The 241,092-nt window shown below is 45.4% G+C and overlaps 5 protein-coding genes, 1 long non-coding RNA gene and 1 other non-coding gene across 18 annotated transcripts; 4 read left to right on the top strand and 3 right to left on the bottom strand.

Annotated features, from left to right (window-relative positions):
* The first annotated feature begins 31,842 nt into the window (after positions 1 to 31,842).
* On the top strand, positions 31,843 to 32,691 carry LOC131492825 (ubiquitin-fold modifier 1-like). Its single transcript, XM_058696648.1, has one exon. It carries the CDS (start codon positions 31,894 to 31,896, stop codon positions 32,149 to 32,151), a length of 258 nt encoding a protein of 85 aa, XP_058552631.1. The 5' UTR covers positions 31,843 to 31,893; the 3' UTR covers positions 32,152 to 32,691.
* A 4,548-nt stretch (positions 32,692 to 37,239) lies between these two features.
* DDIT4 (DNA damage inducible transcript 4) lies at positions 37,240 to 39,472 on the bottom strand. Of its 2 annotated transcripts, none has more exons than XM_058696643.1 (3): positions 39,335 to 39,472; positions 38,949 to 39,210; positions 37,240 to 38,649 (listed from the first exon to the last, which is right to left on the bottom strand). In XM_058696643.1, the coding sequence occupies exons 2-3, from the start codon at positions 39,148 to 39,150 to the stop codon at positions 38,156 to 38,158; spliced, it is 696 nt and encodes a 231-aa protein (XP_058552626.1). In that variant the 5' UTR covers positions 39,151 to 39,210; positions 39,335 to 39,472; the 3' UTR covers positions 37,240 to 38,155. The 2 variants fall into 2 exon arrangements, with proteins under 2 accessions (XP_058552626.1, XP_058552627.1); XM_058696644.1 differs by having other exon boundaries at positions 38,949 to 39,186; positions 39,335 to 39,470.
* Positions 39,473 to 39,828: 356 nt separating this feature from the next.
* LOC131492824 (uncharacterized) lies at positions 39,829 to 52,261 on the top strand. The gene is made up of 3 exons (XR_009252307.1): positions 39,829 to 39,913; positions 41,376 to 44,787; positions 51,249 to 52,261. It is a non-coding gene; the product is annotated as an uncharacterized LOC131492824 (long non-coding RNA).
* Positions 52,262 to 67,283: 15,022 nt separating this feature from the next.
* Positions 67,284 to 80,384, bottom strand: ANAPC16 (anaphase promoting complex subunit 16). 3 transcript variants are annotated; one of them, XM_058696645.1, is made up of 4 exons: positions 80,270 to 80,384; positions 74,843 to 75,011; positions 68,906 to 68,980; positions 67,284 to 68,116 (listed from the first exon to the last, which is right to left on the bottom strand). In XM_058696645.1, the coding sequence occupies exons 2-4, from the start codon at positions 74,982 to 74,984 to the stop codon at positions 68,001 to 68,003; spliced, it is 333 nt and encodes a 110-aa protein (XP_058552628.1). In that variant the 5' UTR covers positions 74,985 to 75,011; positions 80,270 to 80,384; the 3' UTR covers positions 67,284 to 68,000. The 3 variants fall into 3 exon arrangements, with proteins under 3 accessions (XP_058552628.1, XP_058552629.1, XP_058552630.1); XM_058696646.1 differs by lacking the exon at positions 80,270 to 80,384 and adding an exon at positions 79,129 to 79,147; XM_058696647.1 differs by lacking the exons at positions 74,843 to 75,011; positions 80,270 to 80,384 and adding an exon at positions 74,260 to 74,481.
* ASCC1 (activating signal cointegrator 1 complex subunit 1) lies at positions 79,501 to 188,110 on the top strand. Of its 9 annotated transcripts, none has more exons than XM_058696636.1 (11): positions 80,094 to 80,203; positions 82,187 to 82,331; positions 83,641 to 83,740; positions 89,671 to 89,768; positions 95,533 to 95,711; positions 127,412 to 127,548; positions 135,232 to 135,351; positions 155,732 to 155,856; positions 161,428 to 161,513; positions 184,040 to 184,198; positions 186,125 to 186,308. In XM_058696636.1, the coding sequence occupies exons 2-10, from the start codon at positions 82,220 to 82,222 to the stop codon at positions 184,154 to 184,156; spliced, it is 1,074 nt and encodes a 357-aa protein (XP_058552619.1). In that variant the 5' UTR covers positions 80,094 to 80,203; positions 82,187 to 82,219; the 3' UTR covers positions 184,157 to 184,198; positions 186,125 to 186,308. The 9 variants fall into 9 exon arrangements, with proteins under 9 accessions (XP_058552618.1, XP_058552619.1, XP_058552620.1 ...); XM_058696637.1 differs by lacking the exon at positions 186,125 to 186,308 and adding an exon at positions 186,085 to 186,101; XM_058696642.1 differs by lacking the exon at positions 80,094 to 80,203 and adding an exon at positions 80,294 to 80,406.
* Positions 156,014 to 156,120, bottom strand: LOC131494225 (U6 spliceosomal RNA). The gene has a single exon (XR_009253270.1). It is a non-coding gene; the product is annotated as a U6 spliceosomal RNA (small nuclear RNA).
* A 4,891-nt stretch (positions 188,111 to 193,001) lies between the features above and the next one.
* SPOCK2 (SPARC (osteonectin), cwcv and kazal like domains proteoglycan 2) lies at positions 193,002 to 219,174 on the top strand. The gene is made up of 11 exons (XM_058696633.1): positions 193,002 to 193,488; positions 207,078 to 207,086; positions 207,428 to 207,473; positions 207,716 to 207,830; positions 209,133 to 209,247; positions 211,019 to 211,133; positions 211,479 to 211,595; positions 212,067 to 212,285; positions 213,637 to 213,699; positions 215,098 to 215,235; positions 215,363 to 219,174. The coding sequence occupies exons 1-11, from the start codon at positions 193,300 to 193,302 to the stop codon at positions 215,506 to 215,508; spliced, it is 1,272 nt and encodes a 423-aa protein (XP_058552616.1). The 5' UTR covers positions 193,002 to 193,299; the 3' UTR covers positions 215,509 to 219,174.
* The last annotated feature ends 21,918 nt before the right edge of the window (positions 219,175 to 241,092 follow it).

The following is a 241,092-nucleotide window of genomic DNA, read 5'->3' as shown; positions in this document are numbered from 1 at the left end:
GCGGGGGGGCGGCTGCCCAGGTGTGTCTGCGGGTTGGCACCAGGATCTCGTGCGTGGGTCAGTGCAGTACAAGCGCGTAGGTACGAGCTCAGAACAGAACGCCCGTGGCCCCGGGGACAATGAGCCAGGGCGCCTGGGCGGCTGGGGGACTTGGGGCAAGCCTGCCTGGCTGGGCACAGCGAGCCTGCAGCGCGGTGTCCTCCCCGGAAACCCAACCCGGGGGAGGGGGTTAACCGCTGCGGGCGGGCGGGCCGGCCGGCGCCCTTCTCCAACACCTGGCCCAGCGCCGGCGGATGGGCCCCGCTGCACGTTGCCGGCGATTGCCCCATCCGGACGGCCGGGCCGCAGCGCTCTGCGTCCTGCACGTTGCGCACATCGCGCACCGAGCCGCCCCGCCCCCCCTCCCCCCCCCCGCCGCCCCACACCGGGCCCGCTCCCCTGCAGCGGGCGGAGACCCGGCCAGACTGAGTCCCCAGCGGCCCATTAACCCAGCGGCGGTGGCAGCCTCGTCCCAGACACCTTTGATGGCTGCCCTTTGCTCCGTCTGCTTTGAGAGGACAAATGAGGGAAATTGAGTAACCCAGCTCGGCGAGGCAGGAAACTCCGGGCCCCTTTGTTACTCACGATTTTACAGCAACGTTTGGGGGGGAGGGGCGACTGGGGAGGGGACTGCTGGGAGAATTTCTGGCGTCAAGGAGATTGGGGGCTAATGCAGTGTGAGCCTGCGAGCACGTTCCCGGCTGGTCTTACTGTCTCCACCTCCCAGGGCAGGCTCAGTGCTTCACACTCCTAGGTGCTCCGCAGATTCTTGTTCAAATGCATCTCCTTGCCCTCCTCCTGCTTTGAGTCGGCCGGCGGGCAGGTGAAAGGGGATGGGTTTCTGGCTCGAGCCAAAGGCTGACATTTGGGGCCTTAGGTTTTGCCTTTAGCACAGGTGTGCAGTTTTACTTGGGCAAATCCCTTGACCTCTCTGGGCTGCATTTCAGGGCGGGGGCTTGAGGGCGATCAGTAATAAGGTAACTTGCCTGGCGCTGGGGCTCGGGACAGGCTTTGAACACCTAGCAAGCAGGAGAAAGAACCTTCCGTTTAAAGCTGAGATTTCCTCTTGAACACATTTCCTGGCTGGAGGCACAGCATTCTGTGTCTACACTGAGTGGCAGGAGTGAGTGGCTCTCTGTTGCCTATTGAATCGAGTCCAAATTTCTTGGCTTGGCACTTAAGGCTTTCTCACATTGAGCCTATGGTACCAGCTGCACCCCAACACTGTACCCTGAGGAGGAATCTCAGACTTCCCCCCACCCCCCGCCCCCCAAACGAGACACAACATTAATGTTCACACTTCTATGCCCTTGCCCCAGGAGGTTCTTCCCTACACTCCTCAGTGATTGGCTCCTCAAACAGATCTCCACTTAAATGTTACCACCCTGGAGAGATCTTTCCCTAGTACCCAGTCTAGAGCAGGGGCCCTGTTATCCCCTCTCTGAGCTTCCTGTCCCATCCCTCCTCAGCTCTTCCTGTCCCTTGGGATTAGAAGCTTGTCTCTCCACTGGTCTGAAAGGTCTATGAGGGAGAGACCCTCATAGAGGGAGAGATCGTGTCCGTTTCTTCACCTCCATATACCCAGCACTCACCCAGGAGCCTGGCACATAGTAACAGCTTGATAAATGTTTATGGGAAGGAAGAAAGGATGGATGGTTGATTAGCAAAAACATTGAGAATCGCCAAAATGCTCACCGGTAGGAGGCCAGTGTTGTAAACGACGGACAGCCGGATGGGACACTAGGCAGCTGCTAGGCAGGTACACACCTCCACGGAAGAGTGTTCCCGATACTGTGAGAAATGGAGAAAGAAAGTCCCTTTCTGATGAACCAAAAAAGGGGATGGTGGGGGATGGGGACCATGTGTATAGACAAAGGCATAGATATGTCTGTAAACATAAGAAAAGTCGAGATGCTACACACCAAACTACCCCTGAGGAGTAGAATAGAGACATCGTCGTGGTTTCCCGTGCACCTGAAACCTGGCTTAGACGTCATCCCCTCGGGAAGTCTTCTCTGCTCCTGCCCTCTCTGCTCCTGCACTCGACATGCAGCCAGGTGCTCCAGAGCAAGGCCTGGCGCTGCCTCCTCAGAGTGCGGCCCAGAGGCGATGAGTGTGAGGGCAGCCGGAAGGAGGACAGCAGCTCCTCTGGGGGCGTGAGTTTGTCCGCTTTGTGCCGGTGAAAGCAGCACTGGGGAAGACAATGATGACGGCAGGTAGCCTACCTCCACCTGCCAGGTGACCTCACTGCAGGTTGCCTTGGGCCATCAGCAGAGCCGAAATGTGACAGGAAGCCTGGCCTCAGCGCAAGCGGGGCTTAGCTGGCTGGCTTCCACATCCGGGCCCCTCGGTCCTGGTTGTGGGAGGCGCCCAGGGCAGCGTCTCACTGCCCTCGCGGTGCCGGGAGTCGGGAGTCGAGGAGGGACAGACACAACTTGGCGTGAACCAAAGGCCTCCTGTCCGCCTCCCCACTTGCCTGCTGTCTGTAGCACAGTGGCTCCCATGAGATCTGGAACAGTACAATTCAGACCAGCCAGGCCAGGGCAGAGGAAGGAAGAGCGGCAAAGGGCTCAGGGTCAGATGTCTGAGCTTCTATTCCCACGGGTGCTTCTCATTATGCTCGTCAGGAAGCAGAAAAGAGGCCAGCCCTTTGCCTTCATTTTAAGTTTCCCATCTCACCCGGCCTCTCTTCCCCTGCCTGTCTCAAAACCGGCTCTCCAACTGGAAAATCATGGGGTGGTGCAGGGATACATTCTCCATCTGGAGTCACTCAGTGTCCAGTAGTCTCGTGTCCACACCTACCAGCCGGGTGTCCCCGGGCGATTGGCTTTGCCCCTCTGTGCCTCAGTTTCCTTAGTAGACTAGTTAATGCATGGCAAATGTTTGGCAGTAGGCCCCATACATGTCAGTGTATCTGTGACCTGTATGAATTAGCTACTATCTGTGTGGCTAGGAGAGTAACTGCACCTACTTCACTGAGCTATTGTGAGCATTAAATTAGATAATGTGTGTTGAGTGCTTGGCTGTGTTAATTACGCGTTTACTTGGCTTATAAAGATAGTAAGATGAGGGTATAGATCTTGGTCCCCCAGACATGGGGCATCAGCGTGGTAGCTGCTGATGGTTTCCTGGGAACAGAACGTAGGGCTTTCAGTGGCCCAGGCAGCCATGCTGGTTCAGTGGTGTTGCTGAGCTGGCTGGTTAGTCGACTGCCTGCTCCCTCAAACCCATTTAAACCAGCTCCATCTGGCCTGGCTTTTCCAACATACCATCCTGGCAGCTGTCACAGGCTCAGAGTCCTGGGCAAAGTGTCAGGACTGCTGCAAAATACATTGGAACTTTATCTGACCCCTGGCTCCCGTCCCAACCAGAAATACATTGACTGGAACTTGCTCAAGCTTGGAGGCTGGAGGAGGAAGGCAGCCGGGGATCACAGACCAGATATTCCAACCCCCACCCCCATCCTTGTTGGCCCTCTTTACATTTGCACAGTTGTACTAATTAATGCTGTTCCTAACAATGAAACAGTTTTTTTTTTTTTTTTAACGTTTATTTATTTTTGAGACAGAGCACGAACGGGGGAGGGTCAGAGAGAGGGAGACACAGAATCTGAAACAGGCTCCAGGCTCTGAGCTGTCAGCACAGAGCCCGACGCGGGGCTCAAACTCACAGAGCGTGAAATCATGACCTGAGCCGAAGCCGGCCGCTTAACCGACTGAGCCACCCAGGCGCCCCAATGAAAAAGTTTTTAAAACTAAGGTTTAAGCCTCAGGTTTAAACCTGAACTCTGGATTTGCAGAGAAGAGAGAGAAAGGGGACCCTTTCCCTAAACTCAGGGAAGTTTACTGCAGAACTTTCCTCTTTTTCTTCCCTCAGTGTTGATTTGCAGCAGTGTTTTTGGAGGCCAGGACAATCCTCTGTGCCACCATCTGGAACTCCCCAGAAAGGGCCCATGACAACCATGGCAGTGGCAACCATGCCGGATTGGAACCCCGCCAGCTTTGGAGGGGGCAGAGCTCAGTCCCAGGGTCTCCACCCCAGTCCAGGGTGAGCCTCCCTCCAGGCCTACTCCCGGAAGCCACTCCCACAGGGAGATCCCAGGCAAACGGGTCTTCCTGCAGTTCTCCTTGAAAGGCCATCATCTTCAAATAAAAGGAACCCCAGGAGTGCGCCACCCCCAGCACATTTGAGCATTCAATAGAGACAGCTGGCCAGTGAAAGGAAAGGAGGAAATGAAATGCTAGATGTGTTGCCTAGAAGAGTTTTAGACATTGGGTCTAAATGTCAAGAGCTCCAAAATGTCCCATTACACAGGTAATATTGTTAAGACCCTAAGCCTCGCAGATGTGGAATTCATCAGATTCAGAATTTTTGGAAAATCAGCCTGGTCACCTGGAATATGGACTGGATACGAGCTGATACTATGGAGCTATTGCTGGTTTTCTCAGGTGAGAGAATCGAAATGAGATCATTTAGTCGAAACCGTAACGAAATAGCACCTCACACCTGTCAGAATGGCTAAACTAAAAAACACAAGAAGCAACAAACGTTGACGAGGATGTGGAGAAAAAGCAACCTTCGTGCACGGTTGGTGGGAATGCAAACTGGTGCAGCTACGGCAGAAAATGGTATGGAGGTTCCTCAAAAAATTAGAAATAGAACTACCATATGATCCAGTAATTGCAATACTGGGTATTTACCCAAAGAATACAAAAACACTAATTCAAAAAGGTATGTTCAATGAACCATTATTTGCAATAACCGAGATATGGAAGCAGCCTAAGTGTCCCCATCGGTAGATAAATGGGTAAAGAAGATGTGGTACCCATATATAGTGGAATATTACTCAGCCATAAAAAAGAATGAAATCTTGCCATTTGCAACAACATGGGGGGAGCTAGAGAGTATAACGCTCAGTGAAATAAGCCAGTCAGCGAAAGACAAATACCTATGATTTCACTCATACGTGGAATTTTTTTTCACATGTGGAATTTAAGAAAACAATCACAAAAAGAGACAAACCAAAAACCCAGACTCTTAAATATAAAGAACAAAGTGGAAGTTGCCAGAGGGAGGTGGGTGGGGGGATGGGTGAAATAGGTGAAGGGTATTAAGAGGACACTTATGAGGAACAACTGAGTAATGTATAGAATTGCTGAATCACTATATTGTACACCTGAAACTAACATGTTATATGTTAATATGCTAATTACACTGGAATTTGTTTTAATGCAATAAAGTTACTGTAAAAAAATGAGAACAGGGACACCCGGGTGGCTCAGTTGGTTAAGCATCTGACTTCGGTTCAGGTCATGATCTCATGGTTCGTGAGTTTGAGCCCCACATCGGGCTCAGTGCTGACAGCTCAGAACCTGGAGCCTGCTTCAGATTCTGTGTCTCTCTCTCTCTCAAAAATAAATACACATTAAAAAAAACAAATAAATAAAATAGAATAAAAACTTAAAAAAAAAAAAAGAGAACAGCTATTCCTAAGAAATTCATGTTGAAGTATTTAGAGGTGAAACATCATGAGGCCGCAACTTCTTTTCAAATGGTTCACCAAAAAAAAACTTGATATAGATAAAGCAAATATGTCAAAAAGTTAACAATAGTTGAATCTAGGGGCACTTGGCTTGCCCAGTCAGTTGAGCACACGACTCTTAATATCAGGGTTGTAAGTTTGAGCCCCACACTGGGTGTAGAGATTGCTTAAAAGTAAAATCTTTAAAAAAACAAAGCAAAACAAAAAAGTTAACAGTAGTTGAATCTAGCAAGAGGGTATCTAGGTGTTTATCGTGCCATTTTTGCAACTTTTCTATGTTTGAAGACTTTCACAGTAAAGCATTCAGGGAAACATATAAATAAAATAAGCTTATTCACATGCAAAACAAGACAGTACACAATTCATCTTGCACTAGCTGAATTTTACTTCTCTGAGGATAGAAATAGTAGAAACAAGATGGGATCCAGGAATATGGAGTTGAGCCAACCAAACAACCAATTATTTTTTTTTAATGTTTATTTATTTTTGAGAGAGAGAGAGACAGAGTGTGAGCAGGGGAGGAGCAGAGAGAGAGAGAGAGAGACATAGGATCCAAAGCAGGCTCCAGGCTCTGAGCTGTCAGCACAGAGCCCGACTCAGGGCTAGAACCCACGAACCGTGAGATCATGACCTGAGCCAAAGTCGGACACTTAACCGACTGAGCCACCCAGGTGCCCCATAGAACCAACGATTTTTAAAGAGTTTACTAAGTACTTGTTTGGAAACAGTACTGATCATTAAAAATCCTTTAAGTTCATGGCCAGAAGAGGACTCATCTTGAAATCTGGGAGATTCCAGCCCTTTTAGCTGCTTGGCACCAGATTTAACACTGGTCAAGAAACACATTTTGGGGGCACATGGGTGACTCAGTCGGTTCAGCATCTGACTCTTGATTTCAGCTCAGGTCATGATCTCACAGTCATGGGATTGAGCCCTATGGCCAGCTCCACGCTGAGTATGGAGTCTGCTTAGGATTGTCTCCCTCCCTCTCCCTCTCCTCTGCCCTTTTCCCACTTGTGTGTGCGTGCACACTCTCTCTTTCTTTCTCTCAAAGATAAAAATAAATAAACAGTCAAAAAAGGGAAACACATTTTGAAGACCTACAATGAGCAAACTTCACAAAAGGTGTCTTTCCCTCTGCCTATAATCTGATGTTGAGTACAAAGTAGCCTCAATTTTTTTTAAGTTTATTTATTTTTGAGAGAGAGAGAGAGAAAATGAGCAAGCATGAGCAGGGGAAGGGCAGAGAGAGAGAGAGAGGGGGACAGAAGATCTTAAGTGGACCCCATGCTGACATCAGAGAGCCCAACGCAGGGCTTGAACTTATGAACCATGAGATCATGACCTGAGGAAGCCAGCCGTTTAACCGACTGAGCCACCCAAGTACCCCTAGCCTCAGTTTTTTAAATTGTGGTTGTTAAGTTGAATTGTGTCACCTGAAACCCATATGTTGAAGTCCTGATCCTTATTGTGACCTTATTTGGGAACAGGCTCATTGTAGATGTCATTAGTTAAGGTGAGGTCAATAGAGTGGTGACCATACAAAAAGGGGACATTTGGACACACAGGGAGAAACATACACAGGAAGAACACCACGTGAAGACAAAGGAGATTAGAGTGAATCTCCTACAAGCTAAGGAACACCAAAGATCGCTAGAAAACCACCAGGAGTCGGAGAGAGGCATGCAACAGACCGTCCCCTCACGGCCCTCAGCAGGAACCAACCCTACTGATACTTTGATTTTGGACTTCCTGCCTCCAGGACTGTGAGACGACAAATTTCTGTTGTTGAGGCCGCCCGGTCTGTGGGAATTTGTTCTGGTAACCCTAGTAGACTAAGTGGTAAAGTACACATGCCATAAAATTTATGACTTTAACCATTTTTTAAAATGTTTATTTATTTTTGAGACAGAGAGAGACACAGAGTGCGAGTGGGGGAGGGGCAGAGAGAGAAGGAGACACAGAATCCTAAGCAGGCTCCAGGTTCTGAGCTGTCCAGGTTCTGAGCTGTCGGCACAGAGCCCGACGCGGGGCTCGAACTCATGAGCTGCGAGATCATGATCTGAGCTGAAGTCTGATGCTTAACCGACTGAGCCACCCAGGCGCCCCTTTTAACCATATTAAAAGTGTACAGTTCAGTGGTCTTAAGTGCGTTCACATTGACGCGCCCCCATTTTTTTTTTTTTTTTTTTTTTTTAGCTATGGCAACACCCAAGACTATGGGAAGGTTGGAAGACGTAGTTCCACATCTGCTTCTGCTTAGGTGAGTGATCTGTTTCATCGTGTGTGCAATGACGAGCCAGGGCAGACAACTTCATGTTCTGATGCTATCATTGCCCATGTGTGGAGAAATTATAATAGCAATAATAGCTCACAATTTATTGAGCAATTATGTTGCAGGACCATGCTAAGGGCTTTACAAGGGCTACCTCTTTTAATAATCACAATAACTTTATCAGGGAGGTATCATTTGTCCCATTTTACAGATGGGGAAGTTGAGACTCCAAGAGATTAAGTGTTCAATTTGGGCAGCCCTGGGATTTGAATGCGGCTCTTAACCACTGTGCATACTGCCTTCTAGATCTTTTGCCACATTGGCCTAGGAGAAAATAAAAAGCACAAGGTATTGATGAGATTAAAACATAGTTTGTGTTTGTACCAAGTCAGCCAACTAACCTAGAGCCCCCAAGGCACATGTGGTCACACTACCAGCCCGGCTCTCCCATATGTCCCCACCACATTCAGGGGAGGGACTCTGAAGAGTCCAAGAATTCTAAATTCAAACTTGACATTCCAGGTCATTCTGAGTGTATATTCATGGAGGTGGGAAAATCCACCATTTTATTTGACAGCTTACTCACTTGATTTATAAATGTTGGATATTTAGACATGGGGTATATAGGTTCCCATTTGTGCTCTTGCCCTGTGTCCACTTACCGTGGTTCTCCTAGGCCTCCCAGTGGTGGTCAGAGCAGGAAAATCTCTCGGAGTGATAGAGAGAAGCCACAAGCTCTGAGCAGCGACCAGGCCAGAAGCTGCCCTAGGGCAACTGCATGTAATTTCAGCAAGGGTCAGGCAGTAAGTTGGTACAGAGTGAGGAGAAGTTCGGATCTCCCGTATGGCCTGATGTGATGCTCGACCCACTATAGAACCGGAGTCTCCCACCTGCTCAGCCCAGATTGTTCTCGGTCCTCAAACCACATTTCTTTTCTTGTCCCTTCTGCATACACCTCTCTGTTTCCCAGAATAGGAAAGGCTAGAACGGGTGTGCTGACCAAGAGAAGGAAAGACAGGGTGGAAAGGACAAGACAGAAAGGGTCCTGGAGAAGGTGAAGGGGAGCACGGGGCAAGGGGGTGGGATCCCTCAGGCTCTGGGCAGAAGCAGGAAGCAGGAGACAGGTAAGGGTGGGGGGCTCAGCACACAGAGTGGTGCCAGGGAGAGCAGTTGTGCCCTACGGAGGCCTTGGTGGTTGGGCCAGTGGAGGCTCGGCGAGGCCCCCAGATGAGGCAGAGAGGGGCCAGCATGGCCTCTGGGGCGGATGGCAGACCCGCAAAGCTGAACTGGGGACATAGACTCTGGCTTGAGGATTGACCTCGGAGATGCAGGATGCTGGAAAGCAGCTCAAAATGTCCACGTTTGGCTGCTGCCCCATCCAGATCCCTTTCTTCCACAATGCCCTGTAGCAGTGGCCGGCATTGATAGTAACCTCTCCCCCCCCCCCCCCCCCCCCCCCCGCCACCCCAAGCCCGTCACAGCAGGTCTGTGGGCGTGGCCAGGCAGTCGTTACACCCTCTTCACCAGCAAGGGCATGAGAAGCGGACAGGTGGCGTGCTTCGCTCAAGGTCACAGCCAGGAAGGCGTGAACATGAGGTGAGGCTGCCAGCCAGGCGTGGGAAAGGAAACCCACTGGCCAGATTCCAGAGAGGATGCAACACTTGTCACCACGGCCACTAGAGCTCCTACTGATGGTGCACTCACTGAGTGCCTGACCCCAAAGCCTGCGGAAAGAGCCCAGAAGGCAATTATCCCCACCCTGCAGACGAGGCATCTGATGCCCAGAGAGGCTCACTCAGTTGCCCAAAGTCACACAATAGCAAGTGAGGAGATTGACAGCCCAGGGTGTGTGCTGGCCTGTGCACAAGTGTGAGCCTCCACCACGAGTCCCCATGAGAAAACCCCCCAGAGAACACGTGCGTGTGAGACGGAGGGCCCGATTCCAAGCAGCAGGGAACAGCTGCGCTGGCAGGAGGGGGCGAGAATGTGCGTGTGAGCACAGCTTTGACAGCAGCAAACAGCGCGTGGGAGTGTGTTGACGGCAGGGTGTGGGGTGCCAGTGCCATCACCGTGTGTGTTTCTGCTGGCAGCAGAATGTTCTGGTCTGTGTCGATAAACAATAGTTTGGGCAGGCGCGAGGCTGAGGCAGGGACGGGAGAGAAGCACTACAGGCAGGTGAAGGCAGGAGGGAAGGGCGAGCCCGGGGTCAATGGTGGCCAAGCCTGCGGCTCTGGGGACGAGGGGCAGCAGGGTGCCAGCTGTTGTTTTCTCAGCTGACCTCACTGGGTGCGCATGTCTGGGTGTGGATCCCTCTGCAAACCACCTGATGCCCATAAACATGAAAAACAGGAGCAGGGACACACTGTGAGGAAGAGAGTGTTCTTCCTGAGCTGCTAGTTGCGTGGACGGAGGTTTGATCAGCAGCCGAAGCCAGTGCAAACACATCAGGATTCCCGTGACTGGGCAGATTCCTCAAAAGTCGGCTTCTTGGAAGAGGCAGTACCCCTGAGACCATGCCGGTTCATGACTGTAACCGGAGCCCCTGAATCTCACCCTCGCCTCCTGGCAGATACAGGTGGAAGCCTGCAAGGACGTCTCAACCTAGAAGTCACCACGTGAGCCCCTTCCTGGGGCTTGGGTCCCACCCCATCTCTCCCCGACAGGCCTTCCCATCAGAATGCCCCTCTACCTGCTCCCTGTCCACTAGCTGAACTCTATGCTACCCCCAAGACCCTATGTGTTCCTCACCTCCTCCTAGAAGCCTTCCAAGCCAGTTCCAAGCTTAGAACTGCCTCCTCCAGAACTCCAACTGCTCTTGTTGCCAGGGCCCCTCACACAGGCCTCCCCGTGTGGACGCAGCCAGAATATATGCTCTGTGCAGGGCACTGAATTGCACAGTGGGGGTTATGAAGACCCCTGAAGGCTCAGTAGCTACCCTCAGGATCTTGTGGCTCAGCTGGGGTGCACAGAGGGCAAATACACAAATGGGGGTGATAGAGGCTGAGTGAGGGCACACGATAAACGTGGCGGGAGATTGTCTCCTGATTTGGAGACGAGGGGACAATAAACACACAGGGGCAAGGGGGTGGCCCTGCCCAGTTGGTTTCAGCTCTCCCACTTTAGGGAACTTTTGAAGCCAGCATGTGGTATCTGTTAAATCAATGCCTATGGTTTCTTGATTGAAAGTCTCCCAAGCACCCTCTGAAATCCTTGTTTGGGACCTGGAGGCTCCCCTGCCCTCCTGTCCTCCTGCCCTCCACACCCTGCCATTGGCCAGGGGTGGTTGCCGAGTATCTGACTTGCTGCTGGGTCCCGGCCCTTCTTGTCCACCAGGGTTCACCCCTGCTCACCCCAAAGGTCAGGGCCAGGGGGAAGCACCTTGGACCGAGGGTCCTGCTGGGTAATCACAGACACATCCCCCAGGGAGGGCTGGCTGGCCTCTCGCCTTCTTTGGCTCAGACTGATCTCTTGCAGAAGTTCAGCAAAGCTATACCCCTTGCTTCTCCTCACGAGTTCGTGACAGGAGACAGACCCACTTTCCTTCATACACTCAAGTGGAATTCTTGGCTGTCACTTTGTTTTATTATTACTTTAGAGAGAGAACGTGCACAAGCAAGAGGGAGGGACAGAGAGAGAGAGAATCTCAAGCAGCCTCCACGCTCAGTGTGGAGCCCGACTCGGGGTTCGATCCCACGCCCCTGGGATCACAACCCATCGACTGTCACATTTTAACAGGAACAACCTTACCACCCCACAGAGTGGCTGGTTGCCTCTGTGTTTCCACGTGAGCAATGTCAGAAGGCCCCTTGCCCCAAAACACCTTCCCCCCCAGCCCACTGAGGCATCTGAAGTTGCACTATTAACCCTATCCTCAGGAGGCCTTATAAAGTATGATTCATGGTTGAATCACTATATATGATTTAGGTAGATCTGCAACTAACACTACACTGTATGTTGGAATTAAAATAAAATAGGGGCACCTGGGTGGCTCAGTTGGTTAAGCATCTGCCTTTGGCTCAGGTCATGATCTCACAGTCTGTGAGTTCGAGCCCCGCATCGGGCTCTGTGCTGACAGCTCAGAGCCTGCTTCAGATCCTGTGTCTCCCTCCTCTCTGCCCCTCCCCTGCTTGTGCTCTGTCTCTCTCTCAAAAATAAACAAACATTAAAAATAAATAAATAAATGATTTGTGTGCACTCAAAAATGCTTAACATGATACATTTTAGGTTAGGTGTATTTTTACCATGAAAACAAACATTTTGGAAGAAGGATGTGCTCCAAAATGTCAACAGCATTGTATTTCTAGATGATTGAAACTTGGGTAATTTTACTTTCATTTTTATACTTTTCTATATTATTTGATTTTTCTTAAGCAATTGGGCATATATTATCTGTATAATCAGAAAGGAAGATAATGTTCTTTCTGCTTTGGCTTTCAATTTTGTTTTAAGTGTTTATTTATTTTTGAGAGAAAGACAGAGCACGAGCAGGGGACGCGCAGAGAGAGAGGGAGACACAGAATCCGAAACAGGCTCCAGGCTCCGAGCGCTCAGCCCAGAGCCCGACATGGGGCTGGAATTCACGAACCATGAGATCATGACCCGGGCCCACGTCGGTGGCTTAACCAACTGAGCCACCCAGGTGTCCCTAGAAACACCTTGACTTTCAAAAACAAATAACAGTTTGGCTCCTGGAGAAGCAACGTGTGTGTGTCAGTGTCTAACTTCCTAGCTCAGGGAATTTTGAAAAGAATCCCCAGCCAAGAGTGAAGAAATGCAGGTTCCCTGGCCCAGGTGGCCTCACAGCCCCAGTGATTCTCAAAACAGCCAGGTCTTCGAATCCCAGCCTAAGAGACCCTGGAGTGAAGCTCCCCACAGGTGGGAAGGAAATGGGGGCTCCTGCCACCCTGGCCAGCTGTCGATGATCCCTGCCTCCCAGGCGCGGGACCTAGACAACGGTTTTCCTAGTTCCTCTCCACTGGGGCCTTCACCAGGCCTTTCCTTGCTTCACAGATGCTTTGGGGAAATGGCGAGGATAGCCACCCTCATGGCAGGACTCGCCCAATCTTTGAGGCCTGGAGAGGTCATTCAGTCCATTCTTCTGTCTCCAGGCAGCACTGAAATTATCCCAGCTGGGCATGCCCTTATCTTGTTTTGAGGACTTCGGAAGCTGGGCATTCCACACCCTTCCTTGGTCAGCCATTCTCATGTCTAAACATTTCTAGCCAGGAAGTCCTTCCTCATCTTGAATCTAAACTTTCTACGCTAAGAGTTTCCATCCTGTGGCTCTTGTGGTTGGAGACAGGGAAATGCCCCTTTCTTCCCTGCCTTCATCCTAGGTCAGGAGCCAATGGAGCCTCAAATCAGGACTAAAGTCCTAAATCACTGCGAACCACAGACAAGTCACTACTCCTCCTTGAGCTTCAGTTTCCTCATCCATAAAATGAGGCCGATGACATCCACAGTGCAGGAATTGAGAGGGTCAAATGAGATACGAGTGTGTGGACGAGGCATAAAACTCGCCAGCAACGTGAGGCTGTAATTATCATTAACAAATAACAACCACCCATCCTGGCTGAACCATTGTATAAAAATGGTTTCCAAAAGCGTGGTACACAAGGCAATTTTAGGTGATACAAGAACAAGTATTTTAAATTAAAAATTTAATGTGTGGTAGGAAAAAAATAAAACTAGCACACCAAGTCCAGGATTTTATAAGTATTTTTTTGATCCCTCCCTCCCCATTTTATTTATTTTTTGAAGTTTATTTATTTTGAGGGGGGAGGGGCAGAGAGAGAGAGAGAGAGAGAGAGAGAGAGAGAATTCCAAGCAGGCTCTGCACTGTCAGTGCAGAACCCAAATGGGGCTTGACCTCATGAACCCGTGAGATCATGACCCAAGCTGAAACCAAGAGCCTGGTGCTCAACCAACTGAGCCACCCAGGCACCCCTCCCTCCCCATTTTATAAGTATTATTGCTTAGAAGAGAGGCATGTTAAGACAACAACAACAAAAACTTACCATTGTTTTACAGAAAAAATATTGAGTAAATGATACTCCAGGTAGCCTAAAGGTGAAGGCTGAAATTGTGAAGGTAGCTAGAGAAATGGCGGCTGAGAGGCACTGGCCAAGAACGAAGTGGGCCGGTCCCACAGAGTGGGCAAGAGTGGCTGAGTCAGGGGAGGAATGGGGAGTGAAGTCCCAGATGGGAGGAGACAACTGTCCCCAGATGCAGCCCTCTCTGGGTTCTGGAACAGTGTCCCCCCAGAGCCGGGCTGTTAACCAGCTCCAGCAAGGCTGGTGGGCAGGAAGGACTGGGATTTCATGTCTATCTTGTGGTCCCTAGGGCCCTGAGCCCCCTTTCATCCAGCTTTCCCCTGCCAGGGAGAATTAGACAAGCTACCCTTTTTTTTTTTTTAAGTTTATTTATTTTTGAGATAGAGAGAGATGGAGTGTGAGCAAGGGAGGTGCAGAAAGAGAGGGAGAAGACACAGAATCTGAAGCGGACTCCAGGCTCTGAGTTGTCAGCACAGAGCCCAACGCAGGGCTTGAACCCACGAGCTGTGAGATCATGACCTGAGCTGAAGTCAGATGCTCAACTGACTGAGCCACCCAGGCGCCCCTAGACAACCCTACTCTTGACTCCCTCCTGCAACATCACCCAGCTATGGTTTGTTAGCTTGTGCTGTGGAACTCACAACTTCCCAAACAGACCCCCATCCTCTACTCTCAGTGTGGGATTGGGCAAAGAGGCCTGGTAGAAAAGGTCATCTGAGGCCCTCTCTGTGCCAGGCCCCTTGCTGGGCACCAGAACACAGAATGAGAGGGTGAGGCCTCTGCTCTCCAGGAGCTCACAGCAGAGCCAGGGAAATCCGCCCCTTGTGGCCATCCCAGCTACGACAGAGCTGTGTCCACCACTCAGGCAGTGAGGGAAATGGTTCCCTCTGCCTGAGGGTCCTTGGCCTCCCGGGACTAGGCATCTTATCATTACCCTGTGCTCCAGGAAGGGGCTCCAGGCCCCTCATTTACCCTCTACGCCCAAACTCAGCAGTGAGCATTGTAATGCCTCTTCTTGAGCTGGAGTTTCTCGAACCCTGGTGTCTGAACACAAGTTCTCTGGAATTGGAGATGTCTCCGTGAGACTTTAAGATGCCTATGTTTTCATTTTGGAATAATCTTTAAAAAATCCATATAAACATATTCTACATCTTCCGGAAGCTTGGCTTACAGTCGATTATTCAGTCACAAAATGTTATTGTGTCTACACTTGCACTAATGATTATGGAAAGCAGTTAACTTGATTTTTGTTTTATTTTTTTAATTTTTAAGTAGACTCTACATGTGGAAAAATACACAAACCTTGAGTATATGGCTAGATGAATTTTCACGAAGAGAACACAGCTGTGAAACCAACACAGGAAACAGAATATTATTACTGCCTCCCCGGAGACCCTTCTCAAGGCCTTCTACACCCCTCAGTGGCAACCACTACCCTGACTTATATCATAGGTTTTGCCGCTTTTTGAACTTGATATCATTGGGTCATATAGAATGACTCCTTGGTCCCCTGGCTTCTTTCTCTCAACATAAGGCCCATGAGATTCACCCATGTTGTTGGCATGTGGCCATAATTGATAGTGGTTAGCTTCTAATCCAGTGCTTCTCAAAGTAGGATCCTCAGAAGTAGTTCTTAGGGTTCCATTCATCTACCAGCTGGAGAGCAGCAAATGTGGGTGCCTGAACCATTGTTCAGAAAGGGATTGAAAGCATCCCACTGCAGGGCACTCGGTCCTGTCCTGGGCATTCACTCTATAGCTTAGGTCCTGCCTCAGTCCCACTCCGGACTCCCAGACTTGTAGCTTCCCCAGTGCACTGTGCTCAGCCAGGCCTCTGGATCTTTGCAAATGCTGTTCCCTTTGCCTGGGATGCCCTCCCTTGTTTGTCTGCCTAGTCAAGTCTTATGTATTTTGTGTCACCTGAAAGGCTGCCTCCTCTGTGAGTCTCCGCTGGCTCCCCTGGGCACCCTTTCTTGTGCTTTACCCCTGTTACCCCTGCACCATTTACCATCCTGTGTGGTCGCTGCAGGTCTGTCTCCCCACCGGACTGTGGGCTTTGAGATCAGGGGTGTGGGACAACACTGGACTCACTCCCAGAGTGACTGAGGAAAGAGTCTTGCTGGTGGGGACCCAGGGCCATCAGAAGCAGGAGCAAGGTTCTCTGTCCTGGTTCACCAACCTCATTAAACATGGGGTTCGGCTGGCTCTGACATCCCTGCATCATCAGCTAAGGGGGACAGCATCAGAACTATGGCATGGGAGTCCTTGGCCAAGGCACTACACCAGGGAATTAAAGGCCTAGAGAGCCCTGCTTGGGCCAATGCCAGGACTTACTGCCTAAGGGTCAGATAATTTACCACACGGGCATCGGTTTCCTTATCTGTGAAATGGGAACAATGAACCTGGTCACCTTCCTCTTTCCTGGGAAGAGTATGAAGTTAATGAATGCCCAACACCGGATGTGACTATACCTAAGAGTACAAGCTGCCTGGAGGCAAGGGAATGGCCCAGGTGACCCTGGATTCTCTCCTCCTGCCCAGGACTGAAGGACAGTGTGAGACCCACAATTCAGCTGTAGCTGCTCATCTTGGTCCCCCACCCTGCCCTGGGTGGGTCTTGGCTTGGAAGCCCTAATCTGCTTGCTAAGCACCTACCCCACTTATTCCAACCTGAATTTGCCCAGCCCTGTGCCTTGCCCCCGCAGTGCTATTTCTAGTCCATTGCAGCAAATTGGGTTTCTTTGTCCCTTCTCACACAGCCCTATTCATAGTGCCCCTCCTCTAAGCAGCCTTCTCGTATTAACCTTGGGCACGATGGGTTCATCTGTTGGCATTTGTGAAGAGTTCACGTCCTAGCTGTCCCCCAACTTCCGACCCCCACTCTATCCTGAAGTAGAACTGGGATCATAGAATGTGGTTCTAGGAAAAGCGGGCTCCACCCAGTGGGGAAGATAGATGCAGCTGCCTGTTGCCATGGCAACCAAAAAGCGCGCGCGCACCCCTCTCTACCCCCGCGAGCTTCTTCATTGGCCACTGAGATCCTGATCCCACCTCCGATACTAGAAGGGACCAACTGAAGGCAAACAGAGGGAGACCCTGTTGGGGGATTCGTGGGGGCGATGCGCCTCGCTTCCTGTTCTTCCGCAGGGAAACCCACCCGCACGCGATCCCACCTCTCAGGGCCATTCTGGCTTCGTTGGAACCGTGTCCGAGAGGGGGCTGGGGTGTGAGCCTGTAGCAGGATGTGTCCTCGGGTGCTGCTGGGTAGAGGCAGACCTGGGTTGTTGGGCTGGGAAGGAAGCAGTTTTTCCAGCCCGCAATTCAGGCCGCCAGCTAGGGCAGAGGGTGGGGGGTGACTACTTGGGGCCACAGCGGAGAGGTCCCCAAGGGCCCCCAGGCGGAGGCGGAGGCGGTGGCAAAGGCGCTTGCGGGGGTGGGGGGAGTAGGCTGCGGCGGAGAAGGATTAGGGAAGGGGGTGGGGAGGATCCCGCTATCAAAAGTCGGCTGGGGCTCCTGGAAGAGGCAGGAGTCTGGGCTTGCAGTCAGATAGGACCCTGGTTCGAATCCCTGCTCAGCTCTTAGCAGTGTGACCTTACACACACACGTGCCTTCCTCTCTCTGTGTCGGAGGAGGGGTCAGATCACACTTTACTTTGTGCTGATCCCTGTGTTGAACACCCTAGGAGGTTTCTCTCCCAAATGCCTTCAACACGACGCTGAAGTAGATGGGGACTATCTTTATCTGCATTTTACAAGGGAGGAAACTGAGGCTCAAGGAGGCTACCTGAGAAAAGCCTCGGGTGAGCTCAATTCCCAAACCTGAGAAGGCTCTGGCCGGCTTGGCGGCGGTTGTCTGGGGGCAAAGGGGTGGTGCGTCCCCACCCCCACCCCCAGGCATCCTGGCCTGCCCGGAAGGAAGCGTCGTGCCAAGCCGTGAGACTTGCGTGGTTTCCTTTAGCAAAACTGCGTCAGACTCGTCTGGGGGTAAACCGCCACTAACTGGTGACAGCGCTTTGATTACAACAGATCAGAAGGGGAAACCAAGCCTTCTCTGCCTTCTCACTTCTCCGGAAAAGTTCCCTTTTCAGGAGACAACAGATTAAAGAAGATAGAGCCCGCCTTCACGGGGAGGGTGTTTGTAACTACTTTTGCACTATCAAAACCGCCCAAGATTACCTCTGGAAGCCTCTGTTTAACAATAACACTCATTTAACTAAGGCTGGTTGAGGTTGAGACTGGGTTTTAAAGAGCAACGGGATCAGACAGCACTGATGTGTTCCAAGGGAGGGGCTGAGCCAGCAGAGTGGACCCTGGATGTAGCATTAGACAGGACCTAATCTGTGAAATGGGCTTCTTGGAGTGTGAGGATTAGAAAAAATAACCATGACACTCACTAGAAACTTTCTTGTGCCATGTGTGCTCTGGGTGGGGCAGGCAGCCCTCCCTACACACACACACACACACACACACACACACACACCCCAGAACACAAAAACACCAGAACTTCCAAGGACCACACAGTCAGGGAGAGGCTTTTGCTCAGATACCCTTGCAGTTCAGTCCCAGGGGCCAGAGTCAGAATCAGTAACAAACACTTATGGAGCACCTAAAAATTGATGGTTTTTTTAAAAGAAAAATTTTAAGGGGCGCCTGGGTGGCGCAGTCGGTTAAGCGTCCGACTTCAGCCAGGTCATGATCTCGCGGTCCGTGAGTTCGAGCCCCACATCGGGCTCTGTGCTGACAGCTCGGAGCCTGGAGCCTGTTTCCGATTCTGTGTCTCCCTCTCTCTCTGCCCCTCCCCCGTTCATGCTCTGTCTCTCTCTGTCCCAAAAATAAATAAAAAACGTTGAAAAAAAAAATTTAAAAAAAAAAAAAGAAAAATTTTAAGTTTATTTATCTTAGCAAGAGAGAGAGCAGGGGAGGGCCAAAAAAGGGTGTGTGGGGGGGGGGGGGGGAAATCCCAAGCAGACTCCCCCCTGTCAGTGCAGAGTCTGACCTCAGGAACAGGGAGATCATGAGCCAAAATCAAGAGTAGGATGCTTAACTGACTGACCCACCGAAATCACCCCCAAATTGATGTTTTTGAGTGCCTAACATGTGTGAGGTTTTATATTGTGTTGAACCCTGATCAACTCTTTTAATCATTCCAGAACAACCCTTCTTTTCTCCTGAAAAATACTGTTAACAGTTATCCCCATGTTGCAGATGAGCAAACGGAAGTTTACAGAAAAGAAAGTTCACCATGTGAATTTCAGACTTTGATGCAAATAACAGAAAACTGGACTCAAACTGGTTTATGCTAAGAAGGGAATTTGCTAGCTCAGGAAACTGAAAAATCCAAGCATGACTTGATCTGGAGACTCCAAAATGTGATAAAGACAGAATCTCTCTGCCTTTGCCATCTTGGTGCTGTGTTTGGGCTCCATGGGTAGTCTTCTGCAACTCCAAGTTCACATCATCCTGAGTCCTAGTTCTGTAGAACTGTATAAAAGTCTCTTCTGTAGAAAAGAGGGTCTCAGTAATTGCGACCCAAGTCCCAGGATTTACTCTAATTACACATGCAGACGCTAGTTAGGGGTCATGTGACAAGGCTTACAAAAGGCACTGCCCAGAAAGATTCAGTGCTGATAGGCGGCCTGGCCACATGCAGCCTCTTCTGTACCAAGGGGCAGAAAGGAAAGGAGGGAGAAATGTTTCTCCCAAAGAGGAATGGAAAAGGTAGGGAATGGGTGCTAACATCTGGTTTGAACTGTGTCTTCCACGCTGAGGTCATAAGGTGACATGGTTGAGGAGAGTTAGGACAGGGATTGAGTCCTGGCATTCTGACTCCAATACCCACGACCTGACCTCCCCCACACCTTCTACTATAGGTGCCAGCCTCTTGCTAAGCACCTAGTAGAGAAAACAGATACGGAAGGTAAGGCCCTTGCCCTGGGAGAGAGCCCAGCCCTGCTTCTTTGGTCCCAGGTCAGTCCTTATCACATCTGGTACCCATCCCCACCTCCCACCCTGGCTGCTGTTGTTTCTGGAGGGTCCTAGGAGCCTTATCTGATAGCCGGTCACGGGCTATTGCCTGCCATGCTACAGAAGGCCTTCCACGTTTAGCTGGAGTTACGCATTGTCCTGGGGTCCAGTTGCTTCCTGGTTCTCCAAGCAGAAGAGAGATTCTTTGGGGACTAGGACTATGTTCTCCCTTCCCCAGTGTGTGGTCCCTCTGTGGGACCAGGCAGAATTTGTGCAGTAGGCAGCAGTGGTGACTTTGAGGGGCCCTACGAAGGCCCTTCTCTACCCCCTAGGGACCTTCTTTACTGTAAAAAAAAAATTCCAACAGTAGATGGGATTTCATCCCTTTAATTCCCCTTAAGATTCACATTCCCCTGAGAGAGGGAGCCTCGTAGGTCTTACCATTCATTCACACTTTAGTGAGAAGTTCACAGAATCTTTCCCGAGGGCAGTCTTTGTTATCAAGGCTGTTGACTAAGCGCCTAGTATATGATGGTCTGCTGATTCAAGAGCTTCTCTTGCATTCTCTTATTTAATCCTCACAACCTGTGAGGTGGGTACTCTTATTGAACCTGTTTTACAAGTGGGGAAACTGAGGCCCAGAGAGGTTAAGAATTTGCCCAACGTCTTCAAGTAGTGGAACAGGGATTTGAATCCATGAAGTCTGGTTCCAAAACCTACACTCTCCATCACTCCACTGAAATAATCCCTAACACCTTTCAGTTTACAAATATATTCCATATCGGGGGTGTCTGGGCGACTCAGTTGGTTAAGCATTCAACTCTTGGTTTCTGCTGAGGATATGATCTCATGGTTTGTGAGTTCAAGCCCTGCATTGGACTCTGGCTTACAGCGAGGAGCCTGCTTGGGATTCTCTCTCCCTCTCTAGCTCTTCTCCTTCCTGCTCTCTCTCTCACATGTGTTCACCTCTCTCTCTCTCTCCCCCGCTCTCTTTCAAAATAGATAAATAACCTTTAAAAAAAAAAACAAATATATTCAATTCATCTTTTGGACTTCCCTTCAGCAATGTTGTTAGTATAATCAGCCTCATTTTATAAAGGAGAATATTGAGGAGGTGAATTTCAGTCAATAGATGAGCGGCAGATCCAGGGTCTGAGCCCATATTCTCATTTGAGATCAAGTCTTTTCCCTGGACGCCGCATAGCACACAGTGAGAGGAGCCTTGGGTCAGCTCCCTGGTGTCCTGGGGACAGAGGGAGAGTGTGAGGGGCCATGGAAGCTGGGAGCTGCCAGAACAATCCTACTCCTTCTTCCCTTCCTCCCTTGCTTCCTCCCTCTAAATGAAGTGTCTAGCAGTGAGTTGGAGATTGGACAACAGAAGGAGTAAAGATGCTTCAGGGACTATCTGGCAATTGTGCAGATTTTTCATGAGAGGATTAATAAACTAAGAACTTTTATGTGTCTGGTTGTTTGAAAAAAAAAAAAATCCCTGTGACCTCCGAGGAGGGGTCTCCCCTTGACTATGTGGACTTGTCTGATTTCTCATTCAGAGGACAGACCTTCAACTGTATGAAGGCAGTTCTCACGCACACCCTCCAAGGAAGTTTGCTTTCACCCTACGTTTCCCACTTTTCCTTCATAACTTCTGGGTCTTTTCCTATGACCTGTGTCAAGGCAAGTTATCGTCCTCTTTGACAGTCTGATGGTCCCTTGACTTGTTTCCAGAGACCCCGTCCTATGTTTGTATCCAAGGATCTATACAGTGGAGGATTAGAATTTTCGATGAAATTTTGTAAAATTTGAAAAAAAAAAAAAAGTCCTTCTCTTTCTTCCCTCATTCCTCCCACTCATTCATTCAGCCACCTGAGCACCTACTAAGGGTGAGGGCTATGGGTAAGCAGTGACCAAAACAAGTGTTCCTTGTGTTCTCACAGGGTTGATAGTCTACCAAACAAATAGGGGTGACTGGCTGGCTCAGTTGGTGAAGCAACTTGATCATGAGTTCATGAGTTCAAGCCCCACGTTGGGTTTGGAGATTACTGAAAATAAAAATGAAAAACAGATGAACAGGTATCACTTGCTATTTTTTTTTTGTTTTAATTTTTTTGCTTTTTTTTTTTTTGACAGAGAGCGAGAGAGAGAGCGAGAGAGGGGCAGAGGGAGAGGGAGAGAGAGAATCTTTTTTTTGTTTGTTTTAACATTTATTCATTTTTAAGACAGAGAGAGACAGAGTGTGAGGGGTGGGGGGCAGAGCAAGGGAGACTCAGAATGTGAAGCTGCCTCCAGGCTCTGAGCTGTCAGCACAGAGCCCAATGCGGGCTCAAACCCTCGAACTGTGAGACCATGACCTGAGCTGAAATCCAACGCTTAACTGACTGAGCCACCAAGATGCCCCAAGAGAGAATCTTAAGCAGGCTCTGCACTGGGTGTGGGATCATGACCTGAGCCAAAGTCAGGAGTCAGATGCTTAACTGAGCCACCCAGGCGCCCCTACACTTGCTGTTTCTTGAGTGTTTATAGTGAGTAGGGCCCTGTGCTAGGTGCTGAACATGCATCATCCCCAGAGCTCACTTTCTCGGGCAGAAGACTGGGGCTTAGGAAGAGCTAAGTGCATTATTTCATTTAATATGACTCCAGGCTGACTCCAGAGTCCAAGCATCTCACCAGTGGAGTAGACTGCCTCCCTCTTGGGGTGTAGTGAGTATCCAGTAGATACTTACAGAGTGAGGAGTGTGTGTGTGTGTGTGTGTGTGTGTGCAGGTGCACGTGCGCACACACACACACACACACACACACACACAGAGCCCTGGCTCTGTGACTCCAGAGGCAGCCATTTCTGCTGTCTCCAGCACCCTCCTTCTCACCAAGCCTCACCCCAAACAGGAGCTGAGTAGGAAAAGGCCATCTCCCAGGGCAGGGATAGGCCAGCACTCCAGGACCTCTGAATGGAAACCCCCCAAGGAAATGGAATGAGAGTGATCTAACCAGAGGTTCTGGAAGAAGACCTCACTCATTCTCCCTGGGCAGCCTTTCAGCATGACTTGCTTGTGCCTTGGTTTCCTCTCTTGTAAGTTGACCTGCTCACAGGCTGTGTCAGAAGTATTATCCATCAGAAACTTCTAGAACCAGCTAGCTGCTTCATCCTCCTGCTTTCTTTCTTTTTCTTTTTTTTTTAATTTATTTGGAGAGAGACAGACAGAGAGACAGCAGGATAGGGACAGAGATAATGGGAGAAAGAATCCTAAGCAGGCCCCAAGCTGTCAGCACAGATCATGACTTGGGGCTCCGTCTCACAAACCGTGAGATCAGGACTTGAGGCAAAATCAAGAATCAGATGCTTTACCAGCTGAGCCACCCAGGTGCCCCCTCCCTGCTTTCTGACCTGGTACTGCTAGGTTCTTCATAGGGATTATGTTTCCCATTTTACAGATATGGAAATGAAGCTCAGAGAGGCTGGCCCACAGCCACCTAATGAGTGTTAGAAATGCAGGGGCGCCTGGGTGGCGCAGTCGGTTAAGCGTCCGACTTCAGCCAGGTCACGATCTTGCGGTCTGTGAGTTCGAGCCCCGCATCAGGCTCTGGGCTGATGGCTCGGAGCCTGGAGCCTGTTTCCGATTCTGTGTCTCCCTCTCTCTCTGCCCCTCCCCCGTTCGTGCTCTGTCTCTCTCTGTCCCAAAAATAAATAAAAAACGTTGAAAAAAAATTAAAAAAAAAAAAAAGAAATGCAGTGAAAACCCACCCAGGTTTTGAATCTGTTGCCCCAACAAGTATTTACTAAACACTCAACTGGATGCCAGAATCCGAGCTATGTCCAAGAGATATAGCAGGGAGCAAGGTGGGCTTGTCCTACCTCTAGGAGCTCCAGGTTCAGGAGAGGTGACAGACAAGAGAGGAAATATTAGAAATGTTGGCAGGGCAAGGTGACAGGAGCAAAAAGACTTCTGGCAGGACAGAGGACAGAGGTGCCCTTGGGGCCGTCTCAGCTCCCACATTTCGGAGGACCCAGCAGAGGAAAGGTTTTAGGGGCTGGGGAGCTGAAGTGGGAAAGGCTGGGGTCTGGGGTCAGCAGTCGTGGCTCAAGTGGGAAGAGGAGTTGGAACTGCCCCACCCCAAAATACTCAGGCTCCGCCTGCCTCGAGTTTCTACCCCAACAGTTTCCTTGTCTGGGGTGGTTTCCAGCCCCACCTGCTTTCCTGGAGTCCAGTTGATCTATCACTCCTGCCAGGTGTGTACCTGGTGCCTAGTGTCACTCTGAGTAATTCCAGAGACCCAGGTGTCCTCACCTGCTCCTGATTCAGTTTGACTCACCCTATTTCTGGAAGGTGGCTCTTGGCTGTTCTCACCTCATGCTTGGGGCACCTGGGACCTGTGGGAGCAGCAGATCCTCCTCCCCACTCCTGATTGTTAAACTGGTCGGTGCCATGCAGGGGAAATGGGGGAACCCTGAGGAGGGAGCCCTCACCCACCCAGGATTAATTCTCTCCCTCTACAGCCCAGTTCCGACATCTCCTTTCTAGTGATCACCAATGTTCTTCCTGTTCTTAACAGGGAAAGAACATTACCTAGGAAGAATAGCTCATGTCAAGTGATCATTTACTATGAGCTGGGCAATCTGTACACATCATTAGAGTCTCACAACACTCCATTATTGGTTTTTATTTTCCAGGATGAGGCAACCATAGCTCAGAGAGGGGACTCGTCTTGGCTAAGGTCACATAGCAAGGAATTGGCTGAAGTGGGATTGGAACCCAGGTATAGTTGACCTCTGAGTTATTTCACCAGGGCCACACACCTGACCCCCCCCCCCCCCCGCTTCCCCTGGAAGATGGAGATCATTCCACCTGCCAGGCTTGAACCTGCTCAGATCCAGCCTCATGCACCCCTAGGATCCTTTGTAGTGGTGCTGGGGTGGGGGTGGGGGGTGGATAGGAACTCTGAGAGGAGGCACCATTTGCTCAACCCAGGGAGCTGAGGGCCATCACTTCCTTGATGGGGAGAAGCCCAGACCTACAGAGCATCCATAGGACGCACCCCACCTTATGAGTGGGACAGGCCTGTGCTGCTTGGTGGAAGTCAAGGCCAGTCATCCCTCTTCATATAGATGGGCCCAGGCCGGCCACCTCAGTGTACCCTCCTCTTTCCCTCCCACAGCTGGTCACCAGGTGATTCCACATTCCTGCCCCTGGACCCACCCCCTTCCTACCTTCACACCAGATAAGGCCGTTCCGGGGCACCTGGGTGGCTCAGTCGGTTAAGCATCCGACTTCAGCTCAGGTCACGATCTCGCGGTCCGTGAGTTCGAGCCCCACGTAGGACTCTGGGATGACGGCTCAGAGCCTGGAGCCTGCTTCCGATTCTGTGTCTCCCTCTCTCTCTGCCCCTCCCACGTTCATGCTCTGTCTCTCTCTGTCTCAAAAATAAATAAACGTTAAAAAAAAATTAAAAAAAAAAAAAGATAAGGCCGTTCTGCTCAGAGCTGTGCTATCCAGTAGAGTGGCCACGAGCCCCACGTGGCTGTTGAGCACTTGAAATGTGACTGGTGCTGCCGAGGAACTGAATTTTAAATTTTATTTAATTTTAATCAAGTTACATTTAAATTTAAAAATTGATAACGGCGTTGGGGCGCCTGTCTGGCTCAGTTGGTAGAACACGTGACTCTTGATCTCAGGGTTGTAAGTTCAAGCCCCACAATGGGTGTAGGGATTAGTTAAAAATAAAATCTTTTTACAAAATGGATAATGTAGTTATTGGAAAACATTTAAATATGTGTGGAATACCTTGGGCATGTGAATCTACTTTTTCAAGCGCAAATTTTATAAAGTCTAAGTAGAGACCATTTTCTGATGAAAATTTAGCAAGTACTGTAAATATAAACTAGGCCCCAGATTTTGAACGCTTAGTAATATAAAATGTAAAAATATCTCATTAATATTTTTTGCACAGCATAGCAAATAAAATATATTATTAAAATTGATTTCACCCGATTCTTTTTTTCATGTAGCTACTAGAAAGTTTTTCAATTATTTATGTCACTCATATTCTATTCCTATCAGACAGTGCTAGCCTAGAGGTTAAATGTGTGGGTTCAAATCCTGGCTCTGTGTGTCCTTGAGCAACTTAACCAAACTCTCTGCGCTTCAGTTCCTTACCTAAAAGACAGGGATAACAGTAGCACCTCCTTCAGAAGAACACGCGAGATAATGTTCGTAAAGCACTTAGCCCAGTGCCTGGCAGACAGTAGTGCTCCGGGGAAAACAAAACAAAACATTGTAGGCTTCCTTTTATCATAACACTCCAAGTGTGGTTCAGTTAAACTCAGTCATATTTATTGAGGGCCTGCTACCTGCCAGGCTCTGGGGATTCCATGGAGAGCGAGCCCTCTGCTCTCCCAGAACCCGCCATCTAGGAGGGAGGCTGCTGCTTAAAAGAAATGGGGGTAAGGGCAGGTGGTGGTGAGTGCGGGGGGGTGGGTGAAGAAAATGGAACACAGAGATGTGCTAGAGAGAGACTCCGGCTGCTTCTGCAGAGGAGGCTGGGGAAGGCTGCAGGGGACATTTGAACTAAACCTGACTGACAAGGAGCCAATCAGGTGAAAGTGAGGAGAGGGTGTCCCCAGCAGAGTGAGCAGCTTCAGTGCAGAGGCCACAGCACGAGTGCCTGCGGCGGCTGTACAGACATTTCTGTATTGCACAATCTGTTTCACCAAATTTTCCATTTCTTGCATCCAACTCCCTCCTGGCTACGGCACTGTCCCTGTGTTCACGGCAACCTTTGTAAAGCTGGCCCACATCATCCCCTTCTCATCTCTTCTGTGCTCATCCGTCTGCCTGTGCAAACCTCCTCCCTCTCGCTCCAGCTCAGGGTTCGGGGTTCTCGGAGGTTTCCCCTGATGGTTCCTGTCCCCACCTTCCCGGCTCTCTCTCTGGTTCACTCTTCACTCTCTCTGGTTCACTACTTCACTCTATCCTGGTTATCACCCCCCCACCCCCTTCATCTTTTCTAGGGCAGTCATGCCTCTCCAGCAAACTTGCCCCTCTCTTGGGACAGACTCCAGAACCAGCTTTTTTACCTGCCTCCTAGTACTGAGCTGAGCTGTTCAGTAAGACCCATGGATTGCCAGATCCCCTCACTGGGGAAACCAGGAGGCATGTCTGCCCAGGCACAGTGGAAAATCCCCGGCAGGGGGAAGGGCTATGGAAATTTCTTCTTAACGTTCTCTTTCCACACTTGGACTCGCCCCAGCAAGCAGTCAAGCATTTGCCCAGCGACCTGCAAGGCAGTTCTGCTCTTCCTCTCGCCCTGCCCCCACCCTGGGCTTGAACCCAGAGAGCAGTGATGGGGCTTTGAGAAGCAGCCACTGGCAGCTGAGCTCAGCCTCAGAGAATGGCAGTTGACGTCCTCCAGTCCCACCCGCTTAGTTCAAAGATGAAGGAACAGGGATCGGTGGCAAATCATACTACACTGCTGATACCCCCACTCCCAGTCCAAGCGCCTCCAGTGCCCCACGTTCCTGTTTCCTCATCTGTAAAATGGGCATAATAGTAATAGTACTTACTTGACAGGATTGGTGATCTGTGAAGCGAGTTCAAGAGGTAGAACACGCTATGAATATGAGCGATGTATCCTCTCTGACCCTGAGCCTGTCCTTCCTTGTAGCCCCAGTGGTGGAGGGTGCCATTCCCATTCTGCCAGCGGCCCACCTCCAGGGACTTGAATGAAGCCTTGAAGTTGTCACCGGGGGCTGGCTGGTTCCAGTGGTGCCTGGCCCTGTATTGTCTATAGACTGTGTCCATAGCAGTCTTGCCCGTATTTGTCCTGATGCTTTTTTTTTTTTTAATTTTATTTTAGAGAGAGAGAACATGAGCAGGGTGGAGGGAGAGAGAATCTGAAGCAGGCTCCATGCTCAGCACAGAGCCCAATGCAGGGGTCTATGCAATGACCCTGGGATCGTGACCTGAGCTGAAATCAAGAGTCAGATGCTCAACTGACTCAGCCACCCAGGCGCCAGCCAGCTAGGAGCCCGATTATTTTTTTAAGTTTATTTATTTATTTATGAAGAAAGGAGAGAGGGAGAGAGAGAGAGAGAGAGAGCGAGCACCGAGGTTCCCCATCCTGCTGCTTTTTAAGTGTACATGAATGCAATTTTTGGTGAATAAAATACAAATTCACTTCACAGTGTTAGTGAAGTCACAGGTTTGTCTTATATTCAGTCAATCAGTGACGGCAAAAGTCAACTAAAATTTTTGAAGGTTCATAATGGATTGGGGGCTCCTGGACAGGTGCCCCAATCCTCAGCTCTTCTCCCCTGAGGGGCCCGTGTTCCTCTCCTGTCCCCTGAGATGTGCCAACCCAAATCAGCTCCACTACTCTGTCCCTGGCCCCCAGACTACCCCTGGAGAGGGCTCTGACAGGAATCTGAACGTGTGACAGAAAAGCCCAGGTGAGACCATGAAGACGGCACCCCTCACATCATCAGGGCGGAAGTCTCACCCTCCCTCCTCAGGAACCTGACTGACGGCCCTCTCTCCTCCCACTTCCTAGAACATACAGAATTCCCCAGATCCTGAGCCCTCACCCAGCCCTTGGCCACTTAACCTTGTAGGCATGGGTGTGGTGGGGCTTGCCTGTTGGGGTAATTTGGGCTTGGACTGGGATATGGAGAGGCGTAAAAGGGCTTGGAGGTGTTGTGTACTGTTGGTGGAAATGTAAAATGGTACAGCCCACTGCTGAAAACAGTATGGAAATTCCTCAAAAATTAAAAATAGAATCACCAGGGGCACCTGAGTGGCTCAGTCGGTTGATCGTCTGATTTCGGCTCAGGTCATGACCTCGCAGTTCATGAGTTCAAGTCCCACATCAGGCTCACTGCTATCAGTGCAGAGCCCGCTTCAGATCCTCTGTCCCCCTCTCTCGGCCCCTCCCCCCCTCGTGCTCTTTCAAAAATAAAAATAAAAAGCATAAAAAAAATAGAGTCACCATGTGATCTAGCAATTCCACTTCTGGGTATGTACCCAAAAGAATTGAAAGCAGAGTCTCAAAGAGGTATTTGTACACCCGTGGTCATAGCAACATTATTCACAGTAGCCCAAAGACGGAAGCAACCCAGGTGTCCATCAATGGATGAACGGATAAGCAAATGCGGCACCTACATACAATGGAGTATGATTCAGCCTTAAAAAGGAAGAAAATTCTGGCTACAGAAAATTTGCTACAACATGAATGAATCTTGAAGACATTGTGTTAAGTGAAGTAAGCCAGGCACAGTAAGACAAATACTGTGTGATTCCCCTTATATCACCTATCTAGAGAAGTCAAATTCATAGAGGCACAAGGTAGAATGGTGATTCCCAGGGGCTAGGAGGAAGGGGACATGTGATATTGTTATTTAATGGGTATAAAATCTCAGTTATGCAAGATGAAAGAGTTCTGGAGAACAGTTGCACAACAATGTAAATATATTTTTAACACTACCAAACTGTACACGTAAAAATGGTTCAGGGGCTAAAAGGCAACCGACGGAATGGGCGAAGATATTTGCAAATGACACATCAAATAAAGGTTAGTATCCAAAATCTATAAAGAACTTATCAAACTCAACACCCAAAAAACAAATAACCCAGTGAAGAAATGGGCAAAAGACATGCATAGACACTTCTCCAAAGAAGACATCCAGATGGCCAACCGACACATGAAAAAATGCTCGACACCACTCATCATCACGGAAATACAAATCAAAACCACAATGAGATACCACCTCACACCTGTCAGAATGGCTAACATTAACAATTCAGGCAACAACAGATGTTGGCGAGGATGTGGAGAAAGAGGATCTCTTTTGCATTGTTGGTGGGAATGCAAACTGGTGCAGCCACTCTGGAAAACAGTATGGAGATTCCTCTAAAAATTAAAAATAGAACTACCCTATGACCCAGCAATTGCACTACTAGGCATTTTTTTTTTAATTTTTTTTTCAACGTTTTTTATTTATTTTTGGGACAGAGAGAGACAGAGCATGAACGGGGGAGGGGCAGAGAGAGAGGGAGACACAGAATCGGAAACAGGCTCCAGCCTCCGAGCCATCAGCCCAGAGCCTGACGCGGGGCTCGAACTCACAGACCGTGAGATCGTGACCTGGCTGAAGTCGGATGCTTAACCGACTGCGCCACCCAGGCGCCCCTGCACTACTAGGCATTTATCCACGGGATACAGATGTGCTGTTTCAAAGGCACACATGCACCCCCATGTTTATAACAGCACTATCCACAATAGCCAAAGTATGGAAAGAGTCCAAATGTCCACTGATGGATGAATGGATAAAGAAGATGTGGTATATGTATATACATAATGGAGTATTACTCAGCAATCAAAAAGAATGAAATCTTGCCATTTGCAACTACGTGGATGGAACTGGAGGAGGGTATCATGCTAAGTGAAATTAGTCAGAGAAAGACAAAAATCATATGACTTCACTCATATGAGGACTTTAAGAGACAAAACAGATGAACGTAAGGGAAGGAAAGCAAAAATAATATAAAAACAGGGAGGGGGACAAAACATAAAAGACTCTTAAATATAGAGAACAAACAGAGGGTTGCTGGAGGGGTTGTGGGTGGGGGGAAGGGCTAAATGGGTAAGGGGCATTAATGAATCTACTCCTGAAATCATTGTTGCACTATATGCTAACTTGGATGTAAATTAAAAACTTAATCAATTAATTAAAAAATTTTTTAATACATTAAAAAAACTGGGGAAAAAATGGTTCAGGGGCTCCTGGGTGGCTCAGTCGGTTAAACATCTGACTCTTGGTTTTGGCTCAGGTCATGCATGATCTTGCGATTTGTGAGTTTGAGTCCTACATCCGGCTCTTTGCTGACAGCTCAGAGCCTGCTTGGGATTCTCTTTCTCTCTCTCCCTCAAAAATAAATAAGCAAAAATATTTTTAAAAATGGTTCCAATTTGGGGGGTACCTGGCTGGCTCACTTGGTAGGGCATGCAACTCTTGATCTTGAAGTCATGAGTTCAAGCCCCACAATGGGAGTGGGTGTCGATTATACTTAATTTTTTTTTTTAATGGTTCAGATGGTAAATTTTATGTTATATATATTTTACCACAATTTGAAAAAAGGAGTGTTTTCTAAATGTACATGGATGCAATTTTTGGTGAATAAAGTACAAATTCACTTAACAGGCCCTAGTGGGCCTCTCAGGACGTGGCAGATTTGAGACTGTCATAGCCCTCTCTATCCTTCCTGTCTTCCACACATGTTCATGGAATGCTTTCTATGAGCCAGGCACTGTTGTAGGCACACACACAAAATGTGGGTTAACATTCTATTGGCAGAGACAGACAAATAAAATTTGAGCCAGGACGCATCTATTCTAGCTGCAAATCACTTATCATACATATGATTTGCAAAATGTTTTCTCCCAATGTCGTCTTTTACTTTCTTGACTTCATCCTTTGAAGCACAAAGGGTTTTTTTTTTTTTACAATTTTCTTTTAATTTGAAAAATGTTTTTTAATTTTAATTATGTTTTATTTTAGAAAGACAGTGTGCCAGTAGGGTAGGGGGAGAGAATCTTAAGCAGGTTGCATGATCAGCGCAGTGCCTGGCATGGTGCCTGACACGGGGCTCGACACAGGGCTCTATCCCACTATCCTAGGATCGTGACCTGAGCTGAAATCAAGAGTTGGATGCCCAACTGACTGAGCCACCCAGGTGCCCCTGAAGCACAAACGTTTGTAATGTCAATAAAGTCCAACATACTGAACTTCTTTTCTGTCACTTGCACTTTGGTATCATATTTAAGAAATCACTGCCTAATCCAAGATCATGAAGATTTATACCTATATTTTCTTCTAAAATGCTCATAGTTTAGCTCTTCCATTTAGGTCTATGATCCGCTTTGAGTTAATTTTTGTGCGTACACACACACACATATATTTTTTAATTTGGGTATTAAGGGCGGAGGAAGTGGGATACCCGGCGGAATTGGCGGGAGGTCTCCGGACCGGCTTCACCATGTCGAAGGTTTCCTTTAAAATCACGCTGACGTCGGACCCCCGGCTGCCTTACAAAGTACTTAGTGTTCCTGAAAGTACACCTTTCACAGCAGTCTTAAAGTTTGCGGCAGAGGAATTTAAAGTTCCTGCAGCAACAAGTGCAATTATTACCAATGATGGAATAGGAATAAATCCTGCACAGACTGCTGGAAATGTTTTCCTAAAGCACGGTTCCGAACTGCGAATTATTCCTAGAGGTCGTGTTGGAAGTTGTTAATACCCGCTACTCGGAACATAGGATTACCTTTCCAAATAAATAAATATTGGTATCGTCGTGAGAGTGAAATCAAGCATTTGAAACACTATGAGAACACCAGTAGTCGATGAAATAATGAAGGGCGACTGTCCTTCCTGTTATCCAGACTCTTCCTTTGAGGAGGGGCTGCTTGTGCACAGAGGGCGCCATCTCCACAGAAGGTCATAGTCTTGTTGCTACCTCACAACACACACACGTAGTTCATTTGGGGTAAATGGATTATCCAGCTGTGTTTTGTAAGTGGTGGATGCTTCTGAGAACTCTTTCTGAGATCGTTTAGAAAATTAAAGTTGACTGAATCTTCCTATTTGAGTTAAAAACTAAAGGATTATGGATCGTACGTGGCAGTTTGCTTGATAGCATCTGACTTGCAGATTTAAAAATAGTTGAATTCTTAATTGTATGTGGTTTATGACAAAGGATATAGACATACCGGTGAATACTTAGCTATCTTAACTTTTTGTCATTTATGTTTTTTAACTTTTGAGCTATGTCAGAAGTCCCCAAATTGAATTTTTTTTGTTCTAGCCCTTAGGCGTAAAATTGATAACGCGCACCAAACAGTTTTAACTATGATCTTGCAGAATCCAATACTTGTAATGGTAAAAATTGAGAATAAAGAAGTGTCCTTTGCTGAAAAAAAAAAAAAAAATTTGGGTATTAAGGTATAATTTACATTCAATAAAATTCACCGATTTTAAGTATATCGTTTAATTAATTTCTTTAATCAGTTTTAATCATTCTGTATTGCTGGATATATTTTCCTGGGGTGTTAGGGATAGGAAAAATTGAGTGTGTACCCATTTTCTCTTCTCCTTATGCCCCCTGGTTTTCTTGTAAATGAGTGTGTAGTTATGTGTGAGCGTGTGTGTGTGTGTGTGTTTGTGTGTGTGTGTGTGTGTGTGTGTGAAAGAGAGAGAGAGGGAGGGAATTTTGATGTCAATTCAAAATTTTGATGTGTCTTAGGGGTTCCCACTTAACTTTGTCTTGCAGCCCCACAGAGCCACTTAATTACATACGAGTTGAATGAATGAACGCAGTAATCAAATGACAGTCCATCAGCGTCTGCCTTCAGAGCCATCAGCACCACATGGCCACAGATGTTTCCATGCAGCTGCCCATGGTTGAGGTCAAGACGGGCACTCCTCAGCTTGGCCCCTCCATGGACGTGTCTGAGTTTTAGGAGACTGTTTTCTAATTTGTGATTCCTTCATAAAGTGCCCCCTTTCAGGATAATTACAGAGTCCTGTGATAATCTATTAATTGGACCTGGTTTCTGTGCTGTGTGTTTCCTCAGCCTTCCGCGGGGCTGCCCCAGTGGTACTTGCCTCCTGCCAGCAGCAAAAGCAGATGTGGCTGACCCACACACCCTGACCTGGGAGCCAGGGAGGGCTCAGAGGAATGAGTGGAAGGCCTGGGAGGAGGGCACTCTTCCCTTCTGAGCCCTGCAGCCTTGCTCACTCTGGGCCTTTGCATTTCCTTCTGCACCGTGAGGGGGAAGTGAAGCAACCTAATATAGGTGCTTAATGTGTTCCAGGCTTAGAAGAATATAGCTTAGAAGTGAGGCTGTCTAAGCACATTACCCCCAAATGATGGAGGGGTTTTTTGTTTGTTTGTTTAAGATTTTATTTTTAAGTAATCTCTACACCCAATGTGGGGCTCGAACTCACTCGCATGCTCTGATGACTGAGCCAGCCAGGAGCCCCCCAGATGGTGTTTTTTACAGGGGTGTATTAAGGTTACATGTTGACACAATTCTTGTTAAGATGGTGACTTGAGGGACGCCTGGGTGGCTCAGCTGGTTGGCCGTCCAACTTCAGCTCAGGTCATGATCTCACAGCTCGTGGGTTGGAGCCTGGCATTGAGCTCTGTGCTGATGGCTCAGAGCCTAGAGCCTGCTTCTGATTCTGTCTCCCTCTGTCTCTGCTCCTCCCCTGTTCACTCTCTCTCTCTCTCTCTCTCTGTCTCAAAAATAAATAAACATTAAAAAAAGAAAAAAAAAGTTGGTGACTTGGAAAGATGTTAGAAGAAAGGAGGACCAGAGGGGAAGGAGGTCAAAGGTGTCCCCTACTCTGAAGCCAGCTCTGCCACAGCTCAGGCCCCCATCTCTTGCCCAACTACTGGCTTCCTCTGCCAATGGTGAACCCCAGTTATGACTTTATATACACATTTCTTCACTAGTATCCCCATTTTATAGATGAGGTAACTTAAAGTGACTCGCTCAAGGTCACTGGCTAAAAAAAAAAAAAGAAGAAAACTGTCTGAGTCAGGATTCGAACCCAGATTTCACTAACTACAGCATAGTGGCCTTAACCACTAGGGACACTACTTCCCTTCCAGGACCTTAGCCTTTAATATTCCTCTAAACTGGGTGGCAGGCGTAATAAAACAATAAAGTATTTCTACCCTGCCCTCCTCTCTTCTTAGCCTGAGGGTCTGAGGCTGGTGAGAGAATCTTGTGTTGTTTGAGCCAAGGGAGAGGGGAATGAGCAAGCAGTCAGCCAGCCAGGGCCTGAGGGGAACCTGGGGGTACCCCTAAAGAACCGGGAGATATGAAGCAAGTGCATAAAATGAGATCAGGAAACTGCAAAGTTTTCAACACTGATTGTGAAGGAGGAGGCAGGAGGAGGCAGAGGAGAGTCATAAAAGGGCTGAAACTCCCTCTGGGTCTTAAAGGAAGGGGGAGGGTTTGCAGGCAGGACAGAGGGATGACATCCCTGGTGAAGGGCACTGGAATGAGCAAAATCAGTCCAGAGAAGGGAGCAGGCCATACTGACCTGTACCTAAAGACAGGGAGTGGTAGGGAGTGTGGTGGGCCATCAGCCTGTATAGGGCAAGTAGGGCCCAATATCAAAGGTCTTGAAAGGCAGACCGTGGAATCTGACAATAGGAAGCTATTGTAGGTTCTAGAGTAATACCCTGATGAGCTAGGAAATAGAAATAAGAAAGGTAATCAGAACAAATTTTATAAGCCTGGAAGCATTTTCCAAAGTTGGATGTTATTTGTAAGTCTATAAGCTTTATTAGCTTTTGGTCTTAGCAACAAAGGAATCTTTCCCAGCTTCTCTTCAAGAGCCCACCCAATACCTGGGACAAAGCTCCCTGTTGGGTCTGAGAAAGACTGCCAGCTCCCATCTGGGGGCCCTTCTGTCCAGCTGGGGGGCATTTGCAAGCCCTATGATGAGGAAAGCCAGTCTGGCTTCAGGGAGATGGCGACTCAGCTGTACTTTCTTGTACTTTCTTGGGAGTCCAGGCCTCAGTCTGACCAACTAAGAAGAGGGGCCCCTGGGTGGCTCAGTCTGTTAAGCATCCGACTTTGGCTCAGGTCATGAGCCCCATGTTGGGCTCTGTGCTGACAGCTCAGAGCCTGGAGCCTGCTTCACATTCTGAGTCTCCCTCTCTCTCTGCCCCTCCCCCGCTTGCACCCTGTGTCTTTCTCAAAAAATAAATAAACATTTAAAAAAGAAAGAGAAACGAAGAAAAGTGCGCTCGCTGCCTCCTGGTCTTGGAGAGGGGTTAATGTTTATTGTGCCATCGAGTTCTTGCCTCTAAGTACCAATAAGACTCTGTCTTGGAGCTGGGCATGGTTGTTTTCTTTGTTCTTCCTTTGTGGCAAGGGATACACAGCTGTGAGCATTGGCGCTGCTCTTAATTCCCCGGAAAGTGAGCCCAGACACCATCCAAAGGCTGAGCACCGTACACTCCCAGCTCCCACCCTGAGGGGCCGAGAGTGAACGAGGTCAGCCACGGTCAGAAGACGGTCATTCAAGGGCTGCGGCCTGTGTTTACGAGTCTGTGAAACATTACTAACCCCCATCCCACCCAGCTTTCACAGGGTGGCTATCAGGAGGATGAGCTAAGAAATTGAGGGTGAGGGTTCTCCTAAAACTGCTCTGGGCAACTTATTTGTTACCAGCGTTTTCAGATCCAGTTCTAACCCAAGTTCATTCAATTTGGGGAACAAGTCACCCAGCTCTACCAAAGAGATGTGAGTCTTCTCAACTATCCCAGAGTTTGAGACTCTTTGTCAGAATCACTGACGAGAATGCAGGTTCCTGGGGCCCTGCCCCAGGTGCACTCAGCCAGAATCTTCACCAGAGCCCGGGGATCTGGGTTTTAACCTGGGCCCCACACACTCAAGTGGGAAAACTACTGTTTTAACATCGGGCAAACAAGGCCTGCCTGGGACCAGGAAGAGAAACAAGGGAGATAACAGCTTTCCAAAGGCCGGTGTGGGAGGTCTGCCCACACCCGCCACCCCCCCCCCACCCCCCACCACAATGGTCAAGGGGAGGGAGAAGTGGGAAGGGCCTTGGCCTTCATCTGGCCCAATCCCTATTTCACTGATAAGGAAATTGGGGCCCAGAGAGGGCAATGAGTCCCAGTCACCCAAGGAATTCCCTTAGATAGGCCTGCGGTCCCCTTGCTCAGAAGGCCTCACCACCCCCTCCTTTTCTGCTTCCATGTGCATGTGTGTCTGTGTGCCTTGTCCATTCTGCACCTGCCAGGGCCACACCTCCTCCCAGGAGCAAGCCATACTCCTAGGTGCCCTAGGTTCTTGGTCTAGTAAGAGGCTAGAACTAACTCCATTTCTTGGTGCTCCTGCTCCCTAGCCTCTTACATTCAGAGATCAATTTTGTGATTTTCGTGACTGCATAACAAATGGAACTGTAACTTTTTCATAGGAGGAAAAAGAAGTCTCTGGAAGTCCTTCGAGTTTCTCTAAGTGCCTTGGGCTTCTATACACTGTACCCGGGCCTTCTAACCCAGAGCAACCAGGTGAGCTCTCCCTACTGAGCTCGGTGGGAGGTCTGACTCAACGCCTCACCTTCCAGGGCTTTCCAGCACTTTTCCCTGGTAGCATCAGCCAGCCATGGGAGCCAGGGTTCTTGGCACAGATGGCACACAATCCACATACCTCCATTACCAGGCTGGCAGGCAGCCCCGGAAAAGGACAGAGCAACACACGGGTGGACCCGAGTCTGAAGAAACTTGCCTTTTACCGGCAACCATCCCCCTCTTTTATTTCACAGCACTGACGAGACTCAATTGTTTTAACAAACCTTTTTTTTATTAGAAAAGTAAAAAATATTGCATAGGTCTTAATACTTGAACATCAAGTGTATTCATGAACAGCGAGTATCTTCATGTAAACAGTTCTAGATGGAAGACCCAGATGGCACTCTTCTGGGGGAGGGGTTCCAGCCCCCCACCCCACCCCAATCGGCCCCATCCCCTCACAGGGATGTACTGGTCAACTCCCCAGTACACATTGGGGGAGGGGAGGGAGGGGCAAATGCAGCTCCCAGGTGTATTTTTTCTTCAAGTGTCAAAGATCCCCAAGTGATCCCAACACCCACCCCTTCCTACTCTTACATTCATGCGTCTGTAAGATAGCTGCCTAGAACAGGTCAGTAGTGAAGCTCTGATCAAAACAAAAACAAAAACCAAAACCAAAGGTACAAAAACAAAGAACACATTTGGCCCCTTCAGACCATGAGATACACAAAACCGCCTTGACTTCCCCCCTCCCACCAGGGCTGCTACCAGGAGCACACAACCCCTTGCAAAGGCCAGTGCAGCCCAGCTGCTCACCTGGCTGTCACACCACTGTTGTCTTAACTGTCAGTAACGATAAAAATAATAAGGTACATGCTACATACACATCCAGCCAGAAGCCCAGTTGGCCCCTAAGCCTTTGTTTCATGCTACAGTACTGAGGGGCATAGGCCCCCAACCGGGAGCTACCTGCACACCTCAGTGAGCTTCCTAGGAAACACAATGTTCCCCCCACCTCCACCTTCCTCCCCTCAGGTGGCTGTTGTCAGTTTGCTAACCACAGGCGTCAATCCCTCAGCCCCTGCCTGCCAACCTCCACCTCAAAATCAAAAGTTGAGTGGTCTCTGGCGTGGGGGCAGGGTAAGCCCCGGGTAGGCCCCCCCCCACCCCCCACCGAGGCTCAAGTTCAACACTCCTCAATGAGCAGCTGCTCGGAGCTATACAGCTTTTTCTTGATGACTCGGAAGCCCGTGCTCAGCGTCAGGGACTGGCTGAAACCGGGGACGAAGGGAGAGTTGGCAGAGCTGAACAGCCCCTGGATCTTAGGCCAGAGGCGTGAGTCCAGGCGCAGCACGAGGGTCAGCTGGAAAGTGGGCACCAGGCTGGGGTCGAGGGCCAGCTGGCCGACGCTGTGGCAGCTCTTGCCTTGCTCTACGCAGACGTCCAGCAGCGCCCCCCGCAGGCCACACGGCTCGCTGTAGGCCAGGCGCAGTAGTTCCTTGCCCACCTGGCTCACCAGCTGGCTGGGCATCAGCAGGCGCGCTGGGCGCCGTGAGCCCAGCCGCGCCTGGGACAGGCTCTCCTGCAGCAGCTGCATCAGGTTGGCACACAAGTGCTCATCCTCAGGGTCGCTGAGCAGCTCGAAGTCGGGCAGGGACACCCCATCCAGGTATGCCGAGTCTGGTAAGGGAGAGCACACAAGGGAGGGATATAAGAACAGCTCCAAAGGCGGGGGGGGGGGGGGGGGGGGAGGGGGGGTGCTCTTGCGTTAAGAAACCAACACTCCTTCCCACTCTGTGCCTCAGTTTCTGCCCCACACTTGTACCCTATACTCCAATCTCCGTCCTCCATCCCGCCACCCCTCCGCAATCAGGGTTCTGATGGGATAGGAAGACAAGGCGGCGTTGACCCCTTCCAGAGCGGTGCTTTTTCACCTCCCGGGCCCCGTGAGTCGCGTCCAGTCTCCGCCCACGGCTTACCTTCCTCCGGCCCAAAGCCACTGTTGCTGCTGTCCAGGGACTCGCAGTCCGAGCTCTCCAGGCTCGCGCAGCGACCAAGACCCTCTTCTCGGGCCGCCGACCCCCAGGCTGAGCGCGGCGGCTGATCTGGGGTGTGAGTTCGGGACAAGGACGACGATGAAGAGGAGGAGGACGATGAGAAGCGATCCCAAAGGCTAGGCATGATGAGGACGGACGCCAGGACGTTTGCAGTTGAGCTCTGGATGCAGGAACGCAGAAAACGCTGTAAGACAGGAGGCGCACGGACCCGGCGTCAGTCTGGGGGCTGGACCAGACTGAGAGCGCTCGGACCCTCAGGATTGAGGCCTCCCCACGCAGGAATCAGTACATACTGAAAGGACACTTACCAGCTAGCTCGGTCGGCGAGAACTGCTAGGACAAGTGCGTACTGCCGCTTGAATGGGTGCGCGAACTGGTATCAACCCCCGCGCACTGCCCAGACCTGTCCCTTCTACCCACCCGCACCTCCCCCTTGGCCTGCCGCGGTCCCTAGCACCAGCACCGAGAGGCCTATAAGGACTAGAGCGGAGAGGCCACGCCTCCTCAGCGCCTCAGCCCAATCCAGATCCGGGAGTGTGGCCCTCCTCGGCCAATGGGCTCCGGGCGCACGTTCGCAACGTTCTCTCCTGCCCGGTGACAGAGGTCTGGCCCCGCCCCCGCTGAGCCCCAGAACGCTCCCAGCCGAACCCCGCGCCGCGGCCACGCCCCCTTTCTGGAAGGGATCCGCGGCGGCTGCAGCTGCCAAGGTCCCCGAGGGCGCTCACGGCAGGGGAGGATCAAGGAACGACTTGTTTATTATAGGGTCCTGTTGCTGGGGGAGGGGGTAGCCGTGACCGCGCGGGGGGAAAGGCAGGGGAACTTGAGGGGGCGGCGGGCCGGGAAAACGGTTGCCCCCAGCGTCTGGGAACCTGAGACTACAGGCACAAGTAAGCGCTCGGGTGGATGCCTGTGGGATGGCGGCGCGGGGAGCAGACGTTAACCCGGCCGGACCTCGCGCACATACCCCACGCTAACCCGGCCTTGCATAGGGTCGGAATATGGGGATGGGGTCCAGGCAGGGCTGGTCCCAGCACCGAGCTCTCTTGCAGCGCCACCAGTTTGTTAACTCTACAGCCCCAGGGGGTGGGTTAATGGGGGAGGTCCATGCCCCCCCCTCCCCCACATATGATCCTCGTCCGCTAGATCGTGTCCGCTCCCACCCCCAACTGCTTCCAAGGAGAGAGTTTGGCGAGGGTGGCTAGAAGAGGTTTGTTGGGCTCGGGTTCCTAGCGCCTGGTCTTGGGTCTGAGAACGGGGACTCAAATTCGATGAACACAAGGGCCCTCCGCGGGCCCTACAAACCGACAGTGGTTTGGTGGTGTCTCCCCCGCCCTCTGTACCCGAGAGTCCTCGGGCGTCTGCCGGGTCCTAGCGCCCCTCCTTCCAAGGCGCTTTGTGTAAAAGAACCGGAGAGTTGCATCAGGACCAAGGACTAGATCTCCGGAAAAGTCCGGGAGTGCAATGGCCATCCCCTGTTTCGTCATTCAGGCGGGGCCGCAGGATATCTGGCTTGATGGCAGTGCTCGGGGACGAATAATGATTACTGAGGGTGGGAGGAGGTTCGGACTTTACGTCTTTAAAGCCTTATCAATCTGGGACACCGGGATCCTGATAGAAGAGGGAACCAAATTTACAGCAGACGCTCCCACTCCGGGAGCCTAACCAGATCCGACTGGCAGGCCTCGCCTCGGGGGCGGGCTTGCGCGTGACAGATGACACTTGCTGGAGGTCGGGCCCCTGCCATCCCCACCCCCACCTAATTAAAAAAAAAAAAAAAAAAAAAAAAAGGCTGACCCGTGGGCCTTTCGGGCAAACCGTGACTCGAACCAGAAAGGACCGGAATTGAGGCCCTGCACCGCCCCCCCTCCCCCATTTTCCAGATGGAGGAACCAATTATGGAGACAAATTTATGGATAAAAAATAAATTAGGGGGAGTCAGATTAGGAGATAGCGTTAAGATTGCCGCACAACAGAATAGTCTTTTGGCCGCTGGGGCGATTAAGGCCTGAACACTGGCCCTTTCTTCCTGTCCTCCGAGTTCCAGTCACTTACTGGGAGCCTTAAAGACACCAGGGTCAGGGGGGTTAGGGGAAGTGCTTGGAGGGCTGGTGGTGGTAGGTGACATTCTCTTGAAATCACAGTTTACTGAGGCGGGGTGACCCTTATGGATGTGGCCTTGTCGCCAGGACAGAAGGTTAAGGAATGAATCCATCAGAGTACAATTCCCTCTTCCCACCAGACAGACTGGGTTGGGGACACCTGAGACAGAAGGAGATAGTTTGGGGATGTTTTTCTTTTTCATCTCTCTCTCTCTCTCTCTCTCTCTCTCTCTCCCTCTCTCTGTGGCAGGGAAAAAAGGAAATATTTCAGAAAAAAATGTGGAACACTAAGAAAAATAGAGGTTTTTTAAAAAGTGGATATTCACAAGCAAAAGAATCCAGAGACCGTGTGGAGAGCTCAGTTCACCAGTAACCATTCATATTCAATATGGTATTTGTGTGGTGCATTTGAGTGTTTGTGTGTGTGTTGAATATGTGCAGTGTGTCTGCAGTGTAGGGTTTGTGCTTTGTATGTATTTTGTGTGTATGTGTGTGGAATATCTGTGGTGTGAGTGTGCTGTATGTGTAGATTTTAGTGGGTGTTGGTTATGGTGTGGTGTATGTGAACTGTGTGTGTGGTATATATGAATTGTGAATGTGGTTTATATGTGGAGTATATGCAGCGTAAGTGTGGGCTGTGCAGTGTGTGTATGTGTGTGTTATTTGTATGGCAGCAAAACATGGTCATGAAGCAGTGTACTAAGCACATTTTATCATTCACTGTCTCATTCTGTTATTGCCAAGTTTTTCCCAAATGGGAAGGCCTGTGTTAATGGGCACTGAGTAATTTTGTTTCTTTTCAAAAGAAATCCACTAATGTTGTTGCCTCATTGTGTTTTCTAAAAATATGGAAAAAAGGACCAGCAGTCTTAGACCTGGACGTCTCTCCCAGAGCAGAAGGGGTGGGCTGCAGAATAAACAATCACCTACAAGGAGGCCTGGGGGCCGGGGAGGCTCCAAAAGACTTTCCTCACTGACCCCCTTCTCCCCTGTGAAGGAGGGCTCAAAGCCCCATACCATTGTCTTCCAGGAGAACCTTTGGACCTGGAAGAGGAATTTCTTAACTGTTAGCCCCTCTGTGGAGTCAGGGTAAAGGGCGTTGATCCATCGTGTGAGGGGAAGGGAAGGGTAGGATCCCTTCCATCTGGCTGGGGCTGCAAAGTCTTCATTACCACCCCACTTACCCCTCCCACTATTGAAGCAGATGGGGGTGTGGCAAACACCTAAAATGTGCAACTCCTGGGGGAGGAGGAAGCTCAGTCTCCTCACCTCTAAGCCAGGCCTCCTTGGAGACCTCAAATATCCCATAAACCCTGCATTTGGTGTGCTTCTCTCTCCCTACTACTCCCCTTGGGCCTAAGCTGGCTGCAGGTCAGACTTGCCTGAACATGCCCCTGCCTGAAGCTTTGGAGACCCAGCTCTGGCATCCCTGCAGCCAAGAAGCCTTCCCCAGCACGCCCACCCCCACCCTCCCATCCCTTAGGTGACCCTCCTCATGTCATCCTTATACCTGTGTATATCTCTTGTTAATAATTGTTTCCACTTTAGTCTTCTTATTGGACTATGAGCTTCTTGAGGATGGTGTTCTACTCTCCTTAACTTCCAGTGGACAGCACATAGTAAAGGCTCAGTGAACATTCCTTGGATGAACAGATGAATGGATGGATGGATGGATGGATGGATGGATAAAGCAAGAAGGTGAATTTTCCCAGAATTGTAGACCTACATCTGGATTCCCAAGACCAAGGTGGGCCTTTGGGGTGGACCTTCAGAATACCCGGATGCTACGTTTCTATCCTCCTTCTGACAAGTGCTGCCCAAAGTCTTGGATGTATCTGAACCTTTTCCTCGTTTCTCAGCTCAGGTCTGGGAGTGGGGCTTCTAAGGCCCCAATTTAGTTCTCCAATTGGAAGATAGCATACAACCCAAGGAAGCTGGGGAGAGAGGGGACATTGTGTAGAGGGCTGATGTGGGGAATCTTTTCAAGCAATTAGTACTTTACCTTCAAGTGCTTCAAAATACTTAAAAAAATCTTTTGACATAAAATTCACATACACATTCACAATTTTTTTTTTAATTTTTATTTTTGAGACAGAGAGAGAGAGAGAGAGACAGAGCAAAGGGGATGAGGGGCAGAGAGAGAGGGAGATCCAGAATCCAAAGCAGGCTCCAGGGTCTGAGCTGTCAGCACAGAGCCTGACAGGGGCCTCGAACTCATGAACTGCAAGATCATGACCTGGGCCAAAGTTGGAAGCTTAACTGACTGAGCCACCCAGGTGCCCCACGATGAACAATTTTAAAGTGAACGATTCAGTGGCATTCAATTAATTTCCAACGTTGTGCAACCACTATCTCTAATTCCAAAACATCTTTATTACCTCAAAGGAGACCCCAGATCCAAGCGCTGGGTCACTCTCGTCAAAATCCTTTTGAAGTTTACATTCCCTTGTTGGAATAGGGTTGCTCCTTTGCCCAACTCCAGAGGGCATCCTTCGCTTTTGAGTCTGTGCATTTACATATGTCTTCTAGGGAATTGTGCTCTAGGGAGCACGGGTCACATAGACGTAATGTGCAACATGGACAGCAAGACAACCACGGGGAGACTGGCTGAACTCTGAGCAGGAGTGGCCTAGTGTCACGTCCTGGGTCCTGAGTGACTCAGGCCTCTGGAGCTGGTAACCAGGCCCCATGTCCCAGTCACTGTGGCCAGAGCCCTGACCACACAGACACTGCCTCTTCCCGGGCCCTGCTCTATTCCCGTGGGACCTGCCACAGCCTGCAATTGAAAGTCAATGAGCACTCACTCCTGGCCTCCTGCCTCTCCCGGTTCAGGCGGTTTTTGTCCAGCGCACCGATTCCCAGGGCCTCAGTCTGGCAAGTCGCCCGAGTCGAGATTGGGAAGTTAAACCAGATCTTGGGGTGGGAACCCTAGAAGTCAGGATGGGAACCCCTGAAGGACAGCCAGCTTGCCTGCAAGGCTCAGCTTGGGCACCTTCGCAGTTCTTTGGAAACATCTCATTGAGGGTAGTGGAGGTGGTGGGAGGAGCCAGTGGGTCAGGGCGGTGGGGAGAGGGTGGAGGGGTGTGGTAGGAGGTGGAGACAGTGGAGCCAGCAAAAGTGTTCCCAGGACTTCTGCGGCTTTTTTACTTGAAAAACAACAAACGACCTTGTCAAAATAAGCAGGGCTGTAAGTGCACCCAGTTTATTAGGAGGGTTGTGAAAAGCTATTGACAGCCCAGGGCTTCAGGTAGGATTTTGATTGCACTGTTGCAAGAAGAACTAAAAACTCAGTGGGTAGTCTTTTTGCAAATGAAATTATTTTTTGAAATGGAAATACTAACAATACAATGTATTGTATAGGCTTAAAAAGAATATGTCTTAAAAACTACCATCTATACCCTGAGGAATGAAAACAGTACCATTCTACAGATGAGGAAATTGAGGCCCAGAGTGAGTCCAGGAATCCTTTCAACCAATGGCTTTCAAGCCCAACTGATAATTAGAATCATCTGGGGAACTTGTTACCATAGATTCTCATCTCTCCACCCCCTATTTTAATTTGGTAGGTCTGTGTGGGGCCCTTTCGTACAACAGCCCCCTAGGCGATCCTGACGCTCGGCTCCGTTTTAGTTGGAATGTCTGCTGGCCTCTCAGAAAGAAAGGTAGGTCCTCAAAGAAATGCTGGATTGGCTCCCCAGCCTATGAAAGGGCCTGCCTGTGGGTTGGGGTGGGTTAGGGGCAGGTGACGTGGCGTGCAGTTGTGAAGACTGGGCCCACACAGGGTCATGGTGAGCTCACAGCCAGCTAGTTCTTCTGGGCCCCTAGGTTTCACAAGTCATTTCCTTCAGGAACAGGGCAAGGGCAGGGGGAACCCCACAAAGGGCTGGCTCAATAAACCACCATGTCAAAGGATGGGGTTTTTGAGAGCTAGTGGGATAGCCTGGTGGAGGATCCTGACAGACCTCCCTTTACCCCAGCAGTGGTGAGAGGCACAGAGGCTTACCAGACTTCCACTGCTCCCCGCCTTGTTTCCCACATAGCCAGAGGGGTCAAGGGGTCCTAGGGGACGCAGCCAGACTCCAGGACACCGGCTCTTTTCTCACTAATCCACCGGGATGCCTCTCAGGAAGGAATCCCATATGTTCCAGGGTGAGCTTTCAGCCAGCTTCCCAGGATCCCTCTCCCACTCGGGCTTCTGAACCCTTAAGAGGAAAGAAAACAAAGAGGAGGGAAGGCCAGAGGCAACACCCCTCTCCAGTTAGTGCCCAAGGCCTAAGCTAAATGTCCCTTGATTTCTGGCCTTGTGAGGGGACAGGAATAACCTAACCTGAGTTCAGGTTATGTAGCCACTGTGCTGTGGCCTGAAGCAGCTTCTTGGAGGCATGACATGTCTTTGAATTCCAGTATTTTTTTTTTTTTTTTTTACAAATAATGCAATCTTGGGGCGCCTGGGTGGCGCAGTCGGTTAAGCATCCGACTTCAGCCAGGTCACGATCTCGCGGTCCGTGAGTTCGAGCCCCGCGTCAGGCTCTGGGCTGATGGCTCGGAGCCTGGAGCCTGTTTCCGATTCTGTGTCTCCCTCTCTCTCTGCCCCTTCCCCGTTCATGCTCTGTCTCTCTCTGTATCAAAAATAAATAAAAAACGTTGAAAAAAAAAATTAAAAAAAAAAAAACAAATAATGCAATCTTGCATTCTCTTTTTACATGTTATCTGTAATTAATCTGTGTTAATTTTAGTAGCAAGCTTTTTATTTATTTTAATTTTCTTTTAACATTTATTTATTTTTGAGAGACACAGAGCATGAGCGGGGAGGGGCAGAGAGAGAGAAGGACACAGAATCTGAAGAGGCTGCAGGCTCTGAGCAAGCAGTCAGCACAGACCCTGATGTGGGGCTCGAACCCACAAACTGTGAGATCATGACCTGAGCCAAAGTCGGATGCTCAACCGACTGAGCCACCCAGGACCCCCACTTTTACTTATTTTTTAAGTAACCTCAGCATGGGGCTCAAACTCATGACCCGGAGTTCAAGAGTCACATGTATTCTTTACCAACTGAGCCAGCCAGGTGCCCCTAGTAGCAAACTTTTAAATCATCAGTTAATATTACTTAATTTCTCCCTTCCCCTCCCAAAACAAACGAACAAACAACCCAGTAAAACCTTTAAAAAAAATTTTTTTTTTTACATGTATTTATTATTGAGAGACAGAGCTAGACAGAGCATGAGCATGGGAGGGGCAGAAAGAGAAGGAGACAGAATTTGAAGAAGGCTTCAGGCTCTGAGCCGTCAGCACAGAGCCCTATGCAGGGCTTGAACCCACCAACTGTGAGGTCATGACCAGAGCCGAAGTTGGATGCCCAACCGACTGAGCCACCCAGGTGCCACCCCACCCTGCCCCTGCTGGTAAAACCTTTTAATAAAAAAAAGACACTGCGATTATCCTGTGGTTTCATGTAGTGTTGGGATTTTCATACCCCAGTTTTGAAAACCCAGAACTAGGGGCGCCTGGGTGGCGCAGTCGGTTAAGCATCCGACTTCAGCCAGGTCACGATCTCGCAGTCCCGTGAGTTCGAGCCCCGCGTCAGGCTCTGGGCTGATGGCTCGGAGCCTGGAGCCTGTTTCCGATTCTGTGTCTCCCTCTCTCTCTGCCCCTCCCCCGTTCATGCTCTGTCTCTCTCTGTCCCAAAAATAAAAAAAAATAAAAAAAAAACGTTGAAAAAAAAAAGAAAACCCAGAACTAGAGCGTCTCAAAGGCCTCTTTAACTTCCACAAGGATTGTAGTGAAGGAAAAATCACGAGTTCCCTGGAAATGCTTTTCTAAAACTCCCAGGCCTGGCCTGTAGCGGGGTGGACCATCTGGAAGATGTCTGCCCAGGAAGATAGAAACAGGCGCTCCAGGTCCAGCCCTTAGAGTTTTCTTGCCTTTTGAGGGTTTCCAATTGCCGTATATCAAAAGGGAAGGAGGGGTCAGAGTGGGTTTGTTCTTCAAGGTGGGGGGGGTGGGTGGGGGTGGGGGTGACAAGAAAGATCTGAGCTGCCACAATGGGGACAGCCTGAATCCAGGCTCACAGCTTGCCTGGACTGTAAAATGAGCTCACTAATTTTGCTTTTTGAGAAACAAGACACCAGGAGGGCTGTCTAGCCTCTGGGTACCCCAATGGGTACCCCAAGGGGTTGAGGTGAATGAGGCTGGATTAGAATGCTCAGCAGAGAGGTCCAGTTGACCCTCTCTCACTGTCAGAATCTTTCTGTCAGTGGAATGAACCTTAAAGTCTTTGAATGTTAGGGCCCGAGGGCCCTGGAAGAGTACCTCTTCCAGCCTTCCCACCTGCCCACTTTATGTACAAGGAACCGAGCAGGAGGGTGAGTAGGCCTAAGTGTTGCCTGAGATCTCCCACTCTCCTGGCAGTTAGACCTCATTCAGTCTTTAGGAACTTTCTTTTCTCGGGCTTGCACCACTTCCTCACCCCCCTGCCAAGCCTGTCTGTAATTTCACTCAGAAGTGTGTTTTTAGTAGCCAAAGGTTTGGGAAACACAGGTCTATGCGAAAGGCAGCTGCCCAGGGTCTACTAGGCTTTTTTCTGAAATTCCTTGGCTGGCAGGTGATTGGGAACTGCCAGTTCTACCTGGCAACTTTGCCACGTGCTCACAAAGATCTGTGACCTTTCTGGAGCTCTTTGTGGTTTTAAGAGCACTTCCATGTTCTAAAGTATTTTCATAACGCCACCAATAAAAATAACTAATACTGTATAGTGTACTGGTGCCTCACCAGTGTCCTTTTACAGGTAAGAAAACAGGTTCAGATAGGCGCAGTGACTTGCCTAAGGTCATACAGTCATTCAGGTTGGAGCCATGACTCTAGATCTAGGCTCGTTTCCTTAACGCCACCCCACCCCACTGACAGGCTTAGTTGTGAGCCAAAGGGGACTGTATGGCTGGAAATGGGGGGCACTGCGTGTTGGAGAGTGGTGGTATAGAAGAGGTAGAGTGAGCACCTGGAATTGCTATGTTGTTGTTAACAAAAAAACTTTCTCTCCTGGGTTGGTCCTTGTGTTATCTAATAGGGTTCTGCCTCCCCCTGCAGAATTCAGCAGGGCCCGGCAGTGCTGACTCAATAACAAAGCAGACTGCCACCCAACGGGTTTCTCTTTAGCTAGACACCCTCAGACCCAGAAGTGACAGTCCACCACATACCCCCCCTCCAGGTATCCTTCCTGATGGCTCGGGTCCCCTCTAGGAAGGCCAATCTGGGAAGTGGTGCACCAAAAGTGGGCTCTTTCCCTCCCCACAGCGTCCCTTTTGTAACCCACAAAGGACTGGCTTTGGCACAGGAATCCAGGAGCCAGTGCCGAATCTTTTTGTGCTTAAAAAACAAACGCAGAGAAACACAAAAAATTCTAGATCTTCAGATTCTGCTCTGGGAAGAGGTGCACACAAGAGCTGAACCGACTTCCCCAGATATCTATAGCAGCGGTCTGCAGTGGGGCCAGCCGGGATGGGGGAAGGGAAGAACCCCCTGCTCTCCCCTCCTCCCCCCATCCCGCCGAGGTGAGCCCTCAGGGGAGCCCGGCCGTGGAGGTGACAGATGCAGAGCAGCTGAATGGGGGGCGGGGAGGGTAGGTTTGTCTCCGCGGACCCCCTACGGGGTAAGCCGGGACGTGACTTGGAGAACGTGCTTCTGGGGGACCGGTGGGGGAGAAGAGTGGGACTGAGAGAAAGGCGGGGCCGACTCCGGCCCCGCCCCCCGTGAAGAAAGAGACTCCTCCTACCGTCCGGGGGAACGCTGTCCCGCCACAGATGCTGAGCTCAGCGTTTCGCTCAGGTCGCGGGGCTGCCGGGTGGGGGCAGGGCGAAGGGGCCGGCGCCTTTCTGTTGAGGGCAGAAGAGGGGGAAGTGGGGGAGGAGGGAGAGGCAGAGGAGGCCCTTACAACCCTGAGGCTGTAACTCTCCTCCGACCGGGTCCGCTAACAAAGCGTTCTCTGTTGGTGTAGGGGAGGCCTCCTGGGTGCACGCAAAACCTAGAGGGGCGGTGGGGGGAGCGTCTGTGAGTCATCACCCCAAACCCTGACTTAGCCCCAAGAACCCGCGTCAGAGAGGCCAAGCCCTGTGCCCTCTGACCCCAGGATTTGTTTGATGGAGGGAGTGCAGAGAGCAGTGCCTGCCCCTGGAAGGCTGCAGGCCAGAGCCGCCCAGGCCACCTCCAGCTCGCACAGGAAGGGACTTTTATTTACGGCAACCTTGAAAAGAGCAGAGAATGATCAGCTGGGGAGGGGAAGGAAGAAAACCCTTTGTACCCACCTGGCATAAACGGTTACCCAGGCCAAACGGGTGGGTGGCTATTTTTGAGCTGACCTACATACCTATTTGCCTCTTTATCTTTTTTATTATCACACATGGTTATTATGGGAGCTTTTCTTTAGCACTTGGTGCAGCTGCTGCATTTGCTGAGGGCTGCACAATGAGGCGTGTTGCCTCAATCTCCTGGAAAGTTTTAAGAGTCTCTGATCCTGGAAAGAAGGACATCAGTAGGTCTTGCAGGAGCTTCCCCAAGCTGTTTCCCCAGAGAACGGGATCCTAATCCTGAAGCACCAACTCCAGAGCTGGCCAGCCCTGGAGGCAAGAAATGACATTCAGATTTGACAGCAATGTTACTGGGTTTTGCTGAGGCTGGCCTAAAGCCCCCTTAGCCTCTGGGCCTCCCATTACAGCGAAAGTTGATCTTGTGGTCCTGCCGGGGCCCCGCTCTCTGGCCGGTGAGGTTTCCCTTTACAGACAGAGCAAGTGAGGCACAGAGATGAATTGTGGACGGAAGTAGCTAGGATTTACTGCTCCAATTCTGGAGGCAACTGTTTTTTTTTTTTTTTTTAAGTAGAAACAGGAAGAGCCTGGCGATTTCTCTTGATATTACCTTTGTTCAACATCACTAAGGCCTCCCTCTTGAACCTTTTAATACCTCCCCATTGTCCTTAGAGCAAGTCTGTCTCCTTCCCTTGGCCTAGCGAGCCTTTAGGGCAGCCCCTTGCTATCTCTAGATTCATCTTCCTCCCACAGCCTAGGAGGGGAAAATCACATATGGCTCTAATTACCTCTGAAACGCTCTTAAATTTTCCATAAAGTACAGTATGCAGGGCTTTGTGTATACAACTTTGCACAGTAATATGTATGTAGATGTGCAAAATATATACAGCCATGTACCGTAGATCATAAAGGAGGACATCAAAGTATAAGCATATAATTTACAGTATTTTTAATCACACTAAAGAGAAACAGGTACATAGACCTGGACGTGAGACTGGCAGAGGTAACAGCAGATTTCTGTCTTGTCCTATCTGGTGACCTCTCGAGTAGAGTATGAAATCCTTGGCCTGGAAGGAGAATGAGGATACTCGCACTCCTTAAACTATTCTTTTTTGCTTGGGTTTTTCTTTCAATGCCGGTATAATTCACTTCACCCAGGTTCCCTGTGCCGTGTGGGGAGTCTTTCCTCTGTGCTGTCAAGTGTCTTCCCTTCCAGCTGGCTCCTGTCTTCACACTAATTACTCTTCCTGGATGCCTTTCTAGCTCCTTCTCGCTCTGACTGCAGGCTGGTCTCAAGTTCAGGGCCCTCCAGGAGCCCTCTTTGAACATAGGTGGGAATCTCCATGTTCCCCTGCTGGGGAGTAAGGACAGGGAGTCCAACCCAAACCTGCCTGACTTTGAAGCCCTGCTCAGTTCAGAGGGCTGGGATGTGTTCCTCTCTCCTCACTTGACATCGTGTGTTGAAATGATCCCATCCTGGGTCTGAGGCCACATCACACTGTAAACTCCTTCATGTATTTTAAATCTTTAAACACCCACTAACACCACCACCACCTACACACACACACACACACACACACACACACACACACACACACACCTACACACACACACCTACCTCTGTATGTTAGATATGCTCAGCAAGTATTTGGCCCAGAATTGAATGGAACTAGAGCCTACATGTGACTCAGGGTCAATGTGAAATCTGTGGGAAGTCTCCCCTGCCCCCTCCCAGGCAGTGGGGAACTTGCTTCCTGTGAACTCTGATAGCATTTATTACTGTCACAGAAAGTCAAAACTGAAAGGGGGATTTCCCTTCTTGTCAGATGAGAAGACCAAAGGGAAGTATCCAAAGCAACCCTGAATGGGAACCAGATCCCACAGTCCACTGGCTTACACTGGCCCTCTCTCCCTTCACCTCATCGCCTCTTCAGAGAGGCCTTCCCTGGTGGCCCCATCCCTTCTTCTCCTCTGTTGTTTCCTTTCAAGGCACTCGGTCAGTATGGAATTATACGGGTATGTATCTGTGTGGGCCCCCAATGCCTGTCTTTCCAACTAAACTGCAAGCTTCAGGAGACCAGGGGTTGTATCTGTTTCATCCTGGAGCTCTAGTGCAGGGCAGGTCCACAGAGTTGCCAATAAATATATATGAGCAGGAAAAAATAAGTATCCGTATGGCCTGAGAACCTCCTCATGTGTGCCTAGGGCAGCACTGAGATTGGATCAAAAACCATAGAGTTGACAAGCCTCGAGTGCCCTGTCTTGAGGAGCTTAAGGTTAGGAAGGGAGATGAGACACCTAGTGAATAGCCTCACACAAGGAAGATGGTTGAGTCAGGAACGCCCGACAGGCCCAGTGTTGTTGCTGTCAAGCGACCTGGGAAGGACAGACGGGAGGTCGGAGGCCTGGGGCAGGGAACCAGTTAGACAGTGATTGCAAAACCTGAAAACCACTGAAGGGTCACAGCAGGAGAATGGTTAAAGAACTACTATCTCCACGCCACAGAATGTTATGTGGGTGTGAAAAAGAGGGAGGTAGACTTCGGAGAGATGTCCAAGATATATTGCTAGGTAAAAAGAACAAGTTGCAGAACAGTTTGTGTCCTCTAATCTCATTCTGAAGCAAAAACAGGACACTCCCCTGCAGACACACGTTGAACTGTGTGGAGAAAACAACTAGAAGGATGCTGGAAAAACTATTCACAGATGTTATCTCTGAGGGATGGAGGGGAGGGCGAGGTTTTACTTTTTCACTTTGCACCTTATGCACTGTTGAATTTTGACCAGGAACGCAGTACTTTCACAAGAGTTTTTTGTTTTTGTGTTTTGCTGTTGCAGAATTGGGGGGTGGGGTGGGGGGTGGGGTGGGTAAAGAGGTGGGGGTGGGGCTGGAGCAGTGGAGACTGCACAGTGAGAGGGCCCTGACAGGACCTAGAAAGGTGGAGGAAGAGTCTGAGAAGGCTATGTGGGTCCGAATGGGGAAAAGGGCGGTTACTGTGGAGACACGGTACCAAAGTGGAGGTGGAATGTGAGAAACACAGTGTAGGATGTGGGGGTCTCATTCAAGGTGACTCACCCCCACAGTGCTGGTGACCCTGGGCAGGGGACAAGGAGCCCAAGGCCAGGAAACTGACTTTTGGGAACAAGGGCAAGAAAACGAAGAAGGTTGACCTTTAGGACCCTACGGATTCCTTGGCCGCCTCACCATCCTTAGGGTACAAACCGTTCTGGCTGCAGCGTGGAAACAAACAGAGTGAGGAGGGGCCAAAGCCAAAGCCGGCTGGAGGAGGTCTGCCTTTCCAAAGGCTGCTGTGGTGTGCCGCCTGGGTCCCCGCCCTCCTCCTGCTTGCTCTTGTGGGCTGATGTCCAGGCCGTGGGTGAAAGGCCAGGACTTCTGGCCCCTTCCGGAGATGAAGCCCCTTCCCAGGACCCGGAGCAAAGGAAGCCAGAACAATGCTGTTCATGGAGATTGGGGGGAGAGGGAGCTCAGTAGGGGCACGGAGAAGTTTCTTGGCTCAGATAAGCCAGTAAGAGCCTAGAGAAGGTCAAAGATGAGGAATGTTCTGTGATTTCTAAGACAGCAGCTCATTTATCTCATAAACACTTGCTCTAAGCCTGAGTCCAATGGTAATACTGTCTCCATTGCAAGCTGGGTAAGAGCCCTCCTCTGAGGGGCCGCATTTGAAGGCTTGTCCCTAGGTCTCTCTACAAAAGGCCCTCTGAAAGGATGAAGGGAAATGTTTGCCATGTGCCATGAGGCACCTCCATTTAGTCTAGTCTGCACTACAACCTTCCAAAGGAGGTATTCTTTGACATCCTGGGAAACTGAGGCTGGGAGGATGGTGCTGTGTCCCTGACCACATGGTTAGGAAGTGTTAAAACTGGGATTTGAACCTGGGTGTGCCTGCGTCCCACTTATAATTTGGTTGCTTGGAGCTTAGAACACATTTTCCCATCAAAATAATGCTGTAAGTGGTGGTTTGGTTGCCATAATGGCCTAGCTCACCCAGGGTATAGCCGGAATTAATTCTATGTTCCAGTGTGGTTGTGGATGAATCAGGCTTCTGCGGGCTAGCCTGGAAACCCACTGGAGAGGGAAAATGCATTTGAGGGTGTGCCCAGCTGGGAACTCTTGCCCTCACTGCAGGGCCTGATTCAGGGCAGACAGGAGATATGGTGGCTCAGGGAGCACTTGTTCATTTCCAGAGCTCTTCCGGTAAGCCCTGGTGAGTTCTAGCTGAACTCACGAACTCACGGGAGGGGGGCAGAGCACTTGTCAGGTTTGGGGTTCATAAGGAAGGGAGTGCCATGAAAGAATGCTAGTTTTCAGACTCTGCACACCTGAGTCCTTTTTCTTCCTCACACTGCCTCTCCACTCCCTGCAGTCCTCTTACCCCTTCCTCCAGGATGATGGAAAACTTGGAAACAAGATCTAGGGTTCATTTTCCCCATTCAGTCTGGTAGCTGCCTGGGAAGTGGGTGCACCGGTGACAATGAGTGCACAGGGTCAGGAGCTTTGAGAGTAACTCCAGGGAGGGCATCCACTCATTCATTGATTCGCTTGCTCACTTATTCATTCAGCAAACATTTGCTGTGGGTATGCTGGGTACTGTGCTCTTTCCTTTTGTGGCACTTCCATTGTCCAAAACATCCTGGGCACGACTGCCTTTGGGTCTCGGACCCAGAATCTCAGCATTAGAAGGAATGATTTTTTACAGATGGAAACTGCAGTCGTCCATTAATTCAGGAAGGTCTGAGCGTCAGGCTAAATACTGAGAATAGTCAAAGCCTGAAAATAGAGGTCCAGAGAGAGAGGTGGGAAGTGATTTCCCCAATATCTCAGTCCACGGTCCCCATGCCTGGACCAGGACGTGCCCCTTCCGGCCACACCCATAGCCTTCCTGCCTCAAGAGGTGTCCCAGCCATCTTATAGGATTCTTCTGGTTTCCCCAGTAATGGAGTCTGGAGTCTGGAGCCTGGAGAATGGCCCCAGAGAAGTAGTGGGATTCCTTCCTCACTGAAAACACCAGTGCCTGGGCTCTCCCCTGGAGAGCTAGCTTTCCTGTTGGGGGAGTTCAGAAGTCTTAGAAGGCTTTCCTCAGTTCTTTCATGAACCACCTGCTCTCTAAATTCCAGGTCTTCACAGGCACTATAACTTCTGTGGGAACCCCCCTTTTCCAACCTCCTTCATCTGGCTAACTCCTACTTCCTTTGGGTCTCGGCTGAAAGACCCCTTTTTCGAGGACTTTGCTGGGCCCCCAGCCTAGTTAGTTCTCCCTGCTCCGTGCGCCCCCACAGCAGCCTGGACGTCCCCCCAGGCTAACCAGGGACGCTTAGGATTGTTCTTGCTAACTGAATGCCTGTCTTTCCACTGGACTGTGGTCTCTAGGAGGAGCAGACACCATGGCTGCCTTTCCTTTGTTTGTATCTTTGTTTTTAGCAATTGTATCCTCGTTGTCTCCATCCATGCTTAGTACACAGTAGGTGCTCACTGTGCAGTTGTTGAAGGACTGTGATCTGCAGCTAAAGGCAAGGCGTTCCAGTGAGTGACTTTCATTCAGGTCATTCAACGACTGTCCATCCAGGACCAGCACACACACAGGATATAAAGATGACTTGGAAAAAGGTTTACGATCTAGTAGAAGAATTTATCATTGAGAACCCCTTCTAAGAACTGCAAAAGTCTCCTTTTGCCAGAGAGTCTCCATCCTCTCCTAAGTTCCCCTTTCCCTCTCTGCTGGCCTGTTGGTACTTGGCTACTTGGCCTGGAGCCCAGCATGTGCCTCTGAGTTCCAGGAGGCACCCAGGCGCAGCACGACCTGGGACCGGAGGCCTGGTGTGGTGCTGCACAAAGGCCCGTGGCAGTGGTTCCAGGGAGCTCATGCACAGTGCAGAAGTGAGCACTAGTGCTCCCCGGGCTCCGGGCAGAGCAGAGGTCAGGCCATGGGTCCTCTGGATAGCTTTGTGCCACATGCATGAGCCTTGAGCTGTTTGGGAGAATTTATGAAAGAAGCACCTTATTCTCAAGTTCACCTGGAGAGAAACTTTGAAGGCAAAGGCTCACATTCGGTTCAAGGGTTTGAAGTGATGTCTCCAAATCAAATATCCCCAAAGCGTCCCTGGATCCCACAGCCATGAATACTGACCACAGTTGCTCCTACCAGTTCCCTGGAGCCTCAGTTTTTTCATCTGAAGGATGTTTTGTCATGTGGGACACGAGAGGCTGTTGCGTGAAGAATGAATCGGAATGTAAGTGCTGCCCCAGGAGGGAGGACACGGTGGGGTGGCCTCCCAGGGACCCTGCAGTGGCCCTCAGGCAGGTACTGGCAGCTGAAACCGAGCGTGGGGGAGAGGCAGCACTAGGACCCAGGGGCTGAGTCTGGAGCCTGCTCAGCCAGGCGAGTTCACAGCCAGAACACAATGTTCTCAGTGTACCCACAGGAAACCCTAAAGAGAAGAACTGCACATGGCCCTCTGCTGGGTGTGTTCTGGTCCCAGCCTTTGATTCTTTTTCCTAACCTCAGTCCCCACTTTCACATCCTGCAACCTGCAGAGCCGCCTGCCCCACCCTGCTGGGCTGGTCCCAGGCCCCGGGAGAGCAATCAGTGCAGGAAGCCCAGGGCCTTGCTGGCCTTCACCATTTTCAAATAAGACCCGTTTGCCTCTAACCTTAGTTTCCTGAATCAGCCCTTTGTGATGGAAACTTTTCATAGTGCGGAAGACAGACGCGGAGGACAAAGCTGAGTTTCTACCGAGGCCAGGGTCTTGGCTCAGATGCAGGGAAACAGCTGATGCCTCTGAACCACCTCCTCCCTTCCTCCCTGAAGGCCAGACCCCACCTGGGACGGGGCGAGGGCCTCCACTGCTGCTGCATTCATCAGAAGGAACTGGGAGCTGCCCAGGGAAGCAGGGCCAAGTTCGGAGCAGAACAGCCTGTGATGTGGTTCCTCGTTTTTATTTCCACGAATGCTATAATGTGTTGTCCCACCGAGCTATTTTTATTGAATGAATTTTTTTTTTTTTTTAAAGCAAACCTCCACAAAACCAACAGCCCTCTGTTACACTGAAGGACAAGGTGAACTTTTCACTTCCTTCCCCGCAGCCTATCAGTTCATCTGTGGTTTGGTGTCACCCACACTTCTGTGCTATATTCAATCTCAATTTTTGCCTCTTTGCTTCTGAAGCCACACAGCAATGCTCTTAAACCCATGTGCCTCCTGCAGGTTGCATGAGACTTTGAGACTTTCAAAAGAGCCTTAGTGAGTTCCCACAGCTGATTGCAAAATGGAGGACTACCTGCCTTCTGGAAGGTATGGAGGCCAGATGCCAGCCTCTAGGCGGAGGTGGGCCCAAAGAGAGAGGCTGTGGGAAGCCAGCACCACCCAGCATATTCTGGCTAACTACGCTGTGGGGGGCTGCAGGCAGGGAGCAAAGTTCTGGGTGACGCACTACATATCTGCCTCGTTAACGAGGGGCCTGGCCATTAAAAAATAAACCCCAGGGGCGCCTGGGTGGCTCAGTCGGTTAAGCGTCCGACTTCGGCTCAGGTCATGATCTCACAGTCTGTGAGTTCGAGCCCCGCGTCGGGCTCTGTGCTGACAGCTCAGAGCCTGGAGCCTGTTTCAGGTTCTGTGTCTCCCTCTCTCTCCGCCCCTCCCCTCTGTTCACGCTCTGTCTCTCTCTGTCTCAAAAATAAATAAACGTTAAAAAAAAATTTTTTTTAAATAAAAATAAAAAAATAATAAACCCCAGTGCTTACTTATACTGAGCTCCGTTCATAGGACTCCTTCCACTCTGGCATTTCTGTCTTTTTCCAAGTACTGGTTCATAAGAGAGTTTTAGAGTGTCCTCACCCCAGGTCTGTAAAGAGATTCTAGTGGGTGCCACCCAGACTTGCCCAACCTCAGGGGTTATCTTGGAGGAAGGGCTTCCAGAATGCTGCTCCTCCCCAGGCAGTGTGCTCAAGGCTCACAGCCCCCAAAAGCCCTGGGTTCTAGTCTTAGTTTTTTCTTTCTTTTTCTAAGGATTTTTTTCAACGTTTTTTTTTTTTTTTTTTTTTTTTTTTTTTTTTTTTTTTTTTTATTTATTTATTTATTTTTGGGACAGAGAGAGACAGAGCATGAACGGGGGAGGGGCAGAGAGAGAGGGAGACACAGAATCGGAAACAGGCTCCAGGCTCCGAGCCATCAGCCCAGAGCCTGACGCGGGGCTCGAACTCACGGACCGCGAGATCGTGACCTGGCTGAAGTCGGACGCTTAACCGACTGCGCCACCCAGGCGCCCCACTAAGGATTTTTTTTAAAGTAATCTCTACACACAACATGGGGGCTCAAACTCACAACCCAGAGATCAAGAGTCGCACGCTCCACCTACTGAGCCAGCCAGGTGCCCCTAGTCTTAGTTTTTTCACTTTGTTGTGTGACCTTGTACAAGTTGCTTTCCCACTCAAGGCTTTAATATCCTCATTTATAAAAGGAGAGGGTCTGGTTAGATGTCATGGTTACAGGTGGAATTATGTCCCTCCCCCAAATTCAGATGTTGAAGTTCTAACCCCAGTAGCTTAGAATGTGACCTTATTTGGAGGTAGATCTTTTTTTTTTTTTTAAACGTTTATTCATTTTTTTGAGAGAGAGAGAGAGAGAGAATGCAAGCAGGGGAGAGGCAGAGAGAGAGTGGGAGGCACAGAATCTGAAGCAGGCTCCAGGCTCTGAGCTGTCAGCACAGAGCCCGATGTAGGGCTCGAACCATGAGATCATGACCTGAGCCGAAGTCGGATGCTTAACCCACTGACCTGCCCCAGGCACCCCTGGAGGTAGATCTCGACAGAGGCAATCAAGTTAAAATGAAGTCAGTAGTGTGGGCCCTAATCCAAAATGATTGGTATTCTTATAAAAAGGGGAAATTTGGACACAGAGGCATGCACAGAGGGACAATGAGTAAAGACACAGGGAGAAGATGGTCATCAACGATCCAAGGAGAGAGCTCTGGAACAGATCCCTTCCCTCACGGCCTCCAGAAAGAACAAACCACGGGGACATCCTGATCTTGGACGCTTAGCCTCCACAGCTCGATACAATTAAGTTTCTGTTGTTTAAGCCACTTAGTCTATGGAGCTCTGTTAAGGCAGCTCCAGTAGACTGTTAGGGGAGCCTTAGCCTGAATGAATACAGTTGCCAAGACCCTTCCTTCAGCTCTTGGGCTATGGTATTCTTTCCTGCCATCTCTCAGCCTCTCCTAGTGAGTAGATTATGTCATGTGTGAGGGTGCTTAGCACGATGCCCCACATACAGTAATCCTCACTAGATCTTAACCATGACGAACACTCTTAGTGTTTCCAGTGCCTGGACGTTATTTGTACCTACCTGCCCTGCCTGAGACCCTCTGTGCCAAAATGAGAGGTGTGGGTTATGTGCCCAGGACCTCGCGGCCACATCTTCATTAGTGAAGCCTTTCCCATCCCCCTCAGCAGCTTTTAAATCTAAGAGTACTAAAACTGGCAACTCCAGACCCTCTTTTTTTTTATGGAAAGCTCATTTTGGCCACAGAGCCAGAAGGACTCCAGGGATTGCAGAGGCTCAGAACTGGCGATTGTTTCTCTGTGCTCGAACGAGATAATCCCTGGGGTCACGAAGAGCTACAGAATTCTGAGGCTGAGACTCGGTGTTTCTGCTTGCCTAATGAGGCAAGCACCCTGGAGAAGGCTTGACTGCAGGTGGGCCTGGGCTCCTAGCCAGCAAGGTTCTGTCTCCTCCCTGATCCTCCCCTTGCCTCTTGCTTCTTTTCTAGCTCTTGGAACAAATACTGTATATTGAGAGATGGCATGGGGATGATGTCCTGCTTTCCTCCTGGCTCCCAAGTCCATAGGTCTCTGGAGGCCTTATGGCCTGGTGCTCCAGCTGCAAATGCAGGCTGGCTGAGAGAGTCTGATTCTCCTTCTCATTATCAGGAGTGCGTTCAAAACGCACTCTAGGCTCGAATGTTGAGCCTTGAGTCTTCTCTGGGCAGACACTGGGTCCAGGATAGCAAAGTCCTAGGTTGTCTTCCAGGCAGTATGTGTTTGAGAGCCACGTTGCCCCGACTTCATCGAATATTCCAGATTCACTATATTTTGGAGACTCTGCAGAAGGTTAAGTGGGTAGAATCTGACTTCAGCAGCCCCCAGACGTGACCTTTGGGTTTGCTAAACAAATGAAACGCCTGTGTTTGTGTGGTTTATCTTCAAATATATGCCTGGAGATTTCTGAGAATAAGGAGTGAGGGAAAGAGGGCAATCAAGCCTACTTGAGGCTTTCAGGGTCAGGGAAAGAAGGAGGAGAAACTGTTTGGGGGGAAACATCTCTCCACAATGTCCATATATTTTAAATTTGATCACTTCAGGCTGCTGCTTATTCTGGCTTTTGGCTCAGAGCCCAGAAGGGAGGCTCCTTCAATAATTCTCACTGAGCTTAGGACATCTGCCTTTCCCTAAAAGTCAGTAAATAAATACAAATGGGAAAATGCTTAGTTTCTCGTCAGAGCAAAAATACTGTTCACCACCTAGTGGCCTGCGAAAATCACATCTGAAGCATTATACCAGCCAGTCTAATCCTCCCAGGCCCCAGGAGCCTGCTTTCTAAGTTATTTACTGTGAAAGCCAGGATTCTTGGCTTCTTTCTTAAGTGCACCCTGGCCCTGGCCGTGTCAGAGAAATGCTCTTTTGATGGAAAATGAGGCTGCAAACAATCTGGTCCTTGCTTCCTTCTCTTGAGAGACCTCACCACTCCCGTGTTTACACCCTTTGCTCCGGCCACACCAAATGACCCCACAAACGCAGCGAGTGACTTCACGCTGCTCTGTCTTTGCACATGCTGTTCCCCGACTTGGAATGCTTTATTTGGCGTCTTCCCCTCTTTGCTCAGCCAGCTCCAACTCACCAGTCATGCTCAGGTACAGACTCACCTTCTCCAGGAAAATTCCCTTATTGTTCCCTCTTCATTGCCCTCTCCAAGCCCTCTTGGCTTGCACAGCACCCCAAATAGACCTGAGTCATGGAGTGATGGCACTGTATGTATTCCGTATGTCTGTTTACTTGTCTGCTTTTCCCACGGGTCCCAGTGTTTTCCAAACCTGGCTACAGAAGAGTCACATGAACCCCCCAATCTTAGACCTATTGGACTGCAGGCACGAGGCCAGGGAGACTGTATGTCTGTTACACTCAATTCTGAGGCCCCAGAACCCAATTTGGGAACCAAGTTTGCCCTATCTTTGTATTTCTTTTTTCCTGCATATATTACCAAAGCTATCGAAGGCCCTCAATAAGTGTTTGACCCTTCTATTTTCTCTCTGGTAATCTCTTTTTGTTTTCACTTCCTTTCCTTGCTAGCCCTAGACCAACAATGTGCTTACCCTCTTGCTCTTACCATGTAAAACTGTAACCACCAACTCTTCATTTTTTTTCCATTCCTACTCCCGGGCTGCTGGGGGCTGCTAGTACACTCGCCAAAGATTGGTGCCATTGCAAGTTCAGGGACTCTAACTGCAACTGGCCCCTGAACGTTCTTGGCAATCGTCTGATCGTGGTCAGCTCTCTCCCGTTCTTTACAGAGACTGCTGTTTCCAACCCCCCTGTTCCCACTTCTTCCTGCCCCTTACCACAGGCAGTAGACCAACTTGCCTCCTCCTTCACGGAGAAAATAGAAGCCATCTGATGGGAACTCCCTCAGCTTCCTGCCACCTCACCTACACACTTACCCACATCAGCACTATCCTTTTCGCCTGCCCTCCCTCCAAGAGTAATCCCTCCAACTGGGCTCTGGATCCCATCCCCTCCCATGTCTTCAGGGACCTTACACCCTCAATTATCCCCTCTTTCTCTTTGACCCCTCCCACTGTAAAAGAAAACCAATGTCTTGATTGTATGTACTCCTTTTTAACTGTCACCCTCCCTAGTTCTTCAGCTGTGCCTCCCCTTCCCCTCGAACTTCTTAAAAGGGTTGCCTTGATTTGGCACCATGTTCTCACCTTCCCTCAGTCTCCCACCCACAGCAGTCTGGCTCCGCCTCCACTGTACCGGTGGTCTTGAGACAAAGTCACCAATGATCTCCTTGGTAAAATCCATCCCGTATCTCACTAAAATATACACCAGATATTGCCGTTTGCAGCCTCCTTTTCCAAATGTCCTCTCCCCTTAGTTTCCACGATGCCACATTCCGGGCTTTCTGGTTCTCTCTCTGGCAACTTCTGCCAGGGCGTTTCTTCCTCTGCCTGTCCGTTATGTGTAAGAGTTCCTCGGGGATCTCTTCTTGGTCCAATTCTCTTCTCACTCCATGGGCTCTCTCCCTGGGCAATCCCATCCACCCCGCCTTCTGGTTTCATAAATATCTTTAGGTTGATGAGTTTCAAATCTAACTCCAGCCTATCTCACTCTCCCGCGCTGTCAACCCATAGGGTCACCTGCCTATGGGACATCTTGAATCTGCTCTTTCCATACCCCTATCTTAGTGAATAGTACCCCTAGTCCCTCAGTCACTGACACAAGAAACTCACGTGTCCTCCCTGAGTTCTCCTCCAAGTTTGACCAGGCACCAAGTCCTGTATAGGATGCTTCTTGAGTAACTCTCGAACCAGATCCATTCTTCTGTCTCCACATCTTACACAGGTTGCAGGCATTTCTCATCTGGATCTCCACTACAGCTTTCTAGAAGACCTAGATCGTACTGCCAATGACTCGCCACCATTCCCTCCCACTAAAACTTCTGAAGTGAAACCAGATCTTGTCATGCAAACCTTTTAAGGATTCCCCAGTGTCCTCAGATTGAAGTTCAAATTCCTTAGCAAAACCCACCTGGTCTAAAATGCTCTGAACCAGCCATGACAAACACCTACAGCCCCACCAAAGCATGATGCCTTTTCTGACCCTTGGGCCTCTGCAGTTTATTCCGTCTACCTACAAAATCCTTCCTTCCCACCCCACTGACTTGTTCTTCAGGTCTCTGCTTAAAAACATCATCCTAGGAAATCTTCTGACCCCTTGCTCAGCTGGATTAGCTGTCTCTGATTTTACAACATCTCATGCTTCCTCTTATCAGAGAAGTTTTACACTTAAAATTACCCTTTTGTCTTTTAATATATTTATAACCTCAAGGTTGGTAACTGTGTCTCGTTTGACAGTATATCCTCAGCGTATAGCAAATGCTACATACATAGTAAGTGCTCAATAAATGTGTGTTGGATGACAAAGAACATTTGGAAAGGAACATCCCCCTCTGCTACTGCTAGTAATACATTGTATGTGGTTTTATCACTTGTCTTAAAGAGCTTGTATTATGAAAATGAAATAAGCTGATTCTGGAAAATAAGTTCTCCATGGAAACTTGACAGGCTGGAGAAATCAAAGTCTCTAGAGAGGTGGAGACTGGCTCGTGGTGGCATTACCACCGGGCCCGTGTGGAGGAGCCCATGAGGAGGGCAGGGACGCACAAGCCTCCTTTACCTTGGCCCCTCACGTGCATGGGATCATGTGAGCCACGGCTGCTTTGGCATACAGTTTCCATTTTTCCACAGCTTCCACCTGTCAGTGTAGTATTATAGAGAGCTGTGGGCTGAGATCGGGGTTAGTCTCGGCTCTGCCCACTACCTCATCTCAATAACCTTAGACATTACTCCACAATGGATGTTGCACTGTAAATAGCTACCATAGCTTCTAAATCAGAGTGGACAGACAACAAATGCATACATTCATTCATTCGATACCTATAACACACCTACTCCGTGCCAGGTAGGATCCCAGTTACTGAGTATATGGCAGTGAATAGGCCAGGCAAGATCTCAACATCTTATCTGTAAACCAGGGAGCTGAACTAGATGCGCTCCGGTCTCTTCCGGCTCTAAAATTGTGAGATTCCCTCTCCGACCGGATGCAAACACACAAGGCAGGCTAGTGGCAAAGTATCACGCTTCAGCCTCCTTCCCCCATTCTTCACCCATGGGGCCATCTCCATCCCAAAGTCAGCTCTGGAAAACAGGAAAAGATCTGGTGTCATTTGTACTCTGCCTGCAACCCAAGATTTGACTTTCCCAAGTATGTTATTTAAGCTCTTTTTTTCTCTTTTGTGGAAAAGATTGTCGTGGTTAGCATTTCAGGCAATTACAAGGAGACCTGGCAAGATATTTTAGGCAGAGTTAGGTGCTTTGGCAAAAGCACAGGGAGAGGCAGAACGGGCTCCTCCTTCAAGTGTAGTATCTCTTAGGTTTGCCTGAAAGGGCACCATGTCCTGGGCAGTTTCCTCCTCTTCCTTCTGGATGAGAGACATCTCCTGGTCCTATCTTCTTTCTTCTACTTCTGACTGGGCCTTAAGGCCCAAAGTTTCTACCACCTTAGTATCTGGCATTGTGACTGGGAACAAGGGATCGAAGGATTTCCAACCATGTGGGGGAAGGGAAGCCATAGGTTGCAAATAAATGGACAGAAGTCCTTGGGTGAGGGACTCAATTTAGAGTTCCAGACCATTGTTGTTAGTATCAGGTATGGGATGGCACTAATAAATAACACATGTAAGTGTATCAGTGAAAAGTCAGGACTTTAATGCTGATCCGGGATCATTAAATGTGAAGTTAAAAACGTAAAATTTTGGGGGGTGCTGGGGTGGCTCAGTCGGTTGAGTGTCCGACTTTGGCTCAGATCATGATCTCACCATCAGTGAGTTCGAGCCCCGTGTCGGGCTCTGTGCTAACAGCTCAGAGCCAGCAGCCTGCTTTGGATTCTGTCTCCCTCTCTCTCTGCCCCTCCCCCGCTTAAGCTCTGTTCTGTCAAAAATGAATAAACGTTAAAAACAATTTTTTTAAAGTAAAATTTTTGTTCAATGATGTAAAAGTAAAAGTGGGTTTAAGTTTACTGTTTATATACTATTTATATCTCATTACTATGAAACAAGACACTTATATGGAGTAATGTATCAAACTGACATGAATCATTATTTATTCATTTATTTTTAAATGTTTATTTATTTTGAGAAAGAGAGAGAGAGAGAGAGAGAGCATGAGTTGGGGAGGGGCAGAGAGACAGGAGAGAGAGAATCCCAAGCAGGCTCCACACTGTCAGCTCAGAGCCCGATATGGGGCTCGATCCCATGAACTGTGAGATCATGACCTGAGCCGAAATCAAGAGTTGGATGCTTAACTCACTGACCTAGGCACCTAGGCACCCCTTTTTATTTATTTTTAAAAATTGTTTATTATTTTTGAGAGAGAGGGAGAACAAGCAGGGGAGGGGCAGAGAGACAGAGAGAGGGAGAGAAAATCCCAAGCAGGCTCTGTGCTGTCAGTGCTGAGCCTGATGCGTGGCTCCATGCGGGGCTTGATCCTAGGAGCCCCGAGATTGTGACCTGAACCGAAATCAAGAAGCGGATGCTTACCTGACTGAGCCACCCAGGCACCCCATGAATCATTCTTTATTAACGGCAAATTCTGTCTTGAGATTTGCTAGTTTCTGATGAACTAGAAGCCACAGAGACAAAGATTTGAAGGGTTAGCTCCCTTACGAACTACAATCTTGGTTAATAATCTTGGAACCTCACCCTCTTGGTGCGGTTTCAACCGTAACACAGTACTTGCCTCATTTATCTTGCAGGGCTGACGTGACAATCAAGACACAGCGTATGTGACAATGCTTTGGGAGCAGCAGAGCGTTTTATTGCAGAGGCACCCTTGCCATCAGCTTGCTTAGGATGGCTGGCTGTGCCGTCCTGGTCATTAGCTGTCATCCGCCCTTTGCCTTCCTCCTTGTTCACGGAAGTGTCCCTCAAGCATCTATTTTTTCACCATACTGAACCTTAAAGAGTTATGTAGACACTGACAAATAGCTAATTCTATCAGCTCCTCAAGGAACTGCCTGTCTCTTCATTTTGCTTGAGACCCCTTATCACCAATCACTGGGAGGGAGAAGGGAGAGTAGTGACAAAGCTTATTTCCTCCTGGTAGTTAATTCACTTTATCATTTAAAAAAAGGTGTTAGGATTTTTCTTTGTTCAAGGCACTGGGTCGGGCTCAGTGGGGTGCAGCATGGTGCACCTAAAATAATCTCAGCTTTGGAATCTGAGAGACTTTGAGTTCAAACCCAGGCGTGGCTATTTGCTTAGCTCTGCAGACTTGGCGGGTAATGCTCTCTCTGAGCTTTAAGTTCGTCTTCTGTACTGGGGGTATTACATCTCTTGCAGCGATATTGAGAAGATTATAATTAATGCCTGTGAGTGACTGGCACATAGTGAGTGCAGAGAGGACAGATAAGCAGCAAGGACCATCTTCAAGCTCAAAGCGTGGTAACAGGAGTTGTGGATGATGAGATGTGACAACCAACAGAAAGGTGCAGAGAGGGAGGGGCATCTTCAAAAAAATAGCGAAGGTCTTGTTCTGACAGTACTCAAGTAGCAGCCGAAGGATCGCTGTGAAAGGTGCAACCCTGCGTTCTCTTCAGTTTCTGAAGTCATAAAAACAAAATGGCCAACCGAAAAAAATTCTGTTAAGTCCCAATACTAAAGGGTAAAGATGAGGTAATACGGTGTCTGTGTTGTAGTTATGCAAATGAGAACAATGAGAGAAAGTTAGCGATGGCTTCTCAACTGTCACTGGAAATGTGATCTAAAGGTTTACTGCAGTCTAGGTATTTTTAATTTTTCCTTTGGTAATCATCACGATGGTTGGCGCTGGGGCACCTCGCTGGCTCAGTCGTTTGAGCGTCCGACTTTAGCTCAGGTCATGATCTCAGGAGTTCGAACCCCACATTGGGATCGCTGCTGTCAGCACAGAGCCTGCTTTGGATCCTCTGTCCCTTTCTCTCTCTGCCTCTCCCTGTTCTCTCTCTTTCAAAAATAAACATTTAAAAATAAATAAATAGCCTTAAAAAAAAAAGATGGTTGGTGCTAAAAAGTACATTAGGAAACTCAATGGCTTCCAAATATGGAACTTGTTTGGGTTGAGAGGTATTAATATGGAAACAGGTGAGTCTGCAGGCTGGTCATTTTGTGCTCTGATGTGCTTTAGAGACTAGAGCAGGGGGCTGAATTATCAATAAACTGAAATCTATTCTAAATTCCAAGATCTCCTTCTGCCTGGGCTGTGTGACCATGAGCAGGTCTTTAACATCCCCATGTTCAGATTCTGGGAGTCAAGATTACTGACTCAATGAAGTCACCACCTCCTTGTCAGGTAGTAGGTGTTAAACGTTTTGAACTCCTGAGATTAGGGCCAATTGCTACTGGGATTATACTTATTCATCATTAAGCAACTCCAAACAGGTTGGGTATAAGTTACTAAGGAGGAGAAAGACAAATGTTATCAAGACAAATGTATGCTAATTTTTTAGCATCCAATCCAAAATAAATGATCTTCCTAAGTGTACAGTGTGGACCCTGGGGTCCCATGAGGGAGAACAAAGGACATCTCTTAGCTTTCCAGGCTTTTCCATATCCTGGTGTAAGAGCCTACTAAATTCGGGGTGTCTGGGTGGCTCAGTTGGTTGAGCATCCAACTCTTGATTTTGACTCAGGTCATGATCCCAGGGTCGTGGGATTAAGCCCTGAGTTGGGCTCTGCGCTGACGGAGGAGCCTCCTTAAGATGTTCTCTCTCTCTCTCCCTCTGCTCCTCTCCCCAGCTTGTGTGCACACTTTTGCTCTCTAAAAACAACAACAACAACAACAACAACAACAACAACAAACACCCCAACCTACTAAGTTCATATGGTTTTGTAAAGACAAATATCCCTGGGATAAAGGAAATCTATCATTTGCTTAGGAGAAATGTTTTTAGACTCCCTTCTTCTAAAAAGTAATTTGACCTCTTCCTGGTATCCCAAATCCCTGAGACTTTGAAAGGACAAAGAAAACCAATTTGGAACTCTTTCAAAGGATTTATTTGCTACAGAATTGCTTGAGCCCACCAACAAGATGAACTCAGGATTTCTGTGTTTAAAAGGATTTTGCTCACAGATTTATTTTTACAAGTGCTTCAACATTCAAAAAGTAATTCTTTTTGCCAGCATTTGGCATGTCTAGAAGAGGTTAGAAAAAGTTAGAATCTATAGAATTAGATGTCTAAAAATAGAAAAAAACCCGAAATTTTAAAATTCCTCATTTGAACAGGTCCTGAGTTGAAATCACATTCATCTGCAAGAAGAACTGTTTTAGGTCAGAAACGCTGTGTTGTGTAACTCCAGATCCTGATCTTGGATTTGACCAGTGAGGATTCCAGGCACTGCATGAATGACAGCAGAGATGTCATTCAGTTGGCCAATTCCGGCATGTGTCCTACCTGGCTTGTAAAGTTTTATAAATATCTCTTAAACCCAAACCTTCAGGTTCTCTGACACCGATTGTCTTACTCTGATTCTCAATACTTTTTTTAAACAAATAAACAAAAATTTTCCCTGCAAGATCACACATTTAAGTATTTGTTGCTTGTGGATAGATACAGAGAAACCAAGCATGGATGCGAATTAACAATTCAGCGATGGAGCTGTGAATCTCTGGATGGCTGTGTAAGCTGCGAGAAAAGTCCCTCGCTGGCCCTGCACTTGCTGTGCACCAGAGGCGGCCTTCCGGGCAAGGTCAACCTGAAGAGGGTGTGAACCCCAGCAGCTGCTCGATGGGTTTAAACCGCCACTCATCTGCCTCCAGCTCTTCTACCAAACCAGCTAATTTTTCCATCCGAGCAACTTGCTGATCTGTAAGGGTCAAGGAGGCAATATATAATACAACGTATCTCCCACGAGACAGTCACCACCCACCAACATGATGATTGGTTTAAAAATAATTTCCAGAAGGATTTTTTTCCTCACTAGTCAAGAATTGAGGTCTTATTCTTTGTTGGTCAGAAGACTTAACCTAAAACAACAATGACAAAAAACAAGGAGTATGTACCCTCCATGCCATAGCGATTTGGTACTAAAATCCTTGAGCTCCAGGCAATTGCAGCTTTCCCTCCTACGTTATGCCTTCAATAGAGAGAAACGATCTGGTGGGAGAACACAGTTCTCTGATACATAAATGAAGGCCGCAGAAAAGGTGCTATCAGGGTCTTAGAGTCCGGGCTTCTCAGAGTCCAGACAGACAATAAGGTATCACATAAATACTTGAAGGTGAAGATGATGATGGTAAACAGTGGAGAACATTAAAAGGTTTTAGGAAGGAGAAGGGAAAGCAACACACGAATGGTAGGAAGCAGAGTCTCCTCTAGAAAACTAACACTTCTGACTTCAGCTTCTGAGCCTCACAATGTGGACATGACGTCTGGCTTAAGACCGCAGAAGGTTGTCCTCGCTTCGGCAGCACATATACTAAGAGATCATGGAATGTTTTTGTCTGCAGGTCATTTAGAAAGTTCACTTAAAGAGCCTTGTAGAGTTTCAGGAGTTTTTGTCACAAAGCACACTGACCTTTCTGATACTCCTTTCCCATCCCCGCTGCCCCATAATTTGTTCTCATAGTTAAGTATACAACACTCATGTGCTTACCATGTTTCACCTGTTTAAGCGTAGATGCCACTTGATAACTGAAAACGGATTCGCAGAGGAATCTCTCAGAGCCATCTACAAACAGAAGAGGAAAAGTTTTAATCTGCTCTAAGGGTTTTATGGCTTCTGATAAACCAAGCAAGTGTGGCCATTCTTTTCCCTGCTTTCACATTCAGGGTACAGTTTTCAGTGTTTACAAAGAGGGCTTCTGTTTCATTTAGAACTAACAGTCCTTAGCTATAAAAGCTACTTCTTCTATATCTAGAATATTAAAACAGTCCCTCTACTTGTTTCAAAGTTTAAAAATAATATTTAGAAAAACAAAAATAAGAAACCTCAGTGTGATGTCCTGGTCAACATTTCTCCCCTCCTAACCTGAGAGTTTCTTAATGTTCTCTTATTCTGCATGTCAGGCAAACACTGACATCTGACCCATTTGGCCACATGGCTCCTGTGCTATCCAAATACAAAGGTACACCAAAACTCTAGATCATTTTCATTCTGAAAAGTAAAACTGAGGGCAAAATAGCTGTTGTTGATTTTTAATATATCAAGTTACATCACTATGACCATCACAAAGCACTGCTGGGAAATTTTATTCTGTAAACGCAAATTGTAACCTTGATTTTCCAACTGAACCAAAACACTGCAATTTGGATGGTGATAAGAGTATGGTGCAATTTCAGAACCTAGCATTGTACTGGTGCCAAGAACTGGCAACAAGAAGGTAGCTAACTCAGTCGCAACAGCACTTGGAAGATGATTATGAAACATAAGCTAGTTCATGTTATTCTTTGTCAGGCAAGGGCTGATACAGCAAAATATACTCCCCAAAGACACGGAACTCATATAAGCAAATGTGACTTTTAGAAGGGTAGCAGAAACCATTTGGGGGAGGTGTCGTATTGCAAAAATCCTAAAACAAACGGAGGGAGAGGACACAGCTGTCTTTTTTTAGGTGGTAGTTCACGTCAGCACTACTAGGTGTCAAGCACTCACCCATCAGTCACGGGCTGGCGTTGTCACCCAGCTATTAAGTGACAAGGAGATAGGACTAACACATTCTGGCTTCATGCTGAGTTTCACACAAGGCTGACCTGATTTCAGAAGTCATGATTGTAGAAATAAAAGGAAACCTCATTTCAAATAGAGGCAGAAGGCCAGGACGGGGAGCTCTCATGCCCTAACACTCAGGGTCAACTGCAGACTCCAACAGGTAGAGGCAAATCTTGCCTTCCCAGCAGGAAGAAAGAAGCCTATTATTTTGCCACCCCAGCAGGATGAAGAAAGGTTTTTCTCCTTGCCAGGCAATAGCCTAGCCAATGAGAAACTGTCATAACTCAGCCAATGGAAAGCCACTACACTTCCCAAATGCCTACTTTGTGCCAATAGACTTTTTGTTTATAATAGTCTCTCCCAGCTCCCCCCTTGCCTCTCTTATGTTCTCTGGACTTGCCTATGGTTTTGCCATAGCTTGCTTGTCCCCAGTTGGATTCCTGAATAAATCCATTTTTTTGCTGGTAAAATAATGTGACAGTTTTATTTTTAAGATTAACAGGGTGAGGGGTGCCTGGCTGGCTCTGTTGGTAGCGCAAGTGATCTCGGGGTCCTGAGTTCAAGCACCACGTTGGGGCTAGAGCTCACTTAAAAAAAGAGAAAAAAAAAAAGATTAAAATGGTGAACAATAAAACCATAGATATTGTATCCAAATGCTTGGATGTACAACCAAGAGGGCTTCTGTCCAATATTATATTCAAAATTGATGCAAAAAAAAAAAAAAAGAAAATGTAATTATTTTCAGATTATGTATTAATATATGCATAATGTTGTATTTCAAAATATTATTTCATAAAGTGCTATACACTTTAGGAAGAAAGCTACATTCGTTAAATTCAACCTCTTTTCTACATATTGAACTATATGGTGTATAATATCCTATCCCTTCCTCCCACCCCATTCCTCTGGCTGAATGGAAATCATTTGTGAGCAGATAATCTAAACTGAGCAAAAAAATTTTTTATTTTCAATTACTTAAATATTATACTGTCCAGTTTATTATGTAAATATGCCAGTGTTCATTATTCTATTCATACCCTTGCCTAAAGAGTCAAATTATAACTCAAGTTTTATTTTAGAAAAAGCAGAGCATAGAGAATTAGAGCCCACTTCTCAGGTAGTTTGATCTTAAACTTTAGGATCTCACTTCACGAAAGGCAGTGGGGATTATGGGCTATAAGGATCAGGCCAAGATGTATTTGGAAGCTCTTGGAAGTGCTACCTCGCACTTACATTTAATCACAGGTGCTATTAGGATAAAATGCTTAAGTTATAACATTTGCATATTTCCCTTGGCAATGAACTTCAAAGCAAAAAGATGTAAGCTAATCTTTCAAAAAGGCACTTGCGTATCACTTTACCACTTTATGCCTATGGAACACACTTTTGTTGACTTGTAGCTCTGTATTAACCACAAAGTCCACTGCTTAGCCACATCCTATTAGATGTGGTATCTGTACCAATCTAAAGCCTGGAATTTCTCTAGAGAGGAGTCAGCCTGGGGCAATCCATCTTCTATTTAGAAACTGTAATCAAACCCTTTGTAACACACCAAACAGCAATACATCAGCTTTCCTCTTAAGGGACAAGCAAAGGTTGTAAGTAGTGAAAAGTTCAGTAACTTGCCAAATCTAATAAATAAATGCCATGCCAACTCCAATAAATAAAATGCTATCAAATTCATTTAAAAGAATATTACCTCACAGTAGGAAATTAGACTATGCCAGATAATTTATACTTCAGTAGCCTACAATGTCACTAAAATTCAGCTACTTCTGGGTTGGAAGGCATTCTCTAATTTGCTCACTAAACTGGGTGAGGACAATCTTAGCCAAGGGCAGGAAGAATGCTGAAAACTGCTGTAAAGATCTTCTTCAGTTTATGATGGGGTTACATCCTGATAAACCCATCCTAAGCTAAGAATATCAGGTTGAAAATGCATTTTTTAAAAAGATTTTTATTTTCAACTTCATTATTTATTTTGAGAGAGAGAGCTAGAGTGGGGTAGGGGCAGAGAGAGGGAGACAGAGGATCCGAAGTCAGCTGTGTGCTGACAGCAGCAAGCCCAAAGCGGGGCTCAAACTCATAAACTGTGAGATCATGACATGAGCCGAAGATGGCACTTCAACCGGCTGAGCCACGCAGGCGCCCCAAGATTTTATTTTTCTAAGTGATCTCTACACCCAGTGTGGGGCTCAGACTCACAACCTTGAGACCAAGAGTCGCATGCTCCATGGACTGATCCAGCCAGGTACCCTGGAAGATGCATTTAATACACCTAACCTATCAAACATCATAACTTAGCATAGCCTACCTTAAAAGTGCTTGGAACACTTGCATTAGCCTACAGTTGGGCAAAATCATCTAACACGAAGCCTATTTTATAATAATAAAGTGTTGAATATCTCATGTAAATTATTGAATACTGTACTGAAAGTGAAAACCAGAAATGATTGTTTGGGTACAGAATGGTATCATCGGTTGTTTACCCTGGTGATTGTGTGGCTGAGAACTGTGGCTCCTGCCCAGCATCCTGAGAGAGTGCTATACCAAATATCGCTAGCCCAGGAATAGATCAAAATTCAATATTCAAAGTATGCTTTCTATTAAATGCATATGGCTTTTGCATCATAGTAAAGTAAAAAAATCCTAAGTCAAAATATCAGTAAGTTGGGGACCATGTATACATTATTTGAGGTGTCTGTTACAGAGTGCATGCGTGAGAAAGTTAATTCATAATGTTAAGTATATTACTTTGGTTTATTATCCTTAAGACTTATGACGAGGATGCAAAATCAAGTTGAACCTGTTATAAACAGTACCCAATCTTGGCTCCTGATTGCCTTTCTTCCTTCTCTGAAAAGGCAACTTTTCTTACTATTTTCATATTCAATTAAACTGGTGTAAGAAAACTGGTCCGTTAATGTGCGTTAGATTAGCTGCATAATAGTATCACCCATAAACATAGTAGAAGATGCTTCGAAATCCAACATCCTTATTAGGTTTCATTTAAGAAAATTCTTTTTAGGAGTACTCTTTTTCAATTCAACATTCTGGATTTGACCAGGATAGTTCAGGAATGACCATCTTGAAGTTTTCATAGTTTGTCCTTAAGTGTAAGTAGCTTTAAAATATAGCTAAAACTTTAAACCTAAGAAAGGGAATCAAAACTGCACTTTGAATTTAAACCTAATATAAATTCATCCTACAACAGAAAGCCAACACATTTCCTCCATGAAGCACACTGGGATGGAGTAAAAATGGAGAGAACTAAAACTTGTTAGAACATCAGCATTCAGACTAATCTCAGTAGCCTTTCTTCTTTAATGTTTCCAAGTAATCTGTTATACACTGATACAGAACCCTTATAGCTTTGAGACTAAGGAGGTACCTCCTGTATCAAATTCCTCTTGTAGCTAGAATTTAAATGACTTTAATCTTAGAGTCCATTGTTAAACATTGATTCCTCTTCTGCGGCTATAAAACTCATTAAGCAATTTCAGTGCCTCCAATTTTTGATTTTTGTGGGCAACTTCCTTAATACCAGTTGTCTGGCGCATACAGTTGAAGTCATAATGTATTTTTAGTGCCACATATGGTAAACAAGGCCCCAATTGTTCACTATGTCCAGACTCAGTGATGCCAACTCGAATATTCGATTAACACAACTGAAGATGAAAAGGCAAAGACAGAAGTACGTACATCACAGATGGATCACCAACTACATTACCCAATTGTCTACTTCACTAATCGTGATTTCAACCACTTCTAGAGAACCTTATGGTCCCAGGCTTCCCATGCTTCTTTGTCACAAATGATTCTTCTGTTTGGGCTTAACCCAAAATTCTTTTTACCCGACATAAATGAATAAAGTTCACCCCCAAAAGCTGACGCCTATAGTTTGTACCTTTCTCAGAGATCTCCAGATTTTTAAAATACACTTACCAAGATTTGCAATTTAAAGCAAAAAAGATCAATATGTAACTAAGCACAAAAGTGCTACAAACAAGTAGATTTTGAATCCTTAATAGGTTCTTTGCTGACTTTTTTCAAAGTATGATGAATAGTTTATAGTTACGGACCATTCTTTTGTAAGAATCCCTCGAATGTCAGTCACAAGACAGACTCCTGTGCTGCACCCTAGCCTAATTCAGAATCTCTAAGGTGGGCCAGAAATGTGCATTTTAAATAAGCTCTTCAGGTGATTTTTTATGCTCCCTATTAAGAATTTATTGGTCTAGCTCCTAAAGTGACATGCATCCAATGAATTTCGGGTATCAATGCGGTTTCATGCTTACAGCTTGTGCTCTGATCTTGGCCAGCCAGTTTGCAAATGTGTGCTGAGTGAGATGGTGGATGATTTGACGCAAATCCAGCTCCAGTGCTAGTAAAACCACACAGCACTGTCCTGCAATGGGCCAGGAGAGTCATCTTCACATATAAGAGTAGTATATTAGTTTTCCTCTTAGAACCTATTTGATGAGGTTAATCTATCTGTAGGTTAGAAAAAAACACATCAAACCTACTCATCATAGGGAGGCAGACTGGTGCCAGGATAAAGCAAACTGGAGCAGGAGGTCAAGAGAATTCCTGGTTCTAGTGCTGACTTTGTCTTTAACGTGGTCAAATCACTTTAACTTTTCTGCGTCTAAATAAGTCTAGGTGACTTCCTTGATTTCCAAAGTCTTTTTCAGCTCCAAAATTTTGACAGTGGAGAAAGATTTGTGTTTTGAACATAACACTTTGAAATGGGGACAAGAGATGAAATGTGAAGCTGAAATCAGGGCACACTTGTCTCTAATCCACTTAATAGCTTCTTTACAATTAATATTCATTGCAGGTCAGAATCCAATTATTCAGCAAAAAGCAGCATGAGATCACCTTCTAACATCTCTCCAGCTCCTTTGGGGTAGGTGAAAAGGGCTTTCCGTGGTGGGGCAAGGTCTGAGACACTGAAACCAGATCCCGTGACAGAACTTCCACTGACCCCACCAGCTGAGGAGGATGATGAAGAGGCAGCCATTTCCTCTCTAGCAGAATTCTCACTTCACTACAGAGAAAGAAAAACAGTGATTGGCAAGTTTATGGAAGTGAGACTGACAATGTTTCATTCTAGCTGCCATAAAAGCCAGCACACAGTTTAGTATAAGCTCCCCTTCTTTTCTATCCTTTCTACTTCCGCAATCTTTTACTAATGTCTCAGGCCAAAATCTCAGGATTTTAAGTGAAAATATGTTTATTCTGCTTTTCTACTTAAAACACTACTTCCTACCATTAGCAAACTGTTTATATCGCTTGGGATCGACTGTGGGTGATTTATGGGTTATGAAAGGGTGATACGGCAGGGCCAAGGTAGCAATTTGACTGAGGAAATAAATTATATGAGGATAAAACAACATGCCTCATAGGACAGTTTGTCTTGGCTACGTCCTGACCAAGCCATACCAAAAAATTCACTTATAAAATTTTCCAAATAAAATTCCAGAATAACACTGTGTTCTGTTCTCAAGGAAAGGGAATTGGTTAGGAAATACATATTTGTCCTTTCGTTAAAAATGTTTTAAAAACTTTTTCATCCAAATGTAATACCCAAATTGGTCACTTGGTGGCATCCCCAAACCAGAACAAGGTAGCTCATGAAATGGATCGCTGAATTCATGGTTTATTATGAATACAGCAGCTGTGTTTAACCCCATGTCATATTAAAAAATCAGAAAGCCCAAATGTAAATGAGAAAATCTGTACTGAACACATGATTCCTTACAGAAGTTCAAAACCAAAATACTACTTTTGCCATCGAAGCTTATATTACACATTTACTTAAGATTCTAAAAAATGTACATTTTCTAAAAAGAATGGATGGGGCGCCTGGGTGGCGCAGTCGGTTAAGCGTCCGACTTCAGCCAGGTCACGATCTCGCGGTCCGTGAGTTCGAGCCCCGCATCGGGCTCTGGGCTGATGGCTCGGAGCCTGGAGCCTGTTTCCGATTCTGTATCTCCCTCTCTCTCTGCCCCTCCCCCGTTCATGCTCTGTCTCTCTCTGTCCCAAAAATAAATAAAAAACGTTGAAAAAAAAAAATTAAAAAAAAAAAAAAAAGAAAAGAATGGCTAGCATTGTGCTAGAATTTCCCACCATGATGGAAATGTTCTAACATTCTATTTCTGTGCTGTCCAATATGATAGCCATTGACCTTCTGTGGCTATTAAACTAGTGTGACTGAAGAACTGTATTTTAATTAAAAAAAATTTTTTTTTTAAGGTAATCTCTATACCAAAGGTGGGGCTTGAACTCACAACTGCAATCAAGAGTCATATGCTTCACCAACCAAACCAGCCAGGCACCCCTGAAAAACTGTATTTTAAAATTGTATTTATTTTTTTAAATTTTATTTTTTTTTTCAACGTTTTTTATTTATTTTTGGGACAGAGAGAGACATAGCATGAACGGGGGAGGGGCAGAGAGAGAGGGAGACACAGAATCGGAAACAGGCTCCAGGCTCCGAGCCATCAGCCCAGAGCCCGACGCGGGGCTCGAACTCACGGACCGCGAGATCGTGACCTGGCTGAAGTCGGACGCTTAACCGACTGCGCCACCCAGGCGCCCCTAAAATTGTATTTAATATTAATTGAAATTTAAATAGTCACATGTGGCTAGTGATTACTGTATTGGATAATACAGCTCTAGTATTTAGACTAAAAAATGACTTTACACTGAATTGTATACTTTAAAATGGCTAATGGTTAATGTTATGTTATGAGAATTTTAGCTCAATTTAAAAAAACAGACAAAATGACTTTAAAAGGATTTTAAAAATGAATTTCTGTCTTTAATGGCCAAGAATTTTAGCTGATATTTTCTTCTTTTGCTAGTTGCAAAAAACATTTGTTACAAAAGTCAGAACTTATTTTTGAAAAAATAGAAAAAAATGAGAGAATACTATGCAGACATAAATCCTATATATATATATATATATATATATCATCTAATCTATATATATATAATATATATATATTATTCATCTAATCTATATATATATAGATTAGGTCATCTAATCTATATATATATATATATATACACACATACATAATCCAGTGTCCTAGCAAGAAAAATGATATCGTATGCATTTCTGAAATGCCGGCTGTTCTGTTTCCTTAATTTTGTGATGATGATTTAAGGCTGTCAGGGAAGCAGAGTTTAGTTTTTGATTTCATTATATGTCCATAAGTAACACTGATTAAAACTCAAGGGAGACATGGGAACAGTAAGGCAACTGCTATAATTAGAATGTCGGCCTATTTAAAAATACAAATTGATTAAGGACATCGTCAATTTTGCTATTAGATCACCTTTTCTTTTTTCTCTCAGCTCTGTAACTCTCCGAATCATAGTCAGAAAACCAACATTTCAAGTTGGATACATATCCAATCTTTGGGTGACACTAGCTTAAAATATAGCTTGACAGGTTCTTAAATGCTCTTTTAAACAGAACTTAAGCAGTAATGGACCTGGTCTAAATTTCTAAGTGGATTCTTGTTGGAATTCAAATAAAGTATACAGATAATTTAGCCATCTTTTGGAGAGGTACTCAGTCTTATTTCCCATCAGTTCAGAGCAGAACCTGCTGTGAAGTGTTTATATATCTCACCTAAGACTTAAAACCCCAAATCTTTTTTCTACACCTTGATAAATGCTCTATTCAGTTGCAAATGCAAGGGATGCTTTATATTTTGAAATCAGTGGCTCAGCAGAGCTCCCTAGGGACTGCCAGAGTGAGGACAGCTTCAAAGGCTAGACACAGTGTGACTTCTAAACTGAGTATAATCAAAGGAATTCCCTTTCATCCCATTTTCTTTCAATCTCAGAACTACTATCATTCAATACACAAAACAGTTAAGGTTGAAAACTGGAGTGCACAATTAGCACAAAGTACCTTTACACAGGTAAGCAGTTTTCTGCTGAGTTAGAATAATACACCTAAGTAATTTCTAACTTTAAAGATACAGGTTGAGGGGCGCCTGGGTGGCGCAGTCAGTTAAGCGTCTGACTTCAGCCAGGTCACGATCTCGCGGTCCGTGAGTTCGAGCCCCGCGTCAGGCTCTGGGCTGATGGCTCGGAGCCTGGAGCCTGTTTCCGATTCTGTGTCTCCCTCTCTCTCTGCCCCTCCCCCATTCATGCTCTGTCTCTCTCTGTCCCAAAAATAAAAAAAAAAAAAAAAAAAAAGATACAGGTTGAATTTTGCATGCTATCAGCAGATGGTAAGAGAGGAATTTATTTATTTATTTATTTATTTATTTTTTAATTTATTTTTGGAACAGAGAGAGACAGAGCATGAACGGGGGAGGGGCAGAGAGACAGGGAGACACAGAATCGGAAACAGGCTCCAGGCTCTGAGCCATCAGCCCAGAGCCGGACGCGGGGCTCGTCCAGGCTCCGAGCCATCAGCCCAGAGCCGGACGCGGGGCTCGAACTCACAGACTGCGAGATCGTGACCTGGCTGAAGTCGGACGCTTAACCGACTGCGCCACCCAGGCGCCCCAAGTAAGAGAGGAATTTAAATGGAACTAACAATAAACCCTGCTTTGTAACTGCTTTATGAAGGCACGCATTCTGATCATCAGAACCCAACATAATGCTTGGCTTATATTAAGTAGCTGCTGATTTAAATAAATGTTTGCTAAATGAATTAAACATTTCACAGGAACCACAAGATTCCTTAAAGGTCATCTAATCTAATTCCTTCATTTTATGGATGACCAAACAAAACCAAGCTATAGAAATGTTAGCTTCTATGCTGTGACACTTTTCAAGCAATGGCTTTGTGGGCATATCATGTGCCATATGAAAACACTAAGAGTACAGACTCTGAAGCCTCTCGGCCTAGGTTCACGTCCTGGTTTTGCTATTTAACTTGCTGTTATAACTCTGGACAAATCGTTTAACCTCTCTGTTCCTCAGTTACCTCATCTCTGAAATCGGAATCATAGTAGTACCTTCCTCAGAAAGGTGTCACAAAGGTTAATATAACTAAAGCATTTAGAATAGTTACAGGCATAGTAAACACTTACTACTAGCTTTCCAAAATTAGTAATGGATATTTACTCCTGAATCTTTTTTTCCCCTAATGCAGATCCCAGTTTTGCATTCACAGTATGTCCCAACACACTTACTCATGAGAAAAGTTTTAATTCTCTCCATTTGACAGAGTCAGCAAGCTCCTAGAGGGGAAAGGGTCTGCTCAGCAAGAGGGAAAATGCCCTCCATTAACCCACTTAGCACTTTCATTTTACGGTTCATGAGTTTAGAAAGAATTCTGTGATCTAGGAAAGGGGGAACGAGTTGTCTTTCCACCTGCAAGGCCTAGCAACAGAACCCGGATCTCAACTTTCCTGAATGAATAACGAACGATGATAGAACGCAGGGCTAGTGGCTCAGCAAAGATTATATGCATGGGAAAGACAAGTGGGGTGTCATGAGAGCTGGTCCATTACTGGTTTTTTTTCTTCTTCTTCATTCTGCAGATCTACAGTATTAATACAACTCTAGCACACACTAGGCTGCCAGGCCCAAGGTAGGTACTCGCTAAAATTCTGTTTAATGAGTAAATATTCATGATAAGTAATCTAATGTGGGGCTTAACCTTATAAGGGAAGCTGAGTCTATTGGCAGTAGAGATCCCCATAGCAGAGCAATGTTATTTTGGGGGACACAGCATGGCTGTGTCCAGTGATAGGATGATCAAACATTTATCTACGACAGGGATGACCTCGTATTCATAAACTTTACTTTCTATCAGATCTACGTCTGTTTTCTTAAAAGAATTCTTTTAGAAGGAGTCTCCTTATGAAAGACGCTGAAAGGACACTGGTACAATGGCAAGTTATTACAAGCAATCACTAAATTCCATCATCAACAAATCGTTCCATCGGGCTCCACTTAAAACAGCAGGACTACCACCCAAATGGATGCTGCCGCTAAAACTAGGTCGGGTGGAGAGAAAGGGGCTAGAAAGGGGAGGGGTCAGGACGCTGGCAGTTTCCCCACTAACTCTCAGGCACGCTTCCTCCTCCTTCCCCGTGCGGTCCCAAGGGGGCGACGCCACCGGCGCCGCCCCATTGCGCAGGCGCCGCCCGTCGGCCCGCATGCGCACCCAGTGCGGCGCGGCCTGAGGAAATTTCCTTACACTCCCTCTGCAGCAGGCTCCAGTTTCTCCTCCTATCTTCTCCGTTTTACTAGTCCCTGCAGGTAGGATCCCAGGGATCAACTCCCTTCCACCAAGCTCCCGGGGTCCTTGAGCCCTCGGCCACTTACCTCAGAGGATTTGGCACTTTCCCCTACAGCCCCGCCCCCAGGGCCAGCCGGAGCGGCAGCGTTTACAACGACGAGGACGGCGGCGTGCGCGCGCCCGCGCGGAAGGAACCGGCGCCGGCGTGCGCGCGCTCGCGCTGGTGGGCGTGGCCAGGGCGGAGGGAAGTGGTGAACGCGCTCAGGGAGAGAACTTCCGGGTCCTTCGTCGCCCCCCCCCCCGCCCCTCCCCCACACCTCCCCCACCCTTACCATGGTTTTGCTTGGAGTCCTGGAGTTCCTTTCTCTTCAGTCGTTTTGGTGTACTCGCTTTTTTTTTTTTTTTCTCGCTTTATGATTCGGGGCGTTAGCTTCCCCCACGACATTTCAGGACATTTCAGGCCTTCTGCTCTCCTCTCTCCAGGCTACCACGAGACAGGATTAAATTGCTTATCCACCCCGCCCCCCCCCCCCCCCTTCTTTCAGAGCAGTACCCCAGTGCTGAACGGGAAAGGCAGACGAAGTTTGCTGCCTTTGAGACACTACGCTCTTACTCCAGAGCTCATGGTCTGAGGGCCCGGCCTAAACATTAAACTACCTTTGTGAAGGGCCTTTTTTATTTTGTGAGGTCCTGGGGGAATAGGGCACTACGGTGTAATGTCCTTAAACTGTTGCTAATTATGCCTGTCTTCAAGTCTGCTTACCTTCAATGTTGTTACTTCTTGCAACGCGAAATCTCTCCTTCATTCCGGAAGCAAATTACCAATTAAAGTGACTTACTTGCTGAGGGTTGGATTGAGCTTTAGTATATTTAATAAGGACGGGTCGGGTTTTGGAGGATCTCTCAAATTTTGGGCTTCAAGACTATGTAACATGTAGGAACATTCGTTGAACTTAACCACAGCTAGCCCGTAAGGAACCTTTGCTTTAATTCTTGATTCATTAAGTGGTGACTAGAAGCTTGACTTCTCAGTGAGTGATGCACAGTTTTTGGGTAGTGGCCTGTAAAATGGATAGCAATGTGTTGGTTTGAAGAACCATGTTGGTTAAGTCATAGTTTAACTGTTTTGATGGGCAACTGGATCTAATTTTGAGGTATATGTTTCTAGCATCTCTGAAAGTACTTAGAGGTTATTTTTACCTCCTGAAAGATAAGTGTGCTAAACATTCCTAATCCTCTTAATTATCATGTTGGATAAACAGGGTGAGACACTTAGTAAATGGTTAAACAGAAAATTGTTTCTTACTCTCTTTAGGTTAAACCAATAAATAATAGTAATAAATACTATTCTCACAAAGTCATGGATGACCTGTATATAGAGGGCTGAATATTTTTTTTGGTTGCACGTGTGTGGAGGAGGGGCAGAGAGAGACAGGAGAGAGAGAGAGAGAGAGAGAGAGAGAGAGAGAGAGAGAGAATCCCAAGCAGGCTCCTGATAGTGTGGAGCCTGACAAGGGGCTCGAACCCGTGAACTCTGAGATCATGACCTGAGCTGAAATCAAGAGTTGCTGCCCAACCGATTGAGCCACCCAGGGGCCTCTGGGCTGAGTACCAATTAATCACCTTTTCTTGGAGTGCTGAAATAGTTTACAAATTACTGTTTAGGGGCACCTGGGCACCTGGCTGGCTCAGTCTGTGGAGCATGCAACTCTTGATCTCAGGGTTGTGAATTTGAAGCCCATGTTGGGTGTAGAGATTACTTAAAAGTAAAATCTTTAAACACAAAAACAAATTACTGTCTAGAGTGATCCAGGAATGGAATACTGTTACGGAAGATGTAGCAACTGACTTAAAACAGCTCGCAGATAGGGGAAATCTAATGGGAATAGGGCTGCTTTTGCTTAGTGTGTACTTTGAACAGATGTCCAATTGCATAATGGTCCATATAATAGAGGGTTTTTATTTCTGATTAAAACAAGGTAAAATGATCATTTGTTTTTCAGGATTTCACTAGAGTACTATTGGGAGAAAGTATCATGGAAGTTCTGCGCCCACAGCTTATAAGACTTGGTGGACGGATTTACAGAAAAAATCCCATCCAAGAACAGACTTATCAACATGAAGAAGAAGATGAAGACTTCTATCAAGGTAATCCTAGTTGCTCTTGGGTCAGATTAGTACAGTGGTCTCTGAATTGTGGAAGCAGTGTTTTGTTGTGTTTCAAAGTGTTCTTTGTGAGCACTGAAATTTGAGATGTTTAGCCTCTACCTAGCTCCATTTGTGTGGATGTCTGAGGGGACTGGTTAGTTTCAATTTGATGAGCCATTCTCAGTTGCAGTCTGTAAATCATGTTTCATCTCTGTGCAGAGACAAAAATGTAATAAGGGGTAATTTTAATAAACTCTTAACAGCAGCCATTAATATTCTGTGACAAAATTAATTTCCTTTATCTGTAAAGTTGTGAAGTAGTATATATAAATTGTTGAAATAAATGAAATATGCATTTTATCCAGTGCCCCAAAATGTTAGCTGTTACTACTGTTATGTTGTGATTTTTCTTTTTGTAATCATATAGACATTTCCAAATATGTGACTAATGTAACTTTATTATTACGTAGGGATGATTTTAAGAAGTAAAATAAACAGTTGAGATGGATTATGAATATATATATTTTTAAGTTTACTTATTTTGAGAGAAAGGGAGAGAGAGAATCCCTCAGTGCAGGGGCCCAATGCAAGGCTCGAACTCACAAACTGTGAGATCGTGACCTGAGCCGAAATCAAGACTTGGATGCTTAACCAGCTGAGGCACCCAGGCGCCCTGATTATGAATACTTCTAAGTCAATTAAATTGGGCTTGGGTTTAATGCATGAATAGGGCCTTTCATGTTCTCTGCTTCCTTTTCCTTTAGGTTTTTAAACTTTTTCATCAGTCCCTAAGCCTTGGGGGTTAGTCTTCCCTTTGGTTTTCCCATTGTTTTCCTTTCGCCTTGGGGACTTGATCTCCTTTATTTGACCCTCCTTTCTCTTTGGCTGGCCTAATGGTGTAAGTTCTCCTGCTATCACTGCTATCTCATTCACTGAAGTAATTTTGTCCTCATACTAAAAACTGCTTACTTGCACATTGTAAGAGGATACTTTATGTTATGTGAATTACATCTCCATAAAAAATAGTAAAAAAGTTTTATCGTGTCTTATCTTTCTGGGAGAAAACAGTTAAATAGTGGTACGTATATACTACGTTAACAGGGTTCTAAGACTGGAAGGTTTAACATAGTCACATGTTTTTTATTTTTTTTCCAAGAGCAGATCAGGAGGAATCTGTCAGAGCAGTGTTCTGCAATGTAAAGTGTTTGTACATGTGTATTTTTTTAAACCTTGAGAGTGGTTGGCAGGTGGGGAGAAGACTTCTCCGCAGAGCAGCAGCTGTGAGTGAGGTGTGATGGTTTCTCTGCAGGCTTCGTGGAGTGTGCAGAAGAGCCCTGTGATGCCTACGAGGTGGTGCAGACCCAGCAAGGTTTCCGGTGTACCGTGAAGGCCCCCAGCCTGCTCTACAAGTGAGTGAGGCCCCCAGCTTCACGGGACATACTGACAGGAAATTCAGCAGGAAGATGACTCTTTTCTACACTTTTCTGCAGTGCTTGATTACTAATGACAAAACAGTTTAGTGTTTTATGTCCTAGAATTTCTAAGGACTGATAATGGATCAGTTTCATCATTCCAAATGTATCACCAAGTCCTGTTACGTTTTGTCTCTTAAATTTGTCTTTTGAATCGACCACTTGTCTCTTTACTGCCACCCTGCCGCATCTTCTGTGAATTACTTCAGCCTACTTACTAGGCACATAATTATTGTTCTCCTCCCAGTCAGTTCTTCACATTGAGGGTAGAGGTGTCTTTCTAAAAGGCAAATGTGATTACTTTATTACCTCTGCTTATATCTGCCAACATTTTCCATTGAAGATGGAATTCTCTTCCATTGGAGTGATGGCCAAACTCTTGAACGTGAGTTGCCAGCCCTGCATTTTCAGTCACAACTCACCACTCTTTTTCTGGTTTTGCCCTTAAGCCTAGCTAGTTTTCTTCAGTTCCTGAAGTGTGCAGTGCTCGTTCCTGCCTTAGAGACTTGGCATATGCTGTTCCCTTTGCCTTATACTCTCTCTTCCTTACCTAGTTATATTGTTAAATTCTTCTTTTTAGGGAACCTTGCTTTGACACCTTCATCCCCACCAACCACACTGATTACTCTACCATATGTTTTTGTAACACCCTCTACTTTTCTTTTGTAGCACTTTTCAGTTATGTATATTTATTTGCATATTATATGATGTCTTCTCTACAAGATGGGAGACTTCTGGAAGGCAGGACTGTGTCTGTTCGATTAATCTCCGGTGTTTGTCAAAGACTGATGCTTTCTTCGGGGTCATCTTTATGAATTTGCTCAGAAACTTTGTGATCACTTCACTCTGTGCTTACTTAACATGATTGCCCACATTCTGTCTCCACAGTAACATGGTTAGCTTAAGTGGTTAACTGGCTTCTTTTGGACTTACACCTCTGGATATAGGCTGGTTTAGGAAGTGTGTAAATTGTTATTCTGTGTTGTACTAGGTGAATTAGGTCTGTTCAAGCTCCTCTGTGGAGGAGATCTACAAATAGGGAATCCTATTCCCTTTAAGCTCCAAGAGGCAAATCATTTCATTTTCGCCAATCTTGAGAATATTCTGAAACACCTGTTAAGGATGAAATTCTTCTCTTGGCATGTGGCCAAATGGGAAACCAAATGCTAAACCTGACAGCTCATTTTCCTTTAAGGTTCCAGTGACATTTTCTTCTAAGAAACAAGATTTTAGAAAGTCATGTTCAGTTTCCTGGTGAAATCAATGTAACTGTTTTCCTTAATGTGTGTGTGTATTTGCCACCACTTAGGTGTGTAAAAATTCCTTAGATGTCTGATTCCAACTTGATCTTTTGGATTCTATATATTCTAAGTATTCATTATGTTCTAGGTGACTTGCATGTTAGATTAGTTATTAGTTCTGCTCAATTGTAATTAATAGACAGTATTTATTAGGAAGATTTTTTTTCTTATTAATAATCTCTTTAGGCTTATTTGGATCAAGGAATAAATTTCTTGACCAAATTAATTTATAATGATATCTTAATAGTAGTAACACCTGTCCATGGACTAGATGTAATTCTTTAGTTCTCTGTGTCAGGTACACATTAGAATCACCTGGAGAGCTTTTAAAACTCTCTATACTTGGGTGTACCGCAGACCAATTAAACAGAGTCTCTGGGAGCTGGATTCAGGCATCATTGGTTTTTGAAGCCCCCCAGGTAATTCCAGGGCGTAGCCAAGATTGAGAACCACTTGATCTGGTTGGATTTTCTACCTTAAGGAGTCACCTTTTCACTGTGTATCTTTTTTTTTTTTTTTAATTTTTTAAATGTTTTATTTTTGAGGCAGAAAGTGACAGAACATGAGTAGAGGAGGGGCAGAGAGAGAGAGAGAGAGGAAGACACAGAATCCGAAGCAGGCTCCAGGCTCTGAGCTGTCAGCACAGAACCCGACGCGGGGCTCGAACTCACAAACCGTTAGATCATGACCTGAGCCGAAGTCGGACGCTTAACCGACTGAGCCACCCAGGCACCCCTTCACCGTGTATCTTTTATTGTAGTGAATGTTTTAGATTCCTCATGTAAACCTCTTTTCAACCTGGCAGTAGTCTTAATTGGAAGGATGCCATTTGGGGATAGCATGAAATATACCGAGCTATGTACCAGTCACTGGGAAGCCCTTTTATATACGATCACGTTTAAGCCTTACACCAACTTTGTTGTACTTAGGTATTATTCATTCCATTTTTCTAAGTGAGGAAGTAGGCTTAGAGTGGTTAGATGACTTGCCCAGGATTTGAGTCTAAGACTTCTTTAACCTCAACTACTTCCTCTCTAAAATGCCTAGGCTATTAATAATACTTTGAGCCAGCTACTTTTTGTGTTTTTTAAAAATATTTTTATTTTTAATTTTTATTTATTTTTACTTTTTAAATTTAAATTTTAGTTAACATACAGTGTAATATTGGTTTCAGGAGTAGAATTCAGTGATTCATAACTTTATACAATACCCAGTGCTCCCAGCATCCATCTAGCCCATCTCCCAGCCACTTCCCTCCATCAACCCTCAGTTCTCTATCATTGGGAGTCTCTTATGGTTTATTTCCCTCTCTTCTCTTCCTCCCTCCTTCCCATGTGTTCATCTGTTTTGTTTCTTAAATTCCACATATGAGTGAAATCATATGGTATTTGTCTTTCTCTGACTGACTTATTTAACTTAGCATAATGCATTCTAGTTCCATGCACATCATTGCAAATGGCAACATTTCATTTTTTTTTTTTTTTTTTTTTAATTTTTTTTTCAATGTTTTTTATTTATTTTTGGGACAGAGAGACACAGAGCATGAACGGGGGAGGGGCAGAGAGAGAGGGAGACACAGAATTGGAAACAGGCTCCAGGCTCCGAGCTGTCAGCACAGAGCCCGACGCGGGGCTCGAACTCACAGACGCGAGATCGTGACCTGGCTGAAGTCGGCCACTTAACCGACTGCGCCACCCAGACGCCCCAACATTTCATTTTTTATGATGGCTGAGTACTATTCCATTGTGTGTGTGTGTGTGTGTGTGTGTGTGTATACACACCACATCTTTTTTATTCATCACTCAGTGGACATTTGGGCTTTCTCCATAATTTGGCTATTGTTGATAATGTTGCTATAAACATTGAGGTGCATGTACCCCTTTGAATGTGTTTTTGTATCCTTTCAGTAAATACCTAATAGTGTAGTTGCTGGATTATAGGGTAGTTCTATTTTTAGTTTTTTGAGGAACCTCCATACTGTTCTGCAGAGTGGCTGCACCAGTTTGCATTCCCACCAACAGTGCAGGACAGTTCCCCTTTCTCCACATCCTTGCTAACACCTGTTGTTTCTTGTGTTTTTAGTTTTAGCCATTCTGACAGGTGTGAGGTGAGATAGCTCATCGTGGTTTTGATTTGTATTTGCCTGATGATGAGTGATGTTGAGCATCTTTTCGTGTGTCTGTTAGCCCTAAAGATTTTATTTATTTTATTATTTTTTTAATATTTATTTCTGAGAGAGAGAGAAAGAGAGAGAGAGAGACAGAGCACAAGTGGGGGAGGAGCAGAGAGAGAGGGAGACAGAGAATCCGAAACAGGCTCCAGGCTCTGAGCGGTCAGCACAGAGCCCGACACGGGGCTTGAACTCACGAACCACGAGATCATGACCTGAGCCAAAGCCGGACGCTCAACCGACTGAGCCACCCAGGCATCCCGTTAAAGATTTTATTTTTAAATAATGTCTACGCCCAACATGAGGCTCAAGTTCACAACCCCGAGATTAAGAGTTGTATGCTCCACCCACTGAGCCAGCCAGGTGCCCTAAGCCAGCTACTCGTTAATAGGCTTCTCTATTAGCCACATGCTAACAACAGTAGCCTGGTTGAAAGTACCCTTATTGGGGATCCTGGGTGGCTCAGTCTGTTGAGTATCTGACTCTTGATTTTGGCTCAGGTCATCATCCTGGGGTTGTGAGGTTGAGCCCCAGGTTGAGCTCTGCACTGAGCATGGAGCCTGCTTAAGATTCTCTCTCTCTCTCTCTCTCTCTCTCTCTCTCTCTCTCTCCCCCTCCCTCTCTTCCCCTCTGTCCCTCTCCCCTGCTCCCACACACGTGCTTTCTGTCATTAAAAAAAAAAGGTAAGTACCCCTTATTGATAAGGCATGGAAAGACTAAAGCCTGACAGAGTTGGTGGAATAGACTCTCTAGCCCAACACAGACAAACCACTGGAGAATTGTGTTTCAATCCTCTTCTAAACATTTGTTTTTTTTTTTTTTTTTTTTAATTTTTTTTTTTCAACGTTTTTTATTTATTTTTGGGACAGAGAGAGACAGAGCATGAACGGGGGAGGGGCAGAGAGAGAGGGAGACACAGAACCGGAAGCAGGCCCCAGGCTCCGAGCCATCAGCCCAGAGCCTGACGCGGGGCTCGAACTCACGGATCGTGAGATCGTGACCTGGCTGAAGTCGGACGCTTAACCGACTGCGCCACCCAGGCGCCCCTAAACATTTGTTTTTTAAACCAGCTTACTACAGTGCATCTTAATGGAGATAATTGGGCTGGTTATTCCATTTAAAAACAAATGCACAGTCTTAGACCTAGTCACTCATGTGGTTGGGTACTGTAACTGAAGTCCTAGAAGGTGAAATATTGTTGATGATGGGGAGTTTTTTTCTCTTTATGGTCCTGTCTTTGCATCTTCAGTGCTTTATAGACTCTGAAACTTTTCTCCAGGGATCCAGTAGTCTCTTTACTTTAACACATCTAATTACTCTGGGTTCCAGAAGATAACCTTGGATTGTCAGAACTATTTATTCTAGGAGGCCCAGGCAAGTAATGTAAGTGAGTCAATAGATGGTGGAATTGGAGTAGATGAAACAGAGTAGGGAGTGATGGGGATTGTGATAAGCTCATGTTCCATTTTTAGGGACTAGAGTAAGCTCCAGCCTATTGCTATGAGTTGTCAGATCTTCTAATTTTTCTAAAGAACCTGGAAATCTATATTTTTAGGTTAAATTTCCCCATTTTTAGGTGAAATCTCCTGAACAAAACGTGTATTGCTGAATTCAGCCTGAGGGTTACATATTTATTCTTTTTGCTTTTGAAGCTGTTCTGAATAATCTGTCCTGAATGGTGGACCCTTCTCTTTGCCAAGCTCTTTACCTTTATTTCATTTTATTATTATTTAATATTTATTTGGAGAGAGAGAGAGAGAGAGAGCGCAAGCGCGAGCACACGCACATGCATGCATGAGCAGGTAAGGGGTAGAGAGAGAGGGAGAGGAAGAATTCTAAGCAGGTTCTGTGCTGTCAGTGCACAGCCCAATATGGGGCTTGATCTCATGAACTATGAGATCATAACCTGAGCTGAAATCCAGAATCGGACGCTTAACTTACTGAGACACCCCTGTGCCCCAACCCTTATTTTATTAAGGATAATTCTTGCAGGATGAACTCATAATATAGTTAATTTGCTCTCGAAAGACAACGTTTTCCCTAAACTGTAGACCCACTGGTTGCTGGGAGTGCCTTTTGAGACTATGCCAGCTTTCTTTTTACTGAATTGCAGACCCAGATTTTGAATCTAACTTTGAAGAGCAAATAGGTGTTGGGCGTGGTTATTTTGTTTATATGTTGAACTGACTCTAGGGCATTATTTTGCCAATTGGTGTATTGCAGAACATTATATAAAGCTATATGACTTGTAATTTCCTCTACAAATATTGAGCCTTTAGTGATGCACTTTTCTATAAGGGAGTATCTCTGGCTACATATGATTTAAATATGTAATTTTTTATTCTGATGCATTTGACTTACTATCCTTCCATAATTAAATTTTCTCTATATTATAGGCACATAGTTGGAAAGAGAGGGGACACTAGGAAGAAACTAGAAGTGGAAACCAAAACTTCTATTAGCATTCCTAAGCCTGGACAAGAAGGAGAAATTGGTGAGACTTAGTATATGTGTGATATTTGCAATCACTTTTGCATGTGTATGGAATACTGTGAACCCAACAGAGGTGTTTAGTGACTATATTCTTTTTTTTTTTTTTTTTTTCAACGTTTTTTATTTATTTTTGGACAGAGAGAGACAGAGCATGAACGGGGGAGGGGCAGAGAGAGGGAGACACAGAATCGGAAACGGGCTCCAGGCTCGGAGTCATCAGCCCAGAGCCTGACGCGGGGCTCGAACTCACGGACCGCGAGATCGTGACCTGGCTGAAGTCGGACGCTTAACCGACTGCGCCACCCAGGCGCCCCGTGACTATATTCTTTGTGTGTGTGTGTGTGTGTGTGTCCATGGGCAGAATTGAATAGTGACTGTATTCTTTATGGGGTTCTTTGGCCTTTTTATGATACATTAATTGGGCTTTTTATAAATAATCAGTATCAGTCTCCCGATGAGGGAAGATGTAGTTATACACCTTTATCTTGATTGAGTACCTGGGCCTTCACTTTATACTTTACCATGCACTGATGTTATAAAGCTTCCAGATTTTGTTGTGTAATAGGAGAATTCTTCTATGCTTTCCTAGCTTGAAATGGAGTTTGTGAATTGTTTAAAGTTAGAATTCGAGGAAAACCAGTGAGGTCAGCAAATCTGAAATCAAGTTCAGCCCTTTTCAAAGGTGTTGTCTTGTTTTTACCTTGTTTTGTAGACTGGGAAGGATATTATAAAAGCAATGATTAAAATAACAACCTGATTCAAGTAACTGCTCAAGTGAGGAAAAATAGTTGAGTATAAATCAAGTCAGAAAGTGTCTGCACTAAGCATCAGTGTGAACCAAGGGCACAGGGTTGTGTGGTAAAATGGCTTTGAGTGAAGGGCACTCACTGTAGGGACAACATTTTACAAAACTCATTCCAAAATGATAGGACTTTTTCAAAGTCCAATAAGCATAGCAGCCACCAATAATACATCTTTTATAAATACCCATGGGTTTTATTAAGTCTTAGGAGAAAAAAATTACTAGTTTTCTTCTCATTTTGTAAGCATAATCATCATGACAGATAAGATGCAGTTGACTGTAGAGCTGTGCTGTCCAGAAGGACTTTCTGCAATGATGGGAATGTTCTATACCTGCATTGTCCAGTACGGGAGCCACTAGCATGTGTGACTTTGAGTGCTTGAGATGTGGCTGGTATGACTGAGGAACTGAATCTTTAACTTCATTTAATTCTAATCATTTAACTTTTAATTTAACTGGGTGCATGTGGGCTCCTGTATCGGACAGCAGAATGCTAGAGTTTTTCTCAGTCCTTTGGTAACATCAGCAGGTGTTAACATAGGAACTCTAATGACATTTTTGAAGAACTTTCATTAAAATAAATATTCAGCTCATTAGAATTACAGATGGAAAAATCCAGGTCTTTCCTTAAGTATTAAAGTTCAAGCTGCAAATACTGAAGTGATTTTATAATTGCAGTAAAGGTTATTTCTTTAAAAAAAATTTTTTTAATGTTTATTTTTAAGAGAGAGAGAGAGAGAGTGAGCAGGATGACTGGGGGAAGGGCAGAGAGAGAAGGAGACACAGAATTCAAAGCAGGCTCTGGGCTCTGAGCTGTCAGCACAGAGCCCGATGCGGGGCTCAAACCCACCAACTGTGAGATCATGACCTGAGCTAAAGTCAGATGCTTAACCGACTGAGCCACTCAGGCGCCCCAAGGTTATTTCTTTATCTGTTTTTTTTTTCCTGATTGTAGATTAATACAGGCTTTCAAAAGAACAAAAGCTTATAGAAATTATATATATGTATAAAGGGAAATGTTTTAAAAAAAGTATAAAAGGAAATGTCTTGTAATATGAACCTCAGACATAATCACTGTTAACAGTTGAATATATTCCTCATTTTTTCTATCTGTATAGTAGCTATAACAACTTTTATTGCAGTAAAAATTATAACATGGTATAAATGTGGAGTTCTTAGGCATTTTAAGATGCTGGAGTCATTCCAAAACTTATCCAGAAAAGGGTAGGCAGGTTGTAAAGATTCCATTTTGACTTAGAAAGCACAAATATTTCAGTGTGGAAACCCGTGTGTCTAATCGTTAAAAGTAAGAATTTAGTGGAACTAATTTAATTGGAAAACGAGGATAAACTGGTTATTGGTCTTGTAGGGAAGTATAGTATACAGAAAAATCAAATTTATTGGTTAGAGTAAATTGAGTCGTAATGTGAGACTAAGACAGGTTGCACTGGTGTGGTATTTGCTTTCGTTTATTCATTTTCTTTTGCCTCTCCTAAAACTAGAGAGGCTAAAGAAGGGAATGATCTAGTAGGTTTTAATTTGTCCTCTTGGCAAGGATCTGGTCATCTAGGTTGTTTTGAAGTCTCAGGATATCAGAAGATGCTTCTTTTCTTTTTTTTTTTTTTAAATGTTTATTTTTGGGACGCCTGGGTGGCTCAGTTGGTTTAGCATCCGACTTCGGCTCAGGTCATGATCTTGCTTCTTGTGAGTTCGAGCCCCGCATTGGGCTCTGTACTGACAGCTCGGAGCCTGGAGCCTGCTTTGGATTCTGTCTTCATTTCTCTGCCCATTCCCTACTCATGCTCTGTCTCTCTCTCTCTCTCTCTTTCAAATGATTTACATTATATTAAAAAAAAAAAAGTGTTTATTTTTGGGAGAGACAGAGACTGAGCATGAGCCGGGGAGGGGCAGAGAGAGAGGGAGACACAGAATCAGAAGCAGGCTCCAGGCTCCGAGCCACCAGCCCAGAGCCCGACGCGGGGCTCGAACTCACGGACCGCGAGATCGTGACCTGAGCGGAAGTCGGACGCTTAACCGACTGAGCCACGCAGGCGCCCCTGTCTTTAACCATTTTAATAAATAATCTGATGAGGGGCACCTAGGTGGCTCAGTTGGTTAACCTTTGGACTTTGGCTCAGGTCATGATCTCACAGTTCACGAGTCCAAGCCCTGCATCAGGTGAGCTTGAGCCCTGCTTTGGGCTAGCATGAGCCCCACTTCGGATGAACCCTGCTTCAAGTGAGCATGAGCCCTGCATTGGGTGAGCCCCACTTCTCTCTCTCTACCTCTCTGACCCTAGTGGGATTCTCTCTCTTTCTGTCTCTCTCTCTCTCTCTCTCTCTGCCCTTGCTCACTTGCGCCCTCTCTTTCTCAAAAAATAGTCTGTTAAAATGCCAATCTTGTTCTTTGTTTTTATCTTTTGCACCTTTCCTTAGTTGCTGTTTTGAACCACGCCCTGCCAGTTCTACAACCTAGAGATTTAATCTCTGCTTGCACAGAGATTGTATTGTCCCTAAATGATTTTCTTTCTTTGCAGACAGTGGTCTGTGCTTTGTGGCTCCCCCACCAACTTTCATTTATACATAAAGACATAGTCTAGATCAAAGGAGGCCAGATTATACCAAAACATGGGCATTTGGTATCCATCCATATAATGTAGATAAAGATAAAGATTTTACTTTAATTTTCTGTTTTCATACTTTTTTTTTAAGTTTATTTATTTATTTTGAGAGAGAGCGAGTGAGCTGGGGAGGGGCAGAGGGAGAGGAAGAGAGAAAATCATAAGCAGGCTCCACGCTGTCAGCACAGAGCCTGATGCGGGGCTCGATCTCATGAACCATGAGATCACAACCTGAGCCAAAATCCAGAGTTGGACACTTAACCGGTTGAGCTACTCAGGTACCCCCTGTTTTCAGACATATATGATAGGATTATATATATGTAGTAGACTCCTTTGGCCTTTCACTGTAGTGAATGTCTAATAATTATTTCCACAGTATTTTTTTTAAATTGAGAAAATTCACATGACAGAAAATTCCAGTTTTTGCTCTTAATTTTTTATATTGTTATTTAAATTTCTATGTGATGTATTCATACTTTTTAAAAATTGTGGTTAAAATATACACAACATAAAGTTTACCATTTGGACCATTTTTTTTTTTTACATAAACTCTACACCTAACGTGGGACTTGAACTTATGACCCCGAGATCAGGAGCTCCATGCTGTACTGACTGAGCCAGCCAGCCCCCACTCCTGCCTTTGATAATTTTAGAGTGTTGAATACACTGAGATATAGTGCATTTACAGTGTTGTATAACCATCACCATTATCTAGTTTCAGAACATTTTTATCATACCATGCCCTCTAAGCTATTGCTCCCCGCTCCTCTCTACCTCCAGTCCTTGGCTGCCACTAATCTGCTTTCTGTCCCTCTGCATTTGTCTCTTCTGGCTATTTCTTATCAATGGAAACATATAGTGACATTTTGTATCTGGGGTCTTCCACTTAGTGTAATGTTTTCAAGGTTCATTTATAATTTTGCATGTATCTGTACTTCATTCTCTTTTCTATGGCTGAATTATATTCCATTATATGGAGATAGGACATTTTGTTTATCCATTTATCAGTTAATGGACACCTCCATTGTTTCCACTTTTTGGTATTGTGAATAGAGCTGCTCTGAACATTTGTATACAAGTGGTTTTGAACACCTGTTTTTTTTTTAATGTTTTTTCTGGTTTTTTTTCTTCTTGTATTTCATATTATTATTTTTAAAAATCTGTTCTTTTTTTTTTTTTTTTTTTAAAGTAAACCGTACCTGCAATGTGGGGCTCCAAGTCATGACCCCAAGATCAAGAGTCGCATGCTCTATTGACTGAGTCAACCAGGCACCTCTTGTTTTTACTTCTTTTGGGTTTCTATATAAGAGTGGAATTGCTCATCATATGGTAATTCTCTTTTAACTTTTTTAAAAAAATGTTTATTTTTGAGAGCGAGACAGAGCATGAGTCGGGGAGGAGCAGAGAGAGGAGACACAGAATACGAAGCAGGCTCCGGGCTGCAGGCTCCGGGCTCCAGGCTCCAGGCTCCGAGCTGTCAGCACAGAGCTGGATGCAGGGCTTGAACCCACAAGCCGTGAGATCATGACCTGAGTTGAAGTCAGATGCTTAACCAACTGAGCCACCTAGGTGTCCCTCTTTTTAACTTTTTAAAGAACTGCCGTACTCTTCTGTAGCTGTTGCACCATTTTACATTCTCACCGCAAGATATAAGGGTTGGCTGTGTAGCTTTTTAAACTCATTTTCCTACTTCATCAGGTGGTCTTAAGGATACTCTGTTTTTGTTTTTATTTTTATTTTTTCTTTTAGAGAGAAAGAGAGTGTGAACAGGGGAGAGGGGCAGAGGGAGAGAGAGAATCTGAAGCAGGCTCTATGCAATGTGAAGCCAATATGGGGCTCAATCCCACTCCCTAGGATCATGACCAGAGCCAAAATCAAGAGTTAGATGTTCAACTGTCTGAGCTACCCAGGCGCCCCAGGATACTCTGTTTTTAAATTTTTTTTAGGGTTTATTTATTTTTGAGAGAGAGAGACAGAATGTGAGCAGGGGAGGGGCAGAGAGAGAGGGAGACATAGAATCTGAAGCAGGCTCCAGGCTCTGAGCTGTCAGCACAAAGCCCGACACAGGGCTAGAGCTCGTGAACTGCGAGATCATGACCTGAGCAGAAGTTGGACGCCCAAGCAATTGAGCCACCCAGACACTGCTTTGTTTTTAAACCTCATTCTGCTTAGATTGAATTCATTGGTAACTTTCTTACCCTTGATACTGTCCCTTGTTCAGAAATTATGTGCATATTCAGGACTGTTTTAGCTCTCCAGAGATGATAGTATCAAGGTCACTTATTTTACAAGCATCTGATGGTCATGTTAAACATCCTTCCTTTTTTTTTTTTTTGCTTGCAGTAATCACTGGACAGCATCGGAGTGGTGTTATTTCAGCCCGAACTCGGATCGATGTTCTTTTGCTCACTTTTAGAAGAAAGCAGCCCTTCACTCACTTCCTTGCCTTTTTCCTCAATGAAGTTGAGGTTCAGGAGCGATTCCTGAAGTTCCAAGAGGAAGTACTGGAGAAGTGCTCCATGGTAAGCAGCAAACAAAACAAAACAAAAAGTTAAAAAGAAAGGGTGCAAAGATCGTTCATAATTCAAGCAGTAGAAAGGTATAAATTTCTTCTCCCACCAAAAAAGGTAACCATTTCTGATTTCTTTTGATTCTGAACTGAAAAAAAGATATAGACATATCAGCACATAAGCCTCTGTGTGTTACTGAACTATTCTTTAAAAATTTCAAGACATAAAAGGATCATTCTAAAATATATACTGTTCTGCACCTTGTGTATGGAAATATTAATGAAGTACCATTATCTGTAGATCTTCTGCCCTGGGTGGTAATGGCTTATTTGGGGTTAGTAACTAGAAGAAATTTGCGTATAGAATTGTCCTCTTATATAACAGTGAAATGCTTGTGACCAGGATAAGAGCAGATAATCTAGATTAGAAAACAAATTTTAAACTTCCTTTTGGATATAATTTTAGGCAATTTAAAGAAACATTGGTTTAAAAAAACTTACGAACATTAAATTTTTTTTCTTTTTTTTTATAATACATGTTTTTTATAGAAAGTTTAGAAAATAAAGAAAAGATGAATAAAGTGTCACCCATAATCTCACCACTGAGAGATAATATTGTGGCACAAAAACAAATGTTTAAAAATTAGAATTTGGTTTGTGTATGATTTTATATCCTGCTTTCTTTGCAATTTTGCATTATACCATTATCATTATTTTATCATTGAACAAAAACCTTTACTTTTGCTTTGGAGACAGGAAGGAAATTCTAGCAGTGATGACTAAAAAACATAATCTCATTTCGATAACAGTTCAGATAACTTGATTTTTTTTTTTAATTTTTTAATGTTTGTTTATTTTTTTATTTTTTCAACGTTTTTTTTTTTTTTTTAATTTATTTTTGGGACAGAGAGAGACAGAGCATGAACGGGGGAGGGGCAGAGAGAGAGGGAGACACAGAATCGGAAGCAGGCTCCAGGCTCTGAGCCATCAGTGCAGAGCCCGACACGGGGCTCAAACTCACAAACTGTGAGATCATGACCTGAGCCGAAGTCGAATGCCCAACCGACTGAGCCACCCAGGCGCCCCCAGATAACTTGATTTTTAATGGCTGCTTTTATTATTCTATTACCTAGATATATAATAATTTATTCTATCTTTTAAAATTTCTATTTTTCATTATAAATAATGATGTTATGACTCTTCTTGTATTACATTTTTCTGCGCTAGTCTAAGTAATTTCTTAGTAAATTCTTGGAAATGGAAAAAAGAGTCTTTGTGTGTACATTTGAGGGTTTTAAAAACAATTTTTTTTTTAATGTGTATTTACTTTTGAGAGACAGAGAACGAGTGGGGGAGGGGCAGAGAGAGACCAAGACACAGAATCCGAAGCAGGCTTCAGGCTCCGAGCTGTCAGCACAGAGCTCAACGTGGGGCTTGAATTCACGAGTGCTGAGATCGTGAGCTGAGCCCAAATCAGATGCCTAACTGACTGAGCTACCCAAGCACCCCTCCCCCTTTTTTTTCTTTTTTAATGTTTATTTACTTTTGAGAGAGAGAAAGAGTGAGGGTTTTGATATATATGTCTCCAAATTACCTTTAGGAAATGTTATAACACTATATGTCAAACTGTAGTTTTCTTGAATTTCCTTTTCTCATCCTTGCCAATATTGGTGTTACCATTTTTTTAAGGTTCTTTTTTTTTTGTAATCCAGTTGCCAAAAAATATTAGTTTATTGCTTGATTGTTCATTTATTTGATTATTGGTGAGATAAGGCTTTTTTTTTAAATTTTATTTTTAAAATTTTACATCCAGATTAGTTAGCATCTAGTGCAACAATGATTTCAGGAGTAGATTCCTTTAGTGCCCCTTACCCATTTAGCCCACCCCCCCTCCTACAACCCCTCTAGTAACCCTCAGTTTTGTTCTCCATATTTATGAGTCTCTTCTGTTTTGTCCCCCTCCCTGTTTTTATATGATTTTTGTTTCCCTTCCCTTATGTTCATCTGTTTTGTTTCTTAAAGTCCTTATATGAGTGAAGTCATATGATTTTTGTCTTTCTCTGACTAATTTCACTTAGCATAATAACCTCCAGTTCCATCCACGTAGTTGCAAATGGCAAGATTTCATTCTTTTTGATTGTCAAGTAATACTCCATTGTATGTATATACCACATCTTCTTTATCCATTCATCCATCGATGGACATTTGGGCTCTTTCCATACTTTGGCTATTGTTGATAGTGCTGCTATAAACGTGGGGGTGCATGTGTCCTTTCGAAACAGCACACCTGTATCCCTTGGATAAATGCCTAGTAATGCAATTGCTGGGTCGTAGGGTAGTTCTGTTTTTAGTTTTTTGAGGAACCTCCATACTGTTTCCAGAGTGGCTGCACCAGCTTGCATTCCCACCAACAATGCAAAAGAGATTCTCTTTCTCTGCATCCTCACCAACATCTGTTGCTGCCTGAGTTGTTAATGTTAGCCATTCTGACAGGCGTGAGGTGGTACCTCATTGTGGTTTTGATTTGTATTTCCCTGATGATGAGTCATGTTGAGCATTTTTTCATGTGTCAGTTTGCCATCTGGATGTCTTCTTTGGAGAAGTGTCTCTTCAGGTCTTTTGCCCATTTCTTCACTGGATTATTTGTTTTTTGGGTGTTGAGTTGGTAAGTTCTTTATAGATTTTGGATACTAACCCTTTATCTGATATGTTGTTTGCAAATATCTTCTCCCATTCTGTCGGTTGCCTTTTAATTTTGCTGATTGTTTCCCTCACTGTGCAGAAGCTTTTTATTTTGATGAGGTCCCAGTAGTTCATTTTTGCTTTTGTTTCCCTTGCCTCCAGAGACATGTTGAGTAAGAAGTTGCTGCAGGCAAGATCAAAGAGGTTTTTGCCTGCTTTCTCCTCGAGGATTTTGATGGCTTCCTGCCTTACATTTAGGTCTTTCATCCATTTTGAGTTTATTTTTGTGTATGGTGTAAGAAAGTGGTCCAGGTTCATTCTTCTGCATGTTGCTGTCTAATTTTCCCAGCACCACTTGCTGAAGAGACTGTCTTTATTCCATTGGGTATTCTTTCCTGCTTTGTCAAAGATTAGTTGGCCATACGTTTGTGGGTCCATTTCTGGGTTCTCTACTCTGTTCCATTGATCTAAGTACAGATAAGACTTCTTCACGTATTTAATTCTTGTTTCTTTATGTCTTGGCCTGTTTATCTTTGAGGGTGTTCATTTTTTTAAAATGCTTATTTGTTTATTTTTAAATGTTTACTTATTTTTGAGAGAGACTGAGTGAGCACGGGGAAGGGACAGAGAGAGAGGGAGACGGAGGATCGGAAGCTGTCTCTGCACTGACAGTAGAAAGCCTGATGCAAGGCTCAAACTCACGAACCAAGAGATCACAACCTGAGCTGAAGTCAGATGCTTAACCAACTGAGCCACCAAGGCGCCCCTATTTATGTATTTGAGAGACAGAGAGGGAGCACAAGCAGGAGAGGGGCAGAGAGAGAGAGAGAGAGAGAGAGAATCCCCAGCAGGTCCCATGCTACCAGCACAGAGCCCCATGATGTGGGGCTTGATCCCATGAACTATGAGATGATGACCTGAGCAGAAATCAAGAGTTGGACACCCAACTGACTGAGCCACCCAGGTGCCCCAAGAGTGTTCATTTTTTAATTTATTTGTAAGAGCTTCATATATATTAAGAGGATGAGTATCACTTCATAATTTGCGTGTAATTTTTTAGTTTATTTGAAATATATTTTGATACATAATGAGGTAAAACTCTAATTTTTTAAAATCCCTATTTAGTTAACCAGTTATCTAGAGAAGAATTTAAAAATCTTATTTTACCTTAAAAATTATAATGCAGTAAATGGGGCGCCTGGATGGCTCAGTTGGTTAAGCATCTGACTCTTTTTCGGCTCAGGTCATGATCTTGCAATTTTGTGGGTTCAGGCCCCACATCAGGCTGTGCACTGACAGCATGGAACCTGCTTGAGATTCTCTTTCTCGTCCTCTCTCTCAGGCTCCACCCCCCCCCCCCCCAGCCCCTTCTGGTGCTCTCTCTCTCTCTCTCTCAAAATAGATAAGTAAACTTAAAAAATTTATGATGCAGTAAAATGGACTTTTTTGGGGCTTGTATGGATTTTTTTAAGCTTATTTATTTGAGAGAGACAGAGACAGTGTGAGTGGAGGAGGGGCACATAGAGGGAGAGAGAGGAGAGAATCCCAAGCAGGTTCCAGGCTGCCAGCCTGGGGCCCAAACCCATGAAACAGCAAGATCATGACCTAGACTGAAACCAAGATTTGGATGCTTAGCCAACTGAGCCTCCCAGGTGCTCCAATTTTTTTTTAAATGTTTATTTATTTTGAGAGAGAGTGGGTGTGCATGCATGTGCGTGTACACTGGGGAGGAGAGGGACAGAGAAAGAGGGAAAGAGAGAGAATCCCCAGCAGGCTCTGACAAGGGGCTTGATCTCACGTCCTTGGGATCAGAACCTGAACAGAAATCAAGAGTCGGATGCTTAACCAACTGACCTACCCAGGCAGCCTTAGATTTTTAATTAATATTTTATTTTTAAGTAATCTCTATACCCAGTATGGGGCTTGACCTCACAACCCTGAGATCAAGAGTCACATGCTCTTCTGACTGAGCCAGCCAGAAGCCTCTGGATCATACTTTTAATGTCATGTCTAAGAACTCTTTGCTTAACCCCAAATAACCAAGGTTTTCTCTTAGCATTTTTGTAATTTTGCTAATTTTGTAATTTTGTAATCCAGTTAATTTTTGTATTAGGTGTGACATTTAGGTCAAGGTTCATTTTTATGCACATGGATGTCCATGCTATGTTTTCTCAATCTTGTACTAAAGAGAGGAATAAAAGCATACGGAATGAAATAGAACAGTGGTTAGTATCTTTGATTCTCGAAACAGATGAACCTGGATCTGATTCTGGGTTCCTTATATGTGTAGACTTTGGCAAGTGAACCTCTCCAGATTTTTACAGCTTGCTTTGGAGAGTTGCAGGAAGGATTAAATGTAACATAAAGTACTCAGCACGGTGCTTGATACATAACAAGCATGTAATAAATGGTAGCTACTACTCCTATTTTATGGCTGTTTAGGTTAAAGTTATTTGTATTCCTTGGAGTATTAAGAAAAGATGAGGGCTGTCTTCAATAGCTGTGTGCAGGGTTAATGAAAATGTTCTGGGTGAAAAAGTTTTATAAGATTTCTCCTTCCCTCTATTCCTTTTATTTTTCTTTTCCCCCTTTTCCTTTCCTTTCCTTTGCTTTGCTTTCTCCTATCCTGTTCTATTGCTCAGCTAGGTCTTCAGTGTTAGAATATAGCAAGATATAGATACGCAGATGTAGAAGTATTAGAATCCAAGTACTTGTGTGGGACAGGGAGTAAGAATTGCTAAAATTGGTAATTTTTAAAAATTTATCTTTTAATGTTCATTTAAAATGAAATTAAAATTTTTTTTAATGTTTATTTTTGAGAGAGAGCATGCGTGACTGGGAGAGGGGCAGAGTGAGGGAGACACAGAATCCAAAGCACGCTCCAGGCTCTGAGCTGTCAGCACAGCGCCTGATGCAGGGCTCTAACTCACAAACCATGAGATCGTGACTTGAGCCAAAGTCGGACACTTAACCGACTGAACCACTCAGGTGCCCCTTTTTATTTGTTTTTGAGAGGTGGGGAGAAGGGGGAGCAGGGGAGGGGTAGAGAGAGAGAGAGAGAGAGAGAGAATCCCAAGCAGGCTCCGTGTTTTCAGAGAAGAGCCTAATGCAGGGCTCAAACTTACAAACTGTGAGATCATGACTTGAGCCAAAATCAACCATCTGAGCCACTCAGATACTTCTAAATGTTTATTTTTGAGACAGAGAATGCACGTGAGCGGGAGAGGACAGAGAAGGGGACAGAGGATCTGAAGTGGGTTCTGTGCTAACAGCAGAGAGCCTGATACAGGGCTAGAATTCATGAACTGTGAGATCATGACCTGGGCCAAAGTCAAATGCTTAACCAACTAAGCCACCCAAAAACCCTAAAATTGATTATTTAAGAAGGAGACTACAGCATGACATAATGTATAGAGAAGTTGAATCATTCATTGTGTTGCCTACCTAGACTAATGTAACATTGTATGTCAACTCTATTGAAATAAAAAAAAAAAAATATTTATTTATTTATTTTTTTTTTTTAAACGTTTTTAATTTATTTTTTGGGGACAGAGAGAGACAGAGCATGAACGGGGGAGGCGCAGAGAGAGAGGGAGACACAGAATCGGAAACAGGCTCCAGGCTCCCGAGCCATCAGCCCAGAGCCCGACGCGGGGCTCGAACTCACGGACCGCGAGATCGTGACCTGGCTGAAGTCGGACGCTTAACCGACTGCGCCACCCAGGCGCCCCAAAAAATTTATTTTTTAATTAAAAAAATTTTTTAAGTTTATTTCACAAGTAGGGGAGGGGCAGAGAGAGAGAGAGAATCCCAAGCAGGCTCTGAATTGTCAGTGCAGAGCCCGATTTGGGGCTTGATCCCATGAACCATGAGATCATGACCTAAACCAAAACCAAGATTTGGACGCTTAACCAACTGAGCCACCTGGCGCCCCCCCCCCCCCAAATTTTTTTTTTAAAGGAGGCTAGGGGTGGCTGGGTGGCTCAGTTGGATAGGTATCCAACTTCTGCTCAGGTCATGATCTTGCTGTTCATAAGTTCAAGCCCCACGTCAGGCTCTGCTCTGAGCCTGGAGCCTGCTTCAGATTCTGTTTCCCTCTCTGTAACTCTCCTGCTTGCACTCTGTCTCTGTCTCTTTCTCTCTCTCTCTAAAATAAATAAGCATTAAAAATATTTTGCTTTTAATGTTTATTTTTGAGAGAGAGAGAGAGAGGGAGAGGGACAGAGCATGAGTGGGGGAGGGACAGAGAGAAGACACACACACACATACACACACACAGAATCCAAAGGAGGCTCCAGGCTCTGAGCTTCAGATCCAGGCTCTGAGTTGTCAGCACAGAGCCCAATGTGGGGCTCAAACCCATGAACTGCGAGATCATGACCTGAGCCTAAGTCAGACACTTAACTGACTGATCCTCCCAGGCACCCCTAAAAAAATTTTTTTAAGGAGGTTAGAAAGGTGAGTAGATTCAGACTGGAAAATATGAGTAGACAGTGTGGAATTATATAACCCATTTTTAAGTGATTAACTGGCATTTATGTGCTTGAACAAGGGCACATTTATAAATTAAATACTGTATATGTATGCAGTATATATATGTATGTACTATATATATATATATATGTATATATATATGTGTGTGTGTGTGTGTGTATAGTGTGCATATAAAATTAGTAAGCCGTCAGAATGTCTTTTTTCCCCCTTAGCATTTCATAGCAAGATGATTTCATTCTGGTTGGAGGGTGGGGTAGGAGATCAGGAACACTGAAGTTTCAGTGTGGGCTGGTAAGTTTTGAAATTATTTTCCCTTATAAATACCAGCTTATTGAAGCTCAGTGATTTATATTGTTTTGAAAAGTTACAAATGTTTGGTGTGCAATAAGCAGCTTGTAATAAGTAAGCCTTTTTGTCTGTGTGTGTGTGTACACTTTCTCCCTTTCCTTGTGGTTCCTGACATGGGCTGACAGGGAACAAATATTGGAGAATGATTGCTTTAATTCAACTAGAATAGGATTGGCCACTGTGGATGTCATGCTGGCCTTAATCAGGTCAGAGTACTTTCTTCCTGCTTTTGGGGAGACTCCATAGTGACATTGCTTTCTTCCTGCTTTTAAATCAGGTTCTGATAACAGCAGGGGAGTAAGTACAGCATAAAAGAGTAAATAAGTAGTAAGCGACCATTATCTACCTATTATATGAAATTTTTAGTGGTTTTCATTCTGATGTTAGAACAACAGGCTGATTGATGGCTGTAAGAGCCTATAGGCATTTTCTAGTAGTGATCTGTACTTACTACCCTAACTTAGATGAGTTTCCCTCCAGTAGGTTGTTTTGGTTTTTTTTCCAGATTTTATTTTTAATCTCTGCACCCAGCGTGGGGCTGGAGCTTAAAACCCTGAGATCAGGAGTTGGGTGTTTTACCTACTGAGCCAGGCAGGTGCCCCCCCCCCCCCTTTCTGGTAGCTTTGAAGAGCACATACCTATTCATTGAGACAGAAGTTTCATGAAAGACTGGCGTCCAGCCTTGTTTTGGTTCCTCTGAAACTCATTTGATATCTCTGATCATGTCTTAGCTCCAAAATAAGAATGGGCTCAACATTCTCTTATTTTTAGGAAAAAGATGATACCTCTTGGTATAAAGTTGGCACATAAATTTTTTGAATTTACATATGTATTATATACATGTATTAAAACAAAATTTATCATACTTGCTTATTAAAATAAAATTTGTCATACTTGCTGTGTGTGTGTGTTTTTTTTTTTAACGTTTGTTTTGAGAGAGAACAAGAGCAAGCGAATGGGTAGGGCAGAGAGAGAGAATCCCAAGCAGGCTCTGCACTGCCCGATGCAGGGTTCAGTCTCATGAACCATGAGATCATGACCTGAGCTGAGATCAGGAGCCAGACACTCACCCAACTGAGCCACCCAAGTACCCCAGTATTCACTGTTTTGTACCCACCTTTTGATTTAACAGGATGTTCCAGGTAAATACATATAAATCTAATTAGTGTTTTCAATTACCATAAAGTATTTTATGAATGTACCCCAACTTATTTAAGCAGTCCTCCTTTAATGGAACATTAAAGGAAATTATTTCTATTAAATAATGCTATAATGAACATTTTTGTACATGCATCTTTATGTTCTTGGCTCATGATTTCTTTGGAATACATTTTGGGGTAAATTCTTAAGAAGTAGAATATGTGGGCTAAAGGAACATAAAGTTTAATTTTTTGATAGTTTTTTTTCTATGTTAGATATCAACTTCTATGTTAGATGTCAACTTTATTGAGTTATAATTTACTTATAGTGTAATGTCCCAGTTTTGACACACACATACTGCAGTGTGACAACCATCAAAAACAAGATATAGAGGGGTGCCTGGGTGGCTCCGGCATTATGGTCCAACTTTGGCTCAGGTTATGGTCTCATTGTTCGTGGGCTCGTGCCCCATGTCGGGCTCTGTGCTGACAGCTCAGAGCCTGGAGCCTGCTTCTGATTCTGTGTCTTCCTCTCTCTCTGCCCCTCCCCCACTCGCACTCCTGTCTCTCTCTCAAAAATAAATAAAATATTAAAAAAAACTTTTTAAATAAATAAAAATAGACTTTAAAAGAAAAATGTTTTTCTTTTTCTTTTTTTTATATAATTTTTTTTAATGTTTATTTATTTTTGAGAGAGAGAGAGAGAGACAGAGCACGAGCAGGGGAGGAGCAGAGAGAGAGAGAGACACAGAATCCAAAACAGGCCCCAGTCTCTGAGCTGTCAGCACAGAGCCCGATGCGGGGCTCGAACCCACAAACCGTGAGATCTTGACCTGAGCCGAAGCCGGACGCTCAACCAACTGAGCCACCCAGGCGCCCCGTAAAAAGCAGAAATTTTTAATTTGATGGAATCCAATTTTTTTTTATGGTCTGTACTTTTTGTGTTGCCTCTGAAAAATCTCTGCCTTTTTAAGATGTCAAAGTTTTCTTTTGTAAACTACAAACTGTAAAACTATGTTGTATGTTTTAACTTTAATGTTTAGGTCAGTAATTCATTTGAAGTTAATTTTTGTGTGTGGTGGGAGATAAGGATTCAGGTTCATTTTTTCCCATATAGATGTCTAGTTCAAGTGCCATTTGTTGAAAAGACCATCCTTTTCCCATTGAATGGCCTTGCTACCTTTGTTGAAAATCAAATGATCTTTTGTGGTTGAGTCTGTTTCTGGACTCTATTCTGTGTATTTATCTACATGCGTATCTTTGCACCAATGTTATACAATCTTGATTACTATAGCTTTATAAGTCTTCTAATTAGATAATGTAACTTCTCCAATTTTGTTCTTTTTAAAGATTTTTTTCCATTTATAATACTTGGATTTCCATATAGATTTTACTATTTTTTAAATTAAATTTTAGTTTTGTGAGTAATCTCTACCCCCATTGTGAAGCTCAAACTCGCAACCCCAAGATCAAGAGTTGCATGCTCTACTGACTGAGCCAGCCAGATGCCCCTTGATTTTCACATAAGTTTTAGAATCATCTTGTTGATTGGTATAAAAATGCCTGCTGGGATTTTGACTGGAATTGTGTTGAGTCTATAGATCATTTTGGGGAGAATTAATATTTTAATAGTATTGAATCTTTTAGTCAGTAAACATAATATATATTTATTGTTTAGGTCTTCTTCAGTTTCTCTTAGTAATATTTTATAGTTTTCATTGTACAGGTTGCACATACATCTTATTAAATTTTATTCCTAGTGTTTATGTTTTTGATGCTACTATAAACAAAACTGCTTTTTAATTTCATTTCCCAATTTTATGCTACTTGTATTAAAATTGTCCTAAGTTTTCCATATTTTGTGATGCTATTGGAAATGGTATCTTTTAATTTCGGATGCACTTGTGTATTATTACTGTATAGAAATATAGTTGAGGGGCACCTGCGTGGCTCAGTTGGTTGAGCGTCACACTGTAGTTCAGGTCACGATCTCATGGTTTATGAATTCAAGCCCCACATCGGTTCGCTGCTGTCAGGGCAGAGACCGTTTCAGATCCTCTGTCCCCCTCTTTCTTTACCTCTTCCTGCTGGCATACTGTCTCTCAAAAATAAATAAACAGTTAAAAGAAAAAGAAATACAGCTGATTTTTGTATGTTAAACTGTGTATGTATCCTGTGACCTTGCTAAATTCATCTATCAATTCTTGTAATTGTGTATTAGTTTGCTAGGGCTTCTCTTACAAAATACCACACGCTGGATAGCTTACACAATACAAATTTATTTTTTCACAGTGGAAACTGGAAGTCTGAGATCAAGGTATTAAAATGGCTGGTTTTTTCTTCTTCTTCTTCTTCTGTTTTTTTTCCTAAAGTTTATTTATTATTTATTTTGGGAGAGAGAGAAAGAGATGTGGAGCTCGACCTCACAAACCAACAGATCATGACTTGATCCAAAGTCAGACACTTTAGAGACTGAGCCAACCAGGTACCCCAGGGCTGGTTTCTTATAAGGCTTCTCTACTTGGCTTGTAGATGGTTGTTTTCTTTTGATGTTTTCACATGGTCTTCACTGTGTGTTTGTGCCCTAGTCTCCTCTTTTTATAAGAACACCATCATATTGGATTAGGGCATACCTGTAGGACTTCATTTTACCTTAATTACCTTTTTAAAGGCCGTAGTTACAAGTATAGTCACATTATGAGTTACTGGGAATTAGGACTTCAACAATGTGAATTTTAGGGGGACACAATTCAGTTCACACCAAATTACTTTGTTGTTTCCTTAAAATTTTCTATGTATAGGGGCGCCCGGGTGTCTCAGTTGGTTGAGCATCCGACTTCGGCTCAGGTCATGATCTCACAGTTCATGAGTTCGAGCTCCGCATCAGGCTCTGTGCTGACAGCTCAGAGCCTGGAGCCTGCTTTGGATTCTGTGTCTCTCTTTATCTCTCTCTGCCCCTCCCCTGCTCATGCTCACTTGCTCGGTCTCTCTCTCAGAAATAAACATTTTTAAAAATGTAAAAAAAGAATTTTCTATGTATATAATCACTACCATCTGTGAATAAAGATAGTTTTACTTCTTCTATTTTTAAAAAAATTTAAAAAAATTTTTTTAAGTTTACTTGGAGAGAGAGGGCATGTGTACGGGGTGGGGGGGTTGGGCGGCAGAGAGAAGGAGAGACACAATCCCAAGCAGGCTCTGCACCATCAGCATACAGTCCAATGTGGGGCGTGAACTCACAAACCTGTGAGATCATGACCTGAGCCGAGATCAAGAGTCAGATGCTTAACCAATTGCACCACCCAGGCACCCCTGCTTCTTCCATTTTAATCTACGTGTCTATTACTTCTTTTACTTATTACATTGCTAGGGCCTCCAGTATTGTGCTGAATAGAAAATGTGAGAGGGGACATTCTTTTAAATAAATGTTTATTTATTTATTTTGAGAGAGAGTGTGGACAGGGGAGGGGCAGAGACAGGGGCGGGGGGGGGGGGGTGGTAGGGAGGAGCAGAGAGAGAGATTCCCAAGCAGACCCCGTGCTGTCAGCGCAGAGCCCGACACAGGGCTCAGTTTCACAAACTGTGAGATCATGACCTAAGCTGAAACCAAAAGTTGGATGCTTAACCGACTAAGTCACCCAGGTGGCCCTAGACCATTTACTTTTAATGTAATTATAGATATGGATGGCTTTAGATCTACCATTTTGCAATTTTTTATCCTGTCTTTTCATTGGTCAAGTTTTTCCTACAATTTTTGAATTGAGGGTGTTTAAAAATTTTATTTTATTAAAAAAATTTTTTTTAGCATTTATTCATTTTAAAGAGACAGAGTATGAGTAGGGGAGGAGCAGAGAGAAAGGGAGACACAGAATTTGAAGTCGACTCCAGGCTCTTAGCTGTCAGCACAGAGCCCAGTGCGGGACTTGGACGCACAAGCCATGAGATTGTGGCCTGAGATGAAGTCGGACACTTAACTGACTGAGCCATCCAGGCACCCCTATTTTATTTTTAAACAGCTACTTTTTTTCTTTTAAAGTTTGTTTTTTAACAGTCTCTACACCCAACATGAGGCTCAAACCCATGCCCCTGAGATCAAGAGTTGCACACTTCTTTTGACTGAGCCAGCCAGGCACCCCAGGTGTTTAAAATTTTTAATTTCATCAACTCTACTGGCTTATTAGCTATACCTGTTCATTTTTTAAGCAAATGCTCTAAGGTATACAATGTACGTCCTTAATTCATCACCTCCAGATAATATGACACTATGTACAGTGAGGAACCTTACAATACATCATCTCTTTCTTTACTTCTGACTTTGTCTCATTGTCATTAATTTTGCTTCTCTATATAAACAACTTCCTGTAAGATTTCTTATAGTTCAAGTCTTCTGGAAACACTTTCTCTCAGCTGTTATTTGTCTGAAAAATTATTTAGGTCATCTTTTTTGAAAGATAATTTTTACTGGCTATAGGATTCTAAGTTGATAGTTTTTTTCTCTCAGCACCATAAAGACATTATTCCATAGTCTTCTGGCTTATGTAGATTCTGATAAGAAATCTGTTAAAATTCTTTGTTCCTCTATGTGTAAGATGTTTAGTTGCTTTTTTATTTTTAATTGGAAATAATTTAAAATTTATAAAAATTGGGAAAAGAAATAGTATAACAAATACTCATATGCTCTAATATGATCGATCCTTTATAAACTGTCCAATACAAGTTCCAGGGTAAGGTCAGGAATTGCATTTAGTTTTTATGTTTAACCTCTGTTCTGTTTTGAGCAATTCTCTGGCTGTAATTTTTTCCTGAATTTTCTTTTGGGGAAAATGCTTCCATTTTGTCATGTTGGCTAAGTTTCTGTCTTTTGCGTGTTTTAATAGCTTGTTATGTGTCCTGCACCTGTGAGTACTACTCTATTAAAAAGGGGGTCATACACTGTCCAGGGTTGGCACTTTAGGAAGTGTTTTTGATGTATGTTGCGTGCACTCTGTTGTTGCGTTTTGGCCGCTCTATCCCACTGGTCAGTCCTCTACAAAGCTTCTCCTTGCTTGTAGTGGTAGAGTGTTTGGACCTTCTACCACGTGTGCCTTGATTTGTTTGTTGAAGTTCCCTGGGCCTTCCCTGTTCCTCCAATCTGGGATACAGATACCGTGACCACTCCTCTTAGGGAAGGTCTTCAAGTTATTGTTTAGTTTTGTGTACTGGGAAAGTCAGTAATGCCAATTCCACCGAGTTTCTAGTCCTGTTTCTGGGTTGAGACTTGAAGACCATTCTTTGTTGCTGTAGCATTCAGGGTTAAGACTTACTGGAAAACTGGCTTGAGTTGTGCATAGACCTCCAAGAGTCTCGCCCGCCATCTACTTGGCCAATATGTTCCTCTCCCCAACCTTGCAAAGTAACCTTCGTTTCATTGTTCCTTTTGCTCTCTGGCCTTACTTCCCTTGACTATTATTTGTCTTTTTTTGCTCCTTTTATCCCTCATGCAGCAGGTGCTCTCTGGGAGAGAGAACCGATGTTCTGTATAACTCCCTGCTGGCTCTGAAGAGCTGCCTTCCTTCAGCCTCAGGGGTGAAGGGCCTTTTCTAACCTCTTTTAGCTGGAGTATTTCATAGCCTTTCTGACTTTTATGTTATTGACTTGTTTGAAGAATACAGTCCTTTCCAACATTCTTTTAAAAACAGAGCATTCTTGGGGCACCTAGGTAACTCGGTTGAGTGTCCGTCTCTTGATTTTGGCTCAGGTCTTTTTTTTTTTTTTTTTTTAATTTTTTAACGTTTATTTATTTTTGAGAGACAGAGAATGAGCAAGGGAGGAACAGAGAGAGAGAGGGAGAATCCGAAGCAGGCTCCAGCCTCTGAGCTGTCAGCACAGAGCCCAACGCGGGGCTCGAACCCATGAACCATGAGATCATGACCTGAGCCGAAGTCAGTTGCTTAACCGACTGAGCCACCCAGGTGCCCCTCAGCTCGGGTCTTGATCCTGGGGTTGTGGGATCAAGCCCCGCCTCAGGCTCCACCCTGAGCATGGAGCCTGCTTAGGATTCTCTCTCTCTCCCTCTTCCCCTCTCTTATACTTGCATGTGCGTGCACTTTCTCTCTCAAATAAAGAAAAATAAGCCTTAAAAACAGCATTCTTTTTGCATTTGTCCTGTGTTTCCTCATGGTTAGCTTGATGTTATACTTTTTTTTTAAATGTTTATTTTTGAGAGAGAGAGAGAGAGAGAGAGAGAGACAGCATCAGTGGGGGAGGGACAGAGAGAGAGGGAGACAGAATCTGAAACAGGCTCCAGGCTCTGAGCTATCAGCACAGAGCCTGATGTGGGGCTCAAACTCATTGATTGCAAGATCATGACCTGAGCCTAAGTCAGATGCCCAACTGGCTGAGCCACCCAGACATGCCCCTATACTTTCTCAATCAGAGTATTTGCAAAGGTGATATTGTATTCTTACGAAAATATCACATCGGGGGCATAAATGTTCATCTGTTTTTCATAAGTGATGTTATATCCAGTCAAGATTTGCCCGATTTCTCCTAAGTATAATAACTATATTGTATCTCCCTTACAACTCATAAGTCTGTAGGGAGATATTCTAAGGTCATGCAGATTCTCTTCTCCTCATCAACATTTCCCTTGGACTTAGCAGCCATTGGTGATTTTTACTTGATCCGGTCTTGACCATGATGATTTCAAAATGGTAATTTTCTAACTCTAGTACTTACTCTGCATTTGGTATTCAGCTTTCTACATTCTCATACAAGTGGACACCTTCCTTCTCTCTTTACTTTTAAATTTATCTATTATTGGTATGGTTTCATGAATTTCAGTTTTTTCCAAGTGCTTGTAATTTACTATTGTGCTTAATTGTTTTGCTGCTTAAATTGTCTCAGATTTGTTTCGGGGTCCTCTCAAATCTTTTCTGGGGATGTGTCTTCCTTGGCCTGTGTGTGTGCCAAGCCATATACATGGCTGCTGTTAAGTGCCTTAATTTCTCTAAGATTTCACCACTGCTTTTTTTTTTTTTTTTTTTTTTTTGGAGCCTTTTGTAGTTCTGTTGTATTCCTTTGCCTATAATCTCTTGCCCCCAGATACCTGTAGATCTGCTTTCTCCTGCAGCTCTCTTGCTTCATAGGCAGAATTCAGCATTACTTATGGCCTCCAGCATGTTGTCCAGACTATGCCACTGTTCCCAGCAGCACTCCAAGTCAGGCAGGACAGAAACCAGTTCTTCAGACAGCCACCTAACAAGCCAGAACACTGCAGGCTACTTTCACTCTTCCTTCAGCCCTCATGAACGAGTGGAAATTGAGTGGCTTCCTCCTGACCTGTTGTGCTCCCCTGAGGAAGGAGTCTGGCAAAGGGTGGAGAGAAAACTTGAAATTTCCTACCATTTTGAGTACAGCTTTCTCTTGGTTAGGGTTAGGCATTTGCTTGGTTGTTGCTGCTTTGTAATTAGTTTCTAGAGTTTTCCCAAAGCTACATTGGTCTGTCTGTTGTTGTTTATTTGGTATTTTCATGGGGGAACGAGGGCTTGGATTTTATTAGATGCTGTTGTGCTGATGTTGCTCTATGTTTGGATAATTTTCAGGCATTATTATTTCTTTTCCTCTTCTCCTTCTGGAACTCTGATTACATATATATTAGATCACTTGATACTGGTGCACAGGTTACTGAAGTTCTGTTCATTTTGCTTCCATACTTTTTTTTTTTCCCTCTCTCTCTCTTTGCTTCAGTTTGGATAGTTCCTGTAGTTATGTCTTCAAGTTCACTGATTTTTTTTTTCAAGTTTCTAATCTGTTATTAATCCCATTCAATGGAATTTTCATTTTTGCTCTTATTTTTTACATGTTGAAGTTCTGTTTCTTTTTTTTTTTTAATTTGTTTAATGTTTTATTTATTTTTGAGACAGAGACAGAGCATGAGCAGGGGAGGGGCAGAGAGAGAGGGAGACACAGAATCCGAAGCAGGCTCCAGGCTCTGAGCTGTCAGCACAGAACCCGACGCGGGGCTCGAACTCACAAACCGTTAGATCATGACCTGAGCCGAAGTCGGACGCTTAACCGACTGAGCCACCCAGTCGCCCCCTGTTTCTTTTTTTAAAACACCCTTTTCTCAGTATCTTTAGGTTTTCCTTGAACTCTTGAGCATATTTATAATAGCTATTCTGAACTCATTGTCCACCAATATCATGAGTATGATAGCATTCTAGATCTATTTCTGTGGACTGATTTTTTACATACTTATGGGTCACATTTTTCTGCTTGCATGTATGGTAATTTTTTATTGGATGCTGAACATTGTGAATTTACTTCATTAAGAGCAACTTTTTTTCTCTTTAGAGAGTCTTAAAATTTTGTTCAGGAAGACAGTTATTTGTGGATCAGCATAATCATTCCAAAGCTTGTTATTATTATTATTTAAAAATTTTTTTAAATGTTTTATTCATTTTTGAATGAGAAAGAGAGCACAAGTAGGGGAGGGGCAGAGAGAGAGGGAGACACAGAATCCGAAGCAGGTCCAGGCTCTGAGCTGTCAGCACAGAGCCTGACGCAGGGCTCAAACCCACAAACTGCGAGATCATGACCTCAGCAAAGTCGGACGCTTAACCAACTGAGCCGCCCAGGTACTCCCAGAGCTTGTTTTTAAGCCCCTTAAGGACAGAATAGAGTATTCTTTACTCTAGCGCTAATTTAGCCTCACTACGTACTTAGGTGTATCCTTTCTGGTATCTCTGTTTAATGCTCTGTGTATTCAAGAATGGTCTGTCCCCTCTGGCTGGTGAGAACTTGAGTGTTTACCTGCTCTTTGAGCTTTGGGTATTGTTTGGCTTACAGCTTCTGTTCTTGTCTTGTGGATTTCACCCTCTGCATTGTGCAGATTTTTGTTCAGCCAGAGTCTCAAAGAGACTTTATGCAGATCTCTTGAGCTCCCCCCTTCCCATCTTTTTTAAACTTAGCTTCCTCCTCTTTCACACTTGGCCCTTCAAATTTTATTTGCCTTGGCATTCATTTCCTGAATTCCACTTTTTGTCACTTCAACTCATTGGGATCACTGGACTCTGGGTTTCCCACTCTGTGCCACTATCTGGAAATTGTCTCCACTCAAAAAGCCAGGATGGGGTTCAGTTTGCTTTTTTCTCCTAACGTAGGTGTCACCGTTCAGGACCATCTGTTAATCTAATGTCTAGAAACATTTGTTTTATATATTTTATCTCGTTTTTATAGTTATTGATGGCAGAAGGACAAGTGCTATGGGAGTTAATTTTCCATGGGCTGAAGGAGATATTCTCCTATATTTTGAAATTGAGATATTCATATAACATAAAATTCCCATTTTTAAAGTGCACAGTTCAGTGATATATTCACTACATTGTGCTACCATCGCCACTGTCTTAATTCCATAATATTTCCATTGCCCCCCAAAAGAAATCCCTATCCATTAAGCTCCCCATTGCCTCCTCCTCCCAAACTCTGACAACCACTCAATTACTTTCACCATGGATTTGTCTATTTTGAATATTTCATGTAAATGAAATCATATGGTACGTAGCTTTCTGTGTCTGGCATCTTTCACTTATAAAGTTTCCAAGGTTTATCCATGGTTTATCATGTAACACTACTTCATTTTTTCTGTGGCTGAAAAATAGTCCATTGTTTGGGTATATACCACATTTTGTTCCTGTATTCATCACTCGAACATTTGGGTTGTTTACACTTTTGGGCTATTATGAACAATGCTTCTAATAATTTGTAATATTATAAATAGGGCTGGGTTTACCACTATTTTTATTCACTTATTCAACATTGAGTGACATATGAAATAGCAAGTAATTGTTGAGCTCTTGCAGTGTGCTGGATAGTGTTCCTGTGTTTATTTTGTTTAATCTGCAGTCTGTCCCTGCGTGATAGGTATTAGTATTCCATTTAACTGATGAAGAAACGGAAATTTAGGGAGGGTAACTTGCCCAAGATATTGCAGTTAGCGGGTGCTGCCATCCTAAAGTAGAGTGAATGATACAGGGTTGTGTGCGACCTAGTAACTGCTGTAATTCATACAATGCAATATAACAAATACAGGAGGTTAGTTCTGGGAGTCACTGCAGGAAATTACGTGAGTGGTGTTGAAATTGAAATTGGCTGGCTTAGTTGGTGGAACGTGTTACTCTCGATCTCAGGGTCGGGAGTTCGAGTCCCACATTAGGCATAGAGATTACTTATAAAATATAAAAACTATATTGAAAAAATAAAGAAATTGAAGATATTTGATGACTGCTTGTCTGTTAACCAGTTTCACCAGTCTTTCAGTGAGTGGTTTTTTTTTTAATTTTTATTTTTTTAAGATTTTATTTTTAAGTAATCTCTGCATCCAACGTGGGGCTTGAACTGGCAACACTGAGATTTAAGAGTGTCACATGCCATTGACTAAGCCAGCCAGGTGCCCGGAGCAAGTATTTCAATGAGACCAGCCTTTACTAAAATTGGATAGTAATATACATAGTATTTGAGGATTTAGAAAAAGAATAGCAAAGCCTTCCTAGTTGTGCTTGGGTTTTTCAACTTCAAATCATCTCTTATTCCCTAATTGTTTTGGTTTTGTAAGTGAATTTTTTAAATGTTTATTTATTTATTATTTTTTCGGGAGAGAGAGAGAGTGCAAGCAGGACAGGGACAGAGAGAAGGGGACAGAGGATCCCAAGCGAGCTTTATGCTGACAACAGTGAGCCCGATGTGGGACTCAAACTCGTGAACTACAAGATTATGACCTGAGCTGAAGTCAGATGCTCAACCAACTGAGCCACTCAGGTGCCCCTCTTATTCCCTAATTGTTTAAAAAAGAACTTTTGTTCATTAGGGATGTCCATCTTTCATCCTGAATCAGGATGGAAGGATCTTTTTAAAGTAATTTATTAACATTATTATCAAATATTAATATTATTTTTAAAAGGTGAATTTATCCTCCTGTGTAGCCTATGCCAAATATATCAAGTCCTTTTGGGATCTCTGGGGGGGGGGGTGAAAGGTACTATGAACTATGAGTTTATTAGTTTATATTTGTACCCTATTTAGTGTATTAGTTTCTGTTGCTGCATAGTAAATTACCTCAATCTTGGCAGCTTAAAACATACCTATCTGCCATCTCACAGTCCTGTAGTAGTTCTGTAGATCAGACGACCTGGTGGGTTCAGTGGGTTTCCTGCTTAGGGGCTTACGTGGCTGAGATCAAAGTGTTGGCCAAACTGGTCTTTTTTTTTTTTTTTTTTAATGTTTATTTATTTATTTTGAGAGAGAATGAGCAGGGGAGGGGCAGAGAGTGAGGGAGAGACAGAGAATCCCAAGCAGGATTCAGCACAGAGCCCGATATGGGGCTCAAACTCACGAACTGTGAGATCATGATCTGAGCTGAAATCAAGAGTCCAGGCACTTAACCGACTGAGCCACCCAGGCACCCCATAAGTTTATTTATTTTAAGAGAATGAGAGATCACAAGTGGGGGAAGGGCAGAGAGAGAGGGAGAAAGAGAATCCCAAGCAGGCTCTGCACTGTCAGCACAGAGCCTGATGTGTGGCTCAATCTCATGAACCATGAGATCATGACCTGAGCCGAAATCAGTAGTTGGATGCTTAACCACCTGAGCCACCCAGATGACCCCCAAACTGGTCTTTTATTTGGAGGCCCTGGGTAACAATCTGTTTCCAAATGTGTTCAGGTTATTGGCAGAATTCACTTCTCTGTGGCTGTAGGCCTGAAGGCCCCATTTCCTTGACTAGCTTCTATTAAATTCCTCTTGTGTTTCAAATCTCTGACTTTTGTCATCAGAGAACCCTCTGCCTTTTTTAAGGAGCTCATGTGTATAGGTCAGGTGCATTGGGATAATCTCCCTATCTTAAGGTCAGCTGTGCCATGTAACATAGTATAATTATAGCAATGATGTCTCATCGCATCCACAAGTTCCACCCCCCAGTCAGAGGAGGAGAGGGGGTTATATGAGGCTGAGAGTCATTGAAGGCCATTCTTAGAATTCTGCCTACCACAGATATTAATTTTCATTTTTAAAAAATGTTTACTTATTTATTTTTGAGAGAGAGCCTGCGAGCAGGGGAGGGGCAGAGAGAGAGGGAGAGAGAATCCCAAGCAAGCTCCACACTGTCAGCCCAGAGCCCAACACGGCTTGAGCTCACAAACTGTGAGATCATGACCTGAGCTGAAACCAAGAGTCAGATGCTTAACCAATTGAGCCACCCAGGCCCCCCAGTTTTCATTTTTAAACATTGTTGTGAAGGTCACATTTTAGATATAGCAGATGACCTTTCTACTCCCAGGTCTCATCCTATCCTTCCCTCACCCTTCCTTGAACTCTTCTCCCTTTCAAATACGTGGCCTCTTTTCTCTTTATTTGGTAGCATGCTCGTCCTTGACCTTACCCTTGACTCTCCAAGGAAACTGAACTTACCTTTTAGAAGAGCGTTTTCTGAAATCACCTTCTTTTGTGCTGATCAATTTATAAGAAATGTTATTTCACTACAGACATTATCATGATCATCCCTGTGCTTCAACTCTCTGAGCCTGAGTATTTAATGTAGGATTTAGCTGCTCACAGACATCAACAAGGTATTTTTCATTTGTGTGATCTGCAGATAAACTGTGCCTTATTTTTTTACTCTTTCCTCTCTTGCATTAAGATTCAAAGATGTCTCACTGTGAGTTCAAGAAGTATATTAAAACCTTGTATATCTCTCAGTCATTCTATAGCTGGTAATGCTGCTATAATTCCATTTTATCTCACAGCAGGGTCCAGTAGAAAGCACATCAGTAATGAAAAACAGTAATTCAAAACTGTGTTTGGTGGAACATTCTGAGGGCTTATAGCAACAGGGGATTTCTCAGGCTGCCTGGAGAACCTGAATAGGTTATAGCTCCAGAAACTACATAATTCTGCTCACATTGTAGTGTGAAGGCTGACACTGGGCAGAAATGACTAATGGTTCTGGGTCTCCCCTCCCCCAATTGGGATTATTTTTCTGTTTAGTGTTATTCTTCTGAAGAAAATTTATATGTAAAAGCTTTGGTATATAATTTAGGATTCTTCATGTATAAGGAGAGTTGTGGGATTTGTAATTATCTTATGAACGAATTTAGGATGGAGATGGAATAATTGTCCTTGGTAGTAAGAAAACGTGTAAATTCCTGAGTCCTCCTATGGGGTAGGAAAGTAAGAAATGTTTACAAGATTCATATATTACACCATTTGGATGGCAACAGTTGTTATGAACAAGTAAATGTTTTTTGTTTACGAATTCATTCACTATTTATTAAATGTCTGCGATTTGCCAGGCTATGTATTATGTACTAACAATGGACTCTACTCCTACAGATGCCATACTCTGGCAGCAAAAATAGCGTTCTCATGGAAATAGTTATAGCACTGTGAGATAGGTGCCATTAGAAGGGACTGCAGTGGGTACCCACGGAAGAGGTTCTCCAGTGGATGGAAAAGGTTTAATGAGGGAGGTAGAGTCTTGAAGGAAGAGCAGAAGTTTATGCCAGGTTGGCAAATGGGGGATGAGCATTCTGGGCAGAGGAAATGGCACTTGCAAGGTATGGCAGCACTCTAGTCTGCTGTTTTCTGGGGAGAGTGAGGAGTTTTTTAAGATTGGAATCTAGAAAGTGGGTAGGGTAGGGAAGAGTGGGAAGGTAAATGGTATGCAGGTGGTAAAAGATCTTGTGGGGGTTAAGGATTTGAGGTATATCTTATAGTCAGGAACTAGTAAAGAATTTAAGTAGGGATCATGTGATTAACTTAGCATTGTAGAAAAACAATTCTGAAGGCAGTGTGGAGAATGGATTGAGAGTTAAGGAGTGGGGTACCAAAGGCAGCTAGCAGTCAGAATCTACTGATGTAGTCTGTTGGAAAAAAAGAGACTAGATCGCTGGTGTATCAGGAGGGGACATATTCAAGAAATGTTTCAGAAGTCTTCTCTAAAGTGGGGATAACAATAGCACCTATCTTACTGTTGACATGAAGAGTAAATAAGTCAATAAATTAAGGTGTTTAAGCTATATACAGAGCATGGCACCTAGCTAGTACTGTATAAATGTTAGCTCTTTTTGTAATAATACCACGGATGACAGTATGGGAGATGAAGGAAAGCATGGCATCAGGAAGAAGCAAAGGGTCTGCCTTGAAGAGGTGGTGTACTGTTAATCCATTACTAATGTGTGAGTGATCGGTGTCTTTCTTTGGGAATAAATATAGGTTGGTAGATGGATTGTTAATTAGTGCTTACACCTTACTTATGGAGGAATAGTTAAGCTTTAAGAAAAGTAGGTTTGGGGCGCCTGGGTGGCGCAGTCGGTTAAGCGTCCGACTTCAGCCAGGTCACGATCTCACGGTCCGTGAGTTCGAGCCCCGCGTCGGGCTCTGGGCTGATGGCTCGGAGCCTGGAGCCTGTTTCCGATTCTGTGTCTCCCTCTCTCTCTGCCCCTCCCCCGTTCATGCTCTGTCTCTCTCTGTCCCAAAAATAAATAAAAAATGTTGAAAAAAAAAAAAAATTTAAAAAAAAAAAAAAAAAAAAAAAAAAAGAAAAGTAGGTTTGACTCTTCATTGTGCTCATCAAAGACAAAAGGGATCCATTCTTTAGTGAAGGGGAGATGCTCTTTGCTCCTTTTTAATGGGGAAGAGTATTTAGTGCATTCTTTTTTTTCTGGTCAGCGTAAAATCTGATGTTTCAATATTTGTTCTTTGTTTTGCTTTTTTTTTTAAAAAATTCTTTTTAATGTTTGTTTATTTTTGAGACAGAGAGAGACAGAGCATGAACGGGGGAGGGTCAGAGAGAGAGGGAGACACAGAATCTGAGGCAGGGTCCAGGCTCTGAGCTGTCAGCACAGAGCCTGATGCGGGGCTCGAACTCACAGACCGTGAGATCATGACCTGAGCCGAAGTCAGATGCTTAACCGACTGAGCCACCCAGGCGCCCCTGTTTTGCTTTTTAAGTTTATTTGAGAGAGAGAGAGAGAGAGAGAGAGAGAGAGAGAGAGAGAGAGAGAGAGAATCCCAAGCAGGCTCCATACTGTCAGTGTGAGAAGCCCCATGTGGGGCTCGAACTCATGAACCCACAATATTATGACCCGCGCTGAAATCAAGATCGGATGCTTAACTGACTGAGCCACCCAGGCACCCCTGTCCTTTGTTTTTAAGAATTTCCACTTTTCCTGTAATTACATCTGGACAGAATTTATAAGCCACAAGAATTCAAACTCTTTTCTGAAACTTATTCAACTGAAGATACTTTAGTATCTGAAGATATTAATACTGAAGATATTAATAACATATAGAGACTCTCAAAGTCAGCGTTTGTGAACATTCTTACATAGAAATGACTTAGCAGAGCCTAATTTAGCTCTTGATGGTGCTTTGTAAACGAGAGCAAAGGTGGCATTTGTTTAGAGTGGTACATGGTCACATAAGAAGCAGGAAGAAGGGGGAGCCTGTATTTATTCCATACTGCTATGTACCAGATTTCTTTTAATCCTCAGAACAACTTTGAGAGGAAAATGTTGTCTTTTTTGTAGATAATGAAGTTGGGTTTCAGAATGATTGAGTCACACTGCTGATAGGTGGCAGAATTAGAATTTGAATGTAGGCCTGTGTGGTTGCAAAGACTGATTGATGTTCTTTTCACCAGTCTGCCTTGTTTGAATAACTTTCCGACGTGAATGAGATTTGTGTCACCTGCCCAGAAGTGATTTTATGGGATTTGGCCATTAAAAAAAAAAAAAGAAAGAAAATATAATGAGCACAGGGAAGGCTTCCATGTTTATTTCCTCTTTTTCTTTCCATGGAATATCCAGAAGTGAATCAGTGGATCCCTCACAAATCCTATTTTGTACTTAATTATAGGTTTTGTGGGAGCACGTAAAAAATTCTTAATACCTTTGACGTAGAGGTAAATGAGGCATCTCCTTTATGTTACAGAGGAGGAAACCGAGGTCAGAAGTTAAACGGCTTGCCTAATTACAGCTGGTTTGTAACAGAGTTGGAATTAGGACCCTAGACTCTGTATTCTGGGTTAAAGGCCTTAGCTAAAGCACAAACCTTTGTTATGCCTGGAGCTCCTAAAAGATGATATATGTGAATTTAATTGAGGATTTGTTTGTTTGTTTGTTTATGTCTCTGGCTCTCAGCATGTACTGTCAAGGCAAGTGCTTCTGGGTGGTACAGGTTTGGGTTAGATTCATAGGTGTTCTTTTCTTAACTCACATGTAACGGCCCAGAGGCTTCCCTTCTGCTTGCTGACGGTTCTGCCAGATGCACCTGATTATATCCCATCTGCGTGGAGAGGATGATTGAGTTCTACCTAGGGCTTTAAGGAAGCAGAGAGAGTGAATGCTCCATGGTGATCTAATCCATACTTCTCTCTCCTGGCCTTTTCCCCAAGCTTGACATTTTTAGATTTCACTATTCTTTATTACTTGTTCATGCTGATAGCATTGCCAGCATTTCTGCCGCAGTGGAGCCCAGGTGCTGGATTAAAAATGCAATCAATGAAGGGCCTGTGATGGTGTGGTGATGGCTAATGGTAGATCATGGAGTTGCAGTTTGAATGAGAGGGTTAAGCTCTTGCACCTGGGACTGCTCAGTAAGACTGTGACTTTGAACTCTGAACTGTGGGTTAGGACTGCACATATGCTTTCTGTGGAGGTAGTTTGTGCATCATTTTCTCCTTGGATGAGACCTTATCTAACAAATAAAGAAACTGAGGCTTATGGTATGGCTTAGCCATAAGAAACACTTTTTTTTCCCCTTCAATCTAGGCACACCTGCCCTAGGGAATTCTGTTACTTCACCCTTTGCTTATTCTTGTTGGATGGAAAGTCACCACCATTAGAATTTTCAGGCGCCAGCTTGGTTGTCCAACCTAATGGAATAAAATAGTTCTAGCTCTGAGTAATGGTGAACTTGGAGCAGGGCCCAGTGTAATTAAAACCCCTGGAGTACAGAATTTGATGTTGGTCTTTGTTCATTTCAGTGAAGACGCTTGTGGCTGGGAATATGATGTATTCTGAGCAAAGAAAAATAATGGCTCTAGAGGATTATGTCACTGCCTTGAAGATTGGTTCCACATTAATTTAATTTTTTAAAGTTTATTTATTTATCTTGATAGAGGGAACATGTGCATTGGGGGAGGGCAGAGAGAGAGGAAGAGAGAGAATCCCAAGCAGGCTCTGTGCTGTCAGTACAGAGCCCTCTGTGGGGCTCAATCCCACAAACTGTGAGATCATGACCTGAGCCAAAAATCAAGACTTAACTGACTGCTTCACTAACTGAGCCACCCAGGGGCCTCTCATTCCACATTAAATTTAGATAATTCAGTAAGAGAAAAGGTTTTCTCAATAGATGGCATTGCTACAATTCAGGGAGTTTCTTCATTTATTGAAAGACTGTCCAATAGGATTACATATACATTATATAACCTCCCATACGGTTAAAGACTAAAGGCTTATGACTCAGAGTTCTCCAAAAGAGTTCATATCATGTGGCCTTTAGGTATTCCATCTGTTCTTTTTCCTGCTCTTTTGTGTTCTCCATGGTCGTGTTCCCCCCCCCCCCCCCCCCCCGGTATTCAGTGTTGTCTTGGCAAGCAAACTTAGGTTGACTGAAGTGATAGGCTCTCAGAGAGTAAGGTAAGGAAAGAAAAGTTCTAGAGCTTCCTTCTGCTAGGTAGTAAGATAAAAAATTTGTGTTATTTTCTTTATTTAAACAATTTTTTTTAATGTTTGTTTATTTTTGAAAGAGAGAGACAGAACATGAGTGGGGGAGGAGCAGAGAGAGGGGGAGACACAGAATCCAAAGTGGGCTCCTGGCTCTGAGCTGTCAGCACAGAGTCCGACGTGGGGCTTGAACTGACGAGCTGGTGAGATCATGACCTGAGCTGAAGTCGGATGCTTAACCAACTGAGCCACCCAGGTTCCCCAGTTTGTGCTGTTTTAAACTGTCAAGTTGGTAGTAATTTGTTACAGCAGCAATAGGATATTAATAATTTTAAACTCACAGAAAGGTTGGAAGACTAAGGACACTACCCTTTACTCATTTTCACCCGTAGTTAATATTTTACTCTATTTTAGTTTTATCATTCTCTCTCTCTTTTTTTTTTTTTTTCTTTTTTTTTGAACTACTTAAGAGTGCATTGCAGATGTCATGGCCCTTTAACCCAGCAATCTGTGAGCAGTTCAGTTTCCCCATGTCCTTACCAACACTTGCTATTGTCTGTTTTTTTTTTTTTTTAATGTTTATCTATTTCTGAGAGAGAGAGAGAGAGACAGAGCATGAGCAGGGGAGGGGCAGAGAGAGAGGGAGACACAGAATCTGAAGCAGACTCCAGACGCTGGGCTGTCAGCACAGAGCCCGATGTGGGGCTGGAACTCATGAACCATGAGATCATGACCTGAGCCGAGGTTGGATGCTTAACTGACTGAGCCACCCAGGAGCCCCCTCATTTTGGTTTTGATGTGCATTTCCATGATGACTAATGATACTGAACATCTTTTCACACGTTTTTTAGTCATTAGTATATCTTCTTTGGTGAAATGTCTATTCAGATTCTTTGCTCATTTTTAAGTGGGATTATTTATCTTTTTATTATGGAATTTTAAGAATTTTTAATATATTTATATTTATCAAATATATGATTTGTAAATATTTTTCTCCAAGATATTTTTCTCTGTTTCTTGTCTTTTCATTTTTTTCTTATTTTTTATTTATTTTGAGAGAGAACACAAGAAGGAAAGGGCAGAGAGAAAGGGCTCTGCACTGTCAGCGCAGAGCCTGATGTGGGCCTCAAACCCATGAACCGCGAGATCACAACCTAAACCAAAACCAGGAATCAGACACTTAATTGACTGAGCCACCCAGGTGCCCCTTGTCTTTTAATATTCTTTTTTTTTTAAGTTTTTTTTTTAATGTTTATTCATTTTTTTGAGAGAGAGAGAGAGAGAGAAAGAGAGAGAGAGACAGTGCAAGCAGGGGAGGAGCAGAGAGAGAGGGAGACACAGAATCTGAAGCAGGGTCCAGGCTCTGAGCTGTGAGCACGGAGCCCAATGTGGGGCTCGAACCCACAAACTGAGATCATGACCTGAGCCGAAGTCGGACGCTCAACTGACTGAGCCAGCCAGGCTCCCCTCTTTTAATTTTCTTAATGGAGTCTTTTGAAGTATGAGTTTTTGATTCTGATCAAGTTCAAGTCATCCTTTTTTTCTTTTATAGATCATGCTTTTATGGTGTCATATCAAGAAAAGGCAAATATTAATATCAATTTTCAGAGAATTATGGGATTTGCGCTGTTAGTTTAATGATGAAATCCATTTATTGTGTGAGCTTTGTTGAAATGTGTAAGGATTTGCCTTTGAGTGATGATCATATTGTCCCAGCCTCTTCTGGGTAGCTGTTACTAGTGAGGCAATATAATATTCATAAAAAGTGCAGGCCTGACTGCTTGGGTTTGAATTTTGGCTTCATCCCTTACTAGCAGTGTTGCTTTGGGAAAGTGACTTTATTTCTTTGTCTCAGTTTCCTCATCTGTAAAATGGGGATAATACATCTTTCCTCATAGCGTGTTTGTCTATGTAAAGTGCATAGGAAATGCCTGGAAGAGAATAAGGGCTAAAAAAATATTAGCTCTTATTGCTAAGGGAGCAGTTCTCAACTGTAGTTTGGGATGGAGTTGTGCATATTGGAATCTTTTGAGGGGCTTTTTAACACTTCGCATGCCTTTCTAAAATGACAGGTTCTGCCAAAGGTTAGAGCAGCTGGGGTGACAAATACTGCACTTTGCCTTCCTTGACACATTCAAAGCTGATTGTTCCTTAAAATCACTTTCATTAAATGAGGCAATTTGGGTTGATGTGTAGAATCACAAAACTCTTCATCAGATATAAAAATAGCTCAAGCTCCATTAACACTTACAAAATGAATAATCCATTAACTCCTGTTGCCAAGGCAAAAATTAGGCAGTCTTTGGCAAACCAAGAACAGAATGTAAGCTGTGTTTGAGAAATACATTTCTCTGCCTTTGGGATGGTTTATTTGTCCAAGGATTAGAATATGGGCCCAGAACTTGCAATTCAAAAATAGAATTATAGCTTTGCTCTTGTTGGAGGAGAAGATTCTCAACTCTTTTCCTTGTCTTCATTTGCAGAATGAATGTAATAAAACTTGAGACCTACTTACCTTCAAAAGGGATTCATGGTCTGGTATAGGACTAGTATCAGGATATATAAAGAATTCCGTAACTCAACAATAAGAAGACAGAAAATGGGCAAAGAATTTGCACAGACATTTCTCCAGAAGAGATGTCCAACAAAGATATGAAAAGACGATCAATGTCATAGGTGAACAAGGAAAATGCAAATCAAAATTACAGTGAGATACCATCTCATACCCACCAGGATGGCTGTAATAAAGATTTTTTTTTTTTGAGAGAGAGAGAGCACGTGCACACGCGCACACAAGCATGGGAAGGGCAGAGGGAGAGAGAGAATCTGAAGCAGGCTCCATGCCCAGCACAGAGCCCAATGTGGGGCTTGATCTCACAATTGTGAGCTCATGACCTGAGTGGAAATCAAGAGTCAGATGCTTAACCAACTGAACCACCCCAGGCACCCCTAAAAGGAAAGTAGTAAGTGTTGGCAAAGGTGGAGAGAAATAGGTACCGTTGTACAGTAATGCTAAGAATGTAAAATGACTCAGCTGTTGTAGAAATCAGTTTGGTGGTTCCTCAAAAAATTAAGCATAGAATTACCACATGACCCACCAATTCCACTCTTAGGTATATACCCAAAAGAATTGAAAACATGGTGGCACAGAAACTTGTACATGAATGTTATAGCAGCATTATTTATAATATCTGTAAGATGGAAACGACGCAAACGGCCATCAAGGGATGAATGAATAAACCAGTTATTTTATATATACAATGGAATATTAATCAGCCATAAAAAGGAATGAACTACCAATATGTGGTACAACTTGGATGAGCTTTGAGTACTTGCTAAGTGAAAGAAGCCAGACATGAAAGTCATATATATTATATGATTCCTTTTATATGCTATATCCAGAATAGGCAAATCAAAAGACACAGAAAGCAAATTAGAGGTTATCAGGGGATGAATGATGGAGATCGGGAAGTGATTCTTTAATGATTATAGAATGTTTTTATGGGGTGAAAAAAGTTTTGAAAGTAAAGAGAGCTGATGGTTCCATAACATTGTGAATACAGTAAATATCACTGACTTTTACACTTTAAGTTCATTTGTTTTGGGAGAGAGAGAGCATGAGCAGGGGAGGGGCAGAGACAGAGAGGAAGAGAGAGAATCCCAAGCAGGTTCTGTGCTGTCAGCCTGAAGCCTGATGTGGGGCTCAAACTCAGGAACTGTTGAGATTGTGACCTGAGCTGAAATCAAGAGTTGGACGGTGAACCGACTGAGCCACCCAGGTGCTCCTCACGTCATTTTTTTTTAAAGGAAGATATAGGAGCATATATACTATTTTTGCTACCCAGAGACAAATGTTTTATTTAAAGTGCAGGGAATGATGAATGACACAAAAGAATAGCTATATTTGATGTGGCAACTCCAGTGTCTAGATATTTCTCCAGATTCATTTTTCACTCATCTCTTTGCTTGGGAGAATTTATTCTTAATACATAGTATTTTACCTGGAAATACTACAGTGTCTGCTAAGATAGAAGCAACATTTTTTATAAAGAGTATATTGTTCTTTGGGGAATCCCATAAAAGGCCTGGTTGCTCTGGGCCTCACATAGCTGATAAAGGAGCAAAAGATATTCTGAGAGCCTATGTTTAGATGGCATTCTGTTTTTCCTGGGCATGCCATTATATCAGGCTGTCAGTTCCTTTTTTACAAAACAATTTTTCTTGAGGGGAATTTCACATAACACAAAATTAGCCATTTTAAAGTGAATGATTGAATGGCATTTAGTGCGTTTACAGAGTTGTGCATCTACCAGCTCCATATTATTCGGAAACATTTTCATCACCCCAAGAGGAAATTCTGTATCCATTAAATACATCCTTGCCAGCATTTGTTATTTTCTATTTTTTTGATTATAGCCAGCCTACTGGGTATGAAATGGTATCTTATGGTTTTGATTTGCATTCCCCTAATGACTCATGAAGTTACCATCTTTATGTGCTTGTTAGCCATTTGTATTTCTTCTTTGGAAAAATGACTACTTAAGTTCATTTTCTATTTTAAAAATTGGTGTTTTTTTTTTTAGTTGTGTTCTTTATATATTATAGATATACACCCTCATCAGATACATGGTTTGCAAATATTTCTGTCATTCTGTAGGTTGTCTTTTTACTTCCTTGATAGTGTCTTTTGATACACAAAAGTTTTTAATTTAGGTGAAGTCTCATTTGTCTATTTCTTTCTTTTGTTGCCCATACCATTGATGTCATATCTAACAATCCTTTGCCAAGTCCAAGGTCATTAAGATTTTCCCCTAAGAAAACTCTTTCTTCTAAGGGTTTTATAATTTTAGCTTTTATATTTAGATCATTGATCCGTTTTGAGGTAATTTTTGTATATGGTAGAGGTTTGGGTCCAACTTCATTTGTTTGCATGTGGTTATTGAGTTGTCCCAGCACCATTTGTTGATGAGGCTCTTCTTTCTCCATTAAATTGACTTGGCACCTGGTTGAAAATCTGTTGGTCATAGATGCATGGGCTTATCTCTGGACTCTAAATTGTATTCCTGCAATTTACTTTTTTTTTTTTTAATGTTTATTTATTTTTGAGAGCGAGAGATACAGAGCACAAGCTGGGGAGGGGCAGAGAGAGCCAGCGACACAGAATCCAAAGCAGGCTCCAGGCTCCCAGCTGTCAGCACAGAGCCTGATGCAGTGCTTGAACCCACGAGCTGCAAGATCATGACCTGAGCCGAAGTCGGACGCTTAACCTACTGAGCTGCCCAGGCACCCCTCCTGCCATTTACTTTTATGTGGGCTGAGTTTCTTATTTTTCTCCCTTTGATAACAGGATCATGGGGTTGATAGCACCATTTTCCAGAATCCCAGAAAGCTTCACCTAACTATTGGAATGTTGGTACTTTTGAGTGAGCAAGAGATCCAGCAGACGTGTGAGATGCTACAGCAGTGTAAAGAGGAATTCATTGAGTGAGTAATCTACAGGAATGGGGAAGGGTGGTCACCTCGTACTGGCTTCTTTTTGGTGTCACAGACTTGTTTTTGCACTAGGGAGCTGAGTCACACGGCAGCAAGATTTGTCGACTCACCCAGTTGTTAACACTTAACCATTGGAACGTTGTCTGAAAAGCTTAAAATGGATTTAAAGCATGTATTTACAAAATTTTATGGAAAGACTCTACCTTAAATTTTACTTGGTCAGTAGGCAAATTTTGTTCTTAATAGGACATCCCAGGGGTGCCTGGGTGGCTCAGTTGGTTAAGCATCCGACTTCAGCTCAGGTCACCATCTCACGGTCCGTGAGTTCGAGCCCCGCGTCGGGCTCTGGGCTGATGGCTCAGAGCCTGGAGCCTGCTTCCCATTCTGTGTCTCCCTCTCTCTCTGCCCTTCCCCCATTCATGCTCTGTCTCTCTCTGTCTCAAAAATAAATAAACGTTAAAAAAAAAAAATTAAAAAAAAAAAATAGGACATCCCATTATTTTCTCCAAAAGGAAATTCTCTTCATTATCTGTTGAACAGGATAGACTACTGTATTCATTTTTTGTGTGTGCTGCGGAACACATTACTACAAGCTTGGTGCTTAGAACCATGCAAATTTATTATCTTCAAGTTTTTTGGGGTAGATGTCTGACATGGCTTTCACTGGGTTAAAATCAAAGTGTCCGCGAGGCTGTGTTCCTTTCTGGGGGCTCAGGGGAGGAGTTCATTTGCTTGCGCTTCACACCCATCTCCTAGAGGTCACTCCCATCCTTTGGCTAGTGACCAAATCCTCTGTCTTCATCATCTTCATCATCTTCATCACTAGCTGCACTGCATCTCTCCGACCCTTCTGTTACTGCTTCTCTATCTCTGGCCGTAGTAGGGACAGGTTCACTGCTTTTAAGGACGCGTGAATTTGACTGAACACACCCAGATAATTCAGGATAATCATCCTGTCTAAAACTCCTTAACCTCGATCGCATCTGCAAAAGTCTGTCTGCCATGTAAGGTAGCGTATTTACAAATTCCAGAGAATAAGACATGAGCATCTCTGGAGGGCCATTATTCTGTTACCACAGTAACTCAAACATTACATAAATAACATGATTCCCTACTGAGGTGTTTATTGTATTTCAGAAATGCACTTTAATTTTCTTTTTTAAATACAGGTAGTATTGTTTGAGTCGGTAAGGATACCAAAAACTGTCCAAGCAGTCTGTTTTGGCTCGGGGAAAGCATTGCTATTCTGGGGGTAGAGTTCTTTTTACTATAAAATGTTAATTTACATGTACATCTGACCTAACAGCTTTATTTTAAAGAATCATCTCTTCCCTACCCTTTACTCCTTTTACTTAAGACTGACGAAGAGTAAGAGAAATTTGAAAACTAAATAACTTGAAGAGCTTTTTTGGTCACTTATAATATTCAGGTCCCATACTATTTTTTTTTAATTAAAAAAAAAATTTTTTTAACGTTTATTTATTTTTGAGACAGAGAGAGACAGAGCATGAACGGGGGAGGGTCAGAGAGAGAGGGAGACACAGAATCTGAAACAGGCTCCAGGCTCTGAGCTGTCAGCACAGAGCCTGATGCGGGGCTCAAACTCACAGACCGCAAGATCATGACCTGAGCCGAAGTCAGACGCTTAACCGACTGAGCCACCCAGGCACCCCAATTTTTTTTAACTTTTATTTACTTTTGAGAGAGAGAGAGAGAGAGAAAGATACAGAGTGCAAGCGAGTGAGGGGCAGAGAGAGAGAGGGAGACACAGAATCCGAAGCAGGCTCCAGGCTCCGTGCTGTCGACACAGAGCCTGACCACGGGGCTCAAACTCCTGAACCGTGAGATCATGACCTGAGCCGAAGTCAGACGCCTAACTGAGCCACCCAGTCGCCCCTAGGTCCCATACTATTTTTTTAATGTTTTCTTATTTATTTATTTTTTATTTATTTATTTATTTATTTATTTTTATTTTTTTTTTTAAATTTTTTTTTTCAACGTTTTTTATTTATTTTTGGGACAGAGAGAAACAGAGCATGAACGGGGGAGGGGCAGAGAAAGAGGGAGACACAGAATCGGAAACAGGCTCCAGGCTCCGAGCCATCAGCCCAGAGCCTGACGCGGGGCTCGAACTCACGGACCGCGAGATCGTGACCTGGCTGAAGTCGGACGCTTAACCGACTGCGCCACCCAGGTGCCCCTTCTTATTTATTTTTGAGAGACAAAGATTGATAGAGAGAGAGGGAGAGAGCAAGTAAGGAGCAGAGAGAGAGGGAGAGAGAGAATCCCAAGCAGACTCTGCACTGTTAGTGTGGAGCTCTATGCAGCGCTTAAACTCATGAACCACGAGATCATGACCTGAGCCGAAATCAAGAGTGGAATGCTCAACAGACTGAGCCCCCCAGGCGCCCCCCCCATACTATTTTGATATGGCCTTGTAGAAGTGGGTTACCTAGTTCATTGGGTAAGGCAAGGTAAAAGGGTTACATTTTCTTATATATGCTGTAAATAAAACTATGTAATAGGGTGACTTGTTTGTGGGCCATTTCTTCTTTTACAGTTTTGAAGACAAGGTATTTTTCTTGAGCAAAATCATAAGCTGACTGGGTTTGCAGTCTGCAAAGAATACTTCTTTGTCTTGATCTTTGCTCACTGATGGACCTAACTGTTCTCTCTCCATCTTAACCTAACATTCAAAATCATTGTTTGTAATTAGATATTTGCAATTTCCTTGCATACGATACAACTTTATGCTTTACCTTACAAAGCAGAGCAATTTTATCTGGTTTAGGAGTTAGTCCTGATACTTTAACTTATTTCCAGATCATGTTTTGCCAAACGAAACGGAAAGCAGCTGCACTTTCTTGGCTGCCATGAGGGTAATCCTGCTAAGAAAAATTTAAAGGTAGATAAATTATTTGTTTAGGGAAGTGTTTGTTTTCTTACCTGTGAAAATCAGGCCACAGGTTTTTAATCACTGAAGCTTTATCCTGAGCTATGTGAGGATTTAGCTGAGTTCTTCCCTTTTATGTCTCCTGGTGCCTTTTGTGACTAAATGCCAAATCTGAGCCCTTTAAGCATGTCAGGGTTGGTGTGCATAGGAAATGAAGAGCAGCCTTAATAGTTCCTAAGAATTTTTGACATGACAGGATGAAAACAGTAATTGTAGTTTTTCAAATTCAGCAAAGCTTTTGAAATAGGACAGAGTTACACTGCCAAAAATCTGCAGTGCAGGCAAAAATTTTTTTGAAGAGGCTTTTTTCAAAAAGCTGAAAAGATTTGAAACCAGCTAGTAAAGCAACCCCTCCCCCCGCCAGCCCTCTTCTCCTACTTTCTCCTCTGCCACACATACTTGTTTAAAAAGCACATAGTGCAAAATTAACTTATTTCTGAGGAGAATGAGACTCAGAATTGGCTGTTTAGGTTGGTTAGAAGTGCCTTGTTTCCCTAACAAGGGAAAAATGTCTCCTAAAAATACATACATATAGCCACACACACACTTACAGCCCTGGTGAGTAGAATTCTCATTTAACTTTTTTATTCATACTCTTTGATCTTAGCTTTTGTACTTGATGTACTTAGATTGTCAGTAAATAGTGGCTTTTCTTTTTTTTTGAAATGTTTGTTTATTTCTTTTGAGATGGGGGAGGGGCAGAGAGGGGGGGAGAGAGAGAATCCGAATCAGGTCCCATGCTGTCAGCACAGAGCCTCACAGGGGGCTGGATCTCCTGGGGTTCAATCTCCTGAACCCTGACTTCATGACCTGAGAATAGTGGCATTTCTCACCTGGGCCTTTTATGATGTAAAGATCCCAAATTAAAATATAAGAAGAGAAAACTTTAAAATTGATAGACTAATAAATAACATGCTGTGGTTTAATTTGATGGCTTTTTAAAATTGAGAGGTTAAATCTACATGGCTAGATTAGGATTTAATTAAAACTGTGGTGCTAAATAGATATTTTAAAGAAATAGTTGAATATTTGTCTTTAATTTGGGGGTGTTTTTCGAGTGATGTTACCTGACCAGGAACAGAATTTTGATTTCAATTCTTAAGCTAAGGGCTCATGAAGCTGTATAGATTCCGAATGAATTATTCAGTGTTCAGTAAACGCTGAAGCTTTAAATCTATCCCTTGTGACTTTTCCTTGTGAGATGGAGAACACAAACAGTGCGGTGGCTCTGAGTATATAGTCTGACAAATACGCGGTATTTTTTTGGTTCCAGTATCACTCTTCTTGTACCAAAGTGTTCCCAGTAGGCCTGAGGTAAAACCAAATAAGTTAAAAAGGGACAAGAATAAGGAGAGAAGAGGAGGAAAAATACCCATGGGTGAATGCTGGTTCCTGTTTATTGCCTCAAGTGTCAGTTGAAAAGTATGCTCACGGGTGTCCCAGGTGGACTCTTTGTCACCATGACCAAGAGTATGAGTCAGGTAAACCACTGAATTTCTCTCCTTCTTGGTAAATCCTAGGGAAGGTTGAAAGAGTTTCTGTTCCTACTCCTGAGACAGGCTTTAGATCCTGTTTCATTGTTGCATTTTTTGTTGTTGTTGTTCCTGGTACCCCATCTAATTCCAAAGATTTGAGGTGGTTTGGATTGAGGTTATACGTACAAGAGAAATGTTAAAAGTCAGGGAGCTCAGAGATAAAGATGGAATGGGAGAAGGTTTTACCTGAAAACCAAGGAATGGTTATAATTACACTTGAGCATTAAAATTTAATAGTTTTCAAGCACTGGTATACTTGAACTAAATTCCAAAAAGAAACACATCCATTATTACACTTCTTACCTGATAAAAAGGAGCATGGCAGTTTTTTAGGAGAGAATCCTTTTCTGGTTCTCAATCCAAGAAAAATTTGTCATGTAAATCTTAACCCAAAATGATGATGAGCAGTGTCTTCAACAGGACTTTTGCAGAGAATACAAAAATATTGTTTACATGGTTCTCTCTTGGCTCGATCCCTAGAATTTGAGGGTAGAGCATTAGGCAGAATCCAGTAAAAACATTTTAGTGGGAAACTAAACCAATGGTATGGTGCTTTGGGGTGATCTATGTGGGGTCAGAGTTGGGGGGGAAAATGTAGAAGAATGTATGGTTAGTATTAAACTTTTTTTCATGTAAGTTTGTTTGACTATACCTTGATAGGATTGAATGGCAGTCTTCTGTGTTGAGTTTTCGCTTTTATTTGGAACGGAGATCTTCTGTGCTGTTGGTTGAAGCTATAGGCCTCAGATAATAGTTCAGAGCGTGGCTTGTGTTTTGGAACACCCCACTTATTAGAGGTGGTAACAGGGATACTTATGATGGAGGCGGTAATTTTTATTGAATATCTGTCTAAAATAGTTTCTTACTGAAAAAAAATTCTGGTCTTGTGCAATAATATGGTCTTGAAGTTGTAAGGAAATATTTACTGTGAAGATTCCTAGACTACGAAGGGTCTCTCTGTGGCATTGGTGCAGTGTCAAGAGAACTGTTTTGTTTTGCTTTTTTAGGAATTGTCCTTTGGTTTATCTTAACTTCCTTTTGTCTTTGAGCTAGTACCACATTTTTTTTCAGTGACTATGTAGGCACGTGTCCACATTCTTCTCAAAATTGTCCAGAAAAGCTTCTCTGTTTAGTGTAGAACATCCAGTCAGTGTTTACCAGAGATTTATGGAGTTTACCTATTTTACATAAGGCATTGTGCCCGGCTGGGGATATCAGAGTGGACAAAATGGATAGATTGTCCAGCCTCATGGGGCTTGCAGAAGACTGTGTATGGTGAGCTGATTTTTAGCTGGGTTTCACCTTGGCACTGCAGGGCCTTTTCTGGTTGAAGGATAAATCTGTTTAAGGAGTCTGGGAAGGAAGCAGAAGGGTGAAGTTTTACTTAACATGAAAGTAATACCTGCACCCATGAAACTAATGTAACATTGTATCCCAGTTATATTTCAATTAAAATAAAGTCATACATAGTTAGTTTTAGAAAAGTCAAAAATTATAGATAAACAAAAATATCACTTTTAATCTTACCGCTTAAAGATAATTACTATTAATGCTGTGGAGTATGTACTCTCAGACTTTTTAATATGCGAGTCTGTATTTCTTCTTTGAGGTGTAATTTACTTACAGTAAAATGCACAGATCTTAAGTGTAGTTGATGAGTTTTAAACAAAAGCATACACTCATGTAACTTCAGCCAAATCAAGATGTAGTACATTGTCATCGCTCTATGAAGTTCCCTCATGACCTTTTCCAGTAAATTCACTTCTCCCAGCAGCAACTATTGTTCTGATTTCTATTTCCATAGATTAATTTAGCTTGTTCTTGAATGTCATATGAATAAGAAATCAGTCTGTACACTTTTGTGTTTGGCTTCTTTGGCATATATGGGCATTTTATAAACTTATGTGTGGCTTCTTTTGCATATATTTTTTATATTAACTTTTTAATGGATAATACATTTACATGGTGCAAGATTTTAAAGATTCAAAGGATATGCAGTGAAGGGTTTCCTTCCCACTGCTATTCCCACCAAGCACCCTGCTCTCTTCTCTAAAGGCAAGAGATTTTTCCAGAGATTTTTTATACGTACAGGGAATGGAGATATATATATATATATATATATATATATATATATATATATATATATACACACACACACACACACATATATACATATATATGTGTATATATATATATATGTATATATATATAAATTTTCTTACTCCCATCTTTTGCACAAATAGTAATATATAGCATGTACATTGTTGTGCACCTTTTCTTAAAACCTTAATGAATATTTAATTTATTGCCAATCTTTGGTTGTTCCAGACAAAGCTTCAGTCAAACCCTGTGCCCAAATTGTTTTTCATGAGTATAAGTGTAACCTGTTACATCATATCAGGAAATAGTATTGTCTGGTTGTTCTTTTGTGTGTGTGTGTGTGTGTGATAAGTTTGATCAGTGGGTTCAGGTGTGGTTAGCCTGATCCATCGTTATAGAGCTCCCCTCTTTATATTTTCTTTATATTTCAGCCTTTTGCCATTAAGTTTTAGCAGCCATTGCTAATCATTGTCTTCATCCATTATTTCATCAGGGGTTGCAAAATGGTGATACCCTGATTTCATCATTACTTCTGCGTTTTTTAGTTGGAATTCTTCTGTAAAGAACTTCCCTTTGTCAGCTATGGTTGGATACGTAGCTGAATTCATAATGGTTTCCTTAGGTTTGGCTCCCAGAAATTGAGTTCCTTGGACAAAGGGTTTGTACTCTTGAAGACTTTTTATAAATATTGCTGTTAGGATGTTATACCACTTTATGCCTCCACCATTGTTAGATGAGTAAAATACTGTTTGCAGCTTATAGAAATAATGAAATAAAACCCAAGAGATGGGCAACACATTAAATGTCTTTGTCAATCAGAAGTGTCATTCCTTGGCTTTTTCTTGTGAGTACTAATAAACCGGTATTGGGACAACTGTAGTGTGACTTTGGAACTACTTGTATTTCTAGTTGGTGTGCATAGAACGCAATTTTGAAATTAGAAGGATGGTTAGATAATATTGTTAGTAAAAAAAAACCTCCCAACAATTTTATTTTTGGTAATATTTGTGTATAATAACTATGTTTAAAATATAATGGCCCTCTTAGTTTAAACATTTGTAAAAATCTAACGTTTTTCCTTTGCAGTGACATTTCTGGGGGCAAACCCTTAGAGGTAGAGATGGCGGGGATAGAATACATGAACGATGATCCCGGCATGGTGGATGTTCTTTATGCCAAAGTCCATATGAAAGACGGCTCCAACAGGTATGTTTCTGGAATGCTTCTTTGTTTCCATCAAGAGGTGCCTAAAAGCACTGCTAGAAGTTCAACAAGTTTTGGTTCCTTTTCTTTGAGATCTTACTATCATAAAGAGTGTGTCAATTCTTTTTTTTTCTTTTAAATAGTAAGCAATTATCTTAAAAGAGGAATTTGTTGTAGGAAAAGTATCAGATTTTAGTCTGATAATTATTGAGTTACTTGGATGGTGGATATTGATTGTAGCAATCTAGTTTTTATGATGTATGCTTTCTTCATGTTTTTCAGTCTATAGGAGGCAGAAAGGATGGCATTTTAGGATGGTAGTTCGTTGCAAAAGTGACATAACACAGATCTAGTGAATACCATGACAAAATGGGATGATAACTACACAAACTCTGTAAGATTATTAGGATTAAGCTAATCTACATGAAATGCTTAGAACAGTGCTTAGCACATACAAACATCCTCAAAACACATACCAACAGACATTTACTGTTTTTTTATTTTTGTTGTTACTACACAGATCGCTTCTAGGGATTCTCAGTCTATGACCCAGGCTATTTCTGAGGCTAGTTTAGGCATCCAGAGCCATTTCTTTTTTTTTTTTTTTTTCAACATTTTTTATTTATTTTGGGACAGAGAGAGACAGAGCATGAACGGGGGAGGGGCAGAGAGAGAGGGAGACACAGAATTGGAAACAGGCTCCAGGCTCCGAGCCATCAGCCCAGAGCCTGACGCGGGGCTCGAACTCACGGACCGTGAGATCGTGACCTGGCTGAAGTCGGACGCTTAACCGACTGCGCCACCCAGGCGCCCCCAGAGCCATTTCTAATGTTAGTGCTGTTTATTAGTCTATTCAAGGTCTTCTGGGAGCAGAGGAGCTAAACTTGAATTGCAAGTTTGTTTTTGTGGTCTTTTTATTAAGGCGGGATAGAACAGAGCTCACCCTGAATCAGAAACCCTCCAGAGAAAATGAAAGTCTTTAGGCAAGCCCCCGAATTGATTTGCTTTTCTAGAGGATCCCTTGTAAGATTTCTCATATTTCAATTCAAATTGGTAATCTCAGTTATCTTCTAGCTCCTTTCAATTGGAAGTGAATTTGGGGCGGGGCAGGGCGGGGGGAAGGAAAAGACAGTATAGAATCAGATGTTGTGTGTGTTTTGGACCAGATTTGTCTTGGATACCTGGCATGTGCCTAAATAGCATACTAATGACCTTGTCTTAAAAAGTAGGGACGCATTGTTCTTTCAGGACATCCCAAAACATTTCTTATGAGCTTGGAATTTGATATCTGGTATGGATCATTTCCTTTGCGTTGTGAGTTATAACAGTCCGATGTCTTCACCAGTTATAGGGCTCCTGTGTATGGAGTAGATTACTTTTCAGTTTTGTGAACAAAAACAGTGAACAATAAGATAGCAGTTCTCAAGCGTTTTGTCTTCATAATCACTTAATTTCTTAAAAATTATTGAGGACACGAGAGAGCTTTCTTTATATGGATTATAGTTATCAATATTTACCTTATTAGAAATTAAAATTAGAAATTTAATATTTGATGGTTCATCAAAAATAGTAATATTTTTTGTTTACATAAATAATGCATTTTTCATGAAAAATCTATTTCCCAAACCAAAAATATTTAGTGAGAAGATAGGCATTGCTTCACATTTTTGTAAATTTGCATAATGGAAGACAGCTGGGTTCTCATATCTGCTTCTCTGTTCAGTCTCTTGCAATATGTTGTTTTGATTGAAGTATACAAGAAAACCTGGACTCACACAGAAACGTATTTGGAAAAATGAAGAGTACTTTCAGTGTTTTCAGCTAATTCTGGATATTTGATACTACACTAAAACTTGACAAGTTACAGTTCGGTAAAGGTCAGAAATCCTATCAGCGAACATTTCATACTCTTGCACTAAAATCCATTGATCTCTTTTACATTTTGACCGGACCTTTAATCTATGCATAGTTTTGTATTGGTCATTTAGAAGATACTGGTTCACTGAGTTACGCACATCTTCCAAATGTTGACATATTTCATTATGCGATGTTAAAAACGTATTGATCACACTATTAATTTCACCACAGACTTTAAGTATTAAGAAGCTGCTGTCAAGCTCATGGTAGCAGAGACACATTTTCTAAAATTCTTATTTTCACTTGAAAGCTTAAATTTTATTATTGGCCCAAAATACTGTTTTCCTTGAAGTTCTTTTTTGAGAAAATGTCTGTCAAATAGCCAAGTCTGAATAACCGTAATTTGTCTGTCAGTCGTTCTTTCAAATAAAAATGGTGTTCGTGGACAAAGAGGCTAGTTCAGCTCCAGCTCTGACAACCTCACAAGTGCTTTTCCTCCAGACAGCCATCTGCTTCCACATACAGCCCAGCTGCTTTATCCATACTGCTGATTGCATCACACAGATACATTACAAAGACATGTACTCAAGGCCTGAGATTTAATAAAATCGATTATTTTTACAGTTTCATCAAGGATAAATGAAACTAGTTTTTTTTAGGGGGCGCCTGGGTGGCGCAGTCGGTTGAGCGTCCGACTTCAGCCAGGTCGCGATCTCGCGGTCCGCGAGTTCGAGCCCCGCGTCGGGCTCTGGGCTGATGGCTCGGAGCCTGGAGCCTGTTTCTGATTCTGTGTCTCCCTCTCTCTCTGCCCCTACCCCGTTCATGCTCTGTCTCTCTCTGTCCCAAAAATAAATAAAAAACGTTGAAAAAAAAAAATTAAAAAAAAAAAAAAAAAGAAACTAGTTTTTTTTAAAAACCGTGTATATATAGTGAAGAATATACTGCTGCTCATACAATTTGCTGCCGCCGCCTTAGTTTATACTAAGGTGCCAGCAGTTTTTCTGTTGTTGTTTTGTTTTAAAAACAATTTTTTTTAATGTTTTTTTATTTTTGAGAGGGAGAGAGACAGACAGACAGACAGACAATGCGAGTGGGGCAGGGCAGAGAGGGAGACACAGAATCCCAAGCAGGCTCCAGGCTCTGAGCTGTGAGCACAGAGCCCAGTGCGGGTTTTCAAACTCACAAACCGCGAGCTCATGACCTGAGCCAAAGTCAGATGCTTAACTGACTGAGCCACCCAGGCGCCCCAAGGTGCCAGCAGTTTTACCCAGCATTGCTTTTGCACTGTCTGTGCAAATGTCATTACAATGAAAAAGGCGGACAGTGTCATACAATTACTATAAATATAGTTGTGACCTCATGGGCTCCCCTAAAAGAGTCTCAGGGATCTCCAAAGGTCCACAGACCTTACTGCAACAACCTTTCATCTAGGTAAGGTTTTAATTCTAATATTGAAGATTGCATAGTTTCCGGGGAAATTATAACTTTTTTTTTTTTTTTAGCAATTACTCTTACTTGGCACTGTGCTTACATCGTATTATCTTCATTTTGTCTTCACAGCATCTGTATAAGATGGATAGTATTCGTATGCCCGTTTTATAGATAGGGAGGTTCAGAGAGTTTAAGTAGTTTGGCTAAGGAACATATAGTCTGCAAAACCATGCTCTGAATCCCTATGCCAGAATAAAGAAGGTTTTCAGTGTGTGTATGCTAGGTTGAGTAGAATAGACTATGTTCCAATTCTTATTTCCACTTTTTTTTTTGAAAGTGATAAAATTCACATAACATAAAAATTACCGTTTTAACCATTTTAAAGGGTATAATTCGTTAGCATTGAGGACATTAACAACATTGTGCAACCACCACCACCAATGTTTCAGAACATCTTTATCACCCCAAAAGGAAATCCTGTACCCATTAAGCAGTCACTCTTCCATACCCCCTGTTCTCTCCCCAGCTCCTGGCAACCAGTGATCTACTGTCACTGTGGATTTGCCTATTCTGGGTATTTCCTATAAATGGAACCACACAATATGTGGCCTTTGTGCCTGACTTCTTTCACTCAGCATAATGCTTTCCAAGGCTCATCCCTGTTGTAACAATGTCAGTACTTCACTCCCTTTTATGGCTGAATAACATTCCATTATATGGAGATACCACATTTCAAGTTGATCCATTCATCAGTTAATGGACATTTGGGTTGTTTCCACCTTTTGGCTATTGTAAATGGAGCTGTCTTCAATTCTTTTGGACTGACTCACTTCTAAAATGTATTACATTTTTTATTTCCTTGATTAACCTTATAGTTTTATAGGGCATCATAGCCACTTAGCCTGACCTCTGTTAATTTGCTTTCTTAGTATCTGTTACGGGATTTAATTTTTGTTCATACTGGTTTAAACCTTACTGTTGTAAAACTGAAGTCTTTGATAGCTTATAGACATACAGTTAACATGAAGCTATATGGAAAATTTACATGGGATTACAGCAATACAATAGTGAATTTTTCCTAATCTATGGCTTCAAGTCTGCATATGTCATAGACATCACAGTTTTTTATTTATTCTATTCTTGGTGGCCCCCAGAGGGAAAAAGAGAGGTTACTGGGAAGAGATAATAAAATCATTACTTTGAGTTTTTCCATTGGGTATCTTTACCTTTTGCTTTAATAGTTAGACTCTTGGTTCTATAGAAGGCCTTCAAGTGTAAAGAATAATGTTTTTGAGATTGGAAGAAAATAAGAGCTATAAAAGCTAGGTGGCTTTTGAAGACAGAGTTCAGACACGATTGGTACCCACATTAATGGAATGGTGAGTGCTCCAAAGGTGAATACACCCATTATTTTCCCAAAGATCCAGCCCTTAGAAATTGTGCACACTTACTATTGTCAAGGCTTTGTAAATTGAAAGATCTTATGAAGTATCCACCGAATCCACTAGTGTGATCAACCAAGAAGATTTTTGAATAATTCCCATCTCTCTTCCTGCCCATTTTTTTCTCTTTTGCCCATTCCTCTTCCACAGGGAGAGACATGTTTATGTTATTTCAAAAAGATTTGTAAAATTCCCTCCTTAAATGTGTGGTAATTACTAAGAGACTTAAACACCTCTTATTTAATTCAATTTTAAAGCAATTCAGATGCCTCCTTTGTGCAGGGTATTTTTTTTTTTTTTTTAAATTTTTTTTTAACGTTTATTTATTTTTGAGACAGAGAGAGACAGAGCATGAATGGTGGAGGGTCAGAGAGAGAGGGAAATACAGAATCTGAAACAGGCTCCAGGCTCTGAGTGGTCAGCACAGAGCCCGACGCGGGGCTCGAACTCACAGACCCCGAGATCATGACCTGAGCCGAAGTCGGACACTTAACCGACTGAGCCACCCAGGCGCCCCTGTGCAGGGTATTTTGGAAGGCTGTGCAAATTGATACGAATTGAGTAAGACATGGTCTGTTTTAAATGAACATTAAATCTTTTTGTTTATATGAAGAGATCCTGCTCAAGACAAGAGGCATGGGAGAGAGACCATGTTGTAATAAAAACACATTCAAGTTTCTTTGTATGATTTCATGTAGTTTAAATCAGAGATTTCTTCCCTCAAAATGATTGAGTATGAAGTGTCTGACCTTTAAAAGGATAGAACTGCTTAGGTCAGATTTTTTGTCTGGAAACTTGCAGCTGGGACAGCGAGAGGTTTACTTACTGATGCTTCCTTGGGTTTGGTAAAGCGTGACTGGGTAAGGAAGCTGTGGCAATCTTTTACTCATTACTTAGTGGTCAGCTGTTGCTAAGACTTAAGTATTGAACACAGTGGCTGTTCTGTTCTGTCTGGTACTGTCACGCAAGCTTCCATCCTTGCCCCTCTAAGAAGAATGGCTTCCTCACATTTTCCTGACAATACAAAGTCAACTCAGTCTCCTTCCTTTTTCCCCTCACAGTCTGCTATTCTCATCACCCCTAGCCCACTCAGTTTCACTCTCTTTCTGAAGAATGGCATGCATTATCTCTGATGAGGCTAACCTCTTATTCTCCTGACCTCATTCCTTCTTATTTCCTCAAAGACCTGGCTCCATCAGTTATTCCACCCTGCAGTGCATTTCCAGGCTTCTTTTCCCTCAGGCATTTTCCAGATGCCCAGTGTGTGTGGTGCAGTAGACTCCAGGGCTTCCGTCTTAAGGAGGAGGCAGATGTCAGTAATTAGAGTACAGTCAGGTGAGGGCTCTGGTTGAGATTCTAGAGGTGCGTAGATGGGCAGCAAAACTCTGCTCATGGGTGAGCAAGTTTTGTAAAGGAAGACTTTACAGAGAAGGTTTCTTTGCTGAATAAGGAGTTCACAGGCCGAGGGAGTAGCATTTTTGGAAAAGGGAATAATAGCAAGGACAGATCTAGAAGCACTGTTTTGTACCATGTAAAAAGTATGTTGGATTTTTATTTGGTCATTTGTTTATTCAACAAAAATTTATTGAGTGCCTGTTGTTTGCCAGGCGCTGTGCTAGGCTGTGAATATAGACTGGTGAATAAAGCCAGGTGCAGTCATTATCCCTACGTAGTTTACAATGTTGGAAACAGATGCTAACAAATAACACATAAATGAATAGTTGACCCTGGAACAACATGGATATGAGTGGCACGAATCCACTTACATGCAGGCTTTTTTCAGTAAATACAGTACAGAACTGTAAATCTGTTTTCCTTATGATTTTCTTAATATTTTCTTTTCTCTAGCTTTATTGTAAGAATACAGTACATAACACATATAACATACAAAATATGTGTTAGTCGGCTGTTTATGTTACCAGTAAGGCTTCCCATCAACTGTGGATGGTCAGTAGTTAAATTTTGGAGGACTCAAAAGTTATCCATGGATTTTCAACTGTATGGGGGTCAGAGCCTCTAACCCCTGCATTGTTCGAGTGTCAACTATAATTGCAACGTGTGATAAAGGTGAGGCAGGGGGGGAAATGGTGCTCCGTTAAAGAGGAAACTATCATAGCAATGTGGACTGGAGGAGGACAGGGTCAGGGAAAGTCTCTAAGGATCTGATACTGAATTGAGATCTAAGGGACTGAGAGTTTGCAGGCAAAGGAGAGGTGGGAAGGCTCTTCTCACCTTTTGTCCTAGGCAAAAGAAAATATAGAGCAAAAGCCCTGAGGCAAGAAAAAGTCTAGCAAATTCCAGGTATGGATGAGGTTAAATGAGGGAGAGGATGGGGTAACAGGAGATGGCCATGTGAAGAAATTAGAGGGGCTCGGGTAATAGATAAGAGAAAGAAGATTAAACACAAGCAGAATAACTAAAAACAGATCCATATCAAGGTAAATCATGATAGAACTGCAGAACACTAAAGACAGAGATCTCGAAAGAAGTCAGCCACGAAGGGATGGCAGGTATAAGGACCTCTCAGTAACAACAGTGGAAGTGAAAAGACAGCAGAGTATTTTCTAGAGGAAATAATGGTCAACCTGGAATTGTGTACTCAGGAAAAAAAATCTTTTAAGAACAAAGGTGAAATGAAGACTGTTAGAGATGAACAAAATCTCAGAGACTTTATCACTGTGAGATCTGCAGTAAAGGAACAAGTAACGGATGTATTTCAGGAAAGGGAAAAGGAATCCAGAACGTCTGAGATACAGGAAGGTTAGTATGAGATGCAGAAAAGAATGGTAGATACATAAAATGGCAAACAGTGTCTGTATAAAATAACTATTTTATAAAATTTGAGAGAGTTGTGGGTTTATTGTTGTTGTTGTTTTTAAAGTAACTCCACGTCCAGCATGGAGCCCAATGCGGGGCTTGAACTCACAACCCTGAGATTAAGACCTGAGCTGAGATCGAGTCGGATGCTCAACTGACTAAGCCACCTAGGTGCCCCATATATTTGGGAGAGTTTTTAAAAAAAAAAAACTGGGGCAATCTCACACTTCATGGGTTTGAGCCCTGCATCAGTCTTTGCGCTGATGGCATGGAGCCTGTTTGGGATTGTCTCTCTCCCCGTCTCTTTCCTCCTCCCCTGCTCACGCTGTCTCTGTCTCTCTCAAAATAAATAAATAAACTTTAAAAAAAAAAGAACTAACATTGTTCAGTTAACATAACTGGCAGCTAAGAGCACTGTAAGTCAAGACTAAGGAGAATTTTGAAGTTGAAGTATTCTAATTTTTTGTATTATTATTTGGGGAGAGTGGTGTTAAGATATTTCTTTAACTTTGTTAAGCTAAATGCACATAGTAAAAATTTTAAAGTAAATCTAAGAGTATATAAATAATAAACAAGTAGAGAGAAAAAGGAAAAAGGAACAAATGGAAATTAAATCCAAAAAGGAACAAGCGTAGAAAAAAGTGGGATGAATATTTAATGTAAGATGGCAGGACAAAGTCCAGACATATATATACATTAATGATACACATTAATGAATAAACTTACAGCTTAAGATATTATAAGAAAGATATAAACAAAATTCAGTTATATGCCCTTTACCAGAGATACATCCATCCATGAGGTTGCAGTAGTAGAAAGGAAAAAGATAACACTAGGCAACTACCAAAATGAAATTATGAAGTTGGCATAACAGAATTAATATTAGTAACAGAGAGTACTGTTACATAATGATAAACAATTTACCAAGATGTTATCATTTTAAACTTGTACCCACTCGAGCATCCCCAAAGTAGATTCAGCCAAATTTGTATAATTAATTTTTTAAATTAATTTTTTAATTGAGAAATCCATCATCATGGGAGGAGATTGTGACATATCTTCCAATAATTGATAGGCCAAGCAGATACAAAGTCAGTAAAGATACAGAAGCTTTTTTTTTTTTTTTTTTTTAAATTTTTTTTCAACGTTTTTTATTTATTTTTTTGGGACAGAGAGAGACAGAGCATGAACGGGGGAGGGGCAGAGAGAGAGGGAGACACAGAATCGGAAACAGGCTCCAGGCTCCGAGCCATCGGCCCAGAGCCCGACGCGGGGCTCGAACTCACGGACCACGAGATCGTGACCTGGCTGAAGTCGGACGCTTAACCGACTGCGCCACCCAGGCGCCCCCAGAAGCTTTTTTTTAACTTATTTTTTTTGAGAGAGAGAATGTGCCTGTGCGAGTGGGGGAGGGGCAGAGAGAGAGAGAGAGAGAGAGAGAGAGAGAGAGACTCCCACAGGGCTCAATGAGAGGCTCACTCATGAACTGTAAGATCACGACCTGAGCTGAAATCAAGAGTTGGTCACTTAACCAACTGACAGCTTAACCCAGGCCCCTGACACAGAAGATTTTAACAATTAACAAGTTTAAAAAAAACAACGATGGCACAAAAATGGACACCCAGATCGATGGAACAGAGTAGAAGACCCAGAAATGGACTCACAAATGTATGGTGAACTAATCTTGGACAAAGCAAGAAAGAACATCCAATGGAATAAAGACAGTCTCTTTAGCAAATGGTACTGGGAAAACTGGGCAGCAACATACAGAAAAATGAACTTGGACCATTTTCTTGCACCAGACACAAAAATAAACTCAAAATGGATGAAAGACCTAGACGAAAGACAGGAAGCCATCAAAATCCTCGAGGAGAAAGCAGGCAAAAACCTCTTTGACCTTGGCCGCAGCAGTTTCTTATTCAACACATCTCCAGAGGCAAGAGAAACAAAAGCAAAAATGAACTATTAGGACCTCGTCACAATAAAAACTTCTGCACAGAGAAGGAAACAATCAGCAAAACTAAAAGACAACTGACGGAATGGGAGAAGATATTTGCAAATGACCTATGAAATAAAGGGTTAGAATCCAAAATCTGTAAAGAACTTATCAAACTCAACACCCAAAAAAACAAGTAATCCATTGAAGAAATGCGCAAAAGACATGAATAGACACTTGTCCAAAGAAGAAGGCTAACAGACGCATGAAGAAATGCTCAACATCACTCATCATCAGGGAAATACAAATCAAAACCACAATGAGATACCACCTCACACCAGTCAGAATGGCTAACATTAACAACTCAGGCAACAACAGATGTTGGCAAGGATGCAAAGAAAAAGGATCTCTTTTGCACTGCTGGTGTGAATGCAGACTGGTGCAGCCACTCTGGAAAACAGTATGGAGATTCCTCAAAAAATTAAAAATAGAACTACCCTACAACCCAGAAATTGCACTACTAGGTATTTATCCAAGGGATACAGGTGTGCTGTTTCGAAGGGGCACATGCACCCCAATGTTTATAGCAGTGCTATCAACAATAGCCAAAGTATGGAAAGAGCCCAAATGTCTATCGATGGATGAATGGATAAAGATGTGGTATATATATAGAATGGAGTATTACTCGGCAATCAAAAAAGAATGAAATCTTGCCATTTGCAACTACATGGATGGAACTCGAGGGTATTATGGTAAGTGAAATTAAGAGAAAGACAAAAATCATATGACTTCACTCATGAGGACTTGAAGAGACAAAACAGATAAACATAAGGGAAGGGAAGCAAAAATAATACAAAAACAAGGAGGGGGACAAAACATAAGAGACTCTTAAATACAGAGAACAAACTGAGGGTTGCTGGAGGGGTTGTGGGTAGGGGGATGGGCTAAATGGGTAAGGGGCATTAGGGAGGACACTTGTTGGGATGAGTACTGGGTGTTATACATAGGGGATGAATCACTGGAATCTCCTCCTGAAATTATTATAGCACTATATGCTAACTAACTTGGATGTAAATTAAAAAGTAAGCAAATATAAAAACAATGAGCAAGTTTAATGCAATAAGTCATTTCTGGAATTATACACCCAGCAATTAGATAATTCATATTCTTTTCAGGTATACGCAACAGCTGAAAAAAATTGATCACACAGTAGACTGTAAAGTAAGGCTTAATACATTTCAGTGAGTTGGTATCTTACAAATCACATTTTCTGACCAGAAATACAGCAAGGCTATTATCTACAATGACCAAGTTACTAGAAATAAGAGAGTTTAACAAAGTGATTAGCTATAAAATTAGTATAGTTCTGTATAGCAGCAACAAACAGAAAATGACAGAAAATGTCATTTATGAAAGATACCCAGCCCTGTGACTTGCTTTGACTAATGGAATGGGACAGGAATGATTTGTAAATCTGTCATTGCTAGGCCTTAAGAGATTTTGCAGCTCTTTTGTTTTCAAAGTTAACCTCTTAGGACTTGGTTGCTATTTAGGGAAGTCCAAACTCTCTGGCTGGAAAAAAGACCTCAAGGAAAAAAATTTAGGTGTCCCCAGTTGACAGCTGGCACCAAGGCTCCAGTCATGTGAGTGGGGCCCTCTTGGATCCTCCAGATCCGGGTGTAGCTGCCTAAAGAGGAAACAGACCAAAAGAGTAAATAGAATAATTATAAATTATAATAGATTCTACAAAAGAAACAAACAGGAGGATAAGAAGAATGACATAGGGGGACCTACTTTTAGATGCAGTGGCCAGGGAAGGCATCTGTAAGGAATTGACATTTGAGTTCAGACTTAAAGGATATAAAGGAATTGTGGTAAGAGTGTATGAGGCAGAGAGAAGAGCAAGTGTAAAGACCTTGAGAAAGAGCCTAGTGTGTTTCAGCACTTAAAGAAGACCAGGAAGATAAACAAGGGAAATGAGGCCAGAGAGGCAGAGACCAGATTACACAAGGTTTAGACAGTTGGTAAAGAATTTGTATTTTTTTTCCCTAGGTGGACCGAAAGGTTTTAAGCAATATAATGACATGATATTTTTAAAAAGGTCATGTGTGGGAGAATGGATTAGGGGGGAAAGAATGCAAGTGGGGAAATCAGGTCATACTGCAATCTAGGCTAGAGATGAAAGTAGGTAGCCAGGTTAGAGCAGTAACAATGAGGAAATGAAAAATAAATAAGAAGACACCATCCATTTATGGTAGCAACAAAACTCGTAGGTACTTAGGAAATAACTATAATAAAGTATGTATAAGACCTTTTTGCAGAAAATTATAAATTATACTCAATAATTATGTTACAGTATAATTGTAACTTATCAATTACATTATATATACATGAGAGATTGCTCATGTTCATTGATAGACTTAATTTCATAAAGATGTCAGTTCTCTCCAAATGTTCTATATAAACTTAATGAAATTACAGACTACATATGTAATTGAAATGAAGATCCAGGAGCAGGAGGGGGAAGTAGTTAAAAGTCATTACAGGAATGCAGGTGAGAAACAAGGCCTGAACTAGAATAGAGCTATGAGAATTGGTACATGGATGCAAGAAGAGTAAAATCTGCTGGATTTGGCAGTTTTCTGAAGGTGGTGTGTAGGAGTCCAATGAATAGGATCCATTATGACTAAGCTGGTTTATCTCAGGAACACAAAGATGAAGTAAGACCAGAAAATCTAATAACATCCAACTCAATAGATCAAATTTAAAAATGTCTAAATACATGCCTAAAAGCCTGCTGATGAAATTCAGCCTGTTTTTTTTTTCATTAAAAACTTTCAGAAAACAGAAAGATATTGCCTAATGTGATAAATAACAATTTTAAAGCAGAAACCAACAATCCTATTGAATGGTAATTTACTGGGTTTGTTATTGCCATTATATTCAGAAATAAAGCAGATGTAACCACCATCACTCTTAAACACATTGTTCGGAAAGTTCATGCTAAATCCTAAGCTATAAAACAGAAGACAGATGAAGACAAAAATTGCCATTGAGGATAACATTATAGTCTACTAAAAAAAAGCTCTAAAATTGATAAGGAAACAGTAAAAGTGCTAATCAGTGTAATAAGTGGTTGGACAAAAGATAAATACCCCAAAATAAGTAGTTCAGTACTAACAAATTGTTAGTTCTAGACACTGTTTAGACACTGTTTTAGGCACCATAAGAGATACAAAAATGGGTAAAATGACCCTTATTTTAAGGACCTGAAATCTACCTAAGCACTAAACTATTAAAAGAAAACATAAATTTTAAAAAATAGAAGAAAACTAAGTAGATGTTTGATAAATGACATGAGAAGTCCACTGCTGCTGAAGGTATAAATTAGGAAAAGCTTTTCAGAAAGCAAGCTGGCACTTTATACCAAGAGTTTTATTTTATACTCCTTGGACTTGCTAATTCTCCCTATGGGAATTTTTCTGGTGGAATTAATCACATATGTGGACAGTTCACTGTATGTGGAAGATAGATCTATTACAGTATTGCCTGTAATAGTATATACTGGAAGCAATGTAAATATCACAAACAGAAGAGTGGGAAATAAACTATAGAACACTGTAGAATAGAGAATACTAGGGATCGACTAAAAATTGTGTCTTGGAAAAATGGCAGATATTCACTATATAGAGTATTATGTGATGAAAACAGTTTACAAAACAATTTATAAATACACGTTTACTTTTCTCCCCCTCGGAAGTGGAAGAGAGAGCAAGAGAGAGATAAATCCCTTAATCTCAATACATAAAAATCTTATCAGTGGTTCCTTCCAGATGGCAAGTGATTTTTTTTCCCTTTAGCTTATCTGATTTTCCTTTTCAGTAATGTGGCTATAACAGGCAAGTGTTCTACCTGTCCACCTTTACTTGGTCAGGTTAGGGTCAGCAGTAATTAGTGTGTATTTGTAAGTGGTAGAATTATAATTTGACCTGGCTCTGACTGTGAAGCTCGTGTTCATGCTGGGGCAGAAAAGGGGATTAAGAACAATTGGAGACAGGGGCGCCTGGGTGGCTCGGTTAGGTTAAGCACCCAACTTCAGCTCAGGTCATGATCTCGCGGTTCATGAGTTTGAGCCCCACGTCGGGCTCCGTGCTTACAGCTCAGAGCCTGGACCCTCCTTCAGATTCTGTGTCTCCCTCTCTCTCTCTGCCCCTCCCCCACTCTTGTTCTGTCTCTCAAAAATAAATGAAAAATTAAAAAAAGACAGAGGTCTTGGACACAGACTGCTCTTTTGAGAAGTTTGGTGAAAAGAAGATGAGACAAGTGTATGTATGTGTGCAGTTAAGAGTTAAAATCCACAGCTGTGCAGCCTGGCATATCTTTTGGCTTGTCATCTTCCTTTCACAGCCAAGCTTCTTTTCTTTACATTGTTTTCTCTTATGAATGTAAAGGCTTACAGATGGGTAAAGTGAAAATTAACTGGCTTCCTTACCCCCTGCCCTGACCCTCCCACCCGGTAGACGGTACACAGGACAAATAATGCTGAGAGGCATCATGTACTATGCATATTGTTTTACACAGACAGGACCACATTACACACGTGGGTTGACAGTTCATTCTTCTCATAACACGTAACCTAGAAATTACTTTTATGTCAGTGCCTGTAGATCCCATGAAATAAAACTGCATTTGTCCTGAGGCATAACCTATATGCCATAGGAGTTATTTGCTTAGAAATTTCCCATCAGAAATTCAAATCAAAACTATAATGAGATATCACTTCACACCTGTCAAAATGGCTAAACTCAACAACATAAAAACAACAAGTGTTGGTGAGGATATGGAGAAAAGGGAACCCTTCTGCAGTGTTGGTGGGAATGCAAACTGGTGCAACCACTCTGGAAAACAGTGTGGAGGTTCCTCAAAAAGTTAAAAATAGAACTACCCTACAACCCAGAAATTGCATTGATAGGTATTTTCCCAAATAATACAAAAATACTAATTCAAAGGGATACATGTACCCTGATGTTTCAGCATCGTCAACAATAGCCAAATTATGGAAACAGCCCAGGTATCCACTGATTGATGAATGGATAAAGATGTATGTGTGTACACGTACATACATACATACACACACACAATGGAATAATATTCAGCTGCCAAAAAGAATGAAATCTTGCCATTTGCAGTGACATGGATGGAGCTAGAGAGTAGGTATTATGGTAAGTGAAATAAGTCAGAGGAAGACAAATACCATATGATTCCACTCAGGTGGAATTTAAGAAACAAGACAAATGAACAAAGGGGAAAAATAGAGGCAAACCAAGAAACAGACTCTTACCTATGGAGAACAAAGTGATGGTTACCAGAGGGGAGTTGTGTGGTGGGGATGGGTAAAATAGGTGATGGGAAGTAAAATACATTTGCAGTGATGAGCACTGGGTGACGTATGGAAGCATTGAATCACTATATTTTACACTTGGAACTAATATTACGCTGTATGCTAACTAACTGGTATTTAAATAAGAACCTTAAAAAAGAGAGAGAGAAAGAAAACATCTACCATCATTTTATCTCTCTTTTTTTTTTTTTAACGTTTATTCATTTTTGAGAGAGGTAGGAAGACACAGAATCTGAAGCAGGCTCCAGGCTCCGAGCTGTCAGCACAGAGCCTGATATGGGTCTCTTACCCACAAACTGCGAGATCATGACCTGAGCCGAAGTCTGACGCTCAACTGAGCGAGCCACCCAGGTGTCCCACATACCTTTTGAATTAATTAATATTCTTCAGTCTAGCATTCAAGATCTTCCAGTAGGAAACCAACTTAATATTTCAACTTGATCTTCCACTGCTTTGCACTTACTTACCCCCAGCCCTAGCCAACTTCACTGCTTATTGATGATTCTTTGGGTCTTTGTTAGTGTTGTGTCTTGTGACTAAAACTTCTCTCATGTTACTCCTCATCTTTTTCCTTTTTGCTATCTTTTTTTTTTCCTTTTTTTTTTCAACGTTTTTTTAATTTATTTTTAGGACAGAGAGAGACAGAGCATGAACGGGGGAGGGGCAGAGAGAGAGGGAGACACAGAATCAGAAACAGGCTCCAGGCTCCGAGCCATCAGCCCAGAGCCTGACGCGGGGCTCGAACTCACGGACCGCGAGATCGTGACCTGGCTGAAGTCGGACGCTTAACCGACTGCGCCACCCAGGTGCCCCTTTTTTTCCTTTTCTTAAATAGACTATAAGATTCTTCATGGCAGGGAGTACTCTTATTCAGCACTGTATATCCAGTGACTTTTAAAATTCAGGTTCATAGATGTTTAGTGAATGTTACTCACCTAAGTCGTTCACTCATTCAGCAGATACACAAGATGAATTGAGTACAGTTAGCTTCTTGTCCTGAGCCCATCCTCCTAACAGCCTGTTCTGTTCCCAAAGCAGCTATACTCTCTTCCACGTTTAAATTACCTGAAGCACCTTGTCTGCTTGTGTCATTATCAGAGTCTTCTTTATAGTTACCTCAGTAGATTATAAGCTCCTTAATACAAAGGGCTGTTTGCTTAGTCTTCTTTTTAAGGTTCATTTATTTATTTATTTTGAAAAATAGTGAGAGAAAGAGAGGGGCAGAGAGAATCCCAAGCAGGCTCTGCACCATCAGCGCAGAGCCCCACACAGGGCCCAGACTAATTAACCATGAGATCATGACCTGAGCTGACATCTAGAGTTGGATGCTTAACCACCTGAGCCACCCAGGCGCCCCTCGTGTGGTTCTTCATTTTCGTAGAGACCAGCATAATGCCTGTATGCAGTAATCTCTCAGGAAATACTAACTATGGGACTGAATTAAACTGGAAAAAAATCCCAAACAAAAGCCTGGAATTTGTACTTTCTAGGAAGTCGGTGATCTTCCTGCAATACAAATACATATCTGTAAAGATGCCTCTGGAATGCTTGAGCTCTGGAGCGCTTACAGGCCTTTTAAACTAAGAGCTTAGATTTAAGGCATTAATAACTGGCTTCTGTTTTCAAATTCAAAGCACTGTCTAAATGATAAAGCTGCTTAAGAATAATACATCATTTTTCACATAGCAACCCTATATTATTTTTAATTCTGTTATGAGGAAGAAAGGCATAGAGCAGCTTTGTGACTCATTCATAGTCAACCAGGAAAGGATCAATGAAGAAAGAATCAGGAGGCTATACTTTTAGAAATATATGGACATACTGTCCAACGCGGTATGTATGACATCAACCTGAAATTTAGTGACTGTACCCAAGTACCCTTAAATTCTTTTAATAGAACTCCAGAATATTTGTCATCTGTGAATTGTGTGTGCGTGCAACAGCTCTTGACTGAGAACTGATTATGTGTCAATTAGGCATTAATTTAGGTGCCAGGGTGAAACAGGGGATAAGATAAAGAGCCAGCCTTTGTGGAATGCACAGTGAATTGATAACAGCAGAACCGACTTGGATTCTGGTCTCTGTCCTGACTGGGAGCAGCTCAGTCTGTCTTTCTGTGCTTTACTCCTCTTGCATAAAATGAGAGGTTAGACTAGAACTTTTTAAAGGACTTCAGTTCCTTCAAAGTCCTAATAAGTCTTGAATTGGACAGAAATCTTAATTTTCCAGAAAGACAGAGCTGGAAATTGGTTTCTTTCATTTAGTCTGTTTAATTTCCTTCCTCTAATATTTCTTGCTCCCTGTTTCTGTCTAGTTGAACTCCCTATTCACTTCTTTTTCTTTAATAGAGGGGAGAGAAAAGAAGGGCATCATTCTGCTGTGATTTGTAATTGAGGTAGATTTTGAAGTCCTTGGTTATATTCAGACTTAAGTTATGTTGTAGCGTTCAGAAGTATTTCAAAACCTTATTGTTCTGTCATGGTGTTAGTTAATCAGAAACTTTAGACCCAAAATAATGTAGGTCTTTGCTTGGAGATCCACATGCACAATTAATTGAATCAGCTAACTGTAAAATTAGAGTTCTGTGCAGTGTGAATAGATTTTTATTTTCCCTTTAGGAATGTGGGGACAAAGTTGTTTTCATCCTTTCCCCCTTTATAGCGCAGTCCTTAAGGCACGTACTCGGAAGCCACACGGCATGGATTCTGATTTGGGGTCTGCCACCAATTAGTTAATATGATTTTGGTCAAGTTTTATAACTTGTCTGTGCCTCAGTTTCCTCATTGGTAAAATGGGGATAATAATTCATTGCGAGGATTAAACGTGTTAACAGATCTCAAGTGCTTAGAATAGTGCTTGATACTACCACTCTAGTTGACTTCTGTACCTCTGGTCTCTTCTCCTTCTAAAGTGTTTTCTACTCTGCTAGAGTCAGCTTTCAGAAATGGACATTTGACCACATCGTTCTCTTTTTTCAAATCTCCGTGGCTTCTGATGGTCCAACCACTACTTACATCAAGCTCATCTCCACTGTTCTTTTTCCCTCATTCTCTGCTATAGCTATATCCAGTGCACATGGATGCACCTGGGTGGCTTGGTCAGTTAAGTGTCCAACTCTTGATTTCTGTTCAGGTCATCACCTCGTGGTTCTTGAGTTCGAGTCCCACATTGGGCTCTGTGCTGACAGCATGGAGCCTGCTTGGGATTCTCTCTTTCTCCTTCTCTCTCTGCACCTCCCCCACTCTTGCACACGTGTGCTCACTCTCTCTCTCTCAAAATAAATAAACTTTAAAATAATAAATTAATAAAAAAATAAACTGTATGATTTAGTTAGGTTACTGCATTTTTTGGCACCCTCTTAAATTTTGTGCCCAAAGTAATTTCCTCACTCGCTTCACCCTAGTGCCAGCCCTGTGTTCTAGTTCTGAAGTTTGGTGGAGGGGACGTGAGTATTTATGATTATAATTTATTATTATTATTATTATTATTATTATAAATAATAATGTTAACTATGGTTTACTCATTTACAAATATTTTTTGGTTCATGGATAGTATTTCATTAAAAAAAACACAAGATAAAGAACTTAGAATTTTTTTAAATTTTTTTTTAACATTTATTTTATTTTTGAGACAGAGACAGAGCATGAACGGGGGAGGGTCAGAGAGAGGGAGACACAGAATCTGAAACAGGCTCCAGGCTCTGGGCTGTCAGCACAGAGCCCGACGCGGGGCTTGAACTCACAGACCGCGAGATCATGACCTGAGCCGAAGTCAGAAGCTTAACCGACTGAGTCACCCAGGCGCCCCGAACTTAGAATTTTAAGAAGATTCGTTCGGAACTTTGGAACCTGCAAACCATGAAAGGGAAGATAATTGTTTGTGTTCCCGAATCAGTTTCTGGGGGACGTAGCTTCCTCTTGCTGCAGTGTATGCAGTGCAAGCAAAAAGAGTTGTTTTGCCCACGTCTAAACGAGTGAAAGGTCACTGGAGGGTAGGGGTACTAGAGGCTGCCATCCACTTGGAGACAGACCTCAAGCAACTGAGTTGCTGTAGCCAGAGTATTCTGCCTGAGGCAAGATGGGCCACAAAATGGGCCACACAGGTGGGTTTGGCCCATATCTCACATAAAGCGAACCTGTCTAGCTCTGCTCACTGGCCACAGTGCTTACACTGTGGGCCATTACACTTGGGCCATGGCCCAAGAAGCAATGGAAGATTCCCAAACTCTCTAAGTTTCTCAGGGCTACTTGTATTCAGGAAAAGAGGTGATGTTTGACCCAAAAGACTCTTACCGGCACATCTAAAAATGTGAAATACAAAAAATGTGAAGTCTCTTGTTCATTAGTACGCTAGTGACGAATGGGTGATTATTTTGGGCCAGGGATGTCAGGATCAGCACTAATCTCAGAGGTGGCTGAGGAAGGGTTGAAGGTGCAGGCTGCTCCCTGCACTTGCCACCAGGTGCACTGCTCTGTCATTTGATATGGACTCGGCACATGTCCAGTGACAGCTGCCTCAGTCTCAGAGTGGACATTTTGGCACATGATGTAGAAACCACAGGCTGCATTTTCCCATCAGATGAGTGGGTGGTCACAGAAGATGGCTGCTTCCCGAGGCCTGCTCACCACACACTTGCTGGGATGCTGACCCCTCTTGTCGGCACAACCAGCAAAGCTGTTCTTCAGAACTGAAGGAGAGAGAAAAGAGTTTTCCAGACAGACAAAAGCCGAAGAGTTCATCACCACTAGAATAGCCTTACAAGAAGTGTTAAAGGAAGTTCTTCAAGCTGTTGAGCAAAACACCTGCATAGAATGAAAACTTCTGTGCAAGCATTGTTTCTGGTGGAGGTGCTAGAGTGAACGGCCGTTGCCGAGATAGAACACAACCACTGCAGAACCCTTACTGCTTCGAGCTACCTGGAGTCCACATGAGGAATGGTCACGCAGCCCATGGATTTTCCTATAGTTGTCTTCATGGGTACTATGCTTCAGCCTCAGTGAAACACTGAGATGGTGTCCAAGGCTACGGGGATCTTCACAGTGCGTGCTCTTTCCCAGTGAGCAAATGTCTTAAGAGTTGTGCCAGACCTTCTTTGATCCTGGCAGAAACATATTGCCCACCTGGTAGCTTTAGGTTCTGTGACGGGATGAAGCAGTAAGGCGCTTCCTTTTAGGCATGTCTCTGTTGAGCCTGGCTTCTTGAGCCCTGTCCCAAGATGCTAAGCTTCAAGGTCATGTTTAAACCTCCTGTGAAAACCTGGCCCTCTCCATGTACGGTTGATCCCTCCCTTAACACTCACCATGATATATTGCAGTTATTGGTTTCCATCTCCATCTGCTCCATAAGGCTGTGAGCACCACGTGCCTTTTCTCTCCGTCCTCTTACGCACGGTCTTGTACAGTGATTGGCCCAGAGCAGATACTCTGTAAATGTTCAATCAGTAATCAGGGATTTAGGACTTTACTAAGATTTTTATACTTCTGTCTTCAATTGCTCCAGGCTGCAAGAATTAGTCGATCGAGTGCTGGAACGTTTTCAGGCATCTGGACTAATAGTGAAAGAGTGGAATAGTGTGAAACTCCATGCTACAGTCATGAACACTCTATTCAGGAAGGACCCCAATGGTAAGTCCCACATAGAACTATAGCATAGTTTGTGATCAGTAAGGCCTTATGATATCCCTGGGGTTCAAACAAAATGGGCTATCAAAGAGCCTCTGGTATATCTTTTTTTGAACCTTTGAGTTGTTTTTTTTTGTTTGTTTGTTTTTTGGTTTTGTTGTTTTAATATGGAAGCTTCACGAATCTGCGCATCACCCTTGCGCAGGGGCCGTGCTCATCTTCTCTGTGTCGTTCCAAGTTTAGTGTATGTGCTGCCGAAGCGAGCACAAACCTTTGACTTGTTTTGATGAGCACAGTGGAAGTGGGCAGAGACATATCTAGCATGGGACCATGACATTCTAGATCTTTGATTTCTGTTGCCCATAGCATTGCCAGATTTAGCAAATAGAAATACAGGATGCCCAGGTGAATTTAGGTAAACAGTGAATAATTATTTTAATATAAGTGTGTCCCAGAGGTGCCTGGGTGTCTCAGTTAGTTAAGTGTCCAACTCTTGAGTTTGGCTTGGGTCATGATCTTCGTGGGATTGAGCCCCGCGTTGGGCTCCATGCTGACTGTGCGGACCCTGCTTGGGATTCTCTCTCTCTCTGTCCCTCTGCCCCTTCAAATAAATGAGGGGACTTTAAAAAAATAAAAATAAATAAAAGTATAAGTGTGTCCCATGCAATATTTGGTGACTTTTTTTGAAAAGAAGAAAGAAGGAAGAAAGATTAGCTAGTAAAAGTAAAGGTTAGACCAGTGGTTCTCAAATAGGGGCAATTTTGCCCCCCTTGAGGACATTTGGGATTGTCTGGAGACATTTTTGGTTGTCACATTTAAGGAGTTGAGGGTGCTTTGCTACTGGCATCTAGTGATTAGAGGCCAGGGATGCTGCTTAACTCCCTACAGTGTACAGGACAACCTACCTCAATAAAGAAGTATCTAGAAATGTCAGTATCACCACAGTTGAGGAACCTTGAATTAGAGTAATAATTTTTCCACATGGATTCTGAGCCTTTATATACAAATGCCTTGTTTTAACCCTTGATTTGGGACAGTAATCTACATTTAAAAAGGATTCTTCTTTTCTTCCCATTGCCTCTCCCCAGCAAGTGAAAGCTTTTCTAGCACATTCAGCATCTGTCTGATCAGGAGCCACAAATTCAAGTATTTGAAATGGGTTTTATTTCCTTTGCTTAGGACCCTGACCTTGGTTTTAGAAAGTCTAGGTTGGAAGAGGAGATCTCCATCAGGACTTGACCCCATAAACTATTTGTAGATTTATACTTTAGGACAGTTTGTGTGTCCTATTTTTTGTCAAAGTACAGTTGATCCTTGAACAACATGGTTTAAACTGTGTGGGTCTCACTTACACACGGAATTCTTTCTATAAATACAGTATATACTATAAATGTATTTCCTGTTCCTTACGATTTTCTTAATATTTTCTTTTTTCTTTATTATAAGAATACAGTATATAATACATATAATATACAAAATATGTATTAATTGGTTATATTATCAGTAAGGCTTTTAGTCAACAATAGTAATTTAGTTTTAGGGGAGTCAAGAGTTACACATGAATTTTCAACAGCATGGGGGTTGTTGTCCCTTATCCCCCTTGTTCAAGATCATCTGTGCATCTTTTCTTTATCTCAGATATATACCAAAAATCCCAAGTGGAAGTCATTTAATATTAAGCCCATTTGGTTAGAGCCATTGTAGGACTAAGAGATATGTAGTTGGCTAATTTTTAGTTCTAGCGTTTTGTGATGTTAGATCCTATTTTATTTAAGGTTTTTCTAAATAAGTCACTATTTTACTTTTGGGAACACTGAGATCAAAAATGGCTCAAATGACTCAGTCAAAGCCTATAGACTCTTATTTGGGTAGTTCATAGAATCCAAAGCTCTGTGCTTGCTCTTGTTCTGATGGAATGCGTTTCTTTCATTTGGATAATAGTATTGCAGAAGAATATGTAGAATTTCAGGAAAAAAATTTCTGGAATACTTCATATTTATAAATGTATGTACCTTGTCCAGAGCAAACATTTAAAGGAGTTTTTGATAGTTATTTTCTTCTGGATGGTCAGTTTTAAGTTTGGAAACACAGTTAGATCGTCTGATGTGATGTATATCTTAACATCACTATGTAAAGACAGAATTTTAGAGCTCTAGAGTATACAATAGATTCGTTGGTTCAGAAGATACATTGTATCCAGCACCATCCAATAGTACTTCCTATGATGATAGAAATATTCTGTATCTATAATGTCCAGTATGGTAGCCACCATCCACATGTAGTTATTGAGCACTTGGAGGTGGCTAGTGAGACCGAGAAAGTCAACTTTTCATTTTAATTACTTTTAATTAAATTAATCACATATGGCTGGTGGCTACTGATTTGGACTGTGCAGGTACAGACGGTATTTTATGAGACATTTAATACCATCAGTAGTCCGTTCTGCAAATGTCCTAGTCCTTAAATCTTTCTTTGGAGCTCTTACCATGCTCCATTATTAACGAACCTTTTGACATGTAAGAGTTGAATTATGCAGGAACCTGTATCTTCTAAATTGTGTGGATCCAGATTTATATTCAGTTAGCACCAGAGCTTCATGTAAGAAAATGTTCTGTGTTCACGGTATAGTTATCCTTTCTTACTTAGAGATAGTTTGAATATAACACTTTCATTGAGATAAATTCACATACTGTATGATTCACTCATTGAAAGCATATAATCCAGTGATTTTTAGTATAGTCAGAGTTACGCAGCCATTACCACGATCAATTTTAGAACACTTTTCATCACTCCAAAATGAAACCCCATTGGCGGTGTGACTCCTTCACCTTGCAGTCCTACACACCATCAGTCACTTTCTGTCCTATAAATTTGCCTTTTCTCTGGATATTTTGTATAAATAGAATCATGCAATATATGATCCTCTGTGACTGGCTTCTTTTCACTTAGCATAATGCATACAGGATTCATCCATGTGATAACATGTATCATGCCTCATTCCCTTTTTATTGCCAAATAATCATCCACTATATGGATGTACCACATCTTATTTATCCATTTCTCAGTTGACGGACATTTATATTGTTTCTTCTTTTTGACTATTAGGATTAATGCCGCTGTGAACATTTTCATACAAGTTTTTGTGTGGGCATATATTTTCACTTCTTTTGGGTATATACTGAAGAGTGAAATTTCGGGTCATATGGTAAACCAGTGTTTAACTTTTTGAGGAGCTGCCAGACTGTTTTCCAAAGTGTCTGCACCATTTTACATTCCTACCAGCAGTGTGTGAAGGTTCCAGTTTCTCTCCTTCTTTGCTGACATTTGTTACTATCTTTTTGATTATTGCTGTCATTTTTGATGTGAGGTGGTATCTCATTTTAGTTTTGATTTGCATTTCCCTGATGGCTAGTGCTACTTACAGATTTTGAACCTGTCATTGATCTTTGATTAAGTGAATACTTTGTCGTTAGAAGTTACCAGTGTGTAATTCCAGTGGGCTAGCTAACTTATATTATGCACGTGGAGTTAGCGCTCTGGACATATTTTACCAGTTCTGACTTGGTAGTTTCCATAGCTGTATACAATAAAAGAGCATATTCAAAAGTGGCAATACAAATACTTTTGAGTGTCTGTTGGTAGGCAGGAAAGGGTAAATATCTTAGAAAATATTCCGAGGGTTAAATAATTCTTAAGGATGCTTTGAATTTTCTATACCTTGGATTCTTCTGTATGATGAATTTTTACTTGAAAAGGGGATAGGAATCAGGTGTTTCACTCTTTCTTACCTGTCATCCCTTCCCTTTGAAATCCTCTTTCCTGCTATATTTCAAGGATGTCCTTCGGAATAAGCATGCTAAATTAACACAAGGAGTTAGAGCATAGCTTTGATGAGGCTAAGGTCATAGATTTGCTGCATTTCTGTGTAGAATGTCTGTAAAGATACCTTTGAACTGAAGGGGGCTTTCTCATTTGCAGGGGGGGGGGTTTCCTTAAATCAACCCACATCATGTTGGTTGCAACCCAAATCAGCGTTGCCAGCACTTTTGACTACTTAATGTGAGTTTTTGTATGTTTTTTGTTTTGTTTTTTTTTTTTTTACATATTTTAAAAGGCATGCAGCTTACACAAAATCTTGGGCTTTTAGACTTCAAGGAACCTTTGGAGATACCTAATCTTAACCTGTAACTGTGTAAATGAACTGAGGTCCATAGAAGAGACATAATTTGCTTAAGAATATGGTTCATTGTATACACACAAACACACACACACACCCCACACCTTTTTCTCCATTCATCTGTTGATGGACATTTTAACTGCTTCCATATCTTGGCTATTGTAAATAACGTTGCAATAAACATAGGGGTGTATATATCTTTGAATTCGTGTTTTTGTTTTCTTTGGGTAAATACCCAAAAGTGGAATTACTGGATTGTTTGGTACTTCTATTTTTAATTTTTTAAGGAACCTCCATCCTTTTGCTCCAAGTTTACATTCCCACCAACAGTGCATGAGGGTTCCCTTTTCCTCATGTCCTTGCCAACACTTGTTATTTCTTATCTTTTTTTTAGAATGGATAAAGAAAATGTGGGGGTGTGTGTGTGTCTACTTGTATATACATATACAACAGAATATGACTCAGCCATAAAAAAGAATGAATTCTTGCCATTTGTGACAACATACATGGACCTAGAGGGTATTATGCAAAGTGAAATAAATCAGACAGAGAAAGACAAATGCCACAATGATTTTACTTATATGTCGAATCTAAAAAACAAAAAACAGAAGCCGACTAATAACTATAGAGAACAAACCAGTGGTTGCCAGAGGGTTTGATGAGAGGTGGGGTGGGCAAAATAGGTGAAGAGGATTAAGAGGTGCAAGTTTCTGGTTATAAAATAGGGGCACCTGGGTGGCTCAGTCTGTTAAGTGTCCAACTTCGGCTCAGGTCATGATCTCACGGTTTGTGGGTTTGAGCCCCACATCGGGCTCTGTGCTGACAGCTCAGAGCCTAGAGCCTGTTTTGGATACTTGTCTGTGTCTCCCTCTCTCTCTGCCCCTCTCCTTCTTGCGCTCTCTCTCTCTCTCAAAAATAAATAAATATTAAAAAAATAATAATTTACAGAGATGAAAAGTACAACATGGGGAAGGAATATAGTCAATAATATTGTAATAATGTTGTATGACAGATGGCGTATGGCACATGGTGACTAGACTTACCACGGTGAACGCTGGGTAATGTATAGAATTGTCGAGTCACTGTGTTGTACACCTGAAACGAATACAACACTGATGTCAACTATAGTTCAATTAAAAAAAAAAAAAGACTATGGCTAATGACATACATAACCTACCTCGAGTGCTTGGACAGTGTTGAATGAATAAATGTGTATGGAGTTGATAACAGAGCTGAAACTGGACACCGGGCCTCTTGACTCAGCCTGCTGCTTTTCCCTCCCACTGTACCACTTTCCAGGTAATACATTTTGCTAGCTATACCTGTAGAAACCCAAAAGAAAACAAACGTATATAACCCAAGCTTCTCTTCTAATATTGTCTTTGAAATATTTACAGCTGAAGGCAGGTACAATCTCTACACAGCGGATGGCAAATACATCTTCAAGGAAAGAGAATCATTTGATGGCCGAAACATTTTAAAGGTCAGTACATAGCAGGTGAATTGGAAATTCTTTGGCATGTATCCTAAAATAAGAGAGGAAAACAAGTTGTTCTCCTTTTAACAGTAAAGTACATTTTTCTCATGCTTCCCATAAGGATCATTGATTGAAAGGCTGGCTAAAAAACAAAAACAAAAACAAAAACAAAAAACTAATGTCCTAAAGGAAAAGGGAAATCTTTTTGAATCTGTCAAGGCTGTGATGTCTCTTATTAGAGTACTTGAAATTGATGATTTAAGAAACAAGTATCTAAACTACTTGGACCCGTAGCAATAAGTTGATTTTAATGTGGTGAGTTTTACTTTGTATTTTACCTCTGGAGGTCTGAGTTTGCATTTTTTAAGTGAAAAAGAATTGTTTTGTTCTAATAGACTTTTCACTCACTGCTCTCTAAAGTTGTTTTGTAATTTGTTTTTACTCAGGAATCGCCTCTGTCTGAAAAGTAGGCAGTCTGTCTCTGACTGTTGAGGTTTTGCTTTCCTGAGTGTTAAAGTAATCTGTGAAATTCCCATAAAAAGGGTTCTTCAGGATTGCATTTATCTTTCTCCTACAGACCACATTCTGTAATATCCATGATTTATACCCTCTCTATCAGGTTAACATGTCATTGTGCCTCTGGGCAAACACAAACAAATTGATACAATGGAGAGGTTTTTAATTCTTCATTTCACTTGTTCTGTAAGGGGTTTAGGTCATACATTTTCAAAGCCATTGGATGGTTTTTAGAGTTGGGAAGAGAGTCTGTATATAACTTCAGAATAAACTTTAGCTTTAAAAATGCTCTTTCGGGGCACCTGGTTGGCTCAGTCGGTTGGGCATCCGACTTTGGCTCAGGTCATGATCTCACAGTTCGTGAGTTCGAGCCCCGCATCGGGCTCTGTGCTGACAGCTCAGAGCCTGGAGCCTGTTTCAGATTCTGTGTCTCCCTCTCTCTCTGCCCCTCCCCAGCTCATGCTCTGTCTCTCTGTCTCAAAAATAAATAAACATTAAAAAATAATAATAATAAAAAATAAAAATGCTGTTTCTTTTTCCTTCCCCACCTCATCCTCCATTGCCATATCTGGTCACTTGGCACTTTTCTTGCCAGATGCCTAATGTGATCCAGTTACCTCTAATTCATGACCTCACTTCAGCACCTGCAGACTTCATACCACAGAACCCAACAGGGCAATGACCGCATCCACTCATAGGCAGCCATTCAGGCTTCTACAGTTTATAGAGCTGTGTCGATTCCTTCTTTCCTTGATATCTTTCCTCTTTCTGAGTACTTTTCTTGTTTTCAAAGTAGCTATGGTAGCTTTGGTTTGAGTGGCAAGCTACTAATGAATTCTGCAGCCATTTACTGATTTTCCCAGGCCACATCTTCAGTGTGTTATGAATCTTTTTCTTCCTCTATCTCATTTTCTGGGCCTTTTCCAATAATAGCATTAGTTATTTTGCTTTTTTTGTCATTGTTGTTAGTTTGATTAAGAAAGAAAAGTAGACTGAATGGGGAAAGAAATCTGTAGGAATGACTCAAGCTGTCTTGGTTCTTTTGGAATCCAAATTAGAGCTCAGACGGTATGCTGATCAAAGTCAAGTGTGAAGCACTTTGACATCAGCAAGAGGGAGGTCATGGCAGAAAGCCTGTGCAGTGGCTGTATGAACAGTATGGGTGTCTCACCTAATACTTAATTCCTCTCATTCTGAAAAGTCCATCTTCCAATTTAAAGATGCTTTGCCTTGAAATCTTCCTATCCACCCCAGTGATGGCATGGGTGCAGCTCCCTCTAGTGTTAACAAGGGCTTGCTATGTTAGTAGTACCCTAACTGGTTGGTGCCTCATCACAGTCTCAAAGCTGGGCTCAGCTAGGGACTTACAGACTACTTAATCCAGTTTCCCACTTTAATTTCTAAGGGCACAAGATCCAACATAATTAAAGTGGCTGGCCAAAGGTTACCGATCGTTAGTAGCTGAGTCTGAAATGAGAGCAAAAAGATTCAAATCACAAGTTAGCATTGTCTCTGCTGCCTCCCATAAAGAAGCTCAGTGTTTAGGTAGATATCATTAGGTTTTTGCAGTTTGGCGTATCTGTTTGAACTGTAATAATGTCTGATTAGAAGTTGTTTCATAAATGTTGGGGCAATGGTGTATGCCAGTTAGTCTAAAACTGTGGCTAATTAAGAATTAGACGTTGAATTGAATGTAACACCAACACCAGCAGAAATACTTATTGGCTATATACCATCTGCCAGACCATGTGCCCTGCAGATAAAACAGTCATTATGATACAATCCCTGTCTTCCAGGAGCTTCCTGTCTTTGAGGGGTACAGACTGTTAATAGGCAATTATAATATAAAATGGTGGGGGCGGGTTACAGGTATGGAAAAGTTCCTTTGAACACAGATAGTTAGAACAAAGTGTCTTTTGATACACTAATATTTTACTTTCTAATTATTAGCTGCAGAAAATATAATCTTTCACCTATACTCAATCAAAGGAATTCACTTTTCTTTGAGAATAAAGGTAATATGTGGCCTCCAACAATTACCCACCCCTAAACGCAGAAGTAGCTATGGTAGCCCACCTTTTGGAATTTCCATGAATGAACATGCCTTTCTCAATTAGAACATAAGAACCCATGGGCCCCGACACCTTTGGGGACAAAAAAGATTCCAAAAAACCAAAGAATTGTATATGTAGTTTTTGTATCAGATAAAATGATTACATTTAGAAAGAAAAAAAACTTCAATTTCACTAACAAGATAGGAACTGACGTGGAGAAAACCGAAAGATTAACTGCATTGGTGGTTCAGGAGCCCAAGCATATGTGTGTAGCATATTAACAGCTGCTTAGGTCAAGGATCAGGAATGCGGGTGGTGAGAAGCAGCCTTGGAAAAAAATCAGCTTCATCTACTATTCAAAGAGAAACAAAAGGAGAAAGCAAGCCATCGCACGTTGCTCTGAGAATTTAATAAGTAACAGCCACCTGCTCTTCTCCTCCATGAAGGGAATTGGTCCTTTTGGCCTGGTGTAATATTATGCGTTCTGGGTGCCTTAATAAGAAAGAAAAAAGTCTTTAATGTCTTCTGGAGGTAGAAGCCACATTTTTCTTTTGTACGGCTCTTTTGAGAGTTGTTGCAGCTGTAATAGACCAGTATTGGGTTATTCATAACTAAAATAAGAATTTTACCTGCAGAAGGACTTTGAAAGAACTGACAAGTAAAAGAATCATTCTCCTGTGGTTTTCAGATTAGAAAAGGAGCATATGTAGTTGTGATGGGTTTTTATGAAGATGGACAGATAGCTCTGAAAGGAGCATGTACTCATGAAGATGACTGAGGCCAAATTCACAGGGTAATGTCCCCTCAGACAGTTTCTATTTCTAATCTAAGAGATAGGAACAAAGATGCTATTTGTTTATCTATAAGGCAGTGATAAACTTGTAATTGGAGAAATCATGCTGACCTAAAGACATACTATACTGCCAGAAATAACTGCTCCCTCGCAAGTGGAACAGTCAGAAACTGCCAGCCCCAGAGAGAGAAGTGGTCTTAATGGCAGTCTGTTTGGGGGGCCTGTGAACCTACATTAAGCAGTAGAATCATTATTCCAAGACTGTGCTCTCAGCAGATTGAACAGGAGTACAGTATTAACTGTTCGAAAGCATAGCTTCTGACTGCAGTGAAGAGGAGATATTAGAGTCCTAGGTTGTACTTAGTAGAGGAGGTGATGCCATACAAATAAAGGCACAGTTGACACAGTATTTGGGAAAGAATAGAAAGAAAGTTCTATAGGTCCAGAATCAAAGGACATCATCACAGTGCCATTTCTTCAGACACTTGAAAATCCTGGAAAATATAAACCAAGTAAAAAGGAGATGAATTTGTGCCTTTTCCATTTTATATATAGGAATCTTTAGAGAAAGAGGGAATTGGTGCCATTAAAGTAACTGTATTGGTTCAGGACGTTAAGCATCCAACTCTTGATTTCAGCTCAGGTCATGATCTCAGGACCATGAGATCGAGCCCTCCATCAGGGCTCCATGATGGGCATGGAGCCTGCTTAAGATTCTCTCTTTTCCCATATTCATTCATTCTCTCTCTCTCTCTCTCTTTCTCTCTCTCTCAAAAATAGCCATATTGGTTTTTAATATTTTACTTGAAAAGTGGTTTTATTTTTGAAAATATGTTTTAAATCTGTCTAGCATCATTGAAGCTTTTCTTGAAAGGTATAAATGAGAGTAACTCAAATATTCCATTCATTTTTGCTTTTGTTCCATCTCTGTCCCTTAACCTCTTTTTAAAAAAGGACAGTTAGAATGAATAAATTTAAATGAGAGATTTATTTAATTTACTTAAGGAAGCTGTTTAAAAATATTTTATCTTTTTTTGGTAAAACATATACATAGAACAGTGCATGAAACATACATATACATTTAACAAATAATCATGAACAGTGTAACTACTAACAAGGTCAAAAAGTAGAACATATCCCCCATGTCCCTCCCTGGCCAACTCTTTAGTTTCTCCTTAGGTAACAAATGCACAATTAAATTCTTAAACACTCTCAGTGAACATTCTTGTTTTGAATGATTACTTTGTTTCAAAGTATTAGAAGACTATTGAAAAGCTGAATTCATTTTTGTTTTTTTCTAGGGAAGAGATGTGAGACTGGGAACTATGTAGAAATTAAAAAAAAAAAAAAAAAAAAAGATACGAGGGGCACCTGGCTGGCTCAGTTGGTGGAGCATGATGCAACTCTTAATCTCAGGGTTATGAGTTCAAGCCCCACGTTGGGCATGGAACGTTCTTAAAGAACGTCCTTAAATTTTATATGTATTAATGACTACAAAGAAAGACTAATATTTAGAAACTATTATTTCTAAAGAAGAAAACATTGTGTCTTTCATTATCCAGCTCAGTATTCAGCCATATTATATACTGTAATTGAAAATTACTTCTTAGTCACATGGCTGTTTAGAATTTTTTTTCTTCAAAACTGCTCTTTCAGAAAGACTTTCCTTGAGAGTCTATCACTACTTGTTCCCCTGCACTATTATATCAGGATAAATAACAGCAAATTGAATGTGGCCTAAAGTTATTCTCTCTCATTACCACCGTTAAGTATGGTGTTGTTTTTACTAACTGCTGTCTCTGTGATTTGACGTTTTTTTTCTTCTGTGACTTGAAATTTTAATCTTATTTAGGTAAGTAAAATCACTAAGCAGACATCACTTCCTCTCTAAGCTATTTATGCTTATACACTTATGATACTAAGTTCAGTTCCCTTGGACACACAGATAGTTTGTAATAATTTTGTCCATAGCATTGAAAGCAGTCACATTATTCGTGATAATCATGTGAAGTAGGAAACATGTTAGAGGAGCAAACATACAACTTTCTGAAGAATTTGACTCGTCAAGTTAAGATGTGGAAAAGGTCATTTAGAGAATAAGAGAATCCGTGGAAATTATATACACTCGCACACACACACACACACACACACATTCAATTAAGGATTGGAAGATAGAGTTAAGAAAATGGCAAAGGTGAAGAGATAGAAAATATGAGGGGAAAATATGACACAGAGGATCCTCAAACAGTGCAAAAATTAAGATTCTAAAAGGAGGGAGCTCCTGGATGGCTCGGTCCGTTAGGTGGCCGACTCTTGATTTCGGCTCAGGTCATGATCTCATAGTCACGAGTTCGAGCCCCACATCAGGCTCTGAGCTCACAGAGTGGAGCCTGCTTTGGGTCCTCTGTCTCCCTCTCTCTGCCCCTTCCCCACTTCAAAAAAAAAAAAAAAAAAAAGTTAAAAAATTGAAAAAAAAAAGATTCTAAAAGGAGACAATAGAGAGACTGTTCTTGAACTTGGATGAAGGAGGCTCTACTCTGGTGTTGCCCCCAGGCACTTGGGAGTTGCAAAGAAAAATCCTCTCCAGAAGACAGTTTCATCACCCTCCACCTACTAACATCCCTCCAAGGAACTTTCCCCCCCCAAAATGGCCAGTACACAGAGATAGCGAGGCATCCGAGGAGACCACTCTCTGTAAGCAAACAGACATCCAAAACTCAGACACGACATGCTGGAGTCATCAGACTCAGACTAAAAACAACTATGCTTCCTGTGTTCAAAGGAATAAAAGCCAAGCTTAAAATGTTATCAGGTAATTGGGAACTGTTACAAAAGCAAAGTGACATAGCAGTTTTTTAAACCAAATAGAAATGCTAGAGCTGGAAAATGCAGTAATTGAAATTAGGAGCTCAGCAGTAACATAGACAGAGAGAAAGAGATGCAGTGTACTGGAAGGTCAGAAGAAATTCTCCAGAACGTTGCATGGACAGAAGGAAAGGTAAAAATTAGAGCTGAGAGGATAAGAGACCTGTTGGATAGAGCGAGAAGATCCAACGTGCATCTAGTCCCAAGTCCCAGGAGAGAAGAGTGCAAATGGAGCAGAGCTGATGAAAGACACGTGAATTCGAAACAGGAGTTTTGTGAAGTGAGCTTATATCGTACTTTTCTTTCCTACAACCTATGACTGCATCATGCACAACAAAACGGACAGCCTTAATTAACTAAAGTACTTGGGCCCCAGCAGTTATTAAACTGAATGACTGAAATTTGTTGGCAATAGCTACATTACAAAGAACAAAAAAACAAAACAGAAAATTCAGCTAAAGAATGCTTTTCTTAAAGTAGATGATAAAAAAAAAAAAGGAGGATAAAAGGTATCCAGGAATTCTTTTTATTATTCTTATAACTTTGCTCTGAAACTGTCAGAATAAAAATTTCTAAATGTAGGAAAGACAGACATGCACATAGGAGGGGAATAGGACGCTAGCCATTTGCTGTATTTTTAATAACCACCTTCGAGAAGAGTTGAAATCTTAGCTGTGTTTTGTTTCAGTGTTTAGAATAGATGCAGCTTTTATTAATTGTTGATCTTACTGCAAAAATTGGGCCATTTGATTTCAAAGGGCATAAAAATTTAACATAAGGAGCAATTTTCTGATTAGAATGTTTCATATTAGAACAAGCTACTAGGAAGGTTGTGGCATCTTTCATTAGAATGCTTTTGTTTTAAGAAATGAGAGTTCCATTTCATTTCATTCTCCCTGCTGTCATCCCTTTCAAAGTATTCCCTATGTAATTCCCTGAAACCTATCTCTCACCTCTATTGTTGAACTGAAACAGCACTGTAAAGGTCACCAGTAGTCCCTCTTTGTTCAGTGCCTTGACCCACTTTTACTTTTTTCCAGTAACCACATTGAGAGTATTAAGCGCTTTTCTCCTTCAAATGTTCTCTTCTCTTGGCTTCAGTGGCAATTGGCTCTCCTGGTGTCTACTGTGCCAGTGGATCTACTTTTTTTTTTTTTTTTTTTAAACATTCACTGCCTTGTAGGGCTACTTTCTAAGGTTTTGTCCTTATCTCTGTTTTTCTCTTAACTGCAGTCTTGTTTTGTGCAAATTCTACTCATTCTTCATGTACAGATACTACATCCTCCCTAATGGTTGATGACGCTCTTCCCCCTCTCCTTACTTTGATTGTGCAGAGACCTGTCATGTGCTCCCCAGTGTTGAGCAATGTTCCTGTCCCTGGCAACCACTCAGGAAGCTTTTCTGGACTGACTAAAACTGTTTTTTTTTTACAGGAATCAGATTTTAGAAGAGGAGATGAAAAAGAGTTTTTGTTTGGCAAAGGAGATAGTTTTACCCCATATGTGAGATTGTAAACGCTTAGAGCAGGGGCCAGCAAACTACAGTCCGAGGGCCAAATATGTCCTGCCACCTGTTTTGCACATGGCCCTCAAACTGTGAATGTTTTTCATATTTCTTAATGGTTGACAAAAAAATCAGAAGAAGAGCAATACTTGAGGACATGTAAAAATTATATAAAATTCAGATGTCAGGGTCCATAAATAAGATTTTTATTGGAACACAGCCATCCTCATTTGTTTATGCACTGACTGCTTTTGTGCCACAGTGCCAGAGTTGAGTAGTTGTGACGGACACCATATGGACACCTTGCCTTTTATGGAAAAACTTTGCTGACACCTACATGGTGTTTAGAGTTTAGTTTAATTTTCTTTTATTCCACCCAACACAACTTCCTGCTTTATGATTAGATGTGATGCTCATATTTAATAGACCCTCAAGATATACTAACTATGTCATTTTTAGTTAATAGTCAATCCTATTGAATTTCTAGCTACTCGAATATTTTCTAACGAATGTTTGTTTCTTTTTTAAAATGAGTTTACTAGGGGCATCTGTGTGGCTCAGTCAGTTGAGCATCCAACTTTGGCTCAAGTCATGATCTCTCGATTCGTAAGTTCAAGCCCCACATGGGGCTCACTACTGTCAGCGTGGAGCCTGCTTCAGATCCTCTGTATCCCTCTCTCTCTGCCCTTCCCCTGCTCATTCTCATTCTTTCTCTCTCTCTCTCAAAAATAAACACTTAAAAAAATGAGTTTACTAAATTCAAGAAAAAGAGAGTCCCAAATTAAATATACCTATAGCTCATACTTGTAATCTTCTGTTAATAAGTGAAGTTCATTTTTCAATTAAATTTGATTGCAACTTTAGCACTCCATATAGCAAGATTCAGCTGATACAGATCATAATGAACTTGAATTTACACTTAACCTCCTTTTATTTCAGAATACATCCAAAACTAATTTTATATTTCTCTGTGGTATACATTCATTAACTTGAAAGACAAACAATGATTTCTTTAACAGTTTTATTTATGCCTTATTACAGAATATTTTAATAAAAATTATTGAATGAAAAATAAAGAGCATTGCACTTGTAAGTAAATTGTGCTGATTTTATAATTAGCATGAATATCAGAAAAATTGGGGTTTGAGAACAAGCCTGGGACAAGATATCTTGCCAAAATACGGCCACTATTATTTTGCAGTTAGTGATAAAATATGGCTCTGCCTTCATTCATTTTTTTTTTTTTAACATTTATTTATTTTTTGAGAGAGAGCGAGCACAAGCAGGGGAGGGGCAGAGAGAAGGAGAGACAGAGTCCCAAGCAGGCTCTGGGCCATTAGTGCAGAGCCCAATGTAGGGCTCGAACTCACTGACGTGTGAGATTATGACCTGAGCCAAGATCAAGAGTCAGAGGCTTAACTGACTGAGCCACCCAGGTGCTCCTGTTCTTGACGGTTGAAAACAAAACTCATGAAAATGGGAGATTGCAGGAAATCATTAGAGGCTTTTTCATATTTTACTAGTAATAGAAATAACATACTGTACTTGAAAAGAAATGAAATACTTCTGACAGGTGATGGGACAGTTTTTTCAGGCATCAGAGGTAAAAGAAAAGTGCAATTTGGAATGCTTTAGTTTAGTTTTACACAGTCTTATTTTAGGCTGTTGGGTTGGGGTGGGAGCCAGGGGATGGGGAAGATGCATATTTTGGGACAATGTCTTGTCCTAAGTAGTATTTTACCATAACTTTTCCTCTGCCTTTGTTTATGTATCACTTTGCTTGGAAAGCGAAGTCTTAAATCATTAATGGGGGCAAGCAAAGACAAGATTGTCAGTGAGGTGAAACCATCATTGAAATGAAACTGGAAGAGAAGCATTTGGCTGATTTTCGATAAAGCCAACATCCATTCTAGAAAAATGCACCTTCTCTGGTCTGTTGCAGTCTGTTCGTACCTGGTATTTCACTCTCTTGAATTTATGCTTATTGGTTATTCATCTTTGCACTGGTGCTGGAATACTTGTATGTGTTGTCTTGGCTCAGGCAGGGAATGATGGGTTTGGAAGGGTCTGACTGCACAATGACAAGATCTAGGCCATGGTTTGGCAAAGACAATGACAGTAGAAAATATCTTCTTGAATACCTACTAAATATAAAACACTAAGCTAGACGCTCGGTGTATTGGGGGGAGGGAGAATAAATAATTGTCTTTTGTCCCTCCAATTACATTCCTGTGAACTCTTTGAACAGGGTGCTTGTTTTCATTGTGGGAAATAGTAATCTCTTTTATGTACTTATTTCTAGGGATCCAGTCATATCACTTGGGGTATATATCACAAACTTAGTGAGTTGTGTTATAGTTCATTTGGGGTCCATTGTAGTTGTTTTTTTTTTTTTTAATGTTTATTTTTTTTGAGAGAGAGCACAAACTGGGGAGGGGCAGAGAGAGGGAGACAGAGGATCTGTGTCAGCTCTGTGCTGACAGCAGCAAGCCTGAGGTGGAGCTTGAACTCATGAACTGAGAGATCGTGACCTGAGCCGAAGTTGGACGCTTAACTGGCTAAGCGACCCAAGTGTCCCGTTGTGGTTTTTTTAAGTTGTGGTACAACATACATGATAGGAGATTTCCCATTTTAACCAATTTTAGTGTATAATTTAGTGGCATTAAGTGCAATTCACATGGTGCAACCACCACTACCATCCATCTCCAGAACTTTTTTATCATCCCAGTTGAAACTCTGTACCTACTAAACAGGAAGTACTCATCTTCTCCTCCCCTCTTTCCCTGGTACCCACCATTTCACTTTCTGGCTCTATGGATTTGATTACTGTAGGTGTCTCATATAAGAGGAATCATACAGTATTTTGCCCTTTTGTTTCTGGCTTTTTTTTTAATGTTTATTTATTTAAAAAAAAATTTTTTTTAACGTTTATTTATTTTTGAGACAGAGAGAGACAGAGCATGAACGGGGGAGGGACAGAGAGAGAGGGAGACACAGAATCGGAAGCAGGCTCCAGGCTCTGAGCCATCATTCCAGAGCCCGACGCGGGGCTCGAACTCACAGACCACGAGATCGTGACCTGAGCTGAAGTCGGACGCTTAACCGACTGAGCCACCCAGGCGCCCCAATGTTTATTTATTTTTGACAGAGAGAGAGAGAGAGAGAGAGAGAGAGAGAGAAAGCATGAGCAAGGGAGGGACAGAGAGAGAGGGAAACACAGTCCGAAGCAGACTCCAGGCTCTCAGCTGTCAGCACAGAGCCAGATGCGGGGCTTGAACTCACAAACCGCAGGATCATGACCTGAGCCAGAGTCGGACGCATAACTGACTGAGCCACCCAGGCTCAGGTTTCTGGCTTATTTCAGTTACATGTCTTCAGGCTTCCTCAATGTTGTAGCATGTATCAGGATTTTATTTCTTTTTAAGAATGAATAATGTCCCAGTGCGTATATATACTCCATTGTGTTTTTAGCTACAGTGTAGACAAGCCAGTAGCCAAATATAAATCTGTACCCAGAGAGGGTGACAGGGCACTGTCTTCTCTGGAGCAGCCTATTGTTTAAAGACCATGTTAGATTGGGTGGCTTGGTGCCAACAATACCTAAGTGTTATTCCAAATGTTAAAGGACACTGGTGCGAACAGATCAAAGAATCAAGAGTGAAGTCCACTATGCCAGGAAACATATTAAGTTGATGACTAATTAAGAAACAATGTCCTCTTTCCCATATCCCAAGGATGAAACAGTTTTCCAATTCATGCTCAAATGTGAACATTATTACAAGTTAAAAGTGAAAACACAGGATGTAAATCAGCCAAAACACCAATTCAGAGTTGACCCTCTCAGTTGTGGATTAAAACATTGACACCATTTTCTTAAACTATAGAGGTCTTGTTCTCCTGACTCCTGAAGTGTGGCAGGGCTTCCGAGGCCTTTTGCTTATTTGAGGTATAGCCCTTTGCAGAGGGGAAGGAGGCCGTCTGAACTGAGTGATGGACAACTAAGTGTGTGTCATAATACATAATGCCGCATTGGTGCTGCTGGGGCTGTGGTTCTGCCAGAGGACGAAGTGTTTCATGCCTCCCTGTGTAATAAGTTGACTTAGTTGAAAATCCAGGATAACATGTGGCAACCTCTCTCTCATCTTCCTGGGAACCACTACAACCTCAGCTATTATTTGGACAACTGTTATTTGTACGTATTTATACTCTTGCCACCGTCTGATGTTGCTGAGGGCCATCTGATTCGCTCAGCTTCTGGATGCTGCTCTCACGTTGGAAAAGTTGGAACAGAGTGGACGGAGCCTGATGACCTTGTTTTCTCCCCTCTCACGTTGTTCTTTTTCTGAATGTGTTGCTCGGCACAGGAGTCAGCCCCTTTACGCCCAGCCTCCCTAACGCCACTTGCCTAGAGACACGCAGGCCAAGAAGAAACGATCTCTGCTGCTGTCCCCCGTGCTCCCTTTCAGGGATTTCTTTCTGCCGACTTGCACCTCTTGTCTCATATATAATACAGAGATCAAACACTTCTGTTGCATTTGTTTGTTTGAGGGATAATTACAAATAATATCTGAGGGATGATTACCAAACTGAAAATAAGAGAGGTGACATATTTGAGTGACCGTGAAGAGGCCTTCTTCCGAGGGCAAGAATTTATCTGCAGAAATTAATATTAGCTACATTCGTTCTGAAAAGCCACCTCCCGGGGGCCTGGAAGAGCCTCTGCTAGCCAGGAACCACCAGCGGCAGTTTTGCCCTGCTAAGGCAGTAATATCCATGCCCTGAGGCAACGCCTTCTCTGGAATAGATTTTGTAGCCGAACGAACTCCCAGCTGCCCATCTCTGATGGTAATTCTACCTGCTGCTGTGGAACCAGGGCAGAGCGTGCTTTTGTGTGCAGGGTTGGTCCAGACTCTGCAGCCCTGGCAGCATGGCCTCCTCCCTCTTCCTTCCTTCTACCTCCACCCCGCATTTTTTTCCTGCTGCTTTTTAAAATTGAACAGCCCTGCAGGGAGGGGAAGTCCCTTGGCATTTTGAGTATTGAGGTGCTCAGCAGAACTGCCTGGCATCCTGTTTGTGTGTAGCTGTTTTAATTCACTCTCTAATAGGTCGTTTGGCCTTACCAGCAGAGTCTTAAACTAAACTTGATAATCCTTATGTCAGCAGTGAGGCTCAGGCCAAACATCCAAAAGTGCAACCCTGAGTGATGATTTGAGGGAAGTTTTGAAGCCTTTATTCCCTGGCTGTGTCTGGCTGGCTTCTGCCTGGTGCCTCCTCAGGTCATGCTGTTAACATCCCTCATGCTCACTGCGGCTAAGACAGGCAGGTGGTCCGGGAGAGCAGAGTGAACGAAGGACTCTCACGTTCACGTTCACGTTCACGTTCCCATTCCGTGTAAGGAGCCCCTTCGGTCACTGGAGATGGGACTTGTGCTCTGGTGACGTGCCGGCTCTTGGTGCCCCTTTAACGGATGTGTGCAGAAGCAGGAGTGACGTGCCGATGGTAGAAGAGCTACTCCACTGATTCACAGCCTTCTTGCCGGGGTCCTGATGCAGGCACTGATGTTATCGGGACCTCCTCCCACAGACTGGCCTTCACCTTGCTTCCTGGGGCTGCGGTGTCCCAGGCCTTCTGGAAGTACATTATGTCCTCTCTGTATTGGCTATTATTAGCTATTATTATTGGCCCTCTCACCACTTGATTCACTGCAGTTTGTGGTTTCAGACATTAAAAGTGGCATTTTGGGCAGAGTTAGGGCTGTATTTGGAGATGATTCTAGGAAAATAAGTACCTGCCGGCCACTCTGTCTTTTATTCTGAAGTAGGTATTCCTTTTCCAGTCTGTTTATTCTGAAGGCAGTGTCCCTATTCCAGTCTTTAAAAATACTACAGCCCTGTGAGACCAGATGATGACTGCAGAGGCTGTAAGTTGTCACAGTTCCTACTAAACCTTTTCATTTTCTTCTTTAAAGGAAACTCTGCTCTGGTTCCTGTGATGATGGATTAATGGTTATAGTCAGTGAGTGATGATCATAATCAGAGCTCAAAATTCCATCTCATAATTGATCTTGCTGTAGTGCAGCACATCCTTGTAAAGCATTGTCGCTGTTTAAAGATGGAGAAATTGGGGGAAAGAGTGGCTATGTGGTCATTGACAGGAAAGCATTAGTCTGCCCTAAGAACCATTTTGACCTCTCTCTCAATAGAAAAGAAGTTTCTATCTCTGGTTTTCAGACCAGTTTGTGTTTTGTCTGTGTGTAGAGGAACACGGCTTAGTATGAATAGGCTCAGTTGTGTTCTTTTGTGATATTTAGGAAGAATCCATAGGAGTACAGTCTTTATGAGTATTTTAAAAGTAGATGGGAGGCTTTTTTTTTTTGACCCCTGGATGCATTGGATCTCCGTTTTCCTTCTTGTCTCCTGTCTCCCACATTTACTTGCTTCAGAAGTAATGTCGCATGTAGCCAGAAGAAAAATGTAAAGTACCGAAAGGCTTGAGAATTTGAATTGCATGCTACCTAGGCAGAGATCCAGAATCTTTTTTTTTTTCCTTAGGTGAGGGGAATTTTAACAAAACTTTGAAGTAAAGCTTATTTGTGGGAAAAAACCTTTATTTGTGATCCTAATTCTAAGTGAGATTAGTACTGTGACCTATGCAGAGCTGTGATATTCTTCAGACCTATTATATTTTCGGTCCGGTGTCCATTACTTTCTGTCTACTACCTAAAGCCTTCCTCTTGGACGTGCAGGCCAATTTCATGAAGAGCATTTCTGACATAGACCGTTATTTGTTCTGTTGCTTTTCAGAGAGGATCTGCCAGGGGCCGTGCTGATCGTTTTTCACATCATTTGTTTCTCATTCTTGGCCACAGAGCCACGTGAACACTTTCTTTGCAGTCTGATTCACGCACGTAGCCCAAGGATGGCACTTCTCCACTTGGCATTCTTTGGCACAGATTTGTTATTCGAACCGCGGCCCTCAAAACACACTGGCTTGTGGGTGTGGCCTTCTACTGGCCCGTGTTCTGGGCCTGGTCCTGGGGTCTCTTAAATTTATATCCCAGTGTTAGTGGTTCTGGCCTATCTGGTTCCTTTCTTTTAAATGGAGCTAATAAAGCTCAGCTCTGGTTTACATCACAGCAATTTTTTGAAGGGTTAACGAGCTGGGCTTATTGAGATACTTTTAGGTCCTTAGAGGAAAGGTGTGATTTAACCACAGCAAGGCTTCATGCTGGGATTGCCTTCCTACAGAACCCCAAGTGCTTGTCAGACTGTCTTCCATTCATGCTCATACCATCCTCCCTGCTAGGGAGGCAGGTGGGTAAGCATTGTTATTGAGTACAAAATAAGTGTTATTACTGTTACTCTTATCTGAAAACGGGGTAATTGTAAAAAAGTAGAACTTGGTAAAACAGATTATGGAAGAAAAACACTGGGGAAAACCTCAGAGTATCATGCTCTTGACGTTGCTGTTTACTTTGGGTCTCAAAAGTCTGATTGCTATACATGAAAACAATAGGAAACATCCCTTCTTCTGGAGAAATGGGACCCGGCACATCCTTCTACATACTTGCAGTAATTGAACACCAGTACTTATTTCCTGTTGCACTGCTTTCTTTATGTTCTAAGGGTTAGTTTAACTCACATCTACCAGGAATGAGTATACATTTCACAGGACTTCTATACGTTGGATCTTTATTTTGGACTTCAAAACTGAATTTCCTCACAGTGGAGTCATGTTGGACAGCATACAGTTCCCTGGGGCCTCTCAGCACAAGAATTGGATGTCCGTAGAAGAGAGATCTTTGGAGAGAGGAGGCCACTACTCTGTCTAAGATGGAAGAGAGGGAACAAGCCTCATTTGGGAAGCCAGCTGGGCAGAGGTCCCCAACAGATTTGTCATTGTGCTGTTGAGGATCGGCCATCCATTCAGTTCTGTGGCTTGAGGTCACAGATAGAAGGCCCCTTTCCACCCTCTTCCCACCTGTGTCTGAGACTTTTAGTCTCATCTTGCAGCCTCGTCACACATGGAGTTATTTCTGGTCTTTCGTGGTTGTGTCACAGGTCCTAGGAAGGGAGAAGTAGGTCTGAAAGGAATGCAAGGAAAAATGACCACAGTTAGCCTTTAAATCTTGCTGTTTGTTTTCTTTCAGTGTATACCACGACATCACTAGAAATCAATAATTCTCTCTGTGTTCTCTCTAGGAAACAAACATGTACAAACTAAGAAATGATAGGCTTTACAGATCACGTGAACAGAGGAAAGCAGGATGGTTGGATTTTATCGGTCATGGAAGCCTTGGCTTTGACCTATTAAAAAAACAAAATTCAACTGAGTACATTTAAAGATCTGATTGACTTTATTAAATGATTCATGAATCCGGCAGCATCCCATCCTTGCAGATAAAAAGGAGCTCCAAGGAGGCGTACAAAATGGAAGGCTTTTATGGGAAGAAGGGAGTTGGGTGCGAAAAAGCAGTTTCTAGCAAAGAATGGTTTGTTTCGGGCAAGGTCACCTTCCTTTAGGGTGAAGGCAGGGGTCTGTCAGGCAGATGACCTCGCCAGTACTTACCAGGTAATTCCAGATTGGTGAAAGGTCACATTCCTGGGAGAGGCTGAAACTGTAGTGAGGTTAGTTATTAAGTCTTTGCTGGCTTCGGGCTTAGCATAGATGACTCCATTTGGGGCCTGCTTTTATTTATTTATTTTTTAACAGAGCAAAAATGTTTCATCTTGATAATCCACACTTCTGTCTTTACTTGGTGAAAGGAAAGGTTTGTTCAGTTTTCTAAAGATACTGGGAGTATTCGGTGAAGGATAGCAGCTGCGTGCACAACAGTTTTCAAATGTTGTATTTATACTTACTTAGATTTACGTTTTTCTTCTTAAATTGTCCAGTTTGGTACTTATTAATTACAAGTAGTATCACGAATGTTTGAAGTCTTAAATTCTAATTTTATTTGCTTATCAAATATTTGTAGTTTTGTGTAGCTGTTTATCGTTATGTTCCTGTACAGCAGGCTTTTTTCAAAATGCTGGCTTCCTTGGGGCGCCTGGGTGGCGCAGTCGGTTAAGCGTCCGACTTCAGCCAGGTCACGATCTCGCGGTCCGTGAGTTCGAGCCCCGCGTCAGGCTCTGGGCTGATGGCTCGGAGCCTGGAGCCTGTTTCCGATTCTGTGTCTCCCTCTCTCTCTGCCCCTCCCCCGTTCATGCTCTGTCTCTCTCTGTCCCAAAAATAAATAAAAAACGTTGAAAAAAAAAAAATTAAAAAAAAAACAAAAACAAAAAAAAAAAACAAAATGCTGGCTTCCAGCACAACAGGGCTCTGTGTTAGTGTGTGTCAGAGATGTTTTCAGAAAGAAAGTGGCTTAGGTTTCAAAATTCCCAAGGGAGTTGTTATAAAACAACAGTGAGGAGAAAAAACTCAGCATGATTTAAATATCTCAACATGATTCTTTTTTCATTTAAATTTTTCCTGTTAGGTCTTTTATTTCCCAAACAATAGACTGCTTTGCTCTTCCTGAACTACTTTAGGCTAGAGAGAATTTTTTTGAGTTTAAGCTCTTTCCTCTTTCCTGTCTCAGGTACCTAATTAAATAGAGCCACTTGTGCTGATGTTCATCCAGAATTCCAGTAGAATTCTTCCAGCTGAACTAGAGCAATCCCACAGCAGGTTCCGGATACAAAGGTGGCAAGGAAAGTAGGAGTAGCAGGTGAAAGAATGTGCTCATTTCAGTCACCTCAGCGTGACTGGCTGGGGTGCCCTCACTGGGGCTTGAGCTGGGGTGTTGGAAGGGGCACCACCCACAGAAAGGGGCTGGGGGTGCAGCGGTACAGGAGCCCAGGTTCCAGAAGTTAGGCTGCCTAGGCTTACATCTCCATTTGCCTTTCTTTTTCTTTTCCAGCTTTATGAATCTCAATTTTGCACCCTTTACTGGCCATGTACCTGTGGGCAAGTTACTTAAGCCTTTTAAACTTCAAGTTCAGCTATAACATGGGAACTAATAATTACTATCTGCTCCTTGGGGTTTTGAGGATCCAGTCAGATGGCCTCATGAAGCCCAAAGCATAATGCCTGGCACACATACTTGCCCAGTAAGTTGGCCAGTAACAATCTTTATTTTATTAGGGTTGTCAATACATATGTACTGTTCACTATGATTTTTTAATAGACATTTAATAATACCGGCATTGGTAACTTTGTTAAAAATATCTCCTATTTTGGCGGCACCTGGGTGGCTCAGTTGGTTAAGCATCCAACTCTTGATCTCAGTTCAGGTCTTGATCAGTTCAGGGTTATGAGTTCAAGCCCCGCGTTGGGCTCTGCATTGGGCCTGAAGCCTACTTTAAAAAAAAAAAAAAAAAAAAAAAGAATCTCCTGTTACAATACATTTGAGTTCATAAAAATTTAAATGGACCTGGTAAAAACCACTATAAGGGAAGTCAAAAGACAAATGACAAAGGAAGGGGGGATATATTTGCAATTCATACCATAGACAAAAGGGTTTACTTCTCTACTATATAAAGAACTACTAGTCACTAAAACAATAGACAGTTGTAAAGTTTTTTATGGTGATATGCTTCCATTTAACTGTGCTACAGATTTCATGTTGTGAATACATATATACTCCGAGCAAAATGGGAAAACTTTAGGTTGGAGCGGGGCTTGGGACACATGTTGCCAAAGAAACGGCCATGAGTGTGTAAACAGACCTGAAATTTTTGTTTTTCCCCATAAGATAGCTCCCTCTCAGAAATGTTCTGTTACTGTCCGTGGTACCCTCATATTTACTCTGTCATCCAGGATTTTTCTTATCTCCTTTTCCTGACTCCCCCATCTCCAGAAAGTCACTGAGTCTTTTCTGTGTTTCATTCAGAGTATCTCACATCTGCTCCAGTCTTTCCAGTCATGCAACTACTAATCTCTGTCATGACTGAGCTGCTGCCCTGGTTTCCTTCACTTTGTCTTGTTCCCTTGTCCCTTCGGCACAGTATACCACACCCAGATCAGTTTCCCTAAAACAGGGTTTCATGTTGGGCCACCAACCTTCAGTGGTTCCCCACCATCTAGAATGGAGTCTGACTTCTGAACCGGACCCTCAGGGTCCCTTAATGTGATTCACCGTCCTATGTCTCTGGACTTAGTCTTTCTCACTATGATTCTTCAGGGACCCTCCAAACACCTAACCTGGTCTGCTTGACCCTGCTGCCCATGCCCATTTCTGCCTTCATGCTAATCTCCTCCTGTTTTCTGAGTCTTATACTTGCTGCAAGCCCCAGCTCAGTTCCCATCTCCTCTAGATGGCTGTCCTAGGTGCCCAACCTCAGCGCCCATTGTTTTCTTGCCTTGATGCATTTACTGATTGCCTGTACCTCCCCTCTCACACTTAACCTTTGCCACCTTTGTTGTCTTCGGTAAACTTTTTCACTGAAGCAGGACATACTACAGAAAAGTACCTAGATCACAGAGTAAGTCAGTAACTTTTCATGAGGTAGACACACCCGTGTCATCCATGTTTCTCTCTTCTGATTCACACCCTGTCTCCCTAACTAGATGCTAAGCACCTGGGAGACAGAACCAAATCGCATGCCTTTGCATAAAAATGCATCACATCAGGTACTCGGTGACATTTCAGATCAGGAATTGGAGCTAAGAAAGGGGTCTAGGCTTTGACAAATAAGAAATACATAGAAATTTAAAGGAGTACACGAAATTTCCATTACTAACTACAAATTCTTTCTTGACAACTGGTTAACAGTTGAGGCACGATTAGAGGGAATATAGCTTTGGCGAGTCCTGTTCAAGGATTCCTAGATGGTGACCTGTATGTAAATAAGACCTTTAAATCTGTTGCCAACAAGGCCATGTCATACTTTCTCTTTTCAGACATAATGTTCACAGACATATGCAGCATGAGTTTTTGTTGTCATTGTCTCCAGCAAATATTTATGGATCACATGCATCCTACTAGGTACAGTCCAGTGTACGGTGCTATTCAGCTGTGAATAACATAAAAGATCCTTCCTCTGTAGAGCTTATATTTTAATGAGTCACTAGAAATAGTTGACAGAACTAAAAGAAAGGCTTAAGACTAAAGATACAGGGACTAAACAATACAATAACTGACAAATTGTTACAACATCCTCATCAACATACAGAGAGAAAAAGAACATGGAGATAGGAGGGGCTAAAGGAAGATTAGCACCACCCTACGGGTTTCTGGGTAAGAAATCCATTTATGATATTATCAAAAGGTATGAAAGAGGATGGCAACTCAGAAAGGTAAAACAAGTTCAGGGTTAGAGAGAACAGAGAGATGTCAAAACCATCATAGGAAATACTCAATTTTCAAGAGCACCTTACAGTTTATAAGGAAGGTACTTTGACTTGTTCCTCTTACTGGATTTTTGCCCACTCTGATCTCGTACAGTGGGTGGTATCATCTACGCACAGTCATGCAGCTCCCGTGTGCCGGGTGTAAGTTGACGCTGACTGCAGCACTCTCCCAGGCTGCTCTTATCACCATATTTACTATTTACTTTAAACCTAAAGCATGAGGATCTCTCTGGCAGATCACGCCGTCTACAGGTTATCCACATAAGGCAAGGTAAAGTTACAGGGGTATCACTTGCCAGCTCCCAGCTGTGGCTCTATCACTTGGAAACATAAGCAGAGGGAATGGAAGGTAGAGGACCCACCCATAGGCTGCTAATCCTTAAAAAGTAACTTGTTGAAAGTGTTATGAGTTCCCTTTTAGTTTAGTTTTGTCTTGTCTTTTATTGCCCCTTTGGTGATACCTTTTTAGCATGTAGAAGGCTTTGGTTTGCAAAGCTATAAATCTGCCAGTCTTGTCGACATGGCTTTCACTTCAAATTAATGTTCAGCAAAGGGATTAGCAGATAACCGTTTCGGGCTGTATTTCTTTACACAAAAGGGTGGATATGGTTTGAACAGGCTGCCAAAGCCAGGAAGAGAAGTTAATTGTATAAATCAATGCAGGCAAGAGCTGGTCACCTTTCTGAAAGACAAGACAATGCAGCATACAACCTCTAAATAGATCTTTGGGGTCAAGTTGATGTCATGTTGAAGGATCAATATTTACGGGGCTTTATAAAGTTAGCCTTTAATGAACCCCAGGCATTTTGCTAGGTCATTAATTGCAGGAAGAGGAAAGGCAACAGCTATCGAAGTCCATGGCTGTGGAGCTTGTGTAAAAATAAGTGAAGAGACGGTCACTTGCTTATGTGCAAACATCCCATCCTAGGTTCTCCCCAAGCATTGTTGGGTTTGTGTATTAAAAGACTTTCTTGAGATTTGACTGACATTTTAAGAAACGGCAACTCTTGTATCCTAACAGAAGTAAGACCCTTTACACTTCAACAACGTTATCTAAGCAGTTAATTTTCCTAAGCAGGGATGAGTTCTGATTATCATTTTAGATTCTGCCTTATAATTGTGCTAATCACAAGGGCCGGTCCCTCTCAGAGTATGACTCATCCCTCTCTCTGATACCCTTGAAAGCTTTTAGAGTGAAGAATTGGGGCACCTGGCTGGTTCAGTTGCTAGAGGGTAGAACATGTGACTCTTGATCTTGGGGTCATGAGTTCAAGCCCCAAGTTGGATATGGAGCCTACTCTAAAAAAATAAAATAAAATATTTTTTTAAAAAGTGAAGAATTATAATATAAACTTACTTTAGGATGCTAGCTTGAATCCAAGTCAGGTGGAAGGTTGTTGATAAATATCATCATTTTTGGGGTGCCTGGATGGCTCAGCCAGTTGAGCGTCCGACTTCAGCTCAGGTCATGATCTCACGGTTCATGGGTTCGAGCCCCCGCGTTGGGCTCTGTGCTGACAGCTCGGAGCCTGAAGCCTGCTTTGGATTCTGTGTCTCCCTCTCTCTCTGCCCCTCCCCTGCTCACACTCTGTCTCTGTCTCTCAAAAGTAAATAAATAAATAAATAAATAAATAAATGTAAAAAACGATTTTTTTTAAAAAATATATTATCGTTTGCACGTGTAATATCATCCAGTAGAAGACTATTTGGTATATATAAGTGTTCTGTATTCCTCACGAGGTTGTCAGGATCACTCCTGGGTTAGGAACCTTATCTTCTATTTATTTTAGTCAGTGCTTCTACCAAATGTTGTTGACTAGTTGGAGGAAGGTACCGTATCAAATTTTCTCTTGACTGTCATCAGATCCCATTGAGGGTCCTGTCAAGTCAGGGCTGAAAATCATAGAGACAGCTTTGTTGGGCCCTGGGAGTCAGGGTGTTTGTTATAAGTTCTTGGTCAGAGCTGCTCAGCAGATAAATTTTAAAATTGACTTTTCAGCTCTCTTCCCCTAGTGCATCTTGTTAGAGGAGGCTTTAAAATTCAGGGCGCCTTGGTGGCTCAGTCAGTTAAGGGTCCAACTTCAGCTTATGATCTCGCAGTTTGTGGGTTCAAGCCACGCATCTGGCTCAGTGCTGACAGCTCAGAGCCTGGAGCCTGCTTCAGATTCTCCGTCTCCCTCTCTCTCTCTGCCCCTTCCCTGCTCACACTCTGTCTCTCTCTCTCTCTCTCTCTCAAAAATAAATATTGAAAAAAAAAATTTTTTTAATTCACCGGAGAGAAGAGCTACTGTTCTTTTCTCACTCCCACCCACATCCAGGATCGTTTTTCAGAATAAATACTGAAAAGAAAAAGCATGAGAGGTTTGTTGGGACGGTTGCAGTGTTTTTTACAAGAGAATCTGCTATTTGCTCTTTTCACCTGTAGTTTTCTTTGGACACTCATTCGGATTTGTATTCTCTCTTTTCAGCTCTTTGAGAACTTCTACTTTGGCACCCTGAAGCTCAATTCCATTCACATCTCTCAGAGGTTCACGGTAGACAGCTTTGGGAACTACGCCTCCTGTGGGCAAATTGACTTCTCCTGAGGAGGATCTTGGGAAGCGCCAAAAATTGAACATCCTCCCGAGGTGCCAGGGGCAAGAAGATCTTTGTTTTTATTGCCGATGAGGGATGTGGAAATTTGGATGGTGACTTTCCTGGGTGGTTCCCCACAACACAGCGTGGTCTCTAATATAATACTTGTCCACAGTCAGCAAACTGCTGGTCAGCCCAGGTGGTTATGGGCACAAGGGGAACTTGTGTCTGGAACCCTTGGCTTGTTCCTCTTTCACAGGGTCTGCTTTCTTTCTGAAGCTCTTCTCTGGAAATGTACCTCTCAAGCCCACTGGAGCTAAGATTCGCATTATTTCTTATACACGTACTGATTTTGCCCCAGCCGTTAAGCTCTTTCATATTAACACTTTAAAAGAGAGTTTTATTTTTTTATTTTTATTTTTTAATATATGAAATTTATTGTCAAATTGGTTTCCATACAACACCCAGTGCTCATCCCAAAAGATGCCCTCTTTAATACCCACCACCTACCCTCCCCACCCCCCCCCCCCCATCAACCCTCAAGTTTGTTCTGTTTTTAAGAGTCTCTTATGCTTTGGCTCTCTCCCACTCTAACCTTAAAAGAGAGTTTTAAAGACATGGTTTTATTACCGTCTCCACGTAAATCGAATGTCTCCAGTTTTAACAAGGTTTGATTTTTACTTCCCTTTGTACTGTAACTTTTAATCACTACCCAGAATTCCTTTGTGGTAAAAAACACATGACATGAAGTTTACCATCTTAACCATTTCTTTGTAAGTGTGTAGTTCAGTAGTAGTAAGTATATTCACGTTGTTGTGAAACATCTCCAGAACTTTCTCATCCTGCAAATCTGAAACTATACCCATTAAACAACTCTCCGTGTCCCCCTCCCCCAAGTCTCTGGCAGCCACCCTTCTGCTTTCTCTTTCTATGAGCTTGACTGCTTTAGATACCGCATATGAGTGGAATCATACGGTATTTGTCTTTTTGTGACTGGCTTGTGTCACTTAGCGTGACATCCTAAGGTTCATCCATGTTGTGTAGTGCATGTCAGAATTTCCTCCCTTTAAGAAAGGCCAAATAATATTTTGTTTGACGTGTACCCTGTGTTTTGTTTATCCATTCAGCCACTGATGGATGCTTGGGTTCCTTGACTGTCGTGAACAGTCCTCTGTGAACACGGCTGTACAGATACCTCTTCCTGATCCTGCTTTCAGTTCCTTTACTACTCAGTTTTATCTTCAGCGAAATAACATCACGTTTTTTTTTTTTTTCTGATCTTTTACTTTGGTCTGTCCTTTTTCTTCTGAAGTTGGTACCCTTTTATGTTTGTTGGATTCCTGTTCCTTATCCTACCCCCCAACCCCCAGCCTTCCCAGGCCAGTGATGGAGTTGCAGTATCGTAGCTCCTTTGTGTCAACTCCGCGGGGCAGCAGCAGCAGAAACAGCGATGGCATCAGCAGGGCCGTGCACGGTTCCACGGGGCAGAGTCAGCTGCGGAAGGACCGTCTCCCTTCCTTGCTCCAGCCTCGCTCTCACCTTCCTCTCCTCTTCACATTTCTTCTCCCTCCATGTCCCCTCTTTCTCTTTCCTTCATTCCTTACTCTTGATTCTTTCTGTTTGAAAAGTGTGATTCTGAACCCTGTGCATTAAGGCCACTACCTAGTAAGGGCTGTGTAGAACACTCAGGTTTGCTTATCAGTGTGACTGCCCAGATCACTTGTGAATAAATGAATTTCCAGAGTTACTGTTTTTCTTTCACTCCTACACAGTTTTAGTTTGACTCCCTTAGTCAACGTATGTCAGGACACAGTGTTGCCATCACTTAGTTGCTGGCATAGCTGTTAACCGTTCCTCCAGAACTTACATGTTCGTGCCTGCAGGGTTGGTTTTTCCCCAAACACTCAGTAACATGAGATTTTATCTCGTTTACCTTCAGTGGTTGGATGGCGCGGAGATTTTATCTCGTTTACCTTCAGTGGTTGGATGGCACGGTGTGCACGGTGCAACAACTTCTCCCAGAGCTTGTGCTGCATAGCAACGTTGACAGTGGAGTTTGGTGCCCTCACCTCATCTCCACGCATCTCTCTTACTGCCTTCTTTCTGCCACACGCCACTGGGCAGCCTTGCCCAGGAAGTAAAGATGTCTTGTTTTGTTTTTAATGTTTTTTCATGTTTATTTATTTTTGAGAGAGAGAGAGATGAGTGAGTGCAAGTCGGGGAGGGACAGCGAGAGAGAGAGAGAGAGAGGGAAGGAGATAGGATCTGAAACAGGCTCCATGCTGATAGCAGAAAGCCGGATGCGGGTTCGAATTCAGGAACCATGAGGTCATGACCTGAGCTGAAGTCGGACACTTAACTGACTGAGCCCCCCAGATACCCCTAAAGAGGTCTTATTTTGGATGTTAGAGATTTATGACTTGTGTTTCTAGTAAATTTTTTTATCTTTGGAAAATGTAACTTTATATACCAAATCCGCAATTCTTTTTTTTTTTTTAAGATTTTATTTTTTAAGTAATCCCTACACCCAATGTGAGGCACGAACTTACAACCCTGAGATGAAGAGCCACATGCCAAGCACCCCCAAATCCTAAATTTATAATAGAATCGGAACTTCTGTTATTTAAAATTTAGAGGCAACTGTGCATTTTAAGGACATATTGTATTATTAAGTAATTTTTCACAAGTAATTTACTCTCCTCTCACGACTTTATGGTGGATTTTTCCAGAGGCTACGTGACGTAGTGACATCATCACTCTGATGGTTAATGGAGCGTGTGCTTATGTATTTTTGTATTTCCTGGAATCTTGTAAGTTGTAGAAATTCAGAAGAATCTCTCAAGATTCAGGGTCCCCTCTCACCAAATTGTAATGCGGTTCGTATTGGAAGATTTGCTGTGTTTATAATCAAATCTCCTTAAATATTATCAGTTAGTATTTCATCCTGTATTGAAATAGAGTTAAATTGCAGCTAATATCACTCCAGCCAGTTTTTGAGGCACTGATTTCACCCAGCTCCTCAAAGAGGAGGAGGGAAGACAATCCCACTGCAATTATTACACAAGATCTGTGCTGTTATATAAGGAATTTTGGCATGGAGAATAATTTTGATTTTTTTGGAGGGGACACAGTTTGCCCCAGATGAACTCCTTACCCATGGTAGAAACATGATAAATGTTACTTATAGTGGTTATTTTTTTAAGTGAGCTCCAGAGTTTACTACATTGGACATTGATGAGAATCCAGCTTCGTAAAGACACAAAGTTTGCTTCAGGTTTGCTTTTGTGTTGTGCTCTTTTCCTGGAGCTGACAGGAACCCGATGGCACCAGAGGTATATTGAGTTGAGAAACACCTCTCAAATTCTTTTAAAAAATTTTTATTTTATTTTTTTTTAATGTTTATTTATTTTTGAGACAGAGACAGAGCATGAACAGGGGAGGGTCAGAGAGAGAGGGAGACACAGAATCTGAAGCAGGCTCCAGGCTCTGAGCTGTCAGCACAGAACCCGATGCGGGGCTTGAACTCACGGACCACGAGATCATGACCTGAGCCAAAGTCAGAAGCTTAACCGACTGAGCCACCCAGGCGCCCCTCAAATTCTATCTTAATGCCTATAGGGAACATGGATATCAAAGCCCCAGGATGCTATAGCTGTTGTGGCTGTTTTATTAATAGCTTTTTGGTTGTCAATAACAAAATTTTTAAATTTTTTTTTCAATGTTTATTTAGTTTTGAGAGACAGAGCGTGAGTAGGGAAGGGGCAGAGAGAGAGGGAGACACAGAATCCAAAGCAGGCTCCAGGCTCCAAGCTGTCAGCACAGAACCGACATGCGGCCTGAACCCACCAACTGCGAAATCATGACCTGAGCTGAAGTCAGAGGCTTAACCAACTGAGCCACCCAGGCACCCCTAATAAAATGTTTTTTAAACAAAAGATAAAATAAATTCACTTTGTGAAAAATAATCTAGCTGTACATTCATGCTTTATGTTTTTTTCTTTTTTTTTTTTATTTTTTTAAATTTTTTTTTTTCAACGTTTTTTATTTATTTTTGGGACAGAGAGAGACAAAGCATGAACGGGGGAGGGGCAGAGAGAGAGGGAGACACAGAATCCGAAACAGGCTCCAGGCTCCGAGCTGTCAGCACAGAGCCCGACGCGGGGCTCGAACTCACGGACCGCGAGATCGTGACCTGGCTGAAGTCGGCCGCTTAACCGACTGCGCCACCCAGGCGCCCCTTTATGTTTTTTTCAATATGCATTTTATACTTCAGTTTAAATGTTGTTTTAAAAACAAATTTCATCCTCCAGAGATTAGTCCTCCCTATGCATTTAAGCACATATCATATATCATACTGTTAAATAGTTTTTCACAAATAATAATATTCGTGGAATGCTCACATTTGTCATTTATTTGTGTATAAGTTCATTTAATCTTTACAACAGCCCACTTAAGTTGGTATTATTCATTACCCTCATTTTACAAACTGAGGCTTCACAAGGTTAAGAAATTTGCCTGAGGTCATAACAGGCTTATACCACCAATTCTTAAAATGTGATCCGTGGACCCCCTGTGAGTCCCTGAGAACCTTTTAGGGCTGTATGTGGTCCACACTATCTTCTTAAAAGTACTAAGGTATTATTTGCCTTTTTCACTCATTCTCTCATGAATGTGTACAGTGGAGTTTTCCAGAGGCTATGGGACATGGTGACATCATCACTGATGGTTAATGGAATATGTGCTTGTATATTTTGTGTTTTCTAGAATTTTGTAAAGTTGGAAGGTTTACATTATGTTTTTAGACTTTAACTCCTTTTGCTCTCAGTACTTCTGTACTCCAGCTACCTGTTTTCAGTTTTATCTGCTGTTACGGGCTGAATTACATGCCTGAGAATTTATATGTTGAAGCCCTAACCCCTCAGTAGCTCAGAATTGCAACTGTGTTTGGGGACAGGGCCTTTAAAGAGGTGATTAAGTAAAAATGAGGCTGAGGCTTTTAGGGTGAGCCCTAATCCAGTCTGACTGATGTCCTTATAAGAAGAGGAACTTTGGACACACAAAGAAACATCAGATCCCTGGCCTCCAAGGTCCACCCCCTGGGTCTGTCTTCAAAAAGGGTTGGCGATGACATCACCAAGGCAACCGGTGATTGCAAGGGTCTGAGGATTACAGTGAAACTGACCTTCTAGCACAGACAGGCCCCAATTGAGGTAGTTCCTTCTGCCTTGCCCTGATCCAGGGGCTGCAATGCTGATGGCTGCTAACTTCCTGACATGAACAGTGATGTGGAGAAATTTCCAGTTAAGAACTAGAAAAGAAAATACTTCAATAAAGGATTGTTTGACAACCAAAGGAAAAAAAATCTGTGCATGCACAGAGGAAAGACCATGTGTGACACAGCAAGAAGGCAGCTAGCTATCTGCAAGCCAGGAAGAAAGACCTCAGGACAAACCAAGCCTACCAACACCTTCATGTTGGACTTGTACTCTCCAGAACTTTGAGAAAATGCATTTCTATTGTTTAAGCCACCCAGTTTGTGGTATTTTGTTATGGCAGTCCTAACAAACTAATATGCCTGTGCTTTTTTTTTTTTTTTAAGTTTATTTATTTATTTTGAGAGAGAGCATGAGTGGAGGAGGGGCAGAAAGAGAGAAAGGGAGAGAGAGAATCCTATGCAGGCTCCACACTCCTAAGCGTGGAGCCTGATGTGGGGCTTGAACTCCTGAACCATGAGATTGTGACCTGAGCTGAAATTAAGTTGGACACTTAACTGACTGAGCCCCCCAGGCACCCCAGTAATATGCTTATTATAACGCAGGAGCTAATCTGTGTGTCTTGAGCCAGACATTAAAGAAACTTGCAAAAATGTAAGTGCCCTCTTCTAGATTTTTTTTTGGGGGGGAATATAGTTGTGTTTCACAAAATACGTTATTTTGTTAATATGTAATGGGTTCATTACTCTTCTTTTTAAATAAGCATTTTTTCCCCGATTCTCAGGGGTTTCTTTAAAGATCTGATTCTTTTTAAAGAGCAGTTTTAAGTTCACAGCAAAATTTAGAGGCAGGCTTAGTTTTATTTTCAAGTACAATAGATGATATCTATATCTATATATCTTACATAAACCAAAGTTACATAAACCAAAGTTCTATTGAGGATTCCTCAATACACTTTTAGTGTAAAGGACTCCTGAGACCAAAAAGTTTGAGAACTGCTATACTACACTATACTTCTTCCAAATAGGATCATATTACACATGAGCTTCTGTAACAAGCTCTTCTCATCCGGCAATATATAGTGGGATATTAGTTGTCAATACAGGTTACATTATTATTATTATTAATTATTTTGTTATTTTAGAGCAAGCACATGTGCACAGGGGAGAGGGGCAGAGGGAGGAGAGAGAGAATCCCAAGCAGGCTCCATGCTCATCATGAAGCCCGACAAGGGGCTTGATCCCACAACCCTGGGATCATGACCCCAGCTGAAATCAAGAGTGGGGCGCTCAACCGACTAAGCTACCCAGGCGCCCCCTACCTATATTATTTATAATGTCTGTGCACTAGTCTATTGTGTGTATGTATTGTACTTTAACTAGTTGGTCCCTGAGTAATGGACAATGAGTTGGTTTCCAGGTATGGCTATTATAAACAATTCTGGATTGAATATCTTTATGCATTTTTTTTAATGCTTGTGAAGTCATCCAGAAATGAGATTAAATGGTTTTAAAGATGTGGTTAGATTTAAATTTCTTATTTGGAAATGAGGGTTCTTCCATTTTGTATTGCTAAATATTAAATACAAACAGAAAAATGCATAAAACATACATACCATTTAACAAATACACCCGGCAGCTTTGGGGCCCATTGGTCTGAAAAGGCTGACCTGCTAAGTAATTCTCTCATAGTTTGGGAAAAACTTCTTCTTTATAAATTTCAACTGTCCATTTTCTACAGCTCTTTTACCTGTCATCTGGAAAATTGGATTCTCTCTCCTAAATTAGCTTTCCTATTATTAGCTTAACTAACAGTCCTGGACTCCTGTGGGTTTGCTTTCAGGGCAAATCAACTGACCCAGCTTGAAGGTGTGGCCCAAGACCAGTTTCTCTGGAGGAGCTGCCCAGGAGTGTGCGAAACATTTTGACCTTCAAAAGTCTGGAAACATCTATTGTCTTATTGATGGGCATCTTGTCAGTGCCCTTCCAAACTCTTTATCAGGCAACTTTGGTAATTCTAGAAGATCAGGGACTTCATGAGATAGTACTGGAAAGGGAGAGCTATATCTAGAATCTACTGCCTCAGTGCCTTGGTGGTCCACACTTAGCTTTGCTAGAAGACTAGGATTGAGATGATGCGGGGAAATGGCAAGTTTTAGCACATCTTCAGAACTATGGTACATCAGAGCCTTCTCTTCCCAACCTGAGAGAAGAACTAACATTTTGTAAATGCCCACTGTGCTCAAGCACTTAATATGTGATTTTGCATGAGTTTCACAGCAATCTTCTGAGATCTTCTGCAATCTGTAATAGAAACAAGATTAGGGAATTTGCCCAATAACACAGCTAACAAGCGGGATCACCCCAGTCTGACAACAGACTGTGTTCTTCCACTATACCATGCTGCTGTAAACCCCAGCCAGGTAGCTTTATTTACTGGGAGATGAAGAGATCAATGGCCAGGGCCTCACTGCAGCACCACCTCTAAATCCAACCGCAAAGCAAAAAGAAAACACGGAAAAGGAGCTATTGTTTTCTGTTTTCCCAAAGGGATCCCAACCCAAGCCATTGATGCGATCAGAATTCCCAGGCAGGCCAGATTCAGGGTGACTACAAACCGTATTACCTGTGTTTTTTTCCTACCGATTAAGATCATGTGTTTCATTGCCTTTGTTTTTTTGTTTTGTTTCTTTTTTTTTTTTTAAATATTACAGCAGCCAAGTCTTTTTATAAAAACACAATCTAGGGCTTGGGTCCCAAAAGTTCCTTATGTTTTGTCCTGTCAGATTCTCTGTTTCCTCTTATCTGTAATGTAAGCCTCACCCCATTTCTGCTCTGATCCTGGGACTGCCCAGCCTCCAGCCTTTCCAACTGGTATGTCAACACATTTCTAAGGGTCACAATATTAACAAAAACCTGGACACCTCAAAACCAGCCTCCCCCCGCAACCCCCTTCCCCAGTGGCTTATTAAAATCAACTTGAAGTCAAAACCATGAAAAAATGTGCCTTTTCCAAATTTGCAGCCTCAAGACAGATGAAATGGTCAAACGTGTTTGCCTTTTAGGGTTGCCCTTAGGAAGAGCTAACAAAAGGGGTGACGGCCCTTAAACAGCTGCTTGGGGAGAAGGACATCTGCCTCTTTTACCAGCCATTCAGTGCTCAGGCCTTGCCTTGAAAAGAGCACGCGGGGCTGGGAAGCAATACTTCTGGGGCAGCCAGTTGTTATATGGCTTTTGTCTTAACCAAGTCACCCATTACTGTTAGAGCCATAAGTCTGCAGGAAGCCAGCTGTCAGGGCTGTGGCACAGGCCCCTCTGGGTGGCAGGCAAGGGGAGACAGTGTCTGTGGCCAAATTCCCTTTTAGACACCTGAGCCTGGCTGGCTTTGTAACTGGAGAGATTTGTGTCCTCCCCACTCCCATCTTCCCTGGGGAGACCAGGGGGCGCTTTCTCTTGCCCTCCACCCTTGGAGAGACATCGGGGACATCTCAGGCGTTGGATTCCTTGGTTTGCAACTCCCCAAGTGCTTAGCTGGGCTGGGTTCTGCTTCGGTTGGCTGGCGTTTGGCGCTCTCATCTAGCGCTTCCCTTTGAAATCTACCCCCTCCTTTTTTTTTTTTTTTTTTTTTTAAACCAGGTATGATGATGTCAAACGTGATGCTGATGCTACAGTTACAGACACGGCCCCTGCTGGCGCAGCCTCTCTGATTTTCTCTCCCTCTCCGCGTCCAGCGCTGGGCTTTTTCAGACAAGTGCATCTCCTAACCAGGTCACATTTCAGCCGCGACCCACTATCCGTCTGTCACCGGAGTCAGACCGCAGGAGGAGGGCGGAAGAAGACGACGGCGTTTGCTTCTCCGACCGCGGGGTGGGAGGAAGGACATTAAAATACTGCAGAAGTCCAGACCCCCCCACCCCCCGCCGAGGTCGGACCCTGACCACGATGCGCGCCACGGGCTGCGGGCGGCTGGTGCTGCCGCTGCTGCTCCTCGCCGCGGCTGCCCTGGCCGAAGGCGACGCCAAAGGGCTCAAGGAGGGCGAGACCCCCGGCAATTTCATGGAGGACGAGCAATGGCTGTCGTCCATCTCGCAGTACAGCGGCAAGATCAAGCACTGGAACCGCTTCCGAGACGTGAGTCTGCAGGGCCGCGAGGGCCGGGGGCGCGGGTCTGGGAAGGAAGGCTCGGAGCAGAGCCCCGGGCGCCGCGCCGGAGCGGCGGCTGCACGTCGCAGCGACCCGGTCCGCAGCCCGGGCGGCTGACCGCACCGAGAGTAAACAACGTGCACCCACCCGGCTCCCGCCGGCCGTCGCCGGGACGGCTCGGCGCCCCCTCCCCGAGGCCCCCGGGCCCAGGACCCCAAGCCCCACAACCACCCAGGGCGAGTCCTGGGCAAGGAGTTGCTCCAGGGGCGCGCGCTCCAGACGCTGTCTCCACTGCAGGCCGGGCGCGGAGAGGGGCGCGGGATGCAATGGGGGTGCAGGACGGGAGGGGTGGGGGCCCCGGCTGCGGCTGAACCCCCGACCAGCTCCCTTTTTTTTTTTTTTTTTTTGGTGGCAAAAAAAGGAGGCCCCCAGGCCTGCCCCCAGCCGGGTGGATGCTGCAGGCTCCACATACGGGGCACTGCAGAGGGGGCAGGTCTGGGTGCGGCCGGGAAGGTAGCATCGTCTTGTGCGAGTGCCCTCTGTTCCCACCTTGGGCTTTGGGGGAGGGAGGACAGAGGGGAGAGAGCCCTTGGTTGGGGCTTTGAGTTGGGGGTGGGGGTGGGGGGGGTCCTAGCAATCCTCATTAGGCGACATGGTGAAAGGCGTGTCCATGACTGGGGGCGGGTGACAGCAGTCGAAAACAGCCGAGCCCACCTTTGGGTGGCCACCAGAGCCAGGTCTGGGGTCCCCATGCAGGGTGGCGCGAACTCATGGAGGCTGGTTTTCCAGGACCAACCTTTCGTGGGGGAGCCTGGCCCAGACTGCGGAGCCCGGTGGCCTTGAAAAACCAGAGGGGAGGGCCCAAGAGCTGGGTCTGGGGTCTCTTCGCGGACGCCTGCCCGAACCCTGGCTTAACCTTGGGCCGAACTTAGCCTGGTGGGGGTTGGGGAGGCGGCTGCGGACTCGCTGGCGCTGGCGTTGCTGCAGCACTTTGTTTACGGGCACCTGTAGATCGGAGGGGAAACCAGAGGCTGCGTTCCCAGAAGGGGGAAGTTGGGGCGAGGGGGGCGGGGGCGGAGAGCAGAGGGCGTGGCTGGGACCCAGAGAAGGGGGGGGGGCGGGGTGTGAGGTGGAGGATGGGCCCGGATGCAGATGCACCAGAGGAGAAAGCTGGTCCTGTCCACCTAGTGCTCTCAGATGCCTCTAATATGACCCCAGTTCTTGCTTTTCATTTGCCACATTCCCTCATCAGACCCACCTGGTACAACACTGACCACACCGGTGACCTTTCTCATCTTCTCTTAAATTGTGCGCGTCCAGAAGTTCCTTAGAAATGTGTTTAAAACACACATGCTTCATATGATCTCCAGCCAAATGATGGAAAGAGGCAGAGATAAGGATTTTTTTGTTATGGTGAGAGAAGTGCCAGTTTCTCTTCAAAGTCTAGGGTAGGTTGTAATTCATCAGAAAGAATCGCATTCAGCCAGGTGCTGGGGCAGAGTGGCCAGGGCCCCAGAGCAGGCAGTTTGCCCCTCCTACGGCTCATCCAGCCAAGGGAGGCAGGACCCTCAGCGAGGCCTTTTCCGAGGCCCCTGCAGGCCCAGCACAGATTAGCTGCAACCGCCTGCCGCTGCCTGGGAAGCAGCCCCACAGCAGCAGCGAGGGGGCGGCCGCAGGCTGGTCCATCCCAAATCCACGTGTCATCAGTCCAGGCCTCCCTCTGACTCGCTGGCTGTTTGATCTTCCAAAGTGAGACTGGTGAAGGTCAGAGGGAAAAGAAATGCTTAATCAGAACAGTAAAGGTGTAAAAATAAAGATGCCTCCCCATCTCCCTTCCTCCACCTGCTTCCAATAGCCAACTCTGTAGGTGAGGATAAATGACTGACTGCTTGGCCCCCTGACACAAGGCTGCCCACCTGTCTCCCTGTACTGGTGCCAATCACTTCCTCCTTATCACAGGAAAGGCAGCAGATTTGAAATTCTGCAGGACCTGACCCCATAGGGTCCATGGAAAGCTTTAGGGCATGTATTAATTTGGGTGGCCTCAGGCTTTTATAGTGTCCTCTAAAACACCTTTTAAGGTAGCCTTGGCTTTGGGAAGACAGAATCAGGGAGAGGAGGACAAAGAAAGCTGGGCAGGAGGGTCTGGCTCTGGAGTTCCACTGGCAGCTTCTGCAGAAGGGCAGGAGGCTGCTAGCTCAGAGCCACTGCATTGCACAACTCTAGAGGTGCCACAGTATGAATGGCGCCCCCTGGAGTTGTGCAGTGCTCAGACCTTCCACAGGGACTGTGCCACCACTATAGACTCTTCTCATCCCTCCTCTGTTAGCAGAGGCCCCGCTTCATACTCTAAAGCCTGAAGGCCCTCTAGTTGTTCACAGTAACATAGGGCTTTATATACCTTTCATCAGGGCAGCTTTCCTGAAAATATGCCCCTTGGGTCCTCAAAGGATCCTGGCATCGCCAGGTCGAACCAGAACCTAGTTCATAACCACAAAATGGCGCAGCCCCCCCCCCCCCCCCCCATTTTCCCTCAGTAGAAGGGAAGCAAGCGGGAGGAGTGGAATGTTGTTGGGGAAGAGGATGGAGGAGTCAGTACGGAAGGTGAGGGACAGGTCCCATTAAATGCTGTTGACTGAACTGAGGGGAGAAGACTCAGGGAATCACGTGGAAGAGGTCAGGAGGATGAAGAAGAGGAAGAAAGCGTGGGCAGCTGCTGCAACATAGAATTGGCCTGAGCTGGTTAGAAGGGAGTTCAGTTTCGCATTCTTTCTCTGAGCGCTAGGATTATAGGGAGGCAGGATTTACCAACAGAGTAATCCTCGCCTCCAGTGGGTGCAGGGCTCTCGCATCCTGAGCTTGGGTAGATTTCCTCTAATGCCCAGTGCCTTGCTGCCAGGGAGGAGAGAACGTCATGCCAGAGGAGAGGAGGAGGTTGGGATCCAGCTGTGCTCTACCCTAGGCAGGCCTGGGCTTTTCAGAGGCTTGCTCCCCAGTGCTATTATCTCCAGATTCCCTCCCTGCAGAACTGGGTGGGATTTGACTACAGGTCTCGGAATAGAGCATCCAAGGCCTCATAGATAGAGATGGACACGTGAGAGGAGGCAGGCCCATTACACAGCATTCTTCCCGGCGGGCTCCAAGAGCCTGGCTGGGCAGCACTGAGTGTTCTTTTTCTTCTTGGCTCTTCTCTACTTTGTACTCCACCTCCATTAAACTTTAATGATATTTATGGGCGTCTAGCACAGTGCTCGGCCCCCAGGAGGCATGCAGTTAACTAACGTACCTTGAATCACCGATTGTGGTGAGTGCTTACATCTGCCAGTCCCTGCAGTAAACACTTGATCTGCATTGCCTCTCCTGCCCCTCAACAACCCGTGAGCTATTTATCATTTCTTTGTGATGCACCCATTCTATGGTTGAAGAACCGCCCCCGCACAGAGAAGTTAAGGAATGTAACTTACCCAGGGGTTGAATAGCTGGTAAGTGGTAGAGCTGGGATTTGAATCCAGGTCATCTGATTAAAATCTGCTTTTAGGGAAACTCTAGGCCTAACCCTTAGTGAAAAAGGGGAAGAAAGAAGTCTCACCTAGTTTGTCCCCTCTGAGACTTCAAGGTTGCCCTGGGCTGGAGCCGCTCCTCCTAGGAAGAGGGGGGCAAAGCCCTCAGTGTCTTCAGTAGCCTGCCACCAGCCTGCTCCCCACCCCATGACTTAGTGAGACCCGAAAGGCCGCTCTCTATCCAGGAGAGGCAGGAGTGCAGTATGCTAGGAGAGCTCCCGCCTGGGAGTTGGAAGGCCCGGGTTCAGGTTCTGACGCTGCCACTGGCTGGCCAAATGATGCCAGGTCCGTCACATCCCCTCTCTGAGCTTTGGTTCAGGCTGGGAGGCTAAAACGAATGTGTAAGCATGGAGGCATCTTGTCAGAGGGCTGCAGGGCACCCGTTTCAGGCACTCTCCAGCCCCGTCGAAAACTGCCAGATGGATCATCATTTCTGTGCCTCCGTCCCCATGAGAAAGACTTTGATGTATGCTCACTCACTCACTCGTTCGCTGCAGATCTGAGCACCAACCCTGTGCCAGGGGCTTCACCTGATCCTGGGAGCTGGCTCAGGGAAGTCATGCCTGCTGGTTACTCATGATTCTCACAGTTTTGTGACCACCAAGTAAGCCAGTAACAGGTTTTAGCCACAAAGGGGCTCCCTTATCACCACCCCTCCCCTCTCCCCACTCCATACACCTAAATCGATGCAAGTGTGGGAATGAGCTGCACAGGTGTTTGTGAATAAGTGTGGGTGTGTGAGAAGAACCCCAAACTGGGTCAGAATGGATTCCATAATTGGGATTTGGGGATGGGAGGGTAGGTCCTTTCCTGGCCTCCTTCCGCATTCTGATTTTGAATCCTCTCCCAACTGGAGGGGCTGGCATCAACCAGAGCTGCATCAGCATGGTGAGGGGCACTTGAACACCCGGCGGGGCTCCAAGCCTTGGGAAGAGAGGGAGAGAAGAGCACTCTTTGCCTGGAGAGGCTGTCGTATGGTCCTCTCATCTTCCAGGGAGGCTAAAGAGGGTGGAAGATCAACACCACCCCCTCCCATTCTCCAGAAGGTCAGAAGTCTGTCTAGAGGAGCAGAAGAGTGCTATCCTGCCCCAAGGGCCCAGGGAGAACACTCAGCCTGTCTTCCTCATGGGAGGACAGAACTAGCTGTGTGACCTTGCGAGAGCTCCTTCCCGTTTCTAGCCCTTGATTTTCCCATTGGTTTAATGGGCTGGCTAACAGAAGCATCTACAGAGCTCTTATCATTCTTTGACTCTAGGAGGATGGCACCAGAGTCAGTCAACAGCCCCTTCACCCGAAGAAGACGTACCCCACCCACCCCCCTCCGCCTCTCCCACGAGCTGGGCAGCACAGTCTTTGGGTTGAGGGAAGGGACTTTCTCTTTGCTCCAGAGGAAGTATCTGTGACCAGAGCAGGGTAGGGTTTGCATTAGCCAGAGACAGAGAAACCTGAGAAATGGGGCCTTAATGATATCTTGGGGCAAATACCAGGAGGTAGTCCTACGCCCCTGTGTATGTTTCCCTGCAGGAAACATGGGTCTTCTTCGGGCTGTAAACAGGGAAACTGTATGCCTAGGCCTAGGCCTGGATACACCGCTGTACCTCACCTTGGTGGGCAGACCTAGGCCCACCTACCGGCTGTGGGGTGCTGTGGTTCTTGACATGCGACAGCCTCTTAGCTCCTAAGGGCTCAGCCAGAGTTCATTTGAGGGTATAGCCCCTCCTCAGGCTTCCCACGGTATTTATTGGTCATAAATTCATTTGGCACATGTTGGCACTGCCTCGCGATATCACCTCCACTGTGGGCTTGTATCTCAAAAGTCCTCCCGCCGGCCTTTTTAATGTGTGTTTATCACGTTCCTCCCACGGTTAAACTCCTGAGGGCAGGATCTGGGGACAGACTACTTGCGCACCTTACCCCCCTGTCCTCCGGGGCACTGTGTGCACACAGTAGGTGCTCAGTGTAGATGTATGCATTGTGGAATGTGCCAGAAAGGATCTCAGCTAACTCGTCCTGTGAGCCCCCCTCCTCACCGTCCTCTCTGGGTAGCAGCATGGTGGGTGCTGGGGCTCCGGGCTGAGCCATGTTGCTTATCTGGGAAGCTCTCTTCCTCTTTCTGGACCCTGGAAGGTTGAGGCAGTCCAACTAGAACCCTGGCACCCTGACTCTCCAATGATTCATTTGGAGGAGAAGGGAGTGCATGATGCCTTGAAGGAAGATTGTCCTTCAGCCCAGCCCCTGTGTCTGTGGGCCTGGACCTGGCTGATGCCAGCCTCGCCCTTTCAGCCTCCTCCCCATCCTCAGTATGCCTCCAGAGCAGTCCATCCACCTGTCAGACCCAGGAGCAGCTAAGCACAGGACTCTCGCAGGCAGGGCACAGGTTCCCCACGGCAGGGCCTCCTGCCCCCCCAGCTCTCTTCCCTGACATCAGAAAAGATGTCAAGGCTTCACTCAGCTAGACGGATAAGCCAGGCCTGGCCAGTGTCTTACCTCTACCTGAAGGACACCCTCTGGCTCTTCCCCTGCTCCCTTGTTCCCTTGTAGGAGTCTGAACTTCAGGCTCTTTCCCCTCTATTCTCAGAGCTCTCAGCTTGGAAGAGCTGGGGGAGCAGAACCATGGAGCCTCAGTGGCTCTAAAGCACAAGCTCCCACATTTTACAGATGGAGACACAGACCCAGAGAGGTGCAGGCACCTGAGAACTCTTCTCCCCTCTCAGCCCCGTGTTCTTTCCTCACACCATGCCTGTGTTTCCTCGGGGAGTAAATCCTGTCTCCACTCATGTTCCAGAAGGGAAATCGAAGTCTCAAGGCAGCTCAGAATAGAATTTTCAACATCCTCTCCCTTGCACCCCACCCCTGTCCTCTCTGCCCTTTATGGACCCCTGGGGCTGCCACCTAGAACCAGAAACCCAAGGGCGGGGGTGTGGCTGTGATGCCCAGAGCAGTGGAGAGGTCAAGCCCATGGAGTACGGGCAGGGGTGCTTGCATACCTGCGGCCAGGTGGAGCCCTTGGCATGCTGGGAGTGATAAGCACATTTTGGCCCTGCAAGGAAATTCCTCCAAGGGGAGAAGGGGTGGAGGCCGAGAGTCTCACAGATGCCTGTCTCCTTCTGTTTGCTCAGGCCGAATACGTAGCCCCTGCCACTCTCTCTGAGAGAGGAACAAATATTTAATGACTGCTCCTGTTTTCACAGCCTCCACAGGGCAGGCACTGCCCCCTCAAGATGCCTCCTGCCTGGGTATGTGACGCAGGAGTCAGTATTCGGCTGAGAAGGAGCCTAGATGGCCCGCACTGGGCCCCTCCTCACTCCTTTCTGGGTCCCTCACTCAGTGCTCCTCTGGCTGTTTGTAGGGGTGGGGGGCGGTGGGAGGAGGCCCCAGCCACAAGTGCCCCCCCCCCCCCCCACTCCTGGGCCTTCTCCTGGGGACTGGGCTTCATCTGAGGCTCCCTTGCCTGAGGAGTGAGGCAAAAATAGTGCTGGGCACCAGGCCTTTTGGAGGTTGAGAGGGGCCTGGCCCACTTACATTTTTAGAGGTTCTTGATCTATTAAAAAATGAAGAAATGCCCTAACAAGGTTACAGAAGTTGTGCTGTGTTTAAAGTCTCACCATGAACATCTTTCTGTCCTGTTCGTGTGCCTCTGTGCCTCTGCCTCGTTCGGTGACAATATCCAAAGTCTATATTTGAGGCCCCCCCCTGTGACCGTGAGACCCAAAAGCACCTCTGCCCCCCTCCACTCCCACTGGAACCCTGGCTTCAGTGGTCCTGTTTCGTGGCTTTTGAAAGTGCAGTGCTCCGCAGTTTCTGAAGTCCTCTGAGACGTTGCACTGGGTCCCCCTGCAGCTCAGGGTGGAAGGCAAGGGAGCCTGCCCATTTTACGGACACAGAGGTGGGCTACGGGGAGGGCAGTATTCCAGCAGGCTGTCTTGCTGGCAGTCAGAGGCAAGGCCAGGCGGGAGCCCAGTGCCCTGATTCCACGTTGCGGGGGCGGGGGCGTCAGGCTCCCCATCACACTCTGATGCAAAGAGGCAGGTGGAGATTTGCCCAGGTGCTTTTTAGCCCAATACACCGGGGCCCCGGGGGCTGCTCTTCTTCTGCTACATTCACTGTTGTGTCCCGTCTCCCTCACCAGATGGAGAGGCTGGGAGAGATTGGGTTAATTCAAGCTGTGAAGTGAGCGGGTGATTTGGGTGCTAATTAAAATGACAGGAAGTAAACAGCGCTTGGAAACACCCAGCATGCGCCCCCTAAGCCCGGCTAGGCCTGCGCACATACCACCAGCTCTCCCCCAGCTTGGCACAGTGGGCCCTGTCTCCATGGCAACCGAGCTGAGCCGCAGAGATCAAAGCAGGAGATGGGTTAGCTCCAAACCAGCAGAACCGGGGGCTTATGAAGGGGTTTGTGGGAAGCGCCTGAAGAAGACTGGGTCCAGGTGTCTCTCCCCACCCTTTCCAGCCCCTCCTCTGGTTACAGGACTCCCCGTCTAGGGGTTGAAGCGGAGCTGGTGTGGTGGGAGGAACCATCCGTGAGCTGGGATTGGGCCTCCAGGTCCAGCCCCTGGCCTGGGACTTTCCTCACCTGCTAAAGTTTATGGGTTTATGGAGCGGTATGGAGTCCTGGTTAGGGGCATGGATTCCGGAATCCCAGTTCTGGGGGGTGGTGGGAGGGGTGCCAGTCCCCTGCTGTGCAATTGATATGGGATCCTGCGTAAGTCACTTAACCTCTCCAAGCCTAGAACCAGGGATAATAATAGTAATTTTCTCTCAGGGTTGTTGTAACGAGTAAGTACCTGAGCCGATGATATAAGGTGCTTAGCACAATGCCTGCCAAGTGGTAATTGCTGAAAAGATATTAGCTGTTATTAGCAGTATTTTTACTAGGTGCTAGGTGCTGGGCACAGACAGATGACTTTTACAAGGTGTCTGCCCTCAAGGAACGGCCATCTAAATAGGGCAGAAGCAAGGGCATCCCTTGGTGTAACTGGAAGAATAATAAGCTACCAGCTGCAGTTGGCCCGAAGGAAAACTAGCTATGGGGCCAGATTAGGGAAGATGATGCCCGAGTCGGGCTTTGAAAGAATAGAAATTCTGGGGCTGGATGCAAACACACATCCCACTTGGGGAAGGAGGCTAGGCCGAGGTCTGGCCATGCTGAAGCATCGGCTGAAAGGACATGGGGCTGGCGTAGCCAGGAACAGATCGAGAGAAGGCTTTCTTCTGTAGGTGACCGGGAACGGTGAGGATTTTTAAATACAGTATTTATTGTAGTTTTTTCCCTTCATTAGAAAGTAAAACATGTTCACTGGGGTGCCTGGCTGGCTCAGTTGGTTGAACATGTGACTCTTGATTTCAGGATTGTGAGTTCAATCTCCACATTGGGCATAGAGCTTATGTAAAAAATTTAAAAAAAAATTAAATTAAAAAAAAAAGTGGGGCACTTGGGTGGCAAAGTCAGTTAAGCATTCCATCTCTTTTTTTATTAAAAAAACTTTTAAATGTTTATTTATTTTTAAGAGAGAGGAGCAGAGAAAGAGAGAGAGAGAAAGGCAGACACAGAATCTGAAGCAGGCTTCAGGCTCTGAGCTGTCAGCACAGAGCCTGACACGGGGCTCAAATCATGACCTGAGCTGAAGTCAGACACTTATCCAACTGAGCCACCCAGGTGCCCCAAGGCATTCCATCTCTTGATCTCAGTTTAGGTCTTAATCTCAGGGTCATGAGTTTAAGCCCCAAACTGGGTGAAGCCTACTTAAAAAAATGTTTTGGGGCGCCTGGGTGGCTCAGTCGGTCGAGCGTCTGACTTCAGCTCAGGTCATGATCTCACGGTTCGTGGGTTCGAGCCCCGCGTCGGGCTCTGTGCTGACAGCTCAGAGCCTGGAGCCTGTTTCAGATTCTGTATCTCCCTCTCTCTGCCCCTTCCCCGCTCACGCCCTGTCTCTCTCTGTCTCAAAAATAAATAAACATTGTTTTTAATGTCTTTAAGTGAAAAAGAAAAAAAAAAGTAAAACATGTTCACATTGTAGAAATTTTGGAAACTTGGAAAAAAGCAGAAAGATGCCAAAATCCTTTGTATTCCTATCCCCCAGAGCAAACCATGTTAACATTTTGCTACGAATCCTTTTTACCTACTAACCTTTAGGATTTTTTTTCAAAATGAGAACGAAGTATATATTCAGTGAAGAGTTTTAAGGAGGGAGAGATGTGGTCAGAATTGTGTCTGAAAGGACCCCTGTTGCTGTGGCCGTGTCGAGGACAAACGGTGGGAGACCCGCCGGGGATGTGGCAGCGACTGAGGCTGGGGTTGGCAAGGTGGGACAGGGGCATGGTGGGGAGGAAGGCAGGCTGGAGACAGCGGGTGGGGTGGACAGGATGTGCAGATGTTAAGCATGGCCTTTGCCTTGCTCTTGTAAACTTGGCGAGGGTGCCGTGATGTGCACGCCACAGGAGAAGGCGGAGAGCCCGGGTTCCCGTGAGTCAGCCTGTGCCTGGCGCACTGAGCATCTGCTTTGTGTGAGGCGCCTTCAGAGGGAGGGAGTAGCTGCTCTTTTTCCTCCCCGAGGCCCTACGTTACGGGCGACAACGCCAGAGGAGATGAGGACAGCATTAGACCCAACGTGCAGAGCTGGAAGGACCCTACCTTGGAGAGCTGCTCAGCACCAGTGAGGGCTCTACCAGAGCCAGCCCACCCATACGGGCATTTTAACATGTTCGGAAGGTGGTTCTAATGCGCAGCCATTGCTGAGACCCACATGGCACAGAGGAGGACCCTTAACCCCGAGGATGCTCAGGGAGCCAAGCTTAGAGCAGTCTCCGAGCCCAAAAGCCTCCCTACCTCTTCTGCACCCCCTTCTCAGTGCAAGACTGTTCCTCTCTCAATGAGCGAGGCCTCACCTACGCACGTCGGGTCGTCCGAGGGGTCCTGACTCGGCTGTTCCTCTGTCTTCTGGCCCTTGGCTGGCTGCCCTGCCTCCCTGGGCCTCAGTTTCCTCCTTTTTTATGGGGTTGATCCTATTGGTCCTGCCGGTTTCCCAGGATCGTGAGGGTAGAAGGAAGACAGTTATATGAAACTATTTGGAGAGGACGTCATTTGAAAGCCCCATGAAATGCAAGTCGTGGTGCACTTCTGCATTCCAAAAGTTCTTCCACAGGCCTGCTCTGTGCTGAGCACCGCTGGGCGCAGGGGTGGTCACGGCTGCTGAAATCAACCTGGTAAAATAGATGTGCTCTTCCTTTGCCCAGAAATGTGGATCTCAGCCCAGGACCCACCTTCCCTCTGGCCTGGCCCTCGCTCCAGAGCACTCGGCAGGGGCTCTTCGGAATCCTTGTTTCCTAGGGGAGGACACGATAGATCAGCAGCAAAGCCGGGACAGCACCAGGCCCCCTGTTCCCTGAGACGACCCTAGTGCCTTTATGAGGCCATTTGTCACAACTGCTAATAAGCCCACTTGGGTGCCATAAATAGACACCATTGCACTGAAAGGCATTATTCACACTTACCAACAAACACCTCCTTTTCAGCTTATAGATTGTGCCAGCCCACACCCAACCTCAGGGTCCCCTGAGTATATCCCTGGGCTTTGCCCCTGTGCCACCCACAGGACCCCATCACCCTTCCCCAAGGGATGCCCCAGGGTGATTCTCCTCACACTCCACTGGTCTCTGCTGTCCCTGGGGGCTGGGGGGAGAGCTCTGTCTCCTCACTTGCAGGGGCTCCTCATGGGACCTCTCCCTGCTCCTTTTCTGCTCCTCTGCCCAGAGTCCTTGGTCTCTTGTTCTGCTATAACAGCTTTTATTAGTTGAGTGCTTTCTGGACACCGAGTGCCCCTCAGACACCATCTTTAATCTCTGAGTGGTCCCAGGAGATGGGTGCTGGGCTCCTAAAGGTCAAGGCACTTGCCCACGGTGTGCTGCTAAGGGGAGTATGGGGACTGTGTGACCCTGGGGCCCTCTCTCTTTCTCATCCCCCTCTCTGGCTGGCGGCTCCCACTCTCCTGGGAGTGAAGGCTGCTTAGACATGGGCGGCGGGCAGGAACAGGCAGAGTGAAGGGTACGGAGAGAGAGAAGGGTACAGAGGAGATGGACAAAAATGCACAGAAACACCCATGAAGGCAATACAGGTAGCACAGAGCTAGTACAGCCAGGCCCTCGTGGGGAGAGGTCTGCTGGTCTCTCTCCCTCCCCTTCCCCCCAGCCCGCCTGGCCTTCTCTGTCTGTGTGGAAGCGGCAGGAGGGCCAGGCCCAAGGGAGGGCCTTGGCACCCAAGTGGGAAAACTGGGGGCTGCTCACAGAAGTGGGCTTTGTTAACCTCATTTCTGGATAAAAACCATCTGGCATTGGGTGAGCTGCCTCGAAGTGTCCTTGTTTCCTTGCACACCCAGCATGCGCTGTTACCTACACGTGTGTGCCTGCGAACACACGCTCACAGACGCGACCTGCACACCAGCACATACACACGCTACGAATGTGTGCCTGCGAGTGTGCACGCGTGCACCCAGGGCCCTCGTGAATGCACACGCGTGTACAGAAGCACATACACAGGCATACACTTGGCCCCGGCCCCTTCCTGGCCTTCGCCCAGGAGGCCATGTTGGTAAGGGCCCTCGCCCCTGCCCGGTCCCCTGATGCTTGGCAGCTTCCAGAGTCAGTGGCCTCAAAGCCCTGGGGCTTTCAAAGCACTTGTGGGTGCTTGTTGCTGCCTCCATGTAGCTGCCCTCCAGTGCGGGAACCCCATGCCCTCTTCTCCAGGCCTGCCAAGGGTCTGGCCCCTCCCCACCCGCACCCCACCCTGCAGCGTGGCCTCTGTCTTCCATCCCTGCACAGCTCTGATCTTTGGGTGGATGGGACTCAGGATGAAGGGTGCGGCTGCACGTGGCTTCTCATGCCCCTTCGCCCCCCAGCTCCAGAGCCCCATCCAGAGGAGGCCAGCAGCTGGCTCCATGGTGTTGCCAACCTGCGGTCCCAAGAAGCCGTCTCCCCGCCTGCCTGCCGGAGCTTCCACCAGGAGCGCCTTGGGAACTGTTTGCTGGTTTCAGCAGCTGCCTCTGCCCCACAGGGGCTAGTGGGGAAACCGAAAGGAGTCGGGGATTTTGTGCCAGTGAGCTTAGGCCGGGCAGGAGCTGCTCTGCCTTGGCCACAGTAGGATCCGTGGGCCCAGGGAGGCCCTTGTGGCTGGAGCAGAGTGAGGGGCTATCTCCCTGTGCCTTAGGTCTTGGAGACTGTGTGCTGTAGCCAAAAGAGAGGTCTGTGCTGGGTGCAGGAGACCTGGGTTCTAAGACAATGGGATCTGGGGTGGGTCATGTCCTGTCTCTGGGCCATCCAGCCTCTCCTGCAAATAGAGGGGGCTCGGCCAGATGACGTCAGAGGGCTTTTTCAGGATCCTGGAATCTGAGGATTTGCAGCTGGACCAGGGTAACCGAGGAAAACATTGACATCGGGAAGGACCACAGCCCCCCCTTTCTCTCAGTGCACCATCTAAACACTACAGGAAAGTCAGAACTTGAGTGAAAACAGTCTCTGTGCAGTGGAAGAGAGGCCCTCCCTCTTGCCCCACTCACATGGTGGCTGGTGGCAGGGGAGGGGACTACCAAGGGAAAGACCCTGGCTGAGGGAGAGAGTGGCATTTCTGGGACACTTAGGGCACAGGTGTGAGAATCACTGGTCCTGGGCACTATAGGTCCCTTAGACATCTGTCTGATGGTCAGGCCAGGGCAATGGAGAGATGGGGCCTTGCCCTTTCAAAGCCTCACCTCTAGTGGTCCTAAAGTCAGCCCTGAGTGGGCCCAGGCCTTAAGCTCCCTGTAGTGAAGACATAGGAATACTGTCCTCCAATTGAAGGCCATAGAGCTTAGAGAACTGTATAGTAATCAAAGACCATTGCCCAGCACCCACGGTCACATGATAAGGCCTGAGTGCACTGGGACCACATGGTCTAAGGGTGGGCATCACACTAAAATCCCCATCTCCCCTTCTCTCCTCCTGCTCCATTTCCCGTGATCTCCTGCTGCTGCTTCCGGATCCCCAGGAGGTAGAGGTAAGTACCCCCCGGGGTCTCTCTGTGGTCTCTCTGCAGCCCTGCACCACACCCTCCTCTCCTTTCCCTCTGCACCCTCTCCCTGCACTGCCCAGCATGGGATGGAGGGGTAAAGAATATAAGGGAGAGGCCGGAGGGATTCTGGAAATGGGTTTGGGGGGATAGAATTCTGGGAGAGGCAGCTAGCAAGGCCCGGGTCTGGGCAGCCCCTGGGGTGACAGCAATTAGCTTGGGGGAGCAGTGTCCCAGCCCTCTTCCCTCTTGGCCCTGGAATTGAGCCTCGCCTCTAGGATGTTAATCTTAGCCCTTCCTTTCTTCCTTACCCCTGTGTCCTTCCTTAGGATGACTACATCAAGAGCTGGGAGGACAATCAGCAAGGAGATGAAGGTAACGTGCCCCTCCCAGGTGAGGGAATATGACTGATACTCCTGAAGATAAGAGGGCACATCCCGACCATGGCCTTGGGGGTTCTGTGGCAGCCAGGCCCTGATGGCAGTTGAGCTGAGGAGCTCTGGTTATCAGGACTGCTGGAGAGAGGAGCTTCCCACCTCGGAAGTGGGGCTGGGGGTCCCTGGGCTCTCTGGCATTAATTTCTAGGTGACCTATATTCTGGCCCTGTGTCCTTGCAGCCCTAGACACCACCAAGGACCCCTGCCAGAAGGTCAAGTGCAGCCGTCACAAGGTGTGCATTGCCCAGGGCTACCAGCGGGCCATGTGCATCAGCCGCAAGAAGCTGGAGCACAGGTGAGGGGCTTGGGGAGGTGGCGGTTCTTGGGGCATTGCTTAAATAGCAAGGGCTTGCCTGATTGTCTCCTATGTGGTAAGTTATCTATTGCTGCAAAACAAACTTCCCCAAAACTTAGTGCTTAAGACAACAAATGTATTATCTCACATGGTTTCTGAGGGTCAAGAATCTAAAAATGGTTCTGTTGGGTGGTTCTGGCTCAGGGTCTGTCATGAGGTACAGTCAAGATGCTGGCTGGGGTTGCATCATCTGAAGGCTGGATTGGGGCTGGAGGATCCACTTCCAGGCTTGCTCGCATGCCTATTGGTTCTAGTCATACAGACCTCTCCATAAGGATGCTTGAGTGTTCTCACAACGTGGCAGCTGGCTTCCCCTGAGTGAGGCATGTAAAAGAGAGAGAGAACAAGGAGGAAGCCACAATGTCACTTATGATCTAGTCTCAGAAATCATACATTGTTACTTCTGCTACTTGTCTTTATCAGGAGTGAGTCTCTAGGGGAAGGGAATTCGACTCCATCTTTTGAAGGGAGAGTGTCACATAACCTGTGGACATATTTTAAAACCACCACACTGTATGAGATCAATCACCAAGCAGTGTGGGACTCAGGGAAAGTCATATCTCTTCTCTGGGACTCAGTGTCCACATCCATAAGACAAGTAGGTTGGCCCAGATGGCTTAAGATTCCTTCCAGCTCTGACATGCAATGACTTAATGAAATATTTACGATTGTAGCTTCTGAGGCTTGCAGAGGAGGGAAAGGTATTAGCTCTGTCCCAAGGACAACACCTGCCAGGATCCAAGACCCCTGGAAAAGGTCCCATTTCCCTCCCCTTTCTCCAGGAATCCCGGTTTCTATGTGAACTCTTCCATAGAAGAGTTTGTAAATGTTGGTGAATAACTCAAAAACAGAACCCTTGGTGGCCAAACAAAACGAGTCTATGGGCCAGACGTGGCCTGTGGGCCATCAGTTTGCAACCTCTGATTGTGCAAGGTGTGACTCCTTTTCAAATCTTGCAGTCGGCCCTGGGGTTGCTGCCTGAAGGCCCTGTTGGACTCAGTGACCACAGGAAAGGGGAAGCCGGGGGTCTGTCCCCTGCCCGGTTGGCTCCACCCTTATAAGCTGGAGGAGGGTCTAGCTGGGGGTGACGGAAAGGGTGGGCCGGGGCAGGGAGGAGGCCACATGTGCTACAGATTGCAAGGGCTAGCTTCTTGTTAGAACCGGTCTCTCGAACCTTCCCTTTGTGTGTCCCTCTCTCATTTTTGCCTCCATCCCTGTGCCTTCCCCACCCCTGTCCTGTAGGATCAAGCAACCTGCCCTGAAGCTCCCTGGAAACAAAGACACCATCTGTAAGCCCTGTCACATGGCCCCGCTCGCCTCCGTCTGTGGCTCTGACGGCCACACTTACAGCTCAGTGGTGAGGACCCCAGGCCCCAGGTGTGGGGGTGGGGGGGGGTTACACCTGAAGCCACAGGGAACAGAGAGGACGACTCCACCAGGGCCTCCTGTGGGGCTCCCGGTGCTGAAACAGAGCCAGAAGTGCTTGGTCGGTGCATTAAGCGTGGCTGACCATAGAAGGGTCACCTGAGCCCTGGGCTAGGGCTGCCTGAGAGTCCCAGCCAGACCCTGCCCCTGGCCTTAGGCAGATGCAGGTAGGCAGTGGGGCTTGGAGGACATAGGTGGTCAAGTAACTGCAAGTCAGAGTAAGTGAGGTGAGGTCCTCAAGAAAGTACCCAGGGCTCTGGAACAAAGGAGATGTGTCATCCAGTCGTCAGGGGTGATGGATGGATCTTTCCACAGGCATATTCCCACCTGGAGGGCATGGTGTTCACTAGCAAGCACCAGGCACTCTGGGGCAGGAGGAAATAATCCTCCATGAGACAACCATGTGGGAGGGAGTGGCGACGGTTGGTGGGGGAATGGATCCCTACCTTACAGGATTTCTATGTGGGTTAAATGAGACCCTTGTGAAAGCATCTTATAAACTTTAAAGTACCATAGAAATGCAGGTGCTCGCTGTGACTGCTTCTGCTAGGGACCAGGAGGTGGTAGTTGCTTGGTTTTTGGAGGGCACTGTCAGCCAGGGTTGGGTTCTTGGGCTTAGGAACCCTTTTGGGGTGAGATGCGGATTTAAGAGTCACGCGCTATGGGTGCTGATTGAAGCTGGGGAGGGGTGAGGCCGCCGGGAGAGGAGAAGGAAGAGAGAGAGAATAAGCCAGAGGCTGAGGGCAGAAGGTACACTGAGGAGGCGGGAGGGATACAAAGGATCCCAGTGAGCTGACAGAGGGAGGGGGTGGAGGACAAGAGTGCCCAAGGACAGAGCAAGATTTGGGCAGGAAGCTGTGGTCTGAGGGTCATGGCGGTAAATAGTAAGGAGTGAGAGATCATCAGGACGTCAGGCTTGCATCCCAGCCCCACGGCCTTGGACACATCACTGGGCCTCTCTGAGCTTCCATGTTCTCTGCTGAGCACGAGAGACAGAATTCCTCCCTCGCAGAGCTGGGAGAGAATCTCAAACACTATGACCGCTTCTTAGTAGCCATCATCTCACGGGGATAAGCCAGACACGACAAAGGAAAACACTTTCAGGGCCAGGAGTGGATGCGACCCTCTCCGAGGCTGGCTTCAGCAAACAGCTGTGGCACAGGGTTTTTAGTAAAGGCCGGGGGAATTAGCAGATGTTAGCAGATAGCTGGCAGCTTTTGTCCAGAGCTGAGCAAAGCCCCCTGGAGGTAACTGTGCAAAGACCATTGAGGGAGGGGCCAGCAGTCAATTCCCCAGGGACTAAGGGACTGTGGTGAGAAGGAAGATAGGCCAGAAGGCAAGGAGGCAGTGGCAACAGGCAGCTAAATAGAGGGGTGTGAGAGGATGGGGTTGGGGGTACGGGGAGACTCGTGTCCTGGGAAAGATAAATGTGCAGAGAGATTAAGCTAGTGCAGACCAGGGTTCATGGGAGCCTTTGAATCCCTGGGAGGCCCCTTCCAGGGCCTTCTGCCCCCTCACACTGTGGACCTGTGGCTTCCCAGAGGGACCAGCAGGGCTAGCCCTCCAGGCTATTCATGGGGACTGTCTCTTGTCAAAAATGGGGAAGGCAGCTGTGGCTGCCTGGTAGGCTGGAAGGACCCCCAGCTACAAGGACCCACAGGTGAGCCCCGCCATCACGCAGCCTGACCTTTCTTCCCATGCAGTGTAAGCTGGAGCAGCAGGCCTGCCTGAGCAGCAAGCAGCTGACCGTGAGATGCGAGGGACCCTGCCCCTGCCCCACAGAGCAGACCTCCCTGTCCACCACCGATGGCAAGCCAGGTAATGAAGAGTGCTGGGCCACAGCCAGGCTGGGGGAGGCCTCACTGCCAGCGTCTCCTGGGACGTCTCCTTCAGGGCTCAGGGATGGTCAGAGCAGGAAGGGAGAAGCGGCAAAAACAGGGACCTGCAGGGCTGGGGCGCTTGTGGCTCGGGTATAGGGAGCAGGTGCTGTGTGTTCTCAGTGCCAGGGACTGCGGGGGGAGGAAGACGAGGGGTGATTTCTCCCCTTCCCCCTTGACCACTGCCCAGCCTCTGGCCTGTCGGGCAGCATCCCAAAGTGAGATCGTGCTGTGCTTCGCCCCCACCTTCACCCCTGCGCATTTCTCCCCCTCCTACCGACTACAGAGACCTGCACAGGTCAAGACCTGGCTGACCTGGGGGACCGGCTGCGGGACTGGTTCCAGCTCCTTCATGAGAACGCCAAGCAAAATGGCTCTGCCAGCAGTGGGGCCAGCCTGGCCGGTAGTACAGAAGCTTCTTGCTGTGCCTGGGAGTGGGGAGGGCAATGGGGAGGCAGGGGTGCACTGAGCCAGCCTGCCTTGTGCTACCTCCTGCCAGACCCTGAGCCTCAAAAAGGGCCTAACCCTGGAACAAGAGGAGGTAGGCTGCAACTTGGCAGGAGGGGTTCAGGTTAGCGAATAGGAAGAACTTCTCGACGAGTGTGGAAGGATCTTAAACCCTGAAATGGGTAGCCACGGGAAGGCGGGAAATTCTCTTCCCTGAAGGGCTCCCCAAACAGGGTTTTGAATAGCTCAGGTATAGTCCTGTGTAGAGGCAGGGGGACTGACCTTCGGCCGTTCTTGAGTGTCTCACTCCCACGGTTACAATCTGAGCTGCCCTGACCCTTCCCCTGAATAGATGGAGAAGGGTTGGGTGGACAGGTGGATGAAATGGCTTACCTTGAGCGTGACCTAACCGTGGCCTTCTCCCCAGGGCTGGACAAGAGCCTGGGGGCCAGCTGCAAGGATTCCATTGGCTGGATGTTCTCCAAGCTGGACACCAGTGCAGACCTCTTCCTGGACCAGACAGAGCTGGCGGCCATCAACCTGGACAAGTACGAGGTCTGCATCCGTCCCTTCTTCAATTCCTGCGACACCTACAAGGACGGCCGTGTCTCCACCGCTGAGTGGTGCTTCTGCTTCTGGAGGGAGAGTGAGTGTGGCACCTCGCTGGCCCCGGGCCCCTGCCCCCCTTCCAGCTCACCTGCCTCCTGCCGTCTCCAGTGCCATGTCTGTCAGAGCCCGGGGAAACCAATGCTTTAACTCCATTCCTTGTCAAGCTCCTCGGTGATCCAGATTTTGTGGGTCCTGGAGCACATGCCCTTTGGGAAAGTAAAAACTACAAATGTCAAATTTCCAAGCCCCCTCGGGGCCTTGGAGGGAACTGATGGATCCTAAAGCTGAAGCCATATTGGCTTCTTTAGTGGTTCCACTTTTGGGAGTGTCTCACATTATTTGCTCCCAATCTGTGATCATGTAGGTGACCATCAGCCTTAGAGGTAGGACATGATTTGCTAGGTTTATATATTCTGAACCAGAGCTGGACATGTGCTTAGAGGTCACCGAGGCCAAGTGGCAACCATCGCCAATGGGGAAACTGAGGTTCCAAGGGGTTGGCTGACCTGCTGGCCCAGAGGTAGGGAAGGCCCTGGTGCTCTGCCTCTGGTGTTCTGCCTGGCTGGTGGGAGTTCAGCATCCACGGCCTGAGGCCAAGCCTTCCACTAGGGCTCCACCATAGGCCGGTTTGGGACTCTGGGCCAGTCACTGAATCTTTCCAAATTCAGTTTCTTCATCAGATCTAGGAGACTGTTGTGAGGGTGAATGGAGAAAATCTGCATGCAGAGCACCGTGTAAATCACAAATCCATCTGCCAGAGTGAAGTGCCTCGATCACTTTTAGCGGCCCTCCTGCCCAGTCTTCCTGCTCTCTGCCTTGCCCCAGCACATTCACCTTCCAGGCCTGGGAAACTCACTCTGTCGGTCCTATACAGCAGCCTCCTTGGGTAGGAGGCAGAGAATGATCTCATTTTACAACCAGCCAGGCCTCTAGCTGGGAAGGGCTAGGGACTTCTCAATGTCACAGGCAAGTTAGATTTGGCTGCTGTTATTCTCAGGCTTCTGTCTAACCTTGGGCCTTTCCCCCTGGGAAATCTGTGCCTTCCACCTCCTCTTCTGAATCCTGCACCCTGATCCCATGAGTTCCCAGCATCCTCAGAGAACCCCGGGCCTCTCGGGGCACCGCGGCCCATGCCGCAGCCAGGGAATGGCCTCCCCCAGTTGGAGTCTCCATCTTTTTTTTTTATACTGAAGAGCCCCTTTGTCGGTTTTCAGGACCTTAGAGGGATCAGTGCATTCCACTACCACTGTGGGGCTTCCCCAAATCAAAGCCTGGGTATTTTCATCTTGCAGAGCCTCCTGCCTGGGCTTCTAAGCCTTGGAGGCCTCTCATGAGTCCCACGAGCACCATGGGATGGCCCCCAGCAGAGGCTGCTTTTCTCCCCACAGAGCCTCCCTGCCTGGAGGAGCTGGAGCGCATCCAGATTCAGGAAGCTTCCAGGAAGAAGCCAGGTGAGGGGGTTGAGCTGGGCTCAGAGAAGGAGGCAGGGGAGGACCGCCCCAGGGACCCCCTGTGGTGCAGGGACTCCGGCTCCTGGGCATTATGGAAGACATTGAGCCCAGAGGAGGCCCTGGCCTAGGAAGACAGGAAAGGGAACTCCCTTCCTGTTCTTATCCTCGTGGTGGGACAGGGTCTCCCAACCAGCCCCTCAATAAGTGTGTTTTAAGCACTAATTTTGTGCCCATACATTCTGGAGCTGGAGGGTGGGATACAGAAGGTTCAATTCATTTCAGCAGGGGTATGTGCAAAACTCAGGTGAGCCCCCTCCATAGCAGATGTTCACGTAGGCAGCAAATACTTAGGCGCCAGCCCCAGAGAGCCGGCAGTAGACCTGGCCCAGGTGATGGGCAAAACAGACTTGGTCCCTGGCCTCATAAAGCACACAGGTTACTTGGGAAAACAACACACAATTGACACACCAAAAAGATAGCACTACCGACTGTAGCTTGCGGAAGTATGGTGCCAAGGGAGAGCACAGTGGGTAGAAATTAGCCTGGGGGTCTGCAAAGACCTCTGTGCGGAGCCGGTCTTCAAAGGAAGACCTAAGGGATGAGAATGAGCCAGCCCAGGGTGGGGAAAAGCTCCAGGATCTTGGGAAACAGTGAGAAAGGCGCCCCCACAGGCGGATGGTGGTGGCTGAGGGGACAGAGGGCCAAGGGGCAGATCCCTTGGGGCCCCATAGTTAATTGGGCCCATGGCATCAGTGCCTATGGGACCAAGTGCTGGAACCACCCCATGAAGCCTTGTTGACCGAGAGCCCAGTGGCCTTTGGGGACGGGTGTTAGTGTTACTTCCTCCAGGAAGCCACGCTCTTTCCTGCTGGCAGCACCCCTCTCTGGTCTGTGTTCCCCGAGCATGCTCGCTGGGCCTCCAGGTGCCCATCCTGTGGTGCCTGGAATTGTCATTTCTACGTGGGTCTCACCCGCATCCCCCAAGGGGCAGAGTCTCTGTCTGGGTCGGTGCTCTCAGAAGAAGTCTGTTGAGTGGACAGAGGAGGCGCACTTCTAGAGCCTGAGGGAAAATGGGTGGGCCCTGAGGCTGAGGGGAGATGCCTGGGCACTGCCGGAGAGGACAGCCAGGCTAGAGGAGCTGCTGCAGGATATAGGGGGTGTTGAGCACTGTGACACCAGGGAGGCGGATTTTCTCGGCCCCCGTGAGTCAGGCCAGAAGAAATGCTGGGCGTCCCGCCCTGGACGTCCGGCCTTGTCGGGTGGCTGGTACCTGGGGCGGCTGGGCTCTGGTGGGGTCTGGACCCTTGCCGCTCACGCCCAGGGCTCCAGGGCCACCTCTCCAAAGAGCTCACACCCCAGCGCGTCTGCTCTGACCCTGCCGGGCCCTGTCACCTTCAGGAGTCTTCATCCCGAGCTGTGATGAGGACGGCTACTACGAGAAGACGCAGTGTGACCAGAGCAGTGGTGAATGCTGGTGTGCGGACCAGCTGGGCCAGGAGCTGCCAGGCACGCGCGTCCACGGCACCCCCGCCTGCGGTAAGGGCCGGGCGGCAGCATGGGACCCTCTGACCTGCACCTGGGAGGGCTTGTGGGGCGCCCGCCAGCAGGGAGGAGGGCTGGCCGGCGGGGTCCTGACCTGCCCCTCGGCTCGTTCACTTCACAGACGAGATCCTGAGCTTCTCAGGGGACTTTGGGAGTGGTGTCGGCTGGGAGGACGAGGAGGAGAAGGAGACAGAGGAAGCAGGCGAGGAGGCTGAGGAGGAGGAGGGCGAGGCGGGCGAGGCGGACGATGGAGGCTACATCTGGTAGAGCCGTGGCGGGCCAGGGTGCCGACGGCCGGGGGAGACGGGCCAGCAGAGACCTGGACAGAAGCGGGCGGCTTATGAATGGATCCGGAAAATACAGCTGGAAGGACCCTGGCTCCAACGGGGAGGACTGGGTGTGTGAGTGTGCATGGCACGCGTGTGACACGTATGGCCAGGACGTGTGAATGTGTGTGTGTGTGTGTGTGTGTGTGTAGCATGCGCTGACAAACGTGTCCTTGGTCCACGCTGCTCCAAAGACCTCCTTGTAGCTGTTTTCTTTCCATTTACTGTTGGTTTTAAATACACATCCACACACGTATACCACAAGGTCAAAATCGATGAAATGAGATGCTCCCTGCCGCGTCCCAAGCCCCATTCGGCCCCGTCCTGACACCCTTGGGTTGCCCTACCTGGGGTTCCTTGTGTTGATTGCTAATCTTGGCTCAACCAGCCCTGCCTTCTCCTACCCTTGCCTGCCCTCTCCCTCCCTGCTTTTTAGGTGTCCCCATTGCAGAGGGGAGGGAGGGCGGGGAGCTGTCTGCTGTCTGAAGTCCTCCTAAGGCTGGGCCAGTTTGGCTGTGACACTCCCACCACCCTCAGATGACGTGGGCTGGGCCACCTACTGCAGTGAGCCCTTTCTCTTCACCGGGTTCCCTGGCCCTGGAGAAACTCTCCTCTCCTAACCCAAGCCTGAGTGACCGAGGGTGGCTGAGGCGGAGAGGCAGGGGCAGGGGGTGGCCTTGGCAAGCTGCTGGGTGGGGAGCAGAGTGAGGAGGAAGGAAAAGGGGCCCAGGGTGAGTCTGCCTTTGCAGATCTGGCGGGAGCTCTGAGAAGTGGAGGCAGGGTAGCCCTGAGAGCCAAACCCCGGAGCAGCCGGGCCCCTCTCCGTGGGCCTCAGGTGGGGGCCTGGTCTGGGCTGCTCCCTTGGAGGCAGTGGGCAGTGGTTATGCAGGTGGGTTCCGCCTGGCCTTGTGCCCCCGGTCCGTTCTGGGAGCCTGAGGATCAGGCAGCAGGTGAAGAGGCCGGGTCTTGGCCAGGTGTGCACCCACCTCCTCTCTGCCCCCTTAATAAATGCTCCTCTCCCATCCAGGCCAGTGGAAAGGTCGTTCCTGAGACCTGGGGAAGGAGAAGCAGAGAAAAGTTCCACTTACCATGACTTTTCTCTATCTCTCCCTAAGACAGAGGCGCCAGGCCCATTTCCATCCCCTCTCCTCCCGGCACCAGGGGTTACCCTCTGACCATTCTGAGGGTCCCCTGAGGCTGCTCTAGTGGAGGGGCTTCTCCAAGCTCTGAAGTGTTCAGAGGTTGTGAAGTCAGAGGGGATAGGACTGGGGCAACCAGAATCTGAAGCCATGCCTCCCTGTCCCCCCAAATCTCCGTATCAGGTGGGAGCCAGGATGGATGAAACCATGCCCCATGGCATGACGAAACCATGTTTTGTTCTAATCTGTCCCGTTCTCCCTGTTGAAGCAAATTCCTTAACACATTTGTTGAAGAATTTCCAACCTGGATCTGGGCCTCTCATGCCCTTCTGTGCGCAGTGAGCACAGTGTGTGTATGTGTGTGTGTGTCTGTGTGTGTGTGTGTGTGTGTGTGTGTGTGTACGAGAGTCTAGGGGCCGTCCCTGGGGGCCTGGGAGGTGAGGAGGGGTGCCTGTGTGCTGGGCGGGCAGCAGGTGTGGTGTCCCCCCAGGCATGGCTCCCTGGGCAAGGCTCCAGCCTGTGCCTGCCAGCTTCTACAGCATCTGCTGTGTCTGTCGGACCTCATGGAAGAACCTCACCTAGTCTGCCCCTTTTACTGCACCCTGGAATCGACATCTTCCAAGTTTTCTCTTGGGGAAAATAGTGAAACTGCAGTTAGCCCCATGAACCCCGCTTCTCATTCCACAGCACAGCAGCACGATTCTGGTCGTGAAGGTGTCACACTGTTCCAGAGCCAGCCCCCACCCCCACCCCCGCCCCGCATCCCGTCTCCCTAGCCCCCTCCCTGTCCTCCCACCTTCTCCCTCTGGCCCCGGCTCAGTTCAGGGAACTGCCCTCTGCCCTCTGAGCAGGCCACCCCTCTCTCACTCGGAGGTACTTGAAGCTTCCCAGAGCTCTCGCTAGGTATGGAGTCTGTCTGTCTGTCTCTTCCCTCTGCCCCAGCTGAGGCTTCCAGAACTGTTGCTGGGAGTGGCTGTTGAGGAGGCTGGGGCGTTCCTGGGTGGGGACGGGTGGGGAGGAAGGGGCACCCCTGTCTCACTGTTGCCCTCCCCTCCTCGGGGCACGTGCTCTCTCTGTCTCTGGGTCTTCTGATTGTGCACGTTTCTTATGACCTTGTAAATATGTTGTAGAAAGAAAGCAAAAGGCGCTGAACTAGACCCTGGTGGGACTCAGGGGTCCCGCCTTGCCCTGTCTCTGAAGCCCCCACACTGCTTTTCACCCCACTCTCTGAGACTGAGGCCCCCCAAAGCTAGACAAAGCAGCTTGTTCCCAGTGGGTCGACAGCCTCCAAGTGACTTATCACACAAGCTGTAGGTCTTCTCGCGAACAAGGTTGCAAGGTGGCCCTTCCTTGGCTCCTCGGATTCATGCCCTTGACCGAGCTGCCTGCTACCGGCCCCTCTCATGTCCTTCTACTGGGATATCCTCTCTCCCCTGGTTTAGGCGGGCAGTGGCGTTAGGTCTCTGTTGAAAAGAGCTCAGCCAAAATTTAAGAGCAGTTTCTTGCCTGGCCCTGGAGCTGCCCTTGGCCACCCCAGGCGTCCTCACCCATGGGCGCTGGAGAGATAGGAATGCCTAAGATGGGGGAGTTGGAGTTGGAGAGAACAAATGTGCCTTGAGAGACCACTCAGAGGGTTCAGGGTGATGGGGAAGGAGGCAAGGCGTCCGAGCTCAGGAAGGAGGAAGAGGAAGGTGAAGTTGATGAGGGCACCATGGGGCATCATGACTGCCCCCGATTGTCCTGCTGGTGCTGTGACCAACATGTGGTCAGTGGTCACACTTCCTTCCCCACGCTGTCCCCCTGGTGTCAGTGGCCACCCCCGCGCCTTTCATGAGCTCTGTCTGCTTCCAGCTTCACCTCTGAGTGGGTGGAGTCCATGGGACCCGCGCCGGAACCTTCCATTTCACCAAAGCCTCACCTCAGCCCTTGGGGAAGACGAATGGCTAATGTACTGGCACCCAGCACCATTGTGAGGCTGTGGGCTGGCGGCGGGGGGCACAGGGAAGAGACACTGGGGACACAAAAAGAGACGGGAGACGTCCCAAGGAAGTCCCAAGCAGAGCAAACTGCTTTATAGCCTGAAGCCTACTTAAATTGTGTTATGTGCAATAACTGAGCTTAGAGTTAAGAGTTGTGTTCAAGTGCTTGGATTTCCGTCTGTATATTTAAGTGCTGAAATCGTATCTTTCAGTAATTTTAGATGTCTTAAAAAAATCGAAAAACAAAGTGTTAGACCGTGTGTGTGCATTGATGGGCACTCAAGCGTCCCGTGAGTCACCCCACCCTCTCCCTTTCCCCTGTGTCCCCAGCCCCTCACCCCCAGCACCCCCTCCACTTGGGGACCCCGCCTCGTGTTGTCTCTATCTGCCTATTACTCAGCCTAAGGAAACAAGTACACCCCACACATGCATAAAGGAAATCAAATGTTATTTTTAAGAAAACAGAAAATAAAAACTTTATAAACACCACCCACTGGCGATGTTCTGATTACTCTTCCCCTTGGCGTCATTTTTCACAAGAATGACATTCACAGATGCGGTCGCAGCCTACAGACTGACGGTCAGCATGCTTCCCTTATTCACCGTCATGTGTGAGACCCCAGAGAGGGGGGGCCAGGAGAGGGGGGCCTGATGTGAGGGGAGAACCGAGATCAACTTAGAAGGATTTTTGGTCTTGTTGCAAATATCCACGCAGTATATTTGTATGTATGCCAATAAACACATCTATACTATACCACAGAGTGGAGACCAAACCCTATGTCCTGCGTTTTCCATTTAACTTATTATGAACCTTTCCCCGCATCATTGAAATTATTTGAAGACCTGACTTTAATAGTGGCATGGTGTTCCATGACATGGATGTACGTGATGAATTTAATCATTTCCCTATTTTGGGACATTTGTACTGTTCCCAATCTCTTGACACTCTCAACTCTGTCTAGCCCTAGAACTTGCTGACCATGACCTTCGGCAAGTCGTCTGGCAGACAGAGAGAAGAGCTCGTCTCACAAGGATGACTCTTCATAACCTGTGGAAGTGCTTTCTAACCAGCGGAAACCCTGCGTGAGGTCTAGTTAACCTCCCCCACTGCCCAGTGCCAGCCCACAGCCGGGGCAGGCTCGGCCTGGCTGGCTGGAACAGATCCTAAGGCAAGGGAACTATCTTCTAGGGGTGGGAGACCATGCCGGGTGGGTTTCTGCCTCTCGTTGTTTCTCACAGCTACCTGCAAGGTCAGCCTTGGAGGCTCAGGAGTCCTCCTGGAAGGATGTGTAAGGAAGGAGGCGTCTTGCCAAGGGGCCACTCCCAGCATGCAGGATGGAGAATGGGGACAGCAGAGGTCTCTGGGAACGGTTCACTGGCTGGGCTTGTGAGCGCCTGTTCTTTTAGAAATAGAGGAGCCATGGGGCGGGGGAGGGCCGGAGGTTGGCATCCGTCAGTGGAAGCGTCTCCTATCAGCCTATGAGGTAGGTACTGTTATTAAGGCCCATTTTGCAGATGAGGAAGGTAAGTCTCAGAGAGGTTCGGTAACAACCAATGTACAGCTAGTGACGGGCAAAGCTTGGATTCTGTTTGCTACCTCCCACTGATGCAAAGCAGGCTGCCACCAGCATCAGGTGACTACTGCTCATGTGGGTGAGGTGCTCAGAGGAGAGTCACCTGTACGGGGTAAGTTCAGGAAGACTTTCCTGGAGGAATGGGACTTCGGCTAGGCCCCCAGATGGGTGGGAATGATCTAGTCGCTTACTCCTGGCTGCACATTAGAATCATTTGGGGGAAGTCTAGGCTCCCAGGCCCCACCTGCAAAGACTGATTTTGTTGTTCTGGGTTAGGGCGTCAGTGTATTTTAAGAGTCCCAGGTGGTGCTCCTGTGCAGCCAGATGGCTAAGCAGACAGAAGCGTGTCCCTTGGGTGAAGACAGGATGTGCAGGAGGCCAGGACGGAAATAAGCCTATGAGGAGCCAGAGCTGGGCCCCCATCTCTGGACGGGGGCAGGGGGAGGCCTATGGGCCACTTCAAGGGCAGAAGGGCTTCTGTTTTATTGGTTTATTCAACATTTTGTCATCCCCAAGCCACGCCTTGGTACCGAGTCCGTGAGGAACCCTCAGCCTGCCGAGGGTGCTGTGTCCCTCCTGTGGGAAGCCTCCCGAGTGATTATCCTCAACCTTCAGGGGAATACTGGTGTCTGCACCCATGACCACATTTATTCAGGCCATGGGGCAATAAAGGCCCAGGGCCCTAGCTTCTGACATCCATTGTCACCATGTCCCAGCAACCCGGGTCCCAAGGGCGCGTGGCTCAGTACTAATGGGGACAGGGACTGTGGATTTACTGCTCTCTGGTGCATGACCTGGGCCTGAGAACAAATCTAAAAGGGGAAAGACAAACTGCACACAATCCCATACAGGTACCAAGGAACAGAAGCAGCCTCCCCCACCGGCCTCCTGGGTCCCGAGCCAGCAGCTGCTCTCACACCTTTGCGGGGGCACAGAGACCAAAAAAAAAAAAAAAAAGCAAACAAACACGATTTAAAAAAACCCCCCAAAACCTAACTTTAAAAATTTTTTAAATTTATTTTGAGCAAAACAGGTGGAGAGGAGAAAAAAACACAAATGTTTCTATGTTCCCATCAACATGCTTTTTCCATCATGTCTAATCCTGCCCATGACCCTGAGAGGTAGATATTGTTACACACCCACCCCCATTTTAGACATGAAACAACTACCCCTCTGGGGAGTGACCCTGGTGTATGGGGTCACTATGTCACCCCAGGCCCGGCTGACAGCCCCCACATGTCACTGTAATAAACCGTGTCCTGGGTGAATATGGGTGGCAGCGTGGGTGTCAGGGAAGAAGTCTGGAAGAAGTGAGGCCACGTGGATGTTGCCTGGCTCTGCCTCCCAGCACCTCCCTTTGAGCCTCAGTTTCCCCATCTGTAAGATGACAACATCTCCCAGTCTTGTGATTCTGTGGAAGAATGCAAAGGCATGAATCCAAAAGTCAGTTTCTGTAAGGTTCAGCGTTTTCTTTCTCTCTGGAACATTCCACGGTTGCTGTAATTAACCTCAAGGGCTCACACATTTGCAAAGCAAAATTAACTGCGCTTTAAAAAGAACTCTGGAGAAGGAATGAGGAATATAAGGAATGGCAGCCATCTTTTTAGGGCTCAAATGACGAAGTGCTTCTTTTGGTGATGTCTGAAGGTGCTTGATGTCCAGGCAGGGGGATGTTGCTTGGAATTTTGGAGGGCTGTGGCCAGGCTTCGGGACATGGCACTCCCGATAGTTGAGGAAACAGGCTGGAAAAGCCGAGCACCATCCCTTTGGCCTGAGCACACTGCCGCGCGACAGCCACAGGGGCCGAGGCCAGGACTGTCACTGACAGCACCTCAGCAAGTGGCCAGAACAGACGTTAACCTCAGGCCCGGGCCAGGCCACAGTCTCCACATATAGGATTTCACCTGAGCCTACAACATCCCTCATCATCTTATGGATGAGGAAACCAGTCACACGACCATCTGTGTGACAAGTCGTCTCGCTGCTGCCCCCCCCCAACGATGGTGAGGCTCAGCCACCAGCTGAGGCTGAGTGAGTGGCCAAGTTGGGACTTGAACCCAGGCCGCCTGTCACCGCCAGCCATGCTCTAGGCCGTCACCTGATGTGACTCTTTGTGCCGCTTCTCTAGAAGGCTGGGCAGCCTCAATGCTTCTCCCTGTGAGAGGACTGGCCTCTAGGGAAGGCTGGACTGAGCCAAGGGGCCGGGCGTCTGCCCCCTCCTCCCATCCTTTCCTGATTCCTGCCATGCAATGAGAGGTGGGTAGTCTCCTTCCAGGCTTCCCTGAACATTTGCTTCCCTGGCCCTATGGGAGAGGGGAGCCCTCCCTGCACCGAATCCTCTCAGATACATTTATAGTCAATGACAGACACCAGCAGAAACTCCACCCCGAGCTGGACAGCCTTCCCTCCCCCCTCCCCCAGGCCTCCCCTCTGACACTAACCCATGCCAGGCAGCCAGCCCCAGCCGGACCCTCCAGGATTTACCTTGCCCGGGGGGGCCCAGCCCAGGGCTTGGAAGCAACCAGCTGCCAACATAGAGTATGTCTCCCCAAGGACCCTCAGAACTAGCCGGGAGAGGCCCACATCAGCCAGGCCAGGACTAAGGGCTCCTGTTCACTCGCACACCAGCTGAGGTCCTGTCCCTCAGCAGTGAGCCGGCACCCCAGAAAGGTGCTGGGCTCCTCCCTCACCCTCCCCTGCCACCTGACGCCCTGCACGGCCGGGAGTCCACCTGACTGGGTCTCTTTGGTTCTGCTCCTCATCTGTTCTCTCCACCCACATGCCAGGCTCCAGAGCCTTCCTTGCTCGGGATTTCAGTGGCCGCGTTGAATTTGAGTTTCTCCAGCTCAGAGAATCCTGCAATCAATCCCCGGGATATGTCGGAGCTCATCTGGTCTATTCCTGCCCCAGAGCCTCACCATCCTTGACCCATGGAGATGGGAAGTCCACGCAGCTGAGTTTATCAGCGCCCCCCACCCCCACCGCCCCCACCCCTGCTTGCAAGGCTCTCTGTTTATCACAGCGTGGAGAGAGGGAGCGGGGAGGAATGGGAAAGAAGAAACAGAGAGAAGTAAGCTGAGAAGGCAGTCTCGTACACAAGAATACAGTCGGCATGTGATTCTTGCCGTGCAGGAAGGTGCTGTCCCGGGGTTGCAGACTCAGTGAGAGGGTGACAGGGCCTGTGTGACAATAGCGTCGCGGCAGGCGCATGCCTGTACAAAGGGGGTCGCCACTGCTCAGATCTGTGTAGGATGACCGGGGCTCAGGAAAAGGTTCAGAGGAAGGCTGGAGAGGTAGGTGGGGTCACCCTGGCAGGGTTTCCTCCTCTCTGCGTGGCTCCTTGACTCCCCCAGGTCAAATGCCACCTTCTTTGGCAAGTGTGTGGAACAGGGTTAGTGCAGCAGGCCCGAGACTGCCATCCTTTGAAAGGCCTGCTCACGAGGCTGGCCCTCGGCTGGGGTCTGGGAACTTGGATTTTGGGAGTGCTCCCACGATTCTCTGAGAAGGGCTGGCTGCGCCTAAATCGTTTGTGCAAACTACATGGCTGATGCGAAAGCCCTGCTCTCCTGTGGAGAATCTGGTACATCTAGGCAGGGGTTACCTATGTGACCAGCCCCCAGGAAACACCCTGGGCTCTGGGTCTCTAATGAGCTTCTCTAGCAGACGATGTTTCACACACGCTGTCGCGACACGTCGCTGGAGGAGTTAAGCGTGTCCTGTGTGACTCAGCGGGACGAGGACCCTGGGAAGCTTTTGCTTGGTTTCCCGTAGCCTTTGTCCTGCGCCGATGTTGCTCTGTATCTTCGCACCGTGACGGGTCTTAGCTGTGAGTCCTCCTAGCAAATCACACCGGGAGTGGTCCTGGGGACCCTGACCCAGGGACTTTCTCGGGTCACTCGGTGTCATAGTTAATCTCTTCTTTCTCAGGATCCTGCAGAAGAGAGAGGTTGCTGGGCTCCTGGGGACCTTGACACTCACTGTTAATGGGGCTAAGCCGGGAGGGGAGATGCAGATGACTTTCGTTCCTTCCCTGAGGGCTTGCTTGCCACAAGGCCCCGCCCAGTGGGCTGCACGCCCTGAGTCCTCTCCTTCAGTCTGCAGGGTCTGGAGAGCCTGGGCATCTCTGGGAGCCACTGGCATCCGGGGGGGGGGGGGGGGTGTCATAAGGTGAGGAAGAGGGCCTTCCCGCCTAGGCAACAGACCCCAAACCCCACGGATCCCCAGCAGTTCTTCAAACACAGGCTGGAGAGGAAGCTGCCGGAGGACCCCACGCCCCCTCTCCCTTTCTCTCCTAACACAACCCTCCATTTCTAGCGGGGCGCCCAGGTGCCAGACGAAGACCACCCTTCCCAGCTCCCTTGCAGCTCCCCGAGGCCAGGGGACTCCATGGTAAACAGCAGGATGTGAGAAGAAGTGATCGGAGCCACGTCCTGGTTGTGGCCTCAAGAGAAAAGGCCATGCCCTCCCCTCTCCTCCTTCCTCTCCCCACGGGCTGGAACATGGACGAGGTGGCTCCATCTTGTCCGGGCCGCAACCAGGAGGCAGGAGCTGGGGCCCCCGGCACCCTGGAGTCACAGTCCAGCCCGGGACGGCCCGGGGCCTGACTGTTATGGAAAGAGACATAACTGTTTATTTTGTTTAAGACAGAGTTATTTTTGGTCTCTGATACAAGAGCCAAATCTACATCCTAATTTTGAGGGTTTCAAGCTTTTTGGCCTCAACCACCGAAAGAACATTTAAAAAAAATTTTTTTAAAATATTTATTTATTTTTGAGAGAGAGAGAGTATGTGTAGGGGAGCGGCAGAGAGAGAGGGAGAGGGAGACACAGAATCCAAAGCAGGCTCCAGGCTCTGAGCTGTCAGCCCAGAGCCCGACGCGGGGCTTGAACCCACAAACCGCGAGATCCTGACCTGAGCCGAAGCCAAGAGTCGGACGCTCAACTGACCGCGTCACCCAGGCGCGCCTCTGTTTCATTTCTTTTAAAATGCCGTGTGCGTCTTCACTAAATTGTTGTCTGAAAAACACTGTCTTCACAATGGTCTCCGCTGCTCTGCTCCCCTCAGCCACCAGCTTTTCCGCTTCTCTGCCGCCCGACCCATCCCCGGCACCACCCGCCTCGCGCCACCCGTTTTCCCCCCTACCAAACAGTCGTTCATTCAACAAACATTTATGGAGCCTAAATCTTCCCCACTTCAGGCCCCCCACGTTCTGTTCCCTCTGTCTGGAAGGCTCTTCTCCTGCCTCTCCACCACCGGACCCCCGGCAAGGACCACCCGGGCTAGCACCTGTCTCTCGCCAGGTGACGGTCGATAAATAACTTGCTGAATGAATAAATTCCACCTCAGCCCTGTTCGTCTGTCACTGGGACACCTGCAGCAGCCTCCAGCTTTGTCTTCTAGCCCCCTCCTTTCTGGCACTCCCAGTCCGTCTTTGTCATGGCTGCTATGCTATGGAGACAGGATCACTGCCTCCCTCTGATAAAACCCTCAGTGGCTCCTCATTGGCCACAGGGTGAGACTCCATTTCTATTTGGCTCTTTGAAAGCCTGGTGATTTGGCCTCCACACTCCTCTCTAGCATCTTCTTCCCCTTCCTCCCCATCTCCTGTGCCTCCGAGGCTCGGTGTAGGCTCCACCCCAACCTGAAAATGTTCTCTGTTCTTCTTTGCCTGCGAAGCCCCTACACATCCTTCAAAACCCAGATCGGACATCATGTCTCCCTCCCACCTCCTCAGACATGGAGGGTAAGCCACCTCTGTTCCTCCCTGGCCCTGTGCAGGCCTATGTCTTGTCCTGGAACACGGCACCGCATCACCCTGATGATTCCCTGGAGGCCTTGTCACAGCTGTATCCTGACTCCTGGGCCTGGCACAGGGCAGGTAACTGGGACATACGTGTTAAATAAATGAACGACTGGATGAGTGACCTTGTTCCAATTCAGCCCTGACGTCACCATTGTCCAAAATATTTATCATCACTCCTGGTCCTGCCCATCACCATCGGGGATTCGCTTCCCTTTGTTTGCTTGAACAATTTTATCCTTTCCTGGAGAACCATTCTGCAAACTGACTCCAAGCCAATGTATCCCAACTGTTTCTTGTTGGAAACCAGAATGTCAACATTTTACATGAATTGCTGAAAACGTTATATTTAAAGGAAACAAGTCTTTGGTAATTTCTTTAATTGAGTAAATTTGGTGCATTCATCTCAGGCATATTGAGTTTTGGGCAAATTGGCCTACTTTCTGACTCCTAAACTTCTCTCCCAGCTTCTACTTATATTTCAAAAGATGCATTCAAAGGAATGAATCTCTAAGGGTGCAAATGTGTCTTTGGGGGCAGAAATATCAGAGAGGCTTCCATTCCTTATCTTCCCTGCCCTCATCTGTATTTTACGTGGATTCACACCCCTGTGCTTTTCAATTTCAATTGAATGCTAACAGCACCAAGTGCTCACGGGCCCACGGGCAAGTGCACAGGGGCAACCTCACCGAACTGCAATGGGGCCGCTGCTCTGGAGGGGCACCATCTTCCTCAGTTCTCTTTGGCTGTTTGGCCAGCGGCAGGAGGGTTTTGGAAACAGAACCATATCGTCCAGGACAATTTGGTTGCAAGCAACAGAAACCTCATGCAGACTAACCTAGACAGAGGAGGAACGGATTAGTCCTCATGAAGGGGGTGGGTATTGGCACAGCCCTTGGAAATGGAGGAAGAGGTCTAGGAACCAGAGCCCGGGCATGGCAGCTGTGAGGTTAACGAACGCCGGACACTGGCCATCTGTCACCCCCGGTTCACTCGGTTTCTTTTCAACCTGTTGGCCTCATTCTCTCCGGCCCGTGATGGGCATTCTCCACGCGGCAGAGAACGTGCTGCTCGAGCAGAGAAAAAGCTGCCCGCTCCCAGACTGTATACGGCAGTCCCAGCACAGGACTTGCACTGGATCCGTAACCCTACCAGGCGGTTGGAGTGCTGTGATTGGCCGGGCCTGGATCACATGACCGCCCTTGTGCCTGGCACACGGCTCTACCACTACCAGAGGAAGTGACGCAGGGAAGCTTCCTGGAAAGGAGCCAACCCAACAGTCTTTTACACAAGAGGAGGGAAGAGTAGTTTAGCTTGAAGGAAAAACCTAGGGATGTGGATAAATGTCCCATCCTCCACTTGGGAGGACAGGATTTTTTTTTTTTTTAATGTTTGTTTATTTATTTACTTTGAGAGAGAGAAAGAGAGAGACCACAAGCGGGGGAAGGACAGAGAGGAGAGAGAGAGAGAACCCCACGCACGCTCCACACTGTCAGTGCAGAGCCCGATGCGGAGCTCGAACTCACGAACCACGAGATCGTGACCTGAGCCCAAACCAAGAGTCGGTCGCTTAATAGACTGAGCCACCCGGGTGCCCCAGGAGGCCAGGATTTTTAAAGATTCAGACCCACCACCAATTCCAACCTACTGACCTCACCCAGCCACACGTCCCCGTTGCAACTCACCTCCATTCCACTACTCGCTGCTTAGCGAGTAAATATTCCTAGAAGAGTTTGAGTGAATGTTTGCATATACGGCCCATACTCCTGGGCCTGCCGCGTCCCCGCCACCTGGAACACGTGCCACCGCACCTGTTTCCCCTTGTTTTGATCATATTCATCCTTTAAGGCCCAGTTCACGTGCTGCCACTTCCATGAAGCCTCCCCGGATCCCACAACGCCAGAAAGGAGTTTCCAATAAGCAGTCCATCACATAGATGGGACGTCGTGAGCTCTCCATCCCGGGAGCTTTCAAGCACAGGTCTGTTTGCGGAGTGGGGGGGGGGGGGGGGGGGGCGGACACCGTGGAAAGCTGGGGACCTCAGGGTCGTGGTGTATAGTCTCCCAGGGCTGCTGTAACAAATCACCCCAAACTGGGGAGCTTAAGTCAACAGAAACTTACTCTCCCACAGTTCTGGAGACCAAAAGTCCAAAATGAAGGTGTCGGTGGGGCTACTTACTTCCGGAGGCCCTGAGGGAAGCCGGGCCAGGCCTCTCTCCTGGCTTCCAGGAGCCGTTGGCAAGAGTGGCATTCCTGGGCTCACAGGTGCCTCACTGTCACCTCTGCCTCCGTTGCCGCGTGGAGTTCTCCTCTGTGCCTCTTTGCGTCCTCTCTTCCTCTTTACAAGGACACCAGAGCCCACTCCAAATCCAGAATGATTTTATCTCAAGACTCTTAACTCATTACATCTGCAACGAATCTATTTCCAAATAAGGTCACCTTCTGAGGTCCTGGGTGGACACAAATGCGTGGCAGAACTGTGTAGGACAAACTCAGCACAGGCCAAAGTGGCTGCAGTAGAGGCTGGACAGGTAACTGGAAAGCACGGGCCTCAGCCCCGGTCATCATCAGATCCAATTTTCAAAAGAAGCCAGAGATCTGGGTTTTTTTTTAGGTAAAACATCTAGATTTTTAAAAAATGTTTATTTATCTTTGAGAAAGAGCATGAGCAGGGAAGGGGCAGAGAAAGGGGGACGGAGGATCCAAAGAGGGCTCTGCACGGACAGTGGCAAGCCCGATGTGGGGCTCGAACTCACAGACTATGAAATCATGACCAGAGCCAAAGTCAACCAACTGAGCCACCCAGGTGCCCCTACCTTTTTAAATGCTGGCAACATATTCAAAATGGGGGGGGTTTTTTTGAAAGTTTTAAAATTTATTTCTGAGAGAGAGAATGTGTGAGCAGGGGAAGGACAGAGGGAGAGAGGGACAGAGGATCTAAAGGGGGACAGAGGATCTGAAGGGGGCTCTGTGCTGACAGCAGAGAGCCAGATGCAAGGCTTGAACTCTCGAACCGCGAGATTATTACCGGAGACGAAGCTGGACGCTCAACCGACTGAGCCACCCAGGCGCCCCTTAAAATGTTTTTAAGCACTGTGACCCACACATTTATACAATCATAGCACATCTGTAAGTCAGGTTCGGTCTCCGCAGCACGGGTCTGTGACCTCTGGTGTATACTCCAACTTGGCTTCTGTGAGCTTGCTCAGAAAACAGGGTCTAGTTGCACTTCTTGAAGACGCCACCAGATGGCGTGCCAGTCATTGCATTAGGCCTGCGTCTTCCAGCCAGGTCTGGGAACCGTCCAGGAGCTGAAATCTAACCGTGGGGGGGTTATCAAGGCGAGGGGTGGGCAGGGGGAGGAGACGTGAGGGTGGGGGTAGCGTGAGATTAAGCTAGACGCCAGAGGTCACTGCATCGCAAACGTACTCTTCCGTCTCTATCTCCATCTTTGATGCCTGCTAGCTCTTGCTTGTATTTGCTCTCTTGGCAGACAAAACAAGTTCAAAGGGACATCCAAAGATATACTATAGGAAAAACAGAGGAACAGCCAAATAGTACATGTTCAACAGCTTTAGTCTAAATAAACCAATTAACTTTAAATTGTTCTTTATTCTAAATAAACCAATTAACTTTAAAAAATTGACACACGCACATGGCAAAAAAATTCTAAACCATACAAAATATTCCTGTTCCCGCTGCCAATGCCTGCTGTCTCTGCTAACATGTCCTCATTGCTTCAAGAGCTCTGAATTCAGGGGTTAGGATTATTTCTGTTGTTGCACATATGTAATAGATTCTTATTTTTTTCATTTTTAAATGTTTTTTAGAGAGAGAGCACATGTGCGTAAGCAGGGGACAGGCAGAGGGAGAGAGAGACACAGAGAGAGAGAGGGAGAGAGAGAGCGCGAGAGAGAATCTTAAACAGGCCCTATGCCCAGCATGTAGCCTGACACTGGGCTCAATTCCATGACCCTGGGGTCATGACCTGAGCCAAAATCGAGTCGGATCCTCAACCGACTGAGCCACCCAGGCGCCCCTGTAATACACTTTGCTTGAAAGGAAAATTCTGCATTGTTTGTACAATGGAATTAAGTATACCAGTCCAGATGGTTACTGACTTGTCTATAAATGTGACCCTGGTAATCCTTATTAAAATCACAGGGTGAGTGTATAATGGTTATGGAGAGGGGGCATTTCTAGGAATTTAATTACACCTAATTAGAGTTTGACTTTTAGATGCAATACTTAATGATACACTTCCAATATTTAATATAAATTTATTTTTACTTTTTATTATGGCTCAGTCGATTAAGTGTCCGACTTTGACTCAGGTCCTGATCTCACGGTTTGTGAGTTCAAGCCCCATGTCAGACTCTATGCTGACAGCTCGGAGCCTGGAGCCTGCTTCAGATTCTGTGTCTCCCTCTATCTCTGCCCCTCTCCGGCTTGTTCTCTGTCTCTCTGTCTCAAAAATGAATAAACATTAAAAAAATTTTTTTTTAAAAAGAAATATTCAGGGGCGCCTGGGTGGCTCAGTTGGTTAAGCATCCAACTTCGGCCCAGGTCATGATCTCACAGTTTGTGGGTTCAAGCCCTGCATCAGGCTCTGTGCTGACAGCTTGCTTAGGGCCTGGAGCCTGCTCTGGATTCTGTGTTTCCTTCTCTCTCTGCCCCTCCCCCACTCTCTCTCTCACTCTCTCTCTCTCTCTGTCTTTCAAAAATAAATAAATGTTAAAACAAATTTTAACATTTAACATTTTTCTTTAAAAAAAAGAAATATTCAAAGATTCACAAAAATGGAGGAAATGGTATAATGAACTTCCATGCTTCAACAGTTAGCAACTCATGACTAATCTTCCCCTGACCCCCATATGCCCTTTTTGTTTGTTTGCTGGAGTATTTCAAAGCAAGTCTTAGGCATTGTGTCATTTCGTCCAAGAACACCTTAGTAGTACATGTTCTTTTATTTTGTTCTTCTGTTTCTGTTGTTCTCTTTCTTCACGAGAAAACTCATGGTCAACTGGCTTAAGACCAATCTCCATCCAACTCATGCCAATGAGAGTCCATCTTGACTTCATCCCTAAGACCCATCTGTCCTAGTGTGGGACCCCACACATTTTTCATCATTCCCATTGGCAGGTTTACTCTTCTCTTTTCCACTCATTTTTCAAGAATCAGACAATATGGGTAAAACTCAATAGTGTACTCAAATAATTACCCAAAACTCAAAGATGGCCACTGCCAAGGTCCATCTCCTGGCTGGCACTCAGTGCCCCTGTGCTATCATAGCTCAAAGTGTTTGTGGGTCAACTGAGGCCTGAAATGGCTGAATTCTGTGTAAATGAAAGGTAGTCTAGGAGTATCAATGCCACAAGTACCAAGGCCAAAAGTCACAGGGTTTCCATCTTCCTCAGTCTGTCCTTGCCTGCCCCAGAAATTGGTGATGGCTCTGTGTGAAAGACTCTATCTTCCCAAGATGGTTGCAACCGCACCTCCCAATCCACATGCCACTGAGTCACCTTGACATTGCCCCCAGTGAGAGATAAAGTCTCTGTCCTCTCCTTGAATCTGATGGGCCTCTGGCTTGCTCATAACCAATGGAATTCAATAGAAGCAGTTCTGATGACTTCCAACACTGGCCCGTAAAACACGATACAGGTGCAACCTGGCTAGCCAGAACACTCGGGCTTGAAGCCCTGAGCCGCCAGGTAAGTAGGGTCACCATCCTGAGGCCACCATGCTGTTAGGATGCCCAAACTATCACACTGGAAGAGATCACTTGTAGATGCCCAAGACCACATGGCGAGAGCGGCTTGGCCATCCCTGTCACATGTTGTTCCAACACGAGCCTCCATCTGAATACAGAGTCGTGAGAGCCTGAGTCAGAATCACCCAACTGAACCTTCCTTGAGTTCCTGGCCCACAGAAATCATGGCAGATAATATAATGATTGTTTTTGCTTTAGGCCACGGAGTTCTGGGGTGAGTTGTTACTCAGCAATAGGTAACCATGTTGTTGGTTTTGTGACGATTACCATAGCGTATCATGTTTTTACTGCTGTTGTTACTGTTACTTATTATTGTAATTTCAATTTTGCCTCCACTGGAGAACCTCGACGGGAGTTGATAGCCTGACCACCTCCCTCTCTCTACCAGACCCTCCCTCTGAATGTGCTGGGAACCTCGGAGTGCCTGTCAGGAGCTCCTCACCGTTAGGAACTCCTCACCGTTAAAATGTATTGACAACCGGAGCCTCTTGTCTGCTAGCGATCTCTACTCCCTTGGCAGGGCACTCCCTGTCCCCCCACCCCGCCGGGTGGGTAGTAAGATCTGCCTCATCTTGGGTCGAGGGAATAGCTTTCCGTGTGTTCTGATTGCAGTAACCCCTGCACAGTCTATTTGTGCCAGGAAGTTCACCATTGCTGGCTCTTTGGGATGTGTCACTGCTTTTTCTTGTGAGAGAACAGGGAGAGCTTCTGACCCCCTGTCTCCCTCCTGCTCTGTGAGGGGAGATGTCAGCTCCCTTCCTGAGTGGGGCCTGCAGAGCAGGACTGCGGGGAATTTCCCTAGACAGACCACCTGGTACCTGCAGGCCCTTAGCCCCACATCAAGACTGACCTGCATCCTGTCCTCAGGGAGCAGGAGGGGACACCTCACAGGCTCTGCATAAACCGACGTCCCCCCCACACCCATCCCGCCTCTCCAGAGAACTCGCTACCCTTTTTAAGGCCAAAAGCGGCCATGAGCTCTCTTCAGTGGACACTAGCAATTAGTAATTGACCGCATTTCTGTTTTTGCTTTGGTTTCTAGAAAATGGATGGCCAAAGCTGTGGTTCACCATGACAAGAGTATAGATCGTGCTGGTAGAAAAACAAAGGGAAAAAAATCAGTTACAACTCTATTACCCGGAGATAAAGAACCTGCATTTTGTGCTATAGCCTGCCAGACTACACACACACACACACACACACACACACACGTAAAAGTGGGACTTTATAACTTGCACAGTTTACATACAATGTATATATCTAGTCATGGCATTATATACCCTTCAATGGGACGGCGACTATTTCTTGGAGACCATAGTCATTTCAACAAGCTAATGAGGGAGTGTCTGGCTGGCTCAGTCAGCAAAGCGTGCTACTCTTGATCTCAGGGTTGTGAGTTTGAGCCCCATGTTGGGCGTAGAGATTACTTAAAAATAAAACCTTGAAGAAAAAAAAAAAAGAAGCTCATGAGATTTCTAGTCCCCTTACTAGAACAATATGGCATATCCTTACAAATTTGGCATTAGTTTCTATCAATAAATAAACTATTTGTAAGCAAATTAGATTCTATAGGTGTAATTTTAATTTTTGTGGGTCCATAACGTTCAGCTGTGTGGCCATATCGTAATTTATTTTACTAATCCCTTATTGTTGGGCATGTAGGCGTCTTCTAATGTTCCACTGTTACAAACTACTCTGAAAATCTCTGCAGCGAAATCATTAGGGGCATCTTGGTCCCGTCCTCATTTATGCTGGCTGCGTGTTCCAGGACTTTGTGGCGATTTTATACCTTCTCTGGAACAAGGCAGTGCATGTTTAAATACATGCAATGTCTGCTGATCTGAGAGTTGGAAGGGCTCCCTGCTGTGGCCAGGGTGTAGCCTGGGGGATCCTGGCCCAGTGTCACTCAGGGCTCAGAGAGGGGCCAAGTGGAGGGGAGGCGCTGGTGTGGTTTCCAGCCAGCAGGGTGTCAAGGACGCCTGTGATGCAGGCTGCTCGGGACCGGCCTCCGCTGCCCAGCCTGAGGAGCAGTGATTTATGTCTTGGGCTGAGAAAGAACAGGGGCCGTGTGTTCCCTCCTGGAGCCGGGGCTCAGCAGAGCCCGGGCGGGGGTTGTGAGGTGGGAAGATGGCAGGAGGGTGGCAACAGCTGGCTTCCAGGGACCTGGTACACAGGCTGGCGAATCTCTGTGTCCATAAAGCGAGCCTTCAACAGCAGGCCAGCCGCGTTGCGGAGGCTGCCCGTGGAGGTGGGCAGGGACCAACCCAAACAGCCAGCAGAGAAAGGGGCCTTTGTGGCCAGTGGAGAACGGCTGCTGGAGTTGGAGGGAGGATGCCAGGGCCGTGTGGCCAGGGAGGTGGCCGGCAGGTGTGGCTCCCAGGTCGCCTGATAGTGCAGCCCCCGGAGGGGCAGGACGGGTCGCAGCATGCAGTGCTAGAGGCTGGGGCCTTCGGTCTTGAGGCACTTGCTTCCTTCCTTTTTTTTTTTTTTTTTTTTAATCATTTTTCCTTTAAAAAGGTTTTTTCTCTTTATTAATTTTGGTAATTAGAAGAGTGATCTGCTCATTTATGTGGTGAGTCCATGCAAAGCTGGAGAAAAGAGCATAAGGAACTCCCCCTGCCCCCCAATTCCCACTTCAGCCCTGGGACCCTCTCAAAAACCCCCTGGGGTCCTTACATCTACATGGCTAGGGCCTTGCTATTGTTTGTTTAAAAAAAAAAAAAAATAAGACACTCTTTTTCATCTGGGAGTAGCTGCCGTTTTCAACCAAATGGATGGAACTGGAGGGTATTATGCTGAGGCAGAGAAAGAGAGATTATCATATGATTTCACTTGTATGTGGTATTTGAGAAACTTAACAAAAGACCATGGGGGAAGGGAAGGAAAAATAAGTTACAAAGAGAGGGAGGGAGGCAAACCACAAGAGACTCTTAAATGCAAACTGAGGGTTGATGGGGGTGAGGTGTTGAGGGGGTGGGGAAGGTGGGTGATGGGCATTGAGGAGGGCACTTGTTGGAATGAGCACTGGGTGTTCTATGTAAGTGATGAATCACGGGAATCTACTCCTGAAACCAAGACTTCACTGTGCGTGAGCTAACTTGACAATAAATTTAAAAACAAAAACAAAAAACAGGGCGCCTGGGTGGCTCAGGTGGTTAAGCATCCGACTTCAGCTCAGATCATGATCTCATGATTTGTGGCTTCAAGCCCCGCGTCGGGCTCTGTGCCGACAGCTCAGAGCCTGGAGCCTGCTTCGGATTCTGTCTCCCTCTCTCTCTGTCCCTCCCCCACTCATACTCTCTCAAAAATAAATAAAACATTAAAATTTTTTAAAAAAATATTTGGACTTAGTGAATCAAGAATAAAAACTGAATAGGGGTGCCTGGGTGGCTCAGTGGGTTAAGCATCTGACTTTGGCTCAGGTCATGATCTCACAGCTTGTGAGTTTGAGCCCTGCATCAGGCTCTGTGCTGACAGCTCAGAGCTCAGAGCCTGTTTCGGATTCTGTGTCTTGCTCTCTCTCTCTGCCCCTCCCCCGCTCACACCCTGTCTCTCTCTCTCAAAAAATAAACAAAAAAATTTAAAAAAAAAGATTCTGTGTCTCCCCCTCTCTCTGCCCCTCCCCTACTCACTCCGTCTCTCTCAAAAATAAATAAACATCAAAACATTTTTTAAAAAAAGAATAAAAACTGAATAGCACACGGAATTGCTATTTTTTTCATCAGTTTTTCCTCAGAATCTGTTAACATGACATGTACAATGATTGAAAGCATAGAAGAAAAAGGTTTACATTAGGGTCCCCACTTTTTAAGAAGTTTGTAGACTTTGTCACTGCTTTCCATGTAAGAGATAGTAAATCCCCAGATTAAAGGCACAAAGTGCTATCAGAGTACAGGTTGGACAATGCTTATATGGTAATTCTCATCTTTCAAAGCATTTTTTTTTTCATATTAGCTATCTGAGGCAAGCAGGGATGGGATTCTTCTTTATTTGTAATATAGAAAACTTTCAGGGCGCCTGAGTGGCTCAGTCAGTCGAGCATCCGACTTTGGCTCAGGTCATGATCTCATGGTTCATGGGTTCATGCCCCACGTAGGACTCTGTGCTGACAGCTCGGAGCCTGGAGCCTGCTTTGGATTCTGTGTTTTGCTGTCTCTGTCCCTCTTCTGCTCATGCTCCGTCACTCTCTCTGTCTCTCTCTCAAAAAAGAAATAAGCATTAGGGGCACCTGGGTGGCTCAGTTGGCAAGTGTCCAACTTCAGCTCAGGTCATGATCTCACGGTTCATGATTTCGAGCCCCACGTCGGGCTCTGTGCTGAAGCTCAGAGCCTGGAGCCTGCTTCCGATTCTGTGTCTCCCTCTCTCTTTGCCCCCTACCCCTGTTCATGCTCTGTCTCTGTCTCTCTCTCAAAAATAAATAAACGTTAAAAAAATTTTTTTAAAGAAATAAACATTAAAATAAAGTTTAAAACAATAAATAAATAAAAATAAGTTTAGCAATATGCTCACAGGCCTCCAGATAGTAGGGCTGCTGCCATCCACGGTTTGTTGTAACACCTGCACGATCCGCGACCGTAGGAATCTACCTGGTCGCGCAGACCCCTAGGGGGGCAGTGGTCTCACTGTTTCAAACGATATTGTAAAACCACTCTTTTTCATGTACCCTTTCGGTGGCTGCTTTTCTTCCCATAGGAAACTTGTCAGCGTTGGCGCTGCGGGGCTATAAAATACGTGTGTTTTTCTTATTTTAGAAGAAAATGTCAGATTGTTTTCCACAAAGGTGATGCAACACGCTCATGGCAAAGTTCAGCTGCCGAGTCCCAGGCCCCCTCAGTGCCACTGCTATTGTGGCTTTGTTTTAAATTCTGCTCCGTTTGTGGGTAAAAATTAGTATCTCATTGCTGCTCTCATTTGCATTTTTTGGAACTCTGATAAAGCCAAACGTCATTTCCAATTTTTATTGGCCACCGGCTTCTCTCTTCCCAATTCCTGCTTCACAGATACCTCTGGGGAGGCCGTCCCTCATGGAATGGGGACAGACCATAGTCTTAAATGCCCCTCCCATCACATCATATTAAAGGTACACGATAACATGACTTAGCATGTTGATGTTAACATTGCTTCATAATCTCTGAGCAAGGCATTTTCATGTGGCACCAGGCCCCGCCTCTAACGTGCACATCCTTCAGGACCTGCCGATACAGCTAATCTGGGGTTCCTGCCTTCTGGAAGCAGCGTCTCCCTTCGCCAGTACCTCCAGCTGAGAGGGACACAGGCCAAGCTCCCCCCGAGTGCTCCGCTTATGCTTCCGGGTCACCAAATGACAGCCTCTCCTCCTCACAGGAACCCCCAGTCTCCGTGTGGGATTCCGAGAGCCTCCCCGCTTCCAGCCCTTAGTTGGGCTGGGGCCAGGGCGAGCCACCTTCCTACCATGGGGTGGAAATAGTTGCTCATCACCTGTGTGCTTTCCCTACAAGAGACTATCTCCCCGCTCTGGGTGTGATTGAGTGAGGGTGGGGGCTGTCGGGCTAGGGTCAGTTTGGCTAGCCTGGCGGGCCCGGGGCGGGGGAGGTGTCTGGCCCCAACTGGGCTCTCTTTAAACCCGGGTCCCATTCTGGAAGTCCTTGCTTTGCTTCTCTGCTGCCTTTCAGAAACACAGGACCAGTCCCTGTTACTCTCCTGTCATGCCATCGAATGAGAAGGTGAACCCTGATGATGGTTCTGGACCCCACTCACAGGGACCGAGAACCCGTTGCACACCAGCCCGTGCTGTGGGCTGAGTGGCGGGCCTGGAATCAAACAAGGCCTAGACTCTATAGGCTCACATGATGAATCTGAAATAAAGCGGATGCCCACTAGTCACTAGGCACGAAGAACACCCAGCGGGCAGGAGTAGGGAGGGGGCTGTTTTACACAGGCCTTCCTGAGAAGGTGACTTTCAACTGAGACCCAAAGGGTGAGGGGGCAAGAAAGTTCTAGAAGGAGGAGACAACAGCCATCACCCTACCAGTGGGGGGGATGAGAGACAGCCTCTGAGTCACTCTCATCCCGCCGTTCCCCAGCCTCGGCTCAGGTAGAATTTTCCTGAGGTGAAGGCCCGGGCCTCCCTGAGGTCCTCTAGGCACACCTTGCTGCCTGGTGTTTGTCTCCACAGCTCCAGCTGTCCCCTGGCAGGAAAGGGTGGGTGTCAGGCCTGCTCCTCCCTGTTCTTCTGCCCTCCAGCCCTGCCCCAGCCTCCCCACCACCACCCCACCCTGTAATTTCCCTGTCTGCCATAGGAGCTTATTTGGGACTTGCTCAGGGGGAGAACACGGTCCTCAGCCCCCTCCCTGAGACAGGGCCTCAGCCTACCCACCACCACCACCTCCCTGCAGTGGCCTGTGCCGTAAGGGGCTGGTGACAGAGCACTGGCCTGTAGGCACGGGGCTCAGACCTTCTCCTGGCCCTTCCGAGGCTCACTGGTGACCCCAACTTAGCATTGGTCCTCTCTGGGCCTTGCCAAACTAGGAGCACAGAGTTCAGTTGAAGGGAATTTAAAACCCCTAAGAATCTCAGATGACAAGGAGCCCAGTATTGTCCTTGTGGAGGAGGAAACTGAGGCCGTATCACAATGTGCTGGTTCAGAGGCTTTATGGTGTGGGGACAAGAAGCTGGGCCTGGAGGGGAACTTGTCTCCTAGTGCCATCTCTGATTCCCACCAGCCATGAGGCCTGGCTACGCAAGACTCCCAGTACCTCAGTTTCCCCATCTATAAAATGGAGACAAAGTTCTCTTCTCTCATGGGTGCCATGAGGTTAAAATGCGGCAAACAGTGTTGTGAAAAGGCCTCGCATAGAGCAGCTCCTGGGGATGGAGGTTTGCTATCTGTACAACAAGACCCCAACTTCAGCCCTGACCAAGCCTCTCATTTTATAAACCCCATGCAACTGTGAAAAAACTTCAGACAGAACTCAAAGGAGCAGCTGTTGGACATATGTCTTTCTTGGTGGCCAGGAGGAATTCGGAAGGAGCTTTGTGACAGGAGGCAGACACTCTTCAAGGGTGTCTGTGGTGGCCGACTTTACTAATGTCCTTGAACCCCAGTTTCCCTATCTGTAAAGAAGAACCCTAACACCTCAGAGATGCACATATGAGCAATTCACCAAGTAAGAAGCTATTATGATTATTATTACTATTAGTTCCTTTTTATCAGTGAGGGAGATATGAGGCATCTCCTCTGCCCATTCTCCGGACAAGGAGGAGTAGGCTCCAGAGACTAGAAGGTGGGCCAGGGGAGGCCTGAGAACCAGGAACAGGACCAGCCTTCAATTCTGAAAAATCAGACTGGGTCACAGGGGGACAAGGTGCTGGAGGAGACAAAAACAGGCCCAGACCATTTCCTGATTGGGCACTGAAAGCCAACACCAACCTTTTTGCTCCATAAATAAATTTCACATTTAAGTAAACGGGGAATGACATGACATTTTTCCCATCTGCAAAAGAAAAGGCCATTTATCCTGTCTCCAGCTCATTCCTTATTTCCAGTTCCTCTCTGACATCACCCAGGGGCAGCATGGGAGGAATTTTCTCTTCTCATCCCTTGTGGGAGTCAGGTCAGGCCCCTTTGGGCAGTGCTTGGCCCTCGAGCCGCAGACAGGCTCTGTTCCCACAATTCTCCTAGAGGTGCTTGTTGGGAACTCAGAATGGATTTTCCCTCTGAAGCAATATTGTCTGTGGTTCTTTGGTTCCCAGCCTACACCAGCAGCCCATTTGGGAGGCAGAGAGGAAAAAGCAAGGGCTTTGCAGTCAGATTACCTGGTATAACCCAGGCTCTGCTACATCCTAGCTGTGTGACCCTGGGGAAGTGACTCAACTTCTCAGAGCCTCACTTACCCAGTCTGTCAGTATTGGGAGACAGTTCTCCAGAGAGCCTCTGTAATTTCTGGAAGTCTTGTGACAGCTTTTGCTTTGGACTATTTTTCCAAGTTGTTTAGCAAACAGCTTTGGGAGATAAACCTAGTGTCTCCCTCTAGGGCAAGGGGAAGATTTCTTTGCCATCCAGGATAATAAAAACAATGTCTCCTGAAAGGAAAAAGATTGGGCAGTTTTGCTAGAGGCCCCTTTCTAAAACTGGGGGTTTCCTAATCTCAGGGTTCCTCAGCTGTTACCCAAACCCACTGTGGGTGCAGCCTTCACCTGGGCTCACCTCCCCATTGGCTCATGAGACAAGGGGGCGGAAAGAACCAATGAGAACACAGAACTCCGGTCACCTGTTTGTCTGTAGTAATAAGTCCTTTGTCTCTGTCCGAGAAGTCTTGTGTCTTCTGCCAGCATTCATGGAACTGGCCGACGGACTGCTGACTTGCGAGTAAAATCTCAGACCCCACGCGGTCCTTGGCAGTCGATCGCCTGGCTCTCACATCCACCCCATTGCTGGGAGGGTGGGTGCGGGCTGTGCCCGGCCCTTGCTGGGGAGTTAATAAATGTTAGTTGGAACAATGGTGGGAAGTTGGTTACTCACAAGCTACTCAGAATTCCCACCCAGGATGCCAGCAGTGCAGCATGGCCTTGGCCCTGGGATTGGAAATTCCATCCTATCTGGGGGAGGCTGGCAGCTGGGACGGGCTTGCAGGACCTGGGTCCAGGGCTCCAGCGGGGTGGAGTTTAAGTCTTTCTTGACCACACCTTCAATTGCCTCCCTCCTCAAAGGCAGCCTTTATGATTAATTTGAAATATATCTTTCTACACCTTCCCTGGTGCACAAGTGTGTTTAGAGAACGCATACTTTATTTTTACGCAAATGATTTACACTGTGTGTATCGTTTTGCAGTGTTCATTTTCCACTTAAAAATACATCCTGGACACCTTTCTGTGTCAACCCACGTGGCTTTTAAGAGCAGCCGGATAACATTCATAATATGACTTAACGACCACTTATTCACCACCCCCTCCAGATGGACATTTGGGGGTTTCCACTTTTCATCAGTGCAAAGATGCATATGTGCACACTGAAAAGCCTCCCTGGGTGTTTGGGGGAGGCTCCTCCAGGGCAGGAATGAAGATGCTCCATCCTCCTATCACAAATGTGGGAAAAGAGACCCGGAGAGGTTCCAGACTTCTCTGAGATCACCCCGTGCCACGCAGCTAGTCGCGGCCCCTGCTGTGTTCCAAGCTTCCTCTCCACTCAAAAGAGGTGAGGAGGGGTTGGGCCATCAGGCTGCGGGGCAAGGAGGGAGGGGACGACTGGGTCACAGGGGCTCTTCTTCCTATGATACTGGCCAGGC

Source organism: Neofelis nebulosa, chromosome 13 (assembly GCF_028018385.1).
Source record: "Neofelis nebulosa isolate mNeoNeb1 chromosome 13, mNeoNeb1.pri, whole genome shotgun sequence".
Lineage (NCBI taxonomy): Eukaryota > Metazoa > Chordata > Mammalia > Carnivora > Felidae > Neofelis > Neofelis nebulosa.
The sequence above is the reverse complement of the archived record's forward strand: the minus strand, read 5'-3'. Positions and strand labels throughout refer to the sequence as shown.

Coding starts and splice junctions, on each gene's coding strand:
- ANAPC16 (XM_058696645.1), bottom strand. CDS start 74,984: ATGGCTGCCTCTTCATCATCCTCCTCAGCTGGTGGGGTCAGTGGAAGT. Junction 68,981..74,842: donor AGCTGGAGAGATGTTAGAAG/GTGATCTCATGC, acceptor TTCTGTTTGTAG/ATGGCTCTGAGAGATTCCTC. Junction 68,117..68,905: donor GCTTAAACAGGTGAAACATG/GTAAGCACATGA, acceptor TGACCCTTACAG/ATCAGCAAGTTGCTCGGATG.
- DDIT4 (XM_058696643.1), bottom strand. CDS start 39,150: ATGCCTAGCCTTTGGGATCGCTTCTCATCGTCCTCCTCCTCTTCATCG. Junction 38,650..38,948: donor TGGCTTTGGGCCGGAGGAAG/GTAAGCCGTGGG, acceptor CTCCCTTACCAG/ACTCGGCATACCTGGATGGG.
- ASCC1 (XM_058696635.1), top strand. CDS start 82,220: ATGGAAGTTCTGCGCCCACAGCTTATAAGACTTGGTGGACGGATTTAC. Junction 89,769..95,532: donor TGGACAAGAAGGAGAAATTG/GTGAGACTTAGT, acceptor TTTTGCTTGCAG/TAATCACTGGACAGCATCGG. Junction 161,514..177,439: donor ATGGCCGAAACATTTTAAAG/GTCAGTACATAG, acceptor TGTTCTCTCTAG/GAAACAAACATGTACAAACT.
- SPOCK2 (XM_058696633.1), top strand. CDS start 193,300: ATGCGCGCCACGGGCTGCGGGCGGCTGGTGCTGCCGCTGCTGCTCCTC. Junction 207,831..209,132: donor CGCAAGAAGCTGGAGCACAG/GTGAGGGGCTTG, acceptor CCTGTCCTGTAG/GATCAAGCAACCTGCCCTGA. Junction 212,286..213,636: donor CTTCTGCTTCTGGAGGGAGA/GTGAGTGTGGCA, acceptor TTCTCCCCACAG/AGCCTCCCTGCCTGGAGGAG.
- LOC131492825 (XM_058696648.1), top strand. CDS start 31,894: ATGTCGAAGGTTTCCTTTAAAATCACGCTGACGTCGGACCCCCGGCTG.